The sequence below is a fragment of the Podarcis vaucheri genome, assembly GCF_965113315.1.
Source record: "Podarcis vaucheri genome assembly, chromosome: 4".
NCBI classification, from domain to species: Eukaryota; Metazoa; Chordata; class Lepidosauria; order Squamata; family Lacertidae; genus Podarcis; species Podarcis vaucheri.
The window spans coordinates 99,157,742-99,446,099 of NC_138762.1; the positions used below are offsets into that span (position 1 = coordinate 99,157,742).

At 44.2% G+C, this 288,358-nt stretch overlaps 4 protein-coding genes, 3 long non-coding RNA genes and 1 pseudogene across 26 annotated transcripts; 5 read left to right on the plus strand and 3 right to left on the minus strand.

The window, feature by feature from the left end:
• The first annotated feature begins 8,994 nt into the window (after positions 1-8,994).
• On the plus strand, positions 8,995-37,003 carry LOC309530190 (uncharacterized protein). 5 transcript variants are annotated; one of them, XR_014218643.1, is made up of 6 exons: positions 8,995-9,231; positions 23,333-23,420; positions 23,666-23,749; positions 26,801-26,904; positions 28,045-28,096; positions 36,713-36,979. XR_014218643.1 is itself a non-coding variant. In XM_082218917.1 (6 exons), exons 2-5 carry the CDS (start codon positions 10,670-10,672, stop codon positions 28,089-28,091), a joined length of 309 nt encoding a protein of 102 aa, XP_082075043.1. In that variant the 5' UTR covers positions 8,995-9,231; positions 10,594-10,669; the 3' UTR covers positions 28,092-28,096; positions 36,713-37,003. The 5 variants fall into 5 exon arrangements, 3 of the variants coding, with proteins under 3 accessions (XP_082075043.1, XP_082075045.1, XP_082075044.1); XM_082218917.1 differs by lacking the exon at positions 26,801-26,904 and adding an exon at positions 10,594-10,759 and having other exon boundaries at positions 36,713-37,003; XM_082218919.1 differs by lacking the exons at positions 26,801-26,904; positions 28,045-28,096 and adding an exon at positions 10,594-10,759 and having other exon boundaries at positions 36,713-37,003.
• Positions 37,004-43,397: 6,394 nt separating this feature from the next.
• Positions 43,398-45,972, minus strand: LOC309531668 (2-oxoglutarate receptor 1 pseudogene; annotated as a pseudogene). The gene is made up of 2 exons (XR_014224705.1): positions 45,938-45,972; positions 43,398-44,500 (listed from the first exon to the last, which is right to left on the minus strand). The product of XR_014224705.1 is annotated as a 2-oxoglutarate receptor 1 pseudogene (transcript).
• Positions 45,973-68,783: 22,811 nt separating this feature from the next.
• LOC309530145 (2-oxoglutarate receptor 1-like) lies at positions 68,784-72,007 on the minus strand. The gene is made up of 2 exons (XM_082218817.1): positions 71,976-72,007; positions 68,784-69,854 (listed from the first exon to the last, which is right to left on the minus strand). Exons 1-2 carry the CDS (start codon positions 71,990-71,992, stop codon positions 68,801-68,803), a joined length of 1,071 nt encoding a protein of 356 aa, XP_082074943.1. The 5' UTR covers positions 71,993-72,007; the 3' UTR covers positions 68,784-68,800.
• On the plus strand, positions 69,636-72,686 carry LOC309530243. 2 transcript variants are annotated; one of them, XR_014218719.1, is made up of 2 exons: positions 69,636-69,724; positions 72,014-72,686. It is a non-coding gene; the product is annotated as an uncharacterized lncRNA (long non-coding RNA). The 2 variants fall into 2 exon arrangements; XR_014218720.1 differs by lacking the exon at positions 69,636-69,724 and adding an exon at positions 69,740-69,961.
• Positions 72,687-87,940: 15,254 nt separating this feature from the next.
• Positions 87,941-115,536, plus strand: LOC309530235. The gene is made up of 3 exons (XR_014218711.1): positions 87,941-88,014; positions 112,939-113,302; positions 113,645-115,536. It is a non-coding gene; the product is annotated as an uncharacterized lncRNA (long non-coding RNA).
• A 3,921-nt stretch (positions 115,537-119,457) lies between these two features.
• MBNL2 (muscleblind like splicing regulator 2) lies at positions 119,458-207,226 on the plus strand. Of its 14 annotated transcripts, none has more exons than XM_082218778.1 (10): positions 119,459-119,586; positions 140,690-141,456; positions 166,395-166,559; positions 169,040-169,240; positions 170,708-170,971; positions 174,899-174,952; positions 175,584-175,737; positions 183,299-183,334; positions 187,134-187,228; positions 202,192-207,226. In XM_082218778.1, the coding sequence occupies exons 2-10, from the start codon at positions 141,283-141,285 to the stop codon at positions 202,204-202,206; spliced, it is 1,158 nt and encodes a 385-aa protein (XP_082074904.1). In that variant the 5' UTR covers positions 119,459-119,586; positions 140,690-141,282; the 3' UTR covers positions 202,207-207,226. The 14 variants fall into 14 exon arrangements, with proteins under 14 accessions (XP_082074908.1, XP_082074909.1, XP_082074904.1 ...); XM_082218784.1 differs by lacking the exon at positions 119,459-119,586 and adding an exon at positions 130,097-130,242; XM_082218785.1 differs by lacking the exon at positions 119,459-119,586 and adding an exon at positions 130,102-130,123.
• Positions 173,506-174,892, minus strand: LOC309530241. Its single transcript, XR_014218717.1, has 2 exons — positions 173,611-174,892; positions 173,506-173,539 (listed from the first exon to the last, which is right to left on the minus strand). It is a non-coding gene; the product is annotated as an uncharacterized lncRNA (long non-coding RNA).
• A 22,441-nt stretch (positions 207,227-229,667) lies between the features above and the next one.
• On the plus strand, positions 229,668-248,967 carry RAP2A (RAP2A, member of RAS oncogene family). The gene is made up of 2 exons (XM_082218897.1): positions 229,668-230,069; positions 244,778-248,967. The coding sequence occupies exons 1-2, from the start codon at positions 229,756-229,758 to the stop codon at positions 245,013-245,015; spliced, it is 552 nt and encodes a 183-aa protein (XP_082075023.1). The 5' UTR covers positions 229,668-229,755; the 3' UTR covers positions 245,016-248,967.
• Positions 248,968-288,358: the final 39,391 nt, after the last annotated feature.

The following is a 288,358-nucleotide window of genomic DNA, read 5'->3' on the forward strand; positions in this document are numbered from 1 at the left end:
ATAACTCAAACACTATTTTAAAGGCTTGTTTTCGCTCTGCCAGGCTTAGACCATTTCAGCAGCAGCTCCACTCCTGAATGAAGATTGGATATGTAATTTTATGCCAGCATTGGCAGACCTTGAGGTCTCAAATTTCAGCAGTGCCCTGTTTGATGCCAAAATTGGACACCCCTACCCTGTCTGTCGCCTTCTATTCTACATAATAGTTGCAGCACCCCCTGAGGCTCCACGCCCAATGCAACCGAACAGGTCACGTACCCCTAAATCCACTTCTGATACCAGCTTAATTTTCACCAGATTGTTTAACGCCAGCTTCTTGTGTAGATTATTGCTCCCTTGTGTTGTCCTTGCTACTTGCTACAGGGCAGAATATGTCTCTCTGTCTCCCCTCCAGTCAATGAATGTGGATGCTTCCTTGCTTTAAGATGCTCAGAGAATTCAAGTAATAGATCACTTGCCAACAATTTTCACATTAAAAGCACATGCTGACTGGAGATAGACAATAGGTTTTTAAGATAGTTTAAGGTTCAAGAATAGCAGAGTTGTCAATTCTGATGTGCATGTTCCTTGTTTTACTGCAATCTGAAGTCAAACAAGCTTGGCACTCTAAAAATCAGTAAAATTTCTAAAGAGAGATGTGGAATGAGCATGCACAGCCTGGGCAATTATGCTTCTATATCATACCTTTTTCAGCTCTCTGAAGAAATTACTATATTTCTCCAACCAGATTGCTGGCACCTGTAAAAAGAATGAGATTTGCCTGCAAATGGATCTTTCCTTTGTCTTATCAGTGCCATACATCAAGAAGAGGGGATGAAAATAGGTTCTTAAAATTTGCTGCAGTAAGCTAGTGGTAGTAATCAGAGTCAGGTGAAAAATGAAATCAATTGGAAATACTTACTTAAATCAAAGCACAGAAATGATGCAAATATGCAAACTCAGCAATAATACCTGAATGAAATACCTGAATGAAAAGAATGCATGAATGCAATATAAGAGAGCGAGAGCAATATAAATGGAAAGCGATATTTGATTGACAAATAAAAATAATTAACTGGACAGTTACCAGTAAAACATATTGTTGCATGCCACCCCAATCTTTGAGCAGTGCAAGATTCCAGGGGTTCCAAGCGCTTACCCAGGGTTCATGTTTCCATTGGGATGAGATACAGCAGGGACTGTGGTGTCTTTATGGTTTATTTACACATATATACAACCTGAGCCTACGATGGAGGGGTTCACAGCATTAACACCCCAAGAGGACCTCGCTTCCCCTATAGCCGCATCCTTGGATTCAAACAGAAATCAAACCTTGTTTTGTCTCTGTCAGAGCTGCTACCAGGTCCCAGCTCACATAGGACCACGCCACACAGCGTCCACTTTAAAAGAGTCTTTATTGAGTTACAGGTTTCATTTCCGAACTGCAGCGTGCAGCTCTACACCTTCTGCTCTAGGTCGGCGAAGACCCGTCTGAGTCCCCGCCTCTTGCACACCAGCTTAATACCCTAGCCTTGCTCCACCTCCTTCGCCTCTCCCTACGTCTCTGGGTCCTTCTGCCCCCCTGGGCCTCCTCCCTTCTACTCTCCTCTGACGCTGACCCCCCTGATCCTTCTGCCTCCTTGCGGCGGGCTTTAGGACCTGGCTCACTCTCCGGGCTGCTTACTGCTCCAGCTTCCGCTGCATTTGAACTTGGCGCGCGCGCCCAACTCTCTACTTTCCTCTTAACCGTTGCCTCGCTCTCTGAGGAGGGCGTGACCACCCCTGACTCGTGCCCTCCCTCCTGCTGACAGCCTCCGGAACCCGATGCCTGGCTACCTTCCTCCCTGCTGCTCTCAGTCTTGAGCGTGGGTCCCGACTTCCAGCTGCTGCCGCCCTCAGTTATGAGCGTGGGTCCCGACTTCCAGCTGCTGCTCTCTGAATCTCCTCTGTTCCCTTCCTCCTGGGGTGTCCCCCCGGATCCCCCCCTTGCTCTGCTCACTGGGGCTCCCTTTTGGGAGTCCTCTGACTCACTGCTTAGGCTTGGAGATCTCGGGTCGTCATCATCACTCATTCTCCCTTCGGCTTCCTCCCCCTCGCTCTCTGTTTCCACCCTTCTCTGCGTCTCTGCTTCTGAACCCCTGACATCCATCCCCCCCTCGAAGCCCCCCCTTCCCCCCTCCCCGCTGTCAGGTGTGGGTGCTGGGCGCTCCATCATCATGGGAGGGAATGCTGGATACAGGTCGCTCCCCGTGGGTGGCCGCCAACTGAAGACCTCTGAGTCTTCCCCCTCGCGGTCGTCGACGTTGACTTGTTGCTCTTCCATCTCTGTACCGCCGTGCTCGAACCCGAGGTCCTCCCCGAACACGTCCATGTCAGTCTCTGCGTCGGTCGCTCGACCTGGCATCTCCAGCCACTTCCTGCGCCATCGCTCCTCTGGTCGATCGTCCCACCAATACGAGTTGCCTGATGCCGAACCTGCCGGTGAACCTTCTGGGGAACGGGTGCTCCGTGCGGGTTCCCCTTCTGAGTCGAATCCATGGAACGTGCTGGAAGAAAGTGTGGGTGTGAACAACCAGTCGTCGAAGAAGCTCGCTGGCATGGGTTTGTGTGGGAAGAGGGCATGAAACTCGTCCTTGAGCAGGGGTTCCTCCAAAGCGTAGTCTGGTACCCAGCTATTGGCGCTGGCCCGGGTGCCCTCTCTGGCTAAGAGGTATTCGACTCCCTCTTCCCCCCATCTGGAGTCCAAAATCTCCGTGACCTCGTTGATGTGGTCCTGGTGCTTCACCTCCCGCGTCTCCGTCCGTTCCCGGAGCGGACTTGGCGCCGTCCCTGGCTCCTGGAACCTGTGAGGTGCCTTGTAGGGAGTGAGCACCGACCTGTGGAACACCGGATGCATTCTGGAACCCTCCGGCAGCGCCAGTCGGAAGGCTACCGGGTTGATCTGCGCTTCGACTTGGTACGGACCGATCTGCTTGTGCCCCAACTTCTTCTTGGCAAGCGACCTGGTCGGCACTGCGTGGGCTGCCAACCAGACCCAGTCTCCCACTTGGAGCACTTCGCCAACCCGCCTGTGCTTGTCAGCTTGCACCTTGTAGGCGTGCTTAGCTAGCTCCAGCTGCCGTCTGAGTTGATCGTGGACCGCCTGCAGCTCTGACGCGAACGCGTCCGCCGTCTGTGGTTCTCCTTCCCCCACTCTCTCCAGTCCCGGGAAGGTTCTGGGATTCCTCCCATTGTTGGCAAAGAACGGCGTCACTCCTGTGGACACGTGCTTCGTGTTGTTGTAAGCGAACTCGGCTAGCGGCAGGTAATCCACCCACGTCGCAGGCTGTTGATTGGCATAGCATCTCAGGTACTGCTGCATGATGGCATTGACCCTCTCTGCCTGCCCGTTGGTCTGCGGGTGTCTTGCTGATGCCAGATTGACCTTGACATTTAGAAAACCCATCAGCTTCTGCCAGAAAGACGAGATGAACTGGCGTCCGCGGTCGGACAGGATAGACCGTGGCAGGCCATGCACTTTGAACACGTGATCTATGAACAGTTTGGCGGTTTGTTCCGCCGTGGCCACCTTCGCACACGGAATGAAATGTGCCATCTTGGTGAACAAGTCCACCACCACTAGCACAGCTGTCTTGCCTCTCGAGTTGGGTAAATCCGTCACAAAGTCCAGGGCCACCCTCTCCCACGGTTCAAACGGTGTTTGCAGCGGTTCTAACAGTCCCGCCGGTGGTCTGTGTACCGGCTTGGCCCTCTGGCAGGTGTCGCACCTCGCGACGTAGTCCGCGACCTCTCCTCTCAGCCTGGGCCACCAGAAGTCTCTCGCGACTAATTCCATCGTTTTCTCTGTGCCAAAGTGACCGGCCGTGGGTGCGTCGTGCAACTGTTGCAGTACCTTGGCGCGAAGGTCGTCTCCTGGTACATAGACAGCCCCTTTGCGTAGGAGCAAGCCGTCCCGCACCTGGAACTCGTCCGTGGTAGCCGTGCCTCTGAGCAGTTCCGCCATCTTGTCTTGCGCGAATGAGTCGTCCCGCAATGCACGTCGCACCGCATCCAGGTCTACTGTAGCTGAGGCACACGCCCACGCCGTCGGTGCGAAGATGTGCATGGCCGCCGCTGGCGTCACCTCTTCTAGGTATTGCGGTTTTCGGGACAGTGCATCCGCCATGATGTTGGTGTCGCCTGGGACGTACTCTATTCGGAAATTGAAGTCAGCAAAGAACTCCGCCCAACGTATCTGCCTCTGGTTCAGGAACTGAGCCGTGCGCCAGTGCTCCAGATTCTTGTGGTCCGTGCAGACCTGCACCGTGTGCTTGGCGCCGATTAGGAAGTGCCTCCACGCCTTGAAAGCTGCATGAATGGCCAGCAACTCCCTGTCCCAGATGGTGTAGTTCTGCTCCGACTTGCTGAGCTTTCTGGAGTAGAACGCTCCCGGCCGCCACACCCCCTGCGGGTCTCGCTGCAGCAGGACAGCTCCCATGGCTCTGTCTGACGCGTCTGTCTCTACCCTCAACGGTTTACTGGGGTCGATATGCAGCAGTTGCTTCTCCGATGCGAAGAGATGCTTGAGCGCTTGAAAGGACTGTTCCGCCTGCTCCGTCCAGATGAATTTCTTTTTTTTGGAGCTGAGCGTGTCCGTAATTGCTGCCGTCTGCATCGCGAACCCCTTGATAAACTTGCGATAGAAGTTGGCGAAGCCGACAAACCGCTGGACCTCCTTCCGGTTGCGCGGGCTTTTCCAATCCAATACCGCACGAACCTTGGTGCTGTCCATGGCTATCCCCTTGTCCGACAACTTGTATCCCAGGAAATCCACCTCCGTCGTGTCGAACTGGCACTTCTCCAGCTTGGCGTACAGTCTATGTTGTTGCAACCTGCTGAGCACCTCCCTCACGTCTCGGTCGTGAGCTTGCTGCGAGTCAGAGAAAATCAGGATGTCATCCAGGAAGCAGACGCATGTCTTGTAGAGGAGTCCCTCCAACACGTGATGCATAAAAGCTTGAAAACAGTGAGAGCCATTTTGTAATCCAAAGGGCATAACTCTGTATTCGTAGGTGCCCAGCGGTGTGAACATGGCCGTCTTCCACTCATCGCCCTCCCGCATGCGGATGAGATTGTACGCCCCTCGCAGGTCCAACTTGGTGAACACGCGTCCCTTGCGCACCGTCGCGAGGAGGTCGTCAATCCTGGGCATGGGGTAATCAGACGGTTTGGTCATCTGGTTCAAAAGGCGGTAGTCCACAACTAGTCTTTTTTGGGGCGTGTCTTTCTTTTTCACGAAGAAAACGGGACTGCCCCCCACTGCCTTGGACTCTCTGATGAAGCCACGCTCCAGATTATGCTCGATGAACTGTTTGAGTTCCTGCATTTCATCTTCAGACATGGAGTATAGCCGCCCCTTCGGCAGCGTCGCCCCCGGTAGGAGGTCAATCTTGCAGTCATATGGCCGGTGAGGGGGTAGCTTGTCCGCCTCCTTCTCGCAGAAGACCTCCAAAAAGCTCGCGTATTTGTGGGGGACCGCTTGCAACGTTCCCAACTGCAGTTGTGATTCCTCCTCCTCTCCCTCCCGTCGGGGCAGGATGCAGTGTTCTGCGCAATAAGAGGAGCCGAAGATCAGTTGTCTCTGGTACCAAGCCAGTGTCGGACTGTGCCTGTCCAGCCAACTCATGCCCAACACAATGGGCGTGTCCGACAGTTGGGTGACATTAAAACTGATGACTTCCCTGTGGTTGCCAAGGCGCATCACCATCGGTGGCGTCTGCTTCACCACCTGCCCCCCTAGCAACTCTCTGCCATCCACTGTGACGACTTGCAGGGGCAGAGTGGCAGGCAATAGCTGTATAGCGTGCTGCTCCACAAAGCTCTGCGCTATAAAGTCTGCGTTGCTTCCAGAATCCACAGAAAGCGGCACTTCGATAGTGACGCCGTCGGGTAGCTGGAGAGATGCTGTGAGCTGCACTACTGGTTTGGGTGGGAGGGGATCCGTGGGTTGCAAGATTGCTGGGGACTGCTTCACAGATGCGTCTGGCTGGGCCCCAGTGCCTCCGTCTCCAGCCAGACATCGTCGTTTCCCTGCTGTGGTTCTCCTTGCTGCGTTGCTGCAGTCACCATTGCTGAGGCTGCAGTGTGCTTGTGGAGCCTCCGGGGACACTCCTTCGCCAAATGGCCTGGATCCTCGCAGATGTAACACTTCCTGTTCCCTCTAGGAGGCTTCGCTTTCACTGCTGCCGGTGCTAGGGCTCTGGCTGCTGACTGAGCCCTTGCACCTCCAACCTCCATCGGTTCCCCTCCCCCTCCTGGCGGAGGTGTGGATTGCGCACGCGCTGCTTCCCTCGGAACGAAAGAGAAACTTCTCGCTGCTTCGCGCCCTCCACGTCCTTCATCTCTGCACCATGGACGTTCTTCCAGCCTCACCCCCACAGTCAGCGCCCTTTGGACCACCTCCTGCGTGCTTCGGGGCCTCTCCCCCCTTGCAATTTCATCCTTAACCGCTGAACTTAGACCCTCCCAGAAGAGGTCTCTGACAGGGGGCGAATCCCGATCCCATTCTAAAGCACTGACCAGCGCAAAAAATCGGGCGTGATACTGCCGGACGCTCGCCCTCCCTTGTTTTAGTCCATGAATCTCCCGTCTGGCAAGATCCACATCAATAGTAGACAAAAAACACGCATCCATCGCTTTGATAAAGGCATCTGCATTCTGAAGCGCCGGATCTTTATCCCTCCACAAATTGCGCAGCCAGGCTTTGGCATCCCCATGCAAATGGGACAATATGAACCCCACCTTCTCTTCCTCATCTCTAAAGTCTTTTGCCAGCAGTTGCAGTGCGCACATTACGTCTGCTCTAAAATTAGGGTACTGTTGCAAAGTCCCATCGAAGTGAGCCACAAGCCCTCCTGCTCTCCGTGCCAATCCCACGCCCTCCGGTCTGGGTCCCGGTTGCCCTTGCTTAACAAGCATTTCAAACCTGGCGTGTAGGTCTCTGTAGGCGGCTGTAGTCTCCTCCTCCCGTTTCTTGGAAGCCAATACCTCTGAGGACAACTGGGTCACTGCCTCTTGCAGCGCGGAGATCCTCTGTTCTTCTGTCATCTTGCTAACCTTTGTGAGCTCGCTTACAGACACCCCTCTTCCTCCCCTAGCGGCTTCTGCTCCCGCTGCGAGGTTTCAGGTTTCTGAAGCTTTGGTGAGACGGGTCTTACTGTCAGAGCTGCTACCAGGTCCCAGCTCACATAGGACCACGCCACACAGCGTCCACTTTAAAAGAGTCTTTATTGAGTTACAGGTTTCATTTCCGAACTGCAGCGTGCAGCTCTACACCTTCTGCTCTAGGTCGGCGAAGACCCGTCTGAGTCCCCGCCTCTTGCACACCAGCTTAATACCCTAGCCTTGCTCCACCTCCTTCGCCTCTCCCTACGTCTCTGGGTCCTTCTGCCCCCCTGGGCCTCCTCCCTTCTACTCTCCTCTGACGCTGACCCCCCTGATCCTTCTGCCTCCTTGCGGCGGGCTTTAGGACCTGGCTCACTCTCCGGGCTGCTTACTGCTCCAGCTTCCGCTGCATTTGAACTTGGCGCGCGCGCCCAACTCTCTACTTTCCTCTTAACCGTTGCCTCGCTCTCTGAGGAGGGCGTGACCACCCCTGACTCGTGCCCTCCCTCCTGCTGACAGCCTCCGGAACCCGATGCCTGGCTACCTTCCTCCCTGCTGCTCTCAGTCTTGAGCGTGGGTCCCGACTTCCAGCTGCTGCCGCCCTCAGTTATGAGCGTGGGTCCCGACTTCCAGCTGCTGCTCTCTGAATCTCCTCTGTTCCCTTCCTCCTGGGGTGTCCCCCCGGATCCCCCCCTTGCTCTGCTCACTGGGGCTCCCTTTTGGGAGTCCTCTGACTCACTGCTTAGGCTTGGAGATCTCGGGTCGTCATCATCACTCATTCTCCCTTCGGCTTCCTCCCCCTCGCTCTCTGTTTCCACCCTTCTCTGCGTCTCTGCTTCTGAACCCCTGACAGTCTCTCTCTCCTGCTTGCTGCTTTTCTTGTTGCTCTCATCAATCTACCAACTCTCTGCTCCAAACTCTGCCTTTGTCCTTCTAAATACCTTGAGTTGAGAGAGGGGCCCCGACTTGTCTTCTTGTACAGAGCACCATCCTTTGTTCCCTTAACAACCCATTACCTTACCAGGAAGCTAGCCTGGCTATTCCAAGAATCAGAAAGGGGGGAGTGGCATTAGAAGAACTACCTTTTCAAGGTTTCTGCAGGTTCAAGAAAAGCTGAGATATGAATACAGGATCCTTTGGATAGGATCCAGAATGGTGACTGGAAGAAAGTTCTGGTGAAAATTGAAGGGAAATTAGAATAGTGAAGTCTGAGCCTCACAAAGGAATGAACAGAAAAATAAAGAGAGTTTGGGGGGTGGGAAATAACTGCATCTGTTCCAATCTGTTATGAGCCAAATCTCCAGGCCCAAAAAGGCTGGCTCAAAGAAAATGACCAAGAACAGCTTCAAAAACTGGAAGTAGTATATTCTCAAAACACTTTTTTTTTTTTAGGGGTCATTGTGCATTTGGCTCCTTACGTCACCCTGCCAGTCCTGTGCCACTTTGCGAGGCTGGGATCTGATCTGAATGATTTGCTGGGCTTGAGAGGAATGCAACAGCCATGCACCTTTGATCCCAGTGGGATAAGCGGAATCAAAGGGTACATGGATGTTGCATCCTCTGCACTCGACCTGCGGGCGTTGGGGGATTCACTCTCCAAGGGCTGCGTCAGCTGGCTGTGCTCTCCCTCCACACACAGGCGGGCAGGAGGCACAGTGCGGCCCTGCTTGGCTCTGGTGGTGGTGCTGCTGTGGCAAGTGTAGGCAGCAAGGGCTGGACTGGCACAGCAGACTCCGTGCCCCGGGCACCAGCAAACCATGCCACACCACTGGTCAACATGCAAAGGGTGAGTGAGGTATCCGCAGCTCTGTCCAGTTTATTATTTCCAATCCAGCACTTGAACACATTTGGGCCATGTCGCCGTAGGGTCAAGGAAGAAAAGTTTTACACTGTGGAAGAATTTCCATGATGCCGGAGCTGCGATGACAGTTTCAGAAATTGAGTTGTGCGCCCGTCAATTCATCTATATTACAAACAAAGGAAACAGACCTGGAAGGAGAACAGGAATGTGGCGTGAGAGAAAGTGAGCTATATAAAAAAGGAGATTCTGCCCAACTCTTTCAAGGGAAGAAATGGTTTTGCTTCACTTCCCACTACGACTGAGTCTAAGTGAGCATTGCCACTGGATTTACATTAAATTGAATCTTGGGGTTAATTAGGAGGGTTCCACTTGACAAACCATCTGTCGGGATTCCAACAGAAACAGAAAACAATTTGGTCATGTGTTGCAGAATTCCCCCTGAGGCTCTAGTGATACTTTAGATTGTCACCAAATTTCACCTGAAGTGAAAATTGAAGGCAAATATAGAAGGACCTTGTTTGGTCAAAGTATCCATTCACATTTTGAAGGAAGTTCAAAGAATTTCAATATGACTAGAGACAGTTTAGTATGAGGCTGGGTGTCACTTGAGAAGATCTCTTAAGTTGGATGGCTAAAGGAAGAGAATCATCCATCCTTAGAAGTCTCCAGTTACTACTTTTGCCTCCTTCTTCAACAACTTTCAGGGAGGCAGCCATGTTGTTCTGTCAGTGGCGTAGCGTGGGGGGTGCAGGGGGGGCCGGCCGCACCGGGCGCAACATCTGGGGGTTTGGGTTAGGGGGCGCAAATCCACGGGTTAGGGGGCGCAAATTACTTGCCTTGCCCCGGGTGCTGACAACCCACGCTACGCCACTGTGTTCTGTCACAGCAGAAACAATAGAAGAGCATTGTGACACTTTAAAGGCGAAAGAACACGCTATAATAAAAACGTGGTTGTTGTAGAAACAGTTGCAACCAGCCACATCCTCAGAGATAAAGTTCTCTATAGACATTTTAATAGGAAAATTGGTGAGCGGCTTCTCCCAGCTAGTGAACAGAATGTAAGTGAGGCTGGCACAGTTTTACATTGCTGAAATCCAACTTGTTAAGGCTGCTTCATCAATGGTGAATTTGTGAGGTGCAAAAGGCGGATGATAATTGTTTAAGGCCTAGCAAATTCATTCATTCTTTTTTAACTAGAGGAAATGTGACTTTGACTAGATGTCGGCCTTTCTACTAGGTCCATTCTCTAAAGTTATTTTCTTTAGAACAAACCATGGGGTAGTACCTCAGTTTTCTAACATAATCTGTTCTGGAAGACCATTCGAGTTCTGAAACGTTCAAAAACCGAAAACTCAGTACAGAAGCCTCAATACGGGAAAACCCGATATGGAAAACTCAATACGGAAACCGTGTGGCATGTTTGACTTCTGAGGCAAGTTCGAAAACCGAAGCATTTACTTTCGGGTTTGCAGCATTTGAAAACCGAAATGTTCGTCAACGGAGACGTTAGATAACTGAGGTAACACTGTATATAAGTTCTACTCCCCTCCTGCCCCTCTCAACCCTACAAGTAGGCTCATCTAATAACATTGCCTGTATCTGAAATGAATAACACACCATAACGCTCACACATAGTATCCTGGTAGCCAATGCTTTCCTCGACCCTCTAGAGCAGATTTTGAAGGGGCACAAGGTTGTAGAGGAGAGGAGAAGAGGCATCATTGAAAATGGCCTCCCATTCTGCTGATGGCTCCCTCCCAGGACCGGCCAACCCATGAGGCAAGGCTGAGGCAATTGCCTCAGGCAGCAGGATCCACAGGGGATGAAGAACTACCGGTATGTCTATATTCCCCCCTTGCTCCTGGTGTACTTCTGCCCTCATGCCTTCTTCCCTGGCTGGGAGGTGGGCACCATTTGGGGGTCCACCTCAGGTGTCTAAATGTCTCGGGCCAGCCCTATCCCTAGGTGCCCTACTTCTATTCAGATCGGCTGGGGTTGGACTAAATGACCCTTCGGGTCCCTTCCCACTCTCTGATTCTGTGACTGGGGGGACGTTGCCTTGCAAGGGCCTTGGTTTGACATAAATGCCTTGCCTTCATATTCAGAATTCGGACAGTTGCACAGCCCTAGTCCATGACTTAGTAAAATAGGCATACATTCTAGTCAGAGAGGAACATTGCACTATTATACTAGTTCTGCCAGCACATGTATTTCTGCTTTCCAGACAGAACAACAACCCCTCTCCTATTTTACACCCTGTTCCGGGAGGTTATCCTGATCTCCCAGAGCCAATTGGGGGGGGGGGGTGGAGGTACACAGGGGAAAGAGAGAGTTGGAAAGTCTCATTACATTAACAGGGCTTGTGCTGGCACCTGCTACTGCAGCTATCTAGAGGAAACTGGTCCATAAGTTTCTACATTCCCATAATACATCTCCATCCATCCATCCATCCATCCAAGCAAAAGGCATTGTCACAGTTCAAGGACATATTCTGAAAGCTCTTGAGGAAGATGCAGAGCTAAGCCAGTGAGGGGGTGAGGTGGCCTGGGGAGAGCCCTGTGGATCAGATAAACACACATAGAGGGCCATATTTGGTCTTTATCCCTGTTCTTAGTGATCTACTGAAAATGACCAACAGATTTGTGGGTGGTATGCCCAGCCCTGAACTTGAAGAGCATAATTTCTGATCCCAGCGGGCTAAATACCGTGAGTGGGATCTGAGTATGAAACAGTCTGAGCTAAATTAGGCCTTTTGCAGCTCCTTGGTGTTCAAATAGATTTTGCATGTACGCTGCTGTTTGTTGTGGGTTTTGTTTCTGTTTTTTCATTTTTTGGGGGGGGGGAACCGTATTATTAATGTGTGTTTTTAATGTGTGCTTGATCATATTTTGCATAATTATTTTATTGACGTCAACTGCCTCGGGCACTGTCTGAGGAAAAGCAAGTGTAGACATTTCATAAATAAAATAAATAATTGGTCTCCTGAGGGCAGAGTAAAGCTTCATTATGGACGCAGCAGAGAAATTCAAGGAACAATCTCTCAGAGTTGATGAGCAGTGTAGAGCAGTCAAAGGCAGCTTTTCGAGGATGAATTGGGCAAGATATTGGAGACAGGTGCATTTGGGTATTTTTGTCCTATGGTAGAGATGGATTTGCATCCTTTTACAGAATGCAACCCTTCTTGGTGTATTAATATTTTAAACAAGCCAAGCGTAATCTCATGAGAAAGCTTAAAAGGTTTCAGCATGCATTGTTGCTGTTTTCCAGTGCTAAGAAATTGCCTATGTATTTCTGATAGGCGGGTTACTCATCCTGCTCCTTGACACAACAGCCATGAGTGTTGAAGGAACGAGTGAAGAATTGGGCTGCCTGCTGGGCCTGGAGCCTGTAAATCTGACAGTCGTGACATTTATGATCAACGTTAATGGGAATGTCAGAGCTACAGGTGTTCAAATAGATGAGTAATGCAGCATGTGACTATATGTGGTAATTAGCAATCCGCGGTTGCGTGGGGGTTACGGGATCCAGGATAAATTGTCAGAGGCCAATTAAAATGAGGTATATTGAGTGTGATAATCAAGTCTGGTTAGAGCATTTCTCTGGTTATCCCATAATAATGCTGCTGAAAGAACTGAAGGGCTGCTAAAGGCCATCAAGCATATTCCGGCTTAATGCAGAGGCCATAGTTTGCTTGTGCGTCATCACTTAAAAACTGGTGACCCCTTGTCTCCCAAATGGGCATGCATATAGAGCATACATAAGGTGAATGATGTGCGTCTGGACATAGAAGGACCAGAAAACTATAAACATCACCTGATCTGCATTTATACTCTGTGTTCTAGGAACATCTTGTGACAGGCCACCCCGATTCCTGCTGAGCTGTCCACAGGATTCCAGGGGACTTGGCCCTCAGCCAGCGCATGTGCTGCTTAGACACAGCAGAGGATGCCATAGATTTAAGAAATATTATTCATTCACATATTTTACACTTGAATTTAGTTGGAGGGAGTCCAGATCTTACAGCATGCATGGTCATTTCAAGAGGGCCTTGTCCCCCACAGCTGTGCAGCACTTGAGTCCAAGGCATCTGTCCCAACCTGCCTTCAGCCAGCCTGCTCAAGATGGATCTCTTTGTTCTCCCTTCTTCTTCTCAGCACACCTTGCTAAAGGCACTCTGCCTGTCACCTCACATCCGGTTACCCTGGTAAACTTCCAAATCCCCCGTCTCTGTCGACACTTCAGCATAGTGGCCCATGGCCCTAGAATCATCATCATTATTAACAACATTTTTATTGTTCATATCCCATGCATTTGGTGGGTTGCCCCAGCCACACTGGGTGACATCCAGCACATATAAAAACATAATATAATAGCAAACATTCAAAACTTCCCGATACAGGGCTGTATTCATCCCCAACTTGGCCAGGTCATTTTGAGTAGGCTAACCCAGGAATTCCTCTCTAGCTTGTATTTCTCTTTTTATATCCCAAATAATCAAAATCCTACCATTTATTAATTTATAGAGTTTAGGGCAGTCCCACCCCCAAACCTATAACAATAGGAAGCTTGACTTTTATTGAATCAGACTATTAGTCCTCCTGTGTGTGGTGTGTGTGTGTGGTGTTGGCATCTGTCTGTCTTGAGAGACAATGGAGTGCACCTCTGGGGGTGAAGTCAACCCACTGGAGAGTCACAGCACCTGCTGTGGCTGCAGAGACTGGGAACTTGTAACAGCTACCTCCCACGTTGTTTTTCTGCATTAGCAGCACTGAAGTGATCTCTCCAGGGCACAAGCCTGGGCAATGTGTATGGGGGTCCTGTAATGCCCAGACGCCCCCCCCCCAATCTTGGGCTTGCTGAGGTTCACATAGCTCAGTATTGTCTACTCTGGCAGCAACCTTTCAGGGTTTCAGACAGCTGACGCTGCCCGGAATTGAATCTGGGAACTTTCGCACCCTTAAAGATATTTAAACATTAAACAGTTTAGAAGTGCTTCTTCCAAAAAAAAGTGGGGGGGGGGGAGTGAGCATGTGCTGTAACACTGAGCCACCAGTGTAATCAGAACACCACTTCTCTTCGACCATATCTTTACTTCCTGCAATGCAGCTGGGATATACTGAATTCCAGAAGAATTCCTGAGCAAGATAGCAGGAAGTTGCTTTTGCCGCACTCCCATAATAAGTTGATTTACCCATCTGCTGTTAACTGCACAAAAATTGTTTTTCACATAATAATACAGTGGTACCTCTGGTTACAGACGCTTCAGGTTACAGACTCCGCTAACCCAGAAATATTGCTTCAGCTTAAGAACTTTGCTTCAGGATGAGAACAGAAATCGTGCTCCGGCGGCGCGGCAGCAGTGGGAGGCCCCATTAGCTAAAGTAGTGCTTCAGGTTAAGAACAGTTTCAGGTTAAGAACAGACCTCCGGAATGAATTAAGTACTTAACCTGAGGTACCACTGTAATAATAATTTATTATTATGGTCAAAGACCAGCTTGTGAAACACAAATGGAACTACAATCCCAAAAGCGAAACACACATTTAAAACAATATACAGTCATACCTCAGGTTGAAGTTGCTTCAGGTTGAGCACTTTCGGGTTGCGCTCCGCGACAACCCAGAAGTAACGGAACACAGACGCATAGGCACAGGTTGCATTTACTTCAGGATGCGAACGGGGCTCCGGAACGGATCCCGTTCGTATCCAGAGGTACCACTGTACAACAATGGATTTTAAGTTTAGCAATGCGGTAGGCATATAAACACATAAAAACTTTAAGATAGACTAGCATAGAGAAATGACCCAGAATCGCCCGTGGATCCGTGTTTGGGAATTTTCTTAACCAGCTAATTTGAATCGGGAGGTGGTCTGTGCCTACAGATCTGTGCGCAGAATCTGGCGACAGTCAGGGTCGTCTTGTGATCTTCGCCTAACAGGATAAGATCGAATTTTTGCTTTACCGGGAGGTCACATATTGTTTCCCTTTTTTAACAGAGAGAGAGGGGGGGGGGAGGAGAGAGAGAGAGAGAAACCCTGTTGTCACTTGTTAGGTTTAAAAACGCCAAAGATAACACCAAAGAAAGGAATAGCAGTGAGGGAGGAAAGCTAAAGGAGGGAAATCATTTTGACAATGTCAGTTGTAAATAAGCACTAATATTCTATTTGGACCATGCAGATCTCCCCTTGCTGGTTTCACATATCTGTCTTTCCTGTGAGATTTTGACCAGCTTTGGCCCATCTGAAGCTGATACAGGCTCGTCTTATCTTGAGCCCAAGCAGAGTAGTCCACACAGCAGAAGGATAAGCAGTATGTGCCACATTCCTAACTTTATTTCCACGCTATGCTGAGAGAATGCAAACATGCATCTTGCCTCTGTGAGAGCAGAGAAGCAACTGTCTCTCTAACAAAGAAACCGAGAGAACAGTGAAAAACAGGAAACCAGTGTACGTCACATCCAGTCTCCCATTCCCGTGGGAATCCAACAGTAACTCTGACTGTGGAATGCAAAACAATGTCTTGTGACTGCAGTTGCTGCTCAGTGAGGGAAATAGAAACCAACATTTCCTCCCTACAACAGAGTAACAATAGCTTTGGAGGGAGCAGTTCAGACTGGGAAAGTGGAGTGAAGGGGAAAAGGTTAGCTAACCCACCTCTCCTCAGTACCACTCCTCTAACCAAATAATAATAATATTATTTGTACCCTGCTGATCTGACTGGGTTGCCCCAGCCACTCTGGAGCACGTTACAGATCATAATTTGATAGAGAGAGAGAGAAAATAAGAGTTGGGAGAGCTAGCCAGGTAAGTTGACCCTTACCTGGTCTTCATCATCTAGGAAATCTGAACTGTTTGGTGGCTATCCTATGCCGCTAAGCATAGGAAAGTGATAAAAAGATAGAGACGACCTAGATCCAGACTTTTAATAGTATCATACAGTACAATTTCTTTAGTTCTTTTCTTCAAGGACAAGAACGGTACCAGCTTTCCTTAAAATATAAGACCTAGTTTCTTATTTATGGCCCACATTTAGAACGAAAATTCCTATATCCAGCTTTCACATGCCGGCGTTTTATCTAGCTTATAAATAATCCAACAGTTGTCTGGCTATGCACTTTAATGCCAAGGCTGTAAATAAACACTTTATGTTGATGAGCCCCACTTAAAAATGCAGGCTTACCTTGGCAACCAGGTACTCCTCAACATGTCACTGGCATATAAATTCTTACATTTTTTTTAGATCACTAGCTTGCTATTTTGCCCACTGCTTTGCAACTACATAAATTCAAAGAAATGCTTCCTGGCATCTCCTAATAACTTCTTAGAAATAACTAGGCATGCACTGCCAAAGTTCTAACAGGCAGTTTCACACCAATATCTGGAATTCACACATACACACACACCTGCCTCCTTGGTCTCAGAACTTTATCAGCTCCCAATCCCTTTGCAATTGTTGACTTCATTAAATACCACAAGTTAGGAATGAGCAAGAGATAACTTAGATTAAAAACTCAGTACTTGGGTGTAAGTCCCATTGAACTCAGTGAGACGTCTGAATTGGCATGTATAGGATTAAAGTAATAATAATAATAATAATAATAATAATAATAATAATAATAATAATAATTTATTATTTATACCCCGCCCATCTGGCTGGGCTTCCCCAGCCACTCTGGGCGGCTTCCAAAAGAATATTAAAATATTAAAATACTATAATACATCAAACATTAAAAGCTTCCCGAAACAGGGCTACCTTCAGATGTCTTCTGAAAACCTGGTAGTTATTGTTCTCTTTGACATCTGGTGGGAAGGTGTTCCTCAGGGAAGGCGCCACTACCAAGAAGGCCCTCTGCCTGGTTCCCTGTAACTTGGCCTCTCGCAGTGAGGGAACCGCTAGAAGGCCCTCGGTGCTGGACCTCAGTGTCCGGGTAGGACGATGGGGGTGGAGACGCTCCTTCAGATATACTGGACCAAGGCCGTTTAGGGCTTTAAAGGTCAGCACCAACACTTTGAATTGTGCTCGGAAACATACTGGGAGCCAATGTAGGTAAAGGCACCCCTGACCATTAGGTCCAGTCATGACCGACTCTGGGGTTGCGGTGCTCATCTCGCTTTATTGGCCGAGGGAGCCAGCGTACAGCTTCCGGGTCATGTGGCCAGCATGACTAAGCTGCTTCTGGTGAAACCAGAGCAGCACACGGAAACACCGTTTACCTTCCTGCCAGAGCGGTACCTATTGATCTACTTGCACTTTGACATGCTTTCGAACTGCTAGGTTGGCAGGAGCAGGGACAGAGCAATGGGAGCTCACCCCGTCGTGGGGATTTGGACCACCGACATTCTGATTGGCAAGTCCTAGGGTCTCTGGTTTAACCCACAGCGCCACCCGCGTCCCTTGTATAGGATTGCACTTAGATAATTATGGGACATTATAGGGTTCACATTGCAGTCGGTTCAGCTTCTTTCAGTTATGGTTGCGAGTGCTGTCTCCCTAGTTCATTATCTTGTACGGACATGTCTCTCATTTCAGGCGATGATCACAGCAGAACCCTGTTATATAGCCCTACTGTCTCTTTGTCCTAATTCCCTCCAACATTATACAATCTAATTTCTCAGGTATTTCTTCTGCCTGCATGCTCCCTATCTTAACTTCCCTTTTTGTTGGACCATTTGCCCACTCAGCTTCCTGCCATCAGCCCCCTTGCCTCATTCTTTTCTTTGTGTCAATAGCTCACAGATCCTATGATGTTTCGTATCCACATTGAAGTTCTATCTGCCCCAAACAAGGTATGTAACAAGCTCTCTCAAATAAGCTGGTCGCAGGATATCACCCACTTGGTGAAGCTAATCAGGTCTGGATCTGCAGACCCTCCCAGTGTCCCTATTTTCCAGGGACAGTCCCAGATTTAGAGAAGCCATCCCGGTTTCGGATTGGATCCCAGAATGCCCCACTTTTCCTTAGGATACCCCTATTTTAATCAGAGAATTGTTGAACGGTATGGAATTATGTGACCGTCGAGCCAAAGAGATAAGTATCTATACAACCCTTGGGGGGGGAAAGCACTGTAAAGGGAAGGTATTTTTAAAAAAAGTTTAATGTTTAAAAATTATTGTTGTTGTTGTTATTGTTATTATTAAATAGGATATCCCTATTTTCATCTGAGAAATGTTGAAGGATATGGGAAAATCTGGTCAGTACTTGGATGGACGACTTCCTGGGAACCACATGAATGCTGCTGTAGGTTTCAAAATGGAATAAAGGTGGAATATAAATGTAAGAAAATCAATTCAGTGGTACCTCAGGTTAAGAACTTAATTCGTTCCGGAGGTCCGTACTTAACCTGAAACTGTTCTTAACCTGAAGCACTACTTTAGCTAATGGGGCCTCCTGCTGCCGCCGCGCCGCCGGAGCACAGTTTCTGTTCTCATCCTGAAGCAAAGTTCTTAACCTGAAGCACTATTTCTGGGTTAGCGGAGTCTGTAACCTGAAGCGTATGTAACCTGAAGTGTATGTAACCCGAGGTACCACTGTACAGCCGTACCTTGGAAGTTGAACGGAATCCGTTCCAAAAGTCCGTTCAACTTCCAGAACGTTTGGAAACCCAACCGCGACTTCTGATTGACTGCAGGAAGCTACAGCAGCCAATCAGAAGCAACGACGGACGTTCGGGTTCCAAAAATCATTCAAAAACTAGAACACTCACTTCCGGGTTTTGATCATTCGGGAGCCGATTTGTTCGGGAGTCAAGGCGTTTGAGATCCAAGGTTCTACTGTACAGTGGTACCTTGGGTTAATTCATTCCGGAGGTCCGTTCTTAACCTGAAACTGTTCTTAACCTGAAGCACCACTTTAGCTAATGGGGCCTCCCACTGCCACTGCGCCGCTGCTGCACGATTTCTGTTCTCATCCTGAATCAAAGTTCTTAACCTGAAGCACTATTTCTGGGTTAGCGGAGTCTGTAACCTGAAGCGTATGTAACCTGAAGCATCTGTAACCCGAGGTACCACTGTATATAAATTCATCTTGGGCAGTCAGAAAGTTTATGAGCATTCCATTAGTATTGGCCCAAAGTCAAGGGCTTTATAAGAGACCACACCTGTCCCTTAAACTCAAGAAGCTGCACACTGGCAAGGTATGTAAGAACAGTCCATGTTACAATTACTTCAGACTTCTTTATTGAAGCTGGCAGGTATCTGCCATCTTTTGTTTTCCTCAAGGAGTGTCACTAACCCAACAGTTTCATTTTAATTTTCTCTGTACATGACATTCCATCTTCTTGCTCAACCTCTATGGTATTTTTTTCTCGGTGCCCTCCAATTTATTATTTACCTGCTGAAAAGTCTGTTTTAGCTCTCTGAGGAGAGTGGTTGCTTTTGGCAGTTTTGCTTCAGAGGCCCAGTGGACCAGATTCGGTATTTTCCAGGGAGAGGAGGTCAGGTGTTGATGGCAGCTGACAAGTTTTAATTCCAGAGCTTCAGTAGTGAGATGAATGGCACACTGACTGAACAAATAAATTAGTCTGGCTTGGAGGTTTGAGCAGCTTAAATTTATCATTAGGGAAAGGTGTAATTTAATTTCAATAAACAGAGGGAAACTTTGGGCTCTCCGGTGACAATATAAGGCTCTCTCAGTAAGAGCTGTGAGAAGGCATAGAGTTATTAATCTTTTAAGTCTTTGCAGCCTTTCTACAGTCAATTGTATGAGCCCGTTTAATAACATTTTGAAGGTCTGTTGAGAATAGCCTTTGAGTCTCCGTTAAAAAATTCCCAATACCTTATGAAAACTAATTAATTTTTACTCTCTTGCTATGTGTACTTCAGGAACCTGAGATAGTACAACAGTTAATAGGTAGAGAAACAGAGGCAAGTTGAGTTCCCCAAGTCAATATACAACTTACCAGTAATGATCTGAAACATTGTGATCCTATAACACTCTATACATAGTTTGTGAGTATAAGAGGGACTATTATCTGCCCCCACCATTCCTGCGTGCTCTTTATGCAGTCTATTCACCTATAAATCTCCCCCCCCCAAAAAAAAAAAATAGTTACATATATTTTGTAGAACATGGGACTGGAAAAACTACATTGCCAAGTGGACTACTAGAGTAAGACCTAAGCAACCTCGGTGCTAAGCAACCTCGGTGTGACGGAAATAGGTGTTTCAGAGAACAGTGTTTTGCCCAGTCACCTTTAGAAAGATCATCTGAATTCCTTTAGGCTGCATGCTATAAAACAATAATTTTCCTCCCATGACTAATGGATCTGCAAAGGTAAACCCAATCATGGGTGAACAAGGTTTCATCATGTATATTAGAAAGCAGCTGCAAGTGTGCATTGATTTAGCCAGAATATGCTCTTAAATCTTTTCATCTAACAATGAAGTCTGCCATCGTGAAAGAATAGGGATATCAGATTATTATTTCCTTATATTTATTAATGGTATCTTTCTTGACCAAGAATAATTTCACAGATCTATCCTTTCCTGTGGATGGCATCATTTTGCTGTCAATGGATTTACCATTTAAGAATATCAAGAAATTGCACTTTGACAAATGGCTGCCTCTGACTCATAGAGCCAGTTTCTTCATGGGCTAAAGTGTCCTTTGTTGTTAAGGCTGCCACCTTTTTCCAGACAGCCACAGCCCTCCTATGAAATAATTCTGAGTTGTTTATTTCATACCAATACAGCTGCTTTGTAGGCCACAGAATAAAGGTAAAGGGACCCCTGACCATTAGGTCCAGTTGTGGCCGACTCTGGGGTTGCGGCGCTCATCTCGCTTTATTGGCCGAGGGAGCCAGCGTACAGCTTCCAGGTCATGTGGCCAGCATGACTAAGCCGCTTTTGGTGAACCAGAGCAGCACACAGAAACGCCGTTTACCTTCCCACCGGAGCGGTACCTATTGATCTACTTGCACTTTGACATGCTTCCGAACTGCTAGGTTGGCAGGAGCAGGGACCGAGCAACGGGAGCTCACTCCATCGCGGGGATTCGAACTGCCGACCTTCTGATCAGCAAGTCCTAGGCTCTGTGATTTAACCCACAGCGCCACCTGCATCCCCTAGGCCACAGAATAGAGACACTTAAAAAACCCCCACTTGTTTCTTCATCGTACCCATATTTCTGATGTGTGGGTTTAGAGTAGGCCATGTACAGCATGAAAGAAAAGAGAGATGGAATCCAGAAATTTATCATAAGGCTGAGCTTGAGCATTTCCAAGGAGAGGTTCTGGTTTTGACTGCATTTTGATAGCTGGTGTCAATTGTGTTTGGGTTATTTTGCATTTGAAGTAGCATATTTTTTTTCCTTTTTCTTAAATTTTGCTTAGATTTCCAAGGCCACACCTACATACGCAGCGGAAAACATTTATATCATTATTTATTGCATTTATTAGTCATTCATTTTCACTAAAAGTGACCCAAAGCATCTTAGAAGAAGCAAACATTATAAATACCAGAAAAAGATGAACCTAAAAAGCTCATCGGTAATATATCCATAAAAGTGAAAACCTAACTCACTCCACCCCACCAAAAAAAAAAAAAATGAAGAGGCCAAAATGAGGTAGCAAAATGTTAAAGTAGTAAAATAGGATGGACCATTTCAGACTACAAATGAGGTTTCATTTATGGATGTTCTTCCATATGAAAAAGCATCTTACAGATATAGAATTGGGATATTAGGGAGAATATAGCCTCACCCTGGATAGCTCAGTTGGTCAGAGGATGATGCTCAGCGGCGTAGCGTGAGTTGTCAGCACCCGGGGCAAGGCAAGTAATTTGTGCCCCCTAACCCGGGGCAAGGCAAGTAATTTGCGCCCCCCCTAACCCCTAACCTGCCGATCTGAGGTGAGTTGCCGCTGGCGCTGCCGCCCAAACCATGCCGCTTGCCCGGAGGAGGAGGGGGGCAGAGAGGCGAGGAAAATGCAACATGGCCCAGCAGCTGCAGCAGCAGCAGCAGCGGAGGCGGGGCTGTGAGTAGGGGCTGCCTGGCGCGTCCTCCGCGGCCCTGACACGCAGGGCTGAGAGCCGCTGCCTGCCGGACGCCTTCAGCCCGGGCGCGCGCACAGCTCGTCGGTTCCGCGAGACATGGGGCTCTGCTACAGCCTGCGCCGGAGGCTCTTCGGTGACTCCGGAGGCAGCGAGCGTGCCCCCCCAGATGTTGCGCCCGGTGCGGCCGGCCCCCCTGGCACCCCCCACGCTACGCCACTGATGATGCTGACAATACCAATATTGCAGGTTCAATTCCCATATGGAAGAGCTCTAAATTTCTTCATTGCAGAGGGTTGGAGTAGATGATCCTCAGGCTCCCTTCCAACCTGATAAATCTGTGATTCATTCTGATTTTTCTACATCTAGGAACCATACATTTACTGTGACACACGCCATTGCAGTCGCTCTGGAACATAGACTCCACATTCCTATGCTTCTATAGGGATTCAGTTTCCGGTTTACTGAGGCTTCAATTGAGGTTCCATACAAAGCACTCTGTTCTACCACAAATAATCATTTATAAGCCATCCTCCAGGATGCAAATTAAATTCACCTCCTTGGTGCACTTGCCAATCTGCGTTTGTGCTGCGGCACCAAACACATGAGGTTTTTTAACAATAAAAGAAGGGGAAATCAGAAGTGGCAGGGACTGCAACCGGTAACTGAGATGAAAAAGTAGGAGCTAGCAGGAGGCATGGAAAGAAAGGACAGGGGATGATGGGAATGGCCCATATCTGAAAAACTATAGAAGGGTGTCTGGGAATGGGTTGAAAAGCAGTTTGTTTTATTTTTATTTATGATTTTCAATCTTATACATTTCAATAACTTTACAATCACTTCAACATTTCAAAACTTGACTTCCTTCCCTCTCTTTCTGCGGTTCCTTAATTTTTAATATTTTCTGCATATTCAAATTAATTTGAATATGTTCTTCAAATATATACTCTTATAAAACTGCAGGTTATTACAATAATCCTGCCAGTGTTTTTATCTGTTTATAATTTATCTGTAAATATTCAATAAACTATTTTCATTCTTTTATTTAAAAAAGTTTGTTATCTTGATTTCTTATTTTTCCGATAAGTTTTGCCATTTCTGCATATTCCATAAGTTTTTGTACCCATTCTTCTTTTGCTAGGACTTCTTCTTTCCATTTTGGGGCCAGTAACTTTCTTGCCGCTGTAGTCGTATACATGAATAAATTTCTATACAGTTTAGGTAGTTCTGTCCCTATAATTCCCAAAAGGATAGCTTCTGGGGTTTGTTACAAACGTTATTTTAAACATCTTTTTCAGTTCATTATATATCATTTCCCATTAAGTTTTAACCTTACTACAAGATTTACCTGGCAGGGGAGAACCCATGATCATGAAAAGCAGTTTTACTAGTGTTAGCAAATTTCTTTTTTCAATATTCCCAGCTCCAGGTAACTCCAAATTTACTGAGAAAAACGTTCAGTACAGCAGCTGTACATTGTGAAAGACTCCTGGACATGGGAGAATTAATGGGTATGCTAGGGGTAGACAGTCTGAGCTGTCTTTACTCAAGTGTGTAAACTACGCAACAGAAGAGGCTTGAGGCTGTAGACACATACTAAACTACACATTTATTATACATAAATCAGGTCAAAGAAAACATGGCATCTCTCCTTGCCGTCTTAGTAATCTAGAGGACCATTTTTCCAAGTGGTGGCTTACCACGACATGTATTCAGCAACTTAGTGAGCTGGTCATGTTCACTGTCTGGCCCACAGGTGACAAGAGCACAACAAGGAAGGTGGCAGCTCCCCTAGGAGGAAAGGCTACAACATCTGGGTTTTCTTCATTTGGAAGAAAAGGTAAGCAAGGATGGGGGAGAAACATGATACAGGTGTATAAATTTAGATGTGGTGTTGAGAAAGTGAATATCCCCCCGCTGCCATTTTGCAGAATCTGAGCCCATCAAATGAAGGATAGACTTCTTTGCACACAGTGGCATAGCGTGGGGGGTGCCAGGGGTGCCGGCCGCACCGGGCACAACATTTTGGGGGGCGTGTTTGGCTGGCCCTCCTCGAGGAAGCAGGAACCCCACTGTCCTCGGACCTCCTCCGAAGCCTGGCGGTGGGGCGGAGAGACCTTCTCCCCGCGCCAGCCTTCGGATGGCTGTCCTGAAGACTTCTGGTGGGAGCAGTGGCGTAGCGTGGGGGGTGCAGGGGGGCTGCTGCACCTGGCGCAACATCTGGGGGGGCGGGCAGAAGAGACTCGAGTGCTAAAATCCATGGGTTAGGGGGCTCAAATTACTTGCCTTGCCCCGGGTGCCGAGAACCCACGCTACGCCACTGTTTGCACAGAATGTGAAACTATGGAACTGACTACCATGACATCATGATAGAGTCGGAAAGTTGAAAGGGACCCTGATAATCATCTAGTCCAACCCCCTGCAATACAGGAATATGCAGCTGTCCCATACGAGGATTGAACCTGCAACCTTGGCATTATCAGCACCATGTTGTAACCAACTGTGATGGCCTCCAACCTGGGCAGCTTGAATAGAGGATTAAATAAATTCATAAGGCTATCAGGGGCTGCCTCCAGGATGAAAGGCTGAGTTCCAGTTGTTGGGAGCCACAAGTGGAAGAGTCCATACCTTGCTTGTGGGTTTCCTGTTCCCAATGTTATCTGCTTGGGGATAAAATGCTGGCCTATGTAGACCTATGATCTGATCCAGAAGGACTCTTCCTATTTCTCTTGCCACTCGGTTGATCCCCTGGGTAGGCCCCGAAGTGTGATAATACTCCTCTCCACTTTGCAGAACAATATAGATCGCTGGCTTGCCACATGCTTAATGCAAACCAGGGCAACTTGCCACTTAGTAAACTACTGTTTATCATTTATATAGTGCTGGAGAGTGTTCAGAACAATTTACGATGCTTAGATCCACATCTAATTATAGCCCATAATTTATTAAGCCTCCAATAATTAAATTAACTGCTGTAGATGATATTGATGAATTCATTTAATACAACTTCAAATAATTAAAAAAACAACCAACCATCCCACCACGCTGGACATATTTCAATACAAATCTTCCTCAGCAGTATTATTAATCACAGTTCAACATATCCACAATTTGGTTTTCAAAGCAGGTTTAGTCGATACCTTCTTTGGTCTTAGATATGATTGTATCCAAACAAAAAACCATAGAACCACCAAATCCCATTTAAAATATTATTCCTATGTTCCCATATGAAAGGCCCTCAGAAAGGAGCAATTTTTTGTCTGAATGTATAAAAAATTGCTTTAAAATTCCAAAGCCAGTCTGGAGCACTTGCTGCTTTCGTTGTGATAGGAAAATAAAACTGCAAAAACGTGCCTTTTCCCACTTAAAAACAACATTATATTGTGTAAAATGTCACATCACCCCAATAGCTGCTAAAATGTAGCAAAGAGTAGAATTTCACATTTACATCAAACTGGAAAGTAGATCCCACCTCCATTACCCAGCAAGGTAAATCAACCTTGATTCCAGCTATACTCTATACAGTAAATCTGCTTCGATTCTGTAATCGACCAAACCTGCACCTTATAGCTATAAAATATTGTGGGAAATTATTAAAGAATGAAAGCCTCAGCTGCTGTCATTGATGTGCAATGATCCCATGGACTAGTAGGACTAATTCCTAGAGCTTTGAGGTTTAAGATGTACAAACCCTTCGGAGAAATGTGGTCGCCTGAGGGAAACAATAACTGATTTATTAAGAATCCTAAGGCTTGCCTTTCGTATCTTGGACAAATGGTAAGTCAGCTCCTAGGAGTTTTGTACATCTCTATCAAGGTGCCATCCCTCCATGTTGAGATTCATTTGCCAGAAGACAAAATCCCACAATAAAAAGTATTTGTCACAGATGACAATCACACAATTTTGCCGTCTTGGAGACTGAAGAATGATGCCTCTTACTACAGAGTTACTGCAGGGCCGGCCAAACCAAAGGTCATACGTAGTTTTATCAGTTCAACATGTTTTCAGGCTATTTAGTGCCTCCAGTACAGATTTTTAGTAGGATTTTAATTAAGGTTGGGATACAGTAAGTTGGACACCGAATAGTTTTGATAGGGAACATCTGGACCAGCTGTCCAGATCGCTGTAGCTTGGGGGCTACTTTGGTTTTGTTTTGTTTAACTGCTCTCTCCTCTTTTCAGAACCAGAAATGAAATGACGTGAGAGAAATAAAATCGGTCTTGCAGGATCTGTCTTGTTTTTGTACTAGAACCTTGAGATCCCCTGGCTGGAGCCATTGGTTTTCAGGACCAGAACTGAGCTCTCAGCCCTGCCACACAAATATCTACAATATTCCTGCACATTGCTCAAAGATCTACCACTGGATCCCAATCAACCTTTGGCGCACCCCTATTTTCGGGGGGGGGGGTATTGGTTGAAAAATCTCTCAGAACGAAAAGCAGAAACCCTTTGTTTCTAAATCTGTTTTCTTCTGTCAACATTATCAAAGTAACAAACTAACATGATGCCTAGCAGTTAATTTCAAAGTGGTCCGGCACTCCGTTTGCAACTAACAGAGGTGAACATTTGCTGCCTAGGGTACACAAGCGTGTGTCTTCTGTACACTACAGTGCTCTGCATCATAATGGTTAGTCTGGTCACTAAGCTCGCTAAGTAAACCAGTGGGGTAATTGATAGGCTGCTCGTGCCATATCATTTTCTACTGATGACTTTCCAGAAGATGAAAAACAGATTGTTCACCCTCTCCAGGAATGCCCCCAGTTATGAGAAAAGCAAATTCCCTGGCTTGACATTTGATGTACCTTTTTGTCTGATGAAAGCATTTTTCTCTAGCAGGTATTTTAGAGTGCCCAAGGCATAGAAACAGGCTATTAATGCTTTCATTTCACAGTGGTATCTGCAGGCAGTTGGTCATTGATCTATCTCCAGGACCAAATCTTGACTGTGCCTTGGACAGAACTGCGTTATGAGCTTCCCTGACGTGCTGCGCTAAAAGTATCCTTTGGGATGATTCATTCCCTGGGTTCAGAATAGGCCTTTTATGAGAGCATATTGCAATGGGCCTTCAAAGTCCTGTGGGTGATTTGACACTTGAGGAGAAAGAGAGATGTGGATCTGATTCATGCAAAAATTAGATTCTAAATATAGAATGATACACCACTATGGTTGCAAAGTTTGGTAAATACCGTCCACAATACATGCCATGCCCCAGAATGAAGAAGCCAGGCAGGGCTGGATTAATCATTAAGCAAAATCAGCACGTGCTTAGGGCATCAGGGAAGGCAGGCACCACATAAATTTTACCATTACCAGATTTTAAACATTACAGTGATACCTCTGGTTGCGAACAGGATCCGTTCCGGAGGCTCGTTCGCAACCTGAAAAGAGCACAACCTGAAGTGCCGTATCTGTGCAGGTGCGCGGTGCGATTTGGCACTTGCGCACATGCACGAAGTGCGATTTAGCGCTACTGTGCATGCGCGAGTGGCAAAACCCGGAAGTAACCTTTTCCGATACTTCTGGGTCGCTGCGGGACGCAACCTGAAAAGACGTAACCTGAAGCATCCGTAACATGAGGTATGACTGTAATGGTCACAAATTGCTCAGCTGAGCATTCATTTTCTCAGGTGAAGAATATTAAAAATCCCAATAGAACAGCTATGCAACAAGGCGGGCTGGATGCCTTATCTCTACTAAGTATTGAAGCAGATGCACTAATTAATATTAGTCACATGAGAGGAAAGGCCCTGGGTGATTCGGCGAGACTTGTCTTCCCAGGGAGTTTAAGGACAGGCAAGGGTGTGCACAGGTGCTACGAGCACAACCCCAAATATAGGGCGGTATATAAATTCAATAAATAATAATGAAACAGGAAGCTGAGAGGCACCCTAGCTAAAGGGGTCCGACTCCAGTAGGAAGTCCAAACCTCCGGAGGGAGCGTATTTGAAACCTCCTGTCGGTAGGAAATGACAGAGACCAGACCAGATTCTAGCAAAAGGAAGGCAGCTACGTAAGCCTGAACTTTATTTAAAAAATAGCTGTTGGCAACAAGGTTCCCACTCATGCTACAGGCATTGGAGGAGGAACCCCGAACAAAAGAAATCTCTTACATTTATACCTTAAATTTCTATACAGTAGACGTCAGAAGAGGTGTGGCTTCAAGGTATGTTGAAAGGATTTAGCACAGGTAAGTGGTGTGTTGAGGAAGGGTTAAATGGTGTTATTCGTTTGTGATTGCTGTACAAGAGGTGTTTGGGTTGATTTCCCGTCTCCAAAACAAATGGTTTTGTTTTTTCTGCACACGTACTGGATCCTGCATGGTCTCCAGGTCCCAAGAACTCCTTGCACCCGGGGCCTATTGCCTGACCACTCAGATAGACATGCGGCAGGGTTGGTTTCAAAAAAGTGAGGTTACAATTTAGTAGAAAGTCCGTCCTGTATTGGGGCATTGTGAGGGGTGTGGTGATGAAGGGTACCCCTTGTTTGTGGTGTGAGGGAGTGTGGGCACATACCCAGCAATCAGACATATTGGTAGTGTGGATGACCTTCTGGAGAAGTTGCTTTGCCATGCAGACAGCTGTTGGGAATGAGTGGGGATGAGTAACTCTGATAATTTGACGTTCCTAGGGGCTGTGCCTATGGGGTGTAGGGGATCTTGGTGATGAAGGAGATTTAAGTCGGTCATTATCCCACCACATCTCTGGGTCCCATTCCGAAGCGGTACCTCCTCCCACAGGATGCAGCCAGCCTTCAAGGTGCATTTTCCCTCCCCAAGTCGAAGAAGTCCCTAAATCCCAGACACAGCAAAATCTATGTACACAAATACCTTGGATGGCGGAGGCGGTGGTAGGGTCACTGCAATAAAATCCGTAAGTGCAGTGTTTGTAATACATGGAATCGGTGTAGCCTTCCCAAAGTCTTTTTTCCTTGTTTGGATGGGTTGTAGTGCCGAGTGGGTTTCCCCCATTGTGCTTGGATATAAGTCCCATTGTGGCAAGTCAGTCGGTTCCACGGGTGTTCGATGGTGAAGAGAGCACATCCTAGAACAGAGTAGGAATCGGATCGAACAAGGAGTTCCCATGCTTGAGTGTCCTGTAAACGTGGTCGGAAAGCGTGTTGTAGCCAAGTCCTGGTTCCAGGTAAAGTGAAGGACAAGAACTGCTATGGCAGCTGCCTTCTCTAGGGCATTGCAGTTACGCTTGCGCAAGCCTTTGTGGAACAAGCCAGCTCCTTCTGCTCATGGTCCAATTGACTGGGGACTGGAATTTGAAGCCGCAGTGAGAAATGGCTCTGGGAAGGTATGGATAGAAGAAACAAGGAGTCTAGCATTATTGCCAGGAAGATGTTACAAATGGGAAACCTGTGTCAAATGAATGCCACCATACTTTTTCATCTCACACAGACAGATCATAATCAGTGCCTCTTAGCTTTCAGTTCTTCCCCAATCAAGATTGTAACTAACAGTTCCTGCAGTATTTCTAGATCACAAGTTACCTAGTCGTAACAAACAATATCTTACCCCACTAACTATGCATTTGAGATACCAGAACTGAGGGCAGGTAAGGATACGGGACAGGTAGATCAAAAGAGGCTTAAAAAGAGGACATCTGGCCAGCTTAGATACCATCCTTGGGGCTGTTCATTTTTTATCTTACTACGTTCCTTCCTTTGTTCTCAGCCTAGGCTGGGATGTGCATCAGAATGTTAATATTTGAAGAAGCATTTCATATTCATTCACTGACAGAGCAAGTTGCACTAAACATCTGATTTATACTGACAAGGTCTGAGTGATATATTAGTGTATGGAGGTGTTTTTACGGGAAATGAGTCATCTGCATACATATGAAAATGCGAGTCTAATTTAAATATTTAATGGCAATTTTATTCGGTGGCATTTTGTATTAAATATTCATACGCAGTATTAGTGTTACTAATGGATAAGCTTTTTCATGTAATGCATTACCATGTTTTGGAAATGAAACAGTGGAGTGGGAAACAGCAAGCAAATCACATTAAACCAACAAATTAGAATATTGTTAACTGTCACATTATGAGGGCCCAACACTATCTATGAACATAGTCCAAAACACATAAAGTGCCACTCATTAAACAGCAGTAAAGTTCAGGATTTCTTGTTTTCTATGCGAGATTAAAAGAACTGTGGGGTGCTTATGGCAGCCTACAAAACTGACCCCACCGGTCTCTGCCCCATATGTTGCATATTTCTAGACTGCTTTTCATTCAAGTGGCTCGCAAAGCAGCTTACAAACAATAAGTAACAATAAGATAAAAGAACATCACAAATATAGCACAAATTATATGGAAGAATTAGCAAACTATCGGTAAAACAATTGCAATCTATAAAACAGTATTAACAAAACAACGAAAGAAATAAGCCAAGCAGCACTGTTACAACTAAAGTCATATGAAAGGATTCACAAAGTACTGCACCATTCATAAAGCAACAGTAACAACATTAACAAAACAGCAACCAAAAACTAAGCATCGTTGCATTCGCTCTTTGTGGGGGAAAGCCTACGCACGGGGTGCTGGCGTAAAGGAAGGGGGTTTAAGTTAGGTGTAAAGTTAGACCAGATCCAAGTGCCATTCAGCAGTGGGGCTGCTGCTGCTGCTCTGCCTAAGCCTGGCAGAGGAAAAACAAGCCTTAAAAATAGTGCTCTGCTGGGTTGTCAGGCTAAGTGAGGGAGTGAATGGGCTTTGGATCAGGCCTAACCCCACCCCCGGCCTGCCACACCCACCCACCCTCAGAATGCCCCTTTTGGGAGACTTATAGCGGCCTCAGGTCAAGGAAGAGCAAGTTATGCTGGAGTTATCGTCAGCTGAGTCAGGGCTGGTGACTTAATGCTGGCTCAGCCCAGCTGAGCTAGAGATCAGTTGCATGCTAAGCTGCTCATCCTGGCTGATCTTGCTACAGGATTGCCCCCTGTGCAAATGTTTTATGTTTATTTAGATTTTTCGATGCTGCTGATTGCCAGATGGTCACAGGGCAGTTTGCACATTTAAAATGTCAGAAATGCATTGTACAAAAATTGAACTAAAGCTGCAAAGTAAGTAACAACAACAGCATCCACAAATCGGCAACTGGACGATTCCACGACACCTATATTCCATACCTCTTTATCTCTCTTTCCTAGTGGAGGAGTTGGGTTTGTGCTTGTCCTCTAAATGAAAAGTAATGATGGATCAGGACACAGAGGGAAGGGAAGGGAAGGGCAGGAAACTGCTGCATGATGAACTTCCTTAAGTTAATTTATTTTAGGATTCTAGTTGAAGTCGAAAATATAGATAAACTCCATCATCTAAAATTCCTCTAATTTAAAACAGAACTCCACAGCCCACAAAAAATTATGAACGCTTAAACCTTTTCTAGGGATGCGGGTGGCACTGTGGGTTAAACCACAGAGCCTAGGGCTTGCCAATCGTAAGGTCGGCAGTTCAAATCCCCACGACAGGGTGAGCTCCCGTTGCTCGGTCCCTGCTCCTGCCAACCTAGCAGTTCGAAAGCACATCAAGTGCAAGTAGATAAATAGGTACCACTCTGGTGGGAAGGTAAATGGCGTTTCCGTGCGCTGCTCTGGTTCGCCAGAAGCGGCTTAGTCATGCTGGCCACATGACCCAGAAGCTGTATGCCGGCTCCCTCGGCCAATAAAGCGAGATGAGCGCCGCAACCCCAGAGTCGTCCACGACTGGACTTAACGGTTAGGGGTCCCTTTACCTTTACCTTTAAACCTTTTCTAGTTGAGAGGCCTTGGGGTATCCTGGGCCTTGTCTCTATTTCTCAGTTGGAAGGTTTGCTCTTCCTCCACCATGCAGAAAGAAAGAAAAAATGTTTTTCTTCCTATTAAAAATGACTGCATCCCCACTTTGATTGCAGCAGTGTTTTCTGTGCATTATGCTGCACAAAGGTTCATAAAGCACGTTTAAGCCCAATTCGGCATAAAGGTGCTGTGTAATAAATGCTAACACAAAAGGATGGTGTTTTTCATTAAAATAAGAAAGCCTCTTGAATCCCTGGATATTCGAGAAGTACGCTAGGGCCCCAATCCACCACCGAGTTAGACATGCTTAAATTAAGCCCACTGATTCCACTGACTTTAAGCATGCCCAGCTGAGCGTTTCTTGGATTGTGGCCCAGCTATTGGAAGGAAGGCTTTAAGGAAGGATTAGCAAATTATCTCATGTAGAGAAGTTCTCAAGGAGAGGTTGGTTTCACATTTCTGCTAAGAGTTGCTGTTACACTGACATTCCCCTGCTATAAATTCCAGCTATAGTAATCTGCATTCTAATTAGCAGCTTGCCTCCCGAAAACAGGAGCATGTGGGTGGTAAAGGATTATAGATTATAGATTATAAGGATTAGAGAACCGTGCGCATGTGTTTCTCAGATATCTATTCTAGGCAATAAGCTAGTTTAAAGGGGGGGAGGAATAAAAATCTATTTGTCCTTTGGGAAGATTTGACTGCTGCTGGGAAAAGGACGTATTGCTTGAGAACTCGCAAAGTGAAATGTAGCACTCGGTGAAGTGGTTGGATGAGAGGAAAAGGGAGATGGGTTCATAATATGAGTTGTTTGAAGAGGCTCCGCTCCCCCCCAAACCCCCCCATTAAAAATAACAGTAACATTTACATCAAACCAAGATGAAATAAAGAGGAAGAATCAGGCAGGCAAACATCCAAGTACACTTTATTTTGTTCCAGCAGGCTATGTTTTGTTTTTCCAGAAGCTCCCTGTTCGTTCTGATTCAGAGGCAACAAGCACACCTTTGGAGGAAGGCTATGCACTTAATTTATCTACAGCAAGAATTGGTATGCAACGCCCACAGCTCGCCTGCTTCTGGTCATAAAGACCAGGACTAGCCTGCCTTGGAAAGCCTAAATTGCACATAAAGGCTGATTAGCTGAGTCTGGTTACCATTTGCAGAGAAGCAGACAGATTAGTGCAGCAAGAAAGAGAAATGGTAAAGCTAAGCTCTCCCGACGGAGTGCCCTGGTCCCACCCGTATACCCATTCCCAACTCATGGGATGCTACACAATGCTAGCTTGTAGGAAGCCCAGTTATTAGACCCGGCTTCTATACAGCATTAAGGCATGAAATAGCACACTGTGCCTAGCTTCAGCCAAGAATATCAGGCAAGACCTTACTGCCTATGCCCCTTCAGTTGTTCAGACACCTGGACAGCAATGCACATGGTCCCTCTCAGTCAGCGTGAACTCCCATCATCCCTGACTGTTGGCTGCGCTAGCTTGGACTGATGAGAGCTGGAGTTACCACAACTGGAGGAGGTCTACCACCCCTGATTTAAACGGGCCTACTTATTAGAGATTTCTATAATCTAAAATGCACACACACACAAAATTACCTTTGACTAAAATGAGGCATATTTTCATGGGCATCCCAAAGCAATCTCTTCCATCTTCCTACTTGATAAAGATAAACAGCACAGTCGTCTGCAGTCTCATACCCTTCAACATCCCACAGATCAAAATCAAGACACTCATTTTTTTTGGTCTTTTGGTCCATCACTCTGGTGTGAGCCAGATGATTTGCACCAGAGCATGAGAGCAGAAACCGAGCCCCTTTTGGTCCAGTGCTCAGGTGCAAAACGGGACTGTTGAGCGGTATGGAGTCTTGCTGTATAACGCCATTGTTATGCGGAACCACACCCAGCTTGATCTCCCTTGGTCAGAGTCAGGCCCAGTATTAGTTCTGACCTAGATGGAAATTTAGGCAGTTGAAGCTGCCTCAAACCCTTTGGGTATGAGCATTATTTTTTTAAAAATACAGTAAATAGCAAAAGAAGCTAAGACTTCTGTGGTAGAAACCACTTCCTGAAGGAATGCTTCTGCAGGCTTCTCAAGTAATACAAAGCTTTCCTGCTCCCTCATGTGGTTAAGGGCAGCAAACCAATGTACAAAAAAACCAAAACAAGGCATTGCGTCTAGATCATTTTTCCTGCAGAGGAGTCATTTCAAAGTAAAATTATTATTACAGCACAATACTTATTATTTGATCTAGCCAGAGGCTGTTACAATAGAATGACTATCACTTGACATACCTAAGAAAACACATCAGTGCAGTAAGATAAATATTCAGCATACCTCTGCTAATTGCATCTTCCTTTCCCATCAATATGATCACATCACCAGTGCTTGAATTATGGGGTGAAGGACAAAGGGGATCTAGTCACCTTCACTTTGATACAGATCCCTTAGCTACTCTTTTAAAAGGCCCTGGGGGGAGCGTGATTTGGCTAAAGCTAAGCAGAATTAATGGGACGCGGGTGGCGCTGTGGGTTAAACCACAGAGCCTAGGACTTGCTGATCAGAAAGTCGGCGGTTCGAATCCCCGCGATGGGGTGAGCTCCCATTGCTCGGTCCCTGCTCCTGCCAACCTAGCAGTTCGAAAGCATGTCAAAGTGCAAGTAGATAAATAGGTACTGCTCCAGCGGGAACGTAAACAGCGTTTCCATGTGTTGCTCTGGTTCGCCAGAAGCGGCTTAGTCATGCTGGCCACATGACCCGGAAGCTGTACGCTGGCTCCCTCGGCCAGTAAAGCGAGATGAGCGCCGCAACCCCAGAGTCGGTCACGACTGGACCTAATGGTCAGGGGTCCCTTTACCTTTTAAGCAGAATTAGCAGGGGCAGTTCCAGATTTGAGCCTCCCTTGGGCAAGGTTCCCAGGGGGATGGGGTTCTTCCATCTTTGTGCCCTGGTGGGCTTACCTGACGGTCGCAGCAGCAGCCCACAACAGCCATACCAGTGTTCCAGTTAGTGAAGAATGCTTGGATCTAGATGCACTTTTAATTCTACACAATGCACCAGAGTAATGTTCTAGCGGGGAAGCCAGTGACGCTCAGAGTGCTGGGCTTGGGATGAAGGCACGCCTGAGGAGATATCAGTTATGGGCTCTGCTGAGGCTCGGGCAGCTACCCAAGATTCCAGTGTGTGGAAGCTGACCCTGGGCATTTGAGAATGGGGCTTGTGGGTTTCATTTAAGGCCCTACATACTCCCCACACCCAAGCATTTCACATAAGGTTGTTCCTGAAAACCGTAAAAAAACAGCAGCTGTTATGGTCAAGCAGCTCCTAGACTATATCGCTTCCTACTGCATAATTAAATGTTATGTTGTGCTATGGTTTATTTATATCTCTCTCTTTTTAGCCCAAAGGCCCCCAAAGCAGCAAACAGCACATGAATACGAAAGGAATATACAGTAAAAACACAGTAATGTTCCGCCCCTGTACAAAAGACTCTCTGTATACAGAAAATTGGTGTGGTAGCCTTTTCTATCATCTTACTTTTATATGTACAATATTTAATATCCAAGGCTAGCCTTAGATGTATAGGAAACTGGAATCCAGAATTAGAAAAATTGTTGGAGGTGTGGACAGTGGAGCTGTAATGGAACCTATTGTTCCTTTTCCAAGTATTTGATTTCCCTGTTTTGCCCATTCAAGTGAAGATACCTGTTTGTCCCAAACATTATTTCTAATTGGGGATGGGCAAATCTGTCAGTTTCAGTTTCTCTCAACTTCTTATTTTTTCCAGTCTAGGGGAGCAATTCTATACACAAGGAACTGATGTAAGTTATGATGGCATAAAGTTACATCAGAAATGAGGTGGCCTGCTCTGTTTCATTACCTGAGACAAAAATAGGAAGGTGCTGCTCTGGACGTACACTGCAACCTAAACCTTGTTTTCTAAGGTCGCACAACTATGGCTCTGGGGTTTGGGCGAGATCTCACCAAAATCTGAAACCTACCACAGCCGCTTATCTGGTAGTGGTGGTGGGGTATCCACAAAGGAACTTCTGGATTCCACCACCTGAGGAGGCTGCTTCAGTCTGCCTCATGAATGGGCTGGCCCTGCACCAGAGCCAAACTCAATTCAGCAGTACTGAATTCAGGATTTACCCCATCTTAAGATATGCTAAGCTTGGCTGGTTCCTGGTTGAGCCAGGATGAGAGAGATACATGTTTATCTCTGGCTGAGCTAAAATATCTATTGCTGAGCTAAAGATGAAGGACTTAGGCTGGTGCAGCCTGGCTGTGCTGGGAACATCCCAAATCAGCTGAAGATCTGCTGGATTCTAATCTGCTCATCCAGAAGATCTTGCTGTAAGATTGCTCTCTTACATTCAGTTTGGCACATTTTCACAGCACTGTGTATTTCTTTAGTTGTCATGAAAATTCACCGGCATTTTACTGCAATTTTCTCCTAATGCACACATTGTTTATGCAGTTTTGATGAAAAAAATCCTTTTTAGTAAAGCTGTCTCCCAAAATACAATGTATTTTTGCAAGTAATTTTCACTGGTACCTGCATTTTTACACCTGCTTTACCCCAGTATAACCACATTTGCACACATTACTTGATTGGAGAACTGCATTGCAAAATTCAGAAATGTATGAACTCCGAAAGACTGGTGTGTTTCGGTTCGCATATTGTTTCAGGAAGTACCTTGAAATGCAAACTTCCCCCAACCACCCCTAATTATAATTCTCCCACTGCCGTCAAGATCCACAATCTTTCAAATGCAAGGTGTTGAGGTGAGAATAGGAATTTGTTTGTGCTTCTTCTAGTCGCCTTGGAATATATGAAGTAGTAAATGAACAATGATGAGCAAACACTGGCTTTAAACAGTGGATTGAGTAGAATCTTTGGTTGATGCTCTGATTGTGTTTCCCTCCACTGTGGTTTGGCTGGAGGTTAGTCTCCCTTTTTTATTTAAACAGAGATGTTTGTTTGAATGACAACCTCTGGTTTGTGATCTGTGCATAGGTGAATAACTTGGTGACACCTGCATCTTGGCTTAGCAAAGCACATCTCCACCCAGAATTGAGTCATCTCTGGCTCTGCTGCTGATAGATGAGATGAGGAAAGAAAACCTGACAAGAGACAATATTTGGGCCCAGTTGCCTATGAGATGAAATAACCCCTTTGCTCACTTCTGCAATACATTGACTGCTTGCTCCTTCCTTCTTGAAATGAGTTTCTACATACTGAGTGAGCAATGATCTATGAGGACACCTGTTTGTAGACTGTTTTTGTTTTTGCCACCTAAATAAAAATGTCACACTGTGTGTGTGTGTTCTCCACAAGACATAGCAGAAAGTGTGAAGAGGAGTATTTGTGTCTACCTCCTCTGTTTCTTTGTGTCCCAGAACATGTAATCTGCCCATACAACTGGTCTTCAGCTGGTGGGTAGGGCCCTCTGAGCTTTGGTGGGTTGCAGCAGCAAAACCACCTCCAATATTGGTTTTTTTAATCAATGCAATATAGTAACAACTTAAGACAAGCATCTCCATGCTTGGACTGAAGGTATGTCCCAGATCTGCTAAACATTTTAAAAAACTTTCCAGGGCTGCCTTCAGATGTCTTCTAAAGGTTGTATAGTTACTTATCTCCTTGGATCAGGGGTCACATAACTCCATATGCTCTAACATTTCTCCAGTGAAACTAGGGGTGTCTTAAGGAAAAGCAGAACATTCCAAGATCAAATCAGAAACTGGGACAGCTTCTGTAAATCCGGGACTATAGGAAAATAGGGACAATTGGAGGTCTGAACCTGAGGTCAGGTACTTACCTGTTATTGACTGCTGTAAGCCACCCTAAGAGCCTTTTCTGACTGAAGAGAAAGGTAAAAAATACTTTAAATGAATGAATCTTTCACTGAATATGAAGGCAGGTATTTACCTTCCCCATTTTACAGAACTTTGTTTGGAGGTAGTGAAAATCTGAGGCCTCCAGGAGAACTACAGGTTTGGTCCTGTCTCTCTTACGTTTGTGCCCGAAATCTTTTTCGCCCCATCTCACCTTTTGCAAATAAAGCGTTTGGCAGCCATCAGACGCAATAGTTCTCAACTAGTTGCCCAATGCAGTCATGTTGACTTGGCATTTATTTTCAACGAAAATCACACAACCAAATTTTTACATAAATTACAGCATTTGTGTACGCACACCTTATCCATTTTTCGTCTACAGTTTTAACATTCACCCACATAGTCAAATGAAATACATTTCCATGGGACACCATGACCCTGCTAAACAGGTGTGGTCAACCAATGTTTTGATATACCTAAACAAAGTAGGGCCGCCAAAGCTACCACTTGAAAGAGCACTGCCAATTTAAGAATGTAAAATTGGTGGAGAGAATAGCTGGTGAATCATGTGAGATTTGCAACCCAAACCTAACCCACAGCACCAAACTCTAAAAAAATGAAATTGCCATATTTGTGCACACTATTTCTGAGGAAATGGTGATCTCTGCCTTCTGGGATCTCCAAGGCTCTGCACCCACCCTTCATGATTCTGAGTGATACCTCCCCTCCCCAAACACATGACAGCCTATGAGTCCCAGTTCGACTGAGAAGAATCGGTTCATTTTATTTTCTCACTTGCTCCTGATGTAGATCTTCATTCCCTCCCCTTATTTATTGGCAGGGAGGGCATTTTGTGGTTTGCCTCAGGTGCAGCAATAATAATAATAATAATAAGAAGAAGAAGAAGAAGAAGAAGAAGAAGAAGTATACACTTCCAGAGTTAACACCAAATACAGTGGTACCTCTGGTTAAGTACTTAATTCATTCCAGAGGTCCATTCTTAACTTGAAACTGTTCTTAACCTGAAGCACCACTTTAGCTAATGGGGTCTCCTGCTGCTGCCGCACAGCCAGAGCATGATTTCTGTTCTCATCCTGAAGCAAAGTTCTTAACCCAAGGTACTATTTCAGGGTTAGCAGAGTCTGTAATTGGCTCCCATGAGAGGTAGTGACAATGGCTTTGAAAGGGTTTTACAAAGTCATGATGGTTAAGGTTATCAGCCTCTGCTAGCCATGATAGCAACATACCACCAGGAAGCCTGACTACTGAATGCCTTCTTCTAGAGGGCAAAGAGCAAGTGTGGATTGCTGCACTGGTGGGCTTCCATAGACATCTGGCTGGCCAGTGTGAGGAATAGGATGCTGGGACAGATAAGAGCCCTGCAAAGGCCTACTGTAGGTTCTTCTTAAAGCTGACAAGACTTCCATAAACTATTTATGAGCCAGTGTGGTGTAGTGGTTAAGAGCGGTAGACTCGTAATCTGGTGAACCAGGTTCGCATCTTCGCTCCTCCACATGCAGCTGCTGGGTGACCTTGGGCTAGTCACACTTCTTTGAAGACTCTCAGCCCCTCTCACCTCACAGAGTGTTTGTTGTGGGGGAGGAAGGCAAAGGAAATTGTTAGCTGCTTTGAGACTCCTTCGGGTAGTGATAAAGCGGGATATCCAATCCAAACTCCTCTTCTTCAAACAGGAAGTTGATTTCTTGCCTCTAACACGAGGGTCATCATCCAACCCTCTGCAATGGAGGAATCTTTTGCCCAACGTGAGTCTCAAACTCATGACCATGAGATCAAGAGTTTCATGCTCCACCAACTGAGATATCCTGGTTGGCCCCAAGACAGCTGCTGCTAACTGGAAATTGCCTGTAGTCGTATGATAACTCCAGAGGCAGGCCGCCACCTCAGACTCATGGAAAATTACAGTTGACACAAAGCTATGTGGTCAGACTCTCTGCGCCCTTGGGTCCCCCCCCTCCCCGCCCCATCCTTCTTGTATGTGAAGTCATCCTGACTGCTATTCTTTAGGTTTTGTTTATGCAAATCTGTCACCAGCCAGAGCAGGGGGCTCAGTTCTGCAGTGCAGATCTCTGTTTGTAATGCTTTGCAGTGCCAATGAATTGGTGTGATATGCACCAGCCAGATATTTGCATGGATTTTTTCCCCCTTTTGTGTGCTGATTGACACTAACCCTTTGCAAATATTGTGTATCAGAAACCCTGCTATATTTATTTGTGGTCCTGGTTGATTTAGATAGTACAGAGATGGTTTGCAGGCCTTTGGAAGTTTTTGTCAGCCCAATAAAAGAATCTGCGCTGTCCGTGTGGTTGGGTTCCGAATGAAATATAACAAGCAACGAAGGCTTTGTGGATCCATGCACTCCCTGGAAACCAACACACTTTCTTAGTGCCAAACGTTTGCACTTCAGGAGATAACTAGGCATTACATGGGAGAGGAATGCTTTTGTTTTACAAAAAGCCGTAGTGGGGCTGTGGGCAAGGGAGCACCTCTGTGTGTATCCCTGACCCAGATCACTGCTCCCTTTCTTGGTGTTGCACATCTAGTTAAGCCCTCATGTCCATTCCTTACTTTGTGATCATTGTGCCCAAGGAGGCGAGCCAAACCCAAGATCTGCCGGCAGGAGTAGAGTCTGGAACAGACGTAAGTCTCCCATCCTGGCTCAGCCGAAGCTCATTGTCTGAGCTGAAGCTGCAGTGAGTCATGAAAATAGGGCATTCTGGGCTGGTGGGGGTGTCACAGGGCAGGAGAGTGAAGGTGTGGGGAGAGACTTACCCCTATTCCAAACTTCGTTCAGCTCAGTCACGTGAGCTAGCAACTCAGCGGAAGTTACCCTGGCAAAAAGGGTTGTGCAATTTTAAGCTTGTTTTCCTTCTTCCAGGCTTGGGCTATTTCAACCAGCAGATAATAATAATAATAATAATAATAATAATAATAATAATAATAATAATAATTTATTTATACCCCGCCCATCTGGCTGGGTTTCCCCAGCCACTCTGGGTGGCTTCCAACAAAGCACTAAAATACAATAACCTATTAAACATTAAAAGCTTCCCTAAACAGGCCTGCATTCAGATGTCTTCTAATAGTTAGGTAGTTATTTTTCTCTTTGACAGCTGGTGGGAGGGCGTTCCACAGGGCGGGTGCCACTACCGAGAAGGCCCTCTGCCTGGTTCCCTGTAACTTGGCTTCTCGCAGCGAGGGAACCGCCAGAAGGCCGTCGGAGCTGGACCTCAGTCTCCAGGCGGAACGATGGAGGTGGAGACGCTCCTTCGGGTATACTGGGCAGAGGTCCTGGGAGCCAGTGCAGGTCTTTCAAGACCAGTGTTATATGGTCTCGGCCGCTCCCTGTCACCAGTCTAGCTGCCGCATTCTGGATTAGTTGTAGTTTCCGGGTCACAAGTAGACCTGCTCCCAAACAGAGTTTGGAAATGGGGCAGGTTGGACGGGCATAATTTACCCCGGTGTAAATTACACTGGCTTCCTATAATTTGGATTGCTCTTCCCAACTGGAACCAACCCTACAACTAGAGTGGTCTGATTCAGCAGGGATCTTTGTATGCTCCTATGACTTCAGACCTGTTGTGCTTGGCAGCAGAAGGTTGGTACAAGTCACAATCTGGGTAAAATTTATTTATTTTATTTACAATGTTTTTATAGCGCGCGTTAACAACAAGTCCTGCAGGAGGTCTGCAGATCTTCTTTTTTTTAATCAAACAAAACCATAAATATGAAATACAACATGGACATAAAACCAGAAACAATTTCAGAAACTGCATCAGAAGACAAAGCAAAGTAAAATCAGTGTGCAGGAGGTATATTGGTGATACATGGGAAGAAGTCCTCTAATCAGAAACTAAATGCTTAGAAAGCCCTGGCTTCCTGGCACTCCAGATTCTGACGCTGCCCATGAGATTAAGATTTAGGGAGTTGAGTCAGGGTAAGTAAAGGGGAACTTTCCATTCATTTATTTATTACAGAGTTTCCCAAACTTGGATCTCCAACTGTTTTTGGACTACAATTCCCACCCCCCTGACCACTGGGCTTGCTAGCTAAGGATGTTGGGAGTTGTAGTCCAAAAACAGCTGGAGACCCATTTGTGGGAAACACTGATTTATTACATTTAAGCTCCGTCTTTCCTTTAAGGAGCTCAGGGCAGCATCCATGACTCCCTGCTCCTATTTCCCCCCTTACAACAACCCAGTGAGATTAGGCAGAGGGACAGTAACTGATTCACGGTCACCCAGTGACCTTCATGGGTGAGTGGAGATCTTAACCCAGGTTTTCCCACTCCAAGTCTGGCCCTCTAAAGGTCAGAGCAGGGGTCGGCAACCTAAGGCCCATGGGCCACAAGCTAAACCAGCGCAGAGCAGAGCAGGGACATCCTTCCACGACGCTGGCCAGCTTCCCATTAGCTCCTGCAGCCAATGGGAAGCTGCACACACCTCCTCCACGCCAGAAATAGTGTTTGCACATGCATGTGCACGCACACACACGCACATGCGCACACTGTGGCCCACCACGGCGTCTGTGGGACCATGAACCGGCCCAAGCGACAAAAGCTTTGCTGGCCCTTGCGTTAGAGCTTCAGCACACTTAGAAAGAAAACCTTGCTGTAATGTTCTAAGCGCCTGGCAGGGAATAGGGCTCTAGTGGTTGAGCATAAGGCAGTGTTGACATTGTCAGACCCCATGTAAGAGTGAGGTCTCCTCGAGAAGAAACTGCAACTTTGAGTTCTGAAGTTTTGTGAATATCTGCATTGGTTGATGCAATTTTTTATGGGGGCCGGGATATTGGTCAGTTATCGACCCAAAATAGAAATTATCAGCATGTCCTTCTTGAAAGAAGCTTGAGAAGTGAACTATCTAATAACATGTGCCTCTGATGAAGTGCATCACAAACACAACAATCCTGATTCTATCATACTCAAATGTGCCTTATACATATATAAACGCATACATATGTTCTCTAAAATGTTATCTCCTGCTTCAACTACAATAAGAGGCTTGTGTGCTTGAGCTTCATTTCAAACTTTTGCTGTGTGTGTGCTGTGTCTTGCCCAGCTGAGAGAGTTAATAGACTGCAGGAAGTCATTCTGGGAACTGAGAAAACAATATTGCTCCCTCTTCTTCCACCTTGGGATCTCAAGGGGTCCATGCCACCGACCATGAGGGTTCCAGGTTCTTGTTTAGCATGCACCCAGGAAACACAGATGAGTTTATGTGGTGGGGGAAGGACAGACCCATAACTACTTTGTGGCACATGGCCATAAGAATCCACTGTAAAGTTATGTGTGGTGTCAAAAACTGAACTGCAGGACTCAGTGGCAAAGAGAGCAATCCTATGCACAAGAAGCTGTTGTGAACCAAACTGGCGTAAGTTCAGCTGGTGTTGTTACACCAGATGCAAACTCCACTCAGCACTCGGTTTACTGCTGGCTTGAGCTGGCCTAAGCCTGTCAGGGGGAAAACAAGCTTTTAAAATAGTGTTTGAGTTATGCCACCAGTTTTACTGGTTTAATTTATGCTGGGTTCCTGCATATGTGATGAAGCTGGATGGGCTTAGGATCTAGCCTACGTCCCCTCTGATTTACACTGACTTAGCTCTGACTAAGTTGAGGATGCTGGAGTTAAGCCAAATCCACTGGATCCTAGCCTGTTCAAGGTTGGCATAACTTGCTATAGGATCGCTTCCTAAACAACTCTGTTTAACACAACTCCTTCAATATGAAGAGGATCAAAAGGAATGCCATGAATCGAAAGCAACTGATACACACCTTACGTTCTGGGAAACAAAGGAAAGTGGGTGCATACATTTTATTTCCAGGAATACATGGAAGCTTTTGCACCTGAAGAAGTCTTATGCCTCTGCTGAAATTACGCAGGTTTAGGGCAACAGCAAACGCAACCTATTCTTTCATGTTCTGGGCAAGGCACATCGCTTTTCCTCCTTATCTATTTCTTATTTGTCTTCATGATCAGTTTGCAGACAGAAAGAATGGCCTGCTGGAAGTTATCACCCAATGCAACATAAAGTATTAAGTTGCCAAAGGTATTCAGTGATGCTAAGGACTGGGTCACAGTAAAAATATCCCGGACTCTCCGCATTGTGCGGCAGCTCGCAGGATGGATCATTAGCTCAATGCGAACTCCTCTGAAGATGTGAAATGGCAAGAAACAGACATAGAAGACCGCCAGGAGAACCATGGCCAACAGGCGAGCCTTTTGCTTGTAAGCAGTGCCAGTGTGAGGCCCTCTTGCCAAGGTGTAGATAATCACAGCGTAGCAAAGAGTGACAGTTACCAAAGGCAAGAAGAAAGCAAATGTCGTTAGGAGCCAGTTATACCACCTCACCGTGAACAAGTCTGCAGAGTTAGTAAGATCCTGGCAAATCCATCGGTGGGCGTTTCGTTGCGCCGTAATCACGTGGAATATCGGGCTGGCCAGCAACAGGGACACAACCCAAACTACAGCACAGGCGGCAACGGCCCATCTCCGTTTCTGAATGGAAAAGCAGTTCATCGGGTAGACGACGACAATAAAACGGAAGAGGCTGTAGCAGGTGAGGAAGAGGATGCTGCTGTACGTGTTGAAGTAAAAGTTGAAGCGGACAAGCTTGCACATGAATTCTCCAAACATCCAGTTTTCTCCACTGGCGTAGTATTGTATCAGGAATGGAAGGCAAGACACGTACAGCAGGTCTGTAATGGCCAAGTTTAGCATAATGATGGTGCTGCTTTTCCAGGGCCTCATTTTGAAGACATACACGGAAATGACAATAATGTTCCCAGGAAAGCACACCAGAAAGAGAACGCTATAAATTAGAGGGATATAGATGTCCTGAAATATTGCGCCTTCGCCTGTGCAGTTTCCGAAGGTAGTCCATGGATTCTGCAAAGAGGAGAAATTAGCCATGCCTCCAGGTTTGGTGCCCATGGTTGTCATATTCAATTCTTTGAGGTGGAAAAGAAAAAGAAGTGGTTTAGATGATAGAGCCAATATAAATTATGCTCAAATACTCTCCATAGGACCATAGAAATGCCAAATGTCCGGACTTTCCCAGACATGTCCTCTTTTTCAGAGGTAAAATCACCATCCGGGCAGATTTTTAAAAATTTTGCTAAATGTCTGGGTTTTCTGAAAACAGCTGAATGGGCAGCCCCACATATAAAACATTACAATAATCTGAACTGGAGCATCAATAACTGAAAGTAGGTTTTTAATGGCTGCGTGCAACCATACATTTGCCTCAAAAGGCACCTGCCCCTAAAAAACCCCCCAAACCATGGGACAGTCATTTACCAAGGATGGGCAGCAGAAAATCTGGTTGGTCCCTGGTAAATCTGGGCAGCTGGAGGATATGAGGAAATCGTCCTCTCTCTCTCTCTCTCTCTCTCTCTCAGTTTCCCATCTGCTATGCCAGGAACAGGATCCTACAAGTACTTTGTGATGATAAATGATTACAGCAAAATCGAGCTTCACATTGATCAGCTCTTTTGAAATATTTTTGACTACAATCCTCAGCAACCAAGCAAGCTTATTTGTTTGTTTGTTTGTTTGTTTGTTTGTTTGTTTGTTTAAATATCTATACCACCCTTTGTCCAAAGGTCGCGGGGGCTTGGGTGGGAATACACACAAGTCCCTCTAAAATGAAATGGAACTTCAGAGCAAATGCTTAAGAGCATGTTGCAAAATTAGTTTATTCTGAAATCAACTTTCAAGTCATTCCTCAGCTCGAAATATCCAACAGTGAATACTGAAAGTCTACTCACCTTCAGAGCAAATATAGAAACATTTGTGGTTAATTTGCTCCTTCCACCCATCCAATGTCTTTTTTCGGTCATATTTAGGGAGTAGAGATGATAAATTGCCACAAATCTGCTATAGATGTTCCATAACATAACAGTCCAACTGCTTCCAAGGATTTATCACTTACCCAGAGGCAGAGGGGAATTGTTTGAAGGGCCAATTAGAAGGATAATAGACCTTTATGTTCTTAAAATCTGGTTGTCAAATCTGCAATGTGACACCAACCAGGTAGAATCAAGGCAATTTGCGCTGGTTTTTTTTTTGTCATTTTTTTTTAAAAAAGCATTTTACATCAGTTTCTCCTGGTTTCCATAATTTAACAATTACTTTATCTAAAGATAACTATTTGATATTCCTGGTCTATTCTGAGCCAAAGTAAGATTTGTGTGAAAAACCAAACTATAATGGCCTTTCCATCTTCTCGTCTCCTATAGTATAAATAGCACACTGTAAATGAAACCTTTAAAAAGAGAGTTGTCCTCCCCCAGTTGCAGAATTATCCCACCTCTCCAATACTATAAAGAGATCCTATTTACACACAATAAATATCTAAAGTTAGAGAGTAGAGGAATACCAGTTACCTGGGGACTCATTACAAGCTTCCTTTCCCCTTCCCTTGTTTTGAGCAGAATGTGACAAGCCTCAGCGGCTGAGCAATCCATACAGTCTAATCATATCACTGGGTGGCAACGCAAAAGCCAGGTGCTTCCGCTGCTTTCGCTGCCAGCTGCAATTATAATATACCAATCCAGAGTCATGTAAGTTGATAGCTCATGAAAGTGCTCTGTTTGTATGTGGCTAAGGGCTTTATATATATATATATATATAGCAGCCACTAGACCTGCCCTCTTTGGCATTCTGCTCTGATACCTTTCTCACTGTTTGCAGCCTTTAGGTTCCGGAGGGCTGTGACTCTGAGGACTAAGGAGCTAAGGAGCAGCAGTGGGAAAGGGCTGTGGCCGTCACACCCTGCTGGTGGGCTTCAGGAGCAGACCCTCCAAGTGTCCCTGTTTTCCAGGGACAGTCCTGGTTTCTGATTTGATCCGGAATGTCCCATTTTTCCTTAGAACGTCCCTATTTTCATTGGAGAAATGTTGGAGGGTATGGAGTTATGCAACCGCCAAGCCAAGGAGATAAGTAACTATGCAACCTTAAGAAGGCATCTGAAGGCAGCCCTGCATTTGGAAGTTTTTAAATGTTTAATGTTTTATTATGTTTTTATTATGTTTTTTTATTATGCCTGGCGTGCTCTGGTCCATGGGGTCACGAAGAGTCGGACACGACTAAACGACTAAACAACAACAATGTTTTTATATGAATTGGAAGCTGCCCAGCGCGGCTGGAGCAACCCAAGTCAGATGGGTGGGGTATAAATAATAAAATCATCATGGAATAGGACGTCCCTGTTTTCATTGGAGAAATGTTGGAGGGTATGCAAGAGGCATCTGGTTGGAATGGATCCGATCCCATACCCTCCAACATTTCTCCAGTGAAGATAGGGACGCCCTATTTATTTATTTATTTATTTATTTATTTATTTATTTAGCTTGCTACCCACCCATTTGACTAGATTGCTCCAGCCACTCTGGGTGGCTTCCAAAATATAAATAAAAACATAATATAAACATTAAGCATTAAAAAAATCTTCCCTAGACAGGGCTGCCTTCAGGAGTCCTTTGAAGGTTGTATAGTTACTTATCTCCTTGGCTTGGGGGTCGGATAACTCCATAGCCTCCAACATTTCTCTGATGAAAATACGGACATCCTAAGGAAAAGTGGGACATTCTGGGATCAAATCAGAAACTGGGATGGCTTCGCTAAATCAGGGGTCTCCCTGGAAATTAGGGACGCATGAAGGGTCTGGGACCCTTGGTCTGAACCGCAATGACTCTCGTGGGTTCACTCTCAAATCCAGGAGCAGGAGGCAAGCAAACAGTAATCTCTGTGTTGCAATTAGTGACTCTATGGCTATGCATAGCTTTCAGTTATGGGCTCTTTCTTATTCATATGCCATGCATTTTGATAAGTGGTTGTATGGCATTGATGCTGATGAACAAAGCATATCACCCATTCCTAGGTGTGCTTACTTGGAAGCAGATTCCTCATGTAAGAAAAAAATGAATTTGGGAAAATAACTCATGAATTTGCAATGAAAAGGGCCAGGAAAATAAAGCTTTAGAGTGACTTATCTATTTATGAAATGTTTGCAGTTGCATTGGTCCAGGGAAGGGGGAGGAAATGAACATCACCAGACAGACAAATCACAATGCCCCTAGGCATGCAAATTAGTACTTGGTGATAGGCTGTGTGGAAGAGGAAACTTTGACATGTGAACCTTGTCAAATGCCCTTCTTCCACACAGATATTAGGGACACAAAAACCCCATTTCCCTGTCCAATTTCTCACTGTAGTCTAATTCTTTAAGTTAAGGCTCCCTTAGGCATGAGAGCAGGATGACATCCCAAAATCTTTCCCAGCATGTTTTGGTTGCCTGTTCTATTGCTCACACCTGTCATTTGCTGCAAAGATTGGATACTCAGATTGAGGCCAATCTAGAAGTAGATTGAGTGCACCTGCAATTCTCATGCTCAGCTCTGTCTGGCAGGGAATGCTAGCACAACCCAAAGGAAAGGACTAGGTGTGAACATTTTCCAGGGCACTGGAAGCCACTGGGATTAGCAGGTAAGTTCAAGTTTTACTGAAAATGATGGGAGATAGTTTGTCTCATGCAGAAAACACCGGTTGCAAGCAATTGATTCTATATGTTGCACCTCACCATACATTTAAAGCACATTTAAAGTGCCCCCCCCAAAGTCCTGGGAACTGTAGTTTTGTTAAGGGTGAGGAGCTCTTGTGGCAGGTTGTGCTTTGTGTATGCAGCCTAAGCATAAACATCATGCTTATAGGGAGAAGCATTTTCAGAAAAAGTGACGTAAGCCTCCATATAAGCTTTGGTGGGTGTATTTTAAGGATTAAATGCTGCATAAAGTGTTGGTGCTGACTCTTACTCCAGAGACTCAGGGCATTTCTGGCACCTTAAATGACATGTTCTCTTCACGAGGCGAGCCTTGCTCTTGCCCTGAGGTATTCTCTTGTGTAGAAATGCCTTGCAAGCTGGCCAGCCAATTAGTACTTTGCATTTTCCTACAGCAAAGGTACATGCTTCGCTGCGCAGATGAGAGAACGGCCTCTTCTTCTGAACTACTGGAAATATTGAGTGAGCCCCTAACAGGGAGCATGGCAGTGAACGCCTTTTCACGGGAACGGTTCATAAAATCATTCCAGCACTGGGGTTTATTTAGCAGTGCGGTTGCTCTGGCCTGGATCCCTTTTATACATAGCTGTCAACGTTTTCCTTTTTTTAAGGGAAATTCCCTTATTCCGAATAGGATTCCTTGCAAGAAAAGGGAAAAGTTGACAGCTATGCTTTTAGAGAGATGTCCTTAGACAGAGTCAGAGCATCGATCCAATTGGCTGACTGTTGTCTACACCAGGAATTGCCCTTTGGGGGCCAGTCAGTATATCTGGAAATTTGAGAAAGCGGATTTAGGAGTTTTGAACCCAATACACATCACTTTTGTACTAGCTTACATTGAATTACGTTTGCCATTTTAATGCACGTTTACACAGTTTGGAGATTTTTCCTTGAGCTGCTTCCAATCCTGTTTTATTCTTACAAACCTGAAGAATATGGTGTCATCATTTTAAACTGCACTTACTGATATATAAGAGACCTGTCCTGTTATCCCATGACTGCTAAGCTTACCCAGCAGGAGTGGATGCTTCATGCTTCAGCACCGGGGAGCGGAGAGCAGGTGGGGGCAGGGCTGGCACGCGTCCTGGGGGCGGGGCATGCCACCTGCAGGGGCGTGGCACCCAGCACGGGGGGGAGCAGCCGCGATGGCACCCTACCGGGATCGTGCTGCCGGGGACGGTGCGCTCCCCCTGCACTCCTCTTCTTCTGCCAGTGCCTAGCAGTCTTTGGTGTGGGGTTTAATCAAAAGCCTTTTGACAGTCTCAGTATATAATGTCTACTGGCTCTCTCTTCTCCATAAGCTTATTAACACACTCAAAGAACTGTAAAAGGTTAGGGAATGAGACGTACCCTTGAGAAGCCATGTTGCTTTTTTCTTCGTGGAGATTTGTTCTTCTATATGCTTTAGAATTCTGTCTTTAATCATGCTTTCTACCGGCTCCACTGGAACAGATGTTAGATTAACCAGCCTCTAATAACCTGGAACAACAAACCTCTTCTAAATATTGGTGTTAGATTGGCCACTTTCCAGCGCTGACTTATGGAGACTGACTTTAGAGAAGTTACACATTTGTTGTTGTTGTTGTTAGAAGAGCAACAATTTCACATTTGCCTTATTTAAGAACTCTCAGCTAGATGCTATTCCGGGCTTGATTTCCTTTTTTAAAAAAAAGAAACTTGTTAGTAAGCTCTGGAATTTCAATCTATACCTTGGTTCCTTTCCTGAGAAAGTTAGTTTAAGCACAGAGATCTTCTATCTTCTTCTGTGAAGAAAGCTGCAAAAGGCTTCCTTCCCTCCTCTGTACTCTCCTTATTTACAGGCTCATCCAGATTTCTTTTTACACTTCCAGGCCCAGTTCAGAGCTTTAAAGCTCCCTGTCTGAGTTGGGGGTGGGTTTTTGGTCCTTGTACTTTCCCAGGGAAAACCCACATTTTTCTGGTGAATCAGAGCAACCAGTCATCTGCTGAAAACCTGATTGCTCTTTGCTCCCATTCAATACTGAAACATGGGATTTCCGGGGGAAAGCACTGGGATTTAAATAAGAATGGTGATGCTTAGACACAGACCTGTGCCTAGAAATGCAGCGCAAGTCTGCATGAGCCCTTCTTTTAGCACACCCTTAACTTCCTTGTCACCCAGGGGTCAGCTGCCTCTCTTAAACAGTGTACCTGCACAGTGTACCTTTAAAGCACATCTGAAGTATATTCTTTTCCTCAAAGAATTATGGGCAACGCAGTTTACCCTTCACGGAGTTGCATTTTCCAGCAACCCGTGAACTACAGGGCCCAGAATTCTTTGAGGACAGAATGTGTTTTGAATGTGCTTTAAAGGTACAGTGTCTACATAGCCATATTTAAATAAGTATGTGTTGATGGTCTCTTTTGGGTTTTGTTCTTCCAGCTGTGTTACTTTGCTGCCATCCCATGGTGAGCAGAGATATGACGTGTGCTCTAAAATGCTTATCCAAGGGATCAGCTGTGCCAGTCCAGGACAAGAAAGCAAGGATACATTATTATGCATTTTTGAGATGCAGAACTAACTTCCAGGTCGGATGCTGTCATTAAGGGGGTGGAGGCAGCTGACAGAAGTGGCTTTTAGGTAGCCAGGAGTAGCGATCAGATTCTTGGCAGTCAGTGCTGCTCGTGTTACTTGCTATCTTTGCTGCCTGTGCATCATAGAATTAAAAACATTCCTTTTTAAAAATAAAAAAAGTTACACAACCCAGTAGGTATCATTGTAGACTTTGTTAAAACAAAACAAAAATGCAAGGGCCTTGAAGTTGTCCCTCTGCAGATGGCATACTAACTGGACAGGCTTCTGAACAGATGCACAGCTCATGGTCTTCCCTGCTATGGTGAGATGTAGTTTACTTCTACTTAAATGGTCTAAATTTCCACGGAGGTGTATAAATGAACATATCAGGCCTTCCAGGTGTCCCTATTTTCCAGAGACAGTCCCAGATTTACAGACGCTGTCCCAGTTTCTGACTTAGAATCATAGAATCATAGAATCATAGAGTTGGAAGAGACCACAAGGGCCATCAAGTCCAACCCCCTGCCAAGCAGGAAACACCATCAGAGCACTCCTGACATATGATTGTCAAGCCTCTGCTTAAAGACCTCCAAAGGAGACTCCACCACACTCCTTGGCAGCAAATTCCACTGTCGAACAGCTCTTACTGTCGGGAAGTTCTCCCTAATGTTTAGGTGGAATCTTCTTTCTTGTAGTTTGGATCCATTGCTCCTTGCCCGCTTCTCTGGAGCAGCAGAAAACAACCTTTCTCCCTCCTCTATATGACATCTTTTTATATATTTGAACATGGCTATCATATCACCCCTTAACCTCCTCTTCTCCAGGCTAAACATGCCCAGCTCCCTTAGCCGTTCCTCATAGGGCATCGTTTCCAGGCCTTTGACCATTTTGGTTGCTCTCCTCTGGACACGTTCCAGTTTGTCAGTGTCCTTCTTGAACTGTGGTGCCCAGAACTGGACACAGTACACCAGGTGAGGTCTGACCAGAGCAGAATACAGTGGCACTATTACTTCCCTTGATCTAGATGCTATACTCCTATTGATGCAGCCCAGAATTGCATTGGCTTTTTTAGCTGCCGCGTCACACTGTTGGCTCATGTCAAGTTTGTGGTCAACCAAGACTCCTAGATCCTTTTCACATGTACTGCTCTCAAGCCAGGTGTCCCCCATCTTGTATTTGTGCCTCTCATTGATCCTGGAATGTCCCACTTTTCCTTAGGACGTCCCTATTTTCATGGGATAAATGTTGGAGGTTATGATATGCATATCTCTGTCCCTTGTTTTGGCAAGGCACAAGTCATTTGCCTACCAGTTACCATATTGTATCACTGCCAAGTTGGGTTGACTACAGCCCATGAATAGGTTGCCTTCGACTGCTGGGCTCTCTTCGGGGGCTCACCCAGACCTACAGGCACTTTACTATGGTGGGCCTCTTCTCCATGATCTCGATGGTGTAGTTACTGCTGCAGAGGGTGCAGACCTGGTGGTCTTCTGGTCTCATGGAAGGACTGTTCGGTATTCCACTTCATGGCCCATGCACTGACATGACACATGTGCCCCGTGTGGACAACTGAGATCTAGGTACAATCAGCATGCGTGGGGCACACTGGGACGACAATAACAAGCCCCACCTGTATCTTCTGAGCATGGTGGAGAACATGTGTAAGTTCTGTGCTCAAGGCCCAATCAGGAATGAAGAGGGAGCCCTGATCCCCATTCTATGTCTTCACTGTTCCAAGTTTTCAGGCATCGGCTCAGCGCATGGGCATAGCCAGGATTTATCTTTGGGGGTAGGCAGGAAACCCACTTGTCATCATCCTCTTTCTGGCTCTGTCTGGCAGATCCAGAATGAAATGTCTCAACAACAGTTGCTCTCTTTTGACTCCAAGTGCTCAGAAAGATCTGTCAAAATCTTCAGTCATTTGCAAATACAGATAAGTGGTAAACAGATGAAAACATTGGCAGGATTGTTGTAATATCCTGCAGTTTTATAAGAGTATATATTCAAAGGCGATGAATAATTGAGCAAATTAGGGTTAATGTGGATATGCAGAAGATAATAAAAATAAATTTAAGGAACCACAGAAAGAGGGGGAAGGAAGTCAAGTTTTGAAATTTCAAATGATGGTAAAATTATTGAAATGTATAAAATTAGTGAAATGTATAAACTTGAAAAGTGTGTGTGTGTGTGTATAATCTTCAGACATTTGAAAACTAGGAAGTTAAATAAAAAATAACACCAGGGAGTAGCATCCACGCAGTTAGCAAGTATATTTTGCAAAATTACAAAGAAGATGCCTTTTTTCATCTTTAAAAAAAATCTAAACTAAAACAAGTTTTCTTGGATTTGCTGAAAACGTTTTCAGTACTTCCTTCTCAAATTCCTCCTTTTTTCCAATACAGTTTTTTGGTGCACACTCATTAAGCCTAGCCCATTGAGACGCTCCCCTGTCATTGGTCGACCTTAGCTAGGTCTTCACCCTCCGCAGGATACTGAATAACAAGTGACCTCAGCGAGCATTTCAATTTCAAATATTCTGATTATTTCTACTTTTAGTTAAGTGTTTTTATTTATTTACTTGACTTAGGCAGGGGTGAAGGAAGACTAACCGGCACGTGGTGCAGGGTGTGGGGCAAACTGCCCGGCAGTGCATATGCGTGCGCTGTATGTATGGTGCATGCGTGCCGCCGCAACGTACTGTATATGCACGTGCACAGTATGTAGCGGTGGCGCACATGCGCTGCGGGGCGGTTTGCCGACGAAACTGCTCGAGCGCCGTACGGATGGCGGCGGGATCCTCTGCTCATGGCTGGAGTAGTGGCAGGGGGATCCGTAAGAGTGCCATATGAGCCACTCAAGCACCGTGCAGACAGCGATGGGATTACTCTGCCACCGCTGCAGCCGCGAGCGGAGGATCCTCCGCACATAGCTGTGGTGGTGCGATGGCAGCAGTTTGTGCCGCCATGCCCGGGGGCAGTGGGGTGAGCCCCCCATAGAGATGTCACCCCCTTAGAGATGGCACCTGGGATGGTCCGCCCCCTGCCCCCTTCCTCGGCAACTGGACTTAGGCTGCTCCCCTGGCTACGTCCATGGCTCAGTGCTTCACTAACTGTACCCTGAAGGCTCAGGAAGTACCGTATTTTTTGCACCATAACACTCACTTTTTTCCTCCTAGAAAGTAAAGGGAAATGTCTGTGCGTGTTATGGAGGGAATGCCTACGGATGGCGGGGGGGGGGATCTGCTGCAGTCGTGAGCAGAGGATCCATGGTTCCCCTTCCTTCCCTCCTCCGTGGCTCGCTTTGCAACAGCAAAGCGGGAGAAGAGCCGCTGAGTGGGGAGGAGAGAGGGACAGAGAGCCTGCTTGCTTTAAAGGAGCAAAGCGGGAGAGGAGAAGAGCCTTCTCCTCTTATACCCCTCTTCTGCATTATTAACAGCATCCTTCTCCACACACCCCACGCGAGTTCATTGTTTCTTGAGTGCTTTTCCTTCCCTCCCCACCTAAAACGTGGTTACAAAGCACGGATCCACGTGGATCCTCAGGATTTTTGCACTGGGTCACCCCAAATTCACCATCAGATCACATAGCATGTCCATGGCTACAGCTTGCACCAAAAAAATCACGCACCCACTGTTGCCTGGGGCCGCAGTGGTGCAAAAACGTGGTTACAATGCAGGGATCCACATGGATCCTCAGGATTTTTGCATTGGGCTACCCCAAACTCACCGTCAGATCACATGTCTGTGGCCACAGCATGAACCACAAAAATCATACATCCACTGTTTCATTTAGAATATTTTTTTCTTGTTTTCCTCCTCTAAAAACTATGTGTGTGTTATGGTTGGGTGCGTGTTATAGAGCGAAAAATACGGTAGCTCATATTTCCCCCAGCAATTGCCTGAACTTCCTTACAAAGACCCGGTCTCACATTTGGAGAACTGTGGTCTAAAATCAGCCTTTAGCCAATGGACTGCACCCAATCCCTAAGACATGTTTTGTGCTACTAGAGGACTGTTTATCAGAATCCTGGAAACCTCTGCTTTCCTTTGCTTCCTGTCTTTCTCGATTGCAGAAGGAGCAACTTTGAACCCAGGCACGCTGCATTTTCCAAATAGGCCATTCTTTTTATTCTCGCTCTCCAAAATCTGACACTTGGATTCCTCCCCACCCCCACTGTGCAACAACTACGAATGCTGATATGATCCATGTTGCAGGGATTCTATTCCCCGGGGTCTGTTTTTGGTATTAGAGATTAGTAGTTGTTGTGAAAACACAGAGTCTCAAAATGAGATCAGAAAAGATAAGTGCCTTTCATCTCACCTTTAGAGGTTCCAGGAGTGCGGGCTACAAACTAGTACTGTACACGATGTGCTTGCACTTGGCATTCTCACATCATCTTTCTCGGGGAGCCTAAACCGTTAACATTTATTTTGTTTGGTTGCAGTTTTGAAATTTTTTATTACCAAAGTTGTCCCAGGTTAGTTCCTAGTCAGGCTAATGAAAGCTCTGCAGATCTGGATAAATGCGATTTTGGTTCACACAGGAGAATCCATAGTATTATGCCAGTTTGCAGATGTGTGTGGTAGGATGATGAATAGACTTTTTGTTGTATTTTTTTTTAACTGATCTGCTGCATACCATTTTCTTTGTAGCCTTGGGTCGGCTTTCATTTTTATGCCTTTTTTTTTTTACTCTTCATTTATTGCTTTGGAATTGCTTGTATTTCTTGTTTAATACTGTTGCTTTATTGCTGTTTTTATTGATTTGTTATGCAGTACGCAACCTTGAGCCCTCCATGTAATTTAATATCTGGGAAATATACATCAGGCAGTGAATGTTTGGGCATGTCTTCTCTGGGGTGGCACCCTGCTTTAGTGTGTCCCTTGAAATTCAGCTAGAGCTTGTGCCAATGGTATTTAGATACTAGCTTAAAACATAATTTTTTACATGGCCTTTTAGAAATTTTCATTGATACTCAGCTGAGAGTTTGTGATTCAGTGTGCTTTGCACTGCTCTTTTTATATAATTTTGTGGTTTACTGATATTATGATTTTATGGAAGTTTATTACTCATTGAGTTCTTTAGATTAAGGGCAAGACAGAAACCGTCCAAATAAATAAAAATAATAGGGATTATAATTAAAAGTAACAATTACAATGCACTGCTTTGAATTTAGTTCGACTCTTTCTATAGACATACAAAAATGTATTTAACAGATGGGCATCTATTGGTCAACTCCAGAGAAAATTATCTCATGATTTCTGCCAGGGGAAAAGAATATGCCTCTAGCATAACTTTTCACATGGCTTCCCCCCGCAGCCGATACCCTTTCTCTCTTTGTTTTCAAAGGGAAATTACAGTTGCTAAAAAAAGAACACACAGACGACTTCTTTCTTTGCAATATACAAAAGGAATGAGTCACACAGAGCCATGCTCTTAAGAGAAAAAAAAGGAAACGGAAAAGCAATTCTCTCTCCAACTCATCAAATTTCTCATCCAAAGGCTTACATCTGTAGTGTTTTTTAAAAGCTGCTTTCGCAGGCTGGTTCTCACTTCTTTAGGCAGATATCCTTCCGACTTGTATGCTGATTACCTGGAAACAAAATCATAGAATTGTAGAACTGGATGGAACAAAGAGCGCCATCTAGTGGAACCTCCTGCAATGCAAGAATATTTCACCCAAATAGAAAACCTCAGAAAAAATATAGTGGATGAGAGATCGACTAGAGATCCCTTGCATATCTATCTGTCATGTCTGAGGCATGAATAGCTAAGGGTGGTGGGACAAATTCAATTCGGCTGGCATTTAATAGTGGGGTAAAAGATCACCATCAGAGACCTTTCTTCAGCTGCCCCCATAGTGGGGTAGGAGACGTGAAAATAATGCAGAGTTAACACCAAATACTTATAGTAAATGAGCCACCATCGCCACTAGAAGGCTGTGAAAATTTGTGTCCCAAGCTTTTTAGACTCATCTACCCGTGTACTTTCTGATACCAAAGAGATGCATTAGTTGCCAGATGTGAAATATATTGGCATTATTTTCAGCTCCCCCTACCCCACTGTAAAGCCGAATGTATTGAGTTTCTACTTTCTATAGCCATATGATCGCATATCTGAACTTTGTGATGCAGTTCTCCAACAAGAACGTTTACCAAAAAAGTCTGCATTACTATGACCGGAATGTAATTGAAATTAATAAGATTTTGGAATGCAGAAATAAAGAATCTAGCACGTGGGTACCAATTTATCTAAATTATATAATTCGGTATTTGAAAAATTGGTATTAATAATTGTGTTATAAATCGGTATTGTTATAATGAGGCTTTTATTGGATTGTAATTGAAAACTAATAAAAATTATTATTATTATTATTATTATTATTATTATTAAAAACAAAAATGTCTGCATTAAGGACAGGAGGGCATAAAAAACATTCTATTAGTGAAAACAACATACAGGAGCACATTGCAGTGTGAGAAATTGCTTGCAAAAATGTGTACATTAGTCGATGTAAATGCTACCTTTGTACAGTAGACTAGTTTGTACACACACTTGCAGCCGCCCTCTCTGTCTTCCATTTAAGCAAGCAAAAGGCAGTTTCAAGGACTTCCCTGCCAGGCAGTAGCAGTCAAGCAGCAGGACCAGTGAAGGGTGTGGCCTGGAGAGGGGTGTGTGGTCTGGGGAGAGTCCTGAGGGCCACCTAGAGAGGCTCGGAGGCTACGTTTGGTTTTATTACAGTCTAGGCTTTCACCCTAATACCTGTGTTTTCATTGCATTTTTTTGTAAAATAGTTGTTACTGCTTTGCATGGTATTTTAGCAGTTGTATATGCTTTATGAGGCAGCCATATAAGTTGGGTAAATGAATGACTAAACAGTGTAGGCCCTGTTGAAGGATTCTCTCCCACACGATTGCATTGGGTGAGACAAAGAATGTCCCATCCTTGTAGGCAGGCACATTGCCTTCCATGGAGTGGGAAGGCAAAAGTCTGGAATGAAGAGACATCTCTCCATGCAGTTCAGAGCCCTGAACTTCTAAGATTCTAAATGATACAGGCAGAGGCAGTTTGAGAGTAACACAGCCGGTTTAGCTGCCCTGGCCTCCGTCCTTTAGGGGGCGCCACAGCAATGCTGTAGAATGGAGTGACGGGGGGGAGCACGGAAATTTAGTGTCGCACAGGACACCACTGAAATTTGAGAGCCCAAAGTCTGCCACTGACACAGGGAACCCATGCTCATGCAGCAGTAGGGGACTGTCAGGGAACTGACATCGGAGGAAAGGGAAGTGGTAGGGCTCCCAGAGACTGGGAGAGAGTCAACAGCTAAAGCAGGGACCAGTAGGGGGAGCGCGGGGTCTCTGGAGGAGGATCTCAGTAATGCTGAGAGAGACGCAGCAGCCCAGGCAGGAAGCAGAAGGGGAGAGAAAGGGGTGAGAGACACTTCGAGCGAAAATAGCGGGGAGGTGTCAGAAGCAACTGCAGGGAGACCTATGCTTCGCCGGAAGCTGTCACGTCGTGAGTCCAGGAGACGCGTTTCCGTTAAGGAACTTCTTTGCTGGAAGCGCTTCCGCAGACAGCCACTGTCGGACTCTACAAGTGACTAGAGCAGACATGTCTGAGGAGCTCTGTCACACACAGAGGTTTGTGGGGTCGCACAAACTCTGAAGGGGCACTATTTTAAGCACAAGCAGCTAATCATCCCCTGACAGCAGTCCGACAGTCTCCGTACGCTGCCTGTGCAGGAGAAGGCATCATGAGCGACCCAGCAGGAGCCGGAGCCGCAGGGGGTGGAGCTGGTCCAAGCTTGGAAGACAGATACCGAGCATTGGAGGTCCAAATTGCGCTGCAGACGGCGAGGCTCGAGGAGAGGAGGGCTCAAGATGCAGACAAGAAGGGGAGAACCACTCAGTTCCCCAGAAAGGTACCAGGATTAGTGCAGAAGTTTGGGGGGGACCCCAAGGATTACCATGCCTTTAGGACTGAAATGCAATATGCCCTGAATGTGCAGTTTGATGAGTTCCCTGATGAGGAATCCCGAGTTGCTTTCGTAATTGGGCATCTTGAGAAGGGGGCGCGGGACTGGGTTCGACCCCTGATGGCAACGCACAACGATATCCTGAAGGACGCTATGAAATTCTTTCGTGCAATGGATATCATGTTCTCCAGCGATATTGAGGAGGGGGGAGTGCGCAGACAGCTAATGGCTTGCAAGCAGGGAAGCAGATCTGTCCGTGAGTACTGGACTGAATTTACCATGCTGATTCACAGATTGGGGTGGGATTTATCGGCAGCACCCATTCAGATGCTATTTGAAGAAGGTCTTTCTTCAGCTGTGAAAGACGAGCTGGCCAGGAGCCCCAGGGCGGTGTCTATGGATCAGCTGACCAAATCTGCGCTGACCATTGGAGCGCGCCAGGAGGCAAGAGCCTTGGAGAGGCGGGAAGGGAGAGGGGAACGTTGGAAGGAGTTACGCATTCCAGACATTCCTGAGCCAGCTTTCCCGCCGGCAGAGCCGATGGAAATCGGAACAGCCCGCGCGCGCGCAGTTTCAAAGCCCAGTGAGGGGGCGAAGAAGGAGGGAAAGGGACCCCGGAAATGCTATCTCTGCCAACAGCCAGGCCACTTTGCCAGAGTCTGCCCCCAGAGGAAGGAATGGCAAGGGATGGTGGGAACTGTTGAGGGGAAAGAGCAGGGAGAAACGGAGCAGGTAAAAGCCAACGCCTGGTTGCCAGCAGGGCACTGCAGCCAGGCCAAAGAGCAGTGAAAGTGCCCCTTTCCCAAGTGCCAGTGCCAGAAGCTCCTCGACCTGCTCTAGTGATTGAAGTGTCGCTAGAGTTGCAAAATGGACACCCCCTAAAAATAAAGGCGCTGTTGGACTCAGGCAGCTCCTGCAATTTCATGAGCAAGGAGTTTGCGGCTGAACACCAGATACAGACTATCCCCTTAAGCAACCCCCTGCAGGTGACCACGATCGATGGCAGAGAACTGTTGGGAGGAGGCGTCAGCTTGCAGACCATCCCAATGATAATGAGGGTGGCAAGGCACACAGAACTGATAGCGTTTAATGTGGCCACCTTGGGAGGCGCTCCCATTATTTTGGGAATGAGCTGGCTAGCCCTACATGATCCGCTGGTGGGCTGGCATCAAAGAGTGGTTTCCTTCGGTTCCGCACATTGCTTAGAACACTGCAGGGGGGAAAAGGGGTCAGCAGGGGCCCAAGCCACCCTAGCAGGGACGGAAGTGATGGAGAAGGGGAAGGTGCCATCACAGTATGCTGATCTCAGCGACGTGTTCAGCGAGAAGGAAGCTGACCAACTACCCCCGCATAGGCCCTTTGATTGCCAGATCAATTTACTCCCTGGAGCACAGCTTCCTGTAGGCAGGTTGTATGCCATGTCAGACAGGGAGATGCAGGAGTTGCGAGCGTTCATTGACAAGAACCTGAAGAGAGGCTTCATCAGAGAGTCCAAGGCAGCGGGGGGTAGCCCAGTGTTTTTTGTGGATAAAAAGAACACGGACAAGCCGAGACTGGTATGTGACTTTCGGGCCCTAAATGCAGTGACAGAGCCGGTGGCTTTTCCTATGCCCAGGATTGATGATATTTTGACCAGGGTGCGAAAAGGAAAGATTTTTACAAAGCTGGACCTAAGGGGGGCGTACAACCTGATACGTATAAGGAAAGGGGATGAATGGAAGACCACCATGTTCACCCCTTTGGGGGCATTTGAATATCTCGTTATGCCTTTTGGATTACAAGCAGGCTCCGCGTGTTTTCAAGCCTTTATGAACCATGTACTGGGGCCTTTGCTCTACAAGAATTGCGTGGCCTTCTTAGATGACGTGTTGGTGTATTCGGAGAATGAGGAGCAACATGTGAGAGACGTCAGAGAAGTGTTGAGCAGGCTGCATGCCAACAGACTGTGGGTGAAACTGGAGAAGTGTCAGTTTCATACCAAGGAGGTGGAATTCCTGGGGTACCGCTTGTCAGACAAGGGGTTGGCCATGGACCCCGGCAAGGTTCAAGCGGTGCTGGAATGGAAAACCCCCAAGACTAAGAAGGATGTGCAGAGGTTCCTAGGGTTTGGAAACTTTTATCGTAAGTTCATCCGAAACTTCGCTCACCTGACGGCGCCCATCACGGACTGTCTCAGCAGCAAAAAGAAGTTTGTTTGGACGGGGGAGGCGGAGCGAGCGTTTGAGGAACTGAAAAAGGCCTTCGCCTCTGACGAACAACTTCTACATGTGGATTTACAAAAAAAGCTGAGGGTCGAAACAGACGCTTCTGACAGAGCCATAGGGGCGGTGCTTCTTCTGCAGCCAGGGAAGGAGGGGTCCGAGTGGCGACCGTGTGCCTTCTTTTCGCGAAAGCTGAACAAATCGGAGAGAAACTACACGGTGTATGACCGGGAACTTCTTGCGATTTATGAGGCCTTCCGGAGATGGAGGCACCTACTAATTGGTGCACAACAGAAGGTGCAAGTACGCACGGACCATAAGAATCTAGAGTATTGGAGAACTGCGCGAGTGCTCAACCAACGGCAGTTGAGATGGGCCCAGGAGTTCTCCAAATTTAACTTTGAGATTTGTTACGTACCAGGCCAGGAGAACGTTAGGGCGGACGCTCTATCACGCAAACCTGAATATTTGGAGGGAGAGGGTGCACCCGAAGAGACCCATGTCATTCCCGAGGATCGCTGGGTGTGTGGGGCGGCACTGGTGGGGCTAAGGGAACTGATAGAGGGAACGGTGCAGGATGAATATGCCCAGGACAAACTCAGGGGTCTCAGGAGGGAGGGAGACAAACCTGGGGGTTTTGAGGAGAGAAACGGGGCGTTGTACTACAAGGGAGCGTTATACGTACCTGAAGGGGAATTGAGGGAAAAGGTACTCAAGCAACTGCACGATAGCCCCACAGCAGGGCATTTTGGGCAACACAAAACCATGTGGCTGGTTACCAGGGAATTCTGGTGGCCCAAGGTCAGGGAAGATGTGCGGGAGTATGTGAGAGGGTGTGACCGATGTCAACGAGCCAAGGGGGAGAGGCGGGCACCGGCAGGTTTATTAGAACCACTACCCACGCCGGAAAGACCATGGGAGGCAGTGGCAATAGATTTTATGACTGATCTGCCCAGGTCCAAAGGGAAGACAGCCATTATGGTTGTGGTAGACCTGTTAACCAAGATGGCCCACTTTATAGCCTGCTCACATGCGGTCACAGCAGAAGAAACCGCTAAGTTGTTTGTGGAAAATGTGTTTAGATTGCATGGTGCCCCCTTGAGGGTGGTTTCGGACCGAGGGAAACAATTTACTTCCAGGTTCTGGAGGAAGCTCATGAGCTTATTGCATGTAGAGGTGAATTTCTCAACTGCCCGTCATCCAGAAACCAACGGGCAGGCGGAAAGAGCTAATGGTGTCCTCCAGCAATATTTGAGGTGTTATGTGAATGACAGAGAGAATGATTGGGTGGAGAAGCTGGCGTTGGCAGAATTTGCCTATAACAATGCGGAGAACGTGTCCACGGGAATGAGCCCTTTTTTGGCCAATCACGGGTGTCATCCCCGAGCCTTCCCAGGGGGGGAGGGGGAGAACTGGAGCGTTCCAGCCGCAGAACAGTTCGTTGAAGAAATGGAAGCGATCCATCGCCAGCTCCAACTCAATTTAAACAGGGCGAAGGAGGAATATAAGAGGCAGGCAGACAAAACCAGAAGGGAAGGAGAAAGCATTAGGGTGGGGGATCAGGTGTGGTTGTCCACCCAAGGGTTACCATTTAAAGGAGGTTGTAAGAAGTTAAGACCCAAAAGACTGGGCCCATTTGAAGTCACGCAACAGGTCAACCCAGTGGCTTTCAGACTCCGGTTACCTAACCACATGAAGTTGCACCCAGTGTTCCACAGATCATTGCTGTCACCGTATATAGGGGACAGAGAGGGGAGGGTCAATAGGGGACCAGCTATGGAGGAAAAAGAACACAGCTACCATGTAGCGGAGATTCTCGATTCCAGGTGGAGGGGAGAGCAAGTAGAGTATTTGGTAATGTGGGAAGGGGAGCCGGAGTCGGAAAACACCTGGGTCAGGGCAGAGGATGTAGATGACGAGGTTTTGATTGAAACTTTTCATCAGAGATTCCCTCGGAAACCCCAGCCAGTGGCGAGGTTCCGGAGGGAATACTTCGCCACCACCGACGAAGAAGAAGAGTTGGAGGGGTTCGCTGATTCCGAGGTGGAGGAGGATTCAGCGAGTCGGAACGAAGACCGATGGAGGGAAATGTTCGAGACGTCGGAAGATGAGGAGGATTCTTTTAGGGGTTTCAGCTCCTCACCGCCCAGAGGAGAGAGTAGGGGCGGGGGAGAGGGGGGCCCTGGAGGGGAGGTGGATGTCAGGGAACTGACATCGGAGGAAAGGGAAGTGGTAGGGCTCCCAGAGACTGGGAGAGAGTCAACAGCTAAAGCAGGGACCAGTAGGGGGAGCGCGGGGTCTCTGGAGGAGGATCTCAGTAATGCTGAGAGAGACGCAGCAGCCCAGGCAGGAAGCAGAAGGGGAGAGAAAGGGGTGAGAGACACTTCGAGCGAAAATAGCGGGGAGGTGTCAGAAGCAACTGCAGGGAGACCTATGCTTCGCCGGAAGCTGTCACGTCGTGAGTCCAGGAGACGCGTTTCCGTTAAGGAACTTCTTTGCTGGAAGCGCTTCCGCAGACAGCCACTGTCGGACTCTACAAGTGACTAGAGCAGACATGTCTGAGGAGCTCTGTCACACACAGAGGTTTGTGGGGTCGCACAAACTCTGAAGGGGCACTATTTTAAGCACAAGCAGCTAATCATCCCCTGACAGGGACATTGAATTTTTCAGCTTTCATGTTCCAAAACTGAGGGGTGCTAGAAAGTTGTAAGATGTCTTGGGAATTCATGATATATTTTGGTCAAATTAATACCATTTAGATTTGCTTAGAAATTAGAATGTGTGTAGAATTGCATAAAGGTAAAGGTAAAGGTACCCCTGCCCGTACGGGCCAGTCTTGCCAGACTCTGGGGTTTGTGCACCCATCTCACATCTATTGGCCGGGGGCCAGCGCTGTCCGAAGACACTTCCGGGTCACGTGGCCAGCGTGACAAGCTGCATCTGGCGAGCCAGCGCAGCACACGGAACGCCGTTTACCTTCCCGCTGGTAAGCGGTACCTATTTATCTACTTGCACCCGGGGGTGCTTTCGAACTGCTAGGTTGGCAGGCGCTGGGACCGAGCAGCGGGAGCGCACCCCGCCGCGGGGATTCGAACCGCCGACCTTTCGATCGGCAAGTCCTAGGCGCTGAGGCTTTAACCCACAGCGCCACCCGCGTCCCTAGTAGAATTGCATAGAAATCATTAAAAATGGGGGGCCGCTAGGGGGTGCATTGGAAGATGGCTGACAATACCATCTCTCCAGCTCACACGAGGTAATTAAGAGGCTGTTATGGGAGTATGCAGCCTCCCTCGTTACCCCAAGGGAATGGGGAACGCTGCCTTGCCTGCTGTGCCCATAATTCACCCCCAGATTCGAAAGGGGGTGAGGGCACTAGGCACAAAAGCCCTCGTGTGGGTCGGCTCTCCTGGACGCTGTCTCTGATCTGCGCAGCTAGTTGCGGGAGCTCAAAATAAACAATTAGGACAGAAGCAAACGCACATTCTTCGAGCGAAGATTGGGAGTAAAGACTGCTAATTAAAGGGATCTCTGGGAAGTGGAGCGACGGGCTGGACTTAACAATAAATTAAGAAGAAGATTCATCAAAGGATCGGTATGTTGAGCGAGACTGAAAAGGAGGGGGGAGAAAAACTTTTCTTTTTTTGTCTTATGTGAGTACCTAATAATCCCCCCCCCAAAAAAAATCGTTGCAATTACTGATAACAAGCAGGAGGATTAAGAACTGTGTGGAAATTAATTACTATGCAAAGATGTGGCTTATGGGAGCATCGGAAAATGAAAGTAAGTCCTTTGTGATGCAGTCATAAAAAGAGATTTATCATGGCAGGCCCGCCCGCAGGAGGATTCAGGGTGAGGAGGACTGGCTGTTACTATGTTGGAGTGTGAGTTCAGCCTAGCAGGGCCCCCTGAGAAAATTTACGAGGTAGCGGCGGGCCTGAGGAGATCAGGACAGACTATTGGAATGTTTTGTATGGAGGTGTTGATATGGCGTCTGTCTACTTTTATGGCTCTTGGAGGAGTGCAAAATCTACACAGGACATAACAACGTTTGTTTTCAACCCGCTTGTGGAGACTATCAGAGATCACAAAGAAAGGAATACATGATAAGAACAAGAAGATGAGGAAAACAACAAAGAGAAGATTGAACAGAACTGTGAATACTATTTTGACAGAACTGTGTAATTAAAGCAGCAACAAGAGAGATGATTGGATCCCTTTCGGAGCCCGGAGCATGGGTACTCCCAACAAAAATTTGGCTGTGTAATTTGGAATTATTGTGATTTGGAGTTGATGTGATTTGATTGGCCTGTGAATAAAAATTATTTAAAAAAAAGAAAGAAATCATTAAAAATGATTGTCAAGTACTTGTATTATTATTATTATTATTATTATTATTATTAGCATTACCTGAAATTTTCAGAAGGTAAAATTAAAATTCTTTGGTTTTACAAAGCAGTTTATATGATTCTTCATCAAATGTAGACTTACCAAGCTAAACTGTTGCCCAATCACAAAAATAATGGCAGATTTGAATTCCTCACACCCAAATAAATTTGCAAAAAATAAGTTTAACCCTCTAAAATGGCATCAGTCTCCCTTCTGCAAACATTCGGTCCTCCACCTTGCAGAGGGCAATGGGGCTGGTGAGCCAATGTGCTTGTCATAATAATAATAATAATAATAATAATAATAATAATAATAATAATAATTTTGTTATTTATACCCCACCCATCTGCATGAGGGATTTGAACACTGCATTAGGACTGTATATAAGGCTCTGAGGCAGTGTAGCCATGCCCAGGCTATGTCTAGTGCAGCCAGGTAAGGAGTGAAGGTGAAATAATGTGAGGTAAGAGACCCTCAAGGAAAAGACATATTTCTTGTGGGATGCCTCTGATTTGTCTAGCATGTGGGGAAAATTAGTAAGTGGTTAAAAAACAAGGTAAAAGGTAAAGGACCCCTGGATGGTTCAGTCCAGTCCAAGGTGACTATGGGGTTGTGGCGCTCATCTCACTTTCAGGCCAAGGGAGCCAGCGTTTGTCCACAGACAGCTTTCCAGGTCATGTGGCCAGCAGGACTAAACCGCTTCTGGCACAACGGGACACCATGGCAGAAACCAGAGTGCACGGAAATGTTGTTTACCTTTCAGCCACAGTGGTACCTATTTATCTACTTGCACTGGTGTGCTTCCGAACTGTTAGGTTGGCAGGAGCTAGGACAGAGCAATGGGAGCTCGCCCTGTCGCGGGGATTCGAACCGCCAACCTTCTGATCAGCAAGCCCAAGAGGCTCAGTGGTTTAGACTACAGCGCCAATTCTAACCTCCTAGTAGATGGTCACACTAGAATTTACAGTATGTGATAATCACTGCAAGCTGCACATTGATGCTTCCTGTTCACTGAATTAAAAGGAAATGTTTTCAGCTCAGTGGAGAGATTTGGGGTTTAATGTAACTGTCGCATTCCTAGCAATCTTCAGGCAACCACCTTTTGCATGAAGTAGTCTTGCCTTGCCTTTTTGGCTCACTCACCTTTCGCTGCCCAGCTCTACCAATCCCACAACAGGCTGTCCCCTGTCAGAACAGAGCCATGGTCATGGTAAGGAAACATGATCCCAACAGTTGAACTAAATCCCATCCCCAGTTGCTCATGGTCCAGAAGGGAGTTTTGCCTGGATTTGGAGAAGGAGTTTGCAGACAAGTATGGAGATGTGTGTCCTGAGATAGCATGGTAACAACCCACGCTTATCTTCTAGGGATGTCAGTGAATTCTGGTGAAAACAGAGACAGGAGTGAAACTTGCAGACGCCTGCTTATTTCATATTAGAAATGGAAATCAATCCAGAAAATAATATTCGCTGATGTTGCTGCTTTCAGGCCACAATCGATATGTAATTGATTATATTTCCACACCATCTGCATCATGTTTCCACCACATTCATTTCAAGGCAAAGACAACACAACTTAGGTAAATTATGCAATCAATTATGCAAGTTATGTAATTTTGCCATCATGGGGGCTGCGAGACAAACAAGAGCAGAACAGAAACAATGGGACAAAAACAGGGCAGGAATGGAAAAGGATACATACCTACATCCCAAGTCATCTCCACCGTTTTTCATGGCATGGCCAGGCGCTGCTTTTCCACACTAATATTCCCAACTGCATTCTTTGTACACTAATCCCATAAATCTTTTCTGAGAGATATTAGAGATATCATGCCTGGGTGCTGTCTGGCTCACACATATATTTCTTTTTCTCCCTCGAGCTCTTTGGTGAGTGATATCCTAGGGCTGCCATACATCTGGAATTTCCCGGGCATAGCCAGGATTCGCCCGTTCAAAATGGCGCCTGGGTGGAAATTTCGGAAAGTGGCTAAAATGTCCTGGGGAAACCCAGGCATATGGCATCCCATATTGGAAGTGCTGGTTTTTTTGGCAATTCTCCTAAAAAGTAGGTAAATAACTTCATATTTTTTTTGGTCAGGATTTTCACTTTTTGAAATCTGGCAACCCTGTGATATCCAGACAACTCTGCTTAAGTGTGTGCCTTAAGGTCACTACATGCTGCCCGGGCTTGTGCCCCGGAGAGGTCACTCAGTGGTTTAACTTTACTCTGGAAATGCACTCCATTGTCTATCGAGACAAATGGATGCCAACAAAAACATTACACCCTATTGGCAGCACTTGGTGCTTCCTAATGCACAGCACTCATTGATTTTGCATTTTTACATTGCCTTTGGTCACTGCACTTTCTGTTCTAAGGTCTGAGCAGTGCCTGCCCCATCCGTATGTGCAAACTATGGAACTATGGCCTAGGACCCACGTACCTACAGGACCGCCTCTCCTGGTATGCCCCGCAGAGGACCTTAAGGTCCACAAATGACAACATTTTGGAGGTCCCAGGTCGCAAGGTGGTTAGATTGGTCTCAACTAGGGCCCAGGGCCTTTTCAGTACTGGCCCTAATGTGGTGGAACGCTTTGTCACAAGAGACTAGTGCCCTGCGGGATTTCTGCAGGGCCTGTAAGGCAGAGCTGTTCTGCCTGGCCTTTGGTTTGCACTCAGTCTGACCCTTATGTTTCCCTCCCCTTATGGTCTTGATTTATCGGCTATTTTAAAATGAGGCTGCATTTTAAATTGCATTTTAACCTGTATTTTAAATTGTTTTTTTTTCTTTCTCTTTTTCCCCTAATACATTTTTACTGTGATTTTATTGGTGTTAGCCACCCTGAGGGTGGGGTATAAATAAAATGTATTATTATTATTATTATTATTATTATTATTATTATTATTATTATTACTACTACTACTACTACTATTACCATTTCCTGGGCTGCCAACATTCTTGGACCACGTGTCTTAGCTATATAAATGCCTTGCAAAAAAAGGTAATGCTTCCTGCAGTGTTGAAGGAGGCACCCAGAGGCAGCTTAGCAGCGATATGAGCCGGAGTTTCTGATCTCCACTGGATGCCCAGGGTACTTTTGCAAAAAGAAAAGAAGCAGCAGACACAAATGAAAATAGCATCCCAGTTAGCTCTTGCTGATTTAATGCGCTACTGTCAGGCTGCTTAGCAAGTGATAAGAGACACACAGCAAAATTTTAATGTGCCCAGAGACAACCTTGGGCCACCCAAGCAACCATTCTATACAACTGAATTAAGTGCTCTGTTTTTTGCCAGTCCTTTCCAAAGACCCATGGAAGAGCCCATGTCCTATGAGGCTGCTTTACTCATCGGGTTCATGTGAGCCAGAGATGGAGAACCTGTGATCCTCTAGATGTTGCTCGACTCCAGTTCTCATCCACCCCAGCCAGTATGAGCAGTGGTCGGAGATGATGGGAGTTGTAGTTCAACAACATCTGGAGGTTGGTTCTACACCCCTGAAAAAAGCCACTCCTAAGACTTGGCAGCTGTGTGCAGCCTCTTTCTAACTTGTTTTAGGAGACAACCGGCACCAGAGCTACTGAAGAGAAATGCATGCATTCACAATTTTAACATCCCAGATCTATTGAAGTCACTGCTACCCCCTGTCTGTTGCATTAAGTGGCTCAACTTGCATCTCAGAAGAGACTGAACGGCTTGCTGGAAATTATCGCTGATTATGGCGTAAAGTAACAAGTTTCCACAGGTGTTCAGGGCAGCCAGCGGCCTGGATAGAATGTAGGCAGCATGGATCTGGTTTTCAATATCGCAGCTGACTCGGTACAGCCTTAGTTCAATCCGAACAACCCTAAAAATATGGAAAGGTAGAAAGCACACATAAAAGACTACCAGGAGGAAAAATGCAAGTCTACGAGCCTTCTGCTTATAAGGGTTTTGAGTGTGGGGCCCTGTAGCCAAGGTATAGATGATCACAGTGTAGCAAAGAGTCACTGTTATTAATGGCAAGTAGAAGGCCAGGCCAGTTAAAAACCAGTTGTACCACCGAATAACATCCACGTTTTCAGAACTGGTAAGGTCGAGGCAAAGAGATTTGTTCTCTTCCATCGTCGAAGTAAACAAAAAGTTGAGAGGACCCATGGCCAGCAGCGAAATTACCCAAGATGCAACGCAGGCCGCAACAGCCCATGCCTTTTTCCGGACGGAAAAAGACTGTATTGGGTGGACAATTGCAATGTATCGGAAGATGCTGAAGCAAGTCAGGAAGAGGATGCTGCTGTACAAGTTGAAGTGGAAACCAAAGCGGATGAACTTGCACATGAAGTCTCCAAAGACCCAATGCTCTCCATTGGCGTAGTAGTGAATCAGGAAAGGAAGGCTGGATAAGTACAGGAGATCTGTGCAGGCCAAGTTGAACATGATAATGGTGCTGCTTTTCCAGGGCCTCATCTTGAACGTGTACACGCAAATCGCCATGATGTTGCCTGGGAATCCCACGGAGAAGATCATACCATACAAGGGTGGCAGGTAGGATTTCCTGAGTCCGTGCACGTCGTCCGTGCAGTTCTCAACAGCAACTGCAGCATAGCTTGGCAGTGCGCCGGTCTGGTTAGTTGCATTTTCAAAGGCAGTTGCGTCCATAGCGACCATTGTGAGACTTCATGAGGGCGGGAGACAGAAAAGAGGGTGGGTTTGGCTTAGACAAGTTTCAAAAACAACATGCTCAAGTTATTTTGCTATAGGAAGAAAACTTCTGGGGATGCAGTTAAGTGCAACATAATCAGGGGGTTAGCTCTGTGAAATGTTCTCATGGTTTTGTTCCCCAAGGATGAAACGCATCCAGAGAGAAAGAGAGAGGACACCCCCTGCTGTATGCCTAAATGCTCAGACAGACATGGATGGAGAGGGTGGGCTGTCTTTCCCGCAATTCTCCTCCGTCCTTCCATACCCTCAAGAATTGGAATGGAGGAAAAATTAAATTCATATTTCACTTAAAAGCGAACTCGCCAAATTTGCTCTTTCTAAAACAATACAAGAGCTGAAACATGACCAATCTTTGAAATTTGCACTTTTCTGAACTTTGCAATGCAAGTGATACAATCACTGTATTAAAGTATGCACGTAAGTGCATATATGAGCAAAAAAACCATATAAAATCCATTGCGCTGCTTTGTTATCTGCCAAACCTGCAGAATTTTTTTTTAAAGGAGAAATTCACAATAGGAGAGATAATTTCCATAAGGACCCCACCATCCCTAATCACAGATATGGAGAACTGAATTTAAGATTGGAAAAATGAGAAACAAAAAGAACCCCAAACTTTGCCGATCCCTCCCTTCCTGCTCAAGAGACCTTCACACATCTTAACCCCAAGAGCAAGGAGGTTCTCAGAAGCCTGAAATTAGAACGTGTGGAAACTGCTGGTGGTTGGGGGTGGGGAAGCTGGGTATATGTGTTGACCCTCCATCTTTAAGGAACCCCCAAATTTAGGGTTCTGTGCACTATCGGAGCATCTGCAGAAATAGGATCTATGCAGGGCTGTAGCCAGCCTCCAAGTTTGGGGAATGGGGGAGAGCGGATGCCAGAAAAGTAGAGAGGCAGTTTACACATTAATGTAATACCTAAGATTCATTAAGGCTATATTAATGATAATAATGATTATCATTGTTACCGTTACCTGTGCAGGCCTTGTTGCAGGTAAGAGGGCAACTATTTCTGGGGTTGCCAGAGTACAGCCTCCTCCTCCTATTGCCTTTCCTTCACTTCTTTTCCTCCTTCCATTTCCTCCTTCCACCCACCCACCCTCTGGTTGCTTTCCTACCTTTCCCCTTTTCTCTTCCTCAACTTCCCTTAACTCCTTTCATTAGAAGCCAGTGTGGTGTAGTGGTTAAGAGTGGTGGACTCGTAATCTGGTGAACCGGGTTCGATTCCCCGCTCCTCCACATGCGGCTGCTGGGTGACCTTGGGCTAGTCACACTTCTCTGAAGTCTCTCAGCCCCACTCACCTCACAGAGTGTTTGTTGTGGGGGAGGAAGGGAAAGGAGAATGTTAGCCACTTTGAGACTCCTTCAGGTAGTGATAAAGCGGGATATCAAATCCAAACTCCTCCTCTTCTTCATTTCCTTGCTCTGCCCATTCTCGGTCCTTCCCTTCCTTTTATGTTTTCACCAGGACCTTTTAGAGGCAGGGGAAGGGGATTTCCTAATTTTAAAATTATTTGTAAAAAAAGAGGGAGCAGAGAAGATTATGGGGAGGGCAGCCCCCCCCCCCCAGCTTCCCTCTGGCTACAGGCCTGGGTTCTGTATTCAGAGTTTATTGGTTAGATTGACTCTGTTTTTTAAAAAATTACATGATTAAAAAGGTGCATTCTGACTAACCAACCCATTTTCTTTATTTTTAAAAGATGAAGTTGATTTTTAAAAATAAGCATTTAAAGTAACTGCAGGTAGCAAGGACAGACTTGGAACAAGAAGTCCCTTTTTTAAAAAAGAAGTTGGTTTTAAAAAATAAGCATTGCAAGCACAGACTTGGAACAAGGGGTCCCTCTTTAACTCTCTCACACAAGGGAATACTACTAATGGCTCCTTCACCACCTCAGCTGAGTTTGTGCATTTTCTGCATTCTCACAATCCCATAATAGCAAGTCAGCACATGATTTTGCATGGGATTTGTTGCATGATGCTGTAATCGGCATGGAAATCCTACGTTATAAATCACACAACATTTAACATTCCCCAGCTTTCTCGTGGTTCTTTTTAACGTCAGAAGGTTTGTGTACCTGTCAGTGATTTGCATCCCCTCTGATCCTCTTCATAGTTGGAAATGAGAAGGCAGCAAACTAGTTGGCTACAAAGGGAGCTGGGTGGCAAAAGACGACACTCCTCAACTACTGGAGCAACTTTGAAGTTCCACGGAGATCCATTTCCATATTTCAGGAAGACAGAGAAACAAATGCTTGCACTACGGTCTGGAAAGGGAGGAACTCTGCCCTACGTTGACTCCTGTGCAACATAGTGCCGCTCTATATGTTTGTGTCTAGTTGTCTCCTGTCCCACCCTTTGCAGCAGAAACTGCTCACAGCCTGTCCAGTTTCGCTGTTATGGGTGTCTAAGGTTTGCCAGGCAATGTTTCATGGAGGAAAGGTGATGAATCAGTCATATAGCTCTAACCATCCACCTGGGAAGATTTCTCCCACAGGAATGTAAGCAAGCCATCGTTCTTCTGCGTAGCTCATTGATGTGAGGGAAATACTTTAATCCTAGTTTCCTCCGAGTGTCTGTTTATGCTCCCTGTGCAACGAATTCCTTCTGCACCAAGAAATAAAAGGTTGATAGCCGAGAGGAGCAGAAATGGAGAAATACATTCACTTGATTTGCCCTCTGCTTCTAATGATGGGATGCCACCCTGTCATCGTAGACCAACAATCAGAATAATACGGTAATTAAGGAACTATGTAGAGGCAGGAAGTCAATAAATATACTGAACATTGTTCAAGTCCTGCCTAGTGATCTAAGAAGGCCACAATTTTCATTCTTAACTGTCTTTTTCAGAAATTTCCTACTTCCCACAAACAAATCAGAATTCATGCTGACTTAAAAGAGCCAGCATTGTCTATAGTCTCCCAAACTTTGTGCAAACAAATCAGGATGAATGCGCCAAAAGTGGGTTATCTGGAATCAACCTTAATTTCTAATTCTACAGAAGTATTTCTTGGTCCTAAAATAAGATCTTGCTGTCACTTTGTTTATATAACCATGTCAAAGAACTGCTACAGAAGTGTTGGGTGGAATCTACACACATATAAAAACCTGTTTTTAAGTGTTTTTAAAAATACATTGAATTTTCCATAAGGTTCACCATTGCCATCGAGTGTCACGTTGTATATTGCACTTAAAACAGACTTAAAACATTTTATTTGCAGCTGTACATCTGAGTCCTTGGTGTGGGCAGGAGTAATATATCAAGATCTAGAAAAGCCTCAGAGCCTGTGACAGGGGGAAAAGACTCATTGATTTCAGAAACAGGTTGGCAGCTGGCTTCCTTACTTCTTCCTTTTGATTCATGAATATGCTCTGCAGGATCTGTTTGATTAATGACATGGACCAGAACTGGATAAACTACAGTAGTGAATTAAACAAAATGCATTCGGTTATGTACACTACCCATTTACAGAACTGTGAGTTTTTACTTGGTGCCATAACTAAAGTCAGGTGTGTGAAACTTTAGCGATGACATCAAATGTTTGAAATTAATATATTTTGGTTTGACACTTTTGAATAGTTCAATAACTTTGTATACTGTTTTTGACAAAGGTGGCTTTAATCTGCATGTCCAAAACTGCATTTTTTAGGTGTGTTGGATTCTTTTTTAAAATTAAATAGGGTGAAATTGTCACTGGAGTCCAAATTATTGGGTGGATGGATGGAGATACTGCATTTGTATTCTGCCCTCATGACTCTGTTGCCAGGGTGACTTACATGCCCTGTTAAAAATACAAAGACAACCCAAAGTTTAAATAGAAAAAAAAAATCAAATTAAAATTAATACAAAATAGCACCCACCTAACAAAAATCTGCTTTAGACCAGTGGACAGACAGTTTGCAAAGCCAGCCCCAGGCATAAAACTGGAGTAATCGAACCATGAGGTCATCCAATTTTGGACAACTGGAACAAGACTCTCTGTCTCCATATAGCTGTGTGCTTGACAAGTCAACTATGTGCTCCTCCCCAGCTTTACTTTTTCACTCTAAATGCCTCTTGTTTCTCTGCCTGCCCATTTTCTGCCTGCTTGCTTCTCTTCTGTGTCACAATCTGCTTCTGTTTTGCGATAGGCTCCCTTCTCTCGGCTCTCCCCGCCACATAAATCCGCTCGGTCTCTCCTCCTTTCAGTTTTATTTTATTGTTCCAGCAGTTTACATGCCATTAAACGTTTTTTATAGGTCTAAGAGGTTTACAGTGTTGATCGTAAACCTTGTGCCAAAGGGATGGGCAGAATTCTTAGTCTCGCTCCTGCAGTGGAGAATGACCCATTTGGGAGAGTGAGGCGATGCCCCACTAACCTCATTTGGTCCTCTGTCAGTGGCCACCTGCCTGCCTTCTTATTTAGAACAATAGAATCGTAGAACTGTAGAGTTGGAAGGGACCCCAAAGGTCATCAGTCCAACCCCCTGCAATGCAGGAATCTCAACTAAAGCAACCATGACAGATGGCCATCCAACCTCTGCTTAAAAACCTCCAAGGAAGGGGAGCCCACAGCCTCCCAAGGGAGTCTGTTCCACGGCCAAATAGCTCTCCCTGTCAGAAAGTTCTTCCTGATATTTAGTCAGAATCTCCTTCATTGTAACTTGAATCCATTGGTTTGGCTCCTATCAGGAGCAGGAGAAAACAAGGTTGCTCCATCCTCCATATGATAGCCCTTGAGATATTTGAAGATGACTATCATCTCTCCTCTCAGTTTCCTCTTTCCCCATGAAAGATACTTGGAGTCGAGTGTGGATTTCATGCTCTTTATTCAGCTCATACATTAGTTACACAATGGGCCCCACGTGATTGGCAAATTCTGGGATTCTCTTGTAGACCAATCAGGTTGCGGATTCACTTCCACCTGGAGTTGGATTGGGTCCTGCGGACCAATCAGACTGCTGCATTCTGAATCCTATTGTTCTAGGACCAATCAGACTGCTGCATTTTGGATCGTATTCAACTCAGTACATAACACCCCAACTCCCTCAACTCCCCATAAGACATGGTTTCCAGACCCTCCTCTGCACACCTACAACCAGTGCAGGGCCTGGCACTGGTTTTCAGCTGTCGTCTCCTCAGTCTCAGTGTGGCCTTTGCAGAACTCAGCAGAGAGAAGGATGAGGACAAAACTAGAATGAGTTCGCTCAGCCTGTTGTTGACTTGGATACACATGTTGTGCTCAACTAATTATAAACATTTTTAACACAATGACATTTCCACAATCCGTTGTCTTGCATTGATAGACTTGGAAGCTACATGAGGAAATCAGAAAAGGGGTGCTTCAGAATAAGAGGATGTAGGGAAACATTTATAAAAATAATTAATGCTATTTTATGGTAAATGTAGACATCATGCTACATTTTTTTATGATTGATTTTTATGAATCAATTTGTCTTCTAACTTGGACCCAGCTGTACACCTGCAAATATAATGTTTTAAGTGCATTATACAAATGTGACACTAGATGGCAATGATGAGCTTATGGCAAATTCAATATTTTTTCAAAATGTTTCTTTTTAAAAAAATGGTTTTTTCACAGTGTTTTTTTTTTATATGTGTCTAGATTCCACCTTAGTTGCACCTTAAAATGAATTCTTGACTTATCCCACAGGATCAGCATGTCTTAAAATAATTTATAAAACAATCCACTCCTGCAATATATTAGCTGAGATGGCTGATATACCTAGTCAAACAAAGAAGGCAACACATATCTGACCTGGTACACTTTATTTCCGGAGACCCATGCCCATCAGTCCAGCCACTGTATTCTGCCCCAGCTGTAGTAACTGAATAGCCTTAAAGCCATGAAGAATGTGTTGCAGCAGCAATTGCATTATCTCAATTAATTGACCATAACTGCTTTAGCTCTTTGCTGTGCTCATAATGAAAACTGATCTTCCAAATCTGCTCTTTGCATTAGCGGGAAAGTTCCCATTAATGTCAGTGGAAGCTTCCTCCCCAGTGGGAATAGGGGTGTCATCAGCATTGTAGCATGGGAGAAAAGAATTGCTGTTTCGTTCCTTGTGGGTCCCCCAGTAGCTGCTATGTGCATTTCTTTAAAGCATGTGTGTTAATTGCACCCATAAAACACATTTAACATTGTGGGGAAGCAAGGACACTGTACTCTCAGAAAGATCTCTGAATTAAACCATGAAATGAATGTCATATTGTGAATGGTACAGAATTTCTTAATAGTGCAGGCTTCCCAATAATCCACTGGCAATTTTTGATGCACCAAGATCTCACTGTATCTCAGATTAATCTGTTTTCCCCTCTCGAAAGGTCAGCTTGGCTGATGTTTCCAAAACAGTTTCATATATCCTCCATCATGGTGCCTGTACACATTCCCCTTCAGTTTACACAAGCTGAGGGCAAGATGAGTTGCCACATACTTCAGATTTCTTCCAAGGCCAACTCTAAGCATTTCCTTCTCCTGCTCATGTGCTGAGACAATTTTTATAACTTGCTTGGCATATTTATTTATCCACTTATTTTTGCAAGGGTAGGAACACAAATTCCAGGGTTGTAACATAAAAGAAAACAAAATTATTGTATATAAAATACTATCTGGAGTTTCATTTAAAAAAAGAAGAAGAAAAAGAATGGCTTTAGAAGATGCTGAATTAATTAAACACAATATTCTCCACCCAAGAATATGGCCACTCGACAGACAGAATATTCCTGGTTTAACATAACATCTGGCATACATCATGCCTAAATTAAAGTTATTGGACTCCCAACTCTCATCAGTCCTGACTGTTGGTCATGCTGACTTATTCATTTGGAGTCCAACAACATCCACAGATTCCCCACCCTGTATTCTGGCTACATCCAATCCATTCTTACAGTTTCTGCTAGCAGGCTTAGCTGTTGACTCTGCTGTGTACAAAGGTGCATGCCTTGCCACATATATCTAGCCAACATAGATTTTTGCGGGGCAGTTCTATGGCAAGATGAAAGGATGCGGGTGGCGCTGTGGTCTAAACCACAGAGCCTAGGGCTTGCCAATCAGAAGGTTGGCAGTTCAAATCCCCGTGACGGGGTGAGCTCCCATTGCTCAGTCCCTGCTCCTGCCAACTTAGCAGTTCGAAAACACATCAAAGTGCAAGTAGATAAATAGGTACCATTCTGGCGGGAAGGAAAACGGCATTTCTATGTGCTGTGTTGGTTTCGCCAGAAGCGGCTTAGTCATGCTGGCTACATGACCCGGAAAAACTGTCTGTGGACAAATGCTGGCTCCCTCGGCCTGAAAGTGAGATGAGCGCCACAATCCCAGAGTCGTTCGTGACTGGACCTAATGGTCAGGGGTACCTTTACCGTTACCTATGGCAAGATTCAAGGGGATGAGCAGCTTAGAATGCACTGGCTCTTCAGCACAGCCAGCTGATTCCTTCTGCCTCAGATGGCATTAAGTCCCCAACCCTGGCTTAGCCAAAGATACACCAGTGTTGCTTGGCTCAGTAGGCCATGGCTTAGCCAAGGCTCGTGCAAGGTCCCCAGAGAGCGACTTGGCAGTGTCATGGCAGAAGCGGGACCAGGGCAGAGGGACCGAGGCTGGATCCTAAGCCCGTTTAGCTCAGTCACATGACTTGGCTGTTTTAAAGGCTTGCTTTTCCTCTGCCAGGCTTCAACAGTACAGCAGCATCAGCATTTGGACCTAGTGTAACTTTACACCGACTTAACTTAGGACTCAGCTGGACCGATAAAGAAAAAGCGATTTATATGCTATAGGTGCAATATAACATTGTGCCACCAGATGGTGATGTGGAGTCTCGTCTTCCTCTACCTGTTTTCCCTCTTTAAATTTACGCTTTAAACCGAAACACTTCTTGGATCCAGCCATACACTGGCTTGCTTTACTCCAGCTTCTTGTGCATAGGCTTACTCTCCCTTTCTACTTCCTTCAGTGATATAAATGGTAGGTTGTTGCTGCGTACTTCAGGCATTGGAAAGCACAACGGTTTCCGGCTGGGGAGGCAGACACGCATACTGCAAACTTTGCAAGCAACCCTGTACAACTTGGTAAAGCGGGGACTGATTTGTGGGGAGTTTAGATTGATATGTACAGGTGCCCTCGGCACTGGCAACAAGCAAGTACATCTTTACCCTACAATTTCCCCTTGCTTGGGCTCTTCTGACCTTCTTTAAATGTGCCCTTGGTGGTATGAAAACCTTGTTTATATTGCACACTTCCTAGATGTTTTCTTATCTTCCTTCTCTAACATTCTTTCCTAGGTGTGTATCGTTCACATACCTGGCTCTGGGAAACTTTAAATGTGTTTAGCCTCTCCTGTGCCCACACCACCCGGTGTTTATTGGATCCAACGATAAATATATTTATATTTACGATTCTCTATATATAGCCACAAACTTTGGCTTTGTTTCTTGGCCTAATTTTCACCAAGGTGTGTGGGTTCTGTGCCACTTCAGGCTGTGGTTTGGGTTCATTTATCCCTCCCCACAAGATTTCTATACAGAAAACTAGACTAGCATCGCACCTTCTCCTTGGGCATACGGTATTCAAAGCAGATTCCTCCCCGCAAAGAATTACGGGTATTGAAGTTTACCCCGCATGGAGTCACAATTCCCAATTTAGACCCTTGCAAATCTCTTTTTAAACAGACTTTCACCTTGCCAGCTCAAGGAAAATGTGGAGCTAAACTTGATTTTAGTGAAGAGGATGAATGAGATATAATCTGTTTATTCCTAATAATGTTCTTAACCTATAACAAGGAAAAACATTTTTTTAAAAATTGATAACATGACTTTCTTGAGACATGACTTGCCAGAACTCTGAACTACCTTCTTCCAAAATAGTTCCCATGAGGAGCAGATATAGGATAACCGCAGAGGACATTCAATATCACCTGTGGTATTAATTTATGAGCAGTGGGAAACAGCAAGTTAATCTGTGACTATTAAACTTCAACACTAGGTGGTAGTGTCGGCCCTCATTTAAGAAGCTGTATGTCTCTCATTCGGCTTTTCGCATCTTTCTTTCACAAATGAAAATTAAGCAAGGTTGTGTCAAGGGTACCTGAGGCAGAGGATACTGCTCTGGGAACCTTGTGGTGGACAGGCTGATCCGAGGGGCAGAGAGAGAAGTTGGTATTATGGGAAGGAAGATGCTGACACAATGGGCCTAGCCACACCACAGACTTAAACCGGTTTTGCTGTCCCCCCTCCCCAAACAAACATTATGTGGGGTTAATGGCAGCAAAAGAAGGGCAGGGAGTAGAGCAGGGTTGCATCTCAGGCTACAAGCCCTCTGCCTACTACTTGCATTCACAGACCCTCCCGTAGCTGTCAACGTTTCCCTTTTTTTAAGGGAAATTCCCTTATTCCGAATAGGATTCCTCGCAAGAAAAGGGAAAAGTTGACAGCTATGGACCCTCCAAGTGTCCCTATTTTCCAGGGACATCCTTGATTTAGTGAAGCTGTCCCAGTTTCAGATTTGATCCCAGACTGTCCCACTTTTCCTTAGGATGTCCCTATTTTCATCAGAGAAATGCTGGAAGGTATGGAGTTATCCGACCCCCGCAAGCAGTCTGAAGGCAATCCTGTAGAGGGAAGGGTTTTTTATGTTTAATGTTTTATTATGCTTTTATATATATTGGAAGCTGCCCAGAGTGGTTGGGGCAACCCAGTAAGATGCGTGGGGTATAAATAGTAAAATTATCATTATGGAACGGGACATCCCTATTTTCCTCAGAGAAATGTTGGAAGGTATGCATTCAGGATGTGGGCACACAGCCTAGACCCTGCTTCTACACTTTTGACTGAGCATAATGACACAAGACCAGGGCCGGATTTAGGTTTGGTGAGGCCCTAAGCTACTGAAGGTAATGAGGCCCTTTATATGTCCAGCTGTCCTTTGTCAACAACAGATTATTGCTGTTTTTTTGTGCTGAATATATGCTATATGGTAATTTATATACCTAATAGGTATCTAAAGCCATTTGCACATAACAAATAGGAGCCTACACAACGCAAAACACTATTGCTGTATGTAGGTTTTATTTTATTTGTTTTTTATCTTATATTTTGGAAATGTACATCCAGGTTTTTTTTCCCCCTCTAAATTTTTTCTGGGGCCCCCAAGAGAGTGGGGCCCTAAGCTATAGCTTGTTTAGCTTATATGTAAATCCAGCACTGCACAAGACACTTAGATTTGTTTTATACCCGTTTCACTGCCTCTTTGTAATACATATCTGTCAGGGAACTGACATCGGAGCCAGAGGCGGAGGGGAGGCTCTCAAATGATGCTGGAGAGGGACCCAGCAGGGAGAGAGGCAGCTCCGCAGATGGGGAAGCAAATCAGCGCAACACCAGGGATATAGAGGGGCTGATGGGGGAATCGGTGAGAGGGCTCCAGGACTCTTCACCGGACACCAGCGGGGAGAGCACGGGTCCTCCGCTACCCACGCCCACCCTGCGCAGAAGACTTCCACGCAGAGAGAGTAGGAGGAGACTGGGTGTCAAACAACTTTTATGTTGGAAAAGATTTAAGAAACGCCCACTGACGGATTCTGCTAGCGACTGAGGCAGCCACGAAGTGAAGGGCTGCCCAGACTGAAGGGTTTAGCAAGGCAACAAAGCCTGGAGAGGCGGCAACTTACGCACGAGCAACCCATACACATTACAATGTCCTAAAGCAAGCATGTCCAAAGTCTGTTTTGGGGACCTAATCCAGCCCAGCAGTCGGTTAAATCCTGCCCCCATGGCAGTTTATTTTCTGGGGTAAAATTCTAAAATAACCTCAACAACTTCAACCCTAAAAAAGGTCAACAACTTCAGCTGGCCCTTTGGTCGGCCCTCACGGCCCTTCACTTTATCAAATCTGGCCCTCTTTGAAAAAAGTTTGGACACTACTGTCCTAAAGGATCTTCACCGGCTCCCAGTACATTTCTGAGCACAATTCAAAGTGTTGGTGCTGACCTTTAAAGCCCTAAGGGGTAGGCAACCTAAGGCTGGGGGGCTGGATGCGGCCCAATTGCCTTCTCAATCCAGCCCACGGATGGTCCGGGAATCAGCATGTTTTTACATGAGTAGAATGTGTGCTTTTATTTAAAATGCATCTCTGGGTGATTTGTGGGGCAGAGGAATTCGTTCATCCCCCCCCCCCAGATAGATAGATAGATAGATAGATAGATAGATAGATAGATAGATAGATAGTTTGGCCCACCACAAGGCATAGCTGTCAACTTACAGATTTGAAAATAAGGGACCAGCGGCCTTGAAAATAAGGGACCAGCAGCCAAAATAAGGGACCTGCAGCCTCACCTGTTCCAGGCACTCCAGTCTTCCTGTCCTCCTGCAGTCTGGTCAAACTCATGCTGGTAGCTTCGAGAAAACTGTCCAACCAACTTTGTAACCAGAGGTTCAACTGAATAGAATCTGAATCACATGCACCACAAGGCCTATGCAGCCTCAACTTAAGATGGCTCCCCGGCCTGGCTTTGCACTGCAAAGTTTGCAGCAGCACGTGCAACAAAATGGCGTCCAGCATTCAAAAAACCCCTCAGCTTGCATTAACTAGCCACACACGAGGCATGCAAGCTCAACCCCCAGTCGTTCCTAGACTTCTTATTGGGTGAGCAACACAGCCAAGCAACACAGTTGGAGCCTCCCTCCTCCCTGGGAGGAAGGGAGAGGAGTTGCTTCCTTTGAAATTTAAGGGACATCATTTAAGGGACATCATTTAAGGGACATTTAAGGGACATCCATCAATAAGGGACAGCAGCGGGACATGGCGCTGGAATAAGGGACTGCCCCTTCAAATAAGGGACACTTGACAGCTATGCCACATGGTCTGAGGGACGGTGGACTGGCCCACGGCTGAAAAAGGTTGCTGACCCCTGCCCTAAACAGCCTCGGCCCAGGATACCTGAAGGAGCGTCTCCACCCCCATCATTTGCCGGGACGCTGAGGTCCAGCTCTGAAGAAATTCTGGTGGTTCCCTCACTGCAAGAAGTGAGATTGCATGGAACCTGGCAGAGGGCCTTCTTGGTGATGGCACCTGCCATGTGAAATGGCCTCCTATCAGATGTCAAGGAAATAAACAACTATATTGACATTTAGAAGACATCTGAAGGCAGCCCTGTTTACGGACGTTTTTAATGACTGATGTTTTAATGTATTTTTAATCTTTCGTTGGAAGCCGCCCAGAGTGGCTGGGGCAACAGTAATTTTTGACATTATTTTTTCGGGGGAAACCTAGTCTTATACATGGAAAAATATGGTAATTTTAATAGAAGCTTTTTCTGTAATACTTTGCTATTTTAATTACTATGCAATAAAATAAAGTACTTAACAAATTCAAAATACAATTTTCTCGAATTTCCCCCCTTAAAAATCAAATTGCCCCCCTGTGGGGCGTGTGCCCCACATTGGGAACCACAGGCCTAGGCAAACCGGTCCTGTCTACCACCTCTCTTCCCTGAGAACTTTCCCTTCGGCTTGAGGGAGTATACCATTTACCAGCCCTGTGTGGCTGATCTTAAAATGACAGAACTCAATATTCTACGATGCAAAGGAAGCCACTCGCTGTTTAGCCTAAAACTGCACTGCCTCCCTTTTTGTTTGTATTGAAAGATGGCTTGATTGCGCCAGCCATTCCAATCTAGTCCAGTAAAGTATGTGCATTTAAAAGCTGTCTTCCCCCCAAGTGCCTGGCAGCAAGTGGGTCCAATGAAATACATTCCTTGCCCCTCACATTTGCAGCGAACGTTTGTTTCATCGCTCCCCATGAAGCCTCCTTTCAGCCTGTAATGTATTTCTCAACCCTCTCTTCTGAAGACAAGGAGAGAAGGTTAATGCAACCTTCACAAGCGGGTTAAGAATAGCACTTCACTTGCGGAGACCATCAATAAAGTCTTCCCTGGCTGTATAATTATCTTATTAATTGGAACATTATTTACAGGGAGAGCTTCCTGCACAGCAGTGCACCTCTTTTCTGTCACGCTTACAGTGCCCAGCAGGCTGCCTTTGCATAAAGCCCAAGTTGAAGCAATAACAAAATGGCCAGTAAAAGGCTCCTTAATGGGAGCCCTTGCAGCAGAAAGAGATGAATTAAGAGAGAGGCCTTTTTCAAGCCGGAAGGGAGAGGGAAGTGACCCTTTCAAGTTTGCTCAGTCCCATAGATAAGGGTGCCCTCTTGCTGTTGATAGTCATTCCCCTTTACACTTTGCTGCTAATTAAAAAAGCAAAGAAATTCCCCAAACGAAAAACCCCCCTGTATTAGTTTGATGGTCTGTTTCCCTTTACGAAACATATGTGGTTATTTATCTAGTGCCTTGGAACATTCCCAAGTGTGTCCATTTTATGCGGATACAGATGTTTAAATATGCACACAGCATACCCCCCCAACATTTCTCTGATGAAAATAAAGGTAAAGGACCCCTGACCATTAGGTCCAGTCGTGACCGACTCTGGGGTTGCGGCGCTCATCTTGCTTTATTGACTGAGGGAGCCGGTGTACAGCTTCCGGGTCATGTGGCCAGAATGACTAGGCCACTTCTGGCGAACCAGAGCAGCGCACGGAAACGCCGTTTACCTTCCCGCCGGAGCGGTACCTGTTTATCTACTTGCACTTTGATGTGCTTTTGAACTGCTAGATTGGCAGGAGCAGGGACTGAGCAACGGGAGCTCACCCCGTTGCGGGGATTCGAACCGCCGACCTTCTGATCGGCAAGTCCTAGGCTCTGTGGTTTAACCCACAGCGCCACCCGCATCCCTCTGATGAAAATAGGGATGTCCTATTTCAGGCACCCCCAAACTCGTCCCTCCAGCTGTTTTGGGACTACAGTCCTCATCATCCCTGACCACTGGTCCTGTTAGCTAGGGATGATGAGAGTTGTAGTCCCAAAACAGCTAGAGGGCCGGGTTTGGGGGTGCCTGTCCTATTTCATAATAATAATTTTACTATTTATATCCCACCCATCTGACTGGGTTGCCCCAGCCACTCTGGGCGACTTCAAACATATATATAAAAAATACAATAAAACATTAAACTTTGTTTTTTTTAAAAAAACTTCCTTATACTGGGCTGCCTTCAGATGGCTTCAGGGTCAGATAACTCCATTGCCTTCAACATTTCTTTGATGAAAATAGGGACATCTTAAGCAAAAGCAGGATCAAATCAGAAACTGGGACAGCTTCTGTAAATCTGGGACTGTCCCTGGAAAATAGGGGCACTTGGAGGGTGTGAAATAGTTAAAGGTAGCATTTTAAAAATCAGATTGATATATGGTTTTTCTCTTGTAGGCTTGTAAATCATTTAATGTGTCAACAGGATTAGAAGTTATAAATATTGCAGCTTTTGTATAAGGGATTATGATGATGACTGGAATGTACTGGTAATTAAAATCAATCAGATTTTGGAATGCAGAAATAAAGAAAACCATCAATTCTAGCATGTGAGGGGGCCACCTTATCTAAATTATATAATTTGGTATTTGAATGATTGATTCAGTGTTACCTCAGGTTACAAAATTAATTCGTTCCGGAGGTCCGTTCTTAACCCGAAACCATTTTTAGCCTGAGGCGCGTTTTTCTAATGGGGCCTCCCGCTGCTGCCAGATTTCCGTTCTCAACCTGAGGTACTACTTCCGGGTTAGCGGAGTTTGTAACCTAAAGTGTTTGTAACCCAAAGCGTTTGTAACCCGAGGTACCACTGTATTAGTCCTTGTATTTTAAATTGTCATTGTTATAATGAGGCTATCATTGGATTATAATTGCAAAATTAATAAAAATCATTATTTAAAAAGATCAGATTGATAACACATTTTTATTGCCTTTTCTGGGTTGTTTATTAAAAATGAAGACAGCTAACAACACTTGGCACAATGCAATCTATTCATTACTGTAATTTACATTTAGCAAATATAGTGAAAAGAGGGCTTAACAATGTTTCCTGGAAGCATATAAGGGACAACTCTGATGTTTCATTCTGATGCAAGTGTCATGGTTGCCACTTGCATACGGTCAGGTCAAACCACAAGTGCATTTTGTTTTCACAGAGGCCAACCAATGCCTATGTGGATGAGATCTTCCCTATATGAGCCCATGACTTTGCGGCTATTTCCTTATTACCTATATTGGTCTTGGCTTTCTTTCAACATGAAACTCAGTGAGTTTTATCCAATGCTACTCATGCTCAGGACAGACCTACTGAAATCCTGAGCTGTAAAGTGGACTGGACCATTTCGTACTATTTAATTCTTGGTTGTAGAGGAGCAAGGTTGCTTGGTCTCATTATACCGGCCGCCAAATGAAAAAATCAGCAGGTGGCATCATTCGCTCACTGATAGCTGCTCGTTTCTTCTTCTTGGCCTTGAGAGCAGCAAGAGGTGCTGTTCTCTGCATTCCTCATTACTGCAGACAAATAATCTGAGCTGGAGCTATCACAGAATGCTGGAAAAGGAAAACCTTGTCATTACTGATAGGTAGCCGTGTTGGTCTGTCATAGTCAAAATAAAAAAATTCCTTCCAGTAGCACCTTAAAGACCAACTAAGTTAGTTCTTGGTATGAGCTTTCGTGTGCATGCACACTTCTTCAGATACACTGAAACAGAAGTTGCCAGATCCTTCTATATAGTGAGAAGGTGGGGAGGGGTATTACTCAGAAGGGTGGTGGGAATGGGAGATTGGCAGGTAGCTGAGATGAGCCTGTTGACGACTCTTAACGACTGTAATAGGTCTTACAGGAAAAGGCAAGGGATGAGAAGGTGAGAAATGGTTTGGTCATGTATAATGAGATAAGAATCCAATGTCTCTGTTCAGACCAGGTCTCTCCATGGTTTTAAGTTTGGTAATGAGTTGCAATTCAGCAGCTTCTCTTTCCAGTCTATTTCTGGAAGGAATTTTTTTATCTTGTCATTACTGTCCCAGATGACTAACAATTCACAGATGTTTTGCTTGTCATCTTTCTAACGCATACCGTTTACACTGACAGCAGAAAGAGTCCCTGGATTAAAACTGAGGTTGTGGGTTGTGACTATGGGAGCTGATCCATGTTTGGGTCCAGACATGCATCCGATGAATGCTTGGCGGTCAGGCTTGAGACCAGCAGGCACATCCTCATTCCCTATGCAGGAGGAACAGAGCTCATATGCAGTGGCATAGTGTGGGCAGGCCACAGAGGTCGTTGCCCCGGGCGCAAAATTGTTAGGGGCACAAAATTTCAACACCCGGTGCTGCCTCAATACACTTCCATTGCTGGACTCCATTGAAAATAGCTTCTTCATGCGAACCAGGAAGTGACATCTCCAGACAACAGAACGACTCTACATTTCTTATCTCTGCGGCTATGGTCTCCTGGGTGACGCAGATGCCATTAGGCAGTTGAATGCACATGCGTACTGAATGTTTATCTCCCTACAATAATAATAATAATTTATTATTTATACCCCGCCCATCTGGCTGGGTTTCCCCAGCCACTCTAGGTGGCTTCCAACCAAATATTAAAAACACTATAGCATCAGACATAAAAAAACTTCCCTAAACAGGGCCACCTTCAGTTGTCTTTTAAAAGTAAAATAGTTTCTTATTTCCTTGACATATGATGGGAGGGCGTTCCACAGGGCAGGCGCCACTACCGAGAAGGCCCTCTGCCTGGTTCCCTGTAACCTCACTTCTCGTAGCGAGGGAACTGCCGGAAGGCCCTCGGTGCTGGACGATGGGGGTGGAGATGCTCCTTCAGGTATACAGGACTGAGGCTGTTTAGGGCTTTAAAGGTCAGCACCAGCACTTTGACTTGTGCTTGGAAACGTACTGGGAGCCAATGAAGATCTTTCAGGACCAGTGTTATATGGTCTCGGCGGCTGCATTCTCCAAGCCACCCCTCTGTGCAGCCTGGGCATGGGCAGCCCCTGCTACACCACTTCTCCTATGTCACTTCAAAAATATTATTCTGGGATGTTATTGTGGCATGAGGCTGTCTAAATAAGAGCCTGCTGTGACAAGGAAGGCTATGTTTGGCTTTGTGATTACCATGGATTTTATGATGTCTTCTCTTCCCTGTTGTCTTCCAGCTGCTGCTGTCTCACTATCCATGCAACAACAGCCCTGGAAGACATACCCTTCCACAAAATGGGCATACGCTCAGGAACCAGATGTTTTCATTATTTCAAAAGAAGGGTCTTCCTGTATTGCTCTCCAGCATTTGTTGCAGCTTGTTTTCTCTCACACATGTAATATTCCTGGATCCACCTGCAGCTTTTCATTGGCTGCTGGTGATTCCTGGCTTGCAAGAATTTTATTCCAGATAAGACAGTGTTGGCAAAGCTGCTGATCAGGCCAGAGGTTTGCAGTCATTTCAGAATGGGGTTGCATGTTCCCAAGTCTGCTGCTTGGAAGTCCTCACAGATGCTATCTGTGCATGGATTAATCAGTGGTTATGAGCACCTTTCACCAGCTTAGACTTGCTTGCCAGATGTGACCCTATCTAGAGAAAGTGTGCATTGCCTTAGTTACACATGCCCTAACTACAACCAGACCAGACTGTTGTAACGTGCTGTACGTGGGACTGTCTTGAAAGATGGTTTTGGAAACTTCAGCTGGTACAGAACACAGCCATGGATGGTGGGGTGGCCTGACACTGGATTCTATAACACCTGTATTGTGCCAGTTGTATTGACTACTTGTCTGAGGGGTTGATGGTGTTCTAAACAGTTTCAGACCAGGTTTCAGACCACTGAAACCTATATGAACTTGCTTCGGACCTGAAGATCTGTCTTAGAGGCCCTGCTCACAGGCCATCCATCAACATCTATAAAACCAGTTTTGCTTTTTGGCTTCATATTTGTGGACCTCTCTAAGGAAAATACATATGACCCTATATTTATCAGTTTCAAATACATCCATATTTTAATCTGCTTTTAATGAAAAACATATAAAAAGATGGATTTTATATAGTGTTTTAAAATACTGTTATTTTTCGTTCTGAAATTGTTTTACCTGTAATTAGAGTACTTATTTATACTTTTTTCTCTGTGTAGGCGAACCAACAGATACTGGAATGAATGAATGAATACTAATAAGAACTTCCAAGTCCAGTCCAGCTATATCATAAGGTGAGAGGAAACTCTTGTTTTAGGAGGCAGATGTGCAGAATTCAATAGCCAGCTTTATGGAGATTATGGCACCATCTCTGAAAGATGTTGTGCCCTAAAGACAAAGGTTTGGACTTCTCCCCAGTCCTAACATTCCCTGATCCTACAAATAATTTCTGTGGTGTCTGGCCAGTTCATTTTTGTGATGAGCAAAACACTTTCTGGCCCAGTATTTCACACAACCTAGCAAGAAACACAGACATAGTCACACGTATGCATGCAATTATTGGGAACCACAGGCCACTTGTTCAAAAAATATCCAAGTGGTGAACAAAATATGCAAATACTTAACAAGCACATTTTAAAAATAATTTAAAAATACCTCCATGTAGCAGGGCCTGGCCTGCCAGAAGCAAAACAAGTGCTTTTTTCTGGGGGTATGCTGGGGTACACATACCCCTAAACTTTTTGTGAATCTAAGTTTGGCCTCATTGAGGGGCAGTATTTCAATATGAATAAATGAGGCATCTGATCAAGACCTGCATTTTAAAATGAGCTTAAAAAATATATTTGTAAATGTTTGTATCTCTCATGTCAGGCAGAAACTAGCTGGCTGGGTGCTTTGGCAGATGTTTATCTTCCTAAACAGGGCCCCTCTGATCTATAGCAGTGCCTCAGGGTTGTAAAAGGAAATTACAGGCTGGGAGCAAAAGGTCACACTGACCATACAAATTACAGAATACAATCAAGCTGCAAAAACCCAAATTAAGAGTTGATAAATAGTAAGTTTTATTGTTTAACAGAAGACTCGAGCCATATTTTCATAAGGTTAAAGGGCAAGAGCTAATAGAAACAGCAGCTGACTAGGAAAAGGAGTTGTAAACTAAAGAGGCTGCTTTCGAAACTGTTTTTATTAAAGTTGCTTTTTTACTTTGAAAAGGCCTTTCCTTCTAAAAATCTATCTATGTTATGTATGAAATATATTGGCTTAAATGTAATTATGCAAAGGATTTAGAAAGTAAGAAATGTTAGATTCTTATGTTAGATTCTTATTTCATTGATGGTGTGTGAGAAGGTGAACCCAAGATCTCTGTTTAAGATAAAAATTAAAACCATTAGCCATCTGTTTTGGAGTGAATAGGGCAATAGGGCAATAGGGCAAAGATAATCTGATAATTAAGGTCCCTGGTCGAGGCAAATGTAAGATATATGGCTACTTGTCTGCCATTTATGGATAGAAGGAAATATAGCTCTTTGTCTCCCATAAAAGGTAATAGGAAATGGGTGTATCTTTTATTATTGGTTCTAGCAAACAGCCAATAGGAATTTCAACCAGGCTGATTGGACAGAGGCAGCCAAAGGAGGAGCAAGGGGGCTGGGCTGAGGGAATATAAGCGCTGGCCATCAGGGCTGGAGGGGGCAGAGCTTTGGTAACCATATGCCACTGTGTCTCTCATTTATTTGTCTGACAAATAAATTATTATTTAAATTTCTCTATTGCTGCGTTGAATATTTTATTCCAGCTAAGCGTTAATCACAAGCAGGGTGCTACATAGGAAAATAAGAATACGCCTAAATATTTTTTTTAGAAGAAAAGCACCGGGCAAAACCAATAATGGGGACAGCACATCCTCATTGGGCCTCTGAAACAGGAATCAGAAAATGTCTCTCTGCTGACTAAGGACTTGAATACTGTACATCTAGACATCTCAGCTGTTACAGAGAAACGGAGCTGCGTGTACTCAATGCACTGATGACATTGAGCCTCCAATCCTCCAATCAATTCCCAGCAGTTCAGTGCAGATCCGAAGCAACACTGGGGACAATATGGTGTCCTGCGACGCCCCATAGCCAAGGAGCTGAAAGGCAGTCACCTAATGCTACTCTCTGGAAACACTCCCTTAAGCAGGAGCACTTTGGCCCAGTTTTCCCAGCTCCCAGAGGGCTCCAGGAGGATGCAGTGGTCAAACATCATGGAGAGATTGAGCAGAAGCAACACGGTTGTCCTTCCCTTGCCCCTCTCTTGATAAAGCTCCTTCCTTGGGGCCCTGATCGGCACAGGCTTCCTTGGGTGGGATGACACTGCAGATGCGATGCACACATGACTGTGTGCAAAAAGGTAGGACAAAGTAATCTTATCCAGTACCCAGGAGTCTTTGTGTCTGTATGTTTCCAGCAGATACTCATCACGAGCTGTTTTAAAAGCTCTAACGATCTGTTGGTGGGGGGAGATTAAATGCAAGCACCTCCCAGGGGACTGGTGTTACCAGAAGCTTATGGCAAAGACCATTTGGTAAACGTATTAATTGTATACATTGCATAATCTTTGGCTGCAGGGTCACAGCACTGTTTTCATCACAGCCCAAACCTTAGACCAGGGATAGGAATCCTGCGGGCAACTAGATATTGCCGGACCAGCACTCTCTCTCTCATCTCTGGCCATTGATAGATCTAACAGCATCTGGAGGGCTGCCAAAAGTGCATATAAGGCATCACAGATAGAAGTATTGCACAGTGAAATCTCAGTTTCTATCAGTTTGTTAAAAAATAAAATAATTTTAGATATTGCTCTTGATCCTGAAGGTGCATATGCAGGAAAAGCCACCTAAAAAGCCATGCAAATTTACCTAGCGCTCTTCTCTGTTTCCTTTTCTCCTTCCTTTTCCAAAAGACCAGTGATCTTTTTTTAAAGTCATTTTAAAAAATAAAACACATCAACGTTTTCAGATGTTGGAAAGTGACAGATTAAAACGGGGGGGGGCAGGGGAAGAGAAGGCGGAGGCTGCGCTTTAAGCCAGCATTTGCCTGGCTAAAGCTTCTGCGTTGCTAAGCAACCTCTCTCCTCCACCCATTCCCCCCCCCCCGCCTGGTTGCCATAGTGCTGTCTGCCAGAACTATCAAATTACAAAGAGAGGGCATTACTCATTAAAAATTAGAGCTAGAGAGGCAAATAAACATTTCGAAGCATTTTCATGTGCCTCCTTTCGCCTTCAGCTGGAATAATGTGGGCTACGCTGTGTACTGTTCTATTCTGCCTTTCAATAGCGCAGCAATTTTCTTTCCCCTTTTTAAAAAAATAACCCACTATGTTATACCTTTATTCAGCCTTATCTTATCTTAAGTAAACAGGTTTACTTAAATGTTACATCCCAGTGAGCTCACTGGACTTTTCTCCCAGTCGTTCAGATTGCAACTGGATCCTAAGCATGTTTTCTCAGAAGTAAGTTGCGACGAGTTTAGTGTGACCCCAAGACTGCATTCCCTGCGAGTGAGCACCACTCAAGGCAGTGGGACTTACTTTTGAGTAGATCTCTGTAGGGTTGCACCTATACTCTCCTGAAAGAGTGTGCAGCACTACAGTCCTAAGACTGCACCCTAGCTGATAGACTTCAGTCCTGTGTACATCTACCCAGAAGTAAGTCCCACTGAACTTGCACACTGCTGGCTGATGGACATTCAACCTGATGGGGTTGCTTGGCAACCAAAGAGATCATGGAGGCGTGGCCAAAGAGGTTGTGATGGGATGTGCAGGCTGAGTGCAATCCGTGCTCCCATAGGTGCTGCTCTCTGAGTTGTCATCTGAACCTTCCTCTGCACCACCCTGCTTTTCGTAATACTATTTTGAATTTGCCAAAGTGTTTTATGCTCTTTTCACTCTCTCAACACCCTGTAAAATGGACCACAATGCAATGTGAGCACAACAACAAAAGGAACACTACCAGCACCTTAAGGACAAACAAATTTATTATGCTTAAGCTCCCCCCCCCTTTTTTTGGCTAAAGTCCATCAGATGCATCGTTCTTGCTTGTTCATGCTTGTTCAATAAGGCATTTGCCCATGTTTGAAGTGCAACTTGTCTATTGCTTCGTTTCAGCTGTAAGCTGACTAAGCTGGCTACCCCTTGGATTGAAAGGGTTCCAGAGTACCCAAGACGATACAGTGAGCCTGTGCAGAGAAACATTAGGTCTACACATCCTCCGGTGGGCTTGCTTAAATAAAAATAAAAGAAGTATAAAGACAAGGAAGCTCTTGCCAATTGGCTTAGTGAGAATGAAAATGTGCAAGTGATATTCTAGCCACTCAAAGTGTGATGCAGCCTAAGGGTTTGAACTATTAGCACTACCGACTCCTTGCAAACCACAGCATCCTCTCCAGGAGCTTATTTCCCTGTAGACATGTATAGGATTGTGCTGTTAATTTGGAGAGATAATCATAAATATAAATAGCTATAACCTAAAAAATGTTTGTTAACAGTTATCATAATAGGAATGTTTATTATTATTTTATTGATTTTAAAAAATGTGTTAGCTGCTTTTTATACTTTATTATTATTATTTTATTCTGTGCCTAGTTTTTACCATTTTTAGCTGCTGTGGGCATCTTTTGGCGGAAAGCTGGGATATCCATTTCACAAACAAACAAACAAATCAGCAAATCAATATCAAAAACTACTTTGCTTCCTAGAAGCCTGTAACAAGCTAAAGCACATCTCAAGTTTTGTTTGTTTGTTAGAATAAGTCCGCTCCCATCCAATCTGTATGTATCGTGCTTGATATGACGAAGCGTTTGATGTTGATAAGCTGGTATGATAGGATAAACTTGGGAAATAGAGCTATCAAGAGTCTCTGCAGGGAAAGCTATCATTCTGGCTGCGATTAAAACCCAACAGAGGTCCTAGGGAGAAGTTTTGAGAGACAGGACAGGAATAGAAAGAGGTATCAGGACTTTGCGAGGCTGGGAGACGAGAACCCAGCAGCTAGGCAGCTGCAAAGAGACAGTGGATTGAGAGGAAGCTGAGGTAAGGGTGGAGGGATGAGGAAGAAGTAGCTGAGAGACTGGTCCATTAAAATGAGTGGGTCACTGCTTCACCATCCTCAGCCTAGTCTCAGCCAGCCAGATACCCACCAACCACAACCTTCCTAATTCCCCCTCCTCCAATGTTGTTGAAATATACTCAGAGTCGAGAGTGGATTTCATGCTCTTTATTCAGCTCATAGTGGTAAGAAGGGAATGGAAGTCCCCTCAAAGTATCTGCTTTATATACATTATTTACACAATGGGCTACACGTGATTGGCTAATTCCGGAATTCTCCTGTAGGCCAATCAGGTTGTGGATTCACTTCCATCTGGAGTCGGATTGGGTGGCTCCTGCAGACCAATCATACTGCTGCATTGTTCTAGGACCAATCAGACTGCTGCATTTTGGATCCTATTCAACTCAGTACATAACAGTTGTCCTGGTGGAGGAGGACAAAACTAGAATCAGTTGGCTCTTCCTGACTTTGACACCACCTACTGTTGGTGGGACGAGGGTGGCGCTGTGGGTTAAAGCCTCAGCGCCTAGGGCTTGCCGATCGAAAGGTCGGCGGTTCGAATCCCCGCGGCGGGGTGCGCTCCCGCTGCTCGGTCCCAGCGCCTGCCAACCTAGCAGTTCGAAAGCACCCCCGGGTGCAAGTAGATAAATAGGTACCGCTTACCAGCGGGAAGGTAAACGGCGTTCCGTGTGCTGCGCTGGCTCGCCAGATGCAGCTTTGTCACGCTGGCCACGTGACCCGGAAGTGTCCCCGGACAGCGCTGGCCCCCAGCCAATAGATGTGAGATGGGCGCACAAACCCCAGAGTCTGTCAAGACTGGCCCGTTCGGGCAGGGGTACCTTTACCTTTACCTTTTACTGTTGGTGGTGGCCCAAAACATTTTGGCCCATGAGAACCACAAATGGGTGCTCCTCCTTCAAAGGGAAGCAGGGGCAAGTGAAGATCTACATCAGGAACAAGGGAGAAATAATTATCTACACTGGGAACAAGGGTGAGAGGAGACCAGCAGCGCCTCCTAGTCTCTAAGAGGCTGCTGTAGAAGTGGGATTTGGGTGGCTGCTGAGGAGGCAGATCTGACCTCCAAGGAATGCACCACAGCAGCAGCAAGGGATCTTGCCACCTGAGGCAGTTGCCTCACCTTGCCTCGTGGGTGGGCCAGCCCTGCTTCCTCCCTACCAGTCCCACAGAGCACCAGCCACAACTGCCCTGAGGTGATTGTTTTGTTTCAGTGACCCTGAACAGCTCAATAGCGCCAGCAAATTGGGCCACCTCACTGCTCACCTTTAACTCTCGACCATTTGCAAACAAGACTTGCGGTGGAATTTTCCCGTGAGCTAAAGAAAGCACCTGTCCGTTCTGCCTCCTGGGACCTCAGCGGGATTGCTGAAGGCACTTCAAAAATTCTAGAAACGAGGCATTGTTGGGGGGGGGGAGCTGCCATTTTAAAATATACGGTCTGACGCTTTTAGGTGCAGTAATAATTCACCAAGCATGGCTGCTTATTGTCCAGCATAGATTTCATTGACGCTCGAGAGAGGAGGGACCGACACAGACTACCCCCCTGTTTTCTAGGTTTATGTTTCATCAGGCTCTGTTACACAATTGGATATCAGTTTTCCTAAGTGAATGAAGGTTGACCGTCTGCAGTGCTTGGTGGATTTTTGCCCAGTGTCCTCATTTACCCTTTAATCAATCTCTGCACATCAGCCTATTTGAAGGAGTACCTAAGGTCTGGGCTGCTGGCCAATTTACTAAGCATTACCCTGAGTCTTGCGTCTCTTGGCTAGCCTCTGCTTTCTTTCCCTTTTGTCCTTGATAAGTGCTGCCTTTGCCTTCCCAGTGTAAGAATAGGCATGTCTAGAGTCCATGAGTCCCATATGCCCAAGATATAGTCTGTTTCCTTGGGATCAAATCTATCTGGAACCCTTCCTTAGCAGGCGATATTTTTTTGACCAGCTTCGGCTATGCAGATGACACTATTTAAGAGGCAACGTTCCCCAGCTTTAGGGAACAATCCTATAGCAAGGGGAGGAGGGATGAGTGGGGTAGGATCCAGTGGGTCTCTGGCTGAGCCAGCATATCTCCCCTATTGTCCCAGCTGGCTGGGCAGAGCTTGGTGGATCTTAAACCAGCATAAGCATTGATTGAGGGGTATTATGGGAGCAAGGTAGGGGCACGTCCAGAGAGGGGGAAGCTTAGGCCAGATACTAAATTCATTCAACTCAATTACATGACCTGATAAGCCGTTGTAAATTTAGCTAGCAGATAGGGTGGTATGACTCAACTGCTATTTTAAAGGCATGTTTTCTCTCTGTTCAGGCTTAGGGTGTTTCAACAAGCGTAGTCCCCACTCCTGAATGAAGACTGGATCTGTTGTAACTTTACACCAGCACAATATTCACTTCCCTGGAAGAATCCTGGAACTGTAGTTTGTTATGAGCGCTGACAATATCCTGTGAGGGTCAAACTAAGGTTCCCAGAATTCTTGGGGTGGGGTGGGTGCTTTAAATGCGTACACAGCCCAAGTCTAGTTTGATCCTAACAGAGGCCCAAACGTATGTGCGTTGTCTCTTTTTTCAGGTTGTGAAGTCTTTTCTGCAGATCAGTTACATTTGATATGAGACGTTAGTGTTGTATTCTGTATAAGGTTGGGGAAGAAGAGAGGGGGAGAGGAGGGGTGGGGTGGTGAAACATATTCTTTTATATAGTGTACATGTGGGGTTTTGTGTCAGCGTCAACTGGCTAGGTTCTCTTTTTATTCACTTATTACATTTCCTTAGTAGTGAGAGGGATTGGAGAGCTCTAGGGTATGCTTGGTTGTCTGTAACTGGCTGCGGTGAGATTTGTTTGCATGGGGGGGGTGTTGGGTCAACGAAGCCATCTTGATTTTTCATGCTGTCAGTGGGTTCTTGCCGTCTTGTTGGGCTGTGATTTGATAAAGGGGAGCTATAGTGGAGTGAAGGTGTCCTATTATATTTGTCCCCATGTCAGTTTCAGTCTGTTGGTCAGCTTTTCTAGTAAGGCTGTTCCCCATACCATTTGGTACCAGTGGTCCATGTTCACTCCTGACAAGGCGGCCTAAACCACTGAGCCTCTTGGGCTTGCTGATCAGAAGGTCAGCGGTTCGAATCCCTGTGACGGCGTGAGCTCCCGTTGCTCTGTCCCATCTCCTGCCAACCTAGCAGTTCGAAAGCACACCCGTGCAAGTAGATAAATAGGTACCGCTGCAGCGGAAACATAAATGGCGTTTCTGTGTACTCTGGTTTCTGTTACAGTGTTCCATTGCACCAGAAGCGGTTTAGTCATGCTGGCCACATGACCCGGAAAGCTATCTGAGGACAAACGCCGGCTCCCTCAACTTGAAAGTGAGATGAGCACCACACCCCATAGTCGCCTTTGACTGGACTTAACCATCCAGGGGTCCTTTCCCTTTTACCTTTTACCTTACAGCTGACAGGTCTCTCCGGTGTCTGGCTATGGTGCTTCTGGCTGCTGAGAATAGGTCGGTGATGAGCTCTTTATAGTGTGAGTGGGCATTATTATCTTGGGAAATGTTCAGTAGGGCCAGTTCTGGGGTGACTTCTAATACCTGTTTACCATATTTTTGCGTGTATAAGATGCCCCCATGTCTAAGACACCCCCTACTTTTGGGGACCCCGAATTTAGAAAATGGGCATATACACTATGCATGTATTAGACGCCCCTAGAATTGTAACTTATTTTAAAGTTAAAAAAACCTAGTCTTACACATGGAAAAGTATGGTAGTTATTTTGCATATTAGGACTGCTGTCCAAAAGGGTTGGATTTTGAGGCATTTCCACCTCATGTGGAGATATGTACCTGCAGAGTTGCAGCCTCTCCAGCATTTTGGTGAGGTTTCTGGGTATATCAGCGCCAGTTTCTGTGGTGTTAGGTACCATCTGTAAGTGAGTTTCAGAGTGAGTTATTTTCTTTAGGCTGAGATGGATTTAAAGGGAGGTTTAGACCACATTCTAGTCCATTGGGTAGGGTTTATTTCATAGCCTATACAGTGGTACCTCTGGCTATGAACTTAATTCATTCCGGAGGTCCGTTCTTAACCTGAAACCGTTCTTAACCTGAGGTACCACTTTAGCTAATGGGGCCTCCCACTGCCGCTGCGCTGCCAGTGCACAATTTCTATTCTCATCCTGGGGCAAAGTTCTTATCCCGAGGTACTAACCTGAGTCTGTAACCCAAAGTGTTTGTAATCCAAGGTGTTTGTAACCCGAGGTACCACTGTATTGTACTCACATTTTTTTATTATTATGTAGAGGGGGTTTGTGGGATTTTTGAGCAGTATTTTGTATATTGTGGATACCATCCCCTTGCTATCAACCCACTTGTTAAAAAGAATAGAACTTATTGTGGTTTGGAAAGTGACATGGAAATGCAATGAAAAGCGTGACACGAACAAATGACTAAAGGAGACACATAAACATTCAGGATGAATGCTCATTGCTATATAGCCACCCTGTAAACAAACCAGAACGAATGCTCAGTAAAGACTGGGTACAATCTAACCTTCATGCAAGCCAATCAGGATGAATGATCAATAAATACGTTGTGGCCTAAAAGCAGCAATACTTAAGGAACTGATAAAGCACTGGCTAGGGGCTTTTCCTTAATAGAAAGTTTGAGAACTCTTGCCTTCGTGTTTGGACAGGAAATATGTAGAGACAAGCGTCAGCATTTTGAACCCCTGCAGTTGGCAAAGCATGAGCCTATTAAGGTCCTTTCCTAGCTGCGCATTACAAGTGCATTTTGAACTCATTGCATCACACTCCCTTCACTCCATTCACAAGCAGTTTCCGTTGCCATATGGAGATGCTATTTGATATCAATTGTTGATCCATCTGTCCCACAGAGATCAAGGCTTCTTTTGTTTATCTGCATTTTCCTGCTTTACAGTTGATTGTGCCATCTTGAGAAATGAAACTGCACTGATCTATGTCCCTGTGATCCACCCATCTAAATAAGTGTCTTTATGTTAATATAGTTTCAAGGCAGCATGTGTGAGTATGTGTGTGTATAGTGTTAAATCCGCATGGAAGAAAACTTGCTTTTATTACTTTGTTTTGTGATGTATTTCCTGGGGAGAGAAATAATAGCATTCTCAAAACCACAAGAACAAATGGGGATAATTGGAGCATATATATAGCAACTAATGTGGTAATAGATGCTTTCACGTAGCTACAAAAAAACATGCTAGCTGTGACTGTAATAGTTATAATGCAGAAATACTGAAATTGGTGGTGAATGACTGAAAAAGGGAGATCATTCAAAAATTCTGAAAATCTCAGCTTTCTTTTTTCCCTTCTTTTTACGTCCTCATACAGAGAAGAACACTTTCAGGGCCAGTCCTACTGTTAGACAGAGTGAGGAGGCTTTCTCAGGCAGCAAATGCTGGAGAGCAGGGAGCAACAACAAGGTGCTGGAGGACAGACCATTGTGCTGTACCGCACAACTTGTTGTGCGTCTCCTAAAGTAGACTGCTGCCCTCAGGTACAGTGAAGGATACCTCTCCTTTGCCAGTGTTGAAGTAATATTTGACTGCTCATCCAGTCTGCTTCTTTACATGGAATGTGGGGAGGGAGCCTGTTTTTCCTTCATCTCAGTCAGCAAAATGTCTTGGGCCAGCCTGCGAAGATGGCATTACATTCTATGTCAGTGCTTGTCTGGTAATAAGAAGGGCTGAAGTGTACCTCGAAAAATTAAGCCATGAGGTTGAATGACATCATCACTCTATGCCCAGGAAACCCATGTAAGGCTCCTCCTCTACTGGTATAAAGACAGGGAGATCATCTAGAGGAGAAGTGATGGTCCTAGAAGTATTATTACAATCTCTGGGGAAGTTCATTTCCATTCCTCAGTCCTGAGCAAAGGGGAGTTTTGGACTACAGTCTGGCAAGTGAAGGTTCAAATTTCCACTGGGCCACGAAGCTCACAGAGTGACCTTGAGCCAGTCACTGTCTCCTACCTTATTCTACCTCGCAGGTTTGTTGTGAAGATAAAATGAGCGAAAGGGGAGAATAATATACAACAGGTGAGCTCCCTGGAGGAAAGGTGAATTTTACATGTACGCCCAGCCACCCTACAATGAGGTTTTGTGTTGTTGTTGTTTTACAGTCGAGAGGTATATAAAGTTTATGAAATAAAGAAAACAACTAATAATAACTGAGTAACTGAGCCATCCTTTTCTTTAAGAGTTGCCAGCTTTCATCCTTCCTTTAATTTAACTGGATAATTAAATACATAAGTAAAAGTATATACCGTCCCTCATCCAAGGATCACAGGGCAGTTGACAGCATAAACCACTTAATCACCAAAAAAACAACAACACTCTAAGAGGTTTATATATTCCTTTAAAATAGCAGTAAAATTCAATGTTTAAAAACAAGTTGACACACAGGTATCTTTCCTTTTTTTAAACCTAAGAGCAAAGTGTGACTCCAATTTTAATTTTGGGAAATGCTGCCCTAAATTCTTGACACGAACTCGAAAGATGTATTCCCCCAAGTTGACCGTGAGTCTGATTTTTCACTTGGCTTGAAGCATGCCAGAGGATAAGGGCACAGAGGGCAAGGCTTTTACATTCTGTTTGCCTCGGTCAATAACATTCAGCATCCAGATTCCTCTCGTTGATGCTTTTAAGATTACTGAGATATCTACCTTTGTCCTCAGCAGTGCAGATCAAAACAGAAAAATAAGGTACAGAAAAGAAAAGAAAAAGTGTTGATGTTTAAGTGATACATCCCTTTATTTCATCTCAGATTGTTTTCTTCTTTGTTTAAGTCCTTCTCAGCTTGTATATTTGCATTCTGTGTTTTAGTGCCAAAGGCTGAGAGTGAATTGCCTGAAATTGCCATTAATCCATTTAATGGAATTAGCATGGATCTTCTAGACCTTTGGGGAATTCTTGGGTAGAACAGAATATCCACTAGGAGAAAAAGCTCCTGCTGACCACAGAAAACGACTTGCAATTCCACCATTATATGTATGTTCCTAGATATGTAAAAATATGTATGTAAAAATATGTAAATATGTAAAAATATGTAAAAAATGTAAAAATAGATAGTTAAAGCTATGGCTTTCCCAGTAGTCATGTATGGAAGTGAGAGCTGGACCATAAAGAAGGCTGATCGCCAAAGAATTGATGCTTTTGAATTATGGTGCTGGAGGAGACTCTTGAGAGTCCCATGGACTGCAAGAAGAACAAACCTATCCATTCTTAAGGAAATCAGCCCTGAGTGCTCACTGGAAGGACAGATCCTGAAGCTGAGGCTCCAATACTTTGGCCACCTCATGAGAAGAGAAGACTCCCTGGAAAAGACCCTGATGTTGGGAAAGATGGAGGGCACAAGGAGAAGGGGACGACAGAGGACGAGATGGTTGGATAGTGTTCTTGAAGCTACCAGCATGAGTTTGACCAAACTGCGGGAGGCAGCGGAAGACAGGAGTGCCTGGCGTGCTCTGGTCCATGGGGTCACGAAGAGTCAGACATGACTAAACGACTAAACAGCAACAACAGATATGTACCTAAAACTCCATGTGGGTTCCCAGAGGACATTTGGACTTGATCCACAAATGTTCCAAACCTATATTATCCATCCTGGTTGCTACTGGAAATTCTTCCCCCCTGCAGTCCAAGGATTGTGTAAGAGCAACCTATTTTTGACTTATTTTCCAAGCTGCCATAGCAAATTGCCCCCTGCACCCAATCCAAGGCATTCTGTCTCATTTCATGCTGCTACCTCACCTTAGAATATCTCGATTCATATATCAAATCTGTTAGGTTCACAATCCCTGAATGTATACCGGGCCCTGGCTTCGTTCCAACATCCTTTTGCATTTCTGTAATTCAAACTGAGCTTAATTATGAGTTAATTTATATTTTCTCTGCCTGTGCAGTTTTTATGACTTGCTTTGTGTACAGGAAGTGCTGAGGCTTAGCTAGCGCACAAACTGTAGTGGTGCAGAATGCAGGACGATCCAGCATTTTTGTTTCCAAACTGAGGGCTTAGTCCAGTGGGCACTGAGGTCAACAGGAAACATTTCATTTCTGTCAACAAAGGCTGGATCATTCAAGAATGCCGACAATTGCTATCGGTGATGAGGACATTTTGGTGTCTTAAGATCTAAGAGCAGGGTGGTGCTTGGGTGAATGTGTGGCTCGGTTCCAGACTCACACATACAAGAGACTTGCTGAGAAAAACAAACTCAGATCAGAGACAGATAGGTAGCCGTGTTGGTCTGCCATAGTCAAAATAAAAAAATTCCTTCCAGTAGCACCTTAAAGACCAACTAAGTTAGTTCTTGGTATGAGCTTTCGTGTGCATGCACACTTCTTCAGATACACTGAAACAGAAGTTGCCAGATCCTTCTATATAGTGAGAAGGTGGGGAGGGGTATTACTCAGAAGGGTGGTGGGAATGGGAGATTGGCAGATAGCTGAGATGAGCCTGTTGACGACTCTAAACGACTACAATAGGTCTTACAGGAAAAGGCAAGGGGTGAGAAGGTGAGAAATGGCTTAGTCATGTATAATGAGATAAGAATCCAATGTCTTTGTTCAGACCAGGTCTCTCCATGGTTTTAAGTTTGGTAATGAGTTGCAATTCAGATCAGAGAGTTTAACTCAGGGGGACCCGACATGGTGCCCTCCAGAAGCTGTGGACTACAACTCCCATAATCCCATGCTGGCAGAGGCCAATGGGAGTCTGGCAATATCCCAGAGGCATCCTGTTGGCTTCCCCTTGGTTTAATTGCACTTGTTTAATACTTTGAATCCCTGTGTTAGTGTTACAGTTAAATAATTTTAGATTTACTAGACTTGCAGGTCACAACACTTTGGAGGGTAATAGTCTGGCTCCAGATTTTTGTCAGAGATGGTTTTAGGATAGCAGAACCGGTTCGGCCGCACAAGGTACCATGTCACAGGGGGCACCTCAACCATGCTGTTGAGGTGTGCGTGGGGGCGAATTTTAGTGTCGCACAAGACGCTGCTGAAATTTGAGACCCCAAGTCCGCCACTGTTTTTGTTGGTTTCCAGATTGCACCTGTGCCTCCCCCACTTTTTTTTAAAGCCCTGGTGGCTTAGTCATGCTGGCCACATGACCCGGAAGCTGTACGCCAGCTCCCTCGGCCAGTAAAGTGAGATCAGCGTCGCAACCTCACAGTTGTCCGCGACTGGACCTAATGGTCAGGGGTCCCTTTACCTTTACCTTACTCTTTAATAAGGGATGTGGATGATGCTGTGGTCTAAACCACAGAACCTAGGGCTTGCCGATCAGAAGGTCAGTGATTCGAATCCCCATGATGGGCTGAGCTCCCGTTGTTTGGTCCCAGCTCCTGCCAATCTAGCAGTTTAAAAGCACGTCAAGTGCAAGTAGATAAATAAGTTACGCTCCGGCGGGAAGGTAAACGGCGTTTCCATGTGCTGCTCTGGTTCGCCAGAAGCGGCTTAGTCATGCCGGCCACATGACCCAGAAGCTGTCTGCAGACAAACACCGGCTCCCTCGTCCACTAAAGCGAGATGAGCGCCGCAACCCCAGAGTCGTCCGCGACTGGACTTAACGGTCAGGGGTCCCTTTCCCTTTACTCTTTAAATAAATGAATAATGTCCATGTATGCAAAATTCAAATTACAGCCATGTCACCTTTCTTTCTTTTTTAAATGAATTTACGTTCTGATTGCTTAAATGCTGGCTTCAAAGTGAAGGAAGGGTATGGACAGTTCTCACTGTTTGTGGTCTTCTCTCACTTCCTGTTAAAAGTGGAACTTCAGAGACACCTTTGCCTATTGAGATCAAGCAAGTTCCTTCGCTGTATTCCTTTTGGTACCTGCTAACAACATTCTTGGTTGGATCAGCCTACCCAGATGCTGAGAAATGCTGATGCGAATTTTAGTCTGTTTCAGTATTTTAACTTCTTTTTTTAAAAAAAGTTTTTATTAAGGGTTTTTTGTGTTACAAAGCAAACAGATAAGCAGGAAAAGGTACATCTATTGTCTCCACTTTAAATTCATGGTCTTTTTCACAGTTTGTTTATGTCTGGTGAGAGACACTTTCATCATAGACATCTTGCAGTTGGCGGAAAGGAAACGGGGGTGGGGTGGAGATGGAGATATTGTTCTTTCCTTCTGTTGCCTACTATTGGTGTAGGCATAGGGTTGCCATTTATCCTCTTTTTCAAGGGCATGTCTTCTTTTTCACAGGTAAAAGTTTGGTATTTTAACTTCTTGTATGTGTTGTGATTTTTTTCCTTGTTTTATGGTTTTATCTTTTTGTAAATTGCTTTGAGGTTGTTGTTTTTAATAACCAAGCGGTGTATAAATTTTATGAAATGAAAATAATTAAATGGGATCCTTGAGTCACACACTGACTGGGCAGCTTGCCCTTAGGGCTACAACTGCACACGGATTGAACAAGAAGCGGTAGAGCATCTGACCTGTACGTGAGGTTTTAATCTATACATGCCAGGCTATAGAACTGGCATAGGAGGAGGCACCCCACTATTAACGTGGCAGACTCTCAAGGACAAATGGTACCTGCCTCGCCCCAGGGACATTTCCCGGTTGTGCTACAGTGCTCTGTGCTTAAATCTGTTACTTTAAAAGTTACAGCATATCCCTCATTTTGAAAAGGCCACAGGAGAAGATGAAAATTAAAAGAGCTCTCAGTCCTACGGATTCTTTATAATGTAAGAATCACAGAACCGTAGAGTTGGAAAGGACCCAGAGGGCATTGTATTCCAACAGTCTGCAATGCAGGAATCCCAGCTAAGGTCTCCTGCAAGGTCTGTACCGAAGGGGTGACATTTTTGCAGTTTCACTGCATTTCGTTGCAGATTCCCCGTCACAGTTCGGCTGTTTGATTGTGTTGCATGCCTAGATCTTACTTCAGAACACATGTGTAAGCCTTGGTAGCTCAGACTTGGTCTTATTTGGCACATCATGCTACTGTTCACATGTCTCCGTGGTGGTTGCCGTCTCTGCTTTGTTATTTATTATTAGTATTCTTAATTAAATTTATATACGCCTGCTTCATCTGGAAATCACAGGACTGTGCTTGAGAAATGCATTCCTGGCACAAAGTGGATTATAATTGTTCCAGCAGAATGCACTTTAGATTGACAAATAGTGTAGGGCAGGGAGGGCATGGGGATGCTAAAAGGTAAAGGAGCCCTGGATAGTCATCTCGCTTCTGGTCAAGGTGAGCTGGCGTTTGTCCGCAGACAGCTTTCCAAGCCAGCTTCTAAACCACTTCTGGTGCAACAGAACACCATGATAAGTGCCAGAGCACAAAGAAATGGCGTTTACCTTCCCGCTGCAGTGGTACCTATTTATCTACTTGCACGGGCATGCTATCGAACTGCAGGTTGGCAGGAGCTGGGACAGAGCAATGGGAGCTCACCCCATTGCGTGGATTTGAACCGCTGGCTTTCAGATTGGCAAGCCCAAGAGGCTCAGTGGTTTAGACCACAGCGCCACCTGCTCGCACCCACTGTACGCATGGATGATGTCATGTGTACAGTGCTCCCCCCCCCCATAAAGATGCCTGCATCCAGCAGTGAATGTGTGTTATCAGGCAGTGCGTACACATCCTAAGTCGGCAGCCCTGTAGGCACTTCCTTTGGGGTAAACTCCACTGGACTCAGTAGGATTTTCTTCCAAATGAACAATTCAAACGGGACTGAGCTGCTGCATGAGAAAGGAAGCCCACAAGACAGTTTTCTTGTACAGATGAAGGAAAAGATGGCTGTTTAGGAGATGATGTTACTTTTCTTTTTCTTTTTGGATAATCTCCTGAGAAGGGACAAAGAGGAAGACTGGGGAGAGGAGCTTAAGGAAGAAACTGAATGTAGGGGAAGTTGACAGGAGATAGCCAGTAAGCTGATTAGAAAAAAAAGGGGCAGAGTTGAGAGTCAAGAGTGGGAGCTTAAAGGAGAGGAAGTTGGCAAGCCTGCCAGACTTTCTCCGGAGACATTTAATAAGAAGTAGATGTGGGCAGAGCAATTTAAGGACTGAGCTGCAGTTGTATTTGGAACACACAAATGTTTGATTGTGAAGTACCACAGATCCAAGTTCTAGCAGCTCACTAGAATCCAGGGCGGAGTGTGTTTATTCAGAGCTCAGATCCTGCGTTTCATTCATTCTCTAGCTGTGTGCCATACACATGGAGACAGAAAGAGACACACATGTTTACCACATGAGTTGGAAAGGTGTGATTGCTCTTTCCTCCTTCCTACAAAGGCAGCAGCTTGACAAACGTTTTTGTTAAGAGCACTGTGTGCCACAATACAGTTTGCTCTTTATAACATCGGGGAGAACATTATTTTTCCCCCAGAACACTTCTTGCTGGGCTCATTTAAATCTTTATGTCAGAGAGACACGATTAAGCTGAAGAAGAGGGCAAACTTTCTAGGAGCTCGGAATGACTCATTTCCGAAAGCTTCGTCATCACCGACATGAATTTGTGCCGTGGAAAATTATAGGCAATCATCTTTATATCTTTATTCCTGCTTGCTTTGTTGTTGCTGTTGTTCTTGCCAAGATAAAGGGTGACAAAACTGGCTCACGCTGGTGTTTAAAGCCCTAAGCGACGTAGGTAGCAAATATCTAAAAGACCACTTCCAACCCTTTCAGGTGTTAAAATTGGCAGAGAGAGGCCCATTTGCTAGTGAGCGGTGATGGCTACAAACTTAGACAGTTTTAAAAGAGGAAATGCGTGAAATTCGTGGATGATCAGGCTATCCAGGACTACCAGCTATGATGGCCCTGTTCTGCCTCTGCTCTCAGAGCCGTATGCTTCTGAATACCAGCTGCTGAGAATCGCTGGCGGCAAAAATGCTGTTGCATTCAGGTCCTTTTGTGTGGGCTTCCCTGGGCATCCACATGGCTACTGTGAGACCAGGAAGCTCGAATAGATCCGGCGGGCTGTTCTTATGCTTTTAGTTCTAGCATCTCAGAAGTGCAGGGAAATGTGGTGGTGGTGGTGGTGGTGACTTCCTCTGAGGCAACCCATAAATTGTGGGACATCCAGTGGCGTAGCGTGGGGGTGCAGGGGGGCCGGCCGCACCGGGCGCAACATCTGGGGGTTAGGGTTAGGGGGCACAAATCCACGGGTTAGGGGGCGCAAATCCACGGGTTAGGGGGCGCAAATCCACGGGTTAGGGGGCGCAAATTACTTGCCTTGCCCCGGGTGCTGACAACTCACGCTACGCCACTGGGGACATCTCCTATGCCTGGTGTCTTCATAGAATCATAGAGTTGAAAGGGACCCTGCGGATCATCAGGGAATATGCAGCTGTCTCATATGGGGATCGAACCTGCAACCTTGGTGTTATCAGCACCATGCTCTAACCATCTCAACTATGATGATGATGATGATTTATTTATACCCTGCTCATCTAGCTGGGTTTGCTGGGCGGCTCCCAACAGAATATTAAACACACAATAAAACGTGATATAGCTTCTTCCTTCTGCCAAAGGTGCGCCTCTTTACCCCGGCCTTTGACAGATATCACTGTGGGACGCACCTTTCCTGCTTCGTTTAACCTCCACTCCTCCTGTCTGGGAAAGGCTTTGCTTGTTTTTAAAATGTATACTTGTTTTACTTGATTTTAATTGTACGATTATATGGTTATGGCACCCACCCTAGGACATCATGATGAAAGGCAAGTGAGAAGTAACTAGATAAGATGCACGCAACACAGAGACCTGGAAAACAGGGAGTGACTGGACCAAGCAGTGCTGATTCCAGGTTTGGGGATATACCGGTATATTGGGAGGTGTCCTTGGCCAAGATGCTTTGTGTCTTGTGTCCCCCACTTCCTTGTTTCTCGCACTGCTGCCCATTCAATTTCCCTCTTTCCAAAGGCAGGGTGCTGCTCTGGCTCCTCACAGTGGTCACTGCTTGCATACCCTCCAACATTTATCTGATGAGAATAGAGACATCCTATTCCAAGATGATGATGATTTTACTATTTATACCTTGCCCATCTGACCGGGTTGCCCCAGCTACTCTGGACGGCTTCCAATATATATATGAAAACATAATAAAACATTAAACCGGTGCTTTTTTCTGAGGTTACTTAAGGTAGCAGTACCAGCACCATTTTTGCTTAAAAAAAGAAGAAGCATTGCATTGGACATTAAAAAAAACCCCTTCCCTATACAGGGCTGCCTTCAGATGGCTTGGGGGTCAGCTAACTCCATACCCTCCAATATTTCTCCAATGAAAATAAGGGAAAGTGGGAAATTCCGGGATCAAATCAGAAACCGGCTTCTGTAAATCTGGGACTGTCCCTGAAAATAGGGACAGTTGGAGGGTCTCTGCCTGCATGCTCAGAGAGGACTGCTGAACAGGCATCGACTGCAAGCAGGAGGAGCAACAACAGTAGGACCAGGATTTGCTGGGAGTTGGCAGTGGCTCTTGCAATGCTGAGAGGGTTTCCACATCATGCAGGCAATTCCCAAGCCTTGTGCTCAGGCACGCTGCCACAGGAGAACTGCTAATGTGCTGCGAGAAACTCATTAATAGCTACAGGGTTTTGTGAGCCCCAGTGCCCACCCACAAAGAAGGCTGTTCACAAAGGAGGCCTAGCGCTCCGGCCTTGTTCCTTTTTTTGCGGCCTCTGTGGTGGAGAGGGAGCGACGCTGCTGTGATTTGTGCATCAGATGTGACTGGAAGATTCAATCAGAGACGCAGCAAGATTACTTGCCCTCAGAAGGAGGCTGCCTGTTGCATCTCTGTGTGAGTGCTTGCCCAGGGCTCTGCCCTCCTTCCAACAACTTGTGCACAGAAACATCTCTGCCGGGAGCAGTTCTTCCTCTCGCACCTGCAGAAATGAACCACATGGGCCTACGATTTTTCAGCAGAAAGAAAGTTATCCAGAGAATGGGAAACACTGATTTATGCACCGTGCTTCACTGAGGTCCGGACCCTCCAAGTGTCCCTAGTTTCCAGGGACTTCCCTGATTTAGAAAAGCCATCCCGGTTTCTGATTTGATCCCGGAATGTCCCACTTTTCCTTAGAATGTCCCTATTTTAATCAGAGAAATGTTGGAGGGTATGGAGTCTGTCTGAAGGCAATCCTGTATAGATAGGTTTTTTTAACTGTTTAATGTTTTATCATGTTTTTATATATGTTGGAAGCTGCCCAGAGTGGCTGGGGCAACCCAGTAAGATGTGTGGTGTATAAATAGTAAAATAATCATTATGGAATGGGACATTTTCAGTGGAGAAATGTTTCAGGGTATGTGAGGCCTAGGGACCAAAAACAAACACCTGGGTTCTGCAAGCGTAAAATTGTAGGGCAGCTTGCTAAGTCTGGAGCCCATAGCTCCCATCGTTGGGACTGGCTTCCAAGGATGGCCGTCTTTTGTCCTCTGAAGAGGAATTTTAGGCCCCATCCCAATGTAATCCCAGACCCTCCAAGTGTCCCTATTTTCCAGGGACAGTCCTGGTTTCTGATTTGGTCCTGGAATGTCCCGGTTTTCCTTAGGATGTCCCTATTTTCATTGGAGAAATGTTGGGTGGTATGTAATCCAGATTCATTAAAATACCGTATTTTTCGCTCCATAAGATGCACCTGGCCATAAGACGCACCTAGTTTTTTAGAGGAGGAAAACAAGAAAAAAAATATTCTGAACGAAACAGTGGATGTATGATTTTTGTGGTTCATGCTGTGGCCACAGACATGTGATTTGACGGTGAGTTTGGGGTAGCTCAATGCAAAAATCCTGAGAATCCATGTGGATCCGTGCTTTGTAACCATGTTTTTGCACCCAGGCAACAGTGGGTGCGTGATTATTTTGGTGCAGGCTGTAGCCATGGACATGCTATGTGATCTAATGGTGAATTTGGGGTGACCCAATGCAAAAATCCTGAGGATCCATGGGCTTTTACCTCACCACTCCCAGGCAGCCTCCTTTATCGCTAATGTCCCTTATCTCTCTCCCAACCCCACCAAACAGCTGCTTCCTTTCAGCACTCCCTCCCCTCATGTTTGCCTTAGTGTCTTTTCCTTAGCTGGAGCAGTTTTTCGCTCCTCCTTTTCTTCTAATTTCTCTCCTCATTGATTTAGTCTTCCTGTCTCCTCTCCTTGCAAGTTGCTGTCTTTACCTCCCCCCTCCCAGACAGCCTCCTTTATTGCTAGCGTCTCTTATCTTGCTTCCGATCGCTTCCGATCAGCGGCTTTGGTTCAACACCCACTTCCCTCTTTCAAAAAAAAGGCAGGATCTGCTTTTCGCCCCTGGGCAATTCGGCTCCAGGGACCACGCATTCGCTCTATAAGATGCACAGTCATTTCCCCTTACTTTTTAGGAAGAAAAAAGTGTGTCTTATGGAGCGAAAAATACGGTAAATGGGGAAGGTTTTCCATTGGCCTCAGTAGAATGCGGATTTGTATAATGTGCTGAAACTCCCTTTAGGGTTACATCCTTTGAACATACGAAGGTGCCTGATACTGAGTCAGATCATTGGGTCACCTAGCTCAGTATTGTCTACACTGACTGGCAGTAGCTCATCAGGGTTTTTGATGGAGGACATTCTCATCCCAGTTTCAGAATTATAGGCTGGCCTGGCAATGCCACCGTTTTGCCTTTTGGTAAAAGGCCTCCTTAGTTGCTCTGCTAAGGGGAGTAGAAGTGCAGTTTGAGTGACTTGTCATAATAAATAGCCATTAAAATGTTATCAGCAACATCTGTTCCACCCATTGGGAAATAGCTCATGCATTTAAAAAGATTTTTAGTGAGTCAAGAGCTGTGATAATGCAAAATAAGACTTTCCCCCTCATACATTTACTCTTCTCAGTCACGGATTTTTTATTTTCATTTCCCTGTCCTTCCATATACCAAGAGGCAGTCAGGCAGAAGAGGGAGTTACCAAGCCAGGGGCTCGGTCTGGATAAAATTAAATATTTTACACCTCAAGTTCAGTGGGGCAGATTTAAGTAAACGGGATTGTGCTCCTCATATTGTGCAATCAAAGTTCATGGCCAAAGGGGGGGGGGAGTGAAGATGAAATGTAGACATCCTGTTCCAGTTTCTAAATATAAACCTGAAAGTTCTCCCTTCCCCCTCAAAGGAGCTTATCACCTTGATCCCTATAGATATCTGCAGCTGAAACAACATAAAGAGCTACAGCAGAATGCACCGATAAAATGAGTTTTATCTTTCTTGACACACCTCTTATTCCCACAGCCCCATTATTAAAGGCCATTATCAAAATTCAGAAACTGTTACTAAGAACTATTTGAAAATAGAATAGTCTGGGGGGGGGGGTCTGGTAAAAATGAGTTGAAGAACTGCAGTTGGCATTAGCCATAGTTCTGCTGATTTGAAAAATCAACAACCCTTCCCACTGGGAATCTGGTGCAGGTCTAACACTCTATCCCATATGGCAAGATAACCGTGTTTTATTGGGGTGCTTCCTGAAGGGCAGAACTAGGTCTCTGGAACTGCAGATTCTGGCAAGTCTCCTCTGTCTTTGGTTTGTTGCATGACGGCGGGAAAAGGAGCAGGTCCCTTGCAGTTTGTGTCCACGCTAGAGAGGAAACATCACCTACAGCCTGGCTGTTTATCATGGAGTCTGATTGCTTGGGGCAGGAAGGCTGGTTTGATGCATGCAATTTTATTATTATTATTATTATTATTATTATTTATTTATACCCCACCCTCCCCAGCCAAGACCGGGCTCAGGGCAGCTAACAACCAATAATAAAAACAAGTTGATTAAAATACAATTTAAAAAGATCAAAATACAACATTAAAACATTAGGATGCAGCCTCTTCACAGGAGGAGAAAGGAAAAAGAAAGAGGGGGAGGGAATCAAACTGATTCTAAGCCAAAGGCCAGGTGGAACAACTCTGTCTTGCAGGCCCTGCGGAAAGATGTCAAGTCCCGCAGGGCCCTAGTCTCTTGTGAGCGTTCAACCAAGTCGGGGCCAGTACTGAAAAGGCCCTCGCCCTAGTTGAGACCAATCTAACCTCCAAAGTGTTGTTATTTATGGAACTTAAGGTCCACCACGGGGCATATCAGGAGAGGTGGTCCCGTAGGTACGAGGGTCCTAGGCCATATAGGGCTTTAAAGGTCAAAACCAGCACCTTAAACCTGACCCTGTACTCCACCGGGAGCCAGTGCAGTTGGTAAAGCACTGGATGAATGTGATCCCGCGGCAAGGACCCCGTAAGGAGCCTTGCTGCAGCATTCTGCACCCGCTGGAGTTTCTGGGACAGCTTCAAGGTAGAGCGATTTACAGTAGTCAAGGAAGGAAGGATATAAGCAAGGAACATTTCAGGAGATGGGCCATGAATGCTTCTCCAACCCAGGGAAAGAGAAAGGAAAGGTGTGGAGGGGGAGAAATCTCCTACATACATCTGATGAACAATATTATGAAGAAGTGGGGGTGGAATGGGAGGGGACAGAACAGGAATGAAATTCCAGCCTTTCTACCTGGAGAAGATGCTTGAAACTTGACCAAACAGCTACTCTGAAATGGAGAAACTGGGTCATTTTGGCAGGTAATCTGGATTCAGTATTATAGTACCAAGCTTTTCTCCAAACCATCATACAGGGATATTACATCCATCATGCAGGAGTATAAAGCAGTCATTTACATGTGGTAACTATATGTAGATGTTAGAAGATACAGAATTTCTGTCTTGTCTCATGGTGATCAGGAATGTTTCATGAAATTTGCTACTCATAATCAACCCTCCACTGACAAGCACAGTTCTGCTGAACAGAAAGGCAAATACAGTGGTACCTCGGGTTACATACGCTTCAGGTTACATACGCTTCAGGTTACAGACTCCACTAACCCAGAAATAGTGCCTCAGGTTAAGAACTTTGCTTCAGGATGAGAACAGAAATCGTGCTCCGGCAGCACGGCGGCAGCAGGAGGCCCCATTAGCTAAAGTGGTGCTTCAGGTTAAGCAGTTTCAGGTTAAGAACAGACCTGCGGAACGAATTAAGTACTTAACCCGAGGTACCACTGTAGAATAAAACAGAGCAGCCATGGGTATAGCTCGCATAGGCTAGAATCCACTTTGTGAGTCTTTAAGGAGACAGAAGATTTTCGTTCTTTTTTTCTGCAACAGACTAACGCGGCTACCCTTAGGAAATAATAGAACGGAGAGAGAGAACAAACCTTGAACGAATGAATATGAATTTTGCTTTTGATCATGTATGTTGTTTATTTCACAGTACAGGTATGTTATCAGTAGCGTAGGAAGGCAAGGGTGGGAGGGGCAAAAAAAGCTCTGCCCCAGGCGCTGGGAGTTGTAGACCCAAAACAGCTGGAGGGCCAAGTTTGGCCATGCCTGTTAACCCAAAAAACCCTCTGTAATAGTAATAGACTAGCAAGGTAGAAGCACAGAGCATGACCCAGCCAAAGTTATGTGCACATTAGTTACGTGCGAGCAAATAAATTACCAATTCATTAGCTTGTTTTCTAAATATTCTAGGGCAGCAAGATCCAACAGAATTCATTTTAGTCATAGGCAATGTATTTTCCCTCCCTTGCTAAGAGACTGTTGAAGGCAGCTTTCACGATGAAACGAGGGCAGGGTGGTTTTTCTGCCTGCAATGGGTTATTTAGAATGTAGCATGAGGCGCGCAGATGCAAATTATGCTATTGCTGAAACAGAAGCACAAATGAAACATTTGAAAACCGCCAGAGCGCTGGCTTTTTTGTGTTTTGTTTTAAACCAAGGTTGCTGGATGTGGCAGACATGTTGATGCTTTTCCACCAAGTGAAACACGCAAACACCCCCCCCCCACCTTTTCTTTGGCGCCTTCTGCCTCTTTGCTGAATGAAAGAGATGGAATTGAGAACGGGAACATTCTATTCTTGACAACCTATCCACATGGCCATTGTTTGAGCACTTAAATGCACTTAAAACACATGACTAGGGGGGAACAAACAAGCAGATAAGAGGTATATTAATTATTTAATCCACCGGGTGGGTTCCACCAGAAGAAACCGAGTCTGCGCCCGAAATGACTGGGGTGTGCGGTCACAATAATAAATGCTGCCGAGTGTTTACAAGGAATAAGGGGGACGTTGTAAAGTTACTCTCTGGCTGGCTTATTTCAACATCTTACAGAGTAGCGGAGACCAGCCATCATTCATCCGTCTTCCCCTCGGACCGAATCCATACTTGTTCATCTTACGTCAAAGGTGGAGAAACTTTCTCAGTGCCAAGAGGTGCATTTCCTTCTGGGCAACCACCCAAGGACCACATGTCAGGGGAGAATAGAGCCGAAACAAGAGTGGGTGGAACAATGGATAGACACGCACAGTCTCTTTTATCTTCCATCCAGGGATGCAAGGGAACGCAGGTGAGAAGCAGGGCGAGTGAGTTGTGCGCCCAGTGAGAATTATGTGGGTCAGACGGAGAAGCCTGGAGGGACACATTCAGCCTGTGAGGCTGGCGGTTCCTACTTTAGAACTGCATTGCTATCTGTTATGTACTGAGTTGAATAGGATCCAAACTGCAGCAGTCTGATTGGTCCTAGAACAATAGGATTCAGAATGCAGCAGTCTGATTGATCCTAGAACAATGCAGCAGTATGATTGGTTGGCAGGAACCACCCAATCCTGCTCCAGATAGAAGTGAATCCACAACCTGATTGGCTTACAGTAGAATTCCGGAATTAGCCAATCATGTGCAGCCCATTGTGTAAATCATGTATATAAAGCAGATACTGTGAGGGGACTTTCATTCATTCCTCCTCACCACTATGAGCTGAATAAAGAGCATGAAATCCCTTTGAGACTCTGAGTATATTTCACTATCTGAAGTCTTGGAGGTGGTGACTTAGCTGGGAGCAAAGAGAGCACAAGGAATGTACAGGAGAAAATCCAGTGCAACTGCAGCTTTGCAACGCTTGCCCGCCCCTCGCAAAGTTATTCATTTCTAACTCCCCTAATTTTTTGAGCAGCAAACACCAGGGTTAAGATGTATTGTCAAAGTTGAGCTTCAGGCAGCTGTCAGGGCAGAGCAATAGCTGTTAAGCCATCAGGTCAGAGCCAGGCAGCAAGCTGAAATGTCTGAATAAACCAACAGGCTTGGATGACTGGCATTACCCAGGCAAATTCTGATTTTGAACAGCCTGTCCTGTTGAGGCATGTCTGGATGAGTGGAGTCATTCTAATATTTGCGACTCCTTTACTGTGCAGGGAAGGAGGTTCTCTGCAGCTATGCAGAGAGCCATGGGCCTACGATAGTAGCATCAGAGGCTCAATACAGGTACATTTGAGCTAACTGAAGTCAGGGTCAAATGAGAAAACTTCACAACTACAGTTGAAAAATCAATGGTTTAATAACATCTGAGAACTCCTGACAATGAAATGCAGGGAATTCCCTCAACAGGCCTTAAGAGGAAGGCATGCAATTTTCCAGGCAATTTCATCCTCCTTGTGATCATACGCACTCACATGTCACTTGGGAAACTCAAGCCCGGTATATTTTAATATAAATAATAATTCTGTTACGTTAACAAACCTATATATCATCCTTGGTCCTGCTTCTTATCCCAATTTGCTTAATATGTGCTATTATTTGTTTAGAGTAGCTGTAGAGTTGCTTAATAAGTCTTCAGTGACTTCCATTTTCATTGGTACTGTTGTTGTTTTCATTTGCATTGTTCTGTGCATTTATTCCAAACACTGCATAAATGACTCTCCCCCCGCAAGAGAATATGTCTGTATTTTTTGCCCTGCTAAAGTGAGACAAGGGGCAGAAAGTAAGGCTATAAACATTGTATCTTAAAAAAGCTACAAGAATCATAATAATGCCACATAGTTCTGGACTTTCCTGAGCCTTCAGAGTCACAGAAAGAAGTTCTGGGTTTGTCCACATTTGAGCTTTATTTAGCTGTTAAACCACTCCCCACCACATTCGGATTAAACCAAAGTAGTCCACACCCACACATATTGAATTTGTATGAGAAGCACCTTTGGTTTTTCCCATTTTACATTTGTCCCTTTTGTATTTATCACCACCTTCAATTTTTTAAAATTCTGTTATACAGATTGATCAACTAGACAGATTAACTACCAACAGGGAACATGTGCAGATAGCTGTGTGCGCACCTGGTAGTTGTTTTTTAAATTTCCCCATCCAGGAAGTGCGCAAAAGCACACAGTCACACACCTGTAAATTCTGAGCACATACTTTGCATTTTCTGGTTTTGTGCAAATCTGAGGGACCAAAAGTATATATGCTCCTTTACAAGCACAAACTGTGTTTGTGTGCACACACACAAAAAATTAAAAACGTATTAAAACCAGTGTTTAAAAAAATCTAAAAGAAAATTCCGTTTTTTAGAAAACTGGATTAAAACATCCTACCCGCAGAAAAGGCTACAATTAATTAAAAGCCAAAGGCTTGATGAAAAAGAAATGTTTTTGCCTGGCACTTAAAGACATGTAATGATGGCACCAGGCGATTCTCCTTGGGGAGAGCATGCCACAAGCAGACCTCCCATCATGGAAGGGGAATATGATGAAGTGTCTCAGATGATGACTGCAGCATCTTGGTTAATTCATATAGGGGAAAACAGTCCTTGATGTATCGGGGTCATGAGCCACATAATACTGGATAGGTCAAAAATATCACTTTGAATTGGGCCCAGCAAATGACTGGTAGCCAGTGCAATCGGTCCAGGATTGGCATTATGTGCTCAGACCATCTTGCCCCAGCGACTTGCCCCAACCTGGCTGCCAAATTCTCTACCAGCTGCAGTTTCTGAACAGTCTTCAAAGGCAACCCCAAGTGTAATGCAGCTATGAAAGGAAGACTGCTGCTTCATGGAAGTTATCCATTTTTAACAGTACTGGCCTCTTTGGCCACCTGAAACAAGTGAACAACTTAAAATATGCATCCCTTTCAAAGAAAGAAGTGAGCTGATGTAACAGCACAAAGGGCAATAAATGAGGTGCAGTTTGTAACGTTCCCGAGATTGCTCTTTCAATACCCACCCACTAGGTGCGTGATCATTTGGCACATGATGGGAATTCACATTAGAAGACTGATGTGGCATTTTATTTCCACCACTCTGCGGAACTCATCTTCCACCTCCCGGGATGCCTAAGGCACACATTTTCCCATGCTCCAGGGGGTGCTACTTCAGTTCCCGCCCACTTGACAAACGGCCATTTCTAACAAATATTTCTTGGGACTAAGAGCAGGCAAGCAGAGGATTGTGAAAGGAACATCCTTCCGGCCCTTTGTCTGAATATCAGCTGGTGATCAGGAGCAACTTAGCAATATCTCCTTAAATTCTCCATGCAGAACCCGGCATGAAAAGCAGCAATATTCCCAAGAAGGAAGAGAAAGGAGCCATAGTGGATGGACACCGGGTCTCAGGCCTTACGAGCAGCCAGGGAGCAATCACCTCAGATACACAGGAATCTACTTTATACCAGGTCAGACCTTTAATGCCATGATGAACTGGCATCGAGTCTCCCGGGTTTCAGGCAGGGAATTTCCCTAGTCCTACCTGGAGATAAGGGACGCGGGTGGCGCCGTAGGTTAAACCACGGAGCCTAGGGCTTGCCAATCAGAAGGTCGGTGGTTTGAATCCCTGCGAGAGGGTGAGCTCCTGTTGCTCGGTCCCTGCTCCTGCCAACCTAGCAGTTTGAAAGCACGAAATACAAGTAGATAAATAGGTACCACTCCTGCGGGAAGGTAAACAGCGTTTCCGTGCACTGCTCTGGTTTGCCAGAAGCGGCTTAGTCACGCTGACCACATGATCTGGAAGCTGTCTGCGGACAAACATCGGCTCCTTTGGCCAGTAAAGTGAGATGAGCGCCGCAACCCCAGAGTCGTCCGCGACTGGACCTAATGGTCAGGGGTCCCTTTACCTTTACCTGGAGATAGGGAGGCATTTGTTATGCACAACATGCACTCTGTGACTGAGCTATGATCCTCACTCTATGATAGTACTTCATAACAAAAGGCAGAACACACACACTTTGTACAATGATAGTATTTCATTAATGAAATATACCCATTAATTCATCATTGACAAGCTGGAACAATATACTGCGTTGTAACTACATGTATATAAAGCAAAGAATATCTTCAGAGAGATACACAGCATTGATCAAAGCAGTGGTTATCAATAAAGATTTCTGCTGTGCAAGTAATGATTACAAAATAATAGGGAATATTGTCTTGGGTCTAATTATGCTAGTCGGTTTTTCACTTTTGGTTAGTGAGAAAGTGGAACCCAGATTTAAGAGGTTACTAAGAAGAATTGTTTGCCTCTTCTCCCCGCCTCTGCTCCCATTTTGCTTGTTACTATTTCCAATTCGTAACAGGTGTGTCACAATCCTGCCCCTATGCAAAGAGTAGGGGGACGTGGAGCTTCTCGTGACAATGGTGAATGAGACATCAACCAGGTGTGATAACTTAAGGCTATCATGCATGTCCCTTCTGCGCAATACACTGAAAGCTGTATCATACCACTTTGAACAATCACAGCTCTCCGCACACCACACCAAGAATCTTGGGAAATGTAGTTTGTTAAGGGTGCTGAGAGTTGTCAGATTTCTCCTAGCAGAGCTACAATTCCCAGAGTTCCCTAGGAAGAGCCATTGTTAATGCATTTGAGAAAATGTCACTCTGTGAGGGGAGCAGGGGTACCCTTAGTACACTTAACAAACTACAGTTCCCAGGATTCTCTGGGGAGAGACATGGGTGCTTTAAGTAGTATTACATTGCTTTAAAAGTTTAAATCAAAAGTGCAGATGGGGCCCTGTTTGCAGCAGAAACTAGCTCTGGGTGATGCTGAGGGACTGGTGTTCATATCGCCAAGATGCTCCTCCGCTCACCATCCCCACATTTCAGGAACAGTTTTCTCCTTTGAAAACTATGTACAGTATAAAGTGATATATGTAATGGAGAAATATGCAATCTGCAAATGCCAGCCCAAGATACTCTACTGCCTGAAGTGGGACGGCAAATGGTGCCTCTACCACTCAGTTAAAAATGCATAAAGTTATTTGGAACCTGAGGTAGAAAATCCCACAGGTGCCTTTCCTCCTCTCTGGTAGTAAAAATACAGTAATGATGATGATGACAATAAATTAAATGACCAACAATTCACTGTCCTTTCACAACACCCATAATCAGCTTGTACGGCAGGCCCTGCCAGAGGACTTTTAATTCCAACCCCTCAAATGATATCCCACCTAATGGACTGGGGAGAGAAGCAAGACTAGTGACAGCCTGACAAAGAAGGATAGAACTTTCTTTATGTATGCTACAACAGCAGCAAGAATACTTATTGCAAAGTATTGGAAGACACAAGATTTACCCACCCGGAAAGAATGGCAGATGAAGCTGATGGACTACATGGAACTGGCGGAAATGACTGGCAGAATCCGAGACCAGGGAGAAGAGTCGGTGGAAGAAGATTGGAAAAAAATTAAAGACTATTTACAGAAACACTGTAAAATTAATGAATGTTAAAAGGATGCTGGAATGAAGTTATATGGCTTTAGCAGAAATGTTATAAAGAATTAAGTAAAAATAGACTGTTAATGGGCTAAAGGGGAAAAAATAAGGTTAGATTGTGTTAAGATAAATTATGGGACAAAAACTGAGAAAGATGGAAAGGATTTGCTGAAATAGCTAACTGAACTAGAATACAAAAAAGGGAGGTGTGAGGAGGTCGTCGAAACAAGTAAATGAAAGACAAGATATGGAAATATTGGATGTGTTTTTAATTGTTTCTGTTTTTGTTCTTGTTTTTGTTAAGATAAGCAGTGTTTTTTGTTTATTATGTATTGTATTGTTTTGCTTTGTTTAACTCTTTTTCTTCTTTTTGTAATTTTAAAACTCTTAATAAACATTACTTTTTTAAAAAAAGACTAGTGACAGCCGAGCTAAGAGCTCAATTCAGAGATTTGTTTTGTGTCTTTCACTCAAACGGTGCAAGCTGGAAAAAGCCAGGCTTATTCGGCTGTTGATTCTCATGTTCTATGACGCCTGGTTCCTATCACGGTGTGCATGTTTTGAAAGCAAGCCCATTTCAAGGGCAAATAATGCCCGTTTTTCGTGCTTTATCAATAGGGTGGGGAAGAGAAAAAAATAAGAAATATGATGGTTATGATAACTAAGAAATATGATGGTTATGATCTGTCACTTTTTCACAACTCGTGAGGGCCGAGGGCCCCCCCAGGCAAGGCGAAGAGGGGCCTCGGCTTCCCCGTCAGCCAGCCCAGCCCCTCCGCGTTCACCTTGGCGGAGCCGCAGGACTGAGGCGGCGGCGGCGGCGAGGCCTGAAGCGCCGCGAGAGGGACTGTCGGTTTCCGCCCCACGTCACGCTTCGCCCGCGCCTGCCTCCCTGACACGGAGGGGAGGGCCGGCGAGCTGAAAGCCGAGGCCGCCCCACGCCGGTGCCTAAAGCTGCGAGGCGGGTGCGCCTCCGAGGGACGCGCGGCGACCCCCGGGCATGGGCCGCAGAGGCGCCGGGGGAGCAGCGGGCTGAGGGAAGCCGCCCGCGTCTCCCGCCGCCCGGCGTCTCCTCGCGCGCTGCCTGCCGGCGGGGGCTGCGGCGGCGGCTCTGTGAGGAGGAGGAGGAGGAGAAGAGGCGGCGCCGCGGCGGCTTTGGCCCGGCCCTTCGGGGTGGGCCCGGGCCAGCCCGTCCCCAGCGGCCGCCCCCGCCGCCGCGCCGGCAGAGCTGGCAAGTTCCTGCCTTTCGCGCCCAGCCCCAGACGCGGCTCGGTCTCTCCGCGGCAGGTGAGGGGACGAAGCGGAGGCGGGCGAGGGCGAGGGGAACCTTGGCGAGGCGCGCCGGCTCCTCCCGAGAGCGCGCGGCGGGTGGCCAGGGGCGGGCGGCGGGCTGAGGGGAGGACGCCGCCGGCCTCTCTCCCGGGGGCGGCGGGAACGCACGTAGGGAACGCGGGCTGGGCGGAGGGTCGCGGCGGCGGCGGCGGCACCTCTCCGCCCGCCCGCGCGCAGCGGGTGCTATGGCGATGAGCGCAGGTTCGCTGCGCAAGAAGAGCCGCGGCGTTGCCAGGCGCCCTGTTTACCCTCTAGACCCGGGTTTACGCGTTTGGCGTGCTCTGTTCCCGGGGACCCGACGCTCGCGCATTCACACGAGCAGTTCGCGCCCGAGGGGCTGCCGGGTTTAACCCCTGGCTGTCCGGCTCCCCCCGCGGCTGGTGGAGCGTCGGGAGAGGCGTTATTTGCAAGGGACGCGCGTGCGAAGGAGCAGAACGCCTCTCCCTCTCTTTGCTCAGGGAGGAGGGAGGAGTAGTTCTGACTTAGATAAGATTAAAAGCCATGATGGGAGCCAGATCCCTTTCCCTTAGGGTATGCCAACTTGGTCTACTACTCCTTCAATCCCCCCCCCTAATAATAGTAATAATCATAATGACACCAACGCCAAGGTCTCCTGCAGCTGACTCAGGCCTTTTTCAAATCTTTCCCCTCCCCTCCTCTCCCCGAGTAATGAGTAGCATATGTAACTTGGGATCCGCTTGAATGAGGCACAAATGCGTTGGTTTTCAACAGTTTTTTAAAAGATCTGACGCATCTGCGTCTGCCCTTGCGGAAAGAAGAATAAAGTTACGTGCCTGTCTGTCCAGGGTACAACAGTGTCAGGCTACTGAGAACGTGTGGAAAGAAAGCCACGCACTCCCTATTACTTTTGGTTCAGTGCAGATTCACAGTTTTGTTAACTCAGCATTTGGCAACCCCCGGTGCTTTTGGTGGTAGCAGCAGCGAGCAGCTCATGTTTGCATTTGGCTGAGTTGTTTCAAGCAAGGAAGAGAGCCTGACTGCAAGGTGCTTTGTATGGTGGTGTTTTCTAAATGTTTTGTTTCCTGGTTCTGTAGTTGCAGCTGTTGGCGAGATTGGTGCAAGAAGTAACATTCGTAGGGACATTGCATTTACAGAAGTGATCTGGCGCCAGAAACAGAGTTCAGAGACAGTAAAATATGTTGTTCTCTTGGCTGTAAGAGGGAAAGATGAAAGAAAATGCAACACTAGAGACAGAGGAATTTTACATAAAAACAAGGCTTCAGACACTGAGGCTGCATTGGGATGGTATATTTTTTCTGCAGGCTTGCAATTCATAAAATCCCATTTTATGCTGTATGATATTGTCTGAATGCAAGAAAACATTACATTTGTAAAAATGCTGCAATCCTATGCCTACTCAGAAGGAAGTCCCATGTGCTCACTGATACTTAAAGTGCAATGTGTTTTTACTCAGAAGTAAGTTCACTAGTGGTGCTTGCTCCCTAAGCAACTATGTTTAGGATTTCAGTCTTCCTCCCAGTTAAACCTGCATGGAATTTCAGACTACATCCCACTGAAATCACTTGAGATTTACTTCTGAGTATATGTGCTTAGATTTGTGCTGTGAGTGCAGTCTCCTCCGCCTCCACTGGACTCGGTGAAGAGAACCACCTTGGTTTTAGTGGAACAAGCTCCCACTCCTGACACAATCGTGCACCAAAGGCTACATACCAGTGGTGTGAAACAGTGGGTGCCATCTTACATTCTCATGCGTATTATAAGATAGATAGGAAGGTGGCACACTCCATTCAAACCATGCATGGTAGAAGGGGGTCATATACATTTGTTAATTTGCGCACCCATATCCAGTCTCCCAGTCCACCATTGGTGATGGTGGACTCTGCTTCCTGCATGTATCTCTCTTGGTGGGTTGGAACAAAAAGGTGTAGCCTTACCCGTACTGAACTCATATTAAAACTTCCCATTTAGTGAGGGGAGATTGTTGCCTAGGGAGAGTTTGCAAATTAAAATGATCATAACATGCTTTAAAAATGGCATTAAAGGTTCTGTGCAATTGTCAACATGTGGGAAAAGCTGGCAGCATAGCTGACATTTGTTTGTTTTGTACCTGGCTAGCGCTGTCTTGTTGCTTTTAAGTTGCTGCCTTAGCATTATTTATTTGATTCAGTTGTCTCAATGTATTTCGTTTCGTCTTAACAGGCAGCTTGAGAACATTTTAAATATATGAAAACTTTTGAACTTTATATTAAAAAACCTGAACTGAACTGTGATTCCCATCAAAAATATTATCACGTGTTTCAAGCTGCTGAGCTGTGGCATTTAGACTTGCAGCTTGCCTTTGTAGTTCTGAACTAATTATAATAATTTTATAAACACTTAAATGCAATGTTATATTAAAGGATAAAATTAGCACTATATGGGTGCCTTGGAGCCACTTTTAGGATGTATGAAACCAACATATGGTAGTGAAATGTTGGTGGGCACCTAACATTGTTCCATCGACTTGGGTAGACCACACATCCAGTAAATGAACTCTGAATTGCAGTGGTTGCTTAAATCTATAAACCTAAGGCTATATTGGCCCTGCATAGGGAGTTAGTAACTAGGAAGTGGACACAATAGAGCTTGCTTCAAAGTAAACATGGAAAAGGATTCTGTTGCACGTTGGTTCATTTCTTTTAGAAATGTGGGGTTGTTGGTTTTTTCCTGACTAGTGAGAATACCGAACAGTCATACCAAAATGACTTGCTTTGGATATTCTTGGGTTAAGTCCCATTGAATTCATTGGGAGAAAACAATACTGTATGTGGATCGTAATTTAACTTTGCTCCAGATAAGTGAATTTTGTATCACTGTAGCATCTGATAATTACCGTATTTTTCGCTCTATAACACGCACCAGACCATAACACACACATAGTTTTTAGACAAGGAAAATGAAAAAAAAATATTCTAAACGAAATAGTGGATATATGATTTTTGTGGTTCATGCTGTGGCCACAGACATGTGATCTGACAGTTTGGAGTAGCCCAATGCAAAAATCCTGAGGATCCATGTGGATCCGTGCTTTGTAACCACGGAGGAGGGAAGGAAGGGGAACCATGGATCCTCTGCTCACGACTGCAGCAGATCCCCCCGCCACCCGCAGGCATTCGCTCCATAACACACACAGACATTTCCCCTTACTTTCTAGGAGGAAAAAAGTGAGTGTTATGGTGCCAAAAATACGGTATACTGCCTGGTTGCCTCCTTAATTTACTATGTCATAAAAGTAGTGGGGTTGTAGCTGCTGTATGTCATGGGGGAAAGGGCCCAACTCAGATATAATGAATACAGTGTTTAATTAAATATCTTAATAGGGGCATGTAGAAAAATGAGAGAACGATTCTTCAAGTTGTGGAAGAACTGATGTGTCATCAACTCCTTTCTTTTGTTCTCCTATTCTCATCCAAGCTGCAACTTGTTGCACACTCATAGTTTTCTCATTTAATGTTTAACTCTGCAAACACACCCTACCCAAAGGAAGATGCAACCATTGCCAGGCAGCATCTATTACTTCTTTACACATGTCTAAACCTGATCCTTAAAGCTGGTATCTCAATAGGCTATCATTGAATCACATGGAATGCCAGATGTTCAAAGAAAATGGGCTACTGCCTGTTTACAATGGCTGCACTTGTACATATTGCTGAACCATGGTCTAGCACTACATGCATGAGTGTAAATGAACTGAGGCTAGCTCTTCTGCAAAAATAGCCCTGCATTAAGGAGAGAGATCACTTTTTTAATTTTGGGGTGTGGGTTGAGCACAGGTCTCTGATGGAAAATGCTTGTCCATTTTTGAAATTTTATCAATGGCAAGATAAACTTAGATATTGTTGACTGCCCACCCCACCCCACCCCAGCTCACATTGGGTTGAGTAAAAAATAAGTTAAGGTACTTAAAAATAAGTGGATCATCTTATTTTTGGAAGAGCCCAAATTTAGACTCCCTTGTGGCCCCCAAACCCCATGTCAAGGTGCAATCATTATAAGCCATGGAATTTCTGTGGCTTATAATGACAAAACCCCTCTAATTAGGACCAACCAAAATGTCACAAAATAGTGGCAGACTTTCTCTTCATCAGGCAACTATTGCGCAAAGCAGATGATGGGGCAATGAAGAAAAAGCAAAAGTAAAATAACAGTAAAATAAAAGCAAATTATGGTTAAGCATGCCTGAAAGGAATCCTCTTGATGTTCTCTTATCAGCCTAGCCTCAGGACAAACCCTCTCCAGAGTAGTTAATTCTCATACAAATATACCAGTTTACCACATTCTTTTCATAGAGTTTGCAGTTTCTGTGCATTTTGCCTATTAAATGGTGAGAATGTGCATTGTGTGAGAGGAGGCAGCTGTCTCCTTATCCTCCCATTCTTTTAAGAGTTATTTAAAAAATGGATCTGTTTGGGAGCTCTTTTTTTTTGTTTTGTAGGGGGGAGGACAGTTTTCCTTCCTGGTGTTCTGGCCAGGGCATTTGTCAGTACCTGCCAAACGGTGATGCTGTTTGGCTGCTCATTATGCCCTGGGAGTTGTCCTTGCAAGAGCTGCATCCACCTTCTCCAACATAGGCATCTACCAGGTAAAATTATAGAAGCAAATTACAGCCAGGGTTGGAGAAGCTGTAGCCCTCTAGATGTTATTGGCTGTACACAGAAAACATTTTCGGCTTACCTTGAAACCAGTAAAGGGTAAAACAGTCTTCAGATCTTGTGGTGTGAAGTGCTTACTGTGTAGCTGGCCACAGTGAAGGACTCCATGCATGTCTATTTACCAAAGCCGTGTCCAGATTAAATTGAATTAATGAAGATTGACAGGTATTGTGTCCTCAGTGGGAATGATAGGGACACCCATAACAGATAGGGATCCGTCTCCTCTTGTCACTCAGGTCTAAAACCTTGGGGACTTGCATAAACTACTCTTGTACTTGGCACTTCAGGATAGGCTGGAATGCTTTTGTGTCAGATTCTTAAGGCTGTACAGCGGTACCTCGGGTTACATACACTTCAGGTTACATACGCTTCAGGTTACAGACTCCACTAACCCAGAAATATTACCTCTGGTTAAGAACTTTGCTTCAGGATGAGAACAGAAATCGTGCGGTGGCGGCGCAGCAGCAGCAGGAGGTCCCATTAGCTAAAGTGGTACCTCAGGTTAAGAACAGTTTCAGGTTAAGAACGGACCTCCAGAACTAATTAAGTTCTTAACCTGAGGTACCACTGTATCACTAATGCACACAATGCAAGATTGCTCTTGAAGTTGGTTTCGAGGCTTCAGCTGGTGCAGAGTACAGCAGGAGTCAATCTGCTTGCCGGATTAGGTCATCACTGGCACAGCACATGACGTGGGTCAACTGTCAGCATTGTTGGGCACCTACCTAAGCACTGGGAGCTCAGACGGGGTCATTGCCAATTCCACTGCCATTGGAATCCCTTCCACCACCAGAGCTGTGGCATGACACTGCTGCCACCACGCTGTTACATTCTTCAGTCACTTCCCTTGTCTTTGTGCCCTCTTTCTTTTCATCATGCTTATCCAGAAGCAGTACGGGGGCTTAGCTGATACTTGGCTCTGTTATGCAGCAGGTGGCCATCATGGCAGAGGCAATGCCTGACGTTCTTGGGGAATGTAACCTGGTGGTTCATAGAATAGAATCATAGAATCATAGAGTTGGAAGAGACCACAAGGGCCATCAAGTCCAACCCCCTGCCAAGCAGGAAACACCATCAGAGCACTCCTGACATATGGTTGTCAAGCCTCTGCTTAAAGACCTCCAAAGAAGGAGACTCCACCACACTCCTTGGCAGCAAATTCCACTGTCGAACAGCTCTTACTGTCAGGAAGTTCTTCCTAATGTTTAGGTGGAATCTTCTTTCTTGTAGTTTGGATCCATTGCTCCGTGTCCGCTTCTCTGGAGCAGCAAAAACAACCTTTCTCCCTCCTCTATGTGACATCCTTTTATATATTTGAACATGGCTATCATATCACTCCTTAACCTCCTCTTCTCCAGGCTAAACATGCCCAGCTCCCTTAGCTATTCCTCATAAGGCATCGTTTCCAGGCCTCCTTTTGGTTGTCTCCTTTTGGCTCAGATCACACACTAAGCAATAACTGCCTGCTGCCAGGTGGCATGTCTGTGGAGATAAGGAGACCAAAGTGAGTGTACAAAGGAGATGTGCCGTATGGGAACTCGGGTGGTAGAACCAGCCGGGGCCCATTAGTAGCATGAAAAGACTGATTTAAACCTGATGTTGCCCTGCATGTTTGTGCTTCGTAATCTGAATGGACTCCCCAATTCTATGTCTTGGCCTTGACCTATAAGTCATAAGTGTTTGGGGAATTCATATTGACTGTAGCAGACAACATGGCAGGGCTGCCTCTGGCTGAGTTGCTGCTGCATAATGGGAAAGAGAGTGGTATGGGTAAGGCAGCTGTGAGGTTGGCGCAGTGCAAACACACTGGCAAGAGCACAGGAGTTGTAATGCGCTGGGCTAGATGCTGTATGATTTTGTTGACTTTTTACTTATTATTTTGTTACTTATATATTGCATTCTATAGGTTTCAGATTGTAATGCAAACCAATATAAGAAAGGAAAGAAATAAAATGCAATATTAATATTTAAACTGATGGATTGTTGCCTTCCGTATTCCACCATGCACCCACAGATATGCCATGGACCAAATGAATAAAAATGCAATATTAATACAGTGGTACCTTGGGTTACAGACGCTTCAGGTTACAGACGCTTCAGGTTACAGACTCCGCTAACCCATAAATAGTACCTCGGATTAAGAACTTTGCTTCAGGACGAGAACAGAAATTGCGCGGCGGCAGTGTGGCGGTAGCGGGAGGCCCCATTAGCTAAAGTGGTGCTTCAGGTTAAGAACAGTTTCAGGTTAAGAACGGACCTCTAGAACGAATTAAGTTCTTAACCCGAGGTACCACTGTATTTAAACTGATGGATTGTTGCCTTCCATCTTCCACCATGCAGCCACATATGTGCCATGGACCAAAATAAGTTTTCAGGCCACAGTTTGGGAACCCCCAACCTAGAGCAAAACACTGGGGCTGGGAGCATATCCAGTCCATTCTGCAACCGTTTCACTTGCTGTTGGTTCGCTTCCGTACTGAATTCAAAGTGCTGGTTTTAACCTTTAAAAGCCTTTATTGGACTGAGTGGCTTTCATACTGTCCTACCCACCATAAATTATAAGCATGGATTGGGTGCTGAGCCTCTATTTATTTATTTTTAAAATATATAAGCTGCTCTTCTTTGTCAAAACACCCTCAAAGCGTTGCACTTGAAATTTAAAAACAAAACACACAAGTCATACTTAGCTTTAGGGAAATGATGGGATGCTTTTCACAGTCTTCCTAAACGTTAAGAGAGAAGGCACTAGATATGCTTCTTGAAGGAGAGAGTTTCAGAGTTTGGATACTTCATCCATGAAGGCCATCTTCCATGTATTCACCAGCTGAACAGGATGTGGAGCAGGGCTTCCCTCTAAGTTCTCAGTAGGTTGGCAGAATCTTGTAGGAGGACAGCAAACCTTTTTTGCAAGAAGGTGTGTAGCCTATGCTGCGGGTGTAAGTGACAGAAGGCACTCCTGTGAGGTGCAGTATTGAGTCCAGGAGCAACATTGGCCTGTAAGTCTACTTTGATGGGATAGAGCAAAATGCCCCTTGAGCATCAGCATCAGACAGACGATGTCTGCATTCAGTCTCAGCCTAATCAACCTCATCCACTTCATCAGTTCCGAACACTTGCTTTAGCACCTAGCTGTTTAGTTAATGAAGTATAGAACTGGGTTTCATCAACACGATGATGATACCCAACTGCACAGCTCCAGACTATCTTGCCCCATGGCTTTGTGTGTGTGTGTTGAGCACTGTGTAATAGTATCAACTCCTGTGGAGTCCCACTTGACAGAACCCAGTAAGGAGATAATCTTGCCTCATCAGTTATGGCTCCTTTGCATGTGTTCAGTTAGGCTTCCCTTTCGTTCCCGTTAGAATAAATCACATTTGTTCTTCAGAGTGCTATTAAATGTCCAATGCTTACACTTCGGTGACTGAATATAGGGATGCTCTAGTCTAGACCATGTCTTAACAAGCTGGTCCATGGAAGAAAAGTGTCCACAGGCATCATTCAGGTGGTCAGCAGTGTATCCTGTGAACCTCCCTAAGACCTGCGGTTGTAGGCGGTATACAAATTTAATTAATAATAATAATAATAATGATGATGATGTCTATGTATTTGTGGTTGAAGATGAGTGATGGCACGTCCATTGCAATAAGTATTCCTAGTGATTTTGAATTGCATTTTATTGTTTCTTTTATTTCTTATGATTTAATGTATTGCAATTCGAAATCTACAGCACGCAGTAAAATACAGCGTATGAGAAGTAACATTGTACAGCTTCTAGCACAGTGCGTTATAATTGCTGCAAGAGGCAGACAAGTTGTCTTCTAAGACACTCAGCATTTTTCAAGTGGTCCATGGGTGGTGGGGAATGTTTGGGAACCATGGCTCTAGACCAGGGGTCTGCAACCTTTAAGACAAAAAGAGCCACTTGGACCCGTTTCCGAAGAAAAAACAACAACTGGGAGCCGCAAAACCATTGCGACATTTAAAACAAATATATCTCCGGAGCCACGATCTGACAGCGGGCGGGAAGGTGACGTCGGGGCGGTGCGTGACTAACGCACGCACCGCCCCCATGCGACGTCACAGCCAGTACAGCGCCCGCCACAGTGAGGAGTGTCGGGGTGCACAATGCGCCTCCTCCCCTCACTAGTATCTGCCCCGGAGCTGCAGCAAAGATGTAAAAGAGCCACATGCGGCTCCGGAGCCGCGGGTTGCAGACCCCTGCTCTAGACCATTATCTCGTTGAATGCATGTATTAGCCATTATAGAGCATTGTAGTGTAGGAAGGAACCTAAAGGAACTGTTTATTCTTCAAGTGTTAGTTTTTCCATGAAGCGAAACTCTCAGGAAATAATAATAATACTTATTTATTAAATTTGTTAGTCTCTTTATCTTGTCCAAGGCAACCTGAAGCGACTTACAACCAACCAAACCATGCCAAGAAATCGCGGGAGCTAATTAAAAAACGCATCTCTAGTGTGCCCCAGGAATTATATCTCAATCTGTACCTCAGCATCCAAATTATTGGTAGATACGTGTTTTATATATAACCCATTTATTTATAGGATTTCTTACTTTGACAGTAGGTCCCAGGGCAAGCTGCAACAATATAAAATAAGTTAAAACAATTTACAACAGAAAAACTGAGCGATTCCTAAATTATACGGGTTGTATCCAATGTTAGTTTTAATTCAGAGTGCATCAATAGAAATTAATGAGCATGACTAACTTAGATCCATTAATTTCAGTGGGCCTACTCTGAGTAAAATCTAGTTGGCTACGGCTCTGAATCTCAACTATCAAACATCAGGAAACTATGCAACAAAAATGCCAGCTGTGCTTCTGTGGGGAGCTAGTTCCACAGGTGTGCCCTCTCTGTGGCTGGGCTGCCACATCCTGAACTTCTGAAGGTGGCAAAACCACCAAGAGGGAACCCTCTGCTGATCTTAACACCCCCCTCTCCCCAAAAAATAATAATTCTGTAGGGATGAAGACAGTCTCTCAGGTCTTTTCCTACCTCATGTGTGCCGAATGTAACTTTAAAAATATAACATCGGACTCTTTTTCAAATTTAGAAGCTAAATAAATGAGGTAATGCTGTAGTACGTTGTTTGTGGCAAACCTCTTTCTAAGAAAAAATGCAATTTCCGCATTGAATGTGGAGATTATAAACTGCTTGTCTAAATTCATCAGCTTTTATTTTGGCAACCTTTTTTTAAAAAAAGTGAAGGTTACATTACTTGGATTAATATGCACGAACAAATCTCAGTACCAACAGATGGCAGTCTGTTACCCATAACCCTGTACATGCCAGCACTACTGCTTCTGAGGGGGGGATGTTGACTCTTTAGTCTGATTTTAAAATGTAAATTATTTCCTTCAGTATTTGTGTGCATGTTCTCATGTGTTTTCTTTCAAAGCATTCTCAAATCAGCCTGCGATTGAATCGGTACCTGAGCATCTGGTGGTGTTTCTCGCCTACCCGCTTCTCGCATTTCTGTTTTCTTGTAGAGGTGTCATTTTACCTTCCCAAGAAACACCATTTTCCAGGGAGATTCCTTTCTCATTGGCGTGGACGCATTGTTTTTGCACATTAGGCAAGCTGCGCTGCCTTGTCAGTCAATGCATTCCAACCAGTTTAAGACCAACAGAGCTGCTGAACTTCTGTGTGATTGGCTACAGTGGACTGGGAGGGATTTTGCTGGAAGGAAGGGCTGCGGTTGTTCCCCAACAGAGTTCAGGCTGCCTTTGCTTCATCATCGAAAGGAAAATCCCCAGATAAAGCGTACGGCTTCCAGAGAGGCGGGAGAAAATAAGCAGCGGTAATTATTTCACCGGAGACTTGTTCATCGTCATGATGCAATCGAAAAGATAGGACCGCTATTGCATTAGAGTGTTTTGTTTGCGTGATTTAAGTGTCAGATAGACAGAGCAACACAAGGTACGTAGGAGGCGGGTTTTCTTTTACTGAATGTTTAAAGAGTTTGCTGCAGTATGCTGCATACCATATGTGTTGCTTAGAGGGGCAGAAAAAGAGACACCCCCCCTGTACAAAGAGTCTCTGTAGGATGTTTGTGTTTTATTAAGAGAATTCAGTGTAAAGCAATTCAAGTGATCCTGTCTCTCTATAGGGTGATGGGACAGATCTATTGAAAAATAACACCTTTTTTGTGGGGAAACAAGCAGTCAATGTTTCCAAAAAGTATTGCATGTCTAAATGAATCCCAAGAACCTTGAATCTGGGAAGGGGATTAATGAACTTTGCAACAGACAGATTCGAAAGGAGTTCATGGAATAAAACATTCTGTCTTGGGGGGGGGGGCGGATGTCAGCTTAAACTAACAGCACAACCCTGTGCCAGTTTCGTCAGAAATAAGCCCCGCTGTGTTCAATGGGGCTTACTCCCAGGTAAGCCTGTGATTGTTTTAGTTAAGCTACCTGCCAAAATTTGGCAATGGCCATAATTTCTAAAAGGAATCTGTTTCTTCACAAAAGAACAGTGGAAATCGTAGCCCATTGCAATGTACGTCTCCATGATTTGATAGCAGTGATTGATTTGGAGTGTTATTTTCAAACTTGTCATGTTATTTCCAAAGTTGTCAGTACTGTAGAACCCTTATATAAAACAGAAATGGCCAGGCTAGTAATAGTTACTGCAGATATCTTATCTATATACATTTTTAATGAGAACACACAGCCAGCAGAATAATTTAATGAGGAGGTCTGGCTTTTAAAGCCGAGACATGTCAGTTTACTTGATAAGAACTAGCTACAAGCAGCAACAGAAGCTTTATGTTGAATACGAGATTGGGGAAAGCTGCAGTTGGGATGAAAGACTCTTGATTCTTCTGAATAGAAAGTTGGGTTTGGAAAGGCAGAGTTTACTGTTAATTTCACTGTCTTCTATACCCACTGTGTTCAAGAAGAAATTAATTTGCAGAAATTGGTTGTTAGTTGTTCATTTCTCTCATTTTTTTCATTCTTGACTATTGTTTTTACACACACATGATTTTATGATGAAGGTTTTTAAAACTGAAGCATGAAAAATACTAATTCATGATCTGTCATGGATATTTAAGCATACAGTTCATTTCTCAAAACATTTCTCAATTAAAGGAGTTCAGACTGAGCATGCTTTCAGAGTTGAACTATAATATCGTATTTAGCTGCTACCAAACAAACTGGTATTGCAAAAGCAGAATAGTAACTGTCTGGTTTTTAGGGCATCTACTTAAAGATTTATCAAGTTGCTTCTATGCAGTGCAACATCTCTGTAATTTTAAGAAATGTTCCAATTTTGTTTCACTGAAAAATGTTGTACCTATCTTTACAAAGTTGCACATAATTTTTAGTTAATCCGAATGCGCAAGGGATTTTTCTTGTACAGTATCTGTTAAGTGAGGAGTCGCTTAACTTCTCATTTGTCCTATCATTTACTTCCTGATATGGCAGAGTGTTGATTGGAATATAGCTGGTGCAATATAGCTGCAATTATATATCCAGTTTTCTGGGATTAAACTTTATTGAACCCAATGAGACTTTTGGGTAGATATGTGTAGGATTGTTCTGTGATTGCCTTCATTTGTTCAAAGAGCTGCTGGAAGGTTGATATTGATATAGGCTGCTTGAAATTACTAAAAAAAAAGGGGGGGGGGAGAGAATTGCCTTTAGGAATACTTAAGGAGTAATTCTACAGCAGCATAAAGCAAGCTTGCCATAAAGTAAGCCAGTTTTAAAGTTACACCAGATCCAAACTCTGTTAAGCAGAGGGGTTGTTGCTACCAGGCCTAAGCCTGGTGGAGCAAAAACAAGCCTTTAAATAGTGTTTTAGTTACATTTCCCTTTTTCCTGGTTTGATTAATTCTGGGTTAGCTGTTCATATGACTGAGCTGAAAGGGCTTAGAATCCAGACAAAGTCCCACCACACCCCAGAACACCCCATTTTCAGGGCTTTCTCCAGTTTAAGATTCACTGGATCTCAGGTAAGCTGGGATGGAGGAGATACTGGCATATCTCTGGCTGAGCCGAGGTTGAGGGAGTTAAGACAGTGTAGCCCAGCTGTGCCAATAATCTCCCTTCTCAGCCAGAGATCTGCTGGATCCTAACCCACTCATCCCAGTGGATCATTTTATCATTTCCCCTGTAATTGTAGCTCCTTGTATGGCATTGTTTTTTAATTCTCCCAACTTCAGATTGCTTGTAAAGATAGTAAAGGGAGGACACTACTATGCAACTCGCTGGCTGATGTTATATGTAAACTCTGATAGATAAATTGAAACACCAAATCTACGAGTCCAAGATGAAGATAAGGTGCCACCCTAACAATAAACAAGACCCAAGTTTTTATTTGTATTCTGTTAGTATTATCTATAAGTAAGATATCTGTCACATATATCTAATATATGATTTAAATAACTTTTCTTAGCCACAACCTGGTGACCTCGAGATGTTTTGGATTCTACAGCCTCCACCAACCTCTGCCAGTGTGGTCAGTAATCACGGATGATGGAAACTGCAGTTCAAAACATCTAAAGATTGTGGAAGGCTAGTTTGGAGTGTTTCAGCATCTTACACAGCATCGTTTCAGCAGATATAAGAGGAAGCACATAGCACTAGTACTTTGGGGCTAGATTGCCAGCTCGTTTTCAGGCCCAATTCATGGTTCTCATGTTAGTGTTTTAAACCATAAACAACCTAGGCCCCAAATATATGAAAGGACACTTCCTTCTCTACAGACCCTCTTGGGGGCTAAGATCAACAGAGGGTAGTTCCTCTGCCTGTGGAAGTTTGGTGTAGTAGTGACTGGAAGAGAGGGCATTCTCTGTGACAGTCACTGTGTTGTGGAACTCCTTACTTACAGAGGTAGGTCTGGAATGCTCATTATACAGCTTGCGGCCAGTTCTGAAGACGTACTGCATTAACTGGCTTTTGACACTCAGGGTGTATATTTTTAGGACCCACCTTGTTTTGGGTGTTGTAAGTTGTTTTAAAATGTTTTTAATACTGTTTTTTTAAATGTTGTAACCTGCTCAGGGACCTTGGGGGAAGGATAGGATGATGATGATGATGACAATGATAATAATGATAATTAACAATGATGTATGGGGTGTTAAGGGACGCGGGTGGCACTGTGGGTTAAACCACAGAGCCTCGGACTTGCCTATCAGAAGGTCGGCAGTTCAAATCCCCGCAACGGGGTGAGCTCCCATTGCTCAGTACCTGCTCCTGCCAACCTAGCAGTTCGAAAGCACGTCAGAGTGCAAGTAGATAAATAGGTACCGCTCCAGCAGGAAGGTAAACAGTGTTTTCGTGTGCTGTTCTGGTTCGCCAGAAGCAGCTTTGTCATGCTGGCCACATGACCCGGAAGCTGTATGCTGGCTCCCTCGGCCAATAAAGATAGATGAGCTCCACAACCCCAGAGTCGGACACGACTGGACCTAATGGTCAGGGGTCCCTTTACCTTTACCATTATGGGGTGATAGGGGAGGAGTAGCACCTCTGATCCCCACTATGCACTCAGCTCTCACCTGTGGCTCCTAGAAGCTGTCAGTATGTGACAGCAGCCACACACCAGGAAAGGCTTCAACTGGCTGGCTAAAGCAGGGTCTCAAACCCTCAGTGAGTTAGGGATTTCCCCTACATGCAAAGATAGGCTCCAGCAGATGGAGTGGAAAAAAGCAATAGCGGGTCCAATGGTCAAGAAGGCAGTTTTGGCACATGCCATAGAGGGAAGTGAGGGGCAGATTGGGCTCATCAACCTGAGAAGGCAACCCATACAAGAGAAGGAGAATTCTGGTCCTAAACCTCCACAGCCTTACATGATATCTTTGGGAGAAGAAAAGGCCAAGGAGTAAACCCTACACAAATTCAGAGTGGTGTCCCTAAGACAGTTGGATGGGGACTTACATGCCTCCTTCTGGAAAATTCTGCAGCCAAGCTGTTGTCAAACGTGTTGCTCTGCTTTCCTTTGGCCCACATCAGAGAGACCTTGTTGTCTGGGCAGCCCAGGACCTCCATACACAATGCGCAGGTTTGCATCCCAGGTAGGTCACTGGTGCTGCTAATGTTCACCCGTGGAGGTGCACTCCATTGTCTCTTGATACGGATGCCAATAACAGCAGCAGCAGCAGCAACAACAACAGCAGCAGTAATAATGGAAAGCAGACTTGGAGGAAAGCAGCCACTGCGATAGCAAATGGGAAGGAAATTGAGCATGAAGTGTGGGAATGCGCTGTAACAATAGTAGCTGGGGCACTCCCCTTGTGGAGGACACTGGGCAAGGCAAGCAAGATATAGTGCACCTGAATCATACGTTTGCAGTACTAGCTACCTAAAACCCAAGATTTTTTTCATTCTTCTAGTGACAGTTTTGGGTCGAGACAACCTTTATTAGGATGATGGTACTCTGAATTGGCCCTATGCCACAGTACTTGGGATGCGATGGAGTTGTGTCATGCATAATTTCCTTTTTGCACGATCCTCTGGGGATCTGACTAGTTTGGAAAAGAATTGTCTGTACATATAGGCTGGACACCACTGAGCAGGAGTCGCATGCGCCTCCGTCCTTTTGCTTGAGACATCAACAACTATTTGCTTTCTAAGTTGTTTTGTGCAGTGCGTCATCTCTCTCTGCTTGTGGCACATTGTGCTCTGGACTGCCAAGACTTGTGAATGGATAAGTCCTGCTGTTAGGCAGGAAATTGTGCTAGAACACTTGTGGCAAAAAGTCTGTGATTACCAAGGTGTGGGCCCTTCATTGGGTGGGCACTGAATGCTCTCATTGCAGAAAGCACAGCTCAAGAGAACTTGGCAGTATATTTTTAACTTCAAGTAGTGTGAGGAAAATGTGAAGTATATACATCTCTAAATATACATGTGGACACTGAGGTAAGGCATGCTAGCCTGAAAAAACTATTCCAGAAGTATTTAACACTCTTTGCTTTTACTCGTGATGGATGTTGCCTGAGGCTGCTAGCAGAATACATTAGAATAGGGTGGAAAGGTACTCCAAATGCCAGGTGCCGTATTCACCTGCAGGTATAAGAAGAATTCGTTAGCAACCATGAAGGTTTCATTTATGCACTGATATTAGAGGGAGTGATGGTGGAAATTGGTATGGTTGCTATTGCATGTTATCGTGTTGACTCTTGGGGCATGATCCGGTTCCACTGATTTTAATGGGAATATTAACCATGTGTTTAAATAACTTGCACTGAAATCAATAGATGCTTAAAATCTTTGGACTGGCAAGACTTTGGCCTTTTGATTTATATCTCATTAGTGCATTAGCTTTTTGGAAAACAGAAGAGGTAATGCTTAATAAACATAACTTGTGTATATTCCCTATTGAATTTAATGGGGCTTATGTGCACCTACGTTCAATCAATCAATCATTCCAATCAGTTAATTAATTAACAGCCCTTCAGCCCAAGGATCATTGGGCGGTTTACAGTATAAAAACACAAAAATACATTTAATATAAAGATACTAGTTGGAGTTGTTGTTGTAGTAGTTGTTGTTGTTAGGTGATATTTGCTGATGTGGTATTTGAATTTAGAATACAATATATGGATACTTAAGAATGACATTGATAAAATAAAACTACTATTAAGCAAAGAGGACAGTCTCGTGCAGAAATAAGATTTGAAATTTGCCTTATGTCCTCGAATTCCGCAAACATCCATCTGGTAATTGGTAAATAACAGCACATCTACAATTTGAGTTCCTGCATGAATTAATTAATATCCGCATATCATCTCTTTGATATACTGTGCTCTGCTGTTGCTCCCTTGAGTGTATTGATCTTAATTGCCATTCTTTTGCTAATTTAATTTTAGCTTCTGATGGTAAATTCTTTCCTGTGTTCCCCTCACTCCTTCCTACTACCTGGAGTGAAGCACGAATTAACATTACATATGTACCCATTCAAAACATGTTTCAATAGTTGACAAGGGATGCAGACCATTATATACATTTTGTAATTTAATAACCATACATATTAAAACCCCAATATATCAAATCCCATTGATTTCAATTGGGTTTATTGGCTTGGAGAATTTGTGGATACTTTACACTCTGATCCTAATCCTAACTGTGATTACATGGAAAATAAATTCCAATAATTTTGGCAGGTCTTGCTTCCTAGGAAGTGTGTTTATACTGAAGTCTTTGGTTTTTATTTATCTCCCGATTCAGTTGAAATATTACCTTCTTGATGGTTGAGCCAATTCATCACAATGGGATTTCACACTACCAAAAAACCTCTGTATGTCCAAATCCTATGAGAATTAAGAAGTACTGCTGACATTAACAGCAGAAACCAGATTCTGTGGGGACTTACTAGATAGTAGCTAAGCAGTTTGAACTCTCCCACGTGATTGGGATGAAGAAACAGGGCTCAAAGGAGTTGAGATCTGGAGACAGCACATACACACACACTGTATATTTAAAGCACATGACTTACCTCAAAGAATCCTGGAAACGGTAGTTTAACCATTGCAGAGCTACAATTTCCAGCATTTAGTTCCTAGACTACTTCGGGGAAAGTCATGTGCTTTCAATGTGCATTAAACTTGTGGTGTGTACACAGCCAGAGAGGCAGCTCCCGCCCGGCAAAGGTAACCTTTAAATCAGACCTCAGCGTAAAGGTGTCCTATAGAATCTTTCCACTTTCAGAGCTGTTGCAAGTTTGCATTTGCTAACATAGCATACGCCTACTTACACTTTTAACTTGCTTTTGTGGCATCAGGAAAGACACCCTCATTTAAGCAATGTGCCTTTTTGCAGCGAGTTACTAATGGCTTTGAAACTAACCTGACTGGCCTGATCACTTTCCACTTGCAAGAGTTGTTATCCATTACATCTTGCCTGGGCTTGACCGACAAACCCACAGGCAGAGTAGACCTAAGGCAGCAGATTTTATTAAAGATTTCACAAACTGCTTCCAAATCCTTGTTTGAAATTGAAATCCTAGTGTGACGTAGGTTTGGAAGCGGTCCTGGTTAGGGCTGGCCTTAAGTTGCATGGCATTGGCAAGCTTTGGTTATTGCAAACCACAGAAGGGAGGGGTGAAGCTGCTGCGCGTGAGGGGAATGGGGCAGAACAAGGACTGCTCAAACTTGTGGAACATTCCCAATCATTTGTTGATTAGGTGAGCATGACATGTGAACCAGTATGGTAAGCTAAACGTAATTGGCCTGTTGGCTTTTCAAAGCGCATCCCAACAAAGAATGGATGTCTCTCTGCAGTGAATTCAGTGTACAAGCAAGCCCCTATACACATTGTAGTGACTTCGAAGTTCTTTAAGTTTTACCTTAATATGTGTGTATTCTTATTTCAGCCTATTCTTAGGTGAGTTATCTTAGAAGCATAGAATTGGAGGGGAAGAATCATAGAATTGAAGGGGACTGCAAATGTCATCTCGTCCAACCCCCTGCAATACAGGAATCTCAGCTAGGGATACCTCAGTTGGTAGAGCATGAGACTGTTCATCTCAGGGTTGTGGGGTCAAGCCCTACATTGGGCAAAAGATTCCTTCATTGCAGAGGGTTGGACTACATGATCCTCACGGTCCCTTCCCAACTCTTTCATTCTATGATCGTGTCTTCTGTTCTTAACATTAGATACACTGCAGATTCTTTGAGATTTGTTTCTGATGAGTTGTTTAGAACAGCCTCACACGTCATGCAATACCTGCGTTTGCTGCTCAGTTTCTCAAGCAGGTATAATTTGTGGACTTGTAATGCTGAATGCACACCAGAAGGGGACCTTCAGCCAGCTAGAGCTGTTAGCATGTGCAGACAGCTGTTGGTGTGCATCTGCCCTTCACACTTAATGTGTGTTAGTCAAGACACTGGTGTAGTGCTAGTATATCCCCAAGAAGTGCTGCGTACAGAAGTTTATTTTATGTGCATTTGATGGGGTTGACCAGTTTTAGCTCATTTCTGAATGAAGCAGAGAAAATCATAACAAAAAGGAAGAGAGTAATGATCTAAGAATTGTGTAAGAAGAAAAAGGTGCTGCCGGACTCCCACAGGGATCTGCAAGCAGTTTTGTGTGGATATTGAAAAGCATGGGGGATAAAATGGAGCCTTTAGGATCCCCATGGCATAATTGCCGCAGAGGAGAGCATCCATCTCCCAGCACAACCGTTTTGCAAATGACTGTCCCAAGTAGGGAGAAGAACCACTTTGGTGCTGTACTGCGTGCCGGAGAGGGTGGAGTTGCCACGGAAGTGACTTTAGGAAGCTTGTCAGACTAATGGTCTATCTAGTTCAGTATTGTTTTTTCTGCCTGGAAGTAACTTTCTAGGTTTTCAGATCGTGCTCTTTTCCAGCCCTTCCTGGGGCCCTTTGGATGTGCTCTGTTGCTAAGCCATGGCCACTCCCCAAAGTCCAAAGACCCTCAGACTTGCTCTTCTCAGCTCACCTAGTAGAACATTGCAGCTGATGTGAGGGTCCGTGGAGTCCTGAATCCTTCAGACCCTGGTCTGCAGCACCATACAGAGGAGCACGATAACCCACTGTTATGATATTGAAGCAATGCGGCTGCGAGCTGCTGCTAGCTTGGAAGCAAAACATAATGGGAATGTTGAGACTGTTCCATGGGAAACAGAGGGACGGTCTTTTCACAGTGCGAAGCACCGGAATTAGCTCACAGTGTAATATGAGCTGTACTGGAAGTACGGGAGGAGTTTGTCTCTCTGCTATTGGAGTTTGAAGAGAGCAGACGTGCTTCTGTAACGCTGCAAAGACAGAAATAAAGGCATGTAAATACGTTTCTGTCTATCTCTTTCCCCTGCCTGGGGGGGGGCAGGAAAGAGTGGTGTGTTCTTCTCACGCTGAGGAGGATCGCCGATCGCGACCTAGCCTGTATCCTGCCGGGGAATGCAGACAGGGAGGTCAACCGGAGAATCAAGCCGGGTGCCTGGAGAGTTGCCAGTTTCTCCTGAAGGCAGGCTTGAATCCCAACACCCACCACACCCAGGAAGGTCCCAGCGTTGTAGGGAGAGATACAGCCACCCTGTCCTGTTGCTTAAGGACCAGTTCAAGGATTTAACCATGATGGGAAGGGAGATGATGTTGGCAGTACAACAACCTGTGATGAATCCTCACTGCCATTATCGGGGCACAAGGGGTGCCTTCTCTTGTCACAACAGATTTCAAAATACATTAACTAAGCTGACCCAATACACAATTATCCAGCCTTGCATAAAGGAATTCTTTTCTGGAGAGTTTTTGCCGTTGTAGCAACATGGGCCCTGCTTCCTTTGCAGCTGGTGGTAGATTTTTCGTCCCGCTTTCCCACATGGCCTGAACGCCACCCGTGCTATTATAATATAAAGCCAGCTTTGAAGTAAACCCAATAGATTTTCTTAATAAGCTCATTGCTATCCTGTAAATAGCACATTAAAAAAAACCCAACCTACCTTATAGTGGCCAGTGGATCAGTGGATCAGATTAAGTAATCCTGGCAAGGAAGATGTGGTTCATTTTAATGAAATTGTTACTTGTAGGTGAACATTATAAATAAGAAAACAAATAAAGCTTGATCAGCCTTGCAAAATAATCCCATCCATTTGATTCCTAGTACACGTTTTGCTACATTTTAAGTTTAATTCTGTGGTGCCAGTCACGATGTTTTGCAATGAAATCTATTTAGGGTTACAGACCTTGTCTCTGCTAAGAGATGAGGAACGCTATTTTTTTCCTGGAAGAAGGCACATTCAGAGAAGGCCTTTACCTCCTGAGGAAATGAGGACAGACTGCTTGGAGATAGCTGCTGAATAATGCAAACTGGGACTGCAGCCCTAAACACTGAGCATGCATAGGATTGCCTTATGAGTAGTAAAATGATGAACTGGAAACTGTTATAGAGCCTTCTGAATAGTAAGCATGTTCATCTGCATTATGCTAGGACTAGAATGATCAGTAATTTGTTTTATATTTTTAATTTTAAAATATGTAGCTAGCCCCAAGACTGAGTGTCAAATGCGTTAAAACATTAAGAACTTTGTCTTCTCCCAGCTTAATCCTTCCCTCCCAAAGTCAGCCCAGACAGACAAATATCAAGTAACAGTGGAAAATGCTCATTTGTGTTAGCAGGTCTGAGGTGGAAAAAACCTTCAACTGATACTGATAGTGAAAGTGACTAGTTAATAATAATAAAAAAAGAAGGAGTGTTTCCTGCAAAACTTGTGTTTGTCATTTAAGGATGAAGAGATTAGCTCATTGTGCAGTTTGTGCTATATTTCCTTTACATATCCTTGGCTTTAAAAATCTGTGGCACATTGTAAGAAGCAGCTAATGCCATAAAGCTACTTAGATAGGGCGAAAAACCACAGGTAATTTGAAAGTTGTTTGAATAAGATTTCTGCTTTATTTTCACAGGTCCATGCATTGCAAGTGCCTTTCTGAAGTCACTCGTACAAGAAACAATTTGTCTGCTTTTTTCCAGAACGATTTCTCTGCCAGCTCTTACCTTGTGTGTCATCTGCAGCAGTTTGCCAGACACTTGATGCAAAACTGACTCCTGCATTTACAGAGCCTGAGGAAAATATTAGTTTGGGCATGAAAACTGCTGAATGTGTAGCTCTTTCCGTGTAATCAATGCCAACAAAGAGGACACAGTGGGCTAAAATGTTGTTGAGGAATGTCATTGCATGAAAATAAAACTTGCTTAACAAAACGGTGTCAACAAAACCATCGAGGGACTCACATTTTCTACATCCAGAAATGCTACCGAGCATGAATATTGTGCAGCCAAAAGTCTACAAGTGGCACATATTGATTGATGATTGACATGCTTGCTGATAAATAGTTGTCTCATTCAGCTTTGTGCGCATTGGACTCTCTGAAGCATTTATTACATCATTGCTGCAAGGAGCTATTTACATTGAAAGGGTTTCCCCGAGTTGTTGGAATTCATAACTCGAGGTGATTTCATTAACAGCAACTCTCAAAATCTAAATCAGTTGTACATCATGGCTTTGAATGTTGCTCCTGTAAGAGATACAAAATGGCTGACATTAGAAGTGTGCAGGCAGTTTCAGAGAGGAACGTGTTCACGCTCAGATGAGGAATGTAAATTTGCACATCCACCCAAAAGCTGCCAGGTTGAAAATGGAAGAGTTATTGCCTGCTTTGATTCCCTAAAGGTAAGAACTAAACATTATGTGTCTTGTTTATGGCAAGAAATAATGGTTAATAGTTGCAGTGTAAATTAAATACAAATTATGGTTTGTATTAACAGCAGCTTAGAATCCAGACTACGATGTGAGCTTCCAAACGTACAGCAGGCAAACCATGGATTGGAACTTGCCTCTTTTTGTTTCCCCAACCCCTCTCTATACCCAGCTTAATTAAATTCACTGCTGTCTGTGTTTCAAAAGTCTGGTCTGGATAGAACAGCAGACTATGGTGTTCCACAGACTAGGACAGGCATAGGCAAACTCGGCCCTTCAGATGTTTTCCCATCCCATCAACCCTGACCACTGGTCCTGCTAGCTAGGGATGATGGAAGTTGCAGCCCCAAGACATCTGGAGGGCTGAGTTTGCCTATGCCTGGACTAGGAAGTCAAGGAGGGAATAGGAGAATGGAGGCGGGTGAAGGGGAACGCATGAGCCTGAAACTATTAACGAAAGCCAAACATGGGTTTTCCATTGCATCCAAACTAGATCACCACTCCTTTTATTTGAGGTATTGTCTGAATTCAGCCTGTGTTGTATCTTATTTGAAGAAGAAGGGGGGGGGAAGGGGAGGGGGAGACTGCATATTTTCCTTGTAGCTGTGAATCTCAAAGTCTGTGGTGTCACCTAGTATGCCATGAGTAATAAATTGATTTACATAATTATAAGCTCCTATGTTCCCAAAGTACTACCAAAGGAGGCTGCCCACTGTTCCTGCAGCTTTAATTGCTCTGGCCTTACCTCCCTCCTGTTAGCCTCCACAGTGTGGAGGTAATTCTTACACACAGGCTAATACATTGTGAACAACTTGTCTATAAGGCCACTTTCTCAAATGAGTCTTAAATGGCTATGTTTTGAAAACTTCTAATGTGAATGTACAAACTAGATGCGCTGGATGCACACTCAACTTTACTCAATCCCCTCTAGAATTAAAACTGATGATGCGATTTAGAAAAATCAAGAGATTCAAATGTGTTTAATACTGTCATATTCAGAAAGCACCCCAAGCTCCTTTAGCCACAGATTCCTGCAAATGACACCTTTAGATGAGGTACTTCTTCTTCCCTTGCTTATTCTATCCTACCCAAGTCAACTGGCCTGGTGTGTGAGAGTCAGAGCCCAGTATCTCTTGCCTGCGTCCCTAAACCCACTCTCCTATAAACCCCAACATTTCCAATTAGCATACTCAGCATCCCAGAAGCTGTAGAGCTTCACCAAAGCTGTTTGATAGTCAGTTGATGCTACAAGGTGCACATGTCTTCTTTCTTCAGCCACAACCTTCCTAAGCTAAGGGCAGCAGGGTTTCTGGGAGACCATTGGCTTTTCAGCCCTGCTCCTCACAGTCAAACTGTGGGATCAGCCTGAGAAAGTCTGTCTGGCTTCTTGAAACTTTTTGTTTGTATAAAGCATAGGAGTAACAAAAGTTTTATCGTGCATTTTTTATTGTAATTGGTTTGGTTGTTTATACAGGTATATTAAGAGTCAAATGCTTAGTTCTGAGAATCAAAAGACCTGTTTAGTTTTAAAACGTTGATGTGGTTAAATGATTAAGGCTATTTTTGGCTAGTGGTGGTACTTGGCTAGTGTGTAGACTTTTATGCTCTATTTCTCGGAATGGTAAGTACTTGTCTATCATGCCCATTCTCTCTTTGGCTTGGAGCCCCCTTCCATAAAATGTTTTTCAACTTTGTATGTCTTAAATCTAAGACATTTGGATGTATGCATACCCTTTAAGAAGAGGAAGTGTTTGCATCACCACCAAGATGCAAGTTAGTCTGCAAATATACATGCTGGCAGTAAACAGGTTCACACGATAACCTTCCTTTAGGATATTTCTGGTGTGTGTCTGGTCTGGAGAGAGATGTATGTTAAGGGGGGGCGGGGAGAGAAGTAACTGTAGAAAAAAGAAAGGCCCCTTCAGGAAAATCTGTTGGCTTTATATCATGCAAGTCCTTCAGACAAACAATTGCCTTTGTGCACTATTAATGACCTTAATCCATGGATTATCATATTGTATTTTAATAGCTTCTTAAGAGATGTTCTAGCTCATTTAGGACAGTGGAAGCACTCATGTTTTATTGTTACATGCGCATCCTTTGCTCTCTTAGTCTATATGCGCCGCATATAAACCATTTTATGTCCAACGCAACTTGCCTTGCTGCCGTAACCCACTCCTGGGTTAACTCCTAACATCAGACTTGCTCATCCCCATTATTCACTGTCAGTCCCTGACCTCTCCTCCATCGCTGTATTGCGTGTCCGTTGTCAACTCTTTGCCACTTTTGTGAATTTGTATAATACCAAGGAAGACTTGGTGCTATGTGCAGTTAAATATTTAGCAGCAGGAACAGGAGTCCAAGTGATTGAATGTGCGTGAGAGTCACCATTGCCATGCTTTTCATACAAGCAGAGTTATCTTTGCTTAAATTTTTATGTTAGCAAGTTTGCATGATGACCCTGGGGGCTGGGAGGCTTGTTCGCAAGTCACAGCACAGGGACAAACTCAGCATGATGGAAGCAAAGACATTTGTTTCTTCGTGGATATGCCCTTATTCACAGGTAGTGTGAGCGGTGAAGGTCTAGAAAGAAAGAAAGGGGGGGCACCTGTCACTCCTCACAATGATGGTGTGGAAAGTTCAGCCCCTGCCAGCACCCTTCTTTTTTTGTCAAAAAATTGACCCACCTATCCGTTGCTTTTTGTCTGATTGGACAGATATGGGAACAGCAAGCACAGCTGCCCCAAACCACTCTGTCATTAACTCACTTGCTGATTTGGGGCAAGTCACAATATCTCAGTCTCTGTTCTCAATCTCAGTAAAAGATTAAGCACCTCCCTCCAAGCTGAATGAATGAACAAGGTGGAGAACTGTAAAATGATTAGGGCGCATGAAAACTTCTTGCCTGCTGCTCAGAATCTGCTCTCCTTCTAGTCCATATTTACAAGAGACATAACCCCAGAGGGGCTGCAGCAGAGCATGTGTATGAAAGTATCGGGGTTCTAGAGAAAAGGAAATTCCTAATTGAAAGCATTTTGACGGCCATATATTTTTACAACTTTTATTCCATCTTCATGAAATCCTTAACTGTGATACTAATCACTTGGCCAAATTTGCTTCAGATTCTCAGTGGTTACTAGCAGAAATGACTCACTGGGTGTAGCAGAGATACCACTCTGACGTCCTGTTAGGTGGGTCACTATTGCTTACAGGAAGTTGGCACAGTGTAGAAGCACCAGCAGAGCCAGTGGTGTGTTTTCATCATGCCAACTTTTCTGCCACCTTACTCCTCCTTTACGCCTTTCTCCTGCCTAGAAGTTATATTCCAGCTATACCAAGTTAACATTTCTGATATAATATTATATTTGCAAACTTCCAGAAGAGAATTAACACATACATACAGGCAATAGCCTTAGACAAATTATTGGATAACCAGGGCCAAAGCAAAAGACAGCTTAACATTACTATCCATATTTCACATTAATATTTGTTAGCTGTATTGACTGGCAAGATACCAGGTGTTTTTGTTTTCCTTTAACATTATAAGCAATCATGTTTGTAGGGGGTGTTGCATAATAATTATAAAAATGCAATATTTTGAAATATTTCTGCCCAATAACTGGCCTTTATAAGCCCAGAGGCTGTATTTTGAACTACAGTTTCTGTGCAGTTTTGAAAGACAGCTTCATTGGATAACAGTGGCTGGGTTATCTCTTCATCAGCTGAAGCTGATGGAAAGGTGCTTCATGAACAGAGGTCACTTGGGCCATACCTAGGAACCTGATCATTTTAGGGGGAGTGCAAATCAATTCAGAACAGGCTGAACACCATCTGCCTGACCAGATGTACCCCTTACCCATAGCCACTTTTGGACATATGGTGAAAAGTGGGGCATGAATGCCTTAAATCAGGGGTGTCAAACTCAAATTCATCGGGGGCCGCATCAGCAGTTTGGTCACCCTCAAGGGGCCGGTTGTATTGGCCTAAAATATTTGAGCAGGCTGAGACCCCTGAAGTTGATAGGCTTTTACATTTAAATGGGGTGTGTGTGGCATGTGATAAATTATGTGAGGTTCGAGCTGGTCTTTGACCAGTAATAAATTATTATGATGATGTGAGGTGGGGCTTACCTGCCCCCCCCTCAATATTTTATTCAGGCTGACACCCCTGTTATGAAAGATTACTAAAGTCTGCCCCTGTGGTGATATATCATAACATTGTGCAGGCCCAGTCTGAGGGCACCTTTACTGGACTGTGTCTTGTGGCTGGGGCTTGTCTGCGCCTTCTCTTCCTTCTCCGCCTGTTGCTGCCTCCTCCCTGTGCCAGGCGCTGGTGGGGGGGGGGAGATGTGCCGGTTGCACCCCAGTTTCTGACGGGGGCCAATGCTGCTTGTTCCTCCCTCTGCTTTTCAACACTGCAATATATCGCTACCGTATCACAACATCACTATCACAATGTTGAAAAGTTGGTATCGTCTGCTTTTAGGGGCTGAGGGGCTTACTCGGTACGGACACGGGCACTCCTAAGAATTTATTGGATTTCAAATCCCTGGATTTCAAATCCCATTGAGGGGGGGCAGGGGCGGACTTTGGTAATACGGCACCCACCCTGAGTGAGGACAAAATTTGGTGCCCCCCCCATAGAATAAATAGTCATCGTTATCATTATTTTGTGCTCCCTTGGCTCGGGACGGGTGAGGCGCCCGCGCGGCCCCAAATCTGGCGCTGGTGGAGGAAGCACATTTCCACGACGGGCCGAGCTGCCCCTGTGGATCCTGCTGCCTGAGGCAGCCGCCTCCCCTTGCCCTCCGTGGCAAGCCGAAGCTCAGGGGGACATTCGCTTGCCAGGCTCCGGGGTCCCATCCACTTGCTCCGGCGCGCCCGCTGCAGCCATGCTGCCAGCAGCCGTCGGGGAAGGCGGCCAGCCGGGCTCTGGGGCTCGGTGGGGCCCGCCGGCAGAGGGCGGCGCTGCGCCTCGCCTGGGCGTGGAAGCCCTTCTGGGACGTTGTTTCCTGCGCTGCGCTCCCGCCGCTATCTCGGCTCGCTCCCTCCCGTCCTCCGCACCTCGCCTGCCAGACTCACATCCCTGCCCGGCGGTGGCGGCGCAGCGGAGGCCGAGCATGGCGCCAGCAGCAGCTGCTGGGGCGCGTGGAAGAGCGTCCGGCCGGGCAGCTCCGCTCCGCTTGCTGCTGCTCCTCGCTCTGGGCGCCTCCTGGGCGGCGCGCCTGCCGGACGGGAGCTGCCGCCAGAGACGCGGCAGCCCATGGGACAAGGCGGGCGGCCTGCGGGGTCACGCCGGCGGAGGACCTCCGGAGGCGGACTCTCTGCTCACCACCTCCTTCGTGCTGAAAGGCGACGCGGCGCACAACCAGGCGATGGTGCACTGGACGGGCGAGAACAGCAGCGAGAACAGCGGCTACACGGGCCACATGACGAGGTCTCGCGGGCCGGATTCGGCCCGCGGGCCTTGTGTTTGACACCCGTGCCTTAAATAAAATAATAGAACTTCCACCTTGTTAGGATTGAGTTTCTGTTTAATAGCCTTCACCCATCCCATTGTCTATCCCAGGCAGTGATTCAACAGTCTGAACACCTCACTTGTCTGAGATGCAGAAAGGGCTGGATGTCATCAACCTATTTTATAGACTGATGCTCCTGGGACATGGGAACTGTGAGGATCTGAATGCATCCAATCCCTGAAATAAGCACCTTGTCTGTTTTAAAGACATCTGTTTTCTGTACCAAAATATGAATACATACATAATGCTTACATCTTACCTAGGGGTGGCAGGAGTTCAACAGTAACTAATCCCAGATCTAAAATTGTGGCCCTCCACTCTTCAGCCATTTAATCCAGATCAATACTGGAGTAATCACATGGATTATAATGAGATAAATATTTGAAGAAAACATGCATGCTAATTTTTCCATTCCATACACATAAAATTGGCCCCAAATGTTTGAGACTTAAATTGTTTGGAACTTCAATGCATCATGTTCCTTAAGAATTGTTACCTAGAAGCACAAGTCGCACCAATAGCTAGCCCTGTGCCGGAGTGTTCTCTGCCTGAGAACAAGGTACTAATACTAAACTTAGCAAATACATATCTCAGTTTCAATAGGGAACATGTTGCCAGCCCTATAATAGAGCATATCTGATGTGCATGGCCTATTAATGTTTAAAGTTGATACTGGATCTGAGATTATATCTTTGCTGCTGAAACAGATTTAATGCAGGCTATCCACATACCTTTAAGTAAATGATGAACAGTAGCATCAAACAACCCCCCCCATATTCATTTTTACTAAGGGAGATGGCAAAAACCTTGGTTGTAATTTTAAAAGGTACTGTTTAAATCAGGCTGTATTTTAACAATACTTAATGGTTGTAAAGCGTTTTCACTTGTTCACAGTGCTTCACGTGCTTTCTGTGGTTGTAATCCTTCTGACTCTGCAAGGTGTGCAAACATTATTATCCCCATATTTCAGATGAATGGACTGTTGCTGAAAGAGAATGTCATGCCTAAGGACACATAGTAGATTCATGGCAGGGGTGAGATTTGAACCAGCACTCCAACTGCAATTGCACCATACATTTGTATAATGGCATTACCATATTAGCATTTTTTTAAACTCCTTTCCTAATACTCCCTAAGATGGAGCTGGCGCACAGCGACAACAACCCCAGTATCTCTTTCCTGGCCAGTCATCACCAGTTCAGACCCTACTAATGTATATATGTCGTTAGAATTTTTTGAATTTAATAATCACATAAAAATGATTTAAGCAAGTGCAGCTTCCCTTAGATTCTTATAATCTAATAACCCCCTCTTTTTAAGGCTTTCATACTAAATAAATAAGAAAAATCCTGCTTTAAAATGATTTAAATCAAACTTCATTTTTACTAGTCAGATATTTTCTAAAGTTGGTTGTACATCAGTACAACAACAACAACAACATAATTTATTAGTTGTACTACACCCATCTGTCTGAGTTGCCCAAGCCACTCTAGGCAGTTTCCAAAAAAATCTAATAGAACATAATGAAACATCAGGCATTAAAAACATCCTGATGACTACGGAAAGTTGCATAATTGTGTCTCTCTTTGACATCTGAGGGGAGGGCATTCCACAGAGCAGGCGCCACTACCAAGAAGGCCCTCTGCCCGGTTCCCTGTAATTTCACTTCTTACAATGAAGAAACCACCAGAAGGTCCTGAAAACTGGACCTCTCTTTCCAGCTGGGTTGAACGATGGGGGGCGATAGAGATGCTCCTTCAGGTATGCAGGGCCAATGCCGTTTAGGGCTTTAAAGGTCCTCACCAACACTTTGAATTGTGCTCGGAAACGTACTGGGAGCCAATGTAGGTCTTTCAGGACCAGTGTTACATGGTCTCGGCGGCCACTCCTGGTCACCAGTCTAGCTGCTGCATTCTGGATTACCGTATTTTTCGCTCTATAACACGCAGATTTTTTCTCCTAAAAAGGAAGGGGAAATGTCTGTGCGTGTTATGCAGCGAATGTGTGGTCTCTGGAGCCGAAAAATAAGGCAAAAATCAAACCGCGCTTCAGGGAGAAGGGAGCTCCGTGAGACAGGAAGTTGCTGCTTTCCTGCATTCTGCCTCAGGGTCTTACTGCCCGCCCTCTCTGTTTCGTTGCTGTGTTTGCTCAAACGGAACAAAGAGCAGGGAAAGCCCCTCCCCTCCAGGCAAGTAGAGAGGAAAGCAGAGCGTCGCTCTATCCTCTCCCTGCTCCGGAGGGAACAATGTTTGTGAAGGGAAGAGAGATTACAGGTTCGGCTTAAAATTCTGATTTGACTTCCTGCTTTTTGTTTTTGGAGACACACAGCATTCAAATATGCTTTCTTCCATTTAAAAGGATGAAATCCTTAAACAGTGGCTGGCTTGTGTGGGTGGGTGGGTGGGTGGGGGGAAACTTTTGCCTTCCTTTCCTCACGTTATAGCCCTCTCCTGCATTCTTAGCCTTCTGTGTTTTTCCTTCCCTCCCCACTTAAAATGTGGTTACAAAGCATGGATCCACATGGATCCTCAGGAACTTTGCATTGGGTCACCCCAAATTCACCATCAGAGCACACAGCATGTCCATGGCTACAGCCTGCCCCCCCAAAATCACACACCCATTGTTGCCTGGGGCTGCAATGGTGCAAAAACGTGGTTACAAAGCATGGATCCACATGGATCCTCAGGATCTTTGCATTGGGTCAGCCAAAATTCACCATCAGATCACATAGCATGTCCATGGCTACAGCCTGCCCCCCCAAAAAAAATCACGCACCCACTGTTGCCTGGGGCTGCAATGGTGCAAAAACGTGGTTACAAAGCATGGATCCACAGGGATTCTCAGGATTTTTGCATTGGGTCACCCCAAATTCACCATCAGATCACATGTCTGTGGCCACAGCATGGAGCACAAAAATGATACGTCCACTGTTTCATTCAGAATATTTTTTCCCTTGTTTTCCTCCTCTAAAAACGATCTGCGTGTTATGGTCAGGTGCGTGTTATAGAGCGAAAAATACGGTAATTGTAGTTTCCGGGTCACCTCAAAGGTAACCCCACGTAGAGCACATTGCAGTAGTCCAAGCGGGAGATAACCAAAGCATATACCACTCTGGTGAGACAGGACGCAGACAAGTAGGGTCTCAGCTGGCGTACTGGATGGAGCTCCTGGACACATAATTGGCCTGTGCCTCCATGGAATCCAAAATAACCCCAGGATGCGTACCTGGTCCTAGGGGCATAGTTCCAGGGAGTCCTCCACACCTGCCCACTTGCTGTCCCTAGTACTTCTGTCTTGTCGAGATTCAATCTCAATCTGTTATCCATCCTCTAGATGCCTCCACAAACTCACACAGTTCTCTATACTTGCATGCTCTGAGAGTAAGCCTCACTAAACTTAATGACGCTACTTTTGAGTATGCCTCTATAGGATCTCACTGTGATTTGATTTGAAAGCACGGGCTTCTGCTTGTTGTTCATTAGACACATGTCAATCCCAGAAGAAGAGTTCACATTCTTTACAGAGAATAATGTATTTTTTAAAATAATTTTTTTAGAGCTGAGCTGACTGCTGAGGTAGCTGGAGGGTATAAAACTGGATTCTGTTCATGGATTATTCTGAATGAAAAGAGATTGGCTTCTTGGACCTAGGGGCTGGATCACAATACTTTTGATGATTTTGTAGTCCCTGTTCTTTCTCTGGTTACCATAATAATGCACTGCTTCTGTATATAGATAGAGAGATCTCCTCATTATGTTTGAAAGAGGGTCATGGAGTCAGTTGTAAATGACTTTGCTTTAAGATGTTTGAATTTAGCATATTTGTATTGTATTCAGACCTCCTTTTAAATCACCCCCCCCAAAAAAAAAACCACTCAGCCTTATAATTGGAAGAATAGGTCAACCAGTGATATTTACCAACATATTTAGTAGAACTGGGTTTTGTTTTTCAGGTTTTCGGGGATTTTTTGTTTTTGCAGCTGTAGCATCTCTTGAAGTAGAAACATCAAGATATAAAGACACATTCACAGGCTTGTAATAGCTTGTCTTAGTAATTATAGATTTGTTTCAAATTGTAGCCTTCTGCTAACAGAAGAGACTGTCATCTTACATTGAAATGAGCAATTAAGTGTACAACTTGTAATATATTTGGTTGTTTAAAGAGAACCACAAAATACAATATGTTTGTTTGCTTCTCCTTTTCAAGTTTGGGATTGTACATTTTTAAAAGCTGAATGTTCATTAAGAGAAATTATATAATCTATTCAGCGCAGTTTCCTAATTATTAGATGGTAATTGATTTACAGTACAATCCTCGTGCTTACTTGGAAGTAAGCACCACAGTGTTTATTGGGGATTTCCCCCTCTAGTAAGTGTGTTAAGGATTATAGCTTTAAAGAATCAAGATTTAGTGCTCCCCACCTTTAACTAGTGGGAAACAGAGAGAGTAGAAATGGGGAATAAAAATGCCATGGAAAATGTGTGATGTCCTCTCCCGGTATGCCCCACGGAGGACCTTAAAGTCCATATATAGCAACACCCTAGAGGTCCCGGGCCCTAAGGAAGTTAGATTAGCCTCAACCAGAGCCAGGGCCTTCTCAGCACTGGCTCTGGCCTGGTGGAATGATCTGTCTCATGAGGCCAGGGCCCTGCAGGATCTGATTTCTTTCCACAGGGCCTGTAAGACAGAGTTGTTCCGCCTGGCCTTTGGCTTGGAGTCAAGTTGATTCCCTCCCCCTCTTTCTTTTTCCTTTCTCCTCCTGTGATGAGGCTGCATTTTAATGTTTTAATGTTGTATTTTAATCTTGTTTTTTATTGGTTGTTAGCCGCCCTGAGCCCGGTCTTAGCTGGGGAGGGCGGGGTATAAATAAAAATTATTATTATTATTATTATTATTATTATTATTATTATTATTATTTAAAACAATTAGATATGAGACTTGTTGATTTATCTAGGAATGCTAGAAATATTATGAGCCAGGAATTTCTAATTTAGAACTGCAGTCATACCTCGGGTTGAAGTTGCTTCAGGTTGAGTGCTTTCAGGTTGTGCTCTGCGGCGACCCAGAAGTAACGGAACATGTTACTTCTGGGTTTCGTCGCTCGCGCATGCGCAGACGGTCAAAATGACCTCACACGCATGCACGGAAGCAGCAAATCGCAACCCGTGCATGCGCAGATACAAGTTGCATTTACTTCAGGATGTGAACGGGGCTCCGGAACGGATCCTGTTCATATCCAGAGGTATCACTGTACTGATCTATTCATGATTACAAAGGGAAGACACCCAGGAGTAAAATTTTAAGGTTTTTGACTGACAGTGCATATCATTGCAAGTTAAATATTTAAAAACCACCCCATGTATCCTCCTTTACAGTAAACTCCATTGAAAGTGTGTATTTTGAGTAAACCTTTATTATAGTAGGAGTTGCCAACTTTCGAGAACTAGTGTGGAAATTTCAAATATTGAGCAAGTGATGGGGTGCCAGTCACAAAATGTCTGTTGTGTCGTGGTGGTGGGGGGCATAATACAAAATTAGAGAGGGGCAACCGTCCCCTTCTTTATGCTTCTTGTGGGAAGTCCACTGTGTCCTGCTGGTCCTGATAATGGAGATCATACATACAAACATTAATGCTGGTGCTGTCTATTAACAACAGAGAGCATTCATCAGTACCAGGAAAAATATACGAAGTAGCCACACCACTCTCATTTTGCAGAAATCAGAAGTTATATGCACATTTTGCCCTATAGCTTGCTTTCCAAGTGGGCGAAAACCTTTTTTATTATTATTTTAGATTATTATTGTAAATCTCTTTAACAGTAACAAAACACAAAAATCAAGAACAACTTTGGTGTAATGGAGTACAACACAATTACATAAGATGTTAAGTCTGCTGTACAAATACACCTAAGAGCCCAAGCAACATTGCTGAATTTTCAAATTCTCCTGTCAAGAATTGCTGGAGGCTGTCTAAACCTGCCCCCTTCATTAAGACACTTAAAAAGGGATACCATTCATTAATAATAATAATAATATTTTATTTATATCCCGCCCTCCCCAGCCAAAGCCGGGCTCAGAGCGGTTAGCAACAGTAAAAATAGCACAGTTTACATAAAATCACTGTCAGTTAATTGAAACACATTCTAAAATCAGTTCAGAATCAAATTAATGGCAACCATTGGGCTAGAGTTCTATGAAGATTATAAGTTCAGTCCCCCCTTAAATAATGGTGGTAAGTTAGATGTTCTGAGAACTATATAATCCATATATTTTTATACCACATCTCTTGAGATTTCCAGTGGGATGTTGTTACTAGTCTCACATGGTGCGAGTCACTTTCTAGGGACAAGAGGGCTAGAGCTGGGTCTGGGATTAGCTTCTGAGGTGCAATACACACACACACACACACACACACACACACACACACTTTGAAAAATACTTTTTTAAAACATGAAACTGGGGCGTCTTTTTAGGAGCTCCCTGAAAGCTTTCATGGGTTCTGGGACGGCAGCCCCTCATGTATAGGATTGCACCAGGGCAAATCAATACTGAAGGGCTGGGGCAGTGCATAATGATGGATATACCACCCCAACTGAAGCCCTGGCAAGTGATGAGAGGCTTTCCCTCCTTTTTGTTGTTGTCACTGATCCAAAGTCTCCATGACCTTGCGCCCAAACATCCCATTTTGTGCCTTCCCCTGACTACTGCTGGCAGGAGAGACCTTCATATCAGTTCTCACCTCTGCCGGTGGAGAGATGACTGCTGCACTGTTACTAACTTCTTGTTGTCAACATAGGGAGGTAGGATTGCAACCTAAATTTTGAAGGCAGCAATTACTTAATAAAGTCCTAAATAAACTAGCTGCTATTTAAGATGTGATCCTTAACATCCTGGCTTAGAAGTGAGGATCACTAAAATTCTGACAGGATTGGATATCACAGCTAGCTACCAGATTTGCAAGTCCAGTTCTAATTTGTAGATCTCTGTATGTATAAAATTAATTTCAGACATCTGTTGATAGGAATAATCTGTAGCAATCATTTGCAGTGACATGTTGATGAGAGCTGTTCATCCCCTTTCCTCAAGGAACAGCCGCATACAATTATTAATTTCTTTTAATAAAGTAAACTTGAAATTCTGCCCTCCAGCTCAGATGTTGCCTAGTGATCTGGCTGTGTGAATTTTCTTCAGACAAAATGCTACTTATCCATCATAATTTTACTGTCACACACTGATATAAGACAGAAAAAGAAATAGACTTCACTCAAGTAAATCAGTTATTTTTAGACTACATGTCGTTTGAAAAGCATTACGGAAAAATCTTAAACTTGAAAAGGACTAATGATAGAGCACAGTTTAAGCTCTGTTATATTTTTAACCTAAATATCTTTCAGATCTGAAGTGCCATGGTGATTTTAATCATGGTATGAGGTACATGTCAGAAAGAAAAGCTTGAAACAAGTAACTCAGTCATCTTTGTTATAAGTGGTTGGGACTGTGGCGTGGAGATAATTAGAAACATGCATTTGCTGTGTATTACAATGCTGTGGTCATCCTGAATGTAAAAATATCCATCTTGAATGCCAGAATTCGATCAAGTGAAATCAGATTTCTGAACTAAGCTAGTATTTGCTTTGGGTTGTCTGTTCAGAATAATTGCCACCTATGTCCTTCATCGTACTCTGACTTTTCTGCTAGGCAGCTTTGCAGATATTGCCAGAGACAGATTAATTTTGTTAATCATATTTTGACTAGCTTCCCTGATTCCCTTACTACTCTTGGTGTGTTTTATTTGCATAGCACCTAATAATAATCATAATAATTTTATTTATACCCTGCTCATCTGGCTGGGTTTCCCCATCCACTCTAGGCAGCTCATCTGATAACAACAACAACAATAATTTTTTTCTATACCCCGCCCTCCCCAGCCAAGACCGGGCTCAGGGCGGCTAACACCAGGTATAAAAACAATTGATTAAAATACAACTTAAAAACAAGATTAAAATAGAGCATTTAAAATGCAGCCTCATTTCAGTAGAAACTCAAATCAAAAACTTTTTGGGGATGAAAACGTCAAATCTTCACCAAGGCCAACTATCCAGAATGGTCCTACGTGGGCCAGAAAAAAGCCAGGGAAGTCCCCAAATAGGGGAGGGGATCAAGTTGATTCCAAGCCAAAGGCCAGCCGGAACAACTCTGTGGAAAGTAATCGGATCCTGCAGGGCCCTGGTCTCATGAGGCTAAGTTTGTTCAGGCTCGCCTAATGGGAGGACCGACAAAAGTTGTAGAACTCAAGTAACCAAGAAGATGACTTGATGAGAGTTGGAGCCAGCTCATTCCAGTTCCCCCCACCCCACCCTTCTCAGCAATGATTTGTATAACAGCAGCAATGAGACTGAGAAGGGCAAAGCTGACAGGCAGCACCATCACCTGGAGAGGTTGGAAGGCAGGCAAGGAAGGCTGACTGAGGCTGGGAGGAGCAGCAACACCCGGTCCACCCAACAGACGGATCTGTTATGCTAGACTGCAGGTTAGATCTTGTAAAGGTGAGAGAGGTGGATAATAAAAGTATTGTGCTTGTTTACCCCATGGCAGGGTGAGCACTTTCAGTCTCAAAGGAGGAAAAAGAGCATCCTGGCAGAAGAAGACAAATTTCCTCTCCCCACAGCCTCTAAGGTCATTCCCAATAAGCAATGTTTACACCGGCAGACCCTGCTTTAATGTAATTTTTGCAGGATGCATGCAAACTCTGCCATGGCGTGTGAGGTATTCATTTCAGCTATAAATGTGAATGGAACCTGGACTGTCTTTTATTTTCTTTAATCCCCTCAAGCTCTGCTTTATCAAGATTAATGAATGACTTGGCCAATGAAGTTCTTCGTTTATTTTTAATCTGCTCCCCATAATTTTTTGTCACCTTCCCAAGGAACTGGAAATGTTTTATCATGCTGCCCTCTCGTTGGGAAATCCTGCCCCCCTAAACACATGCATTGTTAATGGCACAGTTGCAGCTCTGGCAGTATCATTAAGCAATGAAACCCTGCCAGCCAGCCTCACACAGAGATAAGAGAATGTGCCTTTGTATAGTGGTGGAATTTTCATCCATCTACTTGAATGCTTTGCAAGATTGTTGCTTTTTGCCCTTTTCTGGGAAAACCACTTTTCTGGTTGGACAATGAAGGATGAAGCCTACTAATAAAATAAAGCCTCTGTATATTGTTCATAATACAGTAAAGCTTAGAGACGGTTGGTGATATCAGACTCGCATTGTGCCAGGCACTTGGGGCATATGTAGTAAAAATGTAGACCTTGCCTCAGAGAGACAGTAATATGTAAACCATTGGTATTGATTTTCCAGCCAGAGTTTAGCATATTTAATTCCTATTGAAATCACCAGTGCTTAAAATAATACTTTGGCTGGATCCTGCCCTGGGTGACCTTCTTGATACGTTCTTAACACATCTTGTTCTGCAGGCCAGTTGCTTAATAACCTCCTATTTCCATTTCTCCAATTAGCAGTGTCATCTAGTTAGTTCCCAGATCTGAAGAATTCAACCTGTTCTCCAGCAAAGGAGAAGCCATGGTCTCAGTCAGGCAGGTCTTATGGATGGTTAGATGGTCAGAATAATAGAATTTAGGTCCTTTTAATTTCCTCTGCTGTACTTGCCCCCTTTAGTAATTGAGTTTCCATTTATGTAATTAGTGCAAAAGGATGGGATTTAACATATGTAACAGAAGCAGATAATTTATTAATTATAATTTATGTTCACTATAGTATGCAGATGGCTTTATTATAGTGTTGTGTGGAGGAAAGGGGGGGTTCCTTACTTTATTAACAAAACCCAACTTCTATTCCAATGGTTTTCTTAAACCCATACTTCTGCCACCATTTAATTCCACCTCTGTCCTTAATAGCCCAGTGGGATATAGACGTGCTTCAAAGCCAATCTGGTATAGTTGCTATACTTAACTATGATATTAATGTTTATTTCTTACAAGATTATGTAGTACACAGGCTTATATGGTTACTTTAATATAGTTCTGTCTCCTTAAATGCTTATACGCTTTTCTAACTGGTTACTGGAACCTGAAATACCAACCAAGACAACTTGGAGGATGTAATCTGTTACCGTATTAAAAATCTTCTGCCTTGGAAACTTCCGGTTCGGCGCCAGCGCTAATGGCTGCTCTCTCTCCGAGCTCCGGAGAGAGGAAGGCTCTGCGAGTTCGGGTCTGACCCGCTTCGGCAAGCGGGGGACCCCTAAAATCACAGGAACGGATCCTGTGAACAAGGAGATTCGGTGGGCACCCGAAGCGCCCCCTCTTTACCGCAGAAAGAGCCTTTTTAAAGGCTCCGGAACGACAACGGGGGAGCGCGGTGCTGAGAATCGCTACCCAGCCCGCAGAGTGAAGCCGCGTCGCCATTAGTGGAGAGCGTCGATTCCCTTCCTAAACAATCTGGACAAAAAGGACCCGTGAGTAAGACTGAACCTGTATTCGTGTCAAAATTATTTGAAATTAGGCTGAAAACGGGGAAGGCAAAAATTAAGGAAGTCTGCCTTCCCCCGACTGCATGACAATCGAAGCAACGAAAGTTATTAAGCTGCATCCGTAAGGGAAAATTGTTCTTAATTGCCTGAATCCGACATTTGGACTTTGATCATCCCCTCCAGCTTGCAGGGCAGAGGGGAGGAAAAAGCGACTTTACAAGCTGCATGATTAATTTAACGGAAAAGGAAAACTTCTGCAGCCCCCAACCTGGTACGAACTGCTCATAAAACAAAGGAACACTGAACTGACTCTAAAATTCTTGTGAAGGTTACAAAGTGGAAGCTTTACTGTTTATTGGATACAAAGTTTTGGGACTTGGTGGATACAATTTATCAGGGAAGGCTGGGACTTTATCTATTGGGAAAGTGCTGCAATATACATATAGGAGCCTCCTGATAAATTTGTGTTATAAATACTCGTAATTTCGGTTTGCGGACATTCTGATTTGCTCCCTCTAGAGGGTAAACTGAAAGTTGCTACGCTTTGAGACAGTGGAATTTTCCTTTTGGTGAAGGCTCCTGTGGGAAACGACCTTGGGACATGAGTGGCCCAGCAGACGAGATAACCACGAGAGCAAAGACAAAGCAGCTACAGCAACTTAAGAAAAGAGGCTCGATCTCAGGAATAACATCTACAGTGACAACAGGACAAGAAAGAGGTGCAGCAGTCTCCATGGATGCAGTATCGCAAGCCCTTCTCAAGATAAACCAATCCCTGGAGAATTTGACAAAGCAAACGGCAGAGAATACTAAGAAATTGACAGAGAATTCACAGAAATTGACAGACTTGACAGCTAGACTTGACTTGAACACAGAATCTATAAACAAGCTTACGCAAGAGAACTCTGCCACACGTCAAATTGCGGAGGAAGCTAGAACTATTGCTGGAGAGACGCAGGAAAAATTAGAACCGATTGCCAAAAAGGTTTATGATCACGACGAAACTCTGGCATTGTGGGAACTACAAAGAAAAGAAAGGAATTTGAAATTACGATCAATTCCAGAGGATGAAGGAGATAACCTTACAGACTTCTTAATGAAGGAGTTTGCAGATGCCTGGGAAGATCTAGAGGAAGACGAAATCCAAATTACAACGGCTTTCAGATTGGGCAGAAGACAAAATAGAAAGGTACCGAGAGACTGCTTGATTACCTTGAGATCAAAGGAGGAAAGAGATAAAATACTAAGACTGCATTTTGAAAAAGCCTTACAAATTGGAAATTCACCGATACAGATTTTTAAAGATATCCCCAAACATATCCTGGACTTGAGAGCTTTTTATAAGGACCTGGTCTACTTGCTCAAGAAGAACGATATTCGTTTTAGGTGGGAATTCCCACAGGGGCTGTCCTTTGACTACAGGGGAAAGAAGGTTAAAATAAAGACGATACAGGATAAAGACAGGTTCTTGCATAAAAATCAAGAAGATTTACAGAAAGGAACTGTAGACCCAATTGCTGAGCAAAAGGGTGTAATAGACATCTTGAACCTTTCGTTTGGACAGAACCTTCCACTACCAACAGAGGAGGAACAACAATTGGGAGCAGTTGGAGGAATACCAGAAAAATAACAAGATGGCCCTGCAATTCCTCAGTTGGAATTGTAATGGGATGAACATGCCTTTGAAGAGACGACAAGTATTCCATATTTTGTATAGAGAACAACTGGACGTGACTTGCTTACAGGAAACTCACATAACTAGAGCCCACAGGAGACTACTTATGAATAAAAAATTGGGACAAGAATTTATCTCGTCGGATAAAGTGAAAAAAAGAGGAGTTGTGATCTATGTAAAAGAGAAATGGGCTCCAAAAATGATCTTTAAAGATGAAGAAGGAAGATATTTAGCGGTGGAGATACAAGTACAAGGAGAAAAATTTTTGATAATTGGGATTTACGCACCAAATGAAGGTAAAGCGGAATTCTTTAAAAAACTTCATGAAACTCTGATGGACTATTTGGATTATAATATGATAATTATGGGAGATATGAATGGTGTAGTTTCTACAAATATGGACAAGACACAAAGACTGATACTCACTAAAGATGGGAGACTCCCTAAGACTTTTTTTGAAATGACCGAGAACATGGACCTAATAGACATTTGGAGAACAAGGAACCCTCTTGAAAGAGAGGGAACCTTTTTCTCCCAAGCACAGATGACCTGGACCAGAATTGATCAAATTTGGATCACTAGTGGAATGGCTCCGAGGATTAAGACGGTAGAGATCTGCCCAAAAACCTGCTCCGACCATAACGCCGTGAAGATGGAAATGAAACTTACAACAACTGGTCAGTTTAGGTGGAGAATGAATGACACCCTGTTTCGAGATAGAGAATTCCACTTGAAGGCCCAAAAAACTTTAAAGGACTATTTCGAAATCAATCTAAGGGGCAATGTGGAAAAAAGAGTGGTCTGGGACGCAAGCAAAGCTGTGATGCGAGGGTTTTTGATTCAACAAAACTCAATAAAGAGGAGAAGGCAGAATGAGAAAAGAGAAAAAATTTTGGAAAAGATAAAAGAAGGAGAGAGAAAATTAAGGTCAAAACCAAAGTCCCAGGAGATTTTGAGGGAGATTAAATTATATCAAACACAATATATGGAATTGATGAACCAAGAGATAGAGTGGAAAATAAAGCAAATGAGACAAAAGTCATTTGAGTCGGCAGACAAATGTGGCAAGCTTTTGGCATGGCAACTTAAGAAAAGACAGAAATTAAATACAGTTACAAGTTTAGAAGTGGATGGAAGGACTATATCTAAACCAAATGAAATAAGAAACTGTTTTGTGAGTTATTTTAAAAAACTCTATTCTCAAGGAGCACAAAATGAAGAAGATATAGATAAATTCCTTAACAAATATGGATTACAAAAAATCTCCCCTCAAAGTAAGGTGGACTTAAACCAGAGAATATCAGAACAAGAGATAGAGGGTGCCATTCAGGACATGCAATTGGGCAAATCTCCAGGACCAGATGGCTTGACTTCCAGATATTACAAATCGCTAAAGGAATGGCTGATTCAACCGTTAAAGGATGTCTGTAATGAGATCTTAGAGGGAAAAAAGGCACCCGAATCGTGGAAGGAAGCATATATTTCACTCATACCAAAGACAGAGACTGAAAAGACTCAATTGAAGAACTACCGCCCAATCTCGTTACTCAATGTGGATTACAAAATTTTTGCAGACATTTTAGCAAAAAGATTTAAAAGAGTATTGATGGAAAAGATCCACAGAGACCAAGCAGGCTTTCTCCCAAAGAGACACCTCTCAGACAATGTTAGGATTATAATAGACATTTTGGAAAAGTTAGAGGTGAATATAAACACCAAAGCAGTTTTGATATTTGTGGACGCGGAGAAAGCCTTTGACAACATTTCTTGGAGTTTTATGAAAAAGAATCTTCATGGGATGGGGGTAGGACAAGGTTTTGAGAATGGTGTGGGTGCAATATACTCTGAACAAAAAGCTAAGTTGATTGTAAATAATGTGATAACGGAGGAACTTAAGATAGAAAAAGGAACACGACAGGGATGCCCAATTTCCCCATTGCTTTTTATTTCTGTCCTGGAGGTTTTGCTGAATATGATTAGAAATGACCAGCAGGTTAAAGGGGTACAGGTCGGAGCAAAACATTACAAGTTAAGGGCTTTCGCAGATGATTTAGTCCTGACTTTACAAGAGCCATACACTAGTACGAAAAAGGTGTTGGAGATAATCCAACAATTTGGCCAGGTAGCCGGATTTAAGTTGAATAAACAAAAAACTAAAGTCCTAGGGAAAAATTTGACAGATATAGAAAAGAACAAGTTTCAAGAAGAGACGGGTTTGACGGTGACTAAGAAGGTGAAATACCTAGGGGTTAACCTAACATCTAAAAATTTGAATTTGTATAAGGACAACTATGAAAAATGTTGGACAGAAATCAAAAAAGATCTAGAAATATGGTCAAACTTGAGATTATCAATGTTAGGCCGAATTGCAGTAATTAAGATGAATGTATTGCCTAGAATGTTATTTTTGTTTCAAACTTTGCAAATACTTGACAAGATGGACTGTTTCAAGAGGTGGCAGAAAGATATCGCGAAATTTGTCTGGCAGGGCAAAAAGCCCAGGATAAAATATAAAATATTAACAGACGTAAAAGAAAGAGGGGGATTTGCCCTGCCGGACTTAAAATTGTATTATGAAGCAGCAGCATTCTGCTGGCTGAAAGAGTGGATGCTCCTCGAGAATACAGATATCTTGGACTTAGAAGGTTTTAATAATGCATTTGGTTGGCATGCATATTTATGGTATGAGAAAATTAAAGTGCATAGTGCCTTTAAAAATCACATTGTAAGGAAAGCGCTGTTCAATGTTTGGATGAGATATAAAGACTTGCTGGAAAATAAAACCCCTAGATGGTTGTCACCTTTAGAGGCGAAGGCCCACAAGAAACTCAATATGGAGGTCGGATGGCCAAAGTATTGTGAGATTCTAGAACAAGATGGAGAGAGACTGAAACTAAAGAGCCATGAAAACCTAAAACCCAAAGTACAAGATTGGCTCCACTATTACCAAATAACGGAGGTTTTTAAACAAGACAGGAAAATTGGCTTCCAGGTGGAAAAATCAAAACTTGAGACAGAATTGTTAGAACCCAATACTAAGAATCTGTCAAGAATGTATAACTTGCTGTTAAAATGGAATACACAAGATGAAGTAGTTAAATCAGCCATGATTAAATGGGCACAGGACATCGGTCATAACATAATGTCAGCTGACTGGGAAAGGTTGTGGAACACCGGAATTAAATTTACGGCATGTAGTGCCTTAAAGGAAAATGTAATGAAAATGGTTTACAGGTGGTACATGACCCCAGTCAAGCTGGCAAAAATTTATCATTTGCCCGACAATAAATGTTGGAAATGTAAAGAAACTGAAGGTACTTTTTATCATCTTTGGTGGACGTGCCCGAAGATTAAGGTCTTTTGGGAGATGATATACAATGAAATGAAAAAGGTATTTAAATATACCTTTCTTAAGAAACCAGAGGCCTTTCTCTTGGGCATTGTCGGCCAATTGGTGCAAAAAAAAGATAGAACTTTCTTTATGTATGCAACAACAGCAGCAAGAATATTGATAGCAAAGTATTGGAAGACACAAGATCTACCCACCGTGGAAGAATGGCAGATGAAAGTGATTGACTACATGACTTTGGCGGAAATGACGAGCAGAATTCGAGACCAGGGGAAGGAGACTGCGGAAGAAGATTGGAAGAAATTCAAGATTTATCTTAAGGACCATTATAAACTTGAGGAAGTTTAGAATGTCGAGATTCGACTGAGATAAAGGGTTGCAGTAATATAAGATTAGAATAAGAAAGGACTATAATAAATTAGAGTTGGAAAAATATGTATAAGTTGCTGTAAAATTTGGACATGAGGATGCAGAAAGGGGAGGTATGGGGAAGTCCGAGGAAAGAAGTCTACGAAATGACATTATGAAACCACACTTCTTTGTTTGTTTGTTTGTTTTTCTTTTTGTGTTTGTTTGTTATAAAAACTTTTGTAAAACTAATAAAAAATATTATAAAAATAAAAAAAAAAAAAAAATCTTCTGCCTTGGTATTTGACTCCACTCCAGTTAAGCCTTACTAACAATGTAACTGAGGACTTTGGCAAAAGCCCTTGTTCGGTCACGTATTCAAGCATAGGATCTGTTTTTCGTATTCTTCTGGCTGTCCACCACAAGGACCAAGCACTAACCTATATTGATTTATCCTGACTAGCACCTAGCCATATATGCATTTCTTCTGACTCCACCCCACATCCAGCTCCAGCCAATCACACTGTCCAACTAAGAATTCTACCACCAACCAGAATTTGCAGACCTTCTCTCCTTCTTTTTCATACTGAGAGTTCCTTCTCCAGCCCCTTCCCAGCTGTCAGTTAGGGTTCCCCAGTGACTGTTATAAACCGACTTTCACCTGACCAGATAGAAGACTTCTTCCATCACAAACATTATACAAGGGTTGGGTGGGGTGGTAAAGCTTATATTCTTCTACTTTAGTGTATGGGTCTCTTCCCCCCTCCTTTCTTCCCATGTTATTCAACACTAAAGTCTCACAACAAATGTAACTGATCTGTAGAAAACACAACCTGAAAAAGAGACGATGCACGTGCTTTTGTAAACCAAGAAAATCTTTAATATTTATTTTTTTAAAAAAATTTAAAATCATGCAGCAGACATTACAATACAGAAAAACACGCTAAGTTACACAAAACAGTCAAACCTCGGTTTCCAAATGCCTCCGTTACTGTATGTAACAGGATTTCTTCGCAGTTTGCAAAGTAAATTGGGCTCCAGCTTCTAAACATTTATTTAGTGTCAATAATGTGTTATGCTTAGGCTTGTAGGAGGTAATAAACAATTATATATGGATTTAAGTAAAAATAGCAGATATTTTGTAAGGTTAGAACTGCACTGTGTAGTTCTAGAGAGGAGTGGGGGGAATCAGAGGAAAGATACTGGAGACACTCTGTGTGTGATCTCTAGGGGAAATGTCACCCTGTTAAAATCTCGCTAGTTTCAAAACAAAAAACAAACAGGTTTTCTGTCTGGGTATAAGAAGGGATGCTATTTTTTTATTATTTAACTTGATCAAATGTAAAATTGTGTTAAATTGAAATCTGAGACTAATGTAACAAAACAAATGGAAGTCTACATACAAAAAAATTGAATCCCTTACTCTTATCAAATAGAAAGACTCAGTTTGAACAACTGTATCTTGGCCTTTTTAGTTGTGCACACAGTCCCTTCACTCTTCTCTTTGCAGTGCAGACATTCAAACCATTAAGTCTCTAATTAACCATTGTTTCTCATTTTGCCCAAACTGGGAAACCTGACTTCAGAACCAGCCAGGATGTTAATCCACTGTTTGAATTTGGTTTAATATCCTGTCTTGGCCCAGTTCTGGTAACCATAGCTTCCCTGTTTGCACAAAACAGAAAACATGGTTCATTAAAGACTTCCTGGTTTGAGTCCCCAAGCTGTGAAGGGTCTGCAAGCACAGACAAAAAGCTCATTTATATCTCATTTATATAAAGCTTATTAAGCTGAGATAGGATTCTCTACACACAGCCATTAAAATGAAGCCTGTTTCTTATTGTTGAACAAATCAAAACAAAGGGCTGTCAAAAACATTCTCCTTTTGAGATCAGACATTTCAAATGTGGCATAATGAGTTACATCCCAGGTGGCCTTTCTGTAAACTGAAGCAGCTCTAAAGTTTTCAGAGGGGGCTGTAATTTAGCAGCGGTCTCTGCAGATTTTTACTACTTCTTTATTTACTACATTGCAACCAAAGGAGGAGGGCAACCAAAATGGTCAAAGGCCTGGAAATGATGCCTTATGAGGAATGGCTAAGGGAGCTGGGCATGTTTAGCCTGGAGAAGAGGAGGTTAAGGGGTGATATGATAGCCATGTTCAAATATATAAAAGGATGTCACATAGAGGAGGGAGAAACCATATGTCAGGAGTGCTCTGATGGTGTTTCCTGCTTGGCAGGGGGTTGGACTCGATGGCCCTTGTGGTCTCTTCCAACTCTATGATTCTATGATTCATTGCTATCCTACCTTTCTTCCAATGAGCTCAGGGCAGTATATCTGGTTCTCCTCACCCCCTTCATTTAGTCCTCACAACAACCCTATAAAATAATATAGACAGAGAGAGAGAGAGAGTGACTTGTCTGAGATCACCTAAGGAGCTTCTGGGTTAAGTGGGAATTTGAACCTCCGTTTCTCTAACCACAACATCTCACTGGCTTCTGGAAGAGTGGAGAGTTCTGCTTTGGACCTTTGGATCCAACCCATTATGTCATGTGTACGTTGTTACTTTTTGAACTGTGAATATCTGTCAGTTAAGATAGTATGGACATTTATGGTTTATCTCATGAAGTAGGCGGCAGCTTTATTGAATATCCAAGCGGGTGGGTGAATGGAAGACTGTAATCATGGTAGTTCTCATCACATCTGCTGGAAGGAGGAGAATGGTGTCAAGCAAAGGTTGGTCCTGGGAGAATGCCTCTTGACCCTTCTCAATTGCAGGGCACTCGAGGGTCTTTAAGAGGCCTTAACAGCCCATCCTTCTCACTTCTGTATGGCCAAGTTACTGCCTCATATAAAAAGTGGTCCCTATTTTCTATATTGGCCTTTTCTCTCTCTCTTGGCAATGTAATTAGCCCACCCTGAGATGTGTCCTGAGGTGGGATTGAGCCTGGAGCTAGACTCTAGCGCAGCCTTTCTCAACCTGTGGGTCCCCAGATGTTGGACTACAACTCCCATCACCCCTAGCTTAGCAAGGCCAGAGCTCAGGGATGATGGGAGTTGTAGTCCGACAACATCTGGGGACCCACAGGTTGAGAACTGCTGCTCTAGAGTCTCCCCCATTGAAACTCTTGGAGTGTGGCTGAGAAATGCAGTTCTGTGAGCACTACGTCCAGTATCGTGGCATATGTCATGGGGTGTGTTTGGAAGTAGAGCAGGGCATGCCTCTGCCTTTTTGCATTGGATATGATGCTCCTAAACCTTCAACTTCTCCCTTCATTCCATCCATAGAGAGCAGCACCAAGGCTCCACCTAACTGCCGAAGTATTATTTTGCAAGTTTGTTAGTGATCAGACCACAATACTAAATATGCTACATACAAGTACTTCCCATTGATTTCAATGGAATGCTCAGTATTATTAGGATAGGGATGTAATGCCTTGGAGAAAGGCCAACCATTGCAGATGCTTTTGTGATAACACCAGACTATAGTTAAATTTCCAGAACTGAGTAATATTTTCACATTTTTCAGAGCCGTTGCACAAGGGAGAACTGCAAATATCTTCATCCACCAACACATTTGAAAACGCAGCTAGAAATTAATGGAAGGAACAACCTGATCCAACAGAAAACTGCAGCAGCAATGCTTGCACAGCAGATGCAATTTATGTTTCCAGGAACGCCTCTTCAGCCAATGGTAAGTACCTTTAACAAAAGAGCTGTCTCTATTACCTTTACAAGTCATTTCCAGATAAACTGGCAAACGCTTTTCAAGCACTTTAACATTTCCACCTTAACTTATGTAGTTATTACAATATTGCTGTTGTGAAGTTCTGAAATAAAATGCCTAGATCAGTTTTGTAAATTAAATTCATATATATCTATATGTGTATAGATATATATCTAGGTTTTGTAAATTAAATTCATATATATCTATATCGATATATACATAAATAGATTTGTGCAGCTGTTTTGAAACGTTTCAGTTTCAGGACTAGGCAGCTTATTGATTATTAGGCCAATAAGTGAAAGTCTGAGCTGTAGAGCTATATTTGGATAGTTTATAAAAATATTTTTATATACCATAATTTGTATGCATTCTTCATTAAAGGCAGGGCTATTGGGGGTGTTCTTATTCTAGAATGGCTTTGTTCTGAAAGTTTAACCTATAATGTGGAAATCATATTATGAACTTGCAAGCTTTTGGTTTAGCATTCTTGTTGATTGTCCTTTAGCATTTTTCTCATCACAGTTTCAGGTGCATGCTATTCCTTTATAGGTTCAGATAATACCTATGAATTTCCTAATCTGTAACTGACAATTTCTACTTACCCTTCTTTAGTCCAACTAGAAGTAGGCCATACCATAATGTATAACAAACCGTGGTTCAGATTTGTTTTTTGGACTTCAGAAGGGTTATGCAGATGGTTGTACTCTGCAGTCACACTTGGGAGCAAGTCATGCTGGCTGAAATGTTTTGGATTTTGAGTTAACATTATCTGGATAACCACAGGTTTCCTTTTCCTGAAACAGTATTGCGTACCCCTCACAGTTTTCCAGAAGGATCATTCCAAATATATGCCTTCAACTGGATTTGCAGGTTTATAGTTTAGTTAATTTTACCGATGTAAAATCACCCAGCCATTTACTGGTTGGTTGTGCTGCCTTTTTCCATCTTTATCTTATGCCTTTATGTGCAGTACTCATATATCCTCCCACACAAAAATGACTTAAGAACTCATATTGAGCCAGTTATAAAATGTGAACTTCAATTTTTCTGCTTCTTAATGTCTGTTTTGGTTATTCCTTTTGGTCCAATTTATGGAGGCTAAGCCATGTTTTTCCTCTGAGGCTGAGGCCTGTAGTGGAAGCTACCTCAGCAGCACGTAATATATTCTAGACACAATCACAAATGCTTTTCAGACTGGTGAGTCACTTAAAAACAATGAAATGATATGTGTTTGGAAACATCCATCTATTTGCATTGTGAGCCCTCATACATTACACATACTATCCCATGTTTTCTTTGAGTAGCCTCAGGTCCATAATTTCAAACTACAACCACATATTTCAGTCTCACATGGTTAAATCATTCCCCCACTTCAAGAAACTGCTCAGATGTCTGGAAGCTTCCCTGTTCTCCCATCCTGTTTTGGCCAAATTCAGCAGCATATTCTTTCCAACCTGGCAATTGTTTGACTCTGTAGTGAACACTGACTTTTTTAAGGACCTGCTTGGTTGTATTTTACTATTTCTTTTTAATGAAATACCGTATTTTTCACCCTGTAGGATGCACTTTTCCCCCTCCAAAAATGAAGGGGAAATGTGTGTGCGTCCTATGGGGCGAATGCAGGCTTTCGCTGAAGCCTGGGGAGCGAGAGTGCGCACCGACCCCTCTCACTCTCCAGGCTTCAGGAAGCTCTCCGCAAGCCTTGGGAGCCCACAGGAGTTCCTGCCGGGCTCCCACGGCTTGCGCAGAGCTGCCGCTATCCCGAAGCCTGGGCGCGCTAAGCAGTCGCGCCGTGGCTTCGGGTAGTTCTCCGCAAGCCGCGGGAGGGCTCCCACGGCTTGCAGAGAGCAGCCTGTTCTGGGGGCTGGGGTCGGGGGAAGCTCGGGCTTCCCCCGCGCCGGGGGAGGGGAAAATAATTTTCCCCCCTTTATTTCCCCCCCAAAATACTAGGTGCGCCCTAAATGGGGCGAAAAATGCGGTAATTAAAACCCACCCACCTGCACTCACACACCCCTGGCAAATTGCCTAACTCCAGACTCAGATACTGAGGAGGCTGTAAACAGTCCATGCAGGGTAGAACCATATTGACTTTTGTCATAATTCTCTGCAGGCAAGCTGCTTCCTTGATACGAACCTGTTTATTGCGGCAGTGTTTGTCTGGAATGTGAGTTATCCATCACTGTAGGCTCTGGACACATGAACGTCGACTCGGTTTATATCTTAACAAGAGAAATTCTTTTTTTCAAAGTTCCCTGCAAAGTCTGGAGCAGCGTTCTGGAGGCTGGCCGGTGTAGTTGTGGTTCTCCTAAAAAGTGGTGTATCTGGATGGAAATTGAAACCAATTTTGACCCTTATTGTTTTTAATACAGAACCATGTTTGCCTATAGGATTTACATGTTTGTTTTTCATCTCTCTCTCTCTCTCTCTCTCCCCCCCCCTTTCCTCAGCACTCATTTCCTGTAGGGCCAACAATAGGATCCAACACAGCACTTAGCTTTGCACCATATTTAACACCCGTCTCTCCTGGGGTTGGATTAGTTCCTACTGAAATTGTCCCCACGCAGCCTGTCATTGTTCCTGGAAGCCCCCCTGTCTCAGTCCCTGGTTCAACCACGACCCAGAAACTCCTCAGGACCGATAAGCTAGAGGTATGGTGAGCACCATTATGCTGATGCGTATTTCGTATGATAGGATTCTGGAAAAATGGGGGGGAGGGGTTAGTGCAGTGAAGCAGTTCCCTAACCTTAGTTACCGCTGAGCAGAGGCATTGCAGATACTACAGCAGAGATCAGCTCAGAGTAACAGGAGTACAGAAGTAATTACATCATTATATTACTGCTGTTGTGTTTTTATATGGCGTGGGTTTGAGGCTGTTAGCAGTTTTACACGGAAAGGACCTAATAAATCCGGAACATAAACCCAGGGAGAGACTCTGCGCACCAGCTATTTATAGGTCTGTTACCAACTAAACATGCACAATTGTTTGCTTGTCCTAAGTAACCTACCAGTTTGAATGAAAAGAAAACAATGTATTTTGGTAAAGCGGAGCTACTTTCCCAACCTTGTAACACAGGACAACTAGCACAAAATGGGCCAGAGGGATAGCAGGAGTGCTCTATGCTAAGTCGGAAGCGAGGGTTCCATCATTTTGCTCTCTTCCTGATGGCAGACAATACGGCTGCTGTGTGACCCCTACCACTAACCAGCTCTGCTGACACTATAAACAAGGGGCAGAAGAGCAAAATTTGCTTGTGTTTTTGAAGGTGCTTGTAGATCTCTAACCACACTTAGGCGACTTTATAGATTTGTGAGGAAGCATTAAGGGTTAAAATACCTAATTCTCCTAATGCCTCAAAGCTGATTGCAGGCAGGTAGAAGGAAAATCTAGGCTGCTGGTCTTCATCTTGTGGGTTGTGAGTTTCGCTAAGTTGGGGTGAGCCAATGGCAGGAAAACTATCCTGCAGCGAAGGAGGAAAGGGCAATGTAACAGAGATGGAAATGGGGAAAGGGCTAATTTGAAGCGAGAGGATCCTGAGATAAATTAACTTAAAAGTTCAGGGAAGGAAAGTCACCTGTCCCTCTTGCAGCCCCCTGGGCTTCTACTCTGAAAGGTCAGGTGCTCTTCCTGAACAATGTGACATGGGGCATGGGGGCGGCAGGGGGCTGGGGAGGGGGTGAAAAGAAGGAATGAGACATTTTCCTTCTGTGAACTTCCTTCTGATAACTTACCCTAGCATTCAAGTCCCGTTTTAGCCAATTCCCCTCTTCTCCAGGAGCCACCAGGCCACATTATTTAAACCGGCTTCTAGAGAAGGAAGTCTTTTCAGGGGAAGCAGGTGGCTGAAGGGGGAAGGAGGAGACAGGAAGCATTCCTTCAGTGAACTTCCTTGCCCTACGTTATCTTATGATCCAGACCTGTGTGCCTGAAGATATATAAGTTGCAAAGCGGTTGTAGGTTGAAGTTGGAAGTTTGGTTTGAAAAGCACCGGAGGTCATTTGGTCTCGAGCCTTCGGGAGTTACATTTTTGAATGTCTTCTCTTGTTCAGTATATGCAACTACCCCACCCCACCGCTCCTGATCTAGTATGCATAATGAGTATTGTTTTGCGCACCAGGTTTGCAGGGAGTTCCAGCGAGGAAACTGTGCGCGGGGCGAAACTGACTGCCGCTTTGCACATCCTGCAGACAGCACAATGATTGATACAAATGACAACACCGTAACTGTTTGTATGGATTACATAAAGGGGCGCTGCATGAGGGAGAAATGCAAATATTTTCACCCTCCTGCTCACTTGCAGGCCAAAATCAAAGCTGCTCAGCACCAAGCCAACCAGGCTGCAGTGGCTGCCCAGGCAGCTGCTGCAGCTGCTACAGTGATGGTAAGTGCAAGAATGCAGGATCCGTAATTACTGCTTTTGTGAAGCCAGCATTGCTTTTAAGAGTGTAATTTAGCTTAAAGCCTTTACCAGAATATGGTCTTCTATTAATTTACGAATGCTGATCTAACGAAATAATCCAGTGATCCAAGGTCCTTTTTCACTTTGTACCTTTAGCACAATAGGCATCCTTTTGGAGAACAGCGTACTTAATGCCCTATTTGCCATCGTTTAGGACGGGTTTTTTTTAGGAATGGCTGGGTGAGGAGTCTATTTGGATGTTCAGAAATTTGGATAGGCTCGTCAAACAGCAACATGCAGTTAAGATTTGCATAGTGGTTTCTGGGACCCATAGTTTTGATGTAGCTGTATAGGAGTCTCTGATAAGTTGATTGCTGTTTTCTTAGTGACTGGAAGTGTTGCTTTTTGATTAAGCAGGATATAAAACTTGTTAAATGAAAGCTAGCAAGGGAGAAGAGGAAAAAATGCTTTATATATGCAGGTATTGAGGACTGAAGAGAATAGAATCCTAAATTTATGTGCATTTAGGGCAGTGGCCAGCAACCCTGTTCAGCCGTGGGCCGATCCACCGTCCCTTAGACCATGTGGTGGGCTGGACTATATTTTGAAAAAAAATATGAATGAATTCCTATGCCCCACAAATAACCCAGAGATGCAATTTTAATAAAAGCACACTTTCTACTCATGTAAAAACACCAGGCAGGCCCCACAAATAACCCAGAGATGCATTTTAAATAAAAGCACACATTCTACTCATATAAAAACACAAGGCAGACCCCACAAATAACCCAGAGATGCATTTTAAATAAAAGGACACATTCTACTCATGTAAAAACATGCTGATTCTCGGACTGCCCATGGGCCAGATTGAGAAGGCGATTGGGCCGCATCTGGCCCATGGGCCTTAGGTTGCCTACCCCTGATTTAGGGTCTGTTCACCTGACTAGTTTGATGTGGAGGTAACATGGTGAACATGCGCAAACCAGTGTGGCATCTTGTGAATTGAGATCTCCTAAAGAAAATTTCCAAATGGGGATTGAACTTGGACATGGCAGACTTCAGTGCCCTTGGAATGCCATCAGTTACCACCATGATTGATTGAACGGACGCCTCATTTTTCTTTAAAGTAAAAAATTAAAAGAACACACTGTTATCTCAGAAGGTTGAAGGATAGCTTAATACACTGACTTGCCACAGCATTTTTGCACAGTTCCAAGAACTCCTAAGTGCTTAGAAGGGTTTGTGCAGGTACACCCAGGCGTCTGAAAAAGCTCATTGCACTGTACTGAGTTTTAAAAAAGGAATGCTGAAAGTACCCACTGTACACTGAAAGAGCTCAGGTGCGTATAGAGCTAACCACATGACACATTCTGCTGCTGTTTTTAAGACTGCCAGGAATGTCATACTGATGGCTAGAGAAAGTATCTTTCCAGAAGTGCTGAAAGAGCTGGTTTTGCCTCACATTTTTCTCACTACTTCTGGAATGTGGGTACTTATCATCCTGAAAACTTTTATATTGGTAGCAAATTAGTATCAGTAGAAGCAGAATTTTCCTATCTGGAAGATAAGCTGACTCCACACACAGGTCAAAGAGGTGTTGTCCTCATTCCTGGCACTGGGCAAATATTTCAGACTTCTGATGTATGCAGTATGAGAAATACAGCACACTACAGAATTTACTTAATGAAAGCCAACCTTCTGCAAAGAAGAGAACAGAAATATTTCAAGGTCAAAGAATACGCATGTTTTAGAGGGAGAAAGGAGGATGTCTCCCACTTCAGTGTATGTTCGCAGCACACCAGAATAATCTTAAAGCATCACAGTTATTCTGATGTTTGTTTAACTTAAAAAGCAGTTTAGGGTTTGGGTGTAAATGCGGCTCAGAGCGAAAATGCCTCGGAAGCACATAGAAACTGCACCTCCTTTTAAATTTACATAAGCCAGTGTTCAAACTGAACATTTGAAAAGGATGGTGTGTTCCATTGATGACTATAGGAATGCAGAATCATTGGCCTAGCAGTTATATCCTTCTTAGGGTCAAGAACATAATTTTATCTTGGATTAGAAGCCCAGAAGCTACCTTACTTGTTTCTTAGCCTCTGTGCCCATCATTGCCCTTGATCCACACCTTGTCATGTGCAACCAGTCGTACGCAACAGCTAGTGGTATGGCTATGCATTTCCACCTCTGTGAAGAGACACATTCATTTCAGTGGACTCAGATGAGCATGAGAATACAAATTCAGATGTGCATCAAACATGTGCATTGACTAATTACATCTTAGCCTGTTTCTGCTCTTAGCTCTCCCTTGCTGGGACAGCTGTCTTAAGAAGCAAGGTCGGAGGGTTTCCAAAACATGCACACACAACTTTTTTTGATTGCTGCTTAAAATGTCATTCTAAGCGTTCTTAAGTACTAAGAATAAACATATGCAGTCGTACAAATGCAGCAACAACCCTTTCCAAGCATCCACAGACTCAAACTTGGTACCTACAGAGCCTCTTCCCTTTTTTTGTTTGTATATAAGTAGGACCTTTGAGTGACTCCATTCTCTTTGGAGAGTTATGTGCTGGCAATGCTGCAAAGATCAGGCTTTCTTCTTGTTCCAAGTGTGGCGCCACGACAAGAAAATATGACCCCCAAATACCGTTGTCTCCAGAGGAGAAACCTATTGTGCTGAGAGTCTAAATGAGAGTTCAAAATTTTAGCTTAGAAGAAAAACTTCACAGACATTTATTGGAGGTGTAGTCAAGCCCACCCCTCTTTGTCACTTTGAAATATTGACGGTCCAAACTTGTATGAAAGAGGTCCCAAGAACCTCCAGTTCAGCATTAGTAAGGCTGGTAAAGAAGACTCTGGAAAGCCACTGCTACACAGGGTAAAAAATAGCAGAGTAGATGGATAAATGATACGGCCTTGTGGAAGGCAGTTTCATATGCTTTTTGTTCTTACACAGGACGTAATGTCTTTAAAATATTATACAGTGCAGTGTTGCCATTTCTGCTTTGATCATAAAACTTCTGACTCGTAATGAGCAGTGTTTTCCATTACTATGTTTTATTAAAACTTGGTATATAGATTATTTGACTAAAGGTGAAAAAACAACAACATAGAAAGTACTAATTCAAAGTAATGTGCAGTTTTTCTCTGCTTTGTGCGGTAAGTTCACTGGAAAAAAACTTTTAAGCTGTTGTTGCCAGCATAGAAAAAGAAAAAGGCCCGTGCTGAATTTGCTGATAAGTTAATTATCCTAAATAACATTTACTAAATACACCAAAAAAAGAAATAGATTTTAAAATTAAAACAGATTTAAATTTTTACACTTTGCTAATAGAAGATCTGTTCCTAATAACATGGTAAACCTCTTATGTGCTCATTCCATTAAATCGTTTAAAAAAAACGTTTTCAGTTGTTTAGATTTGAATGTTAGCATTTGGAGATTAACTTGTGCTTTTTAACATGGCATAACTAACTTATCAAAAATTCTTTTAGGAACACCTCCCCCCCCCTAAAATAATGCTTTCCTATGTAGCATTCAAGCTTACTGGTGCTTATAAATGCTTAAGGGTGTCTGCAAGCTGCTGTTTTAATCAACTTTCCTAAATTTCAAACATCTGTATTTTACTCTCTTATATGCTTTTAACTAAGGTACAGTAGATGCATTTTTTGCTTCGGTACTAATTCAAGATGTAATATTCATTTCTTTAGAAAACAAAACATTTTTGTTGTTGTGCATGCCTAGTGTTTTGTATGTTGTATATTGCATTCAGAATATTTTTTTCCTTCTCACCTATCCACAATGCAATGCCGTTCCCATGATGCACCTCTGCTTGCTGTTTACCTGTATGTTAATTCGCTTGAATCCCATTGGCCCACTGCCATCATGTGCTCGCTGCCTGTTATTAAAAGACTCAGTCGACTGCCAAAGCAATGAAGCGACCTCTCGAAGCAACTGTAGACCTGGTACTTTGACCTTTCACCTTTTGCTTTGCATGTAGCTTTTCCGAGATGCAAAATAATTTTTAATGTTAACTGAATTTTCTTGTATTATTAATTTTACAAAAATAATTTCCGTATTTTAGCCATTTCATTTCCACATGTAGTGATTGCAAAGCAACTTTCCGCCTTTCCTAACACAGTTTCATCTTCAAATATATTCCCTTAAAAGCTTTTTAAACATCCTGCTTTTGTAATTGAAGATGCTTCTTCTATGCTAATTAATATAGTTAACGGTGCAAAGATATTTAACTTTTTTTAAAATGTTATGAAAGACAAGTGCTGTTTTTCTTCTTCTATTTTTAGCCATATTTAAAGAAAGAACTTTGGATTTCTTTAAAAACCCCTTCAGTCTTGAAAAGCTTTTTTTTGTTGTTTTCGTTTCAGTTTAATTGTTGTGGTGCTATAATTTTAGTTTAATTGTGCCATGCATTTACTATCAATAACAAAAAAATGCCATCCATTTGACATTGTTCCTGTTTTGAACTAATGTGCATGGCAAGGCATCTTCGACCAAATGTAATATTTTAAGAGCAGAACAACCTATTAACAGCTTCTGTCAACCTTACTACTGCTACTCTTATTATTCCATTTGCAGGCCTTTCCTCCTGGTGTTCTTCACACTTTACCAAAGAGGCAAGCACTTGAGAAAAGCAATGGGGCCAGTGCTGTTTTTAATCCCAGTTTCTTGCACTACCAACAGGCTCTTGCTAGTGCACAGTTGCAGCAACATGCAGCGTTTATTCCAACAGGTAGGTCATTTTGAGAGTTTAGTTTTGTTTCTTTAAATCTCCGCAGCAGAGATCACTCTCTTTGTGATCACATTCATTGTGCTTTCACTTGGACAAATCCGTCATTTTCTAACCTCTTTTGTGACCAAAAAAATATTATGTGGGATTATATTTTACTTCTGAAGAGCATTAGGATTTCAGAAACATGTCAGTCTGGTCAAAAGGCTTTGGGTTGGATCCAGACCCACTCATTCTTAGAACAGACCCATTGAAATTTGTGAGTCCCATGGAGATTTTGGTGGGTCTGATCTAAGGGTGACTAGGCCTGGACCCAATACACTGAATGTGAACAATCTACAGGACTGCTTATTTTTGGTCTTTCTTCATATGTGTCACAACAACCCATTGGGACAGAACACAGTCTGTTCTCGTCTCCATTGTTTTCTGTCAGCTTGAAGCATGTTCTGCAATACACCTCTTTGCACAGGTGTTTTCGGAATTGATGAGAAGAGCCTTGAAGGACAAAGTAAGCATTCAGTTTCACGAGGAGTATGTTAAGTACTTGCAATTAACTTCCTCTGTCCTTCAAGTATATCTTGCATGGCTTACCTGTACATTTCTCAAGCAGAATGAAATTCCTACTTAACATCAACCTGCTTGCTAATATTCAGACTCTTTCCGCTATTGCTATAAAAAACCAAGGTGACGATACCTTTCTGCAGCTAATTCGCATGCGCAAGGAGAGCATATGTTCTGTACAGTTACCCAGAGGCAACAGGTGGGATCAGGCAGTGGCAGAGAACAGGGCTTCCTGAGAATTTTCTACTTTCCCTGCTGTCCATGCTTTGGTGGACATCTGCTGGAGAGGGCAACCTGCTGTGTGTTCCTGGGCTCCCTCTGCAACCAGACTACCCTCCCAAGGTGTTCCCTCCTCAGTACATGGACAACGGGGGCTCGTGGGAAGGCAGGACCCATGAGTGCCGCTCTGCTCTACCCACTTAAACAATAGTTAGTGGTACGGTGTGAAATCTTGAACAGGGCTATTCTAATTGGTAATGGAATCCTAATAAGATAAGAGTTTCCTTGCCCCTTTGAACACTGAAGCCAATGCACATGTTATTGCAGCTGGTAGATTACTGTAATTAACTGCTCACATGAGTGGTCTACTCGCATGAGCAGTATGACACCGGATGCAGAGATGTGTAAAAGATTGCAGCGGCTAGAAAAACCCCTAGTCACCAGAATAGCTGCTGAGATCTTCAGTGTGCTTAGCTATAGATGGTAACTTACTCACGGAAAATGAGATGGAAGATCTTTCAGCATGTCACATTAGCACTGGCAAGCACCATCTATAATTTCAGATAATATAGTACAGGGATATATTTTCTTTCTCAGAAAGAAAGATCACTGCACAACTAGATATGATAGTTTCTCAGGGACAGAATCAATGCTTGATTCTGAAGTTTGTAGTGTTTACAGTGCCTGGGCAAACATCAGTATCACTATTTAATTGATAGACATGGATGAGTGATTGTTTTGAAGTAATTTAAAATGACAACCCACATGTAACCCCTAGTATAATTTTGGAAGGTTTTCACTGTGCAGTTAAATATATGCACATACATTAAAGAGTTCAAAAGAAATTCAAGCTTTGACTATAGAAAAGTAAGGTTTATGGTCCTGCCTTATTAATGATATAGAATTTGGACAACCCCAGTTCAGATGTAATGATAAACTCCAGTTAGTTTAAAATGGGACTCACAAGCTTCCAATCATTTCCTCACAAAGGAAGGGAGGAGGAGCTTGTGAGTGTGAGGCTCACATCATGCTAAACATGGTTTAGTGTTAAGTCTGAAACGGGCCGATATTTTACAAACTATAATTAAAAACAAAGAGTGAAAAATCTATGTCAGCTTGGGTGTGATGCTGTCATGCACATACAAGCTGTTAATTTTTATGGTGCTTAAAGCTACATTATTGTTGCATTTCACTCTCATAACAAAAACTGTAAATTGGGCTGAGCATCCCAGCTGCAGCTTAACTTACCTGTGCTTGAATTACATGTGGGTATGCTTATCAGTCTTTTGAATACAATGAATTTTGTTACTGCTATGATTTGCATGTGCATGCCTCCGAAACATACTTTTTAACATTAGAAGAAGCTGTTATAAAGAAAACAATGCTTATGGGATCTCCAACTTTGGCCTAGTTCAGACATAATGCTAAACAAGGCATGAGGAACCTGTGGCCCGTCAGAGCCCCAAACAGTATGACTGTGTGGGTGAGCAGCTTGGGTTAGAGGAGTCCTGCCTTCCCTTCGTTCTTCTTGCAAGCCCAAAGAGGAGAGTGGATTGGAAGCTTTTGCTTTCTGTTTTAAACCAGAGCTTTTGATTGCATCTGGACTTTGGGGACTTTGGTTAGATCAAACTGTGGTTTGTTCAAGCAAGATAGGAGCACGAACCACAGTTCGATCCTGGCTTGTTGGAACAAACTACAGGTTAAACCAATCAGCGTTCCCTCCCAGTTTTGACTGCAAAGAGAAGGCAAAGCTTTCAGTCTTCTCCTCACGGTTCACTAGAGAAGGTGAGAGTGTAGAGCCCGAGGCTTGCTGCTAGTGGTGGTGGTGAATCTAGCACTAAACTGGTTCAGTGTTACACCTGAAAAGGAAAATTTCATAGTGCCCAGTATCAATTTATTGCTAAAACATTCTCGGGATTATTCATTCTTCTTTGTTGGAAAAGGTTTCTTTCTACATTTTGAAAAAAAATTGTTGCCTTATGTTATTTTACTTAGAGGGCAGTCAGGAATAAGAATTACATCTGTGAAGGAGCTAAAGATGTTCTCCTTTGTCTGGTATTTCCAGCAGCTGTATTTACAAAATGGCACAGATCTAAAGAGTAGTTGCATGAATAGCATCCACCTGCATTACAGCAAATTTTTGTACAGTGGTACCCCGCAAGACGAATGCCTCGCAAGACGGAAAACCCGCAAGACGAAAGGGTTTTCTGTTTCGGAGGCACTTCGCAAGACGAATTTCCCTATGGGCTTGCTTCGCAAGACGAAAGCCCATAGGGAAATCTCCGGGGACCTGTTTTAAATTGCTGGCGGTCAGGAGCAAAGACTTTCGCCCACAGCCGGCCTTCAGAAGAGGTCCTGGACCTCTTCTGAAGGCCGGCGGGGGGCAAAAGTCTTTGCTCCCCCCCCCCGCCTGCCTTCCCGGGACAGCGGAGACTTCTCCGCTGCCCCGGGCGATCTTAAAATGCTGGCGGGCGGGAGCGAAGCGTTCGCTGCCGACCCCCAGCATTTTAAAATCTCCCCGGGACAGCAGAGAAGTCCCGCCCCGCTCGGGATGGCGGCGCAGAGCTGTCTGCCGTGCCGGGATCAGCGCGGGCTCTGCACGGCCATCGGGAGCTGGGGGAGAAGGCCGCCCCGCTCCAGATGGCCGCGCAAAGCTGTCTGCCGTCCGGGGACGGCAGGCACATCTGCGCCGCCATCCCAAGCGGGGCGCTAAGTCCCGCCCCGCTCTGGATGCCAGCGCAGAGCTGTCTGCCGTCCTGGGACTGCAGGCAGATCTGCGCCACCATCCCGAGTGGGGCGCTAAGTCCCGCCCCGCTCGGGATGGCGGCGCAGAGCTGTCTGCCCTGCCGGGACTGCCATCCCGAGCGGGGCAGGAGCCTCCATAGGCGCGCGTCACCTCTCCAGCCGGGGGAGGGTCGCAGGGGGCTGCTTTAGCCCCCTGCGTGCTCTCCCAGCTGGAGAGGTGACGCGCGCCTATGGAGGCTCCTGCCATAGGCGCGCGTCACCTCTCCAGCCGGGGGAGGGTCGCAGGGGTCTGCTTTAGCCCCCCGCGTGCTCTCCCAGCTGGAGAGGTGACGCGCGCCTATGGAGGCTCCTGCCATAGGCGCGTGTCACCTCTCCAGCCGGGGGAGGGTCGCAGGGGGCTGCTTTAGCCCCCCGCGCGCTCTCCCAGCTGGAGAGGTGACGTGCGCCTATGGAGGCTCCTGCCATAGGCGCGTGTCACCTCTCCAGCCGGGGGAGGGTCGCAAGGGGCTGGGGGGAGATAGCGATCTCCCTGCAGCCCCTTGCTGCAAAAGACGTCGGGGGAAGCGGGAAGCGAAGCGCTTCGCTTCCCCGCTTCCCCCGGACGTCTTTTGCAGCTGTTCCGAAGTGGGGAGGGGGGGCGGGGACACCTTCTGAAGGCGGGCAGGGGGCGAAAGTCTTTGTCCCCCCTGCCTGCCTTCCCAGGGGCTTTTAAATCGCCCCGGACAGCGGAGAAGTCTTCCGCTGTCCGGGGCGATTTTAAAATGCCGCCCGCCAGCATTTTAAGATCGCCCCGGACAGCGGAGAAGTTTCCCTAGGAATGCATTAATTGATTTTCAATGCATTCCTATGGGAAACCGTGCATCGCAAGACGAAAAAAACGCAAGACGAAGAGACTTGCGGAACAAATTAATTTCGTCTTGCGAGGCACCACTGTATTTGAGTTTTTTTGCAGTGCAGAGGTATCTTGCCCAGTAAACTATATTAACTTTGAAAGCACCCATTTTCTGCAGCTTTCCACAAAAGATCAGTAACAAATGATTTTGCCATTTGTTTCCGTAATGAAAAGAGGTAGGAAAATGTAGTGACCCCTAACAAAAAGCAACAACATGAAACACTAGTGAAGACGTCCAGAAAGACAATTGGACTGGAAGATCTTTTAATATGTCGCTGCAGAACTCTACCCCTTTTGGCACAACTTAACTCCAATATGTAGTGACTTGAAAATTCAGATATAGATGTGGCCTGTACTTTGTTCCCAGCTAAGGGGAATCACCAGTCATTGCCTGTCAGTGTAAGTGTCAATTGAGAGAAGTGCTTGTGTCTGGTACAACCTGGAGCCAATCTTGTGATGTGCCAAAGAGAGGGAAAAGAGGCAGTACAGACACTTCTCCTCTCCAAAATCCTCCATTGGAGGTTAGATGCCATGAGAGAGTTGATACTCACATGGTGTAAGAAGGCTGCAAGTCTGCTGCTGCTAACACAAGGAAAACAGGAGTGTATTAAAATAGATGCATCCCTTGCACAGACTCATTTGAGCAGCCTCTCAGTGAGGGGAGTACAGAGAAGTGGCTTTCTGCATTTGCAAACAAAAATTAAGAAGACACAGAAACCATGGTCAGCTTTCTTCGGTGCTCATTCACCTCTTCCCACTAAGTGGAATTTAGCTTTATGCAATTCTGACATTATCTGTGCATGTGTTGTTCATCCCTGGGGAAAGCAGTAAGACTGTGATCAGTAGAACATTGCTGCTCCTGCAAGGAGTGGGTTGTAGGCAGCAGGTGAGCCCTGATGCTGAGAGGGGGGAGGAGCAATGCCTGAGGTTTTCTTCTCTGAAGAGGCAATGAACAGCTTCAGCTTGTGATTGGGGCTCACACACCTCAACAATATCCCCACCCCCCAATAGGCAGCCCCTTTTCTGTTGAATCTGATAGGGGCTTCCTTAAATGCTATGGCTTACTTTTCCATACCTCTCATTTATTGAGCAGAGTATGCCTCCTTTACAGTGATCTAAATCAGGGTGGTCCAACGTTTCATACCAAGTGGGGTACTTCAACAATGAACCTGCGGGCTGCTCACTGCCTTGTTGCAGGGGAGGTGGGAGTGAGGCCCAAATTTGACAGTCCCCAGCTTTCTTCAGGCTTTGGGAAGGAGATGTGAGGCTCTGGTCAGGCCCTAGAGCCTTCCAGCTCCTTCCCAAAGCTGGGAAAACACTAACTAGGATTTGGGAAGGAGACGGGAGGACTCTAGGACCCCACCTAGAGACCCCACCTCATGCCTCCTTCCTGGAGCCCAGTGCCCCACTTATCTGCCTTTGGGAAGACAGCAGGCGGGCATGAAATATTGCTGAGGGCCACCAAAAAAGGCCTCAAGGGCTGCATGCAGCCCCTAGGCTGCACAATGGACTGCCCTGATCTAAATAATAATGTGAAGGAGCTTGCCTAGAGGGGCACCTAGAGGAACACAACACCAGTTAACATTTGTATATCTGTCCCATGTGAAAATGGGATTTTTTACTCCTAAAACCTCTATTTGGGGGAATGTGGGAAAATACATATGAGGTTGTGGTTGTTTTTTAAACCAAGCCACGTGAAAAATACGGAGTAGCTCCCGTCTCCATTTTTCAATACTGCACGATCCACTACTGCTACCATTCACTGCCCACAAATGCTAGAGTCATTTCATTGATTCTTCCACAGTAAGAAGAATTAAAGTAAATGGATTGTGGGCTATAGGCAAAGTTACTATGCCTTCAGCATAGTCATTTGGTAATTTGGTGCCTGGTTTGCTTTATGATCTGCAAAGGAACAGCAGTATTTTTTGTCAAATACTCGTTTCTTTGGGGGTTTTTTAATTGAGCATGATAATAGAAATATTGAATTATTCACTGGAGGTTGTTCCTTCAAGGCAAGGTCTTTCATAGCTAGCTAGCTAGCTGTAGGTAGTGTATATGGAACTGCAGGACGTGCTGGGATTTCAAAACATTTTACATATACAGATCCTCCCCCCCCCCATCTGCCTATTTTCTCCTAACTACGAGGGCCCTAGGGAACACTGAGTTATTGCAAAGATGCAAAAGAATATACAAAAAATATAATGGTACGCCAGGCACTGCGTCCGGTCAAAAATGAAACCCACCCATACTAACAGCACAGTCCTATGCATGTTTACTTGGAGGTGTATTCCGTTGTGTTCTGTGGGACTTATTCTCTAGTAAGTGTATTTAGGAGTATAATGTGAAGCAGACTTAATAGCTTTGTTAATGTAGAGTATTAATACTTTTAGGTTGCAATCCTATAGCTCGGAGTAAGTCCGGCTTAACTCAGTGCAATCTCGTTTTGAGAAGACATTTATGCAATTGCATTGTTAGGCTGCAGTCCTTACCCCACTTACCTGGGAGTAAGTCCCATTAAATTCAATAGGGCTTCCTTCTGAATAGGCATTGCAAGCTAAAAACTATCTTTGAACGTGAAACGCAGAAAAAAAACACCCTGATTTATCTTACCTGTGCGTAAAGCAAATTGTTTAAATGATGGAGGGTAGCTCAATGCTATGCATATTTGGAAGGAAGTCCCACTGAGTCCAATGGGACTTACTGCCAAGTCTTGTCTGCACAGATTTCCTGTCTGTCATGGCTGCAGTATTAACTATATTGGCTCTGAAGTAATCTTGTTTATCTTAGTAGTACATTTTGGGGGCTTAAAACAGAGCTGCGAGTTGTAGATCGTGATACAGACCATTGTTGGATAACCTAGACTATTCAAAGTGATTGCTTTTTAAAGAGTTCCCATTGCTGAAAGGAAATGCTAAAGAAAGGCTCTGCCATATGGATTTTGATTAATGTGCACAATGTGTTGAGTGACTATAAGAAGAACTGTTTTAAAACAGCAAAGAAGCTATGAATGATCTCTTTGAAATTGTATTTAACTAACTTTGGCTTATCTTGGGGATGCTTGGATCTCACTTTGAATGTTAACTCTAAACAGCTAACCTGTTTCTTCCCTTTATTCACTTTTTCCACCTATCATTGCATGACACCCAGGGTCAGTTTTGTGCATGACACCCGCTACCAGTATTGGTAGGTTTCAAACTTCTTTATTGATCTCTTTTTTATCGTATTCTGTAGTTTCCTTTGTTTTGAGGAACTGAAACATAACTTAGACAATTGACTCAATCTGATGATCCATTTGGACTTTTGCTTGAACAGTTAAATTTTTCAACTTAATTGTTAAAAAAAAATGAAACAAAAAACCCTGCTGCTTAGATGCAACATCACTTGCTATGACAATCCCACTGCAAAAAGCACAAACACCATGAATTCCAAGCTGCTTTTCTGTTTTCAAAAGAAAAAAAAACTTTTTCTATATTTTATATTGCTAGCATTATTAAACCATAAGATATTGAAAAAGCAGTCTAATTTCATTAGTGTTCTAAAGTTTCATAGTGGTGTGCCTGTTTCTTCTTTTTGCTGTGTTGTGAGAAAGTTTTATCAGTGTTTCCCAGAAATCCTAATTTTAATACTTGCAATAAAAAGTAGAGAAAAGTATTTAGACCTAAAGAATATTTTCCTTTGATTGAAAATATATCTGACTTAAGAGTTGAAACATTTGAAAAGTTTTCACTTTCTGGTTTAAAAAAAATAAAATTAGAGTTTGCCCAGCAGACTTTCCCCAAATTAATACTGAATATCCATTATGTCTGTTGTCTTTGAACTACTCATTTGCAATCAAACTTCTGCTATGTGCTATGATAAGAGATCAATTTATCTATAAAACTGACCCAAAAGAAATTACCATAATAAACTGCTTTCCTCCTCAGGATCAAATAATATACTAGCTAAATCTTATAGCAAGATCTGCCAGGATGAGTGGGTTGGGATCCAGTGGATCTCCAGCTGAACTGTGTCAGCCTAATTCCCTCATCCTTGACTCATCCAGGTCACAGCTGGATCTGAAGCTGGTGAAAGCTTTGAACAAGAGGGGTTTTGGGGGCAGGAACAGGGAGGTGGCAATTTCACTGAATCCTAAGCCCTGTTCAGCTCAGTCATGGGACTGGACAACCCAGCATAAATTAAGTTAACAAAAAATGTGGTGTATCTGAAACCCCATTCTAAAGGCCTGTTTCCCCTTTGCCCAGGTAAGGTTGGCTTAGCTGCTGAACAGCTTAACTCGCACCAGCTTTCTTTATGCCAGCTCCTCGTGTAGAATAGCTCCCTCAGAAAATGGTTACAGACAGTGAAATAAATCTGATTTCGTCCGAGGGTCATAAAAAGCAAAAGGATACATTTAAAGGATTGAATGAGTATCGCTTGTCTTTTCAAAAGACAAAACATGTAAGCTTGATATAAGAACATAAGAAACCAGAATTAAGTTTATTTCATTTTCATAATTGTACCTTTCCCATTTCAGAAGGAAATAAAGCAGGTTGTGCCCCTATTTCGGTGTGATAGTATAAACTGATTCCGTTTGCTAAACCTCAAGTTTGATATCAATCTATGGCCAGTGATTGCCAGTTTTCTGCATAAGCAGCTGTCCATGCATATGGCGCTAGTGGCTTGCAGGGCTGCATCTTTCATGTAGCTAAAATGCGTGTCTCTATAATAAGATTAAATCATCCAAACCCTGACTTTATATAGATGGATGGAAGGATGTAGTTAAGTGCAAGTAAGGTGTTTCGAAGGACTTAAAAGAGAAGAGGTGAAGAATGTTTGAGGAGTGAGAGAATAAGGCAGCTAGAGGCATAGCTGTCAACTTTCCCCTTTTCTTGCGAGGAATCCTATTCGGAATAAGGGAATTTCCCTTTAAAAAAGGAAAACGTTGACAGCTATGGCTAGAGGACCCTGCCAGGACCTGAAGTAGAAATAGGTGAGGGAGTGTGTTAGGAAGCCCCGGAAAGTAAGACTTTGCACATTGTGCGTGCATTTTTGCAGTACCCTAAAGAAATATTGGGACACGGGTGGCGCTGTGGGTTAAACCACTGAGCCTAGGACTTGCCAATCAGAAGGTCGGCAGTTCGAATCCCCGCGACAGGGTGAGCTCCCGGTCCCTGCTCCTGCCAACCTAGCAGTTCGAAAGCACATCAAAGTGCAAGTAGATAAATAGGTACTACTCCGGCGGGAAAGTAAACGGTGTTTCCGTGCACTGCTCTGGTTCACCAGAAGCGGCTTAGTCATGCTGGCCACATGACCCGGAAGCTGTACGCCGGCTCCCTCGGCCAATAAAGCAGAAAAGGCTGCAGGAGAAAACTGATGGGAACAGAAGTTGAGCAAGACCCACATGACCTGTATTGCTCCTGAACCAGATATTGGGGGTCAGAGGTGGCAATAGAAAATGACGGAGGGTTACTTCAGGAACCACCATCCTATATGCAGTTAGGGGTAATATGTTCCATTATATTCTGTGGGGCTTCCTCGCCATTGTGCATGGGTTTTTTAGCCTAAAACAGAGTAATGATGTAGTCATAACATCCGGGAGGAGCACTTATTTTGGAAGACTTCTCTCTTTCCAAAGTGGGAAGAGGTGACAAAAATGGACACGGATGTGAATCCAGTAGTTAAAGAGTAATATGATCACAGGCTTGCCTAAGGATTTTAGTACCAGCTGCTCATATACAGTGGTGCCCCGCAAGACGAATGCCTCGCAAGACGAAAAACTCGCTAGACGAAAGGGTTTTTCGGTTTTGCGTTGCTTCAGTAGACGAATTTCCCTACGGGCTTGCTTCGCAAGACGAAAACGTCTTGCACTTTTTTTTTAAAGCCGCTTGAAGAGGCGCAGTTGCGACGGACCGTGCTTTGCAAGACGAAAAACATCACAAGACGAAAAGACTCGCGGAACGAATTCTTTTCGTCTTGCGAGGCACCACAGTATAAGAGCAGGTTTTGGTAAAGATGACAAGAAGCAGGTGTCAGAACATTGTCACATGCGGGCAGGCAGGCAGAAGGTGAGAGCAGATCGGCCCAAAATTAAGTTTCTAGGATTGTAATTTCTAGGACAGTGACGGGAAAGTTTGCTAGGCAGAGGGTTTGAGAAATGTGAGGGAATGGAGCTTTTCCGCACTCTCGTTCTTAATGCATCCCTCCTGTATTCCTCCAGAAAACACCCTCTGGAGGGTTAGGGACTTTTCTGGAACAGCCTTAGGCAGGAACTGGGGAATAACCTTCATTCTGCAGATAGAGGTGTCTGCTGCCTGCTCAGGAACACCTTCAGAGCCAGGCAATTGGGCTTTTTAGAAAACTAGGTTTGTTTGTTTTTTAAAAAAATAAATGAATTCCAAATACCAGTAGTTCTGGTTTGGGGTGATGCCTAATGAATGTGATGGGACCCCACTCCCTGCCACCCCCCTGTGCCCTCTATCTGCTCTTGAGGGTCCATAACCTTCCAGAGCAGATTTGGGGAGCACTGTGGGGGGGGCAGGCACTGAAGAGAAGAGGGTAGGAGGGGGAAGTCTGGGGGCTGACCTCACTGGATATCATCCTTGGCTTTTAAACTTTGACAGAGAACCCCCTACTAGGATACCTTTGTTATTTTAGGGGGAAACTACGCCAGCTTTTCCATAGACAAACTGGCCATTTTCATGAAAGCATTATTAAATAAAAAATACCAAAACAACAAATTAATAATTCTTTTCTGGGAATCGTTGATAACTGTGACATTCTTCCTTTAAATTGTACCTGTAATAAGCTATTTTCCCTTTTGTTTTATTTCTCTGCCACGCTTTCTTGCTTTGCATTGTGATTGCATGCCATCTGCCGGTTTAACCCATGATGGCTTGCTGCTGCTGCTGCTGCTGCTCTGATATTCACCATGCCAAAATTCCACTGCCATTGCCATAATGCTACACACTCCTGTTCATTGCTTCCATGGCTCCCCTCCTGAAAGTACCCATGATGCACAGCGCTACGTCCGCCACTGTCTCTGCAGCAACAACTCCTGCAACAAGTGTCCCCTTCGCCGCAACAGCCACAGCCAATCAGGTTTGCTCCTTTTAAAGCTTTCTTTCACAAATCCCAAACTCTAAATGAGTGCTGGTACTTATTAAAAAAAAAATTCTCCTGGAGAATTTTTTTCTTCATGTTTTTACCCATCAAACTTTATTTTGAAGTAGTCCTTTAGCAAGTATTTGTGGACAGGTTGCACTTATTTAGAGTTAACATTTATTGCAAATAATGGTATAGCTATGTCTAATGTTGCACTGTTCGTTTTTTGTTTCTAACACTATGTAATTAACCCAACTCATATACATTCATTTTAGCGGTGATCTATTGGAATGATCCAATTAACTTTTGGAATTGCGGGGGGTGGGGTGGGGTAATGTGTTAAATCATTTTTCAAATGCTAACTACCTTTTCTCCACACAGTAAGTATAAATAACTAGTCTTTTTCTTAAGGCTGAAACAAACTCCAAAAGGACAAAGTCAGCTGCAATAACAGCTGGAGGATTTATCGATCATCTATCTATCTATATTTATTTTCCTGCCCTTCCTCCTAAAGTCACCTGGGTACCAAACAACAAAACAGAAAAAGGAATTCATTTTTAAAAAATAGAATCAAGTATCCATCAATTGCTGGGTATAGAGAAATGTTTTTAAGTTCTGCCTAAATGTTAATAAGGGAGGGGACATATGTCTGAAAGGGTATTCCATCATCGGAGAACAACTACCAAGAAGGCCCTGTTGTCAAGTCAGCAGCAGCCAGACAACAGTAGCAGCACCAGTAACAGGGCCTCCCTTGTCCACCATAAAGCCCAAGATGGTTGATTTGTGTGTGTTGTGGGGGATATCGTGTAGACCCTTGGATCCCAAGCCATTTAGAGCTGTGCGCATCAGTACATCACCTTGAATTGGCCCCTGTAATTCACAGAGAGTCGGTGCAGTACTTCCACCAACCTGAAAGCCACTTTCTGCACTAGTTGAAGCTCCCATGCCTCCTTCAAGGGCAACCTGATGTAAAGTACATTGCAGTGGCCCAAGGTGGAGATGGCTACTGAGGCCAGGCTATCCCAAGTCCAAGAACAGCCACTGCTGCCAAACAAGCCCAAGCTGGGCATAAGCTCTCCTATCAATCGGGGGCTCCATTGACAGGAATCCAGGAGTACCCCCAAGCTATGAACCTGCTCCTTCAAGGGTCGAGAAGCTCCTTCTAGAGCAGGTTCCTAGAAACAGCACCTAGCCACGCACTGCACTTCCATCTTATCGGGTTTCTGCCTCAGGTTATTGGCCCTTAATCCAGCACATCACTGCTTCTGGGCAATGGTTCAACATAGAACTTTCTGATTTGGATGGAATGGGGAGAGAGAGTGCTTTGTGTCATCAGGATATTGGTGACACTGTGCTCCGAATCCTGATGACAACTTTCAACAGCTGCGTGTCAGATAGCAAAGGAGACAGAATAGACCTTTGCAGGACCCCGCCCCCCCCAGCTCAGAAGCCAGAGTCACGTAGTGTTGCTTTCTGGTTGCAGCCTTGCAAGTAGAAGGGCAGTGCTCTCCACTTCCACTCTTGAGTCATTCCAGAAGGACAGCATGGTTAGTAGTGTCGAATGCCACAAAGAGAGCCAACAGGGTCACACTGCAGTCTCTCTCATCGGTCAGGGCAACTAAGGTTGTTTCAGTGCTAAGACCAGGCGTGAAGGCTGACCAAAATAGGACGATATAATCTGCTTCCTGCATGCACACCTGCAGCTGGCTTGCCACCTTACTCAGGGAGTGCTGCCTCGCTTTCCCCCCAGGAATTTTACATCTACAGTGGTACCTCGGTTTACGAACTTAAGTCCGTTCTTAAACCGAAACGGTTCTTAAACCGAGGCATGCTTTCCCAAATGAGGCCTCCCACCGCCGGTGCCCTTCCACCGTTCAGATTCTGTTCTTAGACCAAGGTAAAGTTCGCAAACTGGGACACTACTTCCGGTTTTGCAGAATTTGTAAACCGAATCGTTCGTAAACAGGGCTGTTCTTAAACCGAGGTACCATTCTACTGTTCTAATTGTGCTTCTCTAATTTATCTGTATGCATGCTTGTATATTCACATTCACGGGCAAAATGTGTGCATCAGTTAAGTGCTAATAGTGAACTTCAGAACTGTGTAAGCACAATTTGTCTAAGCCAAAACAGATGTGGCAGATGTTAGGAAGCCTCATAATACTATTATTTTTTTGCTTTTGGTAAAATGGCCAGATTTCAACTAAGATCTTAAATGAGCAAGTCTGCTCAAGCCTTCGGGCACTATGCCAGAGCTTTCCAAATTTCTCATGTTGTTGGCACACTTTTTAGACATGCATCCTTTTGCGATACAGTAATTCAGTTTTGCTAGCAAACCAGTTTTCCATCCCCCAGAAGGAGCGACACACCTATGTGTCGTGACAGAGTTTGGAAAGCTCTGTACTGTGTGCCCCATATTATTGCTATCTTCGTGCATGGTCCTTCAAATCTGCCAAGTGCATAGAGCAGAGGGGAAAGCGGAAGCAGTAGGAGAATAGATGAAAGCAACAGTTTAAGACTGACTCCATACAGCACAGAGGTGTGGAGCTCACCTATGTGTATAAGGTATATTCACCTCCCTGCCTTCCCTAAATGTTTTCAAAACAGGAACAAAAATTCCTTAGGCACATAAGAAACTCCCAATCTATCTTGGGCAACTTACTCTTTTATTAAACGTCCCACTATTTTTCTGTACTATCCAGAGCTTGCCTCTCTTTTTGCTCTTTTGTATTTAGTGCTTCTCTCTCTTTTGTGTTTGGAGACACTTCATTTAGTGGAAAAAGTAGACTTCACCACCCCCTATAGCAAAACGAGCAATCATGCTGTTTAGCAAAGCAAAGACATGCACAGCTGATTTGACCAACTGACTATGAACAGTGTTCTCTTTTAAAAGCATATTTTACCCCTGAAATCTGTGTGCATTGACAGGAAAGTTATATTGCAGTGTTTGATTTGTGATAGCCGTTTCACACATGCATTAATGCATGGATATGGATTATGAATCAGCCTTTTTTGCTTACACTCAGAATCTGATTGATCACCATATTTGAGAGAATTAAGAAATACACCCCCCACACACACTCCAGGTCAAATAGTGGTACTCTCAAAGGGATCTCTCTCATCTTTTCCTTGGAGCTTAGTTTATTTGTTCATATCACCTGAAGCTCTTTTTTTTTAAAGCACCTTTCTGCAGTGAACACCCAGATTTGGATTGCATTAGTTGCTTTGTTTTTACAAAGTGACTCGAAGTGACTTACAAAACGAACAGTAAACCAAATATAAAAACGAGTAAAAGCAATCTAAAATGCTGGTAGATAATACACATACACACAATATTATTTAGTATTATTTACTAGCCCTTTTACTCAGAGACTACTCCAGTCCACTAGCACCAATCTCAAAGGCACAGCTATTTATCTCTTTCTTTAAGCCCTGGCCCTGATATCTAAGCTGCCTCTGACACACTTTCCTATCTTGAGCAAGCTTATGCTTGCTTCTTCATACCTGGGCCTGGGGTTGGTTCATATATCTGCCACAAGCCTTGATGACCTAGACTATACTTGGGAACGTAATGGCATGGAGGTTATAGTATGGCACATTATGAGCACACTGCTTGGAAACGTGCTACCAATATTATTATTATTATTAATTATTATTATTATTATTACAAGCCCTTCACTATAAGGACTCAGGCCAGGATTCGACCATTTAAAATGCAGCATTAAACACAGTTTAAAATAAATAGTACATGCATAGCCACAAATGTCTTAATGGGAAAGCACTTAGCACTACGGCAGCCGACCGGAGCATGTCGCAAAAGCTGGCAGACCATTATTAAAATCAAAACAATTTCGTACAGAGCAACAGTAGCCATGCACTGTGGTCAGCGCGCCGCAAGTCAAGTCCAAGCTACAGAAGACTGTGCCACTCTAATGCGGTCTGCTGTGAAGTGTTTTTGGAGGCGGGGGTGAGGACTTTAGCATTCAGAGCCAGAAAGCAGGCAGCACAACAGGCAGGCCAGACTAAACCAGACACCATGTCCTAGCTCTGTGCCCCCCACCTCCTCCTGATCAGATGCAACATAAACCTGTGCTTGAAGAACCCACCCTACAGATTGTCCACAATACATAGCCAAAGGTAAAAAGCTTTGTTCTCTGTAGGATGTTGATTTTGTCAGCAATAGAAAAGGCATCCACCTACTTGGCTGCCTAGAACAATTGTTGTTGTTGTTTAGTCATTTAGTCATGTCCGACTCTTTGTGACCCCATGGACCAGAGCACGCCAGGCACGCCTGCCTTCCACGGCCTCCCGCAGTTTGGTCAAACTCATGCTGGTAGCTTTGAGAACACTGTCCAACCATCTCGTCCTCTGCCGTCCCCTTCTCCTTGTGCCCTCCATCTTTCTCAACATCAGGGTCTTTTCCAGGGAGTCTTTTCTTATGAGGTGGCCAAAGTATTGGAGTCTGAGCTTCAGGATCTGTCCTTCCAGTGAGCACTCAGGGCTGATTTCCTTCAGAATGGAGAGGTTTGATCTTCTTGCAGTCCATGGGACTCTCAAGAGTCTCCTCCAGCACCATAATTCAAAAGCATCATTTCTTCAGCCATCAGCCTTCTTTATGGTCCAGCTCTCACTTCCATACATCATTACTAGAATGATTTAGGACTTCTTTGTTTCCTTCTTATTAAAGATGCCATTTTACATGGCTGTCCAATAGTTTTGCAGCACACAGTCAGTAAACTCATTAATACATATTTCACATGCCCTTTTTATTCTTAATTTTCCACATGCCACATTGCTTTCCAGCACTTAAAACTTGTCTCCAAACAGAACTTTGCAAAGAAGGTTGTTTTTCGGTAAAGGTGCTTTGCATCAGCTACAGCCACAAATTCAAAGTTAACATTTGCCTTCCAATATGTGATAGCACTACTTTAAGAAGTGCGAAATACCATTGCCTATCTGAAAGTGAACTTTCGTGAAATGCCAGAGACTTCATTTGTATTCTTCAATTTCAGGTGTGGGAATAAGTTAGTGAAGCAGTATTTTGATCAAAGTTTTCTCAGGTACAGGTCATGTTTTAAGTTATAGGAAAATTTGTGTAACTATCCTAATAAGGGAGTGCTAGCATGGCTGATTTTTAATCCCACTAATTTGGGATGGAATGTCTCACTCCAGAGTTTGCTTTGGATCCTTCTTTTAGTTTGCAAATGTAAAAATACATTCAGCAAGCAGTAGTGGAGAGTTAAGGGTTAAGATTATAACTTAGAGCATGAAAATGCCTTCTGAAGAACACAGTGATGGCTTTGATGAGCAAACTGTCCAGAATGCAACACATACACATAAGAATTGTTCAGTTCAATTTTGTATGTAACTTGCAGGGAAAAAATAGCATTGTTTCCAGTAAGTGCAATCTTGTGAGTTTCTGTAAGATATCTAGATTCTAGAATGTACTTTATCATCATATTTACCTGCTATGCCACTCACATGTAAAGGATTGCTTAAAAAAGCCATTTCATTAAAAGAAAGCTCTATTGCCTGCAAATACCAGTGCTTAGCATCCTCTTCACAGCACTTTCAGCCACTAAACGTAATTTCCATTTCAGTTTTCTGCAACTTGTAGACTGCAACCTATTCAGCATTTAATATATGAACTCTGAAAAGGCATCTTCATAGTCTCTTAAGAAAAAAAGTAAATAAATAAATAAATTCCAAAACTCAAGAGAGATTTAATAGATCACAATTATATATAGAATTGTAGAGTTAGAAGGGATCCCGAGGGTAATGTAGTGCCACCCTCTGCAAAGCAGTATGCGTGCATCTAAACATCACCGAGTCTATGTAGAGCAGCCGATGGTATCTTTCAATCTGTCTCAACACTGCCACACATCAGCAGCCAATGTGGTAATATGTGTGGCAGAATTGTTGTCTGTATATGCTCACAGTGTATGCCACTCTGGGCAAGTATGTGAATTGCTGTACATTAAAACTAAAGACTATAAATCCTCCATAAAACACCTTGTTACCCAAAGGCTGTCCCCTCAACAGTCCATAACAGTAAAACACACACACTTACGATAAATGTCTAGAAAATTAGTAAATAGTGAGTTGTAAATCTCAGGACTAATCAAAAACCTTTCACAAGTGGCCAAAATTCGTTCTTATTTCTGTCATTTGTCGATGCAAGATCATGCAACGATTGGTACCTCTCAATAAATACCATGCACTTTCATCAGGACCATCAATCCCCAATCAGCAGTTGGGGGGATAATACTGCTGACCCACTTAACAGGGTCGTGAAAAGGATTATAGTGTGGTAATGCAGGTGAAGACTCTGAACTCTTTGGTTGCTATGCCAAATGTTAAATATTAGGGAAACAGCAATAACTCCACAATGTATCACATGTTTAGCAGAAGGTCCCCAAGTTCAGTCCCTGGCATCTCCAGCTTCTGCTGGAAGACTCTCGCCCAAAACCCTCGAGTGGAGAGCTGCTGCCAATGACCCTACTGACCCGATGGACCAATAGCCTTGATGCAATGTAAGGCTGGTAGTCAGTGCCATGAATTATCTGAAGCAGAAGGTAGAAGAGCTAGCCACACACACAATCGTGCTATTTGTATCCTATGCAGTTTTCAAGTCAGTGTCCTGAAATCTGTGCATGTCAGCTGCTCAGTCCCACTTGGCAATTCCACCTGTAGCAACAATGAGCTGAGCAGCTTCTTGCCAACCGCTGCACCTTGCGCTACTCTTTTCCTTCCATTCACACCACTTCTGCGCAGGTGATATTTGTTCATTTATTGCACTACACCAGAAGGACGCCTAAAGTTGATGGCTCCAAAATGTAGGGTGGGAAGGAATTACTCTGGTTGGACATGGGGACGGATGGGTATACCAGGAAGTCAAAATAATTCTTTCCTCAAACTATTAACTTTTTGGAATACAGTATCCTCTCAATTCAACAGAAAGCTGTTTTAGTACCTTTAATAAAAACCATATTTTACATTCAAGAAAACGTTTGAGGAGCAATTTGTTGCTTTCAAAATCTGGACGTTTTCTCCTGGTTAATGTTGAAAATGAAACTAATGGTGGAAATGAAACTAATTTATGGAGGGATTTCTGAGCTGTACCAGGATTGTCATCACAAGACTTCTTAAAAACACCTACATTGGTGGCAAGAGAAATATCAGCAGATGAACCTGCCTTTTTCAGGCCACTGGCTCATTTAGCTCAGGTCTGTCCGTTGTGACCACCAGCAGCTCTCCTTTGCCAGCACAGCATCCTCCATGGGCAAAGACTCTAAGGATGGAACCTGGGACCTTTGGCATGTAAAACTGCCAGTATACAGATATATTTTGTACTTGGAAGACTCTGTTAAGCTGGGGAATGTTCAGAAAGGGGCAAGCAATGGGGTCAGTGGGCGGGAGCAGCTCCCCTGTAATGAAAGCTTATAGCATTGGGGGCTTTTCAGTTTAGGCAGTACTTCTTCATAGAACGCATAGCTGGAACTATGGGATTTGTTCTAACACGAGGCAGTGAGGGACACCAACTTGGTCCACTTTAAAAGGGAATTGGACAGATTCATAGAAGATAAGGCTATCAATGGCTTCTAGTCATTATGACTACGCCCTACCTCCAGTATTGGCTCTGAACATCAGTTGCTTGGGATAAGGAATGAGAGTACTGTTATGAGTTATGGCTCCTCCCGAAAATGTTCTCTATTCCCACTCCTTTTGTGCTAATTATGAAAGGGAGAAGGAAATTTGGTTGCCGGGCTTGAGAACTGCAGTAAATGCATAAATACATATTTATTACATTTTAATGCAATGTATTTTGCCCTGCTATTCTGCCAAAAATGTTCCCAGAGCAGCTTACAGATCAATAATAAAAGGAGGACAGTCTGTGCCTTAATCTAAGAGGCATGGCACCAATGGAAGAAGAAATTGAGGGGGAAAGGGAACCCAAGCAGACTCAGGAACCTACTCTTAAAGTCTCAGAGTTCTTATAAGACCTTTTTGGGATGGAAACAGTTGGGCGAGAGGTGGAATCTAAAATTCATTGGGAGAGCCAGAGCAACGGACCTCCTACTCTTCCTCTACTTTGCAACCTAACAAAATAAAAAATAAAAAGCAGTGCCGGCTTCCTTATCATGAGATCGACATTTGCAAACACAAATTGAAGTTGGCTGTGTGGTATGATAATGGGGAGATGTCACTTCTATTTTCTATCAATTCAATCAAAAATAATAGCTAGATGAATAAGTCAGCATATGCTTCCAAACCAGAATTTGCTACCATTTCAAACTATACCTTTTCTTAAGTTGATTTAAGTTATACCATCTTGTTCCTCCAGTTGATTTAAATTAGTAGAGCAGCTGCCTTGTTCATTGTATTCAGCTGATGGAGGCGGCCACTGCGCCAGTCGCCGCCAGCCACCATATTTCAGTTGTGTGTGTTTTTAATCATGGAAACCCACACACTGTAGCAGCAGGAGGAACAGACACATTCTTTATAGATCAGGATCTCTAGTGGTGGATCTTTGCAAGATTTGCAGTAGATCAATAAAGTGTTCTGATTGTTTAACAATAGCAACAGAAGTGCACTTTATTTCTTTCCTTAAGTACCGTATTTTTCGCTCTATAAGACGCACCAGACCACAAGACGCACCTAGTTTTTGGAGGAGGAAAACAAGGAAAGAAATATTCTGAATCTCAGAAGCCAGAACAGCAAGAGGGATCGCTGCGCAGTGAAAGCAGCAATCCCTCTTGCTGTTCTGGCTTCTGGGATAGCTGCGCAGCCTGCATTCGCTCCATAAGACGCACACACATTTCCCCTTACTTTTTAGGAAGGAAAAAGTGAGTCTTATAGAGCAAAAAATACGGTACACTGCTGAAATGAATAAAATGATGGGGAAACCAGGAGTTAACTATGACTATGAGCTCAGTTCCAGTCCTGAAAACAAATTTCTTGGCTAAACACATGCTCAGGGGAACTCTTTGCCTCAAGAGAACATGTATGGGTTGTATTCAACAAAGTCCAACTGAGAGTGAACCCACTGCAATTAATAAACCTATGCTAGCCATGCCCACTAAATTCAGTGAGTCAGCTGTGAGCGGAACTAGCATTGACTCCCACCCTATGTATTTCACATGCGCATGGACAAGTCGCTGTGTTGCACCAAATTCTGACTGGTGGGACTTGGGGTTCTAGTAAAATAGAAGTAGAGCCTGAGTGATCTGACCAACTTGTTTTGATGCTTGCCTGCGTTTGCAAGCTGTGAGGCCAAACCCAGTGCTAAGCTGGACGAAACCCCTTGCTATAACTTTGGGTTTCCCCCTTCCTTTTAGCTGCGGTTCCAATGCAAACCCCTTCCCAAGCAGGATTTAAGCCCTTTCAAATTTGGCCTGTTAAGGATCTGGCCTGTGCAGCCAAAAGGGTTTTGCATGCTTGTACAGTGGTATAGCATTCAGGTACAGTGGTACCCCGCAAGACGAATGCCTCGCAAGACGGAAAACCCGCAAGACGAAAGGGTTTTCTGTTTTGGAGGCGCTTCGCAAGATGAATTTCCCTGTGGGCTTGCTTTGCAAGACGAAAGCCCATAGGGAAATCTCCGGGGACCTGTTTTAAATTGCTGGCGGTCAGGAGCAAAGACTTTCGCCCACAGCCGGCCTTCAGAAGAGGTCCTGGACCTCTTCTGAAGGCCGGCGGGGGGCAAAAGTCTTTGCTCCCCCCCCCCGCCTGCCTTCCCGGGACAGCGGAGACTTCTCCGCTGCCCCGGGCGATCTTAAAATGCTGGCGGGCGGGAGCGAAGCCTTCGCTGCCGACCCCCAGCATTTTAAAATCTCCCCGGGACAGCAGAGACTTCGCTCCCACCCGCCAGCATTTTAAAATCGCCCCCGGACAGCAGGGGCTTTTAAAATGCTGGCAGTCGGCAGCAAAGCCCTCCTGTCCCCAGAGCTTGCGGGGCGGGAGGTGGGAAGAAGGGCTTTTCTTCCCACCGCCAGCCTTCAGAACAGCCTTCTGAAGGCTGGCAGTGGGAAGAAAAGCCCTTGTCCCCCCCCCCAGCCTTCAGAAGAGGTCGGGGGACAGACTGTCCCCGGACCTGGTCTGAAGGCGGTTTCCCTAGGAACACATTAATTGATTTTCAATGCATTCCTATGGGAAACCGTGCTTCGCAAGACGAAAAACTCGCAAGAAGAAAAAACTTGCGGAACGAATTAATTTCGTCTTGCGAAGCACCACTGTACTTCTCCCAGAGGCAAAAATTCTCTGGCACAGAAAAGTAGTTTGTGACACTGAAATTTCAAAATCTCTTGCAAATGAACCCTTAAGGTAATGCACTTTGATCCTTGGGCAGGTAACCTCCGGTAGAGGTGAAGTGTTGATTGTGAAAGAGGTGCCTAGATTGTCATTCCCAAAGGATGTGCCAGTTTTTCATTGATAGTATTTTAAAAATATGCACATATATGTATTTATGTGTATTTGTAAATGTATGTATTTGGAGAGTCCCGTCCATTCAAGTTGACCAAGAATTAGAGAATATGGCTTGCAGTCCCAAAACAGATCTCACTGGGCCAGATATAGCTTTGGAAAGAGCATCTCTGTCCTGGAATGACCCCGAATCACCATTTTTTAATTTATTTTGGCCCTTTGATTTAAATGAGATAAGCAGGTCATGTTTGTTGCATTGAGTTGTGAGCATTAGCTTGTGCTGCAGTATACAGAAGAGTACAGCGGCACCTCACCCTTGCTCTACCACGGCCAAATCCCAAAGGTATTTGTTCTTAATAAAGGTATGGGGCATAACATAACAGCAGTGGAAGGATGCAATCCCATGGCAAGATCTGCTGGGGTGAGCAGTTTAGGATGCGGTGGATCTCTGGCTTGGCTGGTTGACGCCCCACGCAGTCAGAGCTAAGTCCCCAACCCCAGCTCAGCCAGTGTAATGTGGTCATCCTGGCTCTTTTAGGGCTGAGCCGAGGCTGCTACAAATTCCCCAAAATGGGTGTTCCAGGGGCATGGCGGCGGCACTTAGGCCAGATCCTATGCCTGTTCCTCTTGGCCACAGGACTGGGCAACTCAGCAGAGAACATTATTTTTAAGGCCTGTTTCCCCTCTTCCAGCAGCAGCCCCACTGCTGAATGGGGTTTGGATCTGGCTTCATACCAGCTTCCTGTGATTAAATTGCCCCCCTAGTTGCAGCAGAGGAAAGGAAGAGTTGTGGGGAGTTGCCCCCTCTCCTGCCCTGCTTCATTCCCAGCTAGTCATTAGAGCAACTTTTAACCATGAACTTGAATCCAAGTTCATTTATTCCTCCCCCCAATCCATTTCCCTTTTGCGTCATGTCTGTTTAGATTGTAAAGCTGCTGACAGGGACTGTCAATTTTTAGTGATTTGTGAGATGCTCTGGGAGCCTTTTTCTTGGTCTTCAAAACAGAATTAAAAATAAATAATATTTGAATAAATAAATGATAGAAGCAGCTACAGCAAGGAGGAAGCTATGGCAGGGAACATCTGTGGATTAGTGTAAGGCCTCAGATTCTTGTACTCTCACTCTAATATTATTAGAATAGTGTTGTGATTGAAAAATATGTTTCCCATAAATAAATGAAACTCTGTAGAGCTATCTGCAGGAAGCTGGATAAAATAACTTGAAATTATTATTTGCTTATTTTATGAATCGTCCATCCTGTGGTTTAAGATTGGTCTCTCACTAGTCTTTTATATTCTCATATCTGGCTCCAGCAACTATTTATTGATAAAGGTGTTGATTCTTTATGTAGCTGAAAAAAGCCTCCTAATAGCTAATGTATTTTAGCTTTTCGTATTAGTTTTTAGTAATGTATTATAGCATTTTAGTTTTAGACTGTAGGGCAGAGGTAGTATTTCACTGTAGTTAATAGTTCATGTATATCATACAGAATATATCCATTTGCCCTGAGAACATGAAATACACCCACCATTCTGATGAAGACTGCCACCTTTTATCAGAAATATGTTCTGAAAGTTATGTAGAAAAATGTAGCAGCTGCATATTTTGGAACTGTAGGCTCCATGCTGGTGTAGTGTCTCATAGTCCTCAGGTGATGATATAGGATTCAAACCTTAAACAGTCGTACCTTGGTTTTTGAACAGCCTAGTTCTCGAACGTTTTGGCTCTTGAATGATCGAACCCTGGAAGCGAGTGTTCCAGTTTTTGAACGTTCTTTTGGAAGCCGAACGTCCAATGGGGCTTCCAATTGGCTGCAGGAGCTTCCTGCATCCAATCAGAAGCCGAACTTTGGTTTTCGGACGTTTTGGAAGTCGAATGGACATCCGGAACAGATTCCGTTCAACTTCCAAGGTACGACTGTACATTGAACTTTAAAAATCAACCAGAAACATCCTAAAGTGTCCCCAATTAAGATCTTCATAGTGGTTGCATTTCTCATGGCAGTTTCCTTCAACGTTGGGTCCCCAGATGCTGTTGAATCAGGGAGAAGTAATTTGGAAGTTGTCACTTTTTCTGAATCCTAATTGTGTCATTCTGACTGACAAACTGGTTTAATATTAACTATGATAATATTTACCTTCAAACCATAGTTAACGTCACTGGCTTGTTCAAACAAACCATAGTTAATGCTTACTATAATTGTGGGTCCAAACTACATGGCAAGCTGTGGTTAATCAAAAGCGGAAGCAGAAGCTTCTGAATATCTGGCCATGCCGGGAAATCAGTGCACAAGCCTGAAGCTTGCTGCAACTTGTTCATCTCATGCTAAATTGTGGTGTGCACATGCATATAAATTTTACATCTTCTACTTTAACTGGAAAACTGTGTACAGGCAGCTCCCCACTTGCACGCGACCGTGCACACATCCCTGGAGAATCCTCTTGGTTCATATGAAAACCCTCCCCAGAGAGAAGACGTCCTCTTTGGTCCCCTGGGAGGCTCTCCTCGTAAGTTGGAGGGACAGTGGGGCTTTGTTGACATGCTCATCTGATGTGTGGGGAAGTGGCTGCTGCGCTACCCCACATGTCAGCTGCTAAGCAGGGAGGCTGAGCAGCCTCACCAAAGCCCCGCTCCCCCTCCGGCTTGCAAGAAGGCCCTCCCCGGAGCTCAAAGAGGATATCCTCTTCAGGTTCCAGGTAGTGTCTCCTTGCAAGTCGCTAGGACTCTTCAGGGTTTTCCCCACTTAATGTGCATTTCACTGACACGTGCAGAGGCCCAGAATGCAACTTCTGCATAAGTGGGAGCCTGTGCTAGAATTTGGGAGTTGAGGCCTCAAGGATCTACCAAGAGAAATTTACTTTCAAGCAGCTCACCTGGTGGGTGAGAGCTGCGGCAAGAGTCTCCTGGCAGCAGCATCTTTGCTTCTTTCCAAGAAGGGCAGCTGCATGGTTGCGGCTGCGTGGGTGCACTGGCAGAGCCAATGCAGCGTTCCTGCTGAGATGCCCGTTCAGCGGTTGCTGAATGGCATCAACACTGTTGCCTGAAGGCTATTGCTGCAGCTCCACCCCACCAGGCAAGCAGCTCCTGCTTCAAGCAGTTGAGTTTAATAATAAATCAGCCTTGTAAATAAGTCCACAAAAATTACTAGCCCATTTCATTAGTCTTACGGTGCTTAAATTAATAATTTGCGACCCTGAAAGAAAAAAGTCACCAATTCTTCCGTGCCCAATTACCTGGAGGCGTTTTCCCTTTTATTCAGTCTGAGAGTGTCTGTTTGCAAGGTTGAAGTACATTTCCCAATTGGAGACTACTTTTCAGTATTTGTGGATTTCTGGTTTCTTACTACTACTAAGCAGGTTAGGGTGGAATCTGCACACACATTTTTTAAAAATGGGTTTTTTTAAGCTTTAAAAAAAAATACAGTGGAACCTCGGTTTTTGAGCATCTCAGAAGCCGAACATTTCAGAACCTGAACGCCGTAAACCCAGAAGCGAATGCTTCCATTTTCGAACACGCCTCGTAAGTCGAACGGCTTCCGAGGTGCGTTTCTCAACTTTCTCCATCCACTTTGATGATCACCCAGTGCACCTCGGTTGTCGAACGTTTCCAAAGCCGAATGGTCTTCTGGAACGGATTACGTTCGACAACCGAGGTTTCACTGTACATTGAATTTTTCATAAGGCTCACCATTACCATCTAGTGTCACATTGTATATTGCACTTAAAACACTCTTACAATGTTTTATTTGCAGCTGTATAGCTGCGTCCTAGGTGACATATTGGGCAAATATTCATGGATACATCTCCCTTTCCAGGTTAGTCTCTGGTTCTAAAGGCAAGCTTGAAGTACATTCCCTAATTGGAGACTACTTTTCCCCGGCATAGGGGAAGGTGCCTGTGGAAGAAATAATGATGTGGCACAGGAGAACCCCAGCTGAGCATGGTGCTGGGGTGGCGCCATTCAGAGATGGCAGCCAGAGTATTCCCAGCTCTCAGCAACATCTGTCAAGACAGAGGGCAAAGGCACAGGGCACAGCTGGGGGCACAGGGGTGAGTTTCCGAATACAGTGCTAGCTCGGAAGTCGAACGGAATCCGTTCTGGAAGTCTGTTCGACTTCCAAAATGTTCGGAAACAAAAGCGCGGCTTCCAATTCGCTTCAGGAAGCTCCTGCAGCCAACGGAAAGTTGCGTTCAACGTTCAGGTTCCAAAGAAGGTTCACAAACCGGAACACTCATTTCCGGGTTTGCAGCGTTCAGGAGCCAAAATGTTTGACTCGCAAGGCGTTTGGGATCCGAGGTACGACTGTATCGCATGTCCAGGAAATTATTGGGAACACACACCATTGTAACAAATGAGCACCGTTATTCTTAAAAGGCTCGCATACTATGCAAGTTTAGTCCATAAGAACATTAGGCGCATCATCTGTGTGCTTCATTCTGAGACAACATAAAAGCAAAGGGGGGGGGGAATAGTCGCTTCATCAGAATTGAATAGCACACCCAACCATGTTGTTGCTGTTTTTTCTTTTCTTCTAACAGATAATCCTGAAATAGTCAACAGGAATGGGATGGAATGTCAAGAGGCCTCGATGAGGACAGCAAAGCATTGTTACTGTACATACTACCCTGTCTCTTCAATAGAATTGCCACAAACTGCATGCTGAGTAAAGAGTTTGTTCGTCTGGACAAATCACAAAAACACTAAAGAGCTAGTGCTGCTATATCATAAAATGAATATTAAATATGGTATGCTTAGTATATTCCAAACTAATCTAGTTAACTATCTGATGCCAGCTGTGATGGTTCAAGACTTAAAAAAAGGGTAACATTTTACTTTTAAAGGTTTTATACAGCACCGTTTACTTCTTAGAAATATCGTCTTACCGCCATGATTATAGCTAATGTAAGTAGTCCTATTCATATATTATTGTAGGGTTCACAACTTTATGAATCTTTCAATGTTAGCAATAAATGATTTACATTGGCCACTAAGCCCAAGGTCCAGAGAACCACCTAACTAGCTCCACGTGGGCGAGGGCCCCGGCCACTTCGCAGGGCAAACTGCTTCGGAAATTATGGAGAGTTCCCAAAGCTGTAGGTGAGACGGCAAAGGGGGTTCTCCTGCTCAGAGGAAGCGGGGGGGGGGGGGATCAAAGCACGTGCAAGCCCTCGGGTGCCCAGCCCAGTCACCCTTTGGATCTTGGCCAATCTTCACCAACTGCAGACTTAACTTTTAACCCTTTGACCACTTTGTACTCTCTTAAAAAGCTCACTTCTCTACTAGGCAGTTGATGCCAAGGCAAAGGAGGTGATGTGAAAGCCGAACCCTGTATCCCTGAACATCACCCGTCAAAAGCTCCAAAGCAAAGCACAAATTGCGGAGATGCACACGAGCTGATTTTGGGCAGGTGCGGAGAAGCTGTACTGGAATCGTGGCATTCTAGAACTAAATTAAACCTTTGCACAGTATGGTTTCCATACCCCAAACAAAGTCTTGACTATGTTATTTTACAAAGAGAGAGGATATTTTTTAAAATAAAGCCTTTGCAAAAGTGCCTAAATTTTGCCACATCAGACTTGAAACTATGTGACACTGATGTCTATAATTGAATTTACACCAAGTGATTAAGCTTTCAGATTTGCAATCAGGTTACCAAAAATAAGAACTTGTTATGAAATAACTTCTTCCCAATTAAAGAAATGGGTCTATAGGTGAAAAGATAGCAAGATATTCTAATTTAACTCAAAACGGAATAATTGAAACAGTCATTGAAAAAACTAATAAGTGACTTTAATCTAGATGACTAGGAGAATACTGAACAAAATGTAGAGAGAGCTTCAGTTTAATCCATTGTTACTGTTGCCGTATTTTTAAAATCAGGTTTAAGAAGTTGTAACCGGATTACAGCACAGAGAAAGAAACTAGTTCTTTTAACCTTTTTTTCTTTAAAAGCTTATTTTATGTCACAGAACTATGAAGATATCTTTAATACAGCTATATACATATTATATATACACATACATATATATGGACAAAACAGATTTTAATGTTTACTTTTTTAAAAACTGTGTTGATTTACAAGGTAATTATATACATTTGATTAATGTAGGAGGTTTGTTTTTAAGATTTGTTTCCTACACTGTTGTACCAAATATGTCACATTTCACATTTTATATGTTGCACATATATCAGACAAGTACATAGTTTTTAAATTATTGTTTATAAAACAAAAAAGCTGTTCTATGGAAATATGTATAATTGTTTGAAACATCTGGTTTTTTTCCATGTGAACATTATAAATGATTGCAGTATTTTAACTTAGACTTTTCAGATTGATTCTAAGCTACTTAGCTCTGGCGGCACTGCCTACTCAAAAAGACCAGAAGCACTAATTGATTTTTTTGTTAATGAAATTATTTTTCAGTGTTAATCTTGCTTTTCAAATGTCTAATATCTGTTTATATTCAAACGATAGCTTCGATCACCTAAAAGAAGGGGGGAGGGGACAAAGAACCCAAAATCTGATGGTAAACATAGTGTTTGTAATCTTGCATTAGTTTTAATTTGTGAGGAATATGTATTTCTTTTATCTTTACTTGTAAATTTTCTCAGATGTTTAACCTAGGTTGAGAATATGGCCGTTTACCTACATCTGTAGTTTGGGTTCTTTTTTTTTAAAAAAAAACGCATTTAAACATTTGATAGTTTATTGGACAATACTAAATGGCAATTTATGTATGTTGTTTAAATATTTAAACTGTAGAAAGAACGTTTTATCGGACATTATGTTTAAACAGTTATTTTCTTAGAATCACTGCAATGTTCTGTTCTATTCATTAATGATCAAACATCATTATCTTTATTTCCTCCTGAACCAAGAGAAAAAGAGAGATCCTATTTTTTAAAAAAGAGAGTTCCACTGTATTGACATATAAGTTTGTTCTGTTTCTACATTTCTAAAAATATTTATGTCAAACCACAATCCACTGGCTCCAAAATAGCTGTGTTGTCTCAATGGGGCTAGGCTGGACTAAGTGGTTTGAGAATCACAGCTTTAAGAGCATGAGTCACAGAGGTTGCACAGGCAGAGAAACCACCAGCAGCAGCTAGAATGAGGCCCACACAAACCACTCCCCAAATGTCCTCCAGGAGCCCTGACTAAGCTTTCATCTTACCTGCATCGTTTCCCGAGTCTGTTGCATCACCCCATTTTGCTTTGGTCTACACAGCTTCAACAGCCTCTGGCTCTGAAGTAATTTATAATTTTATTATAGTAACAACATATATTAATCCACTCACCCCTGGCACGTTCTCACTTGCAACTTTTAAAAATCCTGCTCCCTACTACTGTGCCAGCCAGAGCTGGCCCAACCCTGAGGCGAGGCAAGGCAAGATCCAGCCTCCACGGAATTTGTCACCAACCTCTGCTGCTACATATGCTTTGGGGGCAGGATCTACCCCTCCTGAGCTGCTCCCGCCTCCAGTGCCACTGTAGAAGTCATCTCATCGAGTTGAAGGCTCTGCTAGTCTCCCATCCCTAAGGATGAAATGGCAAGGGCTGCCTTCTGGGGTGTTTGGGCTCTGAACCAACCCCATGTGATTCCAAGCCTGCCCCCTTCCCCGCCCCCCCCCATTCCCAATATAGATATTCACTCCCTCACCCCTTACTCCCAATGTAGAATTGTAGAGTTGGAAGGGATCATATGGGTCATCTAGTCCAACTCAGAGCAATTCAGGGATCTTTTGCCCAACGTGGGGCTCGAACACACAACCGTGATTAAGAGTCTCATGCTCTCCTGAGCTATTCCTCTCCTTGCTCCCAATGTAGAACTTCACGCACCCCTTCTTCCCTGATGGGCGGGCAGGGCGCCATTTTGTAGCTGGCCTCAGCTGCCAAAACGTCTTGGGCCGGCCCTCATGTCAGCCCTGCACTCCAGAACCGATTCCTCCTTTATCTCTGCTCCAGCCACCCAGCTGGTCTTCATATAGTGTTCATTCCAGCCTCAACCCGATGTTCTAACCCTTAAAGCGATACGCATTTTAATGCTTGCTTTCAGCCATTTGGCATCTAAACACAGGGCTTTGTCCCACTGTTTGTTGCTTGCCTCGTTTTACTGCTTTGGCTTCCATCTTCAGCCCGCAACACAAGCCTAATCCTGTTTTCCATTTCTACCAGAACGCGTCCCATCAGCAGAACTAGCAACAAGAACTTCTCATTTTCACCCACAAAGGAAGTCTAACCCTGCCCTTTTCAGCAAGGGCTACCTAGGAGAGCAGAAGTCACGCAAATGCATTCAAAGATACCTGTCTCTAGGACAGCAAAATCACTGGCCCAGTGTGTACATCACATTAAACCAGGAGTCAGCAAACTTTTTCAGCAGGGGGCCAGTCCACTGTCCCTCAGACCTTGTGGGGGGCCAGACTATATTGGGGAGGGTGAATGAATTCCTATGCCTCACAAATAACCCAGAGATGCATTTTAAATAAAAGGACACATTCTACTCATGTAAAAACATGCTGATTCCCAGACCATCTGCGAGCCGGATTTAGAAGGCGATTGGGCCGGATCTGGCCCCCAGGCCTTAGTTTGCCGACCCATGCATTAAACCATAGTTTAAAGCAAATTATGGTGTGTTTGCTAGCACATGCTGCTAAGAAGGTTTTCAGTGCTGCTTTTCCACTGCTGCCACCCTGTGGACAAAATAGGCCAGAATCTGCCTTGTCTCGTCATTCAAACCCAGGTTTGTGGTTCATTTCTCCCCCAACAAACCACCAGTGGTAAGCTAAAAACAGATTTTGGCTGGTTTGGAGAGCAATGACAATGAGCCCAGGTTCAGACAACACAACAAGGCCGACTCATTGTTTGATCCACAACGTGGTAGGAGTGGAAGAGGAGCGCCCACTATCTCACATTAAACTGCAGTTTGTTTTAAGCTGAGATTGAATGTGATGTGATACCCAAACCTGGTTTCCTTCTGCCCATTCTCAACTGCACTTTGTTTAGTCTCAGTGCCTCCTGCTTTTAATCTGTACTCATAGTAAAGAAAGAACTAGCGTTTAAAAAAAAAGTATACAAGAACATAATTTTTTTATTTATTTTAGAGTAGTTTTGTAGAATACATTGAATCTGGAAAGATCTAAACCTATTTTTCTGTATAAATATTATTTGCCAAAACTTCATTTATATTTTGGAAAAGAATGTCTAACGATGGTAAATCGACCTTACATTGGTTTGTTGTTGTTGTTGTTTTTAATACTCCTTTGAAGCAACCATGAAATGGGCCAATATAGTCAGCAAGTACTGAAGCCGAGACATAATTTCAAGTGTCTTGGGACGTCTCTGTATTTTCTATAAGAGCACTTCACCAAAATACCTTAATTTGCCCATACAAAATGATCAATGGTGACATTTACACTGCATCCTTTGCTAACAGTTAAATAAACCCCTTCTCTTATGCCATGTACTGTAATTATTTAGGAGCCTGATTTAAATACTCATTTATGAGTTGGTTGAAATATTATTTAATTACCCAATGTGCAACCATGGAAATAAAAAGAAGCATTTTAAAATGATTCTGGTACTTCAGTGTTATTTCATTGTTGTGACATACTGAGAAAACGGTTCCAACAAAGGAAAGTGGATCAATGAGCCTTGCGTTTAGAAAAGCTATAGGCAATAAATATATGAAGAAATGCTGGAATTTAGGCTGCTTTTATCAGACCGGAGTTTATGCCAGGCACCCCTGGCATTCTCAATCCACATGCAATGCTTTTTAGTCAGAACAGACTGGTAGCTCTGCACTGCTGGCACAATCATTCTTTCACAAATTCAGAACTTCCTTCCCTTTTCCATTTGGCACAGACAAAGAGCTATCTCAAAACGCCCTACAGGTGATGACTTTCTCTGTACCAGGGAGCCTGAAATAAGGGAAGCCAGAGTTCCCCCCTTAGAGTGACTTCACGGAAGTGCCGAGGCCTCTCAATGATGATCAGACAAAAAATTACTGCTCTTGTAGTCAATTGGTAAAGGTGAGTTCTAGAACCCAGCAAACGTACCTACAGCATCTAGCTTACTGTGCCTTGAGAATAGCCTAGCTGAGAACTAGGCTTGAAACGGAAAGCAGAGACGCCGATCCCTGTAATACTCTACAATTCTATGATTCATGGAATTACATATTTTCAGCACAGCTGGGATCCTGTATTTAATTTTTAATTTGATATTAGACCATCTTGAGGCCCTCTCTTGCACCTTAAAAACAAACACCTACGGTCATACCTTGGGTTACAGATGCTTCAGGTTGTGCATTTTCGGGTTGCGCACAGCGTCAAACCCGGAAGTACCAGAATGGGTTACTTCCGGGTTTTGGAACATGCGCGGAAGTGCCAAATCATGACCCGCGTGTGTGCAGATGTGGCACTGTGGGTTGCGAACGTGCCTCCCGCACAGATCACGTTCACAACCCAAGTGTCCACTGTACAAAGTCTCTGCTGCGTTACTAGGCTGCAGATCTACAGCCATTCCTAACATCTTCAGCCTAAAGGTGGTAAACCTGTGTGGTCTTCCAGGAAATATTTCTTTCCTTGCAGTTTTACCCCATTCTTCCTCGGAATGGAAGTGTGGAGCTGCTAACAATACAATATTGCAGGTAAGCAGCACCGCACAGTAAAATGTACAAGGCAACAGTAGTAGAGCGCAAAAATTATAGCATAAAAAAGGTGCTTGCATCCCAAAGGCCTGGGCAGATAGGAAGGTTTCTACTTTTTGTGCTTAAATGTGGCCAAAGTGGAGAACCACATTGTCAGAGCTGCCCAAGGTCCCAGCTCACCAAGGACCAACGCCACTTCGTTGTTATATACAAAAGTCTTTATTGAAGTTCAGTTTGTCTTTCACATCAGCAGCGTGCAGCTCTACGTCTGAAACTCTAGACCGCTGAAGCTCCGTCTGAATCTCCTCCCCCCAGACACCAGTTTAAGACTCTAGCCTTGCTCCACCTCTTCCTTTGCTCTTTCCTCCTCTGGCTCCGCCTGTCAGCTGGGGTCTCGCCCTTCCTAGACTCTTCTGACGCTGAATCCCCTGATTCTTCTCCTTGCCTCCAGCGGGCTTTAGGACCTGGTTCCCAATCTGGGTTTTCTGCTGTCCCGCGCGCCTGTACATTTGAACTTGGCGCGCGTGCCCAGCCGGCAACCTTCCTCCTGACCGTTACACTGCTCCTGTCACTGCTTCCCCCTTCGGGGAGGCTAGCTGGACCTGATCTCCCCTCCGTTCCCCCACTCTCCGATAGAGGCGTGGTCAGCCCTGACTCATCTTCTCTCCCTGCTGGAGGAGACGCTGGCCCTGCCCCATGGGACTCTTCCCCCCCACTACCCTCTGGTGGGGAAGCTGGTCCTGATTTCCAGCTGCTGCTTTGGGAGTCCCCGCTGGCCCCTTGTTTCTGGTGTGTCCCCCCGGGACCCCCCTTGTCCTGACCATCGGCGCCTCCTTCTGGGAATCTTCTGATTCGCTGGAGAAGCTCATGGAATCTCTCGGGTCACTGCCATACTCCCCTACGCTGCCCTCAGATTCTTCCCCTTCGCTTTCCATTTCCTCTCTCCCCTGTACCTCTGCTCCTGAGCCCCTGACACACATGTTTTATGGGAGTTCCATAACAGATGGGGGGAAGTGCACCAGTAATATTTCCTCCATTAACAGAAGCAGCGCTATAGTGCTCATGTCCTTCTTGTGTGCTTCCAGTAGGAATCTAATTGGGCACTGACAGCAGGTTACACTGGACCAGGTGGCCCCCTGATCTTCTATCCCAGCACATGCTTGCCTGTGACCTTCCAGTTCCACACAGCCATCCAGAGAGACAAACAATTCCATCCTTTCCTTATGTCATATACTGCTGGAGCTGTCTTGCAGAATACCTTTAAGTAAAGTCACCTCCCTCATTTCAGATATCTCCTCAAAATTTATTTTCCCATATTCTGCTTGCACAATCCCAGCCCCAGTGCCCTAGTCTAAGGCTGCCACTTATTTGAATAGTAAGCCCCATTTAACTCTGTGGGGATAACTTTTGATACGATGGTATAAGTTTAAGTATAAGCAATGGAAAGTACTGCACACTTCCCTGTCGTGTGTGTGTGTGTGTGTGTCTGCCTGTGAATGGTGCTCAATGAATAAATATTTCGCCCTCCAGAACTAACAGCTCATGTAGAAAAATTCATTAAAATGAATCAAATGTCACAGCTCTAATCATCCATTTGACTAAATCTAAACTTGTGCCAACCATGAAAGCTGTAGCAAGAGGCATTTTAATTACGGTGAGGGCTACTTATTTAAAAATTACTGCGGTGTCAGAAAAACACTGTGAAATGGGTTGAGTTGCTAAATCTCTTTGTCTTCTATTTAGTTTTAAGAACATTGCACTATTCTGTATGAGGCGAGTGACCTGTCTGGCCCTGTATTACCTGTAATATCTAGTTGCCTCACATGAAATATACCTGTACTATTGTAGGAGAATCCAATGTTGATCATCTGCGTCTTCTAGCAATACAAGCTATTATAATTCCATTGCTATTCTGCAATATTGCCTTCAAATCACTTTTTCTTCTATCACACAAATCCCAACATTTCTGAAATATGGTTCTGCAATATTTTCATGGTGTGCAAAGTTTTGCACACTTTCCCACTTTTGTGTGTGGTGGGGGTGGGGAATGTTAAGTGACTTCGGTTTCATGGCATTTCTATGTGTCTCTTGACAGAAGCCTGTCACTGCAGTCTGTGTGGACAGCTCACCGACGCCGTGAACTCAAGTAGTTCCTGCCACCCAATTTTGGAATACCAGGAGTTATATACCAAACACACACACACAAAAGGGTGATTGGTGACCTGTGTGCATGCTCATAACATGGATCATTTACTGGTTGGTGGAAGGAAACAATGCAAACTGAATGCATCCCGTCACTGGTGTGGACAGAAAAAGTGTGACCACCCTGGAACATACAGAACTATAGTGCTATAAATGAAGCATCAGGAGGGGCACAGTATGAACCATGAAACTAGGATGGCTCGATACAGAATTTGTCCAGACCCTGGCATGGCTGCCGTACTTGCCTGCTAACTCTGGCTTCCAGTCACTGCAGCTCTGTTACCTGGCAACGCTTAAGAGGTCAAGAAGTGAGAAGCAGCAGTGAAGGTGGGTTGGCTTTCATACATTAATTTAAACTAATCAGCCAACTCTTTTGCTGCAGGTCTCTGGAATTTCTGTATTCCCCTCTAAAATAGTCAGCCTATATGCAGAACATGATAGGAGGAATTAATAGATTCCGCCCCCCTTCCCTTAGCCATAAGATGACAAACCCACCACATCGCAATTAAGCCTCGTTTCTCATTAGCTTTCTGAACTTCATCATCACAAATTTGATGGTCTGGTTCACACAAGTAAAAAACCCCCTATTTTGTCAAAGGGTTATGTAAGGCAGTAAACGTGTTTTGCTGCTGGCAGGAGAGAAACACTTCTAAAATGTTTTCACAAGGTTTCAGAACAGTGCAGAAGTTTGCAGTATCCTGATCACAGCCGCGGTTCTTTCCTGAAGAAATGTGCTTACATTTTGAATAGTACTGAGGTCCTATCTGCGGAGAATTGTGGTGGCACAGACAGAAGTCAAACTAAAGAGGACCCCCCCTTTTTTTTACCCTTTCTCTTTGCTCCTATCAACACTTTGGGCCCCTCCAGACATTCTGTTTATTGTGTATTTATGATGATTTGTGCTCATGATGGTATTGGGGCAGTTATATGCAGTTATACGTGATCCCACTTTCAACACTCTTTGCTCCTGCAAGTTTCATGGTGGATATACTGCTTCGTTTCCAATGAGTTTTGTGTCCTGTAGCTTCCTGCTGAAATCCCGTATTTTGCAAGTGTTAAGCATTTGTTTTTGTCTCACGCTTGTTGCACTATAGCACAAGAATGCCCCCCCTCCAGATGGCAATTGTTGGTTTTTAATATTTTGGTTAAAGGGAAATATTTGATACAATAAAAGGAGAATGTCCTGGGTGCCTAGATCCAAATTTGGGGCAAGTATTTTTGGGTGAGAGATCCCCAGCAGATATTTAAAATAGCAAAATAAAGCATAGAATCATAGGCTGTTAGACCTTTAAAATATTCCCTTCTATGTTGCTTCCAAAGCTCCCCACTTCCCTTAGCATAGAAAGAGACCACATGTTTGACAAGTTAAAAATGTTTTACTTACAAACTCTGCAAAGAGTTGATTCATATACTTTTCCATACAGCAGAAAGAAAAGACAAGCAGTACAATTTAGTTTCAAAATGTTGGTAAATGGTAAATGCTTCTAAATTATATGTATAGAAACAGAAAAGTGGCTTGGAGCATCCAGCTTCAATAGCCTTACTGGTAGGTTGTCACATGGTGAAAAAGAATAGTGGAAAGTGGGAGAACAAAGGGTTTGCTAGCTCTTCCTCCCAAGGTTAGGGGGTATGATCTAGCTAAGCCAGGCAGGACAGCTTACTCTATGGTCTTAACCCCTTCATGCGTTAGTTAGAGTTAAGTATTTTTTGTATATGAGATTAGATATATCCTATACTAATAATGTGGTGACATTGAGTAAGCATTGCAAAGCAACTGGGTGACCTTGGGCCACCCACTGCCTTTCATCCGAAATGACCCCACAGGGCTTTTGTGGGAATTAAATGAGGAAGAGGGAATTAAATGAGCTCCTTGGATAAAAGGGTATGATACAAATGCAGTCATTAAAAAAAAATAGAATAAAGCAATGTAAATCCACCACTAAGGAACTATTATTGGATCAATGTCACGTTGCAGAAGAGAGTCTGGAGGGGCCCTTAGAGATTCGTTACAGGTGGCTACAAGGAAACAATCAATGCCTCCGCTACCCAATCGCTTAGCTGGGAAGCATGCAGCTTTGGAACAGGAGCTTGCAGTGGCGGGCGTTGCCAAACGCCAAACTGGACTCCATGGAGCAGATATCGCCACACCACCTCAGCTTGATCCAGAAGGCACCCAGCATGAGCAGAGGAGCTCTACAGAGAGCCACCTTGATTGCACCCCTTTTCCCATCAGAAGTTAATCAGCATGGACAAGGTGGCCTTCAGCTTGCCTGTTTTTCCTGCCTCCCTGTATCCTGTTCCCCTCAAAATGATGTGGCTTATATTTATGCCACCCCCACACTTCAGCTGACGTTGGCTCCCAATATGCAGTTTACAATTAATCTACACACAAATGTACAACATAAAATGATGGGTATGTTGGTATTTGTGCCAGTCTCTTCTGATCCCTGGCAGTTGGCAATGCAGCCCAGGTTCCCAGCTCTTTCCTGCGGCACTCTGATGCCAACGGTAAAGCTGACGTGGTTAACTTTATGTTTCAAAATGGGTTAGATTTCCTGGGGTATGCTAGCATGATCAATACTCTCCATTTCTGATTAACTGGAGATTAATACTGATTAAGGAACACAAAATAATTTGCAAACTCACCAGGAGCAAAAAAAACAACAACCTCCAAACAACCCACCATCAATAGTATTTAGTTACTAATTCACAGAAAGTATAGGGGGGAAAGTATGATGGAACAACACGGAAACAGAATGTGCCAACATAAAAACTGTCCTACGTAGTTCTGGGAAGAAGACCAAATAACAGAAGAAAACAGTAATAACATTTTGACCAGCCTCCAGGGTTTGGCCAAGGTAGCAACTGTGCTATGCTTTTTGAGGTTAATCATCATTTTGAGCTGCTTTCAAATCAAAATTTCTGCTCCTATATAATTATAGCTCTTTAAATAAAGGAGCCTGGCAGAGCTATTCATCTGTTACTTCTAAATACCATACACCTCCTAGACGTCTTAGAAAATTGGCCTCATTTTTTGTACCAAACATAAGGGAGCCCAAGTTCTAAAATCAATTACTTTATGCACAATTGAGAGATCTGAAAGCATCAAGATGGAACTTATTTTACTACCTTTTTTATCAAAACAGATGGAGACATACATTGCAAAGCTTCTAAGAACAGAAGCCAATCTGTACTCCCTCATCCTTTAGCCAAGCCATTGAAATTTCACTTAGATATTGCAGAAGGCATTGTTTGCAATCAATATGGGGCACGACCAGTATTAGAATGCCAGGGTAGCTCTAGTTTTCTTCAGGCATAGTATGGGGACAGAGATCTACTAATAACTAGGAGGCCTATGGCTGCATACACCAAGCCCATGCCCACACCTCCCCACACCTGTCTTTAGCCTTGCTGATCAAAGAAGGTCTGAAGGAGGGCTCTGTCCATTTTCATTTGAACACTTCTGCACAACTAGAGATGCTACTTTATCAGGGTTCCAATTGCACTCAACATGGGAAGGTCAAGAAGGCCTTATGAGGAACGGTTGAAGGAGCTGGATATGTTTAGTCTCAAAGAGACTGAGAAGAGATAGGATAGCGATCTTCAAATATCTCAAGGGCTGTCACATGAAAGATGGAGCAAGCTTGTCTTCTCCTGCTCTGCAAGTTAGGACTCGAACCAATAGCTTCAAGCTCCAAGAAAGGATATTCCGACTAAACGTGAGGAATAACTTTCTGACAGTAAGAGCTGTTCAACAGTGGAACAGTCTCCCTTGGGAGGTTGTGGACTCTCCTTCCTTGGTGATTTTTCAGCAGAGGTTGGATGGCCATCTATCATGGATGCTTTAGCTGAATTTCCTTAATTGCAGGGGTTTGAACTAGATGACCCTCAGGGTCCCTCCCAACTCCACAATTCTATGATTCTAAGAACAGAGAACTTAGGGCTGAAACAAAAGGGGGTGTTGGGGACAGAATCAGTGCAGGAAGCACCGTGCCTCTTACACTGCTGGATATTTCCTAGTCAAGCTTAATATCTCAACAGCACTTCCCTGCTGCTATGTTTTTAGCAGCTCTATGCTTGAGTTCAGTACATGATTTACACCAAACAGTCCCTGGTTCAAACTGTGAAAAGGACCCATGCCTGAAACCCTGGAGAACTGATGACAGTCACTGTCAAAAATACTAATCTAGATGGACCAATGATCTATGTTTCCAAGAATTCTCATTTAACATATTTTGCTCCCTCAACCCTTCCAAGTAAAACAAACTTATTACTGAGAGCTTGTGAGAAGGCAGGCTGTAAATTTTCATAAAACCCCACCCACTTTTAATGGATCAAATGAAAGCTACAATGGATGGTTTTATTTATTTAATAAATGTATGAGCATCTATTCGCAGCACAATTATCTTCCCACAGTGTCTTACAGCATTTAAAACCATTCTAATCCATATAAAATAGAAAGCAATATTTAATAAAACTGTAGGGATGTTGTCAGGCTGCAGTTTCCAGGGCTGCCAACAGATGGTGCTACAAACTACAGAATAACAGAAAAGCAACATTGGATGGTGAGGAGTGGGGGGATGTAGAAGGGGGCAAGCAGATGGCCCAGGTAAACAGGCAGGCATGCAGGCAGTCCAGGCAAGCAGTCAAAATGGACTGGTGAACAGGCAGCACAGCCGAGTAGCGCGGATAGTGGATGGCCCAGTGAGCCTGCTGCTAAACCCAGACTCCCGTTAACCTTGCCAAACCCTCTTAGAAGCTCATGCCCCCCTTACAGCTCCCTCAAACTGCATACCTTCCAACTTTTCTCTGATGAAAATAGGGACATCCCATTCCATAATAATAATTTTACTATTTATACCCCACACATCTTACTGGATTGCTCAAGCCACTCCAGGCAGCTTCCAATGTATATAAAAAGATCACAAAACATTTAACATTAAAACAACCTTCCCTATACATGACTGCCTTCAGATGGCTTGGGGGTCGGATAACTCCATACCCTCCAACATTTCTCCATTGAAAATAGGGACATCCTAAAGAAAAGTGGGACATTCCAGGATCAAATCAGAAACTGGGACGGCTTCTCTAAATCAGGGAAGTCCCTGGAAAATAGGGGCGCTTGGAGGGTCTGAAACTACAACCATTCTCCTTGAATGCAAGGAGCAAGGGGGAGATGATGGAGTGTAAAGGGAAGGGGCTGGTGAGGTGTAAAGAGATTGCAGTGGTTTGCAAGGGGAGGGTAAGCAGAGTTGGAAACAGTGGTGGCCTTAGTCCTTAGTACAATACATTCATAATAGCAGCAGTAAAAAGATTCCAAAGATTTCTATATAATTTGATCCATTTCGGTGTACCACTGCCAGACATTCCAATACAAGACAAAAAAACAACTGAGGCCATAATCAATTGATTCCCCAACTCCCAAATGAACTAAACCCATTTTCATAGAGACACTGAAAAAGCAGAGCTTTTCAGTTACAGTCAATCTACTGATGGATAATGGGAAATGAGTGACAGTGCATGTTTTTAAAAATTGCACAGCATTGTCTTTGTGTGGAAGATTGAAAATGGATTCCCCACCAGATGTAGTTATGGTTGAGGATCTGTTACAAAGCGATGTCTTTGCATTAAACTATTTAAAAAAGCAACAACTGAGCTATAAGCTCTTATGAGCTAAAATGTTTTCAAAAAATGGTTATGCAATGCTTCTAAAGAGCTTTTTTTCTTAAAAAAGTAGATTTTCTCTCAGTCCAAATGTTTTAAATTATGCTGTTGTCAAGCAGCAAAATCTCTATGTGCGTTTCTAAAGAAGAGCAGGGGAGGTGACTCACGACATCCTAAGGAGCTACTACTAAACACTCAACATACTGAAAGTATACAGTAAGCAGCAGTGCTTAAATCTACAGTACTTAAGAAGAAAGAACATCATGTGGTCAATTTGAGCATATTCTGCTGCTGTGATAGCAGCGTTGAGACTTTGATTCTGACCCTGAAAAATCCACTTAAAAGTCTGCCTCGTGCTGATTTGAATGCCTATAGAATCTATATCGATTCTGTCACTGACAAAACACAGAATTCCATTCAGCAGCAGGAGAGAGGTGAGGGTAGGATCAAAATATGAGTCATCCACATGGTTGCACTGCTAGTTTTTAATGTCTGTAACAGAAAATTGTCTGTACTAAAACCACACTAATCTAGCGGTCATTTCTCACAGTAAAAAGAATTTTAGGAAAGGGCAGTGGAAATGGAGAGTTACTGTATTTTTCGCTCGATAACATGCATCTGACCATAACACGCACATAGTTTTTAGAGGAGGAAAACAAGAAAAAAAATTCTGAATGAAACAGTGGATGTATCATTTTTGTGCTTCATGCTGTGGCCACAGACATGTGATTTGACGGCGAGTTTGGGGTAGCCCAATGCAAAGATCCTGAGAATCCATGTGGATCTGTGCTTTGTAACCACGTTTTTGCACCATTGCAGCCCCAGGCAACAGTGGGTGCGTGATTTTTTTGGTGCAGGCTGTAGCCATGGAAATACTATGTGATCTGATGGTGAATTTGGGGTGACCCTATGCAAAGATCCTGAGGATCCATGTGGATCCATGCTTTGTAACCACGTTTTTGTACCATTGCAGCCCCAGGCAACAGTGGGTGCGTGATTTTTTTGATGCAGGCTGTAGCCATGGGCATGCTATGTGATCTGATGGTGAATTTGGGGTGACCCAATGCAAAGATCCTGAGGATCCATGTGGATCCGTGCTTTGTAACCACGTTTTAAGTGGGGAGGGAAGGAAAAACATAGAAAGGACAAGGAGCACCGAGAGGGGTGTGCGGAGAAGCAGCTGGCTAAGAATGCAGGAGAGGGATTTTACCGGAGGGAGGAAAGGAAGGCAAAAGTTCCCCCCACGCACCCACCCAAGCCAGCCTGCTCTCTCTCTCTCTCCCCCCCACCTGCATGTTGCAGCACCGGAGCACGAGAGGAATTAGAAGGAAGGATGCTCTGCTTTCCCCTCTGCTTGCCTAGAGGGGAGGGGTTTTCTCTGCTCTTTGTTCCGTTTGAGCAAACACAGGAACAAACAGAAGTGGGTGGGCAGTAAGACCCTGAGGCAGAATGCAGGAAAGCAGCAGCTTCCTCTTTTCAAGGCTTCCCTTCTCCGGACGATTGATATTTGCCTGATTTTTGCCTTCACTCACGCCTGTTGGCTCCAGGGACCACACATTTGCTCAATAACACGCACAGACATTCCCCCTTACTTTTTAGGAGAAAAAATCTGTGTGTTATAGAGGGGAAAATACGGTAGCTTATACAGGAAAAATAGTTGCTTGCTTGCTTTATATTTTGCATTAATCAGTAAATGAGGCAAGGTGATAGACTTCCTTTTTACCACAGAGTGTGCAATACCTCAGGAGAAGCACCAAACTGTGAGCGTTGCCCTAAGCAAATGAAAACAAGATGATGCGTGGTGGTAGTCATATTCAGAGTAGACCCACACTGATTTCAATGAGTCCACTCAGAGTATAACTAATATTAGCCACCACACATTACTTTTGGTAAAATAAAAAGCCAACCTACTTTTGAAAAAATACAATAAACAAGGAAAGTTGGAGCCCCAAATAACAATTTGTATGTTGAATGGGAAGAAGCAATTATTCAGGGTACTCTCACCTTTGTTATTAGGATATTTGAGCAGAGATTTTGATCCCTGGGCTCATCACTGCTGATTTTTAACTGATTTAAGAGTGATTTCCTCATATCAGAGCATCCTAGGAAATACAATTCTGTGAAGGGAAAACTGAAACATGTAGCAGTGTCCTCAGCACTCTGACAAATATGACTCCCAGAATTCTTCAGGGAGGAGAAACACGTGTATTTAGTAAAACAAATATGGAATACCTAACAGTTCTGGTGGATATACAATCTGTGTATAAGATTACAAAATGCTTTTTTGCCCAGGGATTTTGTGTAGTCTCTTCTGCTTCAATAGTTTTGTATTTTTGTTGCCTCTCAGTCTTATTTTTGTTTGAAGGATATTATTACATTGCATTTTTTTAAAAAGAAAATGATTGAACACTACAATGGGATCCACTGGGTAAAGGGTGGTCTAGAATTCTAACAAATAAATATGAATAAAGAAAAGCTTAATTCACTGAAAGCTATTTTGTAAAAAACAAAACCCTAATATTAAGAGGAACAATGCACATTGTTCTGCAAGGTTGCTAAGTAACAGTGGCATGTGCCCCATTGTGACACAATCCCGTTGGACGACTTGCGACCAAGTGATTTTTTCTTACAGTGGTGCCTCACAAGACGAAATTAATTCGTTTCGCAAGTTTTTTCTTCTTGCGAGTTTTTCGTCTTGCGATGCACGGTTTCCCATAGGAATGCATTGAAAATCAATTAATGCGTTCCTATGGAAACCGCCTTCAGACCAGGTCCAGGGACAGTCTGTCCCCCGACCTCTTCTGAAGGCTGGGGGGGGGCAAGGGCTTTTCTTCCCACCCCCAGCATTTTAAAAAACCCCGGGACAGCGGAGGACTTCTCCGCTGTCCGGGGCGATCTTAAAATGCTGGCGGGCGGCATTTTAAAATCGCCCGGGACAGCGGAGGACTTCTCCGCTGTCCGGGGCGATGTAAAAGCCCCTGGGAAGGCAGGCAGGGGGGACAAAGACTTTTGCCCCCCGCCCGCCTTCAGAAGAGGTCCTGGACCACTTCTGAAGGCGGGCGGGGGGCGAAAGTCTTTGCCCCCCACCGCCTGCCTTCAAAAACTCTCCCGGGAAGGCAGGCAGGGGGGAGCAAAGACTTTCACCCCCCGCCCGCCTTCAGAAGAGGTCCTGGACCTCTTCTGAAGGGGGGCGGGGGGCGAAAGTCTTTGCTCCCCCCCGTCTGCCTTCAAAAGCCGTCCGCGATAGCGGGAAGCTCTTCTCTGCTATCCCGGACTGCTTTTAAAATGCTGGCGGTGGGGAGCAAAGCCTTTCGGCCCCCGCCGGCCTTCCTGGACCTCTTCTGAAGGCCGGAGGGGGGGAAAGGATTTGCTCCCCACCACCAGCATTTAAAAGAGGTCCCCGGAGATTTCCCTATGGGCTTTCGTCTTGCGAAGCAAGCCCATAGGGAAATTCGTCTTGCGAAGCGCCTCCAAAACAGAAAACCCTTTCGTCTTGCGGGTTTTCCGTTTTGCGAGGCATTCGTCTTGCGGGGTACCACTGTATTCTTATTCTTAGCTGAATTTATATACCACCCTAAACCCGCAGGTCTCAGGATAAAATCAGAATATAAAACTACAAAGTACAAACCCAAAATAAAAACAACCACCCAATACCCTCCCTGTCAGGGCTGCCTCAGGTCTCAGCTCACAAAAGACCAACGCCAAGCTCTTCTTATATACAAGGATGTTTATTGCAGTTCATTATTGGTTCCACAACCGAGGCGTGCAGCCCCGCGTCTCTTTCTCCTAGACATTAGAAGTCCCCTCTGAATCGGTCCCTCCCCTACACCAGTTTAATAAGCTAACGCTGCCCCACCTCTTTCTCTCTTTCCTTTTCCGCAGGGTCTTTCTGCCCGTCGGGGTTCCTCCCCTCCTGCTTTCTCCTGAAGCGGAGTCTCCAGACTGCTCCTGCCCCCTCCTGCGGGCTTTGGGTCCTGGCCCCTCCTCCTCCGGGCTCCCTGTTCTCCCGCGCGCCTCCTCATTTGAACTTGGCGCGCGCGCCCAACTTCTGACCTTCCTTTTGACAGTTATGCTACTCCCCTCACTGCCTTCCTCCCCTTCCGGGAGAACGGCTTGCTCTGATCCCTCCCCTTTCTCTGTCGCCGGAGCTGCTCCCTCTGACACACTGGAACCTCCCCCTCCCTCGCTGCGCTCTGGTGGGGAGGCTGGCCCTGATTCCCAGCTGCCGCTTTGGGGTCCCCTGCTGGCCCCCCGCTCCTGACACTTTCCCCCTGGGGCTCCCCTTGCCCTTACCACAGGCGCCCCTTTCTGGGAATCCTCTGATTCGCTGGAGAGACTCATGGAATCCCCTGCGTCATTGCTATCCTCTTCCTCGCTCTCCTGGGATTCCTCTCCATCGCTCTCCATTTCCTGCCTTCCCTGTGCCTCTGTCCCTGTACCCCTGACACTCCCAAAACATTTTAAAGGGGCATAGGATGTCAATCAAATCAACCAAGTGAGGATGCCTTGGAACCAGGATGGTGCCTGGCATCTCCACCTTCTGGTGGTGCATGCATTGGGATCCTTGGATCTCGACTGTTTTCACAAACTAGCAGCACATCCTGTACAATACTTTCTGTTAAATTTTATCTGCACAATCAGAATGAATTTCAGGAACCAAAGAGTTGTATTGAAAAATATGACTTCTGAGCCTTCTGGCCCCAAAATGGCAACTAGGCATTTGACTGTAACCCTGGTTTAAGGAGCCATTTGGCACCTAGCTGATATATCTGACTTTCTAACACTGCTTCTCTCATAAGCCATACAATTCAGTGATACTCCTCAAAATCTTTTATTTGCCTCCTGTTCTTTCTGAGTCAAGCATGAACACCTTTCACAGCCACGTTCTCGGTGGGTCTAATTCCTTCCTGCACTCTGTGCAAGTTGCTCATGGCAGATTTTTGTCAAACCTGGAGGACCCAGGTGCCCCAAGTTTAGTGCAGTGATGAAGACCCTGCAACCCATTTAAATTTTTGGCGGTGCCGTTGAAAGGGCAAAGAGGATGCCCTGGACTGGAAGAATAGCATCCCTTTTTTTTACTGGCCCAGTGCCCTGGATATGGATAAGATTGGCTCTGATGAGGTGAGGAAATGATCGGGAATGGTTGTGAGGCCAGAGAGAATTTAGCTGTTTGGGTAAGGAGGTGGCATGTCTCTGGTTCAAGAAGACCTCTGGGGTGAGCAATGGCATACTGTTAAGGAATAATCATTTCTCTTTACTTCTGTTCCCCCCCCTTGTCTCATGGCGAAGGCCTCTCGACTCATCTATTAAGTTGCCATTGAAGGGGCCAGAGAACAAATTAAAAGCATAAAGCATCCTTGAAGCCTAGAGAAAAGGTGCTCCCGCCACCTTACTGCCCCTGCTTTTGATGCAGAGGCCTGGCACTTTCACTGCAGTAGTTAAAACATGGGTCACCAATATGGCAGCTTCAGGTGCACATGTGCCCACACAGACCTTCTCTGGTGCTCACAGGGTTCCCTGCTGAAATTAGGCTTGAGACAGGCATTCTATCAGAGTCAACATAAAGGGTTGTGGTGCCCACAGGTCCAAATGGTTGGTGACCACTGACTTAGGATGTTGGCCTTTGAGCTGGGAGACCAGGGTTCAAATTCCCCCTCCCCCATGATGCTGACTAGGGGACCTTGGGCAGTCACTGTGTCTTGGTCTAATCCACCTCACAGGGTTGTTGTGAAGACAAAATGGGGAGAGGGAGAACCATGCGGGCCACCTTGAGCTCTTTGGAGGAAAGGTGGGATATCAATGTAATTATAAGTAAATCATATGACTGACAGGTGGGTTGTCCCACCCAACTGTCAAAGTTGGCCTACAGGGTGGCCAAAAAGGTTACCTGGTCTAAGAGGTTAGTGTGGCAGGGAGGTTGGGAGGGTGACCCAGAGGCACTGGGTATTAAAAGCAAGCAAGGGTGCAGCCCCTAATATTGTAATAAGCTTTTAAAATTAGACCCTTTTGGTTATAAACAAATTTGTTTTTAATGGAATTTAGCTTTTCTTCTTTCCACTCTCAGCTAAAGTAAGTATCTCATGATACTTAGGTGAGAATAATCTGATAAAGGGAATATACTGGATCCATACTTTCCCATAAACTATTTTGAAATAAGTTATTTTAGAGAAATCAAATGTGCATGTATATAGTTGTTTCAACTGAGTATGGTAACATGCTATCTTATTTCATCCCATCTGCTATATATCTTCTTATTGCCTTTAACATTTTGCACAGGAGACCTTTTTCCTTCTGAGTATTTTTCTAGCTCTGGTATTGTCATTTGTTACATAATTTGGGCAAGCCATCTAATTCTTCACATACCAAAGGGACCAGATAAGGGTGGTGTACGAGGAGATGCCAAGAAACAGATGCTTTGGGTGTGGCTTCAGCCTCAGTTAATTAAAACCACATATATTTTCAGATGGAATTCTAATAAATACAAAATCTCCACCAAAGTAATTTCAGAATAGTTGTGCAATATAAAGTATGCTCAGATAGACACGAACCAGTTCCTTAATTACGGTATAAATGAGACGACTCACTGACTACCATGAGTAGAGTCAAACTGACTCAAAGTTTCCCTATACATGTGTCATTTTGCTTAAGGGAGCAGAAAGCTATTAGCAAATTATCTGAAGATAGCAGATGCTTCCAACCCTATTTAAAATAAGAACTTGTTCTGACAGGTTGTCTGAAACAACTAAAATTACCCACTGGCACTGCAAACTTTCCTATTGCTTTACTTGTATTATGTATGCATTCAAACTAGAGGGAAGTCCCAAAGATGCCCATTTTAAGCGGCTAGGATAATCTATGCTCTGTAATTTACCCCTATTCCAAACTCCATTCAGAAGCAGGGCTACTGCTACTGCTGGCTGGACCAGCTCGGACTTGGCAGCGGGAAAACAAGCCTCTAAAATACAGTGGTGCCTCGCAAGACGAAATTAATTCGTTCCGTGAGTTTTTTCGTCTAGCGAATTTTTCGTCTTGCGAAGCACGGTGTTGGAAAAGTTTTGGAAAAACTTCAAAAATCACCAAAAACCTCAAAAAAGGCTGCCACACTGCGTTCTATGAGTTGCTCCTCGAAGTCAAGTCGCAACTGTATTAAGGGTGTTAAGAAAAAGGAAACAAACTTGCAAAAAACGCAATATGTTTTCGTCTTGCGAAGCAAGCCCATAGGGAAATTCGTCTTGCGAAGCAGCTCAAAAACCGCGAAACCCTTTCGTCTAGCGAGTTTTTCATCTTGCGAGGCATTCGTCTTGCGGGGCATCACTGTAAAGTTCAACTTCCACCATCCTTTCTGCCAGCGTAGCTTCCACTGGGTTGCTAGGTCATGCAAACCAGCTAAATCGAGTTTGAATAGAGGTAAGTCTCCCCTTGCCTCATCCCTTTTTCAGGAAACTCTCTGGCTTCGGTTGAGCTGCAGCTGAGCCAGAATGGAGAACTTATGGCACTGTATCTCTGGATGAGCTGAGACTTCAGCAGCCAGATATTTGCCTATTTCAGTTATTGGGTTTGGATTCCTCCCTTTACTACCATCTACCACTGATTTACAACCAGCAATTAGCACTGCACAAAACACAAGCATGACATGATCATTGCTCAGAGGGCCTGTGTTACTGTATAAAAGAGATGTGACAAGAGAGAATGATACATACAGTTAATTGGAGGGCTAACTGTTCAAAGTTGTAGAAAAAGTGAGGCTGGTTGACCAAAGTAAAATGTGTCTTGCTTAAAAGGCCTAGAAACCATATACAGTGGCACCTCTGGTTGCGAATGGGATCTGTTCCGGAGTCATAGAATCATAGAGTTGGAAGAGACCACAAGGGCCATCGAGTCCAACCCCCTGCCAAGCAGGAAACACCATCAGAGCACTCCTGACATACGGTTGTCAAGCCTTTGCTTAAAGACCTCCAAAGAAGGAAACGCCACCACACTCCTTGGCAGCAAATTCCACTGTTCCCGTTCGCAACATGAGCAGAACGTCTGTGCATGTTTGTGATGTCATTTTGTGCGTTTGTGCATGCGGCGAAACCCGGAAGTAACCCTTTCTGGTACTTCCGGGTTGCCGTGGGACGTAACCTGAAAAACTGTATCATGAAGCAAACGCAACACGAGGTATGACTGTATCAAAAATGACATATTGTCATATCCCTGCATTGCAGGGGGTTGGACTAGATGACTCTTGGGTCCCTTGCAACTCTATTATTCTATGAATATGGATGTAAGCCTCTAATATTTTAGTGATTAAACAGTATATAAATTAGGTTAAATAAATAAAGGACAGCATATATACAGTCTAGGTAAGCAACTGCCTGACAGTATCTGTTCAAGGGGTAACAGCACTTTGTAGGCAACCAGGAACACATTTTTCAATACATAGGGAACTGCAATGGTGTGGCATGATTTTAGGGACAGATACTATAGGGCTAGTACTACATGCTTGCAATCTTCTCAACCTGTATATTTGTTTATACACACTTCATTACAGAAGGAATTCTCCCCACTGTGCACTTGCTATGACAGAAACTGCCCGATAACTGGTACCCCGGAATTTTATCATACTTTGAGAAGTTGTGTGGGAATGTCAAACTGAGGACCAGCCACGGAGCTCCATGCCACTAGGAAGCCTACAGAGGGCTTGGCTAGTTTGCCAGCTTTAGCTGTGGCACAAAATACCATATTTTTTGCTCTATAAGACTCACTTTTTCCGTCCTAAAAAGTAAGCGGAAATATGTGTGCATCTTATGGAGGGAATGCAGGCTGCGCAGCTATCCCAGAAGCCAGAACAGCAAGAGTGCTGCTTTCACTGCGCAGCGATCCCTCTTGCTGTTCTGGCTTCTGAGATACAGAATTTTTTTTCTTCTTGTTTTCCTCCTCCAAAAACTAGGTGCATCTTGTGGTCTGGTGCGTCTTATAGAGCAAAAAATACAGTAGCCCAACCGGGAACGGGTAACACAAAGAACTAGTAGACTCCCATCTGGCCTTTTATTACTACGTAAGTGCAAACTCTGGCCAGGCTCCTCATTTTGAGAAAGATCAAGCTAGCGTAGTCAAAGCTGCTCAGAAACCACTAGTAACACTGCCTAACTTCTACCGAGCCACTGGCTTAACTACTTGCTTGCCTCCATCTTTGATAAGTAGATAATGTGCAACATATACAGCGTGAAATCTATGTAACATGTATATACCAATTGTGTCCACTTCATGCATCAAATAGGCTCTTGCCTATAAAATGTCATGACCCTCTGACGGGTTGCATGCCTTCAACCTGAGACTTCACTGGGCTTCCCTTTTCAAGCCATTCCTGGTTCAATGAGACAGTAGGGCGGGGGAAGGTGGGGTCCCTCGCCTGAACCGCCCCTTCTTTCACCCCATCCTTTGTACTTTCCTCTGCCTCGGACTACCCTGACTTCCCTTCCTCCCCTGGCTCCTGCCTTGTGGGTGGCATCACACACCATAAATCTCTGGTTCCTTGCCTCTACCACACTCTCTTTGGAACCCTCCCAGTCCCTAACTTAAAAGCTCATACCATGATAAATTAGTTTTAAAGATGCCCTATGATTTAAGTCAGTCACAAATATAATAATTATATAAATAAACTTATAATAATAAAGATCACCTTTCATCAAAGTCCAGAGCAGATTACAACACTATAATACATACAAAACACAAAGCAATCAAAGATAAAACAGAATCCACTTCAGGAAAAGCTGCACTACATATGCCACTACTACAGTACTGTTCTGAAAAGGAGTATTTTTACCTGGTACTGAAACATAAGATAGGGTAGCTAGCGAGCCAAAGCTTGGGGGGGGGGGAGATTTCATAACTGGAGTGCTACTGCTGAGAAAGCTCTCCATTGGGTCCCTGACCCATAGACCTCCACACCTGATAGTATTACTAAGAGGGCCTATCCAGGCAATCTCAAAGAATGGGCAGGAGAGAATAGGAAGAGGAACTCCTTCAGAGTCCTAAATTGCTCAAGGCTTTATATGTCAAAACTATTGTCTTGAATTGGGCCCAGCAGAAAAACAAGTAGTCAGTACAGAACTTACAAGTATATCACATGGTTCTTTCAAATACATCAGACCCATCAGGACTCTGTAGCAGCTGCATTCACACTAGCTGCAATCTATGAACTATTTTCAAGGGCAGCCCCACACAGAATTCATTGCAATAGTTTAAATGGAAGGTTACTAAGTTACTGGCTCACATTGGCCAGGCTGTCCTCCTGCAAGAAAGCCGGAACTGGCAAGATAACCATAATTAGAAATGGGTACTGAATGCCAAGGTCACTTGGGCCTCCAGAAACAAAGTGGAATTGAGAAGTATTCCCAGACTACATACCTTAAACTTCAGGGGGAGTATCTCCAGAAAAGGCCATATTCCTATTTTCCGGACCTAGGCTCCACCAATCCACAGAATCTCTTTCTTGTTGGGATTCAGCTTCGGCTTTTTGGCTTTCATCCTACCAGTATTACCCCCAGGAGCTGAACAAGAACCTGCAGAGCTTCACCTGACTCAAATTATATGGAGAAATGCAGCTGAATGTCATCAACATACTGATGCCACCTCACTCTTCTAAACTCCCTGCAAACTGCTTCCAGCAGCTTCATATGCATGATAAAGAGTATAGGGGCAGAATAAACCCTGAGGGCCTCCACAGCATACTTACCATGAGGCCAGGAAGTCCTCCACTACTACTCTCTGAAAGTAGTCCTATAAGCAGAAGCAGAACCACCTAAACACTGTACCCTTCGCTCCCACACCACAGAGCCAATTCAGGAGAATATCATGGTCAGCTGTATCAAATGTTGCTGAGAAATCCCAGGAAAATTAACAAGGTCACACTTCCACTGTCCCTTTCCCAATAAAAGACATCATTTCACTGCCCAAACCAGGCCTGAAATGGCTCTCAATAATGAGAGCAATACTGTATTATGTCAGTGCTTAAGAATTTGAACAGAGGTCAATTCCAAAACTTGGGAGATATCTCTAGATCCTGTGTCTGTGCTCCATTCTCAGTCTTCTAGCAGGTACCAAACCTGCAGAAAAGAAAAAAAAATAATGCAGCAAATACTGCTGTTCTTATGTGCTATATTCTAGCTCCAAATGTAAAACAGGTTGCTTAGCCTGTTGCATACAAACACACACACACACACACACACACACACACACGTGTCATTATTATACATCACCCTGTATAATAATAATTACTATTTATTAAATTTGTATACTGCCCTACACTCGCAGGTCTTAGGGCAGTTTCAAGTTAAACCAAAATATAAAAACACAAAATACACAAAAATAAAAAAACCAATAATCCCCCTCCCTCCCCAACACATTTTAAAAGGCCATTGGGTGTCAATCAATGAAGGTGCCAGGCGAACTTCCCTGGGGAGAGCATTCCACAAACGGGGAGCCACTGCAGAGAAGGCCAGTTCCTGTGTTGTCACCCTCCAAACCTCTTGAGGAGGAGGAACACAAATAAGGGCCTCAGAAGATGATCTCCGGGTCTGGGTACGTTCATATGGAAAGTGGTGGTCCTTGAGGTATTGCGGTCCTGTGCCATTTAAGGCTTAATAGGTCAAAATCAGCACTTTGAATTGGGCCCGGAACTAATTTGCAGGCAGTGCAGTCGGACCAGGATCAGTGTAATATGCTCAACCTGCCTTGCTCCAGTGAGCAACCTGGCCGCTGAATTCCGAACCGTCTTCAGAGGCAGCCCTATGTGCAGTAATCTAACCTTGAAGTTACCAGAGCATAGACAGTAGCTGGGTTATCCCTGTCCAGGTAGGGACAACTGCTGCCTTCGCTAATTCTAGTTACAGATAGGTAGCCGTGTTGGTCTGCCATAGTCAAAATAAAAAAATTCCTTCCAGTAGCACCTTAAAGACCAACTAAGTTAGTTCTTGGTATGAGCTTTCGTGTGCATGCACACATGTGTATCTGAAGAAGTGAGCATGCACACAAAAGCTCATACCAAGAACTAACTTAGTTGGTCTTTAAGGTGCTAAAGGTAAAGGTAAAGGTACCCCTGCCCAAACGGGCCAGTCTTGACAGACTCTGGGGTTTGTGCGCCCATCTCACTCAAGAGGCCGGGGGCCAGCGCTGTCCGGAGACACTTCCGGGTCACGTGGCCAGCGTGACAAAGCTGCATCTGGCGAGCCAGCACAGCACACGGAACGCCGTTTACCTTCCCGCTGGTAAGCGGTACCTATTTATCTACTTGCCCCCGGGGGTGCTTTCGAACTGCTAGGTGGGCAGGCGCTGGGACCGAGCAGCGGGAGCGCACCCCGCCGCGGGGATTCGAACCGCCGACCTTTCGATCGGCAAGCCCTAGGCGTTGAGGCTTTAGCCCACAGCGCCACCCGCGTCCCATCTTTAAGGTGCTACTGGAAGGAATTTTTTTATTTTCGCTAATTCTGTTTATTTTACCTCACTGCGCTTTATTATTCTCATATCGTGAGCTGCCTTCCTGGAAACCTATGCTAAAATACTTTGGCACAGAATTATCATGTTTGAAGGGACCCACAGGGGTTATCCAGCTTAACCCCGAGAAAGCAGGCGTACGCACGGAGATTGAACCTCGGTGTTACCAGGGCTAACCAACTAAAGTTATAAGGAACTTCGTAAGAAATAAACGAACAAAAAAGCCTCTCTTTTTCGTCGGCGCAGCACAGAGGACTGAGCTTTTGAAAACAGCACCGTTGGGAGGGGTTGAGAGCCCCCGTGAGGGAAAACCCCTCTCCTTCCGCCGGCCGACGAGATCCTGCCAGGCCCAGAGGCCGCCTAAGGGAAAAGTGACCGTTGGGCGGGGGAGGGGAAGGAGCCCGCCCGCCAGCCAGCCAGCCAGTCAGAGTCCTCTTTCCCACCGCGTCTCCCAGCAGCGACAGAACCCCGGCCGCCGATTGGGCCGCCGCCGCGGCGCGCGCGCGACTTTCGGGGGGCGCGCGCTCCGGTTGGTCCGGAGCCACGTGCCCTCCCAAATCCGACGAGGGCAAGGCGGGCCTCCTGTTTCCTAGGCTACAGCGGGAAGGCGAAGAGAGCTGGTCACGTGGGGAGAGGGCGGAGGACGAGGTGGGGAGGGTGTGCGAGAGAGTGTCTGTGTCTCTCTCTCTCTGCGTGTGTGTCATTCAACTTCCCCCGAAAGCGGCGATTGGCGGAGACGGGCGGCTGCCGTGCACGTGACGCGGCGCCCCGGCGCTGCCCGGTTGGTGGTTCCCCTGGTTACGAGGAATGAGGGGGCGGGGCGTCCGCCGCGGCTGGCAGCCGACAGCAGCAACGGGAGCGCCGCCGCCGCATTAGCAGCGGCCCGTGAAGGCGGCGGCCGCGGCGACCGGTAGCGCCGCCCAGGGGCAGCTGCGGCTGCGGGAGCGGCCCACCCGCCTCCTCCCTTCGCGCTCCCTCACAGCCATGGCGGCGCCGGAGGTCGCGGCGGCGGTGGCGGCGGCGGGCGGGTGAGCGAGCGCCCGAGGAAGAGGCGGCGGCGTCTGAGGCGGCGGGTGGGCGAGGCGGTTCGGCGGAGCCCGGCCCGGGAGGAGGATGCGCGAGTACAAGGTGGTGGTTCTGGGCTCGGGCGGGGTGGGGAAGTCGGCGCTGACCGTGCAGTTCGTCACCGGCACCTTCATCGAGAAGTACGACCCCACCATCGAGGACTTCTACCGCAAGGAGATCGAGGTGGACGCCTCGCCCTCCGTGCTGGAGATCCTGGACACGGCCGGCACCGAGCAGTTCGCCTCCATGCGGGACCTGTACATCAAGAACGGGCAGGGCTTCATCCTGGTCTACAGCCTCGTCAACCAGCAGAGCTTCCAGGACATCCGCCCCATGCGAGACCAGATCATCCGCGTCAAGAGGTGAGGATGGGGGCGGTGGGGGGGGCAGTGGCGTAGCGTGGGTTGTCAGCACCCGGGGCAAGGCAAGTAATTTGTGCCCCCTAACCCGTGGATTTGCGCCCCCTAACCCTAACCCCCAGATGTTGTGCCTGGTGCGGCCGGGCCCCCTGCACCCCCCCACGCTACGCCACTGGGGGGGAGACCCCGCCTTGGCTAGGAGAGACCCCTCGCTCCCCCCCAAAAAAAACCTCACCCAAATCCCCGTTTTCCTGCCTCCTCTGCGTTTCCCTGTTTCCTCTGCGTTGCTCCCACCTAGTCCTCTTTGCCTGTTGCCCAGCAGTTCTCCTCCTCCTCCTCCTCCTCCTCCTCACTGCTCTGCAGGGAGCTCTCTTCCATCCTTGGGGATCCCCTTCCAGGACCGGGGACCCTCATCCAGCACCATTTCCTTCTGCCTTATTCCTCTAGATGGGCCCTTCTGCCCTCGCTTAAGGTGTCAAAACCTACCTGCCCTGGCAGAAAAAAACCCTACCATCCCTCAGACCAATCCCACACATCCTGACTGGTTCAGCTTCACCCCCTCCCTGCCTGCAGGTAGCGCTCTCTAAATACTGCAGGGAGACTTGCCTACCTCTTAACACCCAAACCTGCATCCCCTGCTCAGTATGTCAACCGATTTCCTGCCCTTTGTGTGCTGCCAGAATGTAATTGCATGCCCTACACTGCATCCTTCCTTGGGAACCTGGTGAGAAATCTTGTCATTCCTGTTCACCCACATTATATATTTTTTTTTATCCACATGGCGTCTTACTTCAGATCTATCTGTCCTCTGTGCCCTTGCCTTGCCTATCTTTAATTCTGTTCCCATGCACAGAGCTTTCAGTTCTTCATTCCACCCACTTCTGGAGCTCTGTGTTGCATCTCCCAACAGCCTGCACAACTTCTGCAAGTCCTGACTGCAACATTGGCATATTCACCTCCAGCTTTCCTTATCTAGGCTTTCAGCATTCATAAGCCATGCTGGTTACCTTGCATGTTCCTTAATACACCTTCCTCTTTCCTATGTTTTTGTACATGTGTCTACACATCAACTTGAATATAAAGTACACCTCTTATATCCTGTTCTTGTTGCCTAGATTTCTGCTTTATAGAAGCATTCTCTCTGCCTGTATTGTTGCCTGTTCACATGTGCATAACAGATGCCCATCCCTCCAACTATACATCAGACAAGTGGTTTGGGATTTCTTACTTTCTACTTCTGAAAGCAACTTAACTCTGCCTAAAAGCACTAAAAATAGTTTTACCCATAGTAAACACTATCTTTCCTTGTAATATTGGAGCCAGTGTCCTGATGGGGGTGTTCCATCCGGCTGGATCAAATTGGGGTGTTTCCTTGATTCTCTGGTTGTTAATTTACTTTTTTTTTTTGCAAGGTTTAATAAGATGGCATTAGAGAAAAGCTTTACGCTTTGACTCTTCATACTGAAGTCATTCAGGCAAGATCTTTGACATCCTAATCAGCATGAAAAACATATTTCCAGAAGCTGCATCTCTTCAAAAATTCCTGATAATTATTAGTATTAAGGCTGCAGAATTTTTAAATGATAATTGATGTTCCTGTCAGCATCAGCTTATTTCAATGTCCACACGTCTAGATGGATGCCTTAATCTGCTTTAAAATCAGCCCTAAAACGTTAAGTGCTGAAAAGGTTTTGAAGGTCCAACCTCTTCCATTATGATAGAATCTGCTCATGTCTAAATACTGAAAGATTACCCTCTTAAGCCTCTTTGCTGCTATTTCACAGTACTGTACTATGCCCAGTGCGGTTCAAAATGAACAGGAAAGATAACTGTGAAAAAGCAATAAAATACTGCAATAACTTCAAAGTTTGAAACTTAGTAACCAAATGCAAAACATACCTTGGCAGTAAAATAAAAAGGTACAGGCCTTGCAGTTTGCCAAAAGCCCAGCCGTTAAAAATGGTGTTGACAAGCTTATGAATGTATATAAGAGTTGTACCTGGTGGGGGCCTCCTTGGGGAGCAAATTCTGTAGTGCAACTGTAGAGAAGGTCTTGATTTGGGCATCCTCAATTCTGATTTCACATAGACTCTGAACTCTGGAGAAGAGCAGACAAAATGCCTCTGGGGCAAGAAATAAATGGAATGAAACAGCTTGTCTTGTTCAAGTGAAGAGTGTGCCATACAGTGGGGAGGCAGTGGCACCTGTATTCTCTGCCCCATATAAAGAATTGCATCTGGTGTAAAGGAGCATACAGTGGTACCTCGCAAGACGAATGCCTCGCAAGACAAAAAACTCGCTAGACGAAAGGTTTTTCTGTTTTCGATTTGCCTCGCAAGACGAATTTCCCTATGGGCTTGCTTCGCAAGACGAAAACGTCTCGCGACTTTGTTTCCTTTGTCTAAAAACAAAGACATGTTTTGTTTATAAAGTTAATTTATTTTCCCTTCAATTTTTGAACTGCTCTTTACAGTATGTGTGACTTTAAAGAGCAGTTAATAAACTGTTGTTGTACCAAATTTGGCTTTGTTTGGACTTTTTTTGACCATAGGAACGCATTAATTGAATTTCAATGCATTCCTATGGGATTTCGTGATTCGCAAGACGAAAAATTCGCTAGACGACAAAACTTGCGGAACGAATTAATTTCGTCTTGCGGGGCACCACTGTATTCCCAAACCCTAAGCACAGTGAGTTTTCCTGCCATCCAAGCCTCCTCACAAGAAAGAGTGTTATTTGCCTCATTTGAAAGTGGGCAGGAACAGACAAGTACAGGGGACTGGGAAACCATGGTCCTTTTCCCTAGAAGTTATAGCATTTATTATATTAACAACAGTAGTTTTAGGCACAATATCTAATCTACTTTAACCCATAGCCTTTAAGCATATGATTGTCATGTCCAGCATAATGTCTCCCATAGCAGCTTTAGGATTGGGAGTGCAGGAGAGGAAAACACAGATATCACAGTATAAAATTCCTTCCTAATCTTAACGCACCATTATTAAGGCACATCTGTAAATGTATTTATTTTTACGTAATTGTGTGTGGGGGGGGTTGGTCCTATGACTCTGCTAGTGATGCTATCTCTGGAATTCATTAATCTCTCCCAGGATATGTTGTGGAATCTATTCCTTGAGGGAAATAGAATTTTAAGCAATAGTAGAAAAATCACAATTAACAACTATTATTGAAATTCCATTGGTGGCAGTACCAGTGGACAGTTTTTTTCAAACCGCCAAACTGTTCCAATCAGAATAGATGGGCTCTCTTAGTTTATTAAGATGCTATTGCATTATGTTGTTAATGTGACCAGTTGGTGACATTTTATTAATGACTCTTCTGTCCCCTGTCCCAGATCCAGAAATGCAATATATATTTCCTTAAAGCTTTGTCTTCAACATTCACTAGTAGAAGACATACAACTGGGTTAGTTGTTGTTTTCCCCATGGTTAGAAACATTTTAAGATACCTAGATAAAAGCAAGTACAAGTAGGAACAAGCAGTTCATGGTGGGGGAAAATAATCCCTCTATCCCTCTGTTGTTAGGGAAGTGTGCAGAGAAATGATGACCAAATACCTACCAATGTAGCCTGTACTTTACCAGGCTGTCCACCATGCAGAACATCTTTTGCCGTATTCTGAACTCACTTCCTGGTTCTGCTGGAATAAGCACCACCACCATTTTCCTGGGCACCAGAATCCACCCCCAACTGTGTGTGGTCTACTAATGGGCCCACACCTGGGAATTACAGAGCTAATCTGTACCACTGTTCTTACAAATAAATTTAACCATCGGCTTTCTGTATTTACACGTGAAATACCAATATAGTTACTGATTTTTCATTGTGTGTTTTCTTCAGTTTTCTACAAAATGCTACTGACCTTGGGATGAGCAGTGGTTTCAGACTAAGGAAGCTTAAGCCATTTATGCTTCTGGTTAAAATGCTATTCTCACCTGCATGTGTGATACCTGGTTACTTTTCAGTCTGTATTTTTGTCCACGTATATCTGATAAACGTTGTAAAGATACATGATCTGTGTTTCTTTTGACATTTCCACAGTTCCAGTAGAGAACAGAAAGCCATCAATCTGTGGAATTTGTCTGAAATCTTTTGAGGAAATTCTGTGGCTATTTTTTAACTTAAATTATATGCTATTTTTAAAATATAAATTAGCATCAAGTCTCAAAACTTGATAGGATCTGTCATCCTCAAAACTAAGCAATCATAGTATATGAGGCAGTGTCAAAATCCAGATGACTGATTACTATTGCTGCTCCCATGTACGCTCATATGCCCCATTCCCCAAATAGGGTGGATATTTTCAAGCAATATCAACTTAAGAACTCCAGTGAGACTAGTCAAAGGTTCTTGTTAGTAGAACTGAAAAAGCCCACTGCCTGTGCACCAGGCAAGGCAATTACAAACAGGTTGTGACAGTTTCCAGGTCCTTGGTAAAGTGTATAGAACTTGCTATTTTTTGGGTTGTCTTATTACACTACTTGAAATTTTGAAACACAGGTTGCATCACAACAGAACAACGTGTGTCAATAAAGTGAGCTCTACTAGTTACACAGTGCCTTGTTTGCCACCAACTCTAGCTGCCCTCCATTACTTCCTCACAGATGTCATAACAAGAAGAATGGGGTTCCTATCTGGATCTGCCAGTTTGCATGCTTCCTTGGGGGAAGTGTTCCTCTTGCTGGATTGGAGACTTTCCGTGCAATTTGGCAGATACAGAGATTGTATGTGGAATGTCTTCTGCAGCATCCATGTCAGTCTACACATCTTTTAGCAGTAATCATGCTCAAACTACTGTAATAGAATGAACCACAGAATGGACCTTACTGTAAATCTCAGTGCTGATTTCAGGCTAATTCAAGTAATCATTATTCAATGTTAAGATGTGGATTGAGAAGTGTTCGGTTTTTTTGTTTCCAGGCATGTTATGAAATGATTATGAGACTATTTTACCATGTGTTTCCACCCAGTGACCATGATATTAGTGTTTTGGAAACACTACGTAATTTTCACACAGTGAAAAATTACGTAACCGTATATCTAGAGGAGAAAGTTCAAGTTATGTACACTCAGTCCACATCCTGCAACCTGAAGAGAGTCATAAATGTTGGTTCTTGTGCAACTAAATCTCCAAAACCTTGTGCCTTGTCTTTCACGAAACTTGCAAAAAGATTGTCAGTCTTTGAAATATCATCTTCAATACCAATTGTAGTAAAAAGTAGACATCTGCTGAATCTGTATCTTGTCCTGCTAAAACTACAGATGTAGTATTGTAGTACCTCCGCCTTTCTTGGCAAGATATCCACCCCTGTAGTCTATAATTGAGCATGCTTAGTTCTGAAGCCGAAGATAGCAAGCCACAGTAACACGGGCAGGAATCTTTTAAAGGAAAAAGCACAACAACAAATTTAGGGCAGAAAATTTAGCCTGGATAGCTCAGATCATAAGAATGCCAAGGTTTCAGGCATTGTTAAGATTGTTTTTGAGCTGACTAGAGATAGTATGAGACTCTTTATCTCAGGGTTGTGTGTTTGAGCCCCGTGTTGGGCAAAAAGATTCCTATATTGCTTGGAATTTCACTACGTGACCCTTGTGGTCCCTTCCAACTCCACGATTCTATGAATCTATGATATTAGATAAGAATATACATGTGATGTATTTTCATGTTGCAGCATGATCCAGTAAGTGTTTAGGACAGTAATGTACTCCCCTTCTACTGGAGAAAGTGCTGCTAATTGTATTGTTTTGAAGATTTCACTATGCATTTCCCCCCTGCAGCTGGAGACTTGCTGGGGCAAAAGCACCTAAGCTGATTCATTTGTGGTCCTACTGTCATTTCAACATTTTATTTTTAAGAAAGAGCCCTAGTAGCTTCCAGAATACATTCAATGTTCAGCCTATGCTTGGCCCAGTTATTGTCTGAAACCTCCATCATATCTTTATTTTAAATGCCGAAAGGTTCAGAAGTTAGAGATAATGATATTGGGTTGGGACCAGACCACCGTAAGTTGAACTTTGTTCTGATGGGTTTCACTAGGAACACAAGGCTGGATCCAAAGTGCATCCGGGGACTTTTTGAAACTGACTTCTTGTCCCCTTCTCCCTACAGTAGCCATCCAGTTTTCAGGGAACCTGCCAGTCTCCTGCACAACAGATCACCCTATTTGGCAGGTTCCCTCATTTTCAGACGACCATTTTGCAGGGTCAACTGCTGTGGGAAGGAGAGGGACACAGAAAGCAGCTTCTGCCAGTCCTATTGTGCACACTAAAACTTTGATCCCGTCCTAAGTCATTACTAACTTTTCCAATGAAATAGGAAACTTGGTTTAACCAAATTTTGGTTAATTAAAATTTTCCTTGAATTCTTTGCAAAATATTTTCTCATTATGGATAATTTATTCTTCCCCAACAACTGCAGATTTTAAAAAGAAACGTACATTCTAAGTACCTGAAAATTCAAATTTTTTATATTCGAATCATTTTTCAATGTCTGTCATTACAGAAATAATAATTCTCAGTTTTAACAACATGGATATTGTTCATTCTAACAGGTTCAAGCCATAGAAACGGTCTTGAGAAATAAATGGAACTCATAATGAAAAGGCGAGTCAACAGTTTTTTGCCAGTACAGGTGACTAATTCACCTAAAGAGCAGGTGACTAATTCAACAAAGGCTAAAAAGGATATACCAGTGTAAGCTTTCAAAAGTTAAAATAGTTTGCTTACAGAAGCACAGATTAAGAAATGTTTTGTAGGAGAAGGAGCAGATATCATTTATAATTACTAGGTAGAGTTTGACACATCACTTGCATGCTAGAACAGCGTTTGCAGTGAAACTGGGTTTTAAAATGTTTGTACAGTTATCAGGATAAGATTTCCCCCCCTTAAGGCTTGCACTTTCCCAGAAAGGATTTTTGTGGTTCGTTGAGAGGCGTTCCGAACACTATATGGCTTTTTGGCACAGCAGATTAAAATCCTCTTTTCAGTGATGTGTTTGGGAAAGATTGAGTATTTTTCTAGGGAATAAGAAAATATGTTGTTGTAGCTTCAAATACGTCATCAGAATTCTCAGGCGCTCTGTAATTCCATTTTATATATGGGGTAGGGTGGGACAAAAGGGACTTCAGTGTAAGTATATGTATTCTGGATCAGACCCAAGACTTAACTAATGCACCCATTTCTCACAAGGATCGGTCAAATGTCACTAGGAAGTCCACAAATATAATATGAGGGCAAGAAGTTGCTCCTGCAGTTGTTCCATGGGCACTGGTGTTTAGAGTCGTGCTGCTTCTGGTCTTGGAGGTAGCATATAGCAGTAATAATAATAGTAATAGTACAACAACAACAATAATTTTATTATTTATGTGCTGTCCATTTGTGTTGTCCCAGCCACTCTGGGCTGCTCCCAACAAAATATTTTAAAAAAATAAAACATCAACTATTTAAAAAAACTTCCCTGAACAGGGCTGCCTAATTCCGTTTTAGAGATATCTGAGTTGATGGACTCCACCCCATAATTTGGCAATGGATTCTTAAATTTTAATTATGTGTTGTGTGAACTAGCACCTTTTTTTGCCTGTCTGGAACTTCCCACCATTCGTCTTCGTTGGAGAAACCAAGGTTCCAGTATTTCTGAGAGGTAGAAAAGCACCTCTCTCTAACCACTTTCTCCACATCAGGAATAATTTTATATACCTACGCCATCTACATTTGTATAATGCGAAGCAACAAAAATGGTGAATAGTTGGGTGAATAGTAAGAAGTTGCAACTACAGTCGTACTTTGTTTTGTGACCAGGATCCGTTCCGGAGCCCTAGCCGCTAGCCAAAAAGGACAAAGGGCAAAGCGCCATGTCTGCGCACACCCACAGAGCAGTTTGCGTTTCTGCCCATGTGCGAGCGGCAAACCCGGAAGTAATCTGTTCCGGTAATTCCGGGTTTGCCGCGGACATTTGCCGGAATGGACACTAGACAAGTTATTATTGTAAATGACAGATTTCCTTATGCCTGATTTAGTGCTATGTGGGCTGGCTTGATCCAAAGTATCTAGATAGAGCCAAGTTTGGGAAGGCTAGCTTATGCATTAGAACAATGGTTCCCAGTTGGTGGTCCACGGACCCCAGGCGGTCAGTGGCACCATTCACATAACCAAAACTACCATAGAGATATCTAAATTTTCAAAGGTAGAGGGTCCATGGCTTGCCTTTGGAAAAACAGTGCATCCACAGTAGGAACCACTGCATTAGAATTTTGTAGCGACATTACTTAATCACATAATATGGTGGTTGTAGAGCAGGCATAGGAAAACTCGACCCTCCAGATGTTTTGGGACTACAACTCCCCTCATCCCTAGCTAACAGGACCAGTGGGCAGGGATGATGGGAATTGTAGTTCAAAACATCTGGAGGACTGAGTTTGCTATGCCTGTTGTAGAGCATCCTAGATTTCCATTGATTCCTACGTGTTGTTTTATCCTTGGAAAAGATTTGTATACCTAGATCAGCCAGCTGACTCTTCTGCTTGTATCTACAGTGGTACCTCGGGTTAAGTACTTAATTCGTTACAGAGGTCCGTTCTTAACCTGAAACTGTTCTTAACCTGAAGCACCACTTTAGCTAATGGGGCCTCCTGCTGCCACCGGAGCACGATTTCTGTTCTCATCCTGAACCAAAGTTCTTAACCCGAGGTACTATTTATGGGTTAGCGGAGTCTGTAACCTGAAGCTTATGTAACCCAAGGTACCACTGTATTCCCAAGATCACTTTAAAAGTTGTTTGTGCAGAAGTGGCAGCCATGCACCTTGCAAGAGTTAGGGCTGGGAGCATTAACTGATACACATTGTAAATCATTGTAGTTAAAATGTAGATTTTGGTCTGATCTATTCTTCAGTTACGATTATCGCATTTGAAAGGTTGCTTTTTGTATGGCCATAATGTTTTCTTGGAAATGAAATATATGGGGCAACAACTGCCATGTTTTGCTTCTATACACTCTGAAATCTCCGTATCTAGACTTTGAACAGGGAATGAATCAATGGATTTTATTCACAGTCAGAATTAGTACAATAATTGCAAATAGGAACATTTAAAACTGGAATTTTCTTTCTATATTAATGGAACCCAAACACATCTGCACTTCTGGAAAAAATAATTACTGCAGTAGAAATCCAGGCATTGGTTTTAGGGGGAAATAGTTTCAGCAGTAGACTTTTAATTATATCTGAAATATAACTTAGTTCCAGTTCATCCTAATGGAAAGACACTTTCACTCAGCATGCATAGGTGCTATGTGGAAAATGTTCATTGTACACACAATCAAAATAGTTGGTAGCCTTGAATTTTAGGTACCAAATAACTTGAGTTGGGCAAGTTGCTGAGATCATTCCACTTCTCTGATGTTCTGAGTAATTGCATGGTGAGGGAGGAAGAGGAGACCAGATACAGTGTTGCCCCACAAGATGAATGCCTCGCAAGACGGAAAACCCGCTAGACGAAAGGGTTTTCCGTTTTTGAGCTGCTTCACAAGACGATTTCCCCTATGGGCTTGCTTCGCAAGACGAAAACGTCTTGCGAGTGTTCCGATTTTTTCCCGCTCCCCCCTTTTTCTAAGCCGCTAAGCCGCTAATAGCCTTTTAGCTGCTAATCCGCTAAGCCTTTAATAGCCGCTAAGCCTTTAATAGCCACTAAACTGCTAATAGCGCTAATCTGCTAATAGGGTTGCTTCGCAAGACGAAAAAACCGCTAGACGAAGAGATTCAGGGAATGGATTAATTTCGTCTTGCGAGGCACCACTGTAATATGGTTCAGATATGAGCTGCCTGATATATGAGAAAATCCTGGATTCCTAAATATTGGCTTCTAGGTCCTAGGAATTTGAAATGTTTTCCCAGCAGTGTTATATTTTAAATAAAAGTTCACTCTAAGGCCAATGCCTCCAGGAAGTGATAGTTGAACTCTTAAGTAATAAATATCTACAAATTACATGTCTGGTAGCCAAATTTGCTTTGGCAGCCAAGAAGCTCTGCTCCCATTATGTTAAAGCATTGAAATTCTAAAATTCTGCATCCTTATTTAATGGGGATAATATGCCACCAGTTGGTTAAAGTCTGAAAAAGTAATTCACCGTAATACATTTTCCTGGCATTAAACCTGTAAAAATACATGTCATCTCTGGATAACAATATTATCTATTTCGCTTTTTACTTCTGGCACATGTTTATGTGCCATACAAAATCTGGGCCTCTTGGCTTCGTTAGGTGAAATAAAATATGTGTTTCTTTGAGAAATCTCAGTGTTTGTTTAAAAGTAGACTTCCATGTGCTGATTGTACAGAAGATTCTAGAAACTTTATTATGCCCAAGCAATATTTTCCAGTTGTGGCCTCTCTGTCATTTATGTACCAGAAACTGCTCAGGGAACCAAGGCATATATTGAGAAAGATGTGTGATGTACACTAGAAAAACATTCCTGTTTCATAGCCTAAGATGTGAGCTACATCAGAGAAGGATAAGGAGGATTATGAAAAGGAGTAAATTTTTTGGCCTGATCAAAGGTGGGGAAATGGTTTGTTGTATGAGTGTGTGTGTGCGCGCGCGTGCGCGTGCAGGAGGTGATAAATTTAAACCACATTTCCCATTTGTATTCAGGATATTTTGTAAACAAAAGTGCACACTAATTGGCATCATCATAGCAAGCTGACCTACAAATGAGCAGAGCTTTTATGCCGCCTAGGAGGGTGATCCAGAGTTTCTGTTAATTTCAGCCCATGTATCTTGTGGGCTGTGGTATTCCATGGATGGAATCCAAAGGATTTCCTTCCCCTTGATGCTGTTTTCCCAAGAAATATTTAAGACAGCAGCAGTGGTGTTTGTTATAGCAGGACTATAATAGAAATTTAAAAATAAAAAATGAACTTGCATCAATTCAGAATTGTTTTTTTTTCCTTCAGCCATTTGATTTTTATCAAATGAACCCTCTGCCTGTCTTCTGCAAGAGACATTTTCAGAGACGGATGTTAGTGCAGTGTGCTGGATTTTGAGCCACTGTTCAGTTGATTTGTGATAGTTTGCTGGTGTTTTGTATGGGGTCCAGAGGATGATGTAATTATTTTGGGGGAAAATGTATTTTCTAGAAAGAACCATTGCTCTGGATATTTAGGTTCTAGCTCCGTGCTTCTCACACTTCTTGAGTTGGAGTGCCGGAGGGTTGCCCATCTAGATAAACTCTTTATTGAGTCCCCACTATAGGGTAGAATCCAGAGTGCTGCATGTGAAATCCTGCACGTGGTCTATGATTGCTGAGGACCTCCATTCCTTCCCCAGGCCTTCAAACCCCTCCAAAAACGTCTTGGGAAATGTGCTTCTTCTTCTTGGTACCTGTGCAGTCAAACACATGGGTCATGTACATGCACAGAGCCTCATTCAGGAACATTCTCAAGCTGCCTTAAGAGTTCTGGCAGGTGTCCCACTCTAGAACTTCAAAGATGATTTAAGATCAGATATTCAAGAGGGAAGTTGAATATCCAGTAGTCCCACCCTCCATGTGCACACATCAAGAGATTTTATAGTGGATTATTGAAGCTCAGATATTCATGGGAAATTCAAGGTTTAAAGGAAATGCTATGTCTCTCTATCCCTGAGATTTTGACATAAGACTTAACAGCAAATCATTCTTCAATGAAATGTGTTGTTTTTAAAGGAAAGTCTTATCAATCAACATCTGTGCTGTTGTCAGAATTTTACGTTTAGTAATTCTCTTAGAGTACATAGCTGATTGGCAGTCTTCAAATGTTGTAATTGTCATTACTAAGTTGGGTTTGCATGCATAGGCAGCAAATATTGTGGTTTAAACATGCTCTGCTCAGTCCTCATGCTACAGCACAATATTTAAATATTGGGGCGAGGGATGGCGATCATAATACCCTGCTTTTCACTGAAGATGAGAGATTGCGTTAGAATCGGTAGACTTTAATTCAGTATCTGTTAGTTCTTCTCTCTGCTGAAAGCTTCTGTGCATAAAAGGGTTAGAACATTGTTTACTATTTGTAATTATCCAATGTAACGTATTCAAAGAAAGCTGGTGATCCTAAAGAAATGCTTCGTATTTGGGGGATGTTCTAAAAAGAGTTGTGTAGTGTACAGTCAAGCGTATTTTATATCTTACCATCCAGAGTGGCATCGGCTTGGTTCACACAGTGCTAAACCAGATTTAGTAGCAAATCATGGTTAACACTGAGGTGTCTGGCAAGTTATCACTTAAACGTTTGTTTATTGCATTACAGAATTGTTAAAAGCACTAGTGGGAGCAGCCAAGCTTTGCGAGCTGTTTGACATTTTTGATACTCTTCACTTGTGGCTCTGTTACTTTTGGGCAGTGACTGCTCTTGTTAACTAAGGTATATACCAACTATAAACCTTGATGAATGAGCAACCTTTAACCATAGGTAAATTATCATTAAACTGCTGTGCTGGGTTCACACATAACACTAAACTGTAGTTCAATAAGCCATAGTTTAACACATCATGGTTTAGTGTTGTGTGCAGACCAAGCCATTGTGGTTAATGTTAATTATGAATAGTTTCAAACAAGCCAGCTTTTAAACCATGGCTACTGAAACTGGCTTATTTAAAGTAACCATTGTCAATGTGAATTGCATTTCTGAGTCTAGATGACACAGCAAGTTGTGATAAGTGGAAGCTTCTGAATTTGACTGCATGGGAAGCACTCAAGCTCAAGGTTCACGGCAGCTTGTTCCTCCTTATGCACATTCCAGTACATGGTGGTTTTTAGGTGGTGTTACAAACCAGTGTTCAAAATTTGCCATTTTGCACCTGGATATTGGCCACCTGCAACCAAGTGAAGATTGCCAGGTGTCAGGATGGCGCCTGATGTCTCCACCATCGGGAGGTGCATGCCTGCGAATCCTTGGATCTTGCCTGTTTTCACGCACTAACAACACTTCCTTTAGAATGCTATCTGTGATATTTTAACTGCACAAAAGGGACCCTAGTCCAACTGCCTACAATGCAAGAATCCCACCCGCGGCTGTCCCTGGGTGGGCATTAACCACCAACCTTCTGGTTAACAGCAAGGCACACTGACCCATTGTTCCACTTAAGTGGTTGTACTTCAGGGTTAACCGGCCTTTCTTTAAAATACAGCACAACCTCTCCCCTCCATGAGCAACTCACTTGCCACTGCATGTTGAACATCTGCAAATCCCAAACAAGTGTGAGCACGCAAGGCTTAGGCGCCCATAAAAAAGTCTGGTTTTATTATTTCCCCAAATTACATGTGTTTTGTGTGCATTAAGAAAAAAATGCCAACATTTGTGGTGGAAACACGTAACCTTTGTATACAACTGTGTTGCTAGAAGGAAGTTCGTGTTACAGCTTCTTTTGCCATGGCTCTATTGATTTCTGCATTGCAGCATTACTTTAAAATAAGGATATTTGGTGAAGCATGAATCATAGATGACTACAGATGTAAAATGTCTCCCAATACTTCTGCTTTCTGAAATCCTGCAAGAACACCATGCACTTTGGTACATTTCAGCACACTGTATCTTTATTCTGGAAGACACATGAATGGCCTCTTTTCTCTACCCACTTCAAAGATTTCCAGTTTAAAATAATATGTGCACATATTGGGGGTGGGAACCAGCCCTGGATCTTGCTGGTTTCTGACAGGTGATTTGTTGGTGCAGTGACAACATTGGTGCAGTGACAACATTACATAAGCTAGGCGCCAAATGGCTCCTTAAACCATGGAATGCCTAGTTGCCATTTGGAGGCCAGACGGCTTGGAAGTCATATTTTTTCAATACAACTTTGGGGTTCCTGAAATTCATTCTGATTGGGCAGCTAAAATATAACAGATAGAATTCCACAGGATGTGTTGCTAGTGTGTGAAAACAGACAAGAGAGTGGGTGCAAGGAGGAATAGAGAAAAGTGGGGACATAAATGGCCAAACCACTTGGGTCATGTGAACCAAGCTATCCTCTCTCTCTCTCTCTCTCTCTCTCCCTCCCCCCCCCCCCGCCTTATTGAAGCTTTTTAGAGACAAACATGTTGTGGGAAAGTACTAACATTTCAGTAGATGGTTATATCCTGATGAACATTCTGTTCTTCATTTTGAAACATTATGTGAAGCAACACTGAAAGTAGCTAGAAAACTGGGCTAAAGCTTCCCAGAATGAGCCACATTGCCAAATCTTCATTGTAAAGGTAAAGGTACACCTGCCCGTACGGGCCGGTCTTGACAGACTCTAGGGTTGTGCGCTCATCTCACTCTAGAGGCCGGGAGCCAGCGCTGTCCGCAGACACTTCCGGGTCACGTGGCCAGCGTGACGACGCTGCTCCGGCGAACCGGCACCAGAGCAGCACACGGAAACGCCGTTTACCTTCCCGCTGTACCTATTTATCTACTTGCACTTAAGGGTGCTTTCAAACTGCTAGGTGGGCAGGAGCAGGGACCGAACGACGGGAGCTCACCCTGCCGCGGGGATTCGAACTGCCGACCATGCGATCGGCAAGTCCTAGGCACTGAGGTTTTACCCACAGCGCCACCCACGTCCCTAAAAATCTTCATTGTACCGTTTTACAAATCCAAGATTCTGCATCAGTATATTAGGCATCATTGTTTTCCTTAAGATTGCAAAGGGCTTCAACCTTGTTTTTGTATCCAATTGCAGGTATGAGAAGGTGCCTGTAATCCTGGTTGGAAATAAAGTGGACCTGGAGAGTGAGAGGGAAGTTTCGTCAAATGAAGGCAGAGCCCTGGCTGAAGAATGGGGCTGTCCTTTTATGGAGACTTCTGCCAAAAGTAAAACAATGGTGGATGAACTCTTTGCAGAGATTGTCAGACAGATGAACTATGCCTCTCAGCCAGATAAAGATGATCCATGCTGTTCTGCATGTAATATACAATAGCATTCCAAATGATGGAATTGGACCTGATTTGCTGTATTTTTGGTAAGATGATACAACTGACTACTTCGCTTCGTGGTTTAAAATTGGGTCTCTGGGGATAAATCCAAAGTGGAGTAGCGGCATTAACTGCAAGCGGAACATTGAAGTTGATCAGTTTAGTGAAATAATTTGGGATAAGCTTCTACAGTTCACTTGCCTGCAGCACACCAGATCTGTGACACAGCCAACAGATTTACAGGGTGAGCACAAACAGTGTATGTTGGCAACAGTGTATGTTGGCTTTGTCAGACAACAGCTGCTGCTTTAAGTTGTTGTTGATGGTGAATGGGAGAGCACCAGCAAAGACACTTTGCACTCTACATATTCTCCACTGATAAATACAGGTTAACAAAGTGTATGTGTCTGCATATTGAATTTCCGGACTTGTCACTTGTGGCCAAGTTTACTCAGTCAAATATGCTAATTCCATCTTTGACACAAGCGTTAGTAGGATTATTGGCAAGTTGATGTAGTTGGTCCCCCAACCCCCTTTAAATTTGGTTCATTTCTATTATCCCATCATGCGAAAAGGAAAATATTCCACCTGTACTTGAAAGTAAAGAGAGGAGCTCTGAAAAATCAACGGCTTGTGAAGAGAATAGTGGGACACTGGAATGTGTTAAATATTCTGCATTGGTATTCAGAAATGGTGGATTGCTTTGGATGCTGTTCATTCAAGAAACCAAACAACCCTCTGTTTACAAAGTGGGAAATGTCTTCATCTCTTTACTGAAACAGGAAGAAGCAACTGTGATGGGGGTAAAAATTTGCTTAGCCTTACTAACAAGGAAATTTTAGCACATTAACAAGTACCACCTTGTAAGGAAAATGAAGCCATGTTGTATCCAGATGTTCCTTTTGCAGAAACCTCATGGGACTGTCTGAGCATCCTGCATTTTTAAGTTTAAGGATACCAGTTTATTTCTTGCCTTTAAGGGCTACGTCTTTGATGTGATACCTATGGAATTCAAATTTGCTATTTTATAGCTTTACTATTGGCAACTGGTTGATTGAATTAACTGTGCAAGTTACTTAGACTCAGAAGTTGAATACACAGTGTTGTAATTCCATAGATGAGCAAGGAGAAGGTTCTTGTCTTCAGTTGCCTAACATGCTAGTCAGGTGCTGCCATACAGTGATCCTGTTGCCCTGGTTATTGCCGTGACAAATAGTGAGTGAAACATTGTTTTGAAATGGTGCTCAGCCTCTGGTCTTAATTTTCATAGCAGTGGAATACTTATAATTTGCATGACTTAACAGCACCAGTTATATCTATTCTGATGTTTTACAATCAAGGAAGTTTCCAATCAGAATGTCTAAGTTTGAAATGCTGGAGTGATCATGTTGAGCTGGACCTTTATGGATGATTTTGGCCTTTAAAATGCAATATCACTGAGCCTGTGGTCCAAATACCACCCCACAGTTTGGTTTTGCAGTCTTGTGGAGTAGCTGTGTAGTTTCTTGTGTAGACGAGTGGAGAGGCCCGTATGTGTCTTGTGTGTGTGTCGGTGGGTGAGTGTGTGACTTTTTACAAATGCTGTAATGAACTTGAGTTCTGAGATGTTTGCCTCCATCAGCAGAAAAACAACCTGCAATCTAAAGTGTGTCTAAAGAAACTGAATTCAAAAGCATTTTTTAAAAAGAAATATTGGCAACACTGGGCCACTTTATTTCTGACACTGCGGAACACGTTTAGTTTAGTTCACTTTCTAACAGTTTAAGAAAAATAATGGATGATTATAGGCCACTATTGCCTTAGTCCTTGCATGGTTTTTTCTTTAAATCAAAAACGCAAAGAGTGTAATGCTAAACATGAGGTCCCACCCGAAAAATGTAGCTCCTTCCCAAGCAGCTTGCACAACCTACGGGGTTGTGGCACTTAATGCATAAGCGCATTGATAGCTTGCATGCGGAGAGGGGAACTGTTCATGGTCCCTAAAAGGTTTCAGAAGGAATTGCTTTGTCTCTTAGGAAAATAACCAGCTTTACCATTGAAATAAATGAGATGGACAGATATAACCTAAACATTGATTACATTTTTTGCTTATTCCAAACATGGTTCCTGTCTTGCATGCCAAGTAGTTTATGCAGTCATAACAGTGACACAAGTAAGATGACTGAAAGACATAAATAGCATTTTTGGTAAAAAAAATAATAATGGGCATGCTTTTAATGTGGAAGTCATTGCATAATGTGGTGGATTTGAACAGAAAAGTACTTCCTTGATAATGCTTATTGCTGTATTTTAGAGACAAAGCATTGTGTATTCCCACAAATTGTAACAGTTTTATGTGATGTGTAATTCTAAAGAGGCATACTCTGTGCTGCTTGGGTTCTGCTTACATGGTTATAGTGCCCAACCCTGGTGCCCGCCCGATGTTTTGGACTACAAATCCCATGATTCCCAGCCAATATGGCCAGCGGTAAGAGAAAATGGGAATTGTTGTTCAGATCTTCCGGAGGACACCACGCTGGGGAAATCTACTATAGTGGGACATTAAAGGATGGACTTGGCTAAAATATTTCAAATTGGCAGGAGAGCTGCAGTTACTTACATTGACATGGGGTTTCGCCCCCATCTCATGTGTTTAGGCCAGCAGAGTGAGTCACAGGTCAAATGGGTGTCTTGTGTCACCAGTTATCTAGTGCCAATTCCAGAGGTGCCATTGCTCCTGTGTTGAGTTCTCCCTCCCCTCTTTCTAGCCTATTCCAGTGAGGGGCTTCTCCTGGACATGTCTCCGTTGCATCAAGATTTTATCCCTGCCCCACCGCTGGCTGACACTGAAGTTGTGCTTAAAATTAAGTCAGGCGATTGCCACCCCCCTCTGACCCAGACCACTTGGCATTCCTAGACCCATGCCACTGGGTGAGTCACACTCTTCAAGTATAGACCCCGTAACTTCCTGAAACATATCGCAGTGGTAGCACTCCCTCATGTATAAATGCGCACTAGGGGCACACTGGCATGCACCAGTGCCATTATACTTATTGGGAGCAGCTCGTTAAGGATGACTGCTTATTTTTGTATCCCGATCAGATTCCAATGGTAGTAATTTTTTTTTTTGGGGGGGGGGTATAACATGCCTTAAAATATTATAATTTAATCCAAAGACCTACTATTCTTTAGCTTTTCTTATAGAGCTTTGTATTTTTCTGCAGCTGGCATTTTTAAGTTTATATTGTCATATAAATGGTTGTAACTTCTTTTGAAAATAGAAAGGGAAAATAATTCCTCCTTTGCCCTTTGCAAATGTTAATCAAACCAGCATAAGTTCTAAAGGTTTTGTGGTTTGTTTCTTTCTTTAGGTAAGGTACCCCCCCCCTGCCCACCACCCCCAGCAAATATTCATAGCAGCTTTTCAGGACTTTTTCTTCTGATAGGACCAACAATAGAACAGTCCTTTTACCTACACTCCTAATTCTAAAATTGCCATTAATGTCTGTGGGAAAATGTACTGGTATTTACTTTTCTATGTAACACATGCTGCCTACTGTCATCTTAGGGTGGAGGGATGCATGATTTTTCACCAGTGTGCAGTTGAAGCACCACTTGGACTGTAATTACAAAACTCCATGACAAAGCAAATTTGGCAGCTGCAGGAATTCTAATGTGCATTATTCCTCTGTCAGTTCTTGATCGAGGTTTCCAGAAATGATTGCAGTGTGTTTTTGAAAACTAGGCTTAACCATTGACAATTTGGGATTTCCTAGAGTTGAATAAAGATATTTAACAGTTGATTGTTGAGCTCTGTTACAACTGATAACTGAAAAAAAATGCAGCAAGTTTTATAAGGTGTCAGTTGTTTAAATCATGATGTTTCAAAATAAATCAAATTGTACATAGAACTCAATGCAAACTCAGCAGTTGTATTTGGAGTTAAATTATTTTAACAAATAAATTTATTTAATGAAACGTCTGTTGGGGTTCTTTGCACCATTCACTTCCTTCTTTTCTAGCGGAAATAAAAAAATACAAATCAAAGAGTGACATTCTTTACTATACTCGGCTTGTTCAGAATGAAGCTAGCTCTCGTCTGTCCTAGAAAGGAGCACATTTGCCCTATATTTTTGGTGAGTGGAATTCAAAGTAGATCATTTTGGTAATGCTTTTGTAAGGCATCATATTTCCAAGCACAAAAGGTTGAACTAAAATATCAGCAGTGCACAAAGGGTAATAAAACAGTCCACATACTGATATCAGCCAAGCCTTGATTTAAAAAGAAATGATGCGCATCAAATCCACTATTTCTAGATGGTTACCTTTTGGGGAGCTTCTGTTGCAGTGCGCAATGGTACAGTTAGCTTGGACCTGACAGTACAGTTTCGACAGTGGTAGTGCTAATGTTAACACGATTGTTCCAGCCAACTGACATTGATTAGCAGTTGCATTGTAGTCATGCCAGTATGGATGAAATACCTCATTGTGTAAGATAGCAATGAGTATTGGGTGGTTTTTGTTTCGAAGCCATGCGGACACTCAGGTGCCAAACACCAGAGGCTGGCACACATTGTGAGAACGATGTATTCCATGGCTAGGGCTGTGGAGATTGACAAACGCTGCTAATTGTACACAGCCGTCAGCTGGTCTTGCTACTGATAACTGGCCCATTCATTCTGCAGTATAGGCCCATTTCCACTGCAGTTTTGGCCCAAGTCCTTTCGGAGGCCTCTGGTAGCATTCCACCCATTTAGCAATATATGTGTGTGTTTTGCAAATGAGAGTCACTATATAGGGTCCTGCAGACGACGCGTTCTTGTCTCCTCTCATCCTCCTCCTGCCCATGAGGTTTAACATTTTTATAAAGTCTCCAAGAATGCTTTTTCAACAAAAAAATGAAATGGTACACGTTAGTTTACAGCAATTAAAAAAAAAATGCATAATGAAACCGCATATTACTGTTAAAGTGTTTTCTTCAATGAAAAATGTCAAAATAAAATCTCTATAGCTGTTTGATCTTCTACTGATTTGTAAATCAAGGGATTATTGACATTTGATTTTAATATTTTCCCATGTATTCCAGAAAATAAAATTTTAAACCCCCCTTTCAAGCTTCATAGTGCATCAACCAATCCAGCGAATGACCTATTTGTTGCCTTCTAATTGATGCACCTGTAAATATTGCACGGGCATCTACAGAGAATTCAATGGATTGCTTGCTTATAGGACTTCCTTTCTGATCTGATAGAGTTGTGCCAATCACAATCAGTAAGTTGCAATGTGTTAAGCTGAATTACTGGTTTGGTATTTTACATCATGATACTCACATGGTGATTGCTGCTTTGGGGCATCACAATGGTCCTATTCAAATAATTATGTTGCATTCTCCACTGAGCAGGGAGTTGGCTGGATGACTTCTAAGGTCCTTTATAACTCCATGATTTTAAGATTCCTTAGTGATCATTGTTACTGAAAACCCATTTCTCTTGTCAGGACTGAATTTTGATCTGTTTTCTAATTATTTTGTATCTGTTTTTATAGTGTTGCAAACTTTACAGTTATAAAAATTAAACAATGGTTTATGCATTTAGTTGGCTGGGGTGTGTTTACAGATACCCCTAAATTTATATTCTGCTATTTATCAAAATTTCTAAACACTTATGAAACCGAAGGCTGGGTTGAAATCTCCCCTTCCCAGGTGTTGAATATATTCTTATGAAAGCAGCCAAGTTTCTGCTGTTTGGGGAACAGGATAAATTTCTGTATTTTTTAGGGTGTTGCCACTGACCTTACTTGTTGTCACCGTGAAGTGTGGGTAACAGGAAGCTATAGAGAAAGTCGCGTGCCACTTCCTACTGCCAAACGTGGAATGGCTTGGGAGCGGCATTCTGCAACGTGGCATGGTGACCCTGTGAAAAAAGCAATGAGCCAGGAATGCCAAAACCCCTCCTGAAAAATTTAAAGACATTTATTTCCCTCCCCTCATGCTTTTGCAGGGGGAGTTCATCCATCCACCTTAACAAATAGTGAAAAAAGAAATTTTGGGGACAGTTCTAATAAAAACCTCAAATGTCAGGCACAGTCGTCACTGCTTCTACTGGATACTTCTTCTAAGCCTGCTGCCAAATGTGTGTTATCTAAAATATGCTTTCTTCAATTCAAGGTCTTGTTTTATTCATATGCAAATATGTTCACATTTAATTCGATTAAAAGTCACAATCAGCTAATTCATTATCTCTTTAATTGGGTGACAGCCTCACTCTGAAGGTAAATTACCATTGAGACTGTCAGAGAAGGACTTTATCTTGGAGATGGAAATGCAAAACCCTGGATGGCGACTGTTTCCAGTTAGGAGAAGGTAAACTAAAACAAGATGTGACAGTTCTGTGTTTTAGGGAGGATGTGTCTTGGAAGGGCTGGTGGTTGGTTTGGTTTTTTTGCATTGATGCTTTCACAACAATAACATCTTTAAGATTTAGTTTGTTTATTCAGTATGGCGTTTCATCCCTATCTTGGTTCTGAACAGATCCCTTGAATACTGTGCTTGCTAGCCTACATCATCTGCCTTGTGGAGGTCACCCAGTAATAATGTGTTGATTTGGATCCAAACAATTGTGTGCAGGATTCTGCTTCTATGCTAGCATTTTTATTAGATTTTCCATTCCTTTAAGCCATCTACCTAAGTAGTCCTAAAACAAAAGTAAATAATTAGATTGCAAGTAAAAAGAAAATATTGGACCCAAGCTTTTCAGCAATACTAGGCTGATATAACTGATGAATGGTCAATCTCTAAGAACAGGATCCCTGCGTATCTGTGTTGTACTTTCCTTGAGAGCCTCAAGGAAATCTAATACAGTGGTGCCCCGCAAGACGAATGCCTCGCAAGATGGAAAACTCGCTAGACGAAAGGGTTTTGCGGTTTTTGAGCTGCTTCGCAAGACGAATTTCCCTATGGGCTTGCTTTGCAAGACGAAAACGTCTTGCAAGTTTGTTTCCTTTTTCTTAACACCGTTAATACAGTTGCGACTTGACTTCGAGGAGCAACTCATAGAGCACAGTGTGGTAGCCTTTTTTGAGGTTTTTGGTGATTTTTGAAGCTTTTCCAAAACTTTTCTGACACCATGCTTCGCAAGACGAAAAATTCGCTAGACGAAAAAACTCATGGAACGAATTAATTTCGTCTTGTGAGGCACCACTGTACAAGAAATAAAACAGAACATGATAAATGGATATATTATCAATACTTCATAAAATTAGATTATTCGAAGAGAGCATAAATCAGCTTTAATGCAGAGACAGCATCGTCTAACAATAAAATTGTAACATTAAAAAGTCTAATGTCTTGCAAAGGGATCCACGGGTAGCATTTTAGTTTCCCAGCCACTCAGTAGGAAACTGGTTTTGACTGTTTCATTGTTGTGCATGGAAATCAAATCTTCAAGAAATCTGGCTGCATAGGTTTGATGTATCGGTGTTGGAATTTCTGAGCTGCGTTGGTCTTTCAAGCACAGGGCTGGCCCAAGGGCAAAATGGTGCCCTCTCTCCATTTTGCATATAGAAGTCACACGAAAACTAGTGACAGGATCTGAAAAAAGGGTTATAAATGGGTTAAAATCTAATGGTAAGAATTTGCTGAACCAATAAATTGAAGTGGAATACAAAAAAGGGAGGTATGAGGAGGTCCGGGAAATAAGCTAAAAGAAAATAAGTAAAGGAAAAAATGTATGGTTTTAACTGTTTTTATTTTGTATTTTTATTTTTACTGTTATATTTAAAAAAAAAATCAATAAATATTTTATTTAAAAAAAAAGAAAGAAAACTAGTGACTGGATAGTAACCTCTTATGCAAGTAGATAATTTTTAGTTGGCCTTTTCTGAATCCAAGTACCCAAAGACGCTCAAGTTATTTCGGCACCTGGGCCAGAAAATCCCCTCAAGCACTCCTCCCCTCTGGAAATAAGAATAATAATCAATTGAACGATTTTGCTGCTCTTTCATGATGACCGAAATCAGCTGCCTAAACCAGTTGCCTAATGCTGGGCTGACCTTGCCAAGGTTATCCCTTGACGTTATGCATTTTGATGACTGAGGCTGCAGGGAGAGGGTGAGGACTTAGTTGACATGCCACAACCTTGTGGATCACAGTACCTGGAACCACCTAAGTGCTATTAACTCATTCTCCCGTCCCCGAAATGTCCATTGGGCGAGTGGGAGAGTTGGCCCCTTATCCCCCACCATTTTGTAAGAAGAGAAGAAGAAGAAGAGTTTGGATTTGATATCCTGCTTTATCACTATCCTAAGGAGTCTCAAAGCGGCTAACATTCTCCTTTCCCTTCCTCCCCCACAACAAACACTCTGTGAGGTGAGTGGGGCTGAGAGACTTCAGAGAAGTGTGACTGGCCCAAGGTCACCCAGCAGCTGCATGTGGTGGAGCGGAGACACGAACCCGGTTCCCCAGATTGCAAGACTACCGCTCTTAACCACTACACCACACTGGCTCTCCAGGCAGTAAGACTTCTGCCTGTTGGCAGTTGAACTTCTGCAGCACGAAGCCTTTTCTCTTGCATACGTTTTCCATGCATGATCTACAAAATCAGGCTTCTAAATGGTGCAGACTGTCTACTGGCATCCAGCAGGTTCCCTGCTGCAGGCATTCAGCACCCAACACATGGGCCGGGTGCAGAAGCAACAGTAACAGGGATGTGCAGGCAGATTCATCCCCACTCTTTCCCCTTGCCCAATAGTAATCGGATGGGGGAGAGTGGAAGGTGGAGAAGAATAAACAAGGCTCCTGGAAATTTAATTGAGGTGCATTGGGTTGGGCTCTGCTTTGATTTTCACGCTTTGGGTTATTGAGGTCAACCGTAGAAGCTACCAGCAGCCACAAGTCTAGATTTGTTCGTGGAAGCTTTAACATATGTGTCCTCAAAAGTAATATTTAATGTTATTTTACAGGCACACGGGACTATGCCAGTGCTGTTTAGCCAGTTACACAAGTAGAAAGACATTGTGTAGCAATGATGCTCCTGAAACCTGTTTTCTCAAGGTGGAGCACTTGTAAGGTGTCAGCTGGGAAATCAAAGTCTTAACTTGCAAACTCTGTTCCAAAGCCAAAACACAGTCCGTTTCTAGCATGTCTCTTTACATGGAAAGGATATCTGTGCTTAAATTAGTTTGGTAAAACTGAAATTGTGACCCCAAATAACCAGGCAACATGATTTAGAAGAGTACCCTCCCTTCTCTCACACAGGAAAGATGCTTCTTCTAAGACAGGATCTGGGAAACAAATATCGCATTAAAACATTTTTTAAAATTAAAACATTTAATGTTTTTAAGACATTTTTAAAAATTATAATATGCCTTTTAATTTTATGCAAATTTATCCACTGATAAATTCCAATTCATGTGATTAAGATTTCTTAAATACAGTATCTGATACCATGGCGGCATGTAACCTGGATCAAAGAGACTCGTTCTCTGTTCAGATTGACCATAACAAATCATACACAAATCATAAAGAGGCAAAGAAAACTGTTTGACAACCCAGTCCTATTGCTTGATGAGTTTTTAACCGCTGCACCCAAAACAGGGTGCGTTGTAACAATAAAAGCTTCATTTTAACCCAGGCAAATTAGCCAGACATTCTTCTTTCAACTCACCTTAAAGAGCCTTACAACAACACTGATTAACTGAGGTCCTCTGGTTCATTTATCAGCTACTCTCAGTTCTTGATCTGATTAATGATTGGGGAACATGTGGTACCTTAGATGCTGTTGAAGCCCAGTTCCCATCAGTTCCAGCTCACATGGTCAGAGATGGTAGGGGGCTCCAGCAAGAGCTAGAGAGCCCAGGTTTCTCATCCACTTCTTAGTATCTCCTTTAAGAGAGTGGTCTATCCAACAGCAGGTGACATGGTGGGGTTCAACCACTCACCCATCTTCCCACCAGCTAAGCCCCTAATGAATACTGGGACAGAGGAAGAAGGACGAAGAGGCCACAAGGTTGGTGCAGCGCAAACATGCCAGCAGGATTGGTGGAGCCAGATTGGCTCCACCAGCACATTTGCACTGTGCTGACCTCATGGCCTCTCATCCTCCCCTTCCTCTCTGTCCTTTTATGAAGCTGCGACTCAGCTGGCAGGAGATCATTTTGGATCCTGCGCTTAGTAGCTTCTGCAGAAAAACACAGGCAGTGTTGATGAGGCTACCCAAAGGAGTTATTTTTAAAAATATTTTAGGACCTTGCAAACAGAGGGCAATTAGTATGTTGTCAACAATTTTCGTTAAAAAAATTAATGCACAAACTGAAGACTATTCTTTGTACATCTTGGAAGTGTTGAACTTGTATGACAAGTCCTTTGAATGAGAGTACTTCTGTAAAAACCTAACTCTTAAAGCTACTAAAAGACAAATTGTTTTCCTTGAAGAAGTAATATTTGATGCATCTTTTTGAGCGTCATCTTGTTTTGTCTTATATTATCTAATTGCAAGAATGTTTTCAGATGGATTAATTAATTACATGGCACTGTACCCCTTGACCTCTTGTAAAAATGTCCCAAACTTCTTTTTTTGTTTCTTCAGCTTTGCCTAAATTCTGATAATTAAGAATAATTAGCAATCTGTCTTTTTTGCTAACTACTAGGATCCTGGATGTTCTGAGCATGTTCGCTAACAATTAATTAAGTACAGTGGTACCTCGGGTTAAGAACCTAATTCGTTTTGGAGGTCTGTTCTTAATCTGAAACTGTTCTTAACCTGAAGCACAACTTTAGCTAATGGGGCCTCCTGCGGCCGACACACGATTTCTGTTCTCATCCTGAAGCAAAGTTCTTAACCCGAGGTACTATTTCTGGGTTAGCGGAGTCTGTAACCTAAAGCATCTGTAAGCTGAAGTGTCTGTAGCCCGAGGTACCACTGTAATGGCTAATTTTTACCAATATTTAATAGTTCTCATTAATTATCAGTTAATGAATAATTCAGTTAACCACTCTTCTCCTGAATGCCACCCCCCAAAAAAACTTCACAGTGTGTAATTGGAACAAACTATACAACCTTAGAAGGATGCTTGTGGATTTCGGATGGTCTAAAAAATTTTACGTGAAATGAACCTGATTTGCAGTTCCTGGGTTGGAACGCAGTTTTCATTTGTCTTCCACACTTGTTCAAATTTTGCGACACAGTTTCCAACTCAGAAAGCATACCAAAAAGAAGGAAAACCAATTCATCTATTTGGTTCTGAAGACTGGGGAAATTTTGCAGAAAACCGGAAGTCCTTTTTCTCTGCGTGACAGGCTCCAGCAGATTGAGCGGCTAAGACCAACAGTTGTTCCAGTGTTCAAGAAGGCAATTTCCCACATATGTTGTAGCAGGAAGTGAAAGGCAGAAGGGGCTCATCAGCCTTGGGAAGGTAGCCCACCTAGGAGAAGGAAAACTGATCCTAAACCTCGGATACCTTGCAGGATATTTTTGGGAGACAAAAAGGCTAAGGCGTAGACCCTACACAAATCCATAGTGGAGTCCTTAAGATGGTTGGCTGGCATGTTTTATGCCTCCTTCCAGCAACTCCTGTAGCCATGGTGGTACCAAACGTATTGCTCTGTTTTCCTTTGGACCACATCAGTGAGGCCGGGGGGGGGGGGTCTTCTCATCGGGGCAGCCCAGGACCTCCACTTTGGTGCTGCCAACGCAGCAGTTTGACTTCACCTCTGGAGGCACACTCCAGTGTCTCTTGAGACAGACAGACGCCAACAAAATTGGAAAGGGCCAATGACAGGAGGAGATACCGTATCAGTTGATAACTCTGTGTAGCAGAGACAGAGACTCTCAAGCCCAGGGATGGAGGCCCTCCCTTGTTCCTGCCTTGAGTGGTTTTGCCTGGCTGGACTGTGCCCTGGAACTACAATGACTTATTGAATCTATATTATGGAGCAACTGATAGCTAGAAATACAGACACAAACTCATTCAAACATTGAAATGCTTCTTTCTCCATCTCGGTCTGCATTCACATGGCTTTTAGCCTTTTTTAATAATATTTTATTAGGTTTTATAAATAGAAAAGTTTAGAAAAATACAAAAACGAAAAAGATACAAAATTACAAAATACAAAAATACAGACATTGAACACAAAGAAAGAAAAAGAAAAAACACATATAAAAGAAAACAAAAATTCCCTCTTTCTTAATTCCTCATCTTTAGTTAACTTATTTTCCTGACTTCCTCACGTCTCCCATTTTTGTATCCCTTTTAAAAATTGGTTCAGCAAATTCATGTCCTATTAGTTTATCTATTATTAATCCAATCTTACAATTTACCTTGTTGCTAGAACCCCTGCAATTCATTTCAATGTCATCAGCATTCAAAAATTTTACAATATTTCTGCAAATAAGTTTTAAATTTCCTCCAATCTTCTTCCACCAACTCTTCTCCCTGGTCTCGGATTCTGCCAGTCATTTCCGCCATCTCCATATAGTCTATTAGTTGCATCTGCCATTCTTCCAAGGTGCTTTCAGCCTTCTTTTCTGGCAATTGGTGACAAAGGGAATTGAAAGTTTAGTTGCATGGTCTTTCTAAAAGAAACAGCATGCTCCTCTTTTTATCGACCTACATGGCGTGCATAAGCCGCTGCAAATCATTCTGGGGTGAGCAAAGCTTGTGGCGTTAGCCTTTGCACGGCCTCAGCCTCAGGTAGTTAAATCTTTTCCACCAGTGGCGCTACCCCCTCTCCAGCTCCGTGGTGTGAACCGTAGCAATCACGTTAGATAATCATAATTGGATTTCTACATTGCGCATCCTGTGTGCCTTGTCATTCAGAGCAAGATAAATATATCAATTGAGGGAGGAAATGATTTTCAGTAGTCACACCCCGATAATCATTTCATTCACTGAAGCCTATTATTACTATTAAATAGTAGTGGTTATCTTTTCAGGCTATGGCCTGTGAAGACCAGCTTATGCCAAGTAGATCCAGTTCCACTATTCATGGGGAGCACTCAGTGGAGACTAATGGGGCACTGCACCACTAAGTCTGCCCCCAACCTGCCTGCCTACCTCTTAACAACTTGTCTAGGGAGTGCTACAACAGCAGCAAGAATACTCATTGCAAAGTATTGGAAGACACAAGATTTACCCACTCTGGAAGAATGGCAGATGAAGGTGATCGACTACATGGAATTGGCAGAAATGACTGGCAGAATCCGAGACCAGGGAGAAGAGTTGGTGAAAGAAGACTGGAAGAAATTTAAAGACTATTTACAGAAATATTGTAAAATTAATGAATGTTAGAAGGATGTTGGATAGAAACTAAGTGGTTTCCAGCTGTAATGCTTTAGGAGATACGAAAAAAAGGTTTACAAATGGGTAAAAGTTTAATGGTAAGGATTTGCTGAACTAACAAATTGAAGTGGAATACAAAGAAGGGAGGTATGAGGAGTCTGGGGAAATAAGTGTAAGGAAGATATGTTATGGGAAATTATTTGTTTTTTAACTGTTTTTATGTTGTATTTTGTTTCTTTTTATTTTTCATTTTCACTGTTATACTTTAAAAACTTTAATAAATATCTTTTGGGAAAAAAGAAACAACTTGTCTAGGGAGGTGGCACTGCTTTTCAACAGCAGCATCCTCTGTCTCAGTATTGCTCTCATAGAAGACTTTGGATTTGATATCCCACTTTTATCACTACCCAAAGGAGTCTCAAAAGTGGCTAACAATCTCCTTTCCCCTTCCCCCCACAACAAACACACTGTGAGGCTGAGAGACTTCAGAGAAGTGTGACAAGCCCAAGGTCACCCAGCAGCTGCATGTGGAGGAGCGGGGAATCGAACCCAGTTCACCAGATTATGAGACTACCACTCTTAACCACTACACCATAGTGGTAGAACTCATAGTGGTAGAACCTTCTGCTCTAACCAGCATTCTAAATGCCCATTGTTCCAGGCACATTTTGTGACAGGGAATTTCATTAGCTCAAGTAGTTTCTGAGCTCAGTACTGCACCTAAGATGGAAGAAAAGGAGGACCTTTTTCTGCCTCCCCACTTCCAGCTACTCTCTGAAGACTGGAGAAGAGACCCTCTTAAGAATATTAGGGGAGTGAGCAGGAGAAGGACAAGACCATGTGGAAAATGAACGTAATATTTTAGCTGCAGTTCATTCATTTCCAGCTTTATATCCTTGTTATAATAATGTGCATCCAGACATTCTGTTGTTGCGTCCATAACGAGGATTTAAGGTGCCAGTTAGCTCCTAGCTTTCATATCTCAGTTTCTGGGTCTAACAGTTTCATTGGAATACTCTTATTACACTGCCTCCAGTCTGATGGCAGCAACAATATGAGCTTCCTCATGTATTAAGAATTGGACTGGAAGGACCTAGGTTCACAACCCCACTCAGTCGTCAAGCTTGCTGGGGAACCTTTAATCAGTCACTAATAGGGCTGGGCAATATATCAATATATTGTCCAAAATGAGCTTGAAGTCCATTATCAGTTTTATAGTTATTGACCTGGTAATGTATCACAAATCATGTGTGGCTGATCTATTGTCCAAAACTGGTTTTAAGCCCATATCATGATAATTTTCATAATTTTTGACCTGGCCATATATTGTGAATCATGTTGTGTATGTGTGTGTGCTATGCAAAAATCACAATGTGGGGAAAATCATGAAGCCAGCCAATGCCTCTACATTGTTCCATCCCTACGTATTTCAGACATTGTGATATATCAGTATTTCGTTATGTTTAGCTGGTAATATATGATGATGTTGAAAATCAGATATTGCCCAGCCCTGGCCACTAAAACCTTGCAAGATGGGGAGGGGGCAGAACCAACATGGAGGACTTTGCTGCCTAAGGGATATCCTCAAATGATGTCCTCCACCCACCCAAGTCAAGGTGCGCAGTAGGGTCACCTGTTGGCACCTGGGTCAGAAAATCCAACACCTCTCCCTTCCCTGGCAATAAAAAATGGAACAATAAATTAAGCAGCTGCTTGAGGTCACCTGTCTCTCTGCCTAATGATAGGACCAGGAAGGGAGGAGCGGAAAAGGAGCAGCTCCTTGGACGCGTCCTTGAACACTTGAACAGAGAGCCAAATTCAAATGCAATAAATAAGTAGTAACACACTGAGGCGGAAATCCCTCCTACTGGATACCACAATGCAAGTTATTTTGCATCCTCCTGGAAATCAGAATAGGGCTAGAACAGGTGTTCAAATTTCAGCTGGAAAATCATGCCAAAACATACCGTATTTTTTGCTCTATAAGACTCACTTTTTCCCTCCTAAAAAGTAAGGGGAAATGTGTGTGCGTCTTATGGAGCGAATGCAGGCTGCGCAGCTATCACAGAAGCCAGAACAGCAAGAGGGATCGCTGCTTTCACTGCGCAGTGATCCCTCTTGCTGTTCTGGCTTCTGAGATTCAGAATATTTTTTTTCTTGTTTTCCTCCTCCAAAAACTAGGTGCGTCTTGTGGTCTGGTGCGTCTTATAGAGCGAAAAATACCTGTCATAACAAATTTCATGAAAATAAAATTTTGTCCAAGATGTATAAAATCTTGCTAGAATGGTATACAAAAGATGAGGAAGTTAAATCGGTTATGATACACTGGGCCAGAGATTTGGGTTATAATATACAGTTTAACGATTGGATAAAACTGTGGAATGAAAATATACAATTTACGGCATGTACTGCGTTAAAGGAAAATGTTATGAAAATGATTTATAGATGGTACATCACACCCGTGAAACTGGCAAAAATGTATAAAACATGTAATAAGTGTTGGAGATGTAAAGAAAAAGAAGGAACATTTTATCATATGTGGTGGGACTGTAAGAAGGTGAAGGGCTTCTGGGAGATGATATATAATGAGATGAAAAAGATGTTGAAATATACGTTTGTTAAGAAACCAGAGGCTTTTCTTCTAGGAATAGTAGGAAATGAAATAAATAGAATGGACTGTAAACTTTTCCAATATGCAGTAACAGCAGCGAGAATATTATTGGCCCCAAAATGGAAACAGGAACAACTGCCGACGCTCGAAGAATGGAGAATGAAACTGATGGAGTATGCTGAACTGGACAAACTAACAGGAAAGATCAGATATATATGAGATCAAAAGTTCATTGAAGACTGGGGAAAATTTTCAGACTATCTGAAATGTGTATGTGATGAGCAAATAACGCTAGTGGGATTTCAAGAAGTTCTGTAAATGATAGAGGACTATTGTATTGATGAAAACTAAGTGTGTGAAGGTTTATAAAATGCAATATAAAATTAGGAAATGCGTATTTAAAAATTTGAATAATGGATGATTGTCAGAGAGGTTGAAGGAAGTCTAAAAGAGAAAATATGTGATAAATTTAGATTGGATACTATAAATGTATGTTGGAAAGTTTAATAAAAAATTAAAAAACAAACAAACAACATACATACCAAATTTAATTCTGATACCTGCCTTCAGGGGAAATAATTGGACTGAGATAGGTGAGAACTGAACTGGGGATTGCTTGGGTCCCCTGTTAGTTGCTGCCCAATACTCTCAGACATCAGACCTAGGCTACTGAAATTAGGCAAATGTTGGCTCTCCTCTTCTGCATATTTGTGGTGAATCTGGAGACGGAGCAATCCAAACCAAAGATCTCCTGAAACAAGTGGACTTTGGAAAAGGTGGATCTCCAGATGACCTTGGTCTCAGCCGACTGAAAGTCCACCATCTCAGCTCAACTCAAGATAATGCCAGTGTCCAACCTCCATCTTGGCTCAGCTGAAGCTGGCTGAACTGAAACTGGGTAAGTCCCCCGAAACCCTGAGGCTTATGGGAATTGGGATCCAGTAATGCCTGTAGGAGGGACGCGGGTGGCGCTGTGGGTAAAACCTCAGTGCCTAGGACTTGCTGATCGCAAGGTTGGCGGTTCGAATCCGCGCGGCGGGGGGAGCTCCCGTCGTTCGGTCCCAGCTCCTGCCCACCTAGCAGTTCGAAAGCACCCCTAAGTGCAAGTAGATAAATAGGTACCGCTTTATAGCGGGAAGGTAAACGGCGTTTCCGTGTGCAGCGCTGGTGCTGGCTCGCCAGATGCCGCTTAGTCACGCTGGCCATGTGACCCGGAAGTGTCTTCGGACGGCGCTGGCTCCCGGCCTCTTGAGCGAGATGAGCGCGCAACCCTAGAGTCGGCCACGACTGGCCCGTACGGGCAGGGGTACCTTTGCCTTTACCTAATGCCTGTAGAGCACCAGTCTGGGAAAGGCTGCTCTTATGCAACACAAGGAACTTGCATACCTTTGGAAGAAGCAAAAAAATGCAACTGCCATGGTGCAGATTTCATTCAAAGAAAAACTTGTGTTGCTGTTTTCAAGAGCCACTGAAGAATTCAAGTAGTCAATCCGTGAGCTGCCATGAGGATGTGGCGTAACACAAAATGGCAGTCATGGGGCGTGGCATAACACAAAATGGCTGCAGTGGGGGTGTGGCACAACAGCTGCCATATCAGAGAACAGGGGTGCCAACTTGAATAAAATATTGGGGGGGGCCAGGTAAACCCCAACCCCGCATAGTCAATTACATGATGTAGCACATGCACACCATTTGAATGGCAATGCCCAGCAACTGGGGAGGGGGCTCAAATATTTTATGTGGGGGTCAAAGGGAACTTGGCGCCTATGTCAGAAAAACAGACAAAGCCAGAATATGGTTTTATCTCTTTTTCTGCTCTTTTAGATGTGGCAGCTGTTACATCACATCAGTGAGAGGAAGGCATCTAGATCAGCCACTGCCATGCTTTCTCACATGCTCACTTTGCAAAGGTATCTTACAGGTCGCTGCTGGTAAGAGGATGACAGGTTTGGTGGATCTTGGTCTGCTCAAACAGGATTTTTTTTTAAAAAAAATTGTTTAGTAGCCATTGCCAAATATTTGTAGTGGTTTCCCCTACAGTCTGCCCAACAAGTAATTTTAGGCAGAACATGTTGGTGTGACATGAATGCAAGCAAGTCAGGTTCATTTTTTTTCATCTTAAGGTTTTTGGGTGAGAGATCAGTGGTCTTCCTGACAAGCCAATAAATTGGATCAGATACTTGTCTTGTTTTCTTTTCTGATTCTGTGATGGCAGCAGAAAACAAAACACCTTCTGAACGGATGATCTACTTAGCGCTGTCAAACACAACGTGGTGTCAAAACTGTCTGCGTAAGAAAAGACACCCTGCCTGTCCTGAACAGGAGGCAGCTGCCAAATGATGTTTGCGATTGTCAAATTAAAACACGGGGGGGGGGGGGAGGCAATAGGATTAGTTGATCAGCTTTTGTGTGTGGCAAAAGATGCATAGCATTAGAAGACACAGCTGCCAGCTAGGACCAAAGTTTCTTGTTTAGCTAGAAAAGGAGAGGTGGAAAAGCTACTGGCAATTGAATGTATTCGGATGAGGGTCATAAAAGATGGAGGATTTCAAAAATATAATCAGTTTATTGGGTAATACAATCCGAGACCCTTAAGTTGCAGCAAACAACCTTTAGAACAAATATCACATCTATGCGCATATTGCTGAAAATTAGGTTAGTTGTAATAACACAGGGAGGCTACCAATCTTTATTAGCTCAGTTATGAACATAAAGTTACAACATTGCATTTGGCAGCCATAAACGCCATTCAGATGAATTACCCTTGAAACTTTGTCTGAAATTTTCTGATGTAATAGAATATATATATGACAACGATAAGCTCTAAATAGTGATGTTCATGTAGATCGGGGGTAGGGAACCACAGAGCCTAGTAGCTTACTTCACAAAGGTAAACATTGCAAACTTACATTGCCCTGGCTTGTTTTTGTTTGCCCTCCCCAGAGGGGAATATGACCCACAGGCTGGAAAAAAAGTTCCCCACCCCTGATGCTAATACTGCAAGTGAAAAAATATCACAAGCTGTAGCAAAACCCATGTGTCTTCCCTCTGCCCCCGAGAGTCACTCCCTCCTGCAAAGCCAGAGTCCAAGTCATTGCCAAAGAATAAGGAATGAAAAGGGGTAATATTGGTCCTGATATGATAAGAAGCAAGTCTCTGTCTTGTTCCAGCCAGAGCTGTATGTGTGTGTGATGTGTGAACCTTAATATTGCTGCCTGCTCGACCGGCTGTTCTTTACTACTGGAGGTGACAGTTTAAATAGTTAGACTGCGCAATTTAAAATATACCAGCTCATCAGTATCTGGCAAACACCAAGCGCCATCTCAGCATCCAAGGTCAGCATTTCCCAGTGCTGAGCTCCAGGAGAAATGAGCGCTGAGTGCAAGTGGGGTTAAACAGCCAGCCCAGAAGAATGCAGCAAAGAGGTACAAGGAGCCTCTGGTTTTAAAGACAGCCGTGAGGGCCCCAAACCTTATCCATAAATGGGTTTCAACTCCAAGGAGCCTTGTGATGGTTCAAACATGTAGTGAACACAGCTGCTATTGCCTGTACCTAGAACCTCATGATTCATGGAAATGGGGCAGTGTTCAGCATGCACATCCCATCTTGACTGATTGCTCAGTCAGTAGAGCATGAGACTCTTAATCTTTGGGTCAAGGGTTCGAGCCCCGCATTGAGCGAAGAGAGGTTGGACTAGATGACCCTGGGGTCCCTCCCAACTCTACAACTCTATGATCCGCATGAGGATTTCTGCTTGCAAAATGGCACTTTCACCCCATCTTCTTCCTATGTGCACCGCACACACCCCCAAATCTGCACCAGAGGATTGGGGGAACCCCTGCGCAGATTTAGGGGACGTGCCTGGAAAGGCAAGGGGGAGAACATTTCAATGTGCAAGCAGAAACATTAGTGCTAACAGAACATTCACGTAGCACCATGTTAGATACAACTCTGCATTATGGGTCCACTGCAAGCCAGCTCCTTTGGCCCAGTTTCCTTCTCTGCTAATCTGCCAAGATTTCTTAACGTGCGTGGAATTTTCTTGTTCTTTCGTTAACCGTTTAGGCAACTCAGATGAAGCCCTCATAACAAAACCAGCCTTTGTAGCTCTAATGATACACTTGATATTGTTCTCAAGGGCCCGAAACACCCAGCTATTAAAAGCTGAATACATGGGTTTGGCAACTCTTTTCATAACCAAGGCAGATGTTTCTGCTCTGCTTTCCCCCGCTTCTAAATAGCATTATTAGTATTAGTATTTGCCTTGCCTGAGTGATACACAGACAGTTCTGATGAAGATGACAGAACCGAGCCAAAGTGTGTTTGTACTGGAGAACAGTGAATTAAATGGCATCTTTAAATACACAGCAATTACATTAGCTATTGGCTGAGGCTGCACTTGGTATAGTGTCTGCCAGAGTTAAAACTCCAGCTCTAGAAAGGGCATTTGAAACTGATAGCCCTCAAATGTTACCTCTACGATGTTCCTAAATCAACCCCCCGTCTTCACTACTGCAGATCATTGATAAAACTTGAGGCGAGGCCCTTTCCCTTCTCTCTGAGGGCACCACAGCTTGTTCAACTGGTTGTACAAGAGAAGGACTTGCCAACTTTTCCACCATTTGCTGCTCCCAGGGGTGCTAACAGGACTTTCTGGGCCCAGGACACTGTGACTTCCAACCTGCTCACAAAAGAGGAAAGAGATTTGCATCTGTTTGTGACGTGTGCAGATTTCTGCCCACTATTGCAGGCGGTGTAGGGGACCCAAAAATAGATCAGTGGTCACAGATGTAATACAGACAGAATGTGAAAAAGCTAAAGGTTTTCCCATAATTGTATCTGCATACTAGAAAAGGCTTAACCTGTTAAGTTTTGTCCTGCCGGACAGCTGTTAAAAGGCACAAGAACCCTCCACTGCCAAGGCTGCAATCCTGTTCCCACTTACATGGGAGTAAGTCCCATTAAACGCAAAGAGACGGAAAACGGTGATATTTTCTTAAGGGCTATAAACCATTAATGCTGAAACCTTTACAATCCTTTCCTTGGGAAAAGGGGGATTCTCCACTAGAGACGAGTTCTTCAGTGTTAGCTTCTATTTGGGGAACGATGTGTGCTCTGTCACTCTGCCTGCATATCCCTAGGCAATGAAAGTAGATTTTGGCTTCGGCATTTCATCCGAGGGGAGGGGGAGTCACCATTTATGAATCTCTTTGGAACATAATCATTTGTCAAGGGAGCCGGGCTTCTGACAGAAAGTGACCCCGATGTTGCCTTTTTCTATCTTTCCAGTTCTTGAGTCTGTAAAAAAATATATTCTCCACCAGGCAAGCCCTAAGCTTGGCAGCTGTGCCATATTTTGCAGGATATCTCCTTGTGAGGCAGACAATTGAGAAAGTATGTACGCCCCATCTGCTTTTAGTTATAGGAGCACCAGAGTCCCATGTTGAGGAGAGAGAGAAATTCATAAAGAGCAAATAGATGAGAAATGAAAAAGTATTACTGTATCTGAGGGATGGTTCACATACTGTTGACATCCCATGTGGTGGAGGGCCATTGTTGAAAAAGCCATTATGCTATCCTCCCCACAAGTAGAAGAGGGTCACAGCCATACCATTTGTTTAAAGCCCTCTTATACCAGTTATGGCTGCTCCCAATGGAGCCTAGTAACTGTAGTCTACTTCTTCTTCTTCTACTACTACTGCTGCTGCTGCTGCTGCTGCTGCTACTACTACTACTACTACTAATTTTATTATTTATACCCTGCCCATCTCGCTGGGTTTCTACAGCCACTCTGGGTGGCTTACAGCATATATCAAAACGTAATGAAGCATCAAACATCAAAAGCTTCCTGATACAGGACTGCCTTCAGATGTCTTCTAAAAGTTGCGCAGTTCTTTCTCTCCTTGACATCTGACAGGAGGGTGTTCCACAGAGAAGGCCCCACTACCGAGAAGGCCCTCTGCCTGGTTCCCTCTAACCTCGCTTCTCACAGTGAGGGAACCAGCAGAAGACCTTCATAGGACCTTAGTGTCCAGGCCGAATGATAGGAGTGGAGACGCTCCTTCAGGTACACTGGGCTTTAAAGGTCCTCACCAACACTTTGAATTGTGCCCGGAAGTGCACTGGGAACCAATGAAGATCCTTTAGGACTGGTGTTATATGGTCCCAGCGGCCACTCCCAGTCACTAGTCTAGCTGCCGCATTCTGGATTAGTTGTAGCTTCCAAGTCACCTTCAAAGGTAGCCCCACACAGAGCGCATTGCAGTAGTCCAAGTGATAGATAACCAGAGCATGCCCCACTCTGGAGAGACAGTCTGCAGGCAGGTAGGGTTTCAGCCGGAATACTAGATGGAGCTGGTAGACAGCTGGCCTGGACGCAGAAGTCTAAGGGTGCAGAGTGTTGTTAGGAGACCTCACACAGAGCTGCTTATTCCCAGCATTCTTTGCAAACCACAGCTCCCAGAATTCTTTGGGGGGGCAGCCATGACTGTTGAAGTGGCATAAGAGTGTTTTAATAATAATAATAATAATAATAATAATAATAATAATAATAATAATAATATTCCCGCCCATCTGGCTGGGCCTCCCCAGCCACTCTGGGCGGCTTCCATAAAAACCAAAAATACAGTAAAATATCACACGTTAAAAACTTCCCTGAACAGGGCTGCCTTAAGATGTCTTCTGAATGTCAGGTAGTTGTTTATCGCTTTGACATCTGCTGGAAGGGCGTTCCACAGGGCGGGCGCCACTACCGAGAAGGCCCTCTGCCTGGTTCCCTGTAGCTTTGCTTCTCGCAATGAGGGAACCACCAGAAGGCCCTCGGCGCTGGACCTCAGCGTCCTGGCAGAATGATGGGGGTGGAGAAGCTCCTTCAGGTATACTGGACCGAGGCCGTTTAGGGCTTTAAAGGTCAGCACCAACACTTTGAATTGTGCTCGGAAACATACTGGGAGCCAATGTAGGTCTTTCAAGACCGGTGTTATATGGTCTCTGCGGCCGCTCCCAGTCACCAGTCTAGCTGCCACATTCTGAATTAGTTGTAGTTTCCGAGTCACCTTCAAAGGTAGCCCCACGTAGAGTGCATTGCAGTAGTCCAAGCGGGAGATAACCAGAGCATGCACCACTCTGGCGAGACAGTCTGCGGGCAGGTAGGGTCTCAGCCTACGTACCAGATGGAGTTGGTAGACAGCTGCCCTGGACACAGAATTGACCTGTGCCTCCATGGACAGCTGTGAGTCCAAAATGACTCCCAGGCTGCGCACCTGGTCCTTCAGGGGCACAGTTACCCCATTCAGGACCAGGGAATCCTCCACACCTGCCCGCCTCCTGTCCCCCAAAAACAGTACTTCTGTCTTGTCAGGATTCAACCTCAATCTGTTAAAGGTATGCTGTGGCTCCTCTCCTAGCCACCTGATTGGATGTGTATATACCTGCACTTGTGTGCCTCATTCACATGATCTATCCACCATTAGGATGGTTTTGGGTAGTAGACAAATAAGGGGAGGAGGACAAACCATGTGTAAGGACTGTGTACACCATCATATGTGTTGAATAGTCGGTAGACATAGCAGACGACACAGCGATTCTTCAAACAGCTCTTCTTTATTCTGAGGCCAGAACTGAACAGCAAACAACTCAGCCGGCCTGCTTTTATAGGCAGCCAGCTGTCAACATTGTAGCAACAACCACCCAGGGTTTCCCGCCTAAAATAACTGACGTGGACCTGAGTGAAAACTGCATACACAATACTCCTGGTGGCCAGGGTGAGAACTTCAATACATAATATGCTATAGTCCTCTCCCACCAAATGGACAAGCATTGCCATAAGTTAGAGTTTGAGTTCCTTACTCCAGTACCTCTTGCACACAGTGGAAAGGTGCTTGGTAACCATATTGTAAGGGGGTCTTTTTCAAAAAATAAAGTAGCTGCTTAACTCATCTGCTCTGAGGTGAACCTGTTTTCTGAAATGCAAGAAGAGCACAGTCTCTGGCAGCTTCCATACTGTTGCTATTTTCAGGTGTGATTCAATCACATATCAGCAAATTCAGGTTGATCGGGAGATCTTCTGTAACTACACTTTCCCAGAAGATCGGGCTACTTGCAGTAAGGAAGGTGATGGGGACAGGCATTGGAAAATGTGGAATAACACTTGCTTTGGCGGAATGTCATGTAACCTCCCCACAAACAAATCAGGACAAATGTTCATTAAACAGGCATTATTATCTGTTCTCCCCAGAAACAAATCAAGAAGAATGCTCAATAAACAGGCCATCTGGAATCTCCCTGCGTATTTCTGTTTTTCTCTTCCCTGTGCATATTTTGCACAAAGACAAAATCACAGACACTTATTCTCCCTGATGCTCTAGGCTTTCTCCCGTATTTACTTTGTAATATCAAATAAATTAATTCACTGGCATGTCACTAGATCAAGTAGCATCAAGATGAGATTAATTGGGCAGAGGGGGACGGGGGAGGCATTATATTTATGAACTCTGTTCATAAAAGCAAACAAAAACTTAGATTGTGTGGCATGCCATTGAACTTTACCTCAGAGTACATCAATGGGTATTATTTCTCTGAGCGGATATTCTTACACATTACAATTCTGTGATTAAAAATTTAGAACATATCCAGACAGAGGAGCATTTTGAATAGAGATGATATGGATGGCATGTAAATTACATACTGTGTATATAAACGAAGTTGCCTTTTGGCATTTTGGCATAGCAACTCTGAAAGAATGACATGTGTTGGTCTTAATACCTATGGAGTCAGATTTAAGCAAGGAATCGTGGGTACCATTATAGGCATGCTTGCGAGTTGTTTCTGTGGGAAGCATCTTTTAATTTTTGAAATACAACGTTTGCAGATTTGCACAAAACTGCAGTAAAACAGTACATCATAGTATGTGTATAATATATTACGAGTGCATTGCTCCAAGCCAGGAAACCTGAAGTCTGCTGTGGATATGTGCACAAGTATTTCTTTACCTGCTCTGGCACACATAATTTCAAAAATAAAGAAAAAAATTAAAGGTTTCTAATATTCCAGAATTTGAAATGAATTTCAAATTTCAAATACAAGACTCAAATTTGGAAAGTGAAACTCTGAAATTTATTAGCATTAATGAACACATAATCCAGCCATTCAAATTTGAGGGGCTGAGAATTAATTACAGTGAGGGCTGTTAAGTTTGGTCATCAAAATTTGTTTTACAACCATAATTCAGATATTCTGAAAGTCAAAGGAGTTTGAACATCATCCCCTCCAACATTTCTCCTATGAAAATAGGGACGTCCCATTCCATGATGATAATTTTACTATTTATACCCCACACATCTTACTGGGTTGCCCCAGCCACTCTGAGTGGCTTCCAACATATATAAAAACATAATAAAATATTAAACATTTTAAAAAATCTTCCCTATACAGGATTGCCTTCAGACCACTTGGGGGGCTTGGATAACTCCATGCCTTCCAGAATTTTTCCAATGAAAATAGGGCCATCCTAAGGAAAAGTGGGACATTCTGGGATCAAATCAGAAACCGGGACGGCTTCTCTAAATCAGGGATGTCCCTGATTTAGGAAGACTGATTTAGGAAAATAGGAACACTTGGAGGGTCTGGATCATGCTGAATATAAACAATGTTCACAAACACTTTCATTAAAGATTTGCCACTGCTGACACTCTGATCTGAGCTCCAAAGATAGGAAGTTGTTATTAAAGCATAAACACAACTGAATATGTCTACAAGAACTGCTTTTGATGTTCTCAACATTTTTAAATGGGTGTGTGAGTTAATTAGGTGAGTGTTGCTGTTGGAAAAGCAGCTGAACCCGAGACGCTCCTGCGGTAAACCAGGAACTATTTATTAATTGCTAATTTTTCTGGAAGGAGCTGGTGCAGAAATTTAGATTGATGCAATGCAATATAAATAACGAGCATCCTAGATGGTTTTTCTGGTTGTACATTTGAGCCTATTTTCTGTGTCCCTGAAATTAAGGTGCCCAAAATAGCCTGTGTGTAAGCTAAATTCAAGTCCTACGAAACTGCTGGAACTTAGCAGTGCTGATCTGAGGCCTGTGCTCTCATCCTGACAAATACTGGAAAATGGATTAGAAGACCGCCCTGTTCTTACTGTGGCCACACAGTATAAAGCACCATCATGTTGTACTTTGCATAATGAATCTAGAATAACTACCAACCAAGGGTTCTATGTTAAGCTGTGGGTGAACGTATCAGACGACACAGCGATTCTTCAAACAGCTCTTGTTTACTTACCGGCCAGGACAGAACTGAACTGAAGGGTTCAGTCAGCCTGCTTATATAGAACTCCAGTACAGCGTAACTGTAGCAACTTTCTAAAGCTATCCAATCACTGAACGTCACTTTCGATCCCTTATTTGCATAAGTATCTACAGTATCCCCCTGCTGGCCCAGGGTGAGAACTTCAGTACATAACATTCTAGGCTCACAGCAATTAAATAAACTGGATAAATAAGCTAGAACCCCTACTTTACCTATAAGAAGTGCTATTTTTCTAGAAAAAGAGGTGCCAGAACTCACCATGAACACCTCCCTCGTTCTCTTAGAATGGCAATGGAGCCTACCTGAGAGGTGCCGGAACTGAGTTCCTGTGAGTTCCCCCTGGGCAAGACACATCCTGGAAAAGAACAACAGTATTTGCAACTTTACCACATGGATGTTGCTTTCACAACAATATTTTACCAGAAGAATGTTGAAGGATCTATGACTCAGCCTTTGCCCATGTCTGTTAAGTGCTGGTTTTGTAACAGATCCATGATTAATTCTTGAAACGTAGGTGTGAAGGGGCATAGCTGGTTTCCATAACTCCATACTAACACAAAGGTACAAAATATGCCAGGAATATTGGTGCCAGCAACTTTTACTGTAGGAGATCTACACAGCTCCATCCTTCTCCCTGACAATCCTCTGAAACCCACCAACACGGATGAGAGATTCCCAGGGCTACTATTGTGAAATAAACGGAAGGGATTGTGCAATATGTGGGCACTGCAACTAGGCTGAAGATGTTTGACACAGCAGAGCAGGATGCAACAGGAAGGTGCCTGTGACTGATCTGGTGATATTTCTCTCCTTAATAACACACTGTTACTGTAGGTTTATTTTTGTTTAAGAGAAATCATTGTCGTTTCATGGCAACCAGCCCTGGGAAGTAACATAACACAAGATGGCCTGATAAAAATATATTTTGGCACCATCCAGGTCAGTTAAATACCCTAAAAATAAAGGTGTTAGCATAATATGCTGACATTTCTGTATTATTTTAAAATTCAGATGTCATTCTTTTTAATGTTACAAATGTAAAAAAATAAATTAGTATATGGCTGCTGTGGGAAACCTTTGGCACTCCAGATCTAGGTGAACTGCAATTTTAATCAAATTTATTCACATTCTTCACTGTAATATTATGCAATTCTCCGATTTGTATTGCGGAGTAAGCAGAGCATTTAAACCTAAGAACCACCCTCCAGAGCTTTCATGAAACTTAGGCTACATTCACACCATGCATGTCAAGCACTAATGTACTACTTTAAACATTTACTGTATGGCTTCCCTGAAAGAATCCTAGGAGCTGTAGTTTGTTAAGCATGCTAAGAGTTGCTAGCAGACCCCTATTCCCCTCTCAGAGCTATGATTCCCAGGGTGGTTTAACAATCTTTCTTCACAGGGACCTCTGGGAATTAGAGCTCTGGGAGGGAAATATGGGTTTTTGAGCAACTCTCAGCACCCTTAACAAACTACAGATCCCAAAATTCTTTGGGGGAAGTCATGACTGTTTAAAGTAGTATCATAGGGCTTAAAATATGCTGAGGTGGCCGTAGGGTGCAGTCCCATAACCACTGCTAGCAAGATGTCCCCAAAACAGTGACATTTACTTCTGCCGTCTGTGGGATTGTGCCGAATAAAGGAAGCAACCCTAAATACATTTTTTCTGGGTGTCAGCAAAAAGGCATTTTCCACACCCAAGAGGGCAACATCACTGGGCTTGGGAAAACCCTGAGGTTTGCAGCAGCATCTGCCAACAACAACAAACTTTGGGGGGCAGGACGCTAAGGGGGGACCTCAATACCAACCCAGCAAATTGAAAACTGAGCAAGGGTAATGGGGAGGGGGGAAACCCAGGAGATATGGGGAGTGGAGGCAGGCAGCTAGAACCCTGAACAGGAGGATACCCACAATGCAACATTCTGTTGCAGCAGTCCCCTTTATTGGTAACAGCAATAACTCCATTGTGACCAGTGTTAGAAACTGAGATATGAAAGCTAGGAGCTAAATGGCACCTTAAACCAAGGTTATGGGCGCAACAAGGGAATGTCTAGGCACGCTTTTTTAAATAACGAAGAATACAAAGCTGAAAATGAATGAACTGCAGCTAAAATATTATGCTCATTTTCCACATGGTCTAGTCCTTCCCCTGCCCACCCCACTAATATTCTTAAGAGGGTCTCTTCTCCAGTCTTCGGAGAGTAGCTGGAAGTAGGAAGGCAGAAAAAGGTCCTTCTTTCCTTCCACTCTGCAATTTTAATCTGAAATCTTAGGCGCAGTACTGCCCCCAGAGCTCAGAAACTGATCGGGCTAATGAAATTCCCTGTTGCAAAATGTGCCTAAAACAATGGGAGTTTTGAACACTGATTGTGACTGGCTGTACTATCCATAAGCTGCCTGGTCAAAAGTCTGCTACTCTATTTACAGATACCCTTTTTGCTCTGCCTTCCTCAGTATACGCCATTCATAGCCTAAGTGTGATCCTATACTGTATGTGTCCATAGATGTAAGTCTACTTGAGATCATTGTGGTTTCATTCCAAGAAAGCAGTATGGGTCAGCTACATGCAAAACGGTTTGTTCTCCAACATAGAAATTCACATCTCACTCTTCTTTTAAGTCAGCTAACACACCCCTCCCTTTGTTAGACGGAAATTAAAGTCATCTGGTTGGTTACTTAGCTTATAGGATGGCTGCCACCTGCTGCCAATGGCTTTACATTGCAACAGTACTGTCCCGTGCAAGCTGGTTCCTGTGGTAAGGAGGAGGTCCGTAACAGTGCAGCCATTCCGCTTTTCTGCCTACTCAAACAGTCCTTCAAGAAAAAATAGAAATAAAAAGGCAAAATGCCACAGACAGGAACACACCTGATCCCTCACCAGTTATTCCAGTACAAATATCCTTGCCTAGTTTGTTGGACCCAAGTGTAGGAATATAGGATACAGTCAGTCTCAATAATGCTTACACATCAACTTCAGGGTTTCCGAACCCCTCATGAAGGTCTTTCCCAGCCCTCCCTGGAAACAGGGCTGGCCCACTCATGTGGCAAGGTGAGTCAACCGCCTCAGGCAGCAGGATCCACAGGGCCAGCAGGGCCAGCCTCCAAGGAATGCAGTGGTAGCGATAGCCACAGTTGGAGTCTAGATTTCCATCTCCATCGCCTCTACAGTGGCCTTTCAGGGAATAGGAAGTGCTGCTGGTCTTCTCCCACCCCAGGAAATGGCTGGCCTCTGGGGTCTTCTAGGCTCTGCACCCACCCAGTGTGAGGGTCATTCCCTCCGCACCCTGTGAGGGACTTCGATTCCCACTTCACCTATTGAGTAAGGTGGCTTGTACCCACCTCCATTCCCAGTGTAGATCTTCACTCACTCCTCCTTCCCTGATGGAGGAGGGCGCCATTTTGTGGTTTACCTCAGGAGCCATAATGCCTGGAGATGCTCAGGATTAAACCTGACATGCTACGCAGCATGTCTGCCACTAAGGTGTGGCCCCTCCCAAGGAGCTAACCAGAAAAGTGGCACTGAGGAAACTTCGCAGGGTGTTATGTACTGAGTTGAATAGGATCCAAACTGCAGCAGTCTGATTGGTCCTAGAACAATAGGATCCAAAATGCAGCAATCTGCTTGGTCCTAGAACAATAGGATTCAGAATGCAGCAGTCTGGTTGGTCCAAGAACAATGCAGCAGTATGATTGGTTGGCAGGAACCACCCAATCCTGCTCCAGATAGAAGTGAATCCACAACCTGATTGGCTTACAGTAGAATTCCGGAATTAGCCAATCATGTGCAGCCCATTGTGTAAATAATGTATATAAAGCAGATACTGTCAGGGGACTTTCATTCATTCCTCCTCACCACTATGAGCTGAATAAAGAGCATGAAATCACTTTGCGACTCTGAGTATATTTCACAGAGTTTTAAGTCAGGAAGGGAATGGGGAGAAGATTACTAGAACGACTGGTGGCCAATAGACATGGGGGCCCATTGGCAGCGCCTTGCAAAGCAACGACTGGGGAGAATAATGTTGCAATTTCTGGCTTTCAAAACTGTATCTGTTCAATGGGTTGTTGGGGAAAGGTTTTGCTAATATCAAGCTCTCTCTAGATAATGTCAGGAAAAGGGCCATCTGCTTCAGTCTAGCACGTCATGTGCATGTTCAGTAGCAGCAAAGTTCTTGGCACCTAACTAAGCCAAACGTGGATTCCATGCTGCCTGAAACGCGAGGAGAGGTAAGTGTTGATAGCACTCCTTTCAGAAATGATACAAGGAAAGCTTTTTATTTCCTTTGTCTAGAACATTCTAGAACATTCAGGGTGGCTTTCAATAAAACAAAGGAAGTTGAAATATTAAAATCAATAGAACTTTATAGCATTATTAGTAAGTGAGGAGCAGGCAGAAAATAATTAAGGCTCAATGCTGTCAAAATAACATTTAAAAACAAACAAAGAAGGAGAGTACTTTATGAACTGGGGAGGCATACCTGGAGGAAAAGCACCATGATGTGCCAATAGCTCTTAAGGCATTTATTCGTTCTGCACTCTGATGCAGCTGAACCACTGAACCTGCTGGCTGTGGCATCTATTTTTGGCAATTTCATTATTTTTGTTTTAAGGATTTATACTTCCCTTTTTGGAATGTCTTCTTGGAAGACAGCTAACAAACATACCAGTAACCTGTGCTTTTTTTTAGGGGTAATAAATTAGGTGCTGGTACTCCTGTCTTGATAAAGGTGTTGCAGGTACCAGCACAAAATGGCTACCAATGGCGGCATAAAAAGAGGTGGTGGTACTCCGTATCATTGAGTACCATCACTGGAGCCCAAAGCAGCATATAATATAGATATGGTTCCCTGTTGGTCTCTCATCCAGGCACCTAAATTTTGAGTGGAATGAGACCGGTCCATGTTGTATCTCAAGGAGTATGTTGGGAAACACTCATTGATGTCTCTCAGGATTTCCATTTGTCCTGCTACTTCCCCCCAGGAAAAACTCATCTTTACTGCGGAATTGGAGCAAATGGCAACTGGGTTTTCAGCAGATTGATGTTTGTGCTGAAGAGAGGGGCTTTACCAGGGAAAATGGTGGGGCAAATGGAAAACTGCTTGGACCTGTGATTTCTAGGCATAAGACAAGTGTGGAAGAGTCCTTAGAGAATGTTTAAATTTCATCTTAAATGCAAAACTGAAACAAGAGATACATGTTTTTACTACCTTTGCATCCCAAATAGGGTTCCCTCTCCGCCCACTGAAGTGCTTGCAAAGAGATTGAGGTCACTGTAATGAATGGGTTTTTCAAGTATATATTTTATATCCATCTACTGACTGAGTAGCTGTAAGCATCTCCAGCATTTTAGCTAAAGTACTCTACAACACACACCCTACTTCTTGACAATGACATCAGGTAACCCTGAGCAAGTCTGACATTCTTTTGCTGGAAGTGAATCTGTGCACTTACGGACTCTGAATTCCGCCTCTAACCGTGGTGATACTTAGTCCTGGGTGGGAAAGACCAAAAGTGTTTGGGTCGATAGTTCCAACATGCACACTATTTATAAGAACTATTATTTGATTCATTTGGCTTCAACTCACAGAATCTCATTATGAGAGACTCTGCCATGCTCTAGCTTTCGTTCAGTCAGCCAAACACTTGCAAGCCATCATGCAAATGGCTGGATGAGCAAGGAACAGTACCTAGAGAATAATGCGGTGGTGGAATTGGGCCAGCCCTAGTGGGGCTGTTTAAAATCACAACATCATTTTAGCAAATTCAAACTTGCTTAAAATCTTTTTTTGTTAATCAAAATTTGCCACCTTTCTTTGTTTCTAACAGTCAAGCCTCATTTGTCTCTCTCTTCACCTTCCTCTCAGTTAACCATTCCTTTCCCCCTACTTACAGGTTTATTTGCATTCTCATTCTCAATTCCCCATTTTTTTATTTTATTTATTATTATTATTATTATTATTATTATTATTATTATTATTATTATTAGAATTTATATACCTCCCTATACCCGGGGATCTCAGGGCGGTTCACAGAATCAAATCAACATATAAAACCACAAAATACATAATAAAAATAAAAACAACAACCTAATAAACAACCTAATAGCCCTCCCCCAAAAAAACATTTTAAAAGGGCATAGGATGTAAATCGGATCAACCAAAGGCCCGGTTAAAAAGGAATGTTTTTGCCTGGAGCCTAAGGTGCATCATGAAGGCGCCAGACGAACTTCTCTGGGGAGAGCATTCCACAGATGGGGAGCCACTGCAGAGAAGGCCCCGTTCTCGTGTTGCCACCCTCCGGACCTCTTGAGGAAGAGGCACATGAAGAAGGGCCTCAGAAGATGATCTCAGGGTCCGGGTAGGTTCATATGAAAAGAGGTGGTTCTTGAGGTATTGCGGTCCTGAGCCATTTAAGGCTTTATAGGTCCAAACCAAGGGACGCGGGTGGCGCTGTGAGTAAAACCTCAGCGCCTAGGACTTGCCGATCACATGGTCGGCGGTTCGAAACCCCGCGGCGGGGTGAGCTCCCGTCGTTCGGTCCCAGCTCCTGCCCACCTAGCAGTTTGAAAGCACCCTTAAGTGCAAGTAGATAAATAGGTACCGCTTTATAGCGGGAAGGTAAACGGCGTTTCTGTGTGCTGTGCTGGTGCCGGTTCGCCAGAGCAGCTTTGTCACACTGGCCACGTGACCCGGAAGTGTCTGCGGACAGCGCTGGCTCCCGGCCTCTAGAGTGAGATGAGCGTACAACCCTAGAGTCTGTCAAGACTGGCCCGTACGGGCAGGGGTACCTTTACCTTTACCTTTTAGGTCCAAACCGGCACTTTGAATTGGGCCTGGAAACTAATTGGTAGCCAGTGCAGTTGGGCCAGGATCAGTGCAATATGCTCAACCCTTCCTCTTTCTGTGCCCATATTCATATTTTTCTGCGATACTTCATAATTTTCTCCTCACCCTACACATCTCTCTGCCACTACGGTTGAGGGAGGAATTTGATTCAGTTCTCGTTGGAAGGCAAACTACCCAGTTACCACTGCCTGAAATAGCATCAGAACCAAAACACAGCAATCCTTCTCTGAATTTTGCAATGCAGTTCTCCAACCAAACAATAAGGAATCTTATTAGGGGAAGCCGCATAAAAGGGAATATAGTAGTTGAAAAGCAACATAGAAAAATGCATTCCACAATGGAAACATGCTTGCAAAAAAAAAAATGTGTGAAAATTGCTTGCAACCCGCCCCCCCAAAAAAACTTTAATTGCACAATTTGCCAGGATGTGATTGAGTTCCACCCCAAAATAGCAACAGACTGGTAGCACTCTCAGATGCAGGCAAATCACACAGCTGCCTGGAAAAACTGGTGTCAACTCTGTCATACACTTCTGAATCCAGAAAGGGGAGAATCAGTGCAAATGTGGTGAAGCTGGCATGATCCTACATGCATTTTTTTAATACAAATAACCATGTGTGCAAGTCTGCAATCAGTTTTATGTTGTGAAGGCCAGGCCTGACTTACACTGGGGAAGAAAACTTTCTCCTTAGCTGAAGTTTCTACCTCTTCTCAAACTATCCCACTGCACTTTGGTATATGTCTGCAACTGCACCACCAAAACACTTTTCATTTCCTCCATCTACTGGTTATTAGATAGCAGGGCTGGCTCTGGTGAGTTGTGAGGTTGGGCATTTGCTAAGATCCCAAGTCCAAGAAAGGGCCTCCAGTCCCTAATAATAATAATAATAATAATAATAATTTATTTATACCCCGCCCATCTGGCTGGGCCTCCCCAGCCACTCTGGGCGGCTTCCATAAAAACCAAAAATACAATAAAATATCACACGTTAAAAACTTCCCTGAACAGGGCTGCCTTAAGATGTCTCCTGAATGTCAGGTAGTTGTTTATCGCTTTGACATCTGCTGGAAGGGTGTTCCACAGGGCGGGCGCCACTACCGAGAAGGCCCTCTGCCTGGTTCCCTGCAGCTTTGCTTCTCGCAGTGAGGGAACCGCCAGAAGGCCCTCGGCGCTGGACCTCAGTGTCCTGGCAGAATGATGGGGGTGGAGACGCTCCTTCAGGTATACTGAACCGAGGCCGTTTAGGGCTTTAAAGGTCAGCACCAACACTTTGAATTGTGCTCGGAAACGTACTGGGAGCCAATGCAGGTCTTTCAAGACCGGTGTTATATGGTCTCGGCGGCCGCTCCCAGTCACCAGTCTAGCTGCCGCATTCTGGATTAGTTGTAGTTTCCGAGTCACCTTCAAAGGTAGCCCCACGTAGAGTGCATTGCAGTAGTCCAAGCGGGAGATAACCAGAGCACGCACCACTCTGGCGAGACAGTCCGCAGGCAGATAGGGTCTACGTACCAGATGGAGCTGGTAAACAGCTGCCCTGGACACAGATTTGACCTGTGCCTCCATGGACAGCTGTGAGTCCAAAATGACTCCCAGGCTGCGCACCTGGTCCTTCAGGGGCACAGTTACCCTATTCAGGACCAGGGAATCCTCCACACCTGCCCGCCTCCTGTCCCCCCAAAACAGTACTTCTGTCTTGTCAGGATTCAACCTCAATCTGTTAGCCGCCATCCATCCTCCAACCGCCTCCAGACACTCACACAGGACCTTCACCGCCTTCACTGGTTCTGATTTAAAAGAGAGGTAGAGCGGGGTATCATCCGCATACTGATGAACACCCAGCTCAAACCTCCTGATGATCTCTCCCAGCGGCCGCATGTAAATGTTGAAAAGCATGGGGGAGAGGACGGAACCCTGAGGCACCCCACAAGTGAGAGCCCAGGGGTCTGAACACTCATCCCCCACCACCACTTTCTGAACACGGCCCAGGAGGAAGGAGCGGAACCACTGTATAACAGTGCCCCCAGCTCCCAGCCCCTCAAGACGGTCCAGAAGGATGCTATGGTCGATGGTATCAAACGCCGCTGAGAGATCCAGAATAACTAGGAAACAGCTCTCACCTTTGTCCCTAGCCCGCCGGAGATCATCAACCAGTGCGACCAAGGCAGTTTCAGTCCCATGATGAGGCCTGAATCCCGACTGGAAGGGATCCAAATGGTCCGCTTCTTCCAGGCGTGCCTGGAGTTGTTCGGCAACCGCTCGCTCAATCACCTTGCCCAGGAATGGAAGATTTGAGACTGGGTGATAGTTGCCCATCGTGGCCGCATCTAAAGATGTTTTTTTAAGAAGCGGTTTAATAACCGCCTCTTTCAGCGGGTCTGGGAAGGCTCCCTCATGGAGGGAAGCATTCACCACCCCACAAAGCCCATCGCCCAGTCCTTCCCGGCTAGCTTTTATAAGCCAGGATGGGCAAGGATCCAGGAGACAGGTGGTTGGTTTCACTCGTCCAAGCAGCCTGTCCACATCCTCGGAGGTAACAGATTGGAATTGATCCCACTCAACTTGACTAGACAGAACTCTAGCACTCTCCCGCCCCGGCCCTGCTCCCACGGTGGAGTCTACTTCTTCCCGAATCTGAGCGATTTTATCTGCAAAAAACTTTTCAAAATCATTGCAGGAGAACATGTGGCCCGTACTGGGCCCTGATGTTGCAGGTGGTTCCGCTAAATTGTGAACCACCTGAAAAAGTCTCCTGCTGCTGTTTTCTGCAGATGCAATAGAGGCTGTGAAGAAATTATTCTTCGCCGTCGCTATCGCCACTTGGTAGGCTCGACGTTGAGCTCTAACCTGTGTCTGGTCAGATTCGGAATGAGTTATCCGCCACCGGCGCTCTAGCCGTCTCAACGATTGTTTCATTGCCCTCAGATCCGTGGAAAACCACGGGGCTGTCTGGGCTCCATGCAATCGGAGAGGGCGCTTCAGAGCCAAACAGTCAATAGCCCTGGTTAACTCCACATTCCAGCGGGCCACCAGGGAATCAGCTGAAAGGCCATCAACATGGGATAAAGCATCCCCTACCACTCTCTGGAAACCATTTGGATCCATTAAGTGGCGGGGGCGGACCATCCGAATTGGTCCCACCTCCCTGCAGAGGGGATGGGTCGCAGAGAAGTCCAGTTGCACCAGGAAGTGATCTGACCATGGCACTTCTTTCGTTTCGCTTTTACTTAGTGTCAGATCACCAACATCCATAGAGGTAAACACCAGGTCCAAGGCATGTCCACGGCTATGGGTTGGGCCAGACTTATTCAGGGACAGCCCCATGGAGGCCATGCTTTCCACGAAGTCCCGAGCGGCCCCTTGTAAGGTCGTGTCGGCATGGATGTTAAAATCCCCTAGGACGACCAAGCTAGGTGTCTCCAGGAGAACATCCGCCACGACCTGAAGCAGCTCGGGCAGGGAATCCTTGGTGCAGCGGGGAGGTCGGTACACCAAAAGGAATCCTGTACTGCCCCTATTGCCCAACTTCCAGAACATGCACTCAGAGAACTGGGTCTTCCCAATAGGACGCCTGGTGCAAACTAATGACTTCCTAAAAATCACTGCAACCCCCCCCTCCCCGCCCACATGACCTGGGTTGCTGTGCGTAAGAGAAACCTGGTGGACAAGCAGCGGCAAGGACAGGCCCATCTGCTTCATCCAACCAAGTCTCTGTTACACATGCCAGGTCAAATCCTCCATCCATGATCAAGTCATGGATGGCAGTGGTCTTATGAATCATTGACCTGGCATTGCACAGCAGCACCTTCAGGTCATGTGGGTATCCCTTGCTGATTCTAGTATCCATCCGGTCAGGACCAGACCCGGAGGCAGGGATAGTCCTCAGACAACAACTAAACCTGCCTCCTCTGTAATGACATGGTCTGGTCTTAGCGTAACTCCTCCTCCTACCCGTGATCACTGAGATCGGTTGTCCCAGTGCATCCCCCCCTGTGGAACATGCCCCAGCCATTTTGTGGGCTGGGGCCCACTCCCCGGCAGCCCTGACCCCTCCCCCTAAAAACAAAATAACACCTTAAACAAACAAACAAAACCAATAAAACAATACAAACAAAAAATGTAAAAATTACAAAAACATCAAAATAAAAAAATAATAATTCCCCAAGCCCAACCAAACATCCATCCCACCCCCCACCCCCCACATACAAAAAATCCAGAGAAAATTTTTAAATTTTTAAAAACACTTTTGCACAGAACACCAAGGTCAGAAGAAGGAAGAGAGAAATCTCTGGCTGATTACACACAAGCTGTCTCTTCCAAAAGTGACATTCATTCATTGACTCAGTGATCGGAAACTCCAGACGATATTGTTGCCGAAATATTGCCCCCTCATCTTAAAAGCCTGGTATGCTGTTGCAGCGCAATTGCAATGACTACCTTTATGGCTTGGATAGATGGAGCCCAAAGGAGGAGCTATCAGTGAAACGGTTGGTGGGCCCCATCTTTCTCCATTGTTTGCCTCCTGTTCCCTGGTTGTAGCAGCTGCCCCCCATCAATAAAAATACATAAAAATACATAGCTAACTGAGGTTCTCCCCCCACAAGAGGCCTATTTCCCCTAACAACAGTAAAACCTTTAAAATATGCCTGCTCCAGTGAATTCTAAAGTATCCCACTTTAACATCTCTTTCGAAAATTTCCCACTTTTCTTAGCACAGAAAAAGGCCACAAATAAATATAATAATAATAATAATAATAATAATAATAATAATAATAATATTTATACCCCGCCCATCTGGCTGGGTTTCCCCAGCCACTCTGGGCGACTTCCAACAAAACACTAAAATACAATAACCTATTAAACATTAAAAGCTTCCCTAAACAGGGCTGCCTTTAGATGTCTTCTAAAAGTTTGGTAGTTACATACTTGGTAAGTTATAAAATGGTTTACTTACAAACTCTCCGAAGGTCAGGGTCGTGTGCCTTTCCATACAGCAGTCAGAAAAAGTTGCAGAGGCGTAGCTTGGTTGCAAAATGGTAAAAGTTCCTAAACTATTGGTATAGGAAAACATTAGTTTCAGACTTCATTCTTGTCTATAGCAAAAGAGGCTAGTTAAACTCATGTGTCGGGAGGGAGCAGTTCAAAGCTCCTCATGCACCAAAGTTCCCATGTAAATTGAGGAAACTTATTTCCTCCCATGCTGAGAGGAAGTGGCATAGGCTAAGCCTGGCAGGATAGCTTACTCCAGTGTGCCGCGAGATGTTGCCTGGTGTGCCGTGGGAAAAATTGAAAAATTCGAAAGATTAAAAAAAAAGTCAAATTTTCGCCCACTAGGCGGGAGCGCCGGACTGTGTCCACCCTATTTTCTATCCGTCCTGGGTGGGGATCAGATCGGATGGGATCGGATGAGAGCGGACAGGCGGTCCGCTCTCATCCGATTCCCCATGGAGAGCAGCGGGGCTCTGACATCTCCCTCTCCGCACACAGTGCGGAGACGGAGCTGTCATCCGCCGGCTCAGCGGGCATCAGCGGATCGATCCCCGCTGAGCAGAGAACGGTCCGCAACGTTTGATTCCAGCCAGAATATCAGCTTTGTGTTCAGCCAAACAGGCCCAGGTTGCACACTGAATAAAGTATTTTATAATTTTTCATATTTCTGTTTACTTACTATTTCATAATAAAGTAATTATAAAATACTTTCTTTGTGTTTATTTGATTCCTATTCAAGAGAATGACTTTATATATAGTCAATATAGGCACAGAGTTAATTTTTTTAACATTTTCTAATGGTGGTGTGCCTCGTGATTTTTTTCATGAAACAAGTGTGCCTTTGCCCAAAAAAGGTTGAAAAACACTGGCTTACTCTATGGCATTAACCCCTTCATGCATTAATTAGACTCAAACAAGCAGGTTATATGAGGCTGATTTAACCTATAGTAGGCGGGAAGCTGTACGCCAGCTCCCTCGGCTAGTAAAGCAAGATGAGCGCCGCAACCCCAGAGTCGTCCTCGACTGGACCTAACGGTCAGCGGTCCCTGTACCTTTAGCCAGTATGGGTGTATAAACCTCTTTCTGTATGTAAATTTCATCAATTTCTTAGGGAGACTGTCTGAAGAAAACATTCCATAGTTTTCAGTGAAATTTCCTTCCACTTGACATGCTTAGGATCACAGCTTAAAAGTTCCTTTGATTCACATAATTGCTCCTGGGTCTCAGCAAAGAATTTACTCAGCTAAATGGTATGAATTAAAAGGCACACGTTGAATGGGTAATTATGCAGATCTTACAGCTTTATATTTTAAATTACAAAAACAGATACATCCAAAGAAGCATGTTTTTGTTGCAAAAATAGCAAATCTTTCCTTTTTAAAACGATAGAAAATAGCTATTAAGTAAAAATGATTAACTCATCTTGTTATTTGCTGTAGCATTTTGACACACCGCCTAACAAAATTATGGAAAATTTAATTTCTTCGTTCATGCATTTAACAACACAGTAATTTGGGCTTTTCTGAGATACAGTGAAAATCTCATCTAATATCAATAATTATTTAAATGTGTTGCTTAGTGCCCAAAGTGTAATCTTATGTAAATAGTCCTTCTGTTTATTTGAACGCCCTGTTATCATGGCATTTTAGCTGACTACCATGCAAGCTGGATAAATCTGTTAGTACTAGAATCAAATGAAAATGACTTAATGAATTCAAACCATTGTTACATTGTTCTTATAGTTGACATTATTCCCTGCTCTTCAAAACACAATATTCTCCCATCAAGGTTCATGACAACTGAAACAATATTAAACCATTTCAAATATAAGCAACATAATCACAATTATAGTAACAGCAGTAAGAATATCTCAGGTCACTATAAAAGGTAAATTGTAAAGGACCCCTGGATGGTTAAGTCCAGTCAAAGGTGACTATGGGGTTGCAGCGCTCATTCACTTTCAGGCTGACGGAGCCAGCATTTGTCCACAGACAGCTTTCCGGGTCGTGGCCAGCATGACTAAAACACTTCTGTTGCAACAGAACACCGTGACGGAAACCAGAGTGCATGGAAACACCATTTACCTTCCCACCGCAGTGGTACCTATTTATCTACTTGCACTGGCGTGCTTTCGAACTGCTAGGTTGGCAGGAGCTGGGACAGAGCAACAGGAGCTCACGCCGTTGCAGGGATTTGAACCACTGACCTTCTGATCAGCAAGCCCAAGAGGCTCAGTAGTTTAGACCACAGCGCCACCTGTGCCCAGTGACACAGGTCACTGTATCACAAGCCAATTTAAGAAGAAAAACAGGGGCTACTGCCTGTTCCCTTCAATAGGAACCCAGGAAGGCACCTTATATTGAGAGAGTCCCCTGGTTTATCTAGCCCAGTAATGTCTCCACTGACTGGCAGATCTTTCTAGGATTTCAGATAGGAAGCCCTTCCAGCTCTACCTAGAGATGCCAGGGATCAAACTTTGGACCTTCTGCATGCAAAACAGATTGTGATGGCCTGGGAATCGGATTCAGAGCCTGAACCTGAGGAATCCCAGCCTGCACAGGAGTCCCCGCCTCCAGGACCGGCTGAGCCAGGGCTGGGGCTTGAACCTGAAGGGCCCTCACCTGTGCCAGATACTCAGGAGCAGACACCAGCTGAATCTGCTCTGGCTCTGGAGATGATGGAGGACCCATTGCCTGCAGGTGCTCCACTCTCAGCCCCGTCAGGAGAAGCTGAGGTTGCCTCTGGGTCCGGTAACCCTCCAGCCTCTCCTGAGCTACAGAGGCTCAGGCCCGAGAGGCAGAGGGAACTAAGTTCTCACAGGAGGAGTGCTCGCCTCCAGGCCAGGAGAGGTGAGTCACCTGTGGACCAGGGCCGCCCTATGCCTCGGGGCAGATAAAAGCCAGCCAGCCCCAGTCCCAGGTTGCGGGAGCAACGTTGTTGGTAGCCTGTTCCTGCCTGCACCCTGTCCTGCGCTTCTGCCAGAGTTCCTGACCTCACCCGACTCCTTGCCTTGGACCCTGCTTCAGCCTTGACTGACAGCCTCCATACCACTCCCTTGACCTCAGACTGGACTCAGACCACGCCGCACTGTAGCCCCCCGGGGCCAGCACACAGATACTCTACCACTGAGCTACGACCCCTCCCCAAAAAATGGTTCCCACCCAGGGCCAGTAGCCCTGACCCATGTTCGGGCAACAAGTAAGAACCAAGGAAGCTGCCTTTATAGCAAGTCACTCCCATTGGTTCATCTGACTCACTTCTGTCCATACTGATGGGGTTTCAGGCAGGGCTCTCTCCCAGATTTAAAGGCTGATGCCTGGAGTTCAGGTTCAGAGGGGGCAACTCTCCACCCACTGGTATGTATTAATAACTCAAGGCTCCATCTGCGTTGCAGAACATCTCCAGACTCCTTCATACTATCAAGGTGCAATTCTCTTATTATCTCATCATGAAGCATTAAAGCTATAATTTGCATTAAAAAAAAACCTTGGGGGGAAAACAGCCCACAGATAATTACATGGCAGCGTGAGCGATATTCATATTTCTAGGCTGATGAAAGTTCTTTGCACATTTGACGCTTTCCTTCACCACGGCTGTGTCAACTGGGATCAGGCAAGTGTCTGAAGCAGGAAATTTTGCCATAAGAAGAAACTGCAGATTCTATTATTATTATTATTATTATTATTATTATTATTATTATTATTATCATTATTAGCATCATCATCATTATGGTTCGGAAACCCTGTCCAGCGTTTCATATTGCTAAAAGGAGGATGCGTTCTTTTGACTATCTTAAATTTCAGCAGAGTTTTACACTTAACTCTTATTTAACAGAACATATTCATCCCCATCTACAAAAGGATGCTCTCCTACAAATACACAGTTGAACTGCTGAACTGCATGCACTGCTTAGGTGTCCTTATTCTAATCAAGGAATCTAAGCAGACAAATGTATTTCTGAAAAAAATGTAATATGCTTCCTAAGACACAACCACAAATCAAGAGAAGCTAAAAATATTTTTTTTTAATGTCTTCAAGAGCAATTTTGCTTGATGTCAGATTTTGCCATTTATTTTAGTGAAATGAAACCCTTTTAAAAGCAGAAATTCATCTAGAAATTATAGGCATGAGGAGGCAATGCAATTATTCCTACTTGGATTTCACAGTTCTGTGCCGGGGGCAAAAGAACTCCCACAGCGTTCCAGACGATTTGGAGGGTGGCAGCACAGTAGATTGCATGCACCCATTATGAAAATCAGTCTGACATTATTCTGTGGGACACACTGGTGTGAATAATGTCTCCCGGACATGAGTTTGTGGTACTTTATGAAAACCCTGAAGGGGGAAAAAATGTGCCTGTGTGACAGGGAATGGTTAATGTTTATTGTAGCAGTTCAACAGAACTGTTTCTAGCATAAAAATATTGGCATTCATGCAAAGACCACAGATAATAATAATCAGACATTGCTTTGGGTCTAATATAAGTTAACTGAAGGAAGGGCCCCTCCAGAACAGCGTGAGATGGGGCACGGGTGGCTGCAAGGGAAAGGGAGACTCACCCCAAATTGGGCTGCGGTCTGTTCACTTTTGAATAATTCTCTCCTCTCCCAGAAAGCTTCCTGTCCCATCCTACATCACCCAGGAAGGGCTCCTGTTAGAGAGAGAGGTTAGAAAATAGATCTCTTACTCTCTAGTAGCAGAGTTAACCATGGTTGCTCCAAGCATATTAACATTTGGTTAGATCTGAATCTGCCCTCATCCGCTATTAAACAAGTATTCCCTATGAAAATACTTAGGCTAGAGTAAATCACAGACACTTAGCTTTGCAAAAGTAATAAGTGAATTTTTTTACTCAGAGTTTCAGAAGTAAAAGCAAACCAAACTCCATTTGTTGGCAGTAAAATGAAGATGAAAAAAGTTCCAAATGGCTTTAAAAGGCAAATTACTTGGTTTCTCTACAAAAGGAACATGCAACCTTTGGGTTAAGATGCAGGCTTTAAAATCTCATTTTAGAAAGATTCAGTTCACTTGAAGGGAGCCATGGCCACATGGCTTCTTGCTTGCTCCAGGCAGCAGGAAGGTAAAAGACTGAGAAGGGGAAGGGAGCAAAGTCTGCTGAGAGCCTAAGCCATACCCACTTGAGCTCTGGGCTCAGGTTAACCCAGGCATGGGCAAACTCGGCCCTCCAGATGTTTTGGGACTACAATTCCCATCATCCCTAACCACTGGTCCTGTTAGCTAGGGATGATGGGAGTTGTAGTCCCAAAACACCTGGAGGGCCGAGTTTGCCCATGCCTGGGTTAACTGTTTTGTGCATGCAAGTGTAAGTCAGTAACTA

Excerpts from the sequence above, each read along its gene's own strand:
- RAP2A (XM_082218897.1), top strand. The coding sequence starts at position 229,756 with ATGCGCGAGTACAAGGTGGTGGTTCTGGGCTCGGGCGGGGTGGGGAAG. Across the intron at positions 230,070-244,777 it reads CAGATCATCCGCGTCAAGAG|GTATGAGAAGGTGCCTGTAA; the intron begins GTGAGGATGGGG and ends ATCCAATTGCAG.
- MBNL2 (XM_082218778.1), top strand. The coding sequence starts at position 141,283 with ATGGCTTTGAATGTTGCTCCTGTAAGAGATACAAAATGGCTGACATTA. Across the intron at positions 141,457-166,394 it reads CCTGCTTTGATTCCCTAAAG|AGCCGTTGCACAAGGGAGAA; the intron begins GTAAGAACTAAA and ends CACATTTTTCAG. Across the intron at positions 169,241-170,707 it reads TCAGGACCGATAAGCTAGAG|GTTTGCAGGGAGTTCCAGCG; the intron begins GTATGGTGAGCA and ends TTTGCGCACCAG.
- LOC309530190 (XM_082218917.1), top strand. The coding sequence starts at position 10,670 with ATGGCTCCCTCCCAGGACCGGCCAACCCATGAGGCAAGGCTGAGGCAA. Across the intron at positions 23,421-23,665 it reads GGACATGGGAGAATTAATGG|GTGACAAGAGCACAACAAGG; the intron begins GTATGCTAGGGG and ends TCTGGCCCACAG. Across the intron at positions 23,750-28,044 it reads TTCTTCATTTGGAAGAAAAG|TAGACGTCAGAAGAGGTGTG; the intron begins GTAAGCAAGGAT and ends ATTTCTATACAG.